Genomic DNA, 236,363 nt, shown 5'->3' with positions numbered 1-236,363 from the left:
TTCTTTTTGTCACGATATTCTCATTTTATGTGCCTTGTTTTTCCACACTTATAACATTGTATATCCTTCCTCTTTCTGGATTTAGACTAAGCTTTGTTGTTCTTTGATTCATTCCAGTATTTGTTTCTTCCACGCTCCTGATTACTCCTCACTATCAGCCCTTCACCTTGTGAATTTTTGTCACCAACTTTCTTTCTTGGGTTAAATCTTAATAGGGCACTTGTGATCTCTTCTAATATTAGAGTTTCTTTCCTCCACAGCAGAGTTGTAACTAAATTTTCATATGTAGGAAAAAGCAGGTAGGGAATTCAGTAATATCAACGTCTTGTCTTCGTCATCAAACTTCACATCAATTCACTTCAAATCACAAATGATTTGATTGAACATGTTGATATGCAAATTCAAATTTGTACCCTCTGACATCTTAATACCAAACAATTTCTGATTAAGATAAAGTTTGTTCGATAATGACATGGACATATACCGACTTTCTAATTTGCCTAAATTGTCGTTAGTAATTCCTTATCCATGACATGATACATCACGTCATCATCCAGACAAAACCTAATAGTTTCCGCAAACCTCACCGCCAACCCTGCCAATCTATATCGTTCATGTCTTTCGGTTGCTTTCTTTATAACGCCTTCACCATGTCCTGTTGCACCAACAGATCTGTCAACCTCTTTTACCATAATCCAAAATTGTTTGATCCGCCAAACTTGATCATGTTGACTTTTGCAGAAGAAATCTCTAATATTGTAAACAGGCTCTGATATCAATTATTATAAAAAAAAATCATAGCAATTATTGATGAATATTTTAATAAAAAAACAAAAAAGAACAATATATATATATATATATATATATATATATATATATATATATATATATATATATATATATGAGTGTGTATTTGTGTGTCATAGTTGTAAAACATATACAAATAAACTAGTCTAGTCTGGAGGGTTGACTCGAAACCTAGACAATTCAAGATTTGGACCAATCTAGATTGAAGAAAAAATTTAAAATAAGAACTTGGCCGGCCAAGTTAAAAATCTAAGTTCACATATTAATCCAGTTGATTCAGTCAAAACTTAACCTTCGTTCTGTTACTTTTTTTTAGAAAATATTTCTTTTGCCGTCAAAATAAAATTATTTTAATTTTTATTTAAGTGAAAAATTGAAATCGACACTCACATTCGTGATTTGTGCCTTGTACGAGAATGGGTTTTACAAGTATGATATGTATTTTATAGCCAAATTCTCTGAACAACATTTTTCTGCTTTTTTGTGGTCAATTCTGAGCCGGTCCTACAAGTAACAACTATGTTGTTTTAACCTCGTAAATGCTGACTTGTCAACAGCATTTTTCTGCTTTATACAACGTTTGGGATAGAGTCCCGTTACAGTCACACACACACTAGCAAGAACAGGACCAAACATGGCGAGAGACCCGGATTATGGAGCTTTCGTGGACAAGTTTGTGCTTAAACTTACCTCTTCAGCTCATGATCAACCATTGCAGGGCCTCACTTTTGCAGTTAAAGATATGTAAATCCCTTCGATTCACCTTTTTCTTTGCCTTCATTTCCTCGACAAAGATACTTTAAGTCCTTAGAAAAGAGTAAAGGAAAGGGGTGTCCTTTTATTTATTTTCAGGCTTCTAGGCCAAGTTTCTAATTCTTGGTTTCGGGTTTATGTTTTTGCTAGTGGGGGTGTTTGTGTGTTTGCAAACTTTTATATGAATTGGTTCTTTTTTCTTGTAGTGATTGATGAATTTGTTTTTTGTGAATTGAATTATGGAAATAGATTTGATATGGAGGGATATGTGACTGGATTTGGTCATCCTGACTGGGCAAGGACTCATTCTGCTGCTACATCAACTGCTCCTGCTGTTTTGGCCGTCTTAAGAGGAGGAGCCACATGTGTTGGTAAAACTGTCATGGATGAAATGGCTTACAGGTGAGAATGTGAAAGCCTTTTCCTTTTCCAATTTTCTTAAACAAGAGCTCATGCCATCATAGGATATGATTAAACAGGATTCATTTGGTGAATATTGGATTATACCCCAATAAAATTACACAGGATCAACATGTAAAAAACTAGTTCTGGAGTTAAGTTCTATAGAGAGTTCACGATTTTTCATAAGTCCTTGTTGGAAAATAATTTTGAAACTTGTGTTATAACATGAACTCAATTTCTTACTGCATTGGTGTTTTGAAGATAAATGATGGTGGTTTCGTAACTTTAAGTAATTGAAGCGAAGTTGTGGGTTTATTAAAAGTTGCAAGGACTATGAACATATACAGGCTTAGTTTAATCATTTTTAAAACTTACCATCTTATTGAATCCAGTGATTCATCTTAATAGCACATGTAAATTTAATTCTAAACACAAGAGTTGAGAATTCTAGTTAGCCTCTCATCTTTCGAGAGTCTTGCAGCACCTTTTAGAAGGTCAAATGTACTAAGAAACCTCACATATCATTTGTTACTTATAAACCACTTTTTTTTTTTATTGAGGTTTAGTTGTTGTTGTATGAACTCCTTTTTATGAGGCAGTATAGATGGAGAAAATATACATTACGGCACACCTATAAATCCATGTGCTCCCGACCGTGTACCCGGAGGATCTTCAAGTGGGTCTGCTGTTGCGGTTGGTGCAAAAATTGTAGACTTCTCCTTATATAAATTGTCCAATCTGAATGATTCTTGATGTATTTTAGTTTGTTGTAGGTAAAGTGAAGTAAAATGTTCTCTCGACAACAGGTACTGACACTGGAGGAAGTGTAAGAGTCCCTGCATCATATTGTGGAATTTTGGGGTTTCGACCTTCATATGATGCTGTTCCGAGTGCAGGAGTTGTTCCCTTGGCACAGAGTTTTGATACTGTGGGTAAGAAACTGAGCATGTAATGGTTTCATTTTGAATTTGATTGCAAACAGGTGAGCCAATAAACTAACCAGCAAGTATTTTGAGCTTCCAATATTCATGGCAACATTCTAGACTTTTGAATAACGAGCTGCATAAGACAACTACGCATTTTAAATAGTACGTTCCATCTGGAAGTTTTAAATTTTACTTAATTGATAAACGTTTAATTCTTATGAAACTAGTTGTTGTTTCTAGTTTGTTTGAGGTTGCCCATACAGTTCTTTTGTCTGCGTTTGTTTGTAATAAACTCTAATCTGGTGGTTCACTGTTTTGACACTAATTTTTCGACCAGGATGGTTTGCCAGGGACCCTGTGATTCTGAGTCGGGTAGGACATATTCTACTCCAATCGCCTGTTATGGATCCTATCAAACCTAGTCAAGTTATTATTGCAGAAGATTGTTTCCAGCTTTCAAACATTCCAAACGATCGACTAGGTCAAGTTCTTGTGAAATCAGTGGAGAAGATATATGGAGGTCAGTTAATATGTAATAATGGTACCATTACTACTGTTCAAGCCCTAAACCAGAAGTTTTGAAATAACTGTTCTAACTTCACAAGGTATTTGAAGACTCATTTTTAAGTTTTGATTCAAAACATGACTGATACAATATCACGTAATAAAGACTAGTTCTGATTCATTGCTTTTGGTGCCCAAAAGCATTTTAGTATTTGCATCAGTTTGTTATCATTTGCTGAGATATCACTTATTATTTTTGTTTACACAGGCCATGTTTTGAAGCACACGGTCCTCGGGGACTATGTCAAGGAAAAAGTTCCAAGTCTGAAACATTTTATGAGTAACGAAATAAAAGAACTGGAGCATAACATTCCATCTTTGGCAGCCCTCTCAAATGCCATGAGATCACTTGAAAGGTGCAAAAATTCAACGGAATTTTCCTGGAATGGATTTGATCAATCAACCTGAATGATATACTCTTTGGGGGAAGTGCCATACGAAGCTGTTCCTAATCAATTCCGGACTCCTGAATTTCATTATTATTTGATGTATAGGTATGAATTCAAGGATAACCATGGTGAATGGATCACTGCAGTCAAACCTGAATTGGGTCCAGCAATATCAGAAAGGGTATGGGAAGCTGTTAGAACAACTGGGGAAAACGTTGATGCCTGCCACTCTGTAAAGACTGAATTACACGCTGCCCTTGCAACTCTCCTTCAGGTACCTCTCTCATGTGACTACAAAGCATGGATTTATTTAGCCAAGGAAGAAATCATATACTTAGAATCTATTATAGTCTACATTTTATTAGGCTACAAATTATGCTCCTGTTCAGTTATGAGTTCCTTGCACTTGCAGGATTTTGGTATCCTAGCTATCCCTACTGTTTCAGGGCTTCCACCGAAACTGCAAACAGATCCAACAACACTGAAAATCTTCCGTGCTAAGGCTTTTGGCTTGCTGTCCATTGCTGGAGTATCAGGATTCTGCCAGGTACTATATACTAATGAAATTTTACTTTATATTGTTCTCTATAGAACTTCCGGATTATTTCCTTATGTGGGTTTCTTACCAATATACAGGTTAGCATACCGCTAGGGATGTATGACAATCTTCCTGTATCTGTTTCATTGTTGGCAAAACAAGGTTCAGACGCTTTCCTGCTCAATGTTGTCGAGAGTCTTTATGGTACCCTCAAAGAACAGGTTGAGATCACTGAAAAATAACTTGCTGGCTGAGAATCTAAGAATGTAAGCTTGACCTAACCATCGAAATGTTAAATTTGGAACAAAAAATGGTGAAATGAAAAAAATAATGCTCGCTACAGAGAAACAGAAACACCATCTGGATTTAGTATAAAAAAAAATGTATAGTTCTATTATGTTCAATTCTATTCTATTTTTGTTACTTTTCTTTGTTCTGTTCTGATGGAAAAAAACACAGTAGTGAGCTGCAACTCTCAAGCAGATAGGTGAGAATGCCATTTTGAGCAAAGTTGATCGATGCTGGATTTATTTGAAAGTACAGCATTTTTCAATTTGCTATTCTGTTTAGTTATGCATTTTAACAGTGTTGACTGGAAATGATGATGATATGAGAGAAAAGAAAATAATTGAGCATATAACAATATTACACCATAACCATTTATAAATTAATTACTAGATAATCAAGCCTTCCATATTTAAGAGTTGGTAATAATGCATGCAGATCCAGATATTTCATAACCTGTACACACCAGAGTTGTTTACACTTGAAACATATCTTCACACCAGCTTTCTTAGCAGGGATGACTTCGTACTGTCCTAAGGTTGATTGATACTCTGAAGTCCTTCACGCCCTCACCGATGCCTTCTTTCTCAGCTTTTGAATCTTCATCTTTTAGGAATGCACAAATGACTTCAGAGTTGTAGGTTTTTTTTATGGATGCCTTAACATCCGTGTAAGTTAATCCTAGGCATTCCAATTTCCAACGAACCACGTGTTTGCTTGTTTCGAACCTTCCGTCCATAGCAGAACACTTCACTACTATCTCAAAGATTTCAGATCCACCTGTAAAATTTTCTGATTGAATCTTGGGGAGGGTACCCTTTCGTCCATGGCTTCTTCTCTAGAAAACTAAACTATTCAAATATTCATTTCTTCAGACCATGGGAAGTTGTGCACACAAAAAATGACATGAAAGCTAAAATCTGAAGACAGATTCTTCTACAGGGAGAGCAAAGAAAACTCTTAACCGTTTTTTTAGAAGTTTAAAGGTAAAACACTTCATAATTGGGGAAAGACATATATGACATGTGAATCAATGAAGCATCATAATGCAGATAATTTTGATACCTGAATCTTCTTAGCAGCTGTACTATTTAGTAGCTATAAGATTCTTTCTTGTCTGACTCTACCATGTATTGGTAAGCTTTTTTCCATGATTTACAGGGAAGGAATATGGTCTAACCTCAGGATTAAACTTATAGCAGCTCAAGAAATATTTAGACACAAATTTAATGCAGATATTCAAATAGATTTTCCCCCAAGACTGGAGTGATTCACTTTTAGAGTACATAAAGCGAAATCAGATAGATCAATTAGGTCCATTTGGTTATTGAAAGCATGTCATTGTACCTTATGTAACTGACAGATGGAATCTCCAATTTGTATGATCAAATCATTTGCAGCTTTCATGCGAACGGTCCTGCAGACTAAAAAATAGCAGTTATGGTTGCATAAGAAAATTTTAGCAGACTGCAGTTTTAATTTGCAGAGCATGTATATTTTAATACTTGCATGGAGAGGGAAAGAGGGATTACCAGTTTTGATTTCGTCTTTCAAGTGATTCGGCAACCATATTCGCATTAGCTGGAAGAATAACACACTTGATATGCTTTCTACCAGATAGAATAACATTTCCACTGTCAAGACTTACTATGTTTAGTTTAGATAATCTTCAAATAATCTACAAAATCAACCAACATAATCTACAGAATCAAGTAAAATTCGGCTTGAATTAGGTTCTTGGTGGGTAGATTATCAGGTTGACCTGTTTTATAAATATGTTTTAAGAGTACATCCCATCTGGAAGTCTTAAACTTGACTTGATTGAAAAATATCGACATGTAAATGGCTCAAGATTAACAATTTCAACTTATTAGAAACAAAAAAGAAAGAAATTTCTATGTTCTACGATTGTTTATTGTTTCCCAGTTCTCGCAATTAATTAAACATTTGCTTAAAACTCTCACCGTTTATCATTGACAGCATCTACTGTTATGCATACTAGCATTTAGTACATTAGGAGATCGGCTCATGCATATCTAAGGGATTGGAAACCACCGGAGCTTACATTGCAAGTGAAAGTTTAATTACAAGTGAAACAAATTTGCGTTTATGCATTCCACAAACATCTGGTTAGTTTATTATTTCAAGCTGTGAATTGCAGGAGGAAATGAAGTACACAGACCCTATGGACATCTGAAGCTGGAAAGCTTATAAAAGCTGTCCAAGACAAAATAGTAACAAGTTCCAATGCAGGCTTCGATCAAGTAAAACCATGCACGTCGCCAGTACGAATTTATGAACAGAACTGCTACGGTTACCAACACCACAATTATGTAAAATATTCCAAAGCGTACATGGATAATTAAAACTACCATAATTACTATTTTTATATCCAGGTTAACGGTTAACCTGAACTTTAACCCGGGCCTGACCCCGAGTTGATTCTCGAATCGAACTTTAAAACTATAATAATTATTATTATTATTATTATTATTATTATTATTATTATTATTATCCTTACATTAACTCGGGTCAATGATCAATATAATTCAACTCTTGTAAAAAATTTGAACGTAATCCAACAATTAGATCAAAAGTTATGGCTCTTTTGAGCTATGACTCAGGTCTAGCGCGATCAAACCTCCTCTTGAGTCTAAACTTGTTTTATTAATCTATAAATACATTTGCTAGGTCATTCATGTAATCTGTTCGTGGCAGATCTTCATCTAGCTATGACAGATTCATACCTGACTGCTTAGAATTACAATCACATGTTCGACTACATCACCAAGACTACTTACTAGTCGCTTAAGCAAATGGTCTCGGTTTCAAATCCTTGTGAATACAGCAAACTTTCTTAGGAGAGGTCCCCATCTTGACGCATTATAGAATCTCGAAGAATTAGTCCTCGGAAATAGCCTGAGGATACCTTGAAGAACCAAAAAAATATATTTGCATTTCCATTCAAAGAAGAGCAAGGCGGTCAATTATTCTTTGCAGAGTTAAAAGGAGAAGTATAGAGAATTAGCAATTGCACCCACCGTAACTAAGCTGAATCCACCTATTCGATGATGGTTGCAATCCTTCTCAGGACGTCAATTTTGACTCAAATAGCACTCTTCTTCCAAGTTCTCACTATACTAACCAACCTTTCATGCTAAATATAAAATTAAACAATTTTCACCACTAAAGTCAAGTTATTTTCCTTCTTTTCTTTGTGGACTTGGATGCATGCTTTTGCTGATGCATTTTGCCTGTTTTTTTTTTTTTTTTAACTTCAAAGACTTTGAAAGTTAATTTTTTAATAACCCGACACATATCACTATTCACTAGAATAGTATAATTACTTTTTTTCCTTCTAACAAAAAACAATTATCTTGTTTTTAAGGGTAATTCAGTCTTTTTAACAGAACCAATAGGTCACTATGCTATTGATTGGAGGTTTTTAATATTTCATAATTACAATATAAAGACTATATTACTATTAAGAACAAGATTTATTAAGAAGTTGGTTAAGGTTAATTCTGTCTTTTTATATTTCAAAAATAAAGATCTTCATACCCTTAAGAACATAAGAAATAATATTTACAACAAGGAGTATTTGTGTATTTTTATTCTGGTATTTTTCTAATTAACAGTTGAACCGTGGATGATTTGGTATTTTCAACAATTAAGATATTAATTAAAAAAAAAGTTGACAGCAAGTGAGCGACCACTGCACCCTTCGAGTAATATGTGCAGCATCACCCCTTGTCCAGATGCCGCTTTTCAGGACGATGTTTGAAGCGACTCAATGTGTTCTTTCCATCAGTACCCTGTGTGTAGACGGTGGTGGAGTGGTAAAGCTCTGATAGTATTTTTTTTTTTTTCTTCCACTCACTCTTTTCTCTCTTTTATCCTTGCAAAAATTTAAAAAGTGTCATTTATTTTTTGTATTTAATTTGGTCTCATTCTTTTTTATTATTGTTTTCAATTTCATTCCTCTACATTTGATTTCAAAATAGTTTTATATTAAATTTAGTCCTTATTTTTTTATTGTTATTTTATTTTTTTGGAGCTCTTTTATTGCATTTTTTTTAATTTTATCCTCTAATATTTTATTAATTTATAATTTTGCTTTATTATCTTTTAGGGTTTTTCTTCTATGGGGTTGGTCTCACACTCATGATTAGGGTCACGGGTTTGAGGGTTAACACCGGTTGACTTTGGTGTTTTTTTCATGTCCTTTTTTAATTATTATTTTTTAATTTTATTCTTCAACATTTAATTTATTGAGAATTGATTTTTAGTTTTTTTTTCTACAAGGTTAACATAATTTTGTGTTCATCGTCACAGGGTTAGTGAGTTAACCCGGGTTAACAATTTGTTTTCTTGCTTTTTTAAAAAAAATCAGTTTTACCCTTAAATATTGAATTTTTTTATAATTGAGTTTCATATTTTTATTTAGTTTATTTTTAATGAAGTTATCTTTATATCACAATCAAGTTGCATATTTAACTTGCTAATCATGATGAATTTTTTTTATCAAAATATTGTTATTTTTATTTTTATTTAAAAAATAAAATTGAAATCGAGATTTTCTTTTGGGATATTTGTGTGTTGTACTATTCATGTATTTTATAGCTTAACACTCTTAACAATATTTTTCTGCTTTTTTCATGGTTAATTTTTAGCCTCTCATAGTTTATTTATAATTATTGTAGAGATTGTTTTTTTTAAAAAAATTATTTAAATATATATATATATATATTAATTTAAAAAAAATCAAAATTTCTCTAAACAGCCTTGCAAGTTACAAATATGTTTTTTTAACCTCGTAAATGCTGACCTGTCAACAGCATTTTTCTGCTTTAAACAACGATTGGGATAGAGTCCCGTTACAGTCACACACACACTAGCTAGAGCAGGACTAGACATGGAACGAGACCCGGATTATGGAGCTTTCATGGACAAATTTGTGCTTGAACCTACCTCTTCAGCTCATGATCAACCATTGCATGGCCTCACTTTTGCAGTTAAAGATATGTAAGTCCCTTCAATTCACCTTTTTCTTTGCCTTCATTTCCTAGACAAAGATACTTTAAGTCTCTTACGTTTATGAAAACTTCTTAGAAAAGAGTAAAGGAAAGGTGTGTCTTTTTATTGTTTTCAAGCTTCTAGGCCAAGTTTCCAATTCTTGGTTTTGGGTTTATGCTTTTTGCTAGTGGGGGTGTTTGTGTGTTTGCAAACTTTTATATGAATTGGTTCTTTTTTCTTGTAGTGATTGATGAATTTGTTTTTTGTGAGTTGAATTATGGAAATAGATTTGATGTGGAGGGATATGTGACTGGATTTGGTAATCCTGACTGGGCAAGGACTCATTCTGCTGCTACCTCAACTGCTCCTGCTGTTTTGGCCGTCTTAAGAGGAGGAGCCACCTGTGTTGGTAAAACTATCATGGATGAAATGGCTTACAGGTGAGAATGTGAAAGCCTTTTCCTTTTCCAATTTTCTTAAACAAGAGCTCATGCCATCATAGGATATGATTAAACAGGATTCATTTGGTGAATATTGGATTATACCCCAATAAAATTACACAGGATCAACATGTAAAAAACTAGTTATGGAGTTAAGTTCTATGGAGAGTTCACGAATATTCGTAAGGCCTTGTTGGAAAATAATTTTGAAACTTGTGTTAGAACATGAACTCAATTTTTTACTGCATTAGTGTTTTGAAGATAAATGATGGGGGTTTCATAACTTTAAGTAATTGAAGCGAAGTTGTGGGTTTACTAAAAGTTGCAAGGACTATGAACATATACAGGGGAGATCTTGTAAGGTTCTCAATGTGAGTAAGAAGTGAAAAACACTCTGTAAACATTCCTCTTCCAATTAATGCACTTTTGTGATTAGTTTTTGTGTGTGTTTATTCCAACAAAGTAGTATTAGAGCAGAGAATCTTCGATGAAATAATATGAAACTGAATCAGATTGCGTCTTACAAAGGACTTCAAGGTCTCCATCTAAGAGTTTGAAGGTGAAATTTCTTCACTTTGTCAACACCTGTACAGGTGTTTTGAAGAATGTCCCGAGCCTGCTTAGAATTGGTTACATTGGCAACCTTCTCAAACATAGTATCATCCAAACCCTGGTGGATGAGTGTAGGTCCCTGCTGGCCTTTCTTTCTTGATCTCTGCTAGGTATCCACATCTTCTGGCTTTACAAAGCATCTCTCCATAATTCCCAGCATCTTGGAATCCTGATAGTGCTTTCAGACATAGTCTAACAAATTGAAATGGAACTAAAACACTTGCCATTTCAGATTTACCAGGAACTACAAAGCTTTGATACCACTTTGTTGGAAATGAACACACACTCGCTACTCACAAAACTGTATTAATTGGAAGAGGAACTTTTACAGAGCATTTTTTTAGAGAGTGAATACAATAATTGCGTTAAGCATTTTTAATCTTTAAAATTCCAACACAAGGTATGCCCTCAAGTTTTCAATCATAGAGTGATGCAATCTCAGGCCCAGTGATTCTTGGATTACAATTTTAGTCTTTTTATGCCAGTGGCCTCTAAATTGCATCTATGTACACTGGTTGTTGTAAGAAAAAATCAACTGTTTTTATATGGACTACAACATTCATGTTGAACTTCACTGGTCTTTTGCTGAAAATTTTACTAGCAAGCAAAATTAGCTCTTTTGATATCTGTTATTGTTACTCTTACTATTTCTAAAACCTGAACTTTATAGACATAGTTGAATTAGTCTTTTAGATGGCAATGTTCATGTGATATCCCAGTTATAACAGATTATCAGTTGGATAATTAGGCTATCTAACTGGTGTATTCTACCATGCTAGTGCAGCAGTTATTGACCAGTTAGTTCCTAGGTTAGTGATATTGGTGGCCTTGTGGTAACCACCAACAGATGGCATTGACATGCCAGTCACGTTCAACTTCAATTTCATAGTAATTAAAACCATCTGAAAATGAATCCTTGTAATAGTTTTTGCTGCATTTGAGCATTCTCTTTCTTTGAAATGAATTTATTTGCTCTGCTGGGTGAAAATGCTTAGTATAATCATTTTTAGAACTTACCATCTTATTGAAACCTGTGATTCATCTTAATAGCACATGTAAATTTAATTATAAACAAAAGAGTTGAGAATTGTTGTCAGCCTCTCATCTTTCGAGAGTCTTGCAGCACCTTTTAGAAGGTCAAATGTACTATGAAACCTCACATAGCATTCGTTACTTATAAACCACTTTTTTTTTTATTGAGGTTTAGTTGTTGTTGTTGTATGAACTCCTTTTTATGAGGCAGTATAAATGGAGAAAATATACATTACGGCACACCTATAAATCCATGTGCTCCTGATCGTGTACCCGGAGGATCTTCAAGTGGGTCTGCCGTTGCGGTTGGTGCAAAAATTGTAGACTTCTCCTTGGGTAAATACTGCAATCTGAATGATTCTTGATGTATTTTGGTTTGTTGTAAGTAAAGTGAAGTAAAATGTTCTCTGTACAACAGGAACAGACACTGGAGGAAGTGTAAGAGTCCCTGCATCATATTGTGGAATTTTGGGGTTTCGACCTTCACACGATGCTGTTCCGAGTGCAGGAGTTATTCCCATGGCACAGAGTTTTGATACTGTGGGTAAGAAACTGGGTAGTGAAGGATTCATTTTGAATTTGATTGCAAACAAGTGAACCAATAAACCAACCAGCAAGTATACCTGTAAGGTTTTCCCTGACAAATGTGTTGCAAACTATTTTGAGCTTTCAATATTCATGACAACATTCTAGACTTTTGAATAATGGGTTGCATAAGACAACTATGCATTTTAAATAATACGTTCCATCTGAACGTTTTAAATTTTACTTGATTAATAAAAGTCTCATCCCCAGCAAACTACTTCTTTCTAGTTTGTTTGAAGTTGCCCATACAGTTCTTTTGTCCGCATTTGTTTGTAATAAACTCTTATGAAACATAAACTCTTAGTTGTTTAACATTTTTAGAGCTTTATAATTTTCGTCATCCTCTAATCTGGTGGTTCACTGTTTTGACACTAATTTTTCGACCAGGATGGTTTGCCAGGGACCCTGTGATTCTGAGTCGGGTAGGACATATTCTACTCCAATCGCCTGTTATGGATCCTATCAAACCTAGTCAAGTTATTATTGCAGAAGATTGTTTCCAGCTTTCAAACATTCCAAACGATCGACTAGGTCAAGTTCTTGTGAAATCAGTGGAGAAGATATATGGAGGTCAGTTAATCTGTAATTACGATACCATTACTACTGTTCAAGCCCGAAACCGGAAGTTTTGAAATAACTGTTCTAAGTTCAAACGTATTTGAAGACTCATTTTTAAGTTTTGATTCAAAACATGACTAATAGAATATCACGTAATAAAGATTGGTTCTGATTCATTGCTTTTGGTGCCCAAGAGCATTATAGTATTTGCATCCGTTTGTTATCATTTGCTGAGATATCACTTGCTATTTTTGTTTACACAGGCCATATTGTGAAGCATACAGTCCTCGGGGACTATGTCAAGGAAAAAGTTCCAAGTCTGAAACATTTTATGAGTAAAGAAATAAAAGAACAAGAGTATAACATTCCATCTTTGGCAGCCCTCTCAAATGCCATGAGGTCACTTCAAAGGTGCAAAAAGTTCAACAGAATTTTCCTGGAATGGATTTGATCAATCAACCTGAATGATATACTCTTTGGGGGAAGTGCCATACGAAGCTGTTCCTAATCAATTCCGGACTCCTGAATTTCATTATTATTTGATGTATAGGTATGAATTCAAGGATAACCATGGTGAATGGATCACTTCAGTCAAACCTGAATTGGGTCCAGGAATAGCAGAAAGGGTATGGGAAGCTGTTAGAACAACTGGGGAAAACGTTGATGCCTGCCCCTCTGTAAAGACGGAATTACACACTGCCCTTGCAACTCTTCTTCAGGTACCTCTCTCAAGTGACTACAAAACATGGATTTATTCAGCCAAGGAAGAAATATTATACTTACTCTATTGTAGTCAACATTTTATTAGGCTACAAATTATGCTTCTGTTCACTTATGAGTTCCTTATACTTGCAGGATTTTGGTATCCTAGCTATCCCTACTGTTCCAGGGCCTCCACCGAAACTGCAAGCAGATCCAACAACACTGGAAATCTTCCGTGCTAAGGCTTTTAGCTTGTTGTCCATTGCGGGAGTATCAGGATTCTGCCAGGTCCTATATACTACTGAAATCTTACCTGTTATTGTTCTCTTTAGAACTTCCGGATTATTTCCTTATGTGGGTTTCTTACCAATATACAGGTTAGCATACCGCTAGGGATGTATGACAATCTTCCTGTAGCTGTTTCATTGTTGGCAAAACAAGGTTCAGACGCTTTCCTGCTCAATGTTGTCGAGAGTCTTTATGGTACCCTCAAAGAACAGGTTGAGATCACTGAAAAATAACTTGCTGGCTGAGAATCTAAGAATGTAAGCTTAACCTAACGATCAAAATGTGTTAAATTTGGAACAAAAATTGGTGAAATGACTAAAAAAATCCTCGCTGCAGAGAAACACCTTCTGGATTTAGTATAAGAAGGAAAAATATAATTCTGTTCTGTTCTATTCTATTTTTGTTACTTTTCTTTGTTCTGTTCTAATGAAAAAAAACACGGTAGTGAGCTGCAACTCCCAAGCAGATAGGTGATAATACATGCTCATTCAGATTTTTCATAACTTGTACACGCCAGAGTTGTTAACACCTGAAACAAATGAACAAAATAAAAAACTAAAAACAGGTTTTACTAAAGAGGTGTGTGCTCTAGCTGGTGATGAAACATATCTTCTCACCAGCTTTCTTTGCAGGGCTGACTCTGTATTGTCCTATGGTTGATTGATACTCTGAAGCCCTTCACGCCCTCACAGTTCCTTCTTTCTCAGCTTTTGAATCTTCATCTCTTAGGAAAGCACAAATGACTTTATGTATACCAAATCGAATATTAAGAGCAGAAGGTTATTGAATATGGGAATTAATTTATCATGTAGAAGAGATAAATTCTCATTCAGATAAATTACTAATTTTTCTAATATTAGACTAAATTAAAAAGAATAGAGAGGCCACAGAAGAAAATATAAAGAGGTAAAAGGACCAGATATCCTATTAATTTCAAACGAATCAGCAAAATAAACATGGAATAATTTCATACCATAGACTCTGGCTCAACAGTTACAGCCAGGCCTATGCCAGTAAATACACGTAAAAAAAAATTAATTTAAAACTTTTTTAAAAAAAAATTAGTAAAATAGTGTTTCGGGTCAAACATCGCGTATTGGAGAGTGTGATAGCTGTTACTTTGCAAAGTACTTATCATTTCAAAACACATTAAAATAATATTTAAAAAAAAATTATTTTTGACATCAGCACATCAAAATGATCTAAAAATATCAAAAATATATTTAAAACAAAAAACAAAAAATAAAAAAAATCATATTTTTTAAACTACTTCCTTTTATCCTAGCTGAAAAAAAATATTTAATTAATTAAATAATTTATGTATTTTGTATTTGCTATACAATTATAAATAATTGTTATTGTTATGTTTCAAATTTTGATTTTATATAAGTTAAAATAACATGTTTTTTAATATTTAGAGACTCAGTTTTCATTTATTTTACATGTAAAAATTTATATTATAATAATTTTAATTAAATATATGTTTTTAAAAAAGCTAAAATTAAAAACATTTTTTTTAAATTTATTTTTTAAAACAACAACGCTCATCCTTCAAATTAAATGTGCTCAACAAAAAGGCAACTAGGCCCAAACTAGCCTCTATGTATCACATTTATTTTCCCGTCAATATGGGGGCCCACAGTCTTGGTCAGCGTCATTTTAAGACAGCTTTTAAAAATAAAAAAGTCAACGATAAGCCTATCACATTCAATTCAACAAGAATGCAGTATGAATTAAAAAAAAAAAAAAAAAAAAAAAAAAAAAGGGGTAAACTTCATTCTTGCCCATCTGGATTCATCAATTTTCCACTTATACTCCTACAGTTTTGATTTTCCCAATGCCACCCTTCTAAGCATTACTCCTGCCTATTAAATATCTTACGTGTTTTATTTCGGTTTTTTTAGTATTCTTTTTTATTTTAATTATTTAAGTGTTTTTGTGAGGTATTATGATATATGTATAAGGATGATATATGTACAGGGAATGTTTGAGATTGTAGTTCACATTACTTTTTAAAATAGCTTTTTATTTAAAAAAAAACATAAAAATAATTTTTTTATTTCTAATATTAACACATTAAAACCATCAGAAAAATATTAAAAAAATCAACTTAATATCCTTTTAAGCATAAACAGAAGTATAAGTTTTGCCAAACATTCCAAAATTCAGATCAATTTGGCGAGTTTACTCGGAACCACTCAAGATTTGAATTGGTCTAAGTTGAAGAAAAAATAAAAAAAAAATTAATCTAACCCGACCTTATAAAAAATTTAAGTTGACTCTCGATCTAAGTAAAATATAATAATTTTTTTATATATATAAAATCTTGCTCAGAATCATTTAAAAATAAATATACGATGGAATCAATTCAGGTTAATCATCCCAATCCATAACGTGAGTCTTGCCACGATTAAATCTTCAAGTCATATTTTAAAATTATTGTTGTTTTGTGAGTTATTTCATGTTAAAGGTAAGATTGAGACTTTTTAGGATTATAGATGAATATTCAAGGACGAAAATATAGTTTATCCATGAAAAATATTCAAAGGTGAGAACTGAGAAGCTTGATTCTTGTGCTTACTTTTTTGACCTTGTCGGCAAAGTAAACACAACGGCGTCGGACCACCTTTATTTTATTTTAAACGTGAGCTCAATTGAACTAAATGGCATATTCTAAATATCATCACAATGAAACTATAATTTCTTCATAATTTTTTAAGTTTCAACAATAAATGTAATTTTCGAACTATTAAATATATTAAAATCTTAAATGATAACTTGAAAAATAAAACCATTCATCAATCAATTTAAGATTTCTACAATGCAATTTGTTAATATTAGTTTAAAAAAAATATAAATTTTATGTAAATAAAAATAATTTAATTATCTGGTGTACTAAATCTCACTCCATAACGAATTCATATAGTAAATTAAGACAAAGTGGTGGTCCGGTCCAATAAATTAGGTCTGTGAATAATTTTTTTTAAAAAATCTTAAATAGTTTTGACATTAGAAGTCAATTCACCACCAACTTAAAAAGTTCAACCTCTTTGATAAAAATACTTTTTATATAAAAAAGTTGAATTTTTTATGAATAATTGGTGAGAGAATTTTTATTAATTTCATATAATAATAATATATATATTATTTTTTTTGTAAAAATGAAGAAAAAATAATCACAAGTATATAAGATAAAATATAACCACTTCAATTACATCCAAATACAATAATGTTAAAATACCCTCTCGGAACCATCTAGTAGGCGGCCTAGTGGTAAGAATTTGGAACTAAGGGATTTGCTTCCTTTATGGTCTTAGGTTCAAATCATATGGTTGCTAATATGATGATCACTGAAAGCTTACATGGTCATTAACTTTAGGGTCTGTAGGATTAGTTAAGGTACGCATAAATTGACCCGGTCACCCACGTTAATAAAAAAAAATATACCCTCTCGGTTTATCTCAATAATAAGATTCTAGGAGATTGAATCTTTATACTTTTTTTAAAATCATAAAAATTAATACAGTAAAAATGAATTTTTAGAAAAAAAATGATGGCATTTTGTTTAGTAATATAATTGAATTCGCTTGTGATTGTTTTACTAAAAAATATTAAATTAATTTTTTAAATATTTTTTAATATATTGATGTTAAAAATTAAAAATATTATTTTAATTTATTTTTAATTAAAAAATACTTTTATAAAATTACTGTATTACAAAACACATATCAAGAATTATTTTTTTAAGCAATAATATCAAGTTATGGATAGATTTAAGAAATATATGTTAGGCCAAAATTCAGGTGCATTCCGCACCTAACGTTTATTTAATAGAAATTGGATACAACAAAAACAAGAATTTTATGTTACCTTTGTTTGTTTGTCTGGAAAAAAAAAAAAAAAAAACACTGGCTGATTCCTCTTATTGACCTCCCTCAATTTGTCAATCAAATCAACTTATGGGTCTTTATAAATGTCCACATTTGATGCTTACTCTTACAGTAGCAATTACAATTACCTAATGGTGTTACTGTTAGCCCAAGATTCTTGAACAAACAAAGAAAAGAAAAGAAGACAAAATGGAAGTGAAAGCAAGAGCTCCAGGGAAAATCATTCTTTCTGGTGAACATGCAGTTGTTCATGGATCCACTGCTGTTGCTGCATCCATTGGTCTATGCACCTATGTTTCCCTTCAAGTCCCCCCTTCTAATGGTAAAAAAATAGAGCTTTAACTCATGAAATCAGTGATTACTCCATATGTTTATTTATTTTTGTTTGTTTATTGATTGAAAGATGTGGACTTTGATGTTTTGTTGAGATGAATAAGCATAAAGGTTGTTTCTTTGGGCTTGTTTTTGTAATGGAATTGTTGAGAAATACCCTTTTGAGATGATATGAAGACGTGTATTTTAGCTTTGGCTTTCTATTGGTGTTTCTGGGATTGACTTTGTATTGGTACTGTTTGAAATGTTGATTTGAGGGTACCCTTTGGAAGTTTATAGTCTTAGGTCTTAGTTGCCTGGACAACTTGAGATTGATTGAAGGTGCATACCGATCTCTGCAAGATTCTATTTTCTTTGGTCTTTCTTGGATTGTTGTCTATTGGGATGGTATTGAACTACTGTTTGGAAGAGACCTTTTTGAGGTTTTTTCCCCTGTAAGGATCTTTTGACATTTGAGTGATGGTGTATGTTGTTTTCTGCAAGATTTTGATTCGAATGTGTACATGATCTGTCAATGGTAATTTTTACAACGTTAGCTTCCTTTCCTATCTGTCCAGTAAGGAGCTTTTCAAAACTATTTCTGCCCCCACAAGCTCCACACAACCAAGCTTTTAGGATCCATTAGGATAAAGCAGCCATCACAAATCAGAATGGCTACTCGAATTGCAAGGCGTAATACAGTTTATTTTCTATGTGGTTTGTGAGTAATTGATGTTCTTTAAAGTGCATCAAACTTAGAATTGGTTTTCAGTACGAGGAATACTGGTGACATTTTGTAATATTGAATTAGGAATGATCAAGTTCCACTCTTGCCAAGATTCTAATGACAGTTAAGCACAATTAAGGTTTCCCAAACCTCATTTCTAAAAAAAAAAACATTATCTCATGATCAGGAAATGTCCTATCAGATTTGGATACCACACGTTACTAAGGATTTGATATGTGCAATTCCACCTGATTTCTTATCTATTCACTGAGGAACATGGAAACATTGATCACTTTTAATATTGTGAATTTCATTTATTGACATATAACTGCTTATTTTTGGTTCCACCCTTCTTTGAAACTGTGATGATACAACTTCTCTCAAATGGATTTTACTTGTTATTCTTCTCCCCACAGAGAATGATGATAGACTGACACTCCAGCTCAAGGATATGGCTTTAGAATTTTCGTGGCCAATTGGAAGAATCAAAGAAGCACTATCTAGCTTAGGAGGTCCTTTCCCATCAACTCCCACGTCCTGCTCAGCAGAATCATTCAAGTTAATTTTAGCTTTGATAGAAGAGCAAAATATTCTGGAGGAAAAAATATCTCTTGCTTCTGGAGTGTCTGCTTTTCTGTGGCTATACACATCAATCCTAGGGTATGTAGTACTTCCTTTTCATTGTTGACTGCTTTTCTTATGCTATTTTCATTTCTAAGTTGGTCCTCTCCATGCATCAGAATTAAACCCGCTACTGTAGTTGTCACTTCTGACCTTCCACTGGGTTCCGGCCTAGGTTCATCTGCCGCACTCTGTGTTGCATTCTCTGCAGCTCTTCTTGCTTGCTCAGACACTGTGAACATAGACATGAAACAAGAAGGATGGTTAGTGTTTGGGGAGTCTGAGCTTGAATTATTGAACAAATGGGCTTTTGAAGGTGAAAAGATAATTCATGGAAAGCCATCTGGGATTGACAACACTGTTAGCACATATGGTAGGTAAAAGTTCATGCTAGCTAAAGCTATCTTCTTGCACCAGATTTTCGATGTTTACATGTTCCACTCCTGTGTCTTCAGCATCGTAGTGACTATTAATTAGATTCTGCAGTTAAGCATTACTAGGATAAAATACAGTGTTTCTCCTGCTGAAATTATAAGATTAAGAATAGTAAAATTTGTTGACAAATTCATGTTGGAATGTCCAGATTTTTTTAAGTATTCGTTTTTCTGATTTGCTAGCAGAGGAGGTATCTATACCTGTAGCCTCTGTGTCTGTGTGTGTGTGTGTGTTTTGACCTCTACTCCCCATGCAACAGGCAACATGATCAAGTTCAGGTCAGGTAATCTAACACGCATCAAGTCCAGCATGCCACTCAAAATGCTCATTACTAACACAAAAGTTGGGAGGAACACAAAAGCATTGGTTGCTGGAGTTTCAGAGAGAACGTTAAGAAACCCTGATGCCATGAGTTCTGTTTTTAATGCTGTTGATTCCATCAGTAAGGAATTGGCTAATGTCATCCAGACACCTGCTTCAGATGATCTGTCCATAACTGCAAAGGAAGAGAAGCTAGAAGAGTTAATGGAAATGAATCATGGTTTGCTCCAATGCATGGGGGTAAGCCATGCTTCTATAGAAACTGTTCTTCGAACCACATTGAAATACAAGTTAGCTTCTAAGTTGACTGGAGCTGGGGGTGGTGGCTGCGTGCTGACACTGTTGCCGACCTGTATCCTCTATAGTTACTTTTATTTTTTAATGCATATGTGGGCCTCTAATTCTTTTTTTTTTTATTTTCTAGTTTATGTTTGTGCGTTCTTCAATATGAATGCCTTGAACATTTAGTTAAGAAACATTGCATTATAGTACGAATCTGTAAAAGTTTCTTCTTGCTTGCCCTGCTTGATGTGATTTCTTACATAAAAGGATAGATGCTGCATCCCCTCCAAAAGTTACAATTCATAATCACATACCTATCTGTTATGATTTATGTTGTTGAAGTGGAACATTGGTTAAACTAGAAAGTATTGTTTCCTGCTGCCATCGTTTTGAAAGTTGGAATGCAATGGTTTGATTTTAATAGGAGGTATCATTGGTGTTTCTAATATAAATAGAGTATTGTTACCTGCATGTTTATTAAATGGCTTCATATTTTCTTGCGTTTCCATTTCTAAGGTTTGTGATTAAAGATATGAAATATGACATGCTGAATGATACGAGTCATGCATCTCTGTGAGTTTCACTGTCCTAAAGAGAGACCACCCACCTACCATCCTGAAGATGAATAAAAAGAATGTATATCATCTAATAACTGACATCATGCCACTTTATTTCATATTTGTTAGATGTTTCCTTGACTATATGTATCAGTACTGTCAGGAACGATTGTAGATAAAGTAATTGCTGAGCTAGAGTCTTGCGGATTCCAATGTTTGATTGCTGGAATTGGTGGGAACGGTGCTGAGATTTGCTTTAGTGCTTCTTCCTGATTATAGAAAGGAAGGGAAATAAATTTGAGTAAGATCTGATCTCTAATGTCAATTGTCAAATAACAGCTTAAAAATGTATGTTTTGCTATTCAAACTCTTCATCTATGTCTGCTATACATTAGTTTGTTGTTGTATCTTTTTCCCCTTGTTTGAGTTAGTCCAAACTTCTTTGATGTTTTGGGATTATTCATCTTCATTCCTGCTAATGTTTGTGGCCAGTAAAGAAACTTTGCAAAAAAATTGATTTCTTTGTGAATGTTTTTCTTCTTTGCTACACCAAGCTACTGTAAACCTTGATAATAGTCATCATTGATGAGTGAATTTGCTCGTTATTGGGAAAGATTCAGAAAATAATAGTAGCTGATCCTTCATGCATAGATATTAACTTGGTATCTGCATGCTTCACGGAGCATTATGGACTTATGTCGTGTTGACCTGTCAAATTGATTTGTGATGAAAGCACAGCCATTTCTTTCCGAAAATTTCAAGTGATGTTTTTCAAAAGATTTGTGACGGCATAGTAATTCATAAGTGCTTTGATAAACCGTTCTTGGTGCCATCTCTTGATAAAATTGAATCCATTAACTGTTGCTTAGGTTAACAGTACCCTGGCAAACGCAGCATTTTTACTGTGTCACCATCCATATTTATGGCTGCCAAGGATTAGGCTTGCTCTTATGAGAGAATGAATGCTAGCAATTAGAAATGTTTAGTTCCGGGAATAATTATCTAATCAAATGGAAACTGCCATTAGCATCTGGATCATATAACTAGCTAGGAACATCCCTGAAAATGTTTGCACTTCTCGCATGAGTGAAAATGTTACCCAGGTCGATCCCATATTTGGGAAACCTCAGCAATTCATTTAAGAGAGACGAATGTGAGAAAGCTTGCGTGTTTTGGAAACTCACCTTTTTAGGTTTCGACGACTAAGCTAAAATGTGCACTCACTCCACATATTTTAGTAATGCCAAGAACAAGAATGCATTGGTCTGTAAATTAAATAATGTATTCATTAGCAGGTAAAGACTTCTGTCACTTCTCCATGCCCATGAAAAATACCCCATTCAAGACTGTTAGCAAGGTGAACACTCCACAAGCATCCACCCCACACGATAAATGGTGAACAGAACTACCAAACCCTTTAAATGATGGACAAGTGAAACTAGGCAAGGCCAGGAAAATGGATTTTATAATTCTTCGAGTTCAGAGCCTTTCAACTGTAAGTTGGTGAAATTGGGTTGAAATTGCCTGAGATGAATCTTAATCTTAATTGTACATCTTCAACCTTGAAATAGCACACTTTTTACCGGTGCTGCAATGGCAAATTACTATGCCCTACTTGTTGGTTGGCTGGTTATCATGTCGAGCATTGTGCCAAGTTGATTTGTAGTTGCTTCTAGCAAATAAGGCGATTTACTGTGCCCTTTGTTTGAATTCTTCACGAATTAAAGCCCAATTTCGTAGTCTCCTAGACAAGTTGATTTGTAGCCGCTGCTAGACAATTAGGCAATTTGCTGTGTCCACTGTTTGATTTTTTCACGAATTAAAGCCCATTTTCGTAGTCTCCTAGACACAAGCAGATTCTCTCACGGCTAACCAATAACCCTAACAACATGCATGCAACCTTACAGCAACAAGTTCTACAGCTTGGTTTCATAAAAGTAACAAACTGGATATTTTAACGTTCTGTGTGTGTGTGTGTGTGTGTGTGTGTGTTGAAGACTACTGGACATCATATAGACATACATACATCAACATGATAGAGACTTGGCATATACTGTGTTCCATGGAAGAAACAGACATCAAAACACATGCACTAGCATCACAAAAAAGGCCATAAGCCTAAACACAAAAACTAAAAGATCAGAAGCTTGACAAGCCCTCAATAATTAACCATTCACGATTACACCACCTGCAACAACCAACCAACCAACCATCAGTTACAATTGCAACTGCTGTGTAAGCATGAAGAACAAACTTACCATTAGGGTGAAGGACTTGGCCAGTAATGTAAGAAGAGCAGTGGTTACAAGCGAGGAACACATAGCTAGGGGCAACCTCAGCTGGCTGGCCAGCTCTTTGCATAGGCACTTGTTTTCCAAAATTCGCAACCTCCTCCTCTTTGAATGATGCCGGTATCAATGGAGTCCAAATGGGTCCAGGCGCGACGCCATTGACCCTTATGCCTCTGCTAACTAGCTGGAGTGCTAGTCCTCTAATGAAAGCCACAATTGCACCTTTGGTTGATGTGTAGTCAAGCAACTGGGAGTTTCCCATATATGCATTAACTGATGTTGTGTTGATTATAGAGCTGCCTTCTTTCATGTGTTTCAAGGCATGCCTACGAATTACCATTGCCAATATTTCCATCAAAAGAACAAAAACTTGTGAAAGAAAAAGAAATTGCCTTACAATACCTGGTCATGAAGAAGTAGGAGAAGATATTAGTCCTAAACACCTTTTCAAGCCTCTGCTCATCAATCTCCTCCACAGAGCTACACTCATACTGCTCAGCTGCATTGTTAACCAAAATATCAATCCGACCATACGCATTTACCACCTCATCAACCACTCTCTTGCAATTCTCATCAAACCCCAAATCCACAGGTATTGCAATAGGATCCTTAGCATCAGCAGTCTTATGCTTCTTTAGCATCTGAAGAGTATCATCAGCGTCCTTATCCTCTTGAGCCTTAACATATGTGAAGGCCACGGTTGCTCCTTCAATCACGAAACTACGGCACACAGCTCTTCCTATGCCAGAATCTCCACCAGTCACCACTGCCACCTTTCCCTGCAAATCAGTCAAAAAATCAGCAACATGCAGATAAATGATCACAAAGCATAATGTAAATATATCTCATGAAACTAGCTAGATCACCTGGAGCTTATTAGAGGGCTTATAATCAGGGTTGGTGTACTGTGGAGTTGGGTCCATAACATGCTCTTTACCAGGCTGGCTATTCTGCTTTTGTGGAGGAAACTTTTGCCCACCTGAAGCCATTCCCACAAACACTCTATTAGGTCTATGAATCGCCTGAGATATAGCCGGAAACTGACTTATCCGATAACTACTCAACTGGGTTTTGATTGGACTATAAAACCAAGAAACTCCAGCGAAAACCTTTGGTGTTGGAAACAACCGAGACAACATATTTATAGTAAGCTACAATTGACGTGACCCTACTGAGGTGTTACAAATTGCTGAAATTTGTGCGTATAAACTGTGTTCTTGTCATGACACGTAGAGATATACGTGGCTGGAAATGGGACTCAACGTGTCTTCTGAGGCAGGTCCAGGGGATACGTCAGTTCTGTTGACATGGGGATATGGAGGAGTTCCTACTTTCTGCTTTCTAGCCTAATCTTGAGGATTATCCATGGCTTAAAATTAACTGGAGTCATCTGGTCAGGATTATAGTTTCTAGTAGGCATGCCATAGATGTACTAGTACTAGCTGTGAATTTTTCTGACTAGACTGCTAAACAAGGCTGGGTATTTTTGTCAACATCACACACACACACAGACGCATATATATATATATTAGGACAATAATCAAGCTGGAATGATGATTATATGTGTAAATATGCTAATAATGTTGTGATTATGGCAGATTTAATCGTACTCATCTTTAAGACTTTGTTGAAAATTATTATCTGATATGATCATATTAGATATGGTTTTCATCAATAGAACCATGTCACTGAAATCATGCTCTATCATTCAGAAGTGATGCACTCCATTTGTTCTGATTCAGACACATAAAATTTAATTAATTATATTGAACAGAAGAAAAATTCAGACATGCAGATATGATTCAAACATAAAATTATACTTAAACTATACAAACTGATAAAAAAAAAACAGATGGCATACTTAGAAAAGCTTAAAACTTTACCATGCAGTTATGACAGCAGCTTCCCAGTCCAAGATTTATCGTTCAGATATTGCTGCCAACAAACATTCTACCATTTTTTTTAATTATTCGAAAAGAACCGTTTCCTTACATCTAATTAGTAATTATACCTTCTGGATAACCGAAAATATTAAGAAAAACACCAGTACAAATGCTTTCTTTCAGTCCCGAATTAAAGACAAGTCGACAAGAAGAACTTGCATGACTGCCACGTGCAAATCCAATTAGATAATACCTGTCAATTTGGCACCCACAAATCAACCAAGTAACCAACACCTAACGGGGCACTTGGAAGCACCCTCTACATTCAAGGCCAAATCCATGAAAACTGACCATATATACCAAGGGATCAAGAGAAAGTATTCATCAGCATGACAGGTACTCTCTTCTTTTCTACTAAAATCTTCCCATAAGGGTGTCTTGGTGTCCTATATTTGCTCTACCAAGTTATTGCTATAGTTGTTTTTAGTATTTAATAATTATGGATTCTCCTAAAAGTGGCCTTTTCGCTTTTGTGCTTCAGCCATTTTCTTGCTTTCTTCTCCAGTGCGCTGTGGTACTCTCTCTCATCTCTCTCTCTGTTTATGGCTTTCTATTTAGTTATTTGTTTGAAAATGTTGCGTGTCTCTGCCTTAAAGCATTGTATTTCTTTTCTGTATGCTGCATAATCAAATTTGAACTCTAAAGCATAATTCTCAAAAAAAGAAGAAGCATAGTTGTTCAAACGAATTGGAAGACTTGAGTAGCATATGGAGGAGAGGGGGATTGGTTAATTATGTCTATTGTCCATGCCTTCTGAGAGGCAGTTCACAAACATTCAGGGTAAATATATCATTCTGTGGTAGTTATGATGACTGAATTTTTATTTGTAATGTGCATATATGTACATGGAAGTTAAAAATTGCTGCAATTGTGAAGGGAATGAAGTGATTTGAATTTCAAGTTCTTATAACAAAAACAAAGATACCTTGGGGAGTTGGTAAGAACAAAGACTCAAGAAAAAAAATGTTAAAAAAGGAAGCAACAAATTTACTTGGCGAGGAATCTAGTATTTTTTATTGCACAAGTAAGTTCACAAATTCTAAAATTTCTTGCATAATTTGCAGATGAGGAAGACGATTTTCTTCAAGGTCTGAACAGCCACAGGCTCTCTTTAACCTTGCCAGCCCTGGCCAAGAACAAGAATGCAGGTTGCCTCGCTGATAAAATTGCTGACAAGCTAGAGGACCAACCTTGCACTGCAGCAAGTGCAGCAAGCCCTGTCCAAATAGAAAGCTACCCTGACCTACTATCAGAGTGTGGCATTGATGTTAATCACACTACTGAAGGTGTTGTATTGCCTGCTTGCGGACCCCATTTGGTCCCAACTTTATTGCTAACAAATTATACACGAACCACGTATTCAAAATACATCAATGATTACTGGGGCAGGACTAGGTCACGAGGATGATTGGATGGTGGTGGTCTTAACCACAAGCACCCCAGGAGGGGACTTTGCTGGGGCTATTAGCTTGGTTTCCAAGGTTGGTTTTGGCCATTCCTTGGTGACCTTGTTGCTAGGAGTTCTTGTTTATCGAGTGTATTAAAATTTGGTGATAACTTTGGCCGGCACTCTTGTGTTGTTTCCTTAGTTGGCATTGTATGTGTTGTGTTGTTGTAGATCAAGAAATTTAGCAGGCTTAGTTCTTATCCTCCTAACATTCTGATGTTGTAACAGACATTTAGAAGGTCATCCAAGGTTGTTCCTCAGTCAATCTGTAGTTCCTTGATCAAAATTTTCTTGTGAAATGCATTGATATGTGAATGATTTCGACTACGTTTGACCTCTTCAGTGAACTTCTAATACATAGCTAACATTGCTAATTAAATTTCTAAATTTTGAGAGTTGCGCATTTAATTTTCGGAGTAATACATGGCTGAATTATACATTCCAATACATAACTTCATTTATACATCTAACTAGTTTGATTTCCTAGCTTTATTTTTATTTTTTTTTACCATTAAGTTGCAGGTGTTGTAAACAAACCGGGTTGAATATCTATTTATCAAAAAATTGATTTTTAACATTGCAAAAAAAATATTGGGTAGCTATTGTAATGCAAAGTGGATTGTGTTCTTTATATAGTGATCTTACGTGCAGAGATTTTTATGTGTGGATCAGTTTAGTATATATATATATCATCTAACAAGTATCTAATTCCAAGTATTCCTCGTAACAACCGTTTCCCTTGAACAGTGCCTCTTGAAAAGATAGAATTAATACTGATAGTACAGGTCTTCCCTTGAACAGTGCCTCTTAAAAAGACAGAATTAATCCTGATAGTATATTTCTACTGAAGAGGGTTACGCAAGGAGTCATCTCTGTATCAAATCGTATCATTTGCTTTGATGGGTGCAGGAGGAGAAGAAAAGGATATTGAAGAAAAAGGAGAGAACCAGAAGAACAAGAGGACATAAATCTTTGAGCTTAAAATTTCTCTCGTTTTTTATTGCTGAAAGAAATCAGAAATGCATAGCAGGGAATTCTTATAAGCAGGACCTTTTGTTTCTGCGCAGACAATTTCACCTGATAGAAGCCAGACCAAATGCTTTTGTCCAGAATAGTTTGGTGTCTCCAGCTTTGTTGTGCAACAAAGACACAAAAGAGAATCTGGTAAGAGCCTTCACATTCAAGGAAAATGTATGTATGAACAAGTAAACAAGAAAATAATAAATATTTAAGTACTATAGAATCTGGTAACAGCCTTCCATTCAAGTGTTGCTGGGCTTGAAATTTTTTTATCTATTGTCTTTACATCACTGACTTGCTTGAATATGAACAGCAATCATATTAATTTAGGCTCAAAAGTTGTTATTCCGGTTATCAGAGTTTAATCATTATTGAATTTCATAATAGGTCAAATAGATTTTTTCTACAGGATTGTAACCTTAGAGCTTAAGAAATCCTAGTTGTATCTTTCACTATATTTGTGTAAGCTCTATGTGGTATCTTGAAGACACGATTGCTTCTAGCCATTAATTCTGGTTCCAGTACAAGAACAATTGAGGTCCATATATATATATATATATTGTGCATGTTGGATTTAAGCAGCAATACTAAAATATCAAAGTTGGTGGGAAACATGTGTTTGGAATGATGGCAATGGAGAAGAAGATAACGATGGAGTGGGAGTTGAATTGAAGGGTGCAAAGTACAAAACCAAGAACCAGTAGTTATGCTGTTTTTTGTTGAAAGTTTATTGACCCAGACGGGCTGTTGTCTAATCTTCATGACTACAGTTCAAGTTTGTCAGGCATATAGTAAGAAAGAGGCACGTCCCTTAACAGTCAAGGCACATATATCTATAAACTTGCTAGACAAGTAAAGAACTACATATTCGGTTCTAAAGAAGCTTACACAGAAGAAAGTTCACTACCATTTTTGCTTTATTTCTTCTTCTAGTGAATCATTTTATGTCTTGGATTCACAAGGGTGTCCTCTTGGCATTGTTGCAAGCTATGGCCTCTCTCAAAGTTAAAATATTCTTTCTCTTTCTGCTTTTCCGTTCTTGCTTTCTTCTGCATCAGTAATGCGTTGTGGTGGTACCGTTTGTCTCTCTTTATCTCTGTTGATGGTTTTTTGTCATAAACTGACCAAAATCACTGTGTTGTTGAGCTGGAATCTTTCTTTTTCCTGTTGTTAACAAGTTTGATGTAGTACTGATGAGGGGACAATGTTAACTCCACAGGTTGATATATATATCCTTCAACTTGCAGGTGTAGAAGACAACCTTCTGGAAAGCATCAATGCTTACAGGACATCACTTTTAGGCCTCCCGGCCCTGACCAAGAATAAGAAGGCATCCTGCCTAGCTAGAGAAATTGTTGACACGCTATGGAATCCTTGTACTGCTGATGATGATATATCCATCTGAGGTGGTTCAACTAGACGACTACCCTACACAATTAAAACACTGCTATGGCAGTAGTAGCCACACCACAGATGTTGCCATATTGCCTATTTGCATACCGGGAAATGATGAACAGACTCTTACAAATTTTCAAAATTATAGTCGCAGTCAGTATGAGAAGTACGTAAACGAGTCAGGTTATAGGGGGGCTGGAGTTGGTGGTAATGAGAATTGGATGGTGGTTGTTTTTGTCGAAAACACCACAAGCTGGACTTCAGCAGGAGGAGCAAAACACAGTTTGGTTTCAGAGGTCGGTTGTGGCCATTGCCTGGTGTCTTTGTTGCTAGGGATATTGCTCTTTTATCTAGTTTTATAACTTCTTTCTAGGATCCCAGTATGTCTGTCCCTTTAACAATGTTATTTTGGATTTGTCTCTTCCTCTGGATATCTTCAACAGTTGTGTAATAAAATGTACGAAGAACCTCTAAAATATATTTTCTAAACTCATTATAAATTATAAATTTAAAAAGCTAAAAACTAAATGAGAAGGGTAATCTATTCTTCCTCTTCTTGTAAACACTAATTTTATTTTTTAATATTAAATTTTTTTATGTGATCTTATAATTAGAATTATAGATTAATTGAAAATTAAATTTTATAATTTATTTAATTTATTTTTTTATTAAATTATCATAATTTTATAATCTAAATCAGGAATTTAGCATATTAATCAAGATTGGTTCGAATTAATTAAATATGTTTTATTTTAATAATTTTAAAAAAATATCTTAAAAGTTTTTTTATCAAATAATGTTTTTAATAGTAATTTTGTATATCTTTAAACTTATTAAACTAATTAAGTTGTATCATAATAACTCTCGTATAATTAAAATAATTATTAAAAAAAATATATTAACCATACTTAATTTTTTTATAAAAAAAAATAAAATCAAATCCACCGTACCGCACGGTAAATGATATAGGCAATCCTAATTGTTAAAATCAGGAGAGAAAAAAAATCATAGCACAACCCATTTAAGCCCCCGCTAGTTGGGTCCAATCAGCAGGTTCAGATCCCAATTTATACTCTCTCTATAAAAATCTAAAATAAACCGCATGTGCACACACCCTTAACCTGCGCACTGAAAAAAATAAAACGCCCTCAGAAAAATACGAGGAAGCTCTCGAAGGAACAGCAATGGCAGTGAACAATGACGATGGAGAAGAAAGAAGAAATCTTTAGCGACTTCAATTTCGCTCCGTCAAATCACGCTGTTAATTCCAATTCCACCATGATCAACGGCTCAGATTTCACCAATACCAATGATGCTGATGCTGATGATGATTGGGGAGATTTCAATTTTGTCAGCAGCAATTCAAGTGGATTCAGCCACACCTTATCACTGCCCAAAATCTCAACTACCCATTTTGAATTCTCTACCAAAAATCAAAATTCGGCCGAGTCACTGACTCAGCCTGGATCGGCACCGAGTCGAGTTAATAATTCGGCTCAGTGGAAGAAGCCAAATGGAGCTTTGCCTCTTTCGTTGTTTGGAGAAATTGAAGAGGAGGAGGAGGAGGAGGAAGGATCAGGTGCGGGCGAGCCTCCAAAAAATGAAAGTGTTCATTTTTCGAAAAATAAAGAGGGGTCAGGAGGTGTTAATGTGATTGATTTGATAGCTAATTTGTATAAAGAGAAGGAGAGGAATAATGGGTTCGGATCCGGCTTTAATGGCTCGGATATGAATTGGGAAAATTTGAATGGTAATGGATTGAATGTCAATGGTGTAAATAAGGATGAAATGAATTCCAAGGGGTTGGATTTGGATTTGAAGGAAAATGGGTTGAATTCAAATAAAACCGAGTCGAATTTGGTTAAAAAAGATAAGAATTTCAGTGGAAATGGAGTGGATTTGGGATTGGTTAATGGTAATGAGCCATTCGATGTTAATGGTGGTGGCGGTGGCGGTGATGATGATGATGATGGGTGGGAATTTAAAGGTGCAGACTCTATAACCGATTCGGAGGTTGATATTTCTAAGGTAAAGTTTCGATTTTTTATCTGTTTGTTTTAATTGAGTTAGGCAGTTAAGTTTGTATGGTTCATCTACTTATTTGTAATACATTTTAGATTTGGAAAGTGTATTTGTTTATTGTTTGTTATATGAGGATTTGAATCTGGGATTTGTTTTAGTGATGTTTTTTAATGAAGATTTATTGAATCAGGCTAGTGAAATGAAGGCTGAGAATGGGTTGGTGTGTAATGTTAATGGATTAAATTCAAGATGGAATCCTTTAAGCTTGGATTTGAATGGATGGACCTCGCATGTCAATAGAGATGACTCAAGTTGGGATTGGTTGAATACGGGTACGGTTGATGGAAATACAGCACCTGGTAACAGTGATGACTGGGAGTTCAAAGAAACAGGTTCCAGAATGCAGGCTGAAGATGAGAAAGAGAAGGTAATGTTAACTTTTATTATTGATCGTAGACTGTAATAGCTTCCTCTCTTTTGAGGACACGATATTTGCCTCTTTTCAATATCTACTTTGCTCTCATGTTTCAAAAAAAAAAAAAAAAGAGTGAATTTTGTTTTAAGGAACAATGAAGACATGTGCACCAATAAGATATTCTCTGACAAGAAATAGAATTTTAGATGTAGATTGTCTCCAAACAATTAGGATATCTCCTCATCTAAGATAAGTGTCCGTGTCAGGCAAATTTAGTCAAAAATGAAAGGTGATGGTCAACTTTTTCCACCTTCAATGCCATTTAAATTCCTCAATGAAATTGAAAGTGAGAATTTAGATGATGTTTTGGAATCTTGCTGTTGATTTGATGAGAACAATGATAGTTGTCTAGATTAAGATTAAAAATGTGTTATAATTGAATTTTATCACGTCTGGTTTGAGTTGGAATATGTGCCACCTAGTTTCAGTGTGTTGATCCCGGACAAGTTGAGTTCAAATTTAAGTGGAGTTAATTCAGACAGGGAACAATTTAATACACAGTCAATGAAACTGTGGAGTCTAGTGATGTTTGTGGATGGAGGCTCGATTGTGGTGTAGAATCAGAATTGCATTTTGAGATGGTACTTCTGAGGTAAATCTGTGGTTCTCAAGATTTCATTGACCTTTGAGGTTTCTTGTGTGTCCCTTTGCATTGCATGCTGAGAAAACTGAGGAAATAGACGAACATCAGCCTTCTGATATTTACTTGATTGTTTGGCAATTGAGTATGTATATTTGTTTACTATGTTGGCATAGAGTGATATAACAGCTGTTGGCGACTGAGCTGTTTGGAAGTTATTGTTTTCTATTCTGCATGTGGTTTAACAATATCATTTGCAATATGTTCAGGGTGAGCAGATGAAAGCTGAAATCAAGCCAATATTGAGTTTTGATGGATCCAATTCAACCTGGAATTCTTTGAGTTTTGATGGATCCAATTCAACCTGGAATTCATTGAGTTTGGATGGACTCAAGAATTCAAACTTAAATGAAGTGAATTCAGATAGAAAACAGATGAATCTGAATTCATCTGATGAAAATGAGGATTTTGATGGCAATGATGAGTGGGAATTCAAGGCAGCAGAATCAGAATCTGGGACTGGTGACAAGAATACTAAGGTAGCACAGGTCTCATGATTTACTAGATATATTTTAATTTTAGTTTGCTTTGCATTCAGTTTAATAAAATTAAAATTTAAACTGTCTTGTTTGGTTCTGTCAGTCCTAAATAACAATGAAGCATCTGTGATTGACGTTTCTCTTCTCAGCTTAGAGCCTGTTTATTTTTTAGTTTCAAATGAAAAAAATTGAATTTTATTTTTATTTTTTTCTTTGCTTCAAATAATTTGTTTTTTAGTGTTTTCAGATTGTTTTGATGTGCTGGCATCAAAAATTAATTTTAAAAAATAAAAAAACATTATTTCAATGCATTTTCAAGCAAAAAACACTTTGAAAAACAACCGTTACCACAATACCAAACAGGGTCTAAAAATAACATGAACAAATAGTGCTTTTATTGTTTTGCAAATCATGGTAGGGATTAGGGTCCTCTGAGTTAATAAGATTGAAAATCATTAATAAATCTGGACATGCTGGTAGATACTTGATTCATGAGAACACACAGAAACACAAAATTGTAGTTGCATCATGAAAATCTTTATTTAAGTTTGGTTATAGTTTCTTCCTTTCTTTTCTTTTTGGTCATTCTTGCATAAGTGCTGCTTAATTTTGCATTTATTATGTGCCCTTGAGATGGCTAAACTTTTGTACACCTAATGCCATTGGCTAAAATTCTGACAAGGGCCATTAAACAAGGATTTGTGCATTTCTTCAGTGATTTCATTTTATTCATCAAGTCTGACTTTTTTTAGTGTGAAGGGTGATGAGAGAAAGGTGGAAAATCCTGAGGGAACCACACATGCACTTGGGTTTGGCAGTGGAGTGATTGGTACTGGTGATTTATTTGGTGCATCACAACAGACCTCCAAAAAATCTACTGGACGGGACTTTGGGTTTGATTTCAGCACCTCTTTGGCTCAAGACACTAAAATGTTCCATACACACACTAAAAATGAGCAGAACGATACCAAAAAAGTCCCTCATTCCTCCCCAGATGATGGTGTTGATTCTGATGAGGAGTCTTGGGAATTTAAAGATGCATTTTCGGAAACTAGATCAAAGGAAAAGGTGATAATTTTATTTATTTTATTTTATTTTTGTGATTCAACTGTATTTAAATTTCTTGAATAACATGAATTAATGAAACCTTTTTTTCCCTTTTTGGCTATAGGAAGAGCCAAAGGTTGTTGAAGTTTCTGCTGCTGTGGAAGCATTTCCATTTGATGGTGAAATTAAGGTGCTTCCTCACTTCAAATGCTTCGTGTTTTAATAAAACTGTATGCAGTTAATTATATTAATGGTGGTTTGCATCTAAACATATAGCATAAAAAAATATAACTAGTGCATCCCAGGACATCTATTTTTGTTTTTTGTTTTTGTTTTAGTAGATATAAGATGCCTTTGCGGAGACTTATAGCCCTTCTTATTTGCCATCTTTGCTAAATTGATTAAGTTTGATTTATGTTTGAAACTTTGACAGGGTGAAGTTTGCTAATAGTGTATGCATTCTGAACAAGTATTGTTCTGTTATATAATGATCTTTCCTTCTTCTTGATCAGGGAAACATGGCCAGGTCAATCAGTCATAAAGGAGCCCTGCCCTTGTCCATTTTTGGTGATGAAGAACAGGATTCCAATGATCCTGTGAGTTATCAAGACATTTCACCTCAGCTGTCCAGTTCGAAGCCAATAGATGGCGTTAAGAGTCCTCATTTAAACATTTCTATCAACGATCTTATATCAAGTTTATACAGTCAAGCTGAGCATGATACTGGTCAAAATCCCAGTGGAAGTGGATTGAGCCCTGCCAATGTTGTAATAGAGTCTAATTTAGCAGGCGATAGTGATGATTTTGATGACGATTCCTGGGAATTTAAAGATGCCTCTTCAGGGATCAGAGCTGAAGATCAGGCCTCTTTTATTGGTCTTGGAGAGCCTAATACAAAATATTCCACCAAAATAGAGCTAAATGATTATGTTGATTTTTTTTGCAAATTGAAGGAAGAATTACACTTTCTTGCCCTGTGTCATCTTGATAATCTAAAGGTTAGTAGTAGCCTTGTTAAGTTACTCACCTCCCTTCTCTCAAAGGGTAAGTTGTTAATGGCATTGAATTTTGAAATATGCTTTTTGTTAGAAAGCTCAAAGTGCTGCTAGTGAAGATGCTGAAGTGAAAGCCCTTGTAAAGGAAATACAGGTTGGTAGCTCTGTTTGGTCACTTGTGTCCTCGTTGTTCTTGCACAATCTCTTCTCTGGTTTGTTTCCTGTTTCAAAGACATTGTACTGAAAAGATCAATGAACTAATTCAAAAAGCATTATAATCTGATTGCTTGTTTGTCTCTTATTTCTTAGAAGATATTTTCATTTACTCTCAGAAGTGGTGATAAATCTGTATCTGGGAAGTTTCTGGAGATACTTGCATAAGTTTTTTGTCTTTCGCTTACTTTCTTTGCTGGGTTTTTTTTTTTCGGTATTTATTCTCTCTCTAACTTGCATCTGTTACAATTATGTTTCTTTCTGTGCTGCCTCAGTATGAATTTAACTGTGGAAATTAAGCATTAATTTTGTTTCCCCTTTCTTTCAGATTTCAGTTTTTTTTTTTCTGGATATGTAATGATTTATGCATATAGTACAAGAAATATATTTGGGCTTACAATTTCATAATATGGCTTTGTTATCTGCTCTTCTAGAATCTTCATGATGAACTGCAGCAAGATGGTTTGTTTTCTGGTGAAGTTGACACAGGGAATCACTCCCCAAGAAAATTGTGCCTCAATGCATTTGTTGAGGTTTTGCAAGAACCAAAGTTCCAAGTGTTTGAATCAGAATATCAGTTAACAAGTAAATTGTCATTAGTAAGTCTTTTTTGCCTTAATTTATTATTAAAGAACCATTGGACTGGAGAATCTGGTATCTCTCTCTTGTGGCATCTACACTATAAGTTGGCTAATGCTTCATCTATGCAAAGTTGTGTATATTTAAAACTCAGCAGAACATTTTGGGAATGGTATTTTCGTTTTGATCTCTTTAATGCTGGATTTTCTTTATACTGGTTCTGGTTTCATGCTAATGATATTTTATATCATATGTTGACAGGTTGAGAATGATTTGGGATTGACCATGGAACTCCTCAAACATGTGACATCAACAATAAAGATTTTGATGTTGGTATCAAGGAAGGAGCAATCTAGTTATGTTTCCACTTGGTCTGAAATCCTGTCTGTTTGTGCTCGAGAGCTGAAACATGGTGCCTTAATTTGGACGCAGTCATTACAAAAAGATGTCCATGATCAAATATTATCTAAACCTCAAGGTACCCCATTATCATTGATGTGTAACAGGAGATCTGGTAATGGTCACGGATGCCTTGTATATGTGTTTGATATTTTAACGTGACATTGTTTGAGGTGTTGCAGGCAAGAACTATATTGTTGCCCTTGGAGAAATATATAGAGTTGTTGAAGTTATTGGGTCCTCGGCCAGACTTTATAAGCCATGGTTATTAGTGAGCTCTACAAATCCCATGGGCTTGCTCACTCTTCTAAGTGAGTGTTTCACCATATGGTCAAGTTCTGGACTTGAAGAAGCTCTGCAAAGCATTTCTGATCCAGCTGGTCTTTATTATAATGGAGGTCTCACTACATTAATTGAATCGATTAAGCATATTCACGATCTTGATACTCGTACGCTATATAACCATGTTTTCTGTGGACAAGGTCCTATCTGTCAACTGTCAGTTTTAACTGCAGGAATAGTGCCAGGTATGCAGAATATTGATTTTATATAGTTTTTGGATGAGGCTAGGCCACTTAAAGAATCAGTTTCCTCATATCAATCATGACATGTGAAGTGGCAAAGATACTAGTTTGCATTTTTTGAGTGTCCATAAACTCATATCAACAGACTGTAATTTTGAGTTCTTAGAAATTGTCGCCTTTCACTATCTCTATAAATTGAGAAAATTGAAGTGTGCTAATTTGCAAAACACATTCTCAGTCCAACATAAGTGACCATTGTGGAAAGAATAAAAGTTGTAATTTATTTTTTAAACCAAAAATATTTATTTTTTTCATTACAAATCATAGATTTTCTGATTTTGTGAGTGGAACGGAAATTTTAATTTTTTATTATTTAAAAAATAAATAATAATTTTTATCATTTTTTGTAGTAGCCACTTATTTTGGAACTGAGAGAGTAGTAGTTTGCTAGCTTTTTTGTTATTTTCTTGGCCTCTGTTGGAGACCTTTTTGGCATGGCACTATAAGATGATGCTGACATGCATTCATAGAGCTTATAAACTAGGTTGAACAAATTAATATTTTAACCATCTTGACTTCCTTGAACAGGGATGAAAACAGTGGTGTGGAATGGGGAGCACTACTTTCTCACGCTTGCTAATTTGTGGGCAAACTTAGTAAGCTGCAACCCTCCAAATTTGCCACACATACATGTTGGATGATGAGGTTGGAAGGATGAGTTGAAAATGTTCACTAGCAGCTTTTTGGGTGGGAATGTAGTTGTCTAATTGAGTCCAATTATTTTGTTCATGATGAGGCTTCTAGGGCATAAGCCACAGTTGCACTGTCACAAGGATACCACTCGGGGAATAAAAGATCCAAACGGTGCCTCCTTGAAACTCGATCTGATATTCAGGTACCAAGCCAACATCTTTATTGGTTGCCATTCTTTACATCAAGGCTCTAGCTAAGCAATAGTTGTTTTGGTGTGTTATTTAGTTGTGAAATGGGTGGATCATACAACACCCATATACCTAGAAATAGGATTTTGGCATGTATACGTATATAATAATTTGTTTCTCTAGATCCACCTCCCATTCTACCTTTTTTCATGTTGTATTACGGGTTCAGTCATAGTGCTTGTTGTTGAGCGCTACATTCTTTCAAGTGACCAGAGACATTTTTTAGTCAATTAATAAAGTGCATCAATTTTATTGTATAAAAAAAACAGATTTTCTTGCTCGAACATGTGTTTGTGACATTTTCCAGAAGGTGCCTGCATACAGGACCTTTTCAGCATGCTATAATGAAGATTAGAAATATGAACTTAACCACTCTGATAAAGAATTACTATTGCTCTGGCTGTTCTACTAGTTATTTGCTGATGCAATATTATCTGGGACTTTCAACTTATTTATATAAAGAAGGCATGCATATTTTGCCGGCGGAGGACCTCCTTCTCATAAAAGAGGGTAGGACGACTTGGAAGTCAACTAGCCTCCATTATCTTTACAATTTCTAGCATAATTTGGAAATAGGTATATGCTTTTTCATTTTTGGCAGGAGCATAGTGTTAAACCTAGGATTGAGTACCATAAGCACCTATCAACTTCTTCGCTCTTGGTTTGAATCTTAGGTCGGCTCTCTACATCCAAACTGGTGCATTCAAGAGAAATCACCTTGTGGCTACAAGCACGTTGAAAATCTTGGTCGGCAAGTTTCCATGCATAGAAAATGAGCACCTAGGGATCTATGTTATAGATTGATTAAATTCAACCTAGAGAGGCTGTTTAGATGTAACGTCAAAAGGTAATGGTCCGCGACGAGTAGATTTATTTCTCAATCAAGATTTTAATTATTAGTTGGAAAGTAGTCTCCTGCATTATTATTGTGTTTTAGGAGTCAAGGATGGGAGATAAGTACATTTGACTACGTGTGTAGCATAGTGCTTGTTTTACTAATAATTAAAAATCCTTGCTTCCCCTCAATCAAGCGTAATCCAAGGGTCCACAATCACGTTGATAGGGCTCATGCAAGTGATGTTTTCACATATACTAGCAGACATGACTGTTTCAATTTGTATCTATGCTTTTGCATTTTCATATTTTGTTTTGTGCCTAAATGGATCATACTCTCCTCCTCTCCCTTTTAGAGAAATGTCAGCTTTTCAAATCAGAGTCATGGTGTCTCCATCCATACGGTGGAATCCACTAGCGCCATCGCCATCGCCATACACTAGTGGTCCTCAACATGATTGTCAAATTCCACCTGACTTAAGATATGAGTTGCTAGATTATAGAATCAACTCTCATGAATCATCGGAGTACTATGGATTTAAATCATGTTTAGTCACATTAACTAGGTTTTATCGAGAGTTAATATCTTGTTTCATTCGAGCTCTGAATTCTAGGTTTTACATGCTAATCCATCAAGTAATACCGGGTTACTAACTAGGTTGCCGGCATGGGAAGCCACACTAGATGTGACTATACTAGATGTGTCCTCGTCTCGAAGCTAGGTCATGTATAGCGTGTCGGCATTCAGAAATTAGTGCGAAAGAACACGATTGGCTTGTCCACTGTTGAAGAATTTAAAGACAGAAAAAGAGTGTTGTCGGCTCCTTCTAGGATGCTTCTAACTGTAAGAGAAGATGGTTGGCATGTCAAGTAAGGAATGCAACAGGGCATTGTCAATGGCAAGCGACTTGAAGCCATTCATATCTCCTGCTCTGAAGTATCATAGTTACTGTCAAAGAAAATGGAAAACTGACATGAAGATCAGGTTTAAAATGGCAAAGGTCGGCATTGGAGCTGTTGCATTGAAGGAATTCCTCCCCCCTTTCTTTTCTTCTTTTTTTATTCTATGAAATATTTTTCAGTTTGCTTTTAAATTCATAATATTGTCTACCAAATGCGAAATTTTAAATAGAATCAAGAACTTATTTTCAATATCGACCCTTAAAGGCTTGAATTGATCATCAAATAGATGGCCATCTAAATAAAAATGGGATATTTTTACATATTAGAGTGGCTTGCACTCGAAGTTATTATTTAAAATCAGAGTAATATTTTAATTTTTTTTTAGATAATTAAAGTTAGAAAAGGAAGAACAAAAGTTTCTTATTCAAATGCAATATTTCTTGATTTATTCTACATGGATATTAATACAATTATTTTTCTTTTATATATAAACATGGAATATTAAAATTAATTTTTATATATTTATAATTAGAGTCATAAACTTACCTTTTATTATAGAAACAGTATAAAGATATTCCTTTTCAAACATTTGTTTTTATTTTTCTAATGTTTCTGTAGATTATTTTTGTCACCACGTACGCACTTTTTTGGCTCAACAAGGTAAGAGACTAACATGTCATGCAGGTGGGTAAATAATTTATGGTTACTGCTGGAGATGCAAGAGATCAATCAGGACTCCACATGTAGACAAAAAACCTTTAAGAAATTAAATCGACATGTAGGAAACAAAAGCATATGCTAGCTGTGAAGCCGTATATTACTTCAGGCAACATTCATCTCTTTTCTGTCTCTCTACACTTGAGCATATAGCCTCGATTTATCAGTATTATAGGGTAGAAAATATGTGTGTGTAGTGTACGTATGATTTACTTTTGAAGGATATGGGAGAAAGGTGGTAAACTTGCAGCCCAATATCTAACCAAGATCAGAAGGTGTTTATTTACTACTGTATGAGGACATAGCTTGGAGGAAAACTGGCATCTGTGTTGTCAATTTAATTTCAACGAGTTTTCATTGATTCAGAGAAACATGCAGCATGATGCTACTTGACATTAATTCTTTGCTGCACCCCAGAAGCAGCTGCCTCTTAACCACAAAGCTACAACTCATGATTGAGTTTCATGAGAAGGAAACCACCACCTTATTATGGATCATATATAGCCAACATCATTATCATCTTTAACTTTTCTCCTTCATTTGCAAAGTTGCACTTTTTACCATGGTTTTGTACAGGCAGTAATCGTGTAGAGCTCCATTTGATTCACTAGACACACACACACACACATGTACAAAGAGAGAGGGAGAGGAACTGCCGAACTGTGGGATATATTTATGAACAACAAGAACATGTATAGTAAACAAAGCTCTCTCTCTCTCTCTCTCTATATATATATATATATATATATATGAGCTGCTGCAAAAGCAGCATGACTTTCACATCTTTGCTTTAAATCTAATACATGTTTGAACAATACTCACTATGAAGATATAAGAGCACAAAATATGTATTTGAGCTCATTAATATATATATATCGTAGAAGCTACTGCAATTATGGCATGAGCTAGCAGCGCTACAGTTTATATATATATACATTTCCTGAAAAGATTTGAATGTGTTGGCTGATTTGCAGATTACCTGTTGTGTATGGGGTCAGGACATGAGGGTACCACTCTATTGACATTTGCAACATAGCCATTAATATCTTCAGAATCAGCACCTTCTTTCTCATTTTGGGTTTTCTCCTTTGCTTCCACGTTCTCTTTCAGGTTTCTTGCTCCTACAACTCCATGGTGAAAAGCTGAAATACTCAGCAATACCAACAAGAGACACCCCACCTGACTCCTTGACATAAACATGATCACTTCTCTCTAAATTACTACAGGCTTTACTTCTCCTTCAAGATGGAAACTACTACAAGGATCTTGAGTGAGATAGAGGGGGGGGGGGGGGAGAGGGCCGAGACTTGTGGTGTAGTTAGTAGGTGGAATTTAAAAGGGAAAGGTTGAGGAATAGTCAAATGGAGGATTTGTCTGTAAAGGTGAAAAACTTTGAAGTAGCAGGTCCTTTCATATATGCGTGAATGGATGTGAAAAAGGCTGTATTTTTATGTATAATTAATCCATTTATTATTTTTAAAATGATTTTTTGTGAGAAAAAAACACTTTAGTCAAATTCTCTAGCATATAAAGACGGAGAAATGACGAGAGCACATGAAATGGCTATGGAGTATTGTCAATGTTGAGGTAGCTGTGTCCCACTCCGTCACCAAATTGTCAATTTCCATGGTTTCATACGAAGTTGCAGCACTTGCATGGCGACAGCTAGGGCAAAGAAATGCTTACAAGGGCATTTAAGGACTTCAAGATAATCAATGATGATGAAATGTAGAGCAGTAGCCATGATCGATCTCCACCGACCATCCATCTCTAGTCCAAGACTAATTTAGCAAATAATATTATAGTCCAATAATTTAAATTATTTTCTAAACCTAACACAACTCTGGTCTCAAATATTGTCTTCACAAGGACCTCAATTTCAGGATCTTGGCTTTGACTCTTACTTTGGTTGTTGTTTTTGCTCCCTTTCCAAGGCCTATAAATGCTACTGCCCAATATCTCAATATAGTAATATCCTAGGGCAACAACTATACTGTTTCTTCTTTTCTTTTTTATTACAGTGAATGATTTGTTGGCAAAGTTTTGGGTTTCAAAATCTAGGGTTGTCGTTGCCATCTTTGCCTTCTGAAAAAACAATTCAATTTCTTTTTGTTGGTACTAAAGAATATCTTTAATTAGCTTATATGTTTAATTGGGTTTAGGTAAAGATTTATTTTATTTATATTTAATCACAGTGTCTTGTTTCTTCTTCGGGACTAGGTTATGGAAGCTCTTAATTACCATATGTATCATCTCTTGTTGGTTGTGAATGCAAGCCCTTGTGACTAAATGTTTCAATATATATCGATTAATTATTAAATTTATGGGTATTAATTTATAGAGATTTATTTGTATTTTCCATTGAGTGTTCTTGAATTTGAGTTTTCTTTTTAATTGAAAAAAACTTTTGCGGATATATATGAAAATATATATAAGGATTAAGAAGGGGATTTTTTTTTGAACTAGATGGACTAACTTATTAATTTCTAAAACTAAAACGACATAGTTTACGATAAATACTTTGTTTTCAAATGTAGCTAATTACAGGATTAGATTCCACTTCAAAAATCCCTTCTCAAGTCACATTCATTCATACAATAGGGCTATAAAAAATTGGAAAAATTAGGGGAAATTAATTAAATAGAAATTTCAAAGATCAAATAAATTAATTAATCTCCATTTACTATTTAGTTTTTTATTCTTTTCGAAATGATCATAACATACTGGAAAGGGAAAAGAAACACGAATAAGGATGCTTCAAAGCAGAAACAGTTAATAATTGTTCATCAAGTACTGGGAAATTTTTGTTTGAATTGAATTATAAAATTAGAAATTACAAGATTATGCCTGCCTTGATATATATATTGGACAAGTTGAAGCCAATAAAATGGAAGTCACCGAAGCACATCCACAGCCCCATAATGATATGATCAATCATATTCTTCTTATGGAAGTTGACGACTAACATCTAATTTTTAATTAGTGGTAATTAACTAATTTCATACCAACTAATTTTTTTTAGTGGTAATTAACTAATTTGTTTAATCACCTTATGAACCGAAGTCAGGAATGGATTTGAACCTAATTTACTATAATGTCAAGAGAATGTATGGCCATGTCGGTGCAAGGAATGACTGTGTTAATTGACCAAGAACAAACTTCAGGCTTGGATCTGCATCACTTCATGGTTGGTACTAGAGTTATGTGCATAGTTATTATGGACATTTGACTCATTCTAAGATGATAAAGTGTAGGTAATGAGTTTGACTGGTTAATTTAAAAATTATATTATTTTATTTTAAATAATTAAAAAAATTAAAGTTAACTCGGTTAAATTTTGCTTAAATTTAACTAGATTATAAGTTAATCTATCAAGTCACTCGAGTTGAGTTTGACTAGATCAACGTCTTATTTGATTCAAACAAAAAAAGCAACTCATACCAGGCTACATATTGACGAGTTTAACTTATCAAGTTACTCGAGTTTGACCAAATAAAAATTCATCCTGATTCTGTAAAATAAAATAAAATAAACAGCTCATACCCATATTGACAAGTTTAACTTATCAAGTTACTCGAGTTTGACCAAATAAAAATTCATCCTGATTCAATAAAAAAAAAACCCGGCTCATACCAAGCTCTATATTGAGGAGTTTAACCTATCAAGATACTCGAGTTTTGACAAGATAAACATTCATCATAATTAAAAGAAGAAGAAGAAGAAGAAGAAAGAAGAAACAGCTCATACGAGGCTCCATATTGACGAGTCATCTAACCGTGGAACTGGGTTTAATAATGGTATAGAACTTAGTCGTGAGAACTGGGGAACATTCCCACCAAGTCAGATATTATGGAATGATTATGTTGATTAGGTAGAGACTAGAGACCAATACATAAGAATTCCAACCATCTCCAACTTGGGGCCCCGTGGGGAGATGTCAAGCTCAATTGTTTGACTTGGGGACACCACGCAAAACATGACTTGAAATGATTCACAATTAGTATACTTCCTTTCTAATCGACAGCTAAATTTGCAGCCATTTTCCACTGATCACTAGTTTCCAGTCGGTTTCCACTCACCTAAACCAAGTTCAATCCCAGCTAGTTTTCACACATGGATACTAAATTCAGTCCCCACTCCCTTGGTCCAACAAAAACACATCATCCATGCCAAAATTGGAGAAACTCATCATGAAAATACATTTTTGTAGACTAGCCTTTAGTACCAGTGATTTATTAGTTCTCACTTAGATGCATTTACTAATTCATGTATGAAAATACATGCACACATAAAGATTATGGATTTAATGGATTGCATTTCTCATTCAAGGGCTAAGGCTAGGTCTAAACCACTGTCAATGTCCTTGAACAGAACTGTAGCAAGCAAAAACAAGACACAATGTCACATTGATGATTTGGATTATATTGCCACGAATGAACGAATGCAAGTGGGTCCTAATGGTTGAATAACATTTCTGCAAAATATTGTAGCAAGAATAGGATGATTAAAAGACCAAAAATACTCTTTTTTTGTGATCTACAACCTGTCCATACCTCTCTTTGTGAACAATATTATTTATTATACAGTGACAGTGAACAGATAAAGCTTCAATACAACGGACAGAGCCAACTGCAATAGAAAGATGCCTGCTACGATAAAAAACCACCTTTCACCTGCAGACATGATATGGGCTCGGAGATTAAGCGCCACAAAGGTTGCTGACATGAACCCTGCCACACCTGCAATCACCCATCTGAAAATCTCCACGGGTATGACTGAGAGGCACTGCAACCAGAAACATAAGAATTTAAGTTGGCGTTCTTAAGATTTTCTCTTGTTAACCACGAAGTTACAGGATGATATCAGATCTGCACTTCATTCTAAAATCAGGGTTTTTCCAAACATGTATAAGCTGAAGGAATAACAATAAGTCATGGTTAAAAGGAAGAAAGGGACATTACCAATGCAGGAATAAAGACAAATAGGGAGTAGCCGTAAAGACAGAATAGCTGGACAAGGCCTGATGGTGCTGAGAAGTACTTGAGGATTACATACAATACAAGAGGAACCAGAAGGACATAGCCATAAAACACTCCAGCAGACCAAGTCACCAGATTTATGTCATAGTTCCATTCTTTCTTCTGCAGCTTGTGTGCTATATATGTCACAAAAGTGCCAATGGAGGCTGCTACAAAGATCAGGGTAGTGCATATCCAAAATGGTCCATACCTACAGAGATATTAGCTTAAAATGACAAATGTTTCTAACATGCGGAGAAGATGGAAGAAGGGCAAATGAGTTTAGTATGTCCATCAAATACAAGGGATTTGCAAAACTGATGACTTATTGCAGAAACCAATAAGCGATCAGACTGCAAAAGGCTGATAAAGCAGAAAAATTCTGTTCTTTTGTCAGCGTGAGCAGTTCCTTGAATTTTTCATCTTTTGGTTATTTAAGAAGCAAAAGCAAGAAATTTAATGTTAAATCCCCAAAAGTTAAATCAATCTCAGGGATATGAGATTGAACTATCTATATCTACAGGATAGGTAATCAGCTAGATATGATAATAGTTACATTTCGCAACATCATCTAGACAATCCACAAGACAGGTCAGGTCTTGGGAACCTTAATAAAAAAGTCATCTGAAGGACTTCTGACTTACGATGGGGGAGAGCTCAAATATAACAATTTGACCGCAAAAATTCAAGATTATCACTAGATTCCATAGCTTATCATCACCAAGCAATGCCAAAAAGCTTAAAACTACATTTTATTTCCCTAGAAACATTGGGAGAGGTGTTTCTTTATAAACATTAACAGTACGTTAACATTACAGCATCAACTTTTAGCTATCATCATGTGTAGAAAACCATAAAAATTATACAAAGTGTTGCCCATGAATATATTAGACTACAGATGGTTCACCCTCTTAGCACATGTTCAACTATTAAACTAAGAATATAAAAGACGATCATGTCAGTTATCAGAATATTTTCCTTCTTTGTAATAGCATCTGCATGCTTTCTTTCTTTTTACGTAGTTACACTTTCCTAGTCAAGTATTAATTAACATACAAGTGAGACAATTACAACAAAAAGTTCCTCACAAATTCAATGTTGGGAAACAATTTGACATTTTAATCAATTCAGACCATATATCAAAAGTGTCGACTTAGGCAAAGACAACTCACAAATCTGGGTTGCTGAGTGTTTTTTCAGTAAAAGTTCCTCTAAATGGGAAAAGTGAATATTTGATCCTTTCCAAAACATCAGTAGTGTCAACATCAAAGTACGGCTTATATGCAGCAACTGTAAATGTCCGAAACCAACCACCTTGCTGGGATTCCTCAGAACCAGAAACAGGTTTTGAAAATGTATCTGAACGAAGAGAAATTTAGCCATTTAACATATCAAACGCTACACCATTAAAACTTGCTTCAAAATAGTAAATATTATATGACATTTTAAACAGTCTTAACAACTTGTAACAACACTATTTCCAAGATTTCACCAGACCAAACCAGAAAAAAAATACCACAAAAATGAAAATTAACATGAGTCACCATTAACCCTGGCCATCACTTAGTTCCTCAGGGATTGGTCACAGTAGCAAATCCAGTTTGCCAAGCCGTTTCCAAGAAACCTTTTCTAACTACAACTTTCATCAAGTTGCAGTCAGTCAAATTGACAGAAAATTTGCTTCGTTAAAACTATTGATCCTTTACTTCACATATCATGCTTCTTCAACTACCATTCATGCTATCTTATCCTCAAACTTAAGAACGAGACCTATGCCTTCTTTCAACACACATGCGCAAGGCACACAACCTGGTTAAAACTTGTCAGCTGATAAACTGGAAACCTTTGACAACTTATAGCCTAAGCCTGATTCCATTTTTTGGTGTTCAACACGATATTGCATTGCATTGACTCCATTGAACACTTCAAGCCTAACTGAACTAGCACATTTCCTAAACCACTCAATATATAAGCTCATTTTGCTAATTATAGCGGAGAATTAAGTAATATAATAGCATACCATCAGCATCACGAGGCGGACGGGTTCCACCAGAGATCTTCCCCTGCGATTCTGATGGAGGAAATGTCTGCAGATTCGAATCTGCTACAAATAATACATTAAAAATCAATATTTTTATATCGCAGATACAATAATTAAAAAATTAAAAGAATAATCAAACTGATAAGCTCATAAAGAAAAATAAGCAGCTGCAGCAATCTCAATAACATGAGAATTGAGAATTGTCTTCTCGATTACAGAATTTTCTCAGCTAGCAAACAGTAAAGGAAATGAAAATCAAAGAGAAAAACTTGTGGTTACCGGTGAATTGAACGGCGACGTGGCCTGGATCTGGAACAGACTAGAAAATCGAATCGAAACAAATGGTTAACAGCTGAGAAATAGATCTGAATACGAAAAGCACGCATAGATATACGTATGAAGAAACGTATAGAGAGAGAGAGAGAGAGAGAGAGAGAGAGAGAGAGAGAGACTTACAGGAACAGATCCAGAGACTTTTTGATTATCAATGTGTGTGTATTTTCCTACTCCTCCTGACATCATCTTTCCTTCCTTCCGGTTTTCTCTTCTTTTCTCTTCTCTTTCTCTGTTACCAAACAGATCTCTATCTCTGATGCTCCCGCGTTGTTTTGTTTTTTATTGATGTTTATATATATATATATATATGCAAAGCAAGCGATAAGTCTGTATCAGTTAGGTTAATAGCAACAAAAGCAAAGGAAATATGCTTTTTACCAAAATGGAATTTTATTTTTGGATAGTCATAGTAAATAACATAGTAATTAAACTTTATCTGGTTTGATGGTTTACCTTGGTAATTTACAAATTACTTGAAAGCTGGATTTTATTTCAATTCTATTTAGATTAACTTGAATAACCTTACGAGAGTTGACTTGACTTGCATTCTAATTGATTTATTAAATTCAAGTAACATTCAATCATGTTAATTCTAAGAATTAAAAAAAATAAAATGATACTATTTTTTTTTTTAAATAATTTAATAAATTACTGTAACCATAATCTTAAATCAGATTCAATTTCAATGGTAATTAAAATGAGTTTTATTATTTGTTATTGTAATAATAGTTATTTTTAAAAATATTTTATTCTTGGATATATATTAAAATAAAATTTATTTATTTATTAAATTTTATTTTTAATATTATGGCAATTCTCAAATACTACATTATTAATCAAGTTGGGAAATACTTTTCTGGGCCGCCGCTTCAAATGTTTGAGTTGGACCTTGCTGAGGTAGGCTCTACTAGCATGGAGCCATAGGCTAATTTGTGCTTCTATCAAACCCTTTTTTTCATAAATTTGTATCACTCGTTCATTGTGATCATGGAGATAACAACAGATATTGTGAGATTATTTGACATGAATGCTATTTAATTCCTATTTTTCATTATTGCTCGCAGGCTGGTTGCATCCCGAATCAGCCAAAGCTTGGGTTCTTTCTCTCCGTTTCTCCACTGGCAATAGATCACGAACAGGAAACAGAAAAACAACATCGTTACTACATATAACGCTGAAAAAAAAAGGAATTGTGCGCAGATCTGTTTGTCTATATCAATTAAAGGGAGGTTTAATCGACAAACCGGAGGAGCTGAGTAAGTTGAGCAGCTTGAGCAAAGTTTTTATCTTCACGAGCTTTCAAAATGCTAAGCATTAGGTTCGCCTTGATTGGATTGCAATCAATCTGCTTGGATATGATCATATTCTCCTCTTTGAGTTTCTGGCATTCGGGTTTTATCTCTTCAATCTCTTGTCTTGTTTCTTCTTTTCGTTTTTGTCCCTCGCTGATCTCCTCCGTAACAGCTTTCAGCTCTTCCACTAATCTTTCCCTCCTCCCTGGCGGCTTCTTGATATTTTTCTCTCTTTTCTGTAGGGCAGGCCGCCGCCGCCCATGCATGTAAAATATGTTAATTAATTATAACGTAAAAAGATATTATTATTGTCATAATTAATTTTGTGTGGTTGGTAGCATGAGATATCGGGAAACTCGCTCAAGAACACAAAAAAGACAAATAAAAAAAAAATAGAATTGGAGATTTGTGGGTACCAATTGTCTCCTGCGTTTTGTCTTGGAAATATTTCGGCTCGATGCTAAAGACTTGATCAAAATCTTAGTTATAAAATCTAGCACATCATGATGAGTGCATCAAGAACCCAACTAATCCAGGTTAAAACCGGGCCACTTTAAAAATTAAAAAAAAAAAACTTAAATCAACTCGGAAAAATCCAGTTAAAAATTGTATTGTAACCTATTAACTATAATTTTTTAACAAAAATAATATCATTTTACTATAAATAATCAAAATAAAAATAAAATTAATCCGAGATAATTCATGACGTGAGCCTTGAATAGAGTTGATTGTTGAACTGGGTTTGAAAACTATCTTCCTTCTCTTGAAAGCAGTGACTTGCAGTTTGGAGAAAATATCTGATTTAATAAAATCTGGATTGATATTTCTATTTATATTTAATTCAAAATCCTTTATAGGAAGAAGATTTTTAATTAAAATTTTCCTAACTACATCTAATAAAAAATAAAAGGGATAAAACTAAATAAATTAAAAGTTTTAATTAAAATAGAAAATAAATCTAAATACAAGAAAATAAATAAAGATAATTTCTTACTGTAATTTGAAGGCTTCATTATGAGATTTTAACCCAACAATACATGTGGTCTTCAGAGGTTTCTGTGAAAATTTTATCTCGATCAAATTGTAATTAAATTCTTCTTATCCTTTTTACTGAAATTTCATAGCTCATACATTTTAATCAAAAAAAATTATTTCAATTTTTTTATCAGACAATATTAAAGAGCATCTTTGTATTAACTCGATGCATTAAGCAGAAGTTGTTAGGTAAATTTAGCTTACTACATCATCCATAGACTAGGTCAATAAAATATGAGTGTCTTCACTTGATGATGTTAAGCATTTAACATATTTTATCAGGGTAATGGGAAAATGTAACTAGCCCAGAATCAGAAGAAGTCCTTCGTGAGTGACTCAACATCAGCTTCATATAAGCAATTCACAAAATCTGCAAGAACTATGGTTTCTTGATGTAAAGTAAACTACAACTGTATTTAGAATGGGGGAAGGGACATTCCCATTGAAATCCACTTACTGCAATTTCTTTTCAAAAGCATTTCACAATTACAGATCATTTATTTGAATTTTCGAAAAAAACCGGAATTACAGGGAGAATTTAAATTGCATTACAAACAATACAAATCATAAATTACATAGATTAATAAGTATCTTTGGAGAGAAAAAATCCGGGATTAAACTCATCTCAATTTAAGCTTCTTATCTGATAAATTGAATCCTTCAGTTTTCTTGAAATTAAATAAGCGGTAACACTATCTACAAAGATTTTGAAGCATATTACCATCGAGGAATCACCATCAGGCACCTTTTAGTTTACCCCTTGTGAGAAATAGATACCTTCTAATCGCGAGTATAAGAACCCAACTGGTTGCGGCTATTTTCTCCTTGATCATCAAAAGGAATGCTGAGCTCAGTACAGTCTTCAAAATCTGGGCATGCATTCCTTTGAAAAAGCCCAAAATTCCCTCTTTTTTCCATATAGCACGTATGACAGCAGACAATGTCTTTCTAGACTTTCGCTGAGCTTTCTTAGCTTCATCGTCATCTGAGTCGGCAGCTTGAATCACCACCTTACACCTGTATCAATAGTATAAATATCAGATCGCTCTATATTTCGAGTATTTAAAACTAAAGTTTAAGGTAATAGCTGCGCACCTGATTGCAGGATATGTCAGAATGGTGGCTATACTCTTTGAGAGCGCACCCAGAACAAAAGCTGTGAAGGCAGAAAGGGTTACCGCAGTCTTTTCTGTGTTGTTCTGGTTTGTCTTTAATAGTCTTAGTTTGAGCTGATCGAATACCGTGTACTGCAATATATGTAACTCTTGTCTCAGTGTAGTCGATTCTCTTAAGCAAAATGAAGGTAGCCTCCGAATGAGATTATGAAGCAATTTGTATCATAGTATAAAACTACAAGGCCAGGTCAAGTACCTGAATTGCGGGGTTTGAGGTCAGCAAAAGAGAGATGCCAAGGCCATCAAACGCACCACTGTAACTGCCCTCTGTCAATGTTTCCCAAAGTCCTTTCGATTTGCCAAAGGCACTTGTCTGCATTCTCGAGGAGGCTGTATCCAGGGGCTACATAATGGCAAGCCAAACATTTTGATATTAAGTTTAACATTAATATTGATGGAAGAAAACAGAGAAGAAACACTAACAATGACACCCAAGAGAAAATCAGAACACATGAGGAATTTCATGAAAAGACTGTCATCACAACAATTAGTTGAGCATTATGCCAAACTTGCAAAATGGTACCTAGTGACTCACCTGAGTGATAACGGCAGTGCAAGCCCCAGCAGCAGCAGCAATAAACAAGTTAACTTTCGTTCCAATCTTTCTGGAACCACTCTTCTCCAGATATAGTCTTTTAAAGTAGCTATACCCATAGAAGTAGATAAACTGTGAAAAGAAAGACTGCAGATTTTTCGTCCCTAGGCCCTGGTATAGTGAAAGAACTTGTCGAGTGGATATTGCTTCCCATAAAACATCAGTAAGGTTCCTGCATAAGCCACAAAAGCAACACCAAATAACCAATAAGCCTTACAATAGCAGCCACTAGCTTAACATCCTCAAAGATGTTACTTGGTCTAGTAATATGTGCGCCTCGGTCCATAAGGTAAATGGCCATGCAACAGAAAAGGCAAAATGGAAAATTTAAAGCTTATAAACTCAACATACCATTCGCCAATGCTACAATTCAATCTAAAAGGTGAAACAGAAAATTTAAAGGAATTTCAATACAGATGCTCAATGCTACATGCTACTCAATGAGATTGACCAGGACATGTTTCAACACTTCATCCACTAATTATAAAATACATCAAGGAGGAACCTTTGAAGATATCACTAGTTATGATATTAAACTAAATTGATATGAAGATTGCTAAAAACATAGAAAAAAAAACCTGAAACGGTGAAACCAATCTAAGACGAGATGAAAATATTTAATTGGTTAACAAAAACATCCATCGTGATCAGGAAAGCAGAAGATTTTATATAAATAGCCTAATAGAGTAATACTGACAAGGTAGATGATAGAACAGCAAAAAATGTTAATTCCACTGACCAGGTAGCTACAGTAGAGTTAGGCATAAACTCATCTACTACATTTAACAATGGCAGATACCTCTCATTCAAAAAAATTGCTCTATGAAGCTAAAAGCGACCAACTTTATACCCCAGAACTGCCTAACTAGTAACTACACATATCAGTAATTACCATCCATAAAGATTGAAACTTTCAGCTACTAATACAACAATTAAAAATGAAACCAACCCTGTTGACTAATCACAAGATCACACAAAACCCAGATAAAAAAAAAAAACCCAAAAAACAAGAAAATTAAGAGCTGGGTATACTAAAACCTGTATTTTTGCTGTCCATGATCACGAGCCTCAGCTTGATACTTAGTCTTACACGTATCAAGAGGGTACAAAATTGTTGTGCTTAGTAATGAACCAATAGCGCCTGATGTTGCCTCTGACAAAGATTCAAGATCAACACCCATCTCTCTCTCTCTCTCTCTCTCTCTCTCTCCCCCTCTCTCTATATGTATCAAAATTCTTTAAAAAGATTAAGATTCTATGATTATGGGATCTCCAGAGTGATTTATATTGTGTTTATAGAGAGGAAGAGAGGGACGAGACAAGAATTTGGTAGGTGGCTGGCTGGCTAGTTGAATTACACATATGGAGAGATCAAAATGAAAGAAACTGATTTTTGGATTTTCTTCGGTATTGCAAGAACGTGGCGTTTGTTGGAGTTACGGGTTAAAGTTTTTTTGTTAAACTTTATTTTAATCCCTATAAATCCACAAATGAAGCAATTATGCCCCTGTAATCTTACATATCTCTGTATATACCACTACTCTTTAGTGATTGATATTGTGATGTCCATTATGTTTTAAAAGTGTTTTTTTTTTATTTTAAATTATATTAAAATATTTTTTATTTTTGATATTACCACATCAAAATTATTAAAAAACACTAAAAAAATTAATTTAATATTTTTTCAAGTTTCAAAAAGCATAAAAAAAACATAACCTCAAACACTCACGAATTTAATATTAGATAAGTTGGCTTCAGCGAGTAGGGGCACTATGGAAAGGATTTTGAACTAAGGATATGAAAATGAAGTTTTTTACGATTGTTTTCATATCGTGGATACTTAATGTTCTAGACGGTCCTTCGCGGGAGGTTGGACGGTGGGGATCTAACGGATCAAAATTAGAGAGCTTCGTTGACCGAGTCAACAGAGTACTCAGGTGATTATAAGGGGAAAAGAGCGAGCCTAAAAATAAAACAACAAATCTTTCAATTAAGTCCTTATTTAGAGTAAGGTTAAAAACAAAGCAACAAATTCATGACATAGTTTCTAAAATTAATAATTTACTCATGAATGTGATGCACGATATTTTTAAAAAAATATTTTTAGTTTGAAAATATTTTAAATTTCGTATTTTTTTTATTTTTGATATTATTCTATTAAAATCAATATTAAAAAACACTTAAAATAATTAATTTAATATTTTATCAAACCAAATATATTTTTAAAATGCATTCAAATACAAAAAAAAAAAAAAAACGGTGCATTAATCTCTTCTCTTGTTCGTATGAATTATTATGATGAATGTATATTTATTTCATACTCCTCCTTGACTGCAATTCTCCTTCAATCGTAGACGTCGAGGTCTCAACCTGCAGCGGGAACTAACCAGAAGGGTGCTTTGTGAGCTGTTTTCGTTGGAAACGGGCATCCATGAAATTTTTTTTAAAAAAATTAATATTTTTTTAATATTTTTAAATTATTATTTTAATATATTTTTTAAAAAAATAATTAAAAAAAAACTGTTATATCAACCCTAAGCATCCTCTAAATATTAATTACAACAACAAGTCCTGGGTATGTAGGACGGCAGCAGGATAGGATGGTACCAATATTTTAATATCTAGGATGACACCCAACTCTACAAGAGAGATGAAGGTTATGTTTGGAATTTTGAATTATTTTTTATTAAAATTATTTTTTTATATTTTTAGATAATACTGATCTCAAAAATAATTTTTAAAAAATAAAAAATATCATTTTAATATATTTCTAAATAAAATATATTTTAAATTATAATTATTATCACAATCTCAAATCCAAAAGAAAATTAAATTCTATAAAAAAAAAAAAAGCAGTCACTTATTGAGTTCCCCCTCATCATAGATGAGACAAGAGAAGTGGGTACTTGTAATGTGAAGAAGTAAGATTTAAAATTGTTTTGTAAAGTATTTTTTATTTGTTTTCAAAGTATTTTTTTTAAAACGTAAAAATAAAATGTCTTAGAATCTGTTATAAGTTTCGTCTCGCGTGCGAAGGGAAAACAAATATTTTTCTTGCTCAAAACAACCTTATATGCGAAAACCTATCACTATTTCTAGTTCATTATTATATAAACACCAGAAAAATATATTGTTTCGTTCATTATTATATAAACACCAGAAAAATATCTTGTTTCTGAAATGCGGGATAAAAAACCTATTAAATTTAAATATTTCAATTAAAAAAAAATTGTCTTGTAGAAATATTTTGAAATAACTTCTTAAACAATATTAAATTGTATTATTTACAACAATATTGCCTATGAGGAAGTGAAGAATTGCATCAGAACGAAACCAAGACATGAAATTCAATACTGTACCAATCATTTGTCTGTGCAGTAACACTACATGAATACAGAAAGAAAGAGATGCTGAACTTTACACCAAGAACATTACATGCTTGACCAGATGCTCTATGGCGTATTGTCAGTGTTTCTTGGCAAGGTCGACAACATCAGTAATTCTGAAAGCAAAATACCCTGAAAAGCACTTTAAGGAAAATCCCCTTTCTGGGGGTTTGGCATCATTGAATCAAGCGTGAAATAAACGAGGAAGTGCCTTGGATTTTGACTGTCCTCGAGTAGAATATTGTTCCTTTGTTCATATCCACATCATTCTCAAATGTGTGTCGTTCTTTTCTGCTGATTTCGAGCTGTTCAGGCCCTAGCACTGGAGTATAACTGTGGTTGCTGCTGTGGTGGTTTATGGCCACTGCTTCCCAGCTTTTTGTTTCTGCTTTTTCATGAGTGAAGAAGGCTCCCCTGCTTGGTACTGCTGTATGAAAAGGCCAGGGGAGCAATTCATCAACGACCTAAATCATGAACATGGAGGCAACTTGAAGGTAAAGTTATGGTTCACTGTAGAAGGAAGCCCTGGGTTTAATTTAAGTGCATGGTTATCATCATTGTCCTTTGAATCATTGAAGCTTCCTAAAAACCATGTCCACGCATTGTCATTATTCGGCTTGTCAATGCATGAATCTAAGGTTCTATTTATTTATTTTTGAATTTTAAAAATATTTTTAAAAAAACTTAAATTTTTTTATTTTAAATTAATATTTTTTAATATTTTTAGATCATTTTAATACACTAATATCAAAAATAATTTTTAAAATTGTCTCATCATCGTCCAAAGTGGTTCATTTCACATCAAAAACCAACTTTAGGCCAAACCCTTTGGCTTATTGCTATAATTGCCGTCAATCCTCCTCCTTGTTGCTATATTGGCTTGTATGGATTCGAGGAAAAAAATAACCCAATAAGCATTGATAAGAGGCATAGCTCTAATTTCAATTCCTCATCTAATTTGAGTTCCAGTATAGTTGTAATACTTGATTTAGAGTTTTTATCTGGGATAAAAATGGGGTTATATAGACTCAACTCTTATTTTTTGTTTAAATTAAAATAATAATATATTAATAAAAAAATAAAAATAATAATAATTAAGAGTTGAGTTTTGACCGGATTAGTTTTGGTTTTAACTAGGACAATTAGATTTTCTTTTTTTTTTTATTTGTTTTCAATTCAAACCGGTTTAGTCCTAAATTGATCGAGTTTTGAGTTTACTCGTCCATGCCAATTCAATTTTTTTTTTTTTAGTTTAATGTGGATGTCCGGGCCAGCTTGCGCGCACCTCGACTAATCTCACAGGTCCTCAAGTTAACAACCATGTAAGCCTCCAGTGGCCATCATGTAAGTACAGGACTCGAACCTGAAACCACAGAGGGAGCAAATCTCTTAATCCCAAGTTTTTACTATTTGACCACCACTTAGATGATTCCAAATCTTACACCTATGAGTTGTAAAACTTTAAATCCCTATTTGAGAGTGCAGCCGATACATAAGTTTGTTAAGATTTGATTTTATGGTTTTTTTTTTATATTTTTAGATTATTTTAATTTGTTAATATTAAAATAAATTTTAAAAAATAAAAAATAAAAAATATATTATTTTAATACATTAAAAAAAACCGTTAAAAATAAAATGAAGGTAACAGTTGAAAAATGATTTATTAAGGGATAAAGTAGACTCATCCTTTTCACAGTTCATTATATTTAAGAAACTAAATTAAATGTACTGAATTGTTGTTTTCTAAGGAATGGAAAAATTAAATGCATATTATAAAAAAATAAAAAATATATTTTTATTTAAATATATATTAAATTTTCTTTATCATGTTTTTTTTTTCTTTTCTTAGTGTTTATTTTTATCTACTGAATCTTCTTTTTTATCTTTTATATATTGAATAAATATTAATTGTAAATTTTTTATCGACTCATAAAAAAATATAAAAATATTTCGGGTTTATTTTATTTTAAAATAATTAATAAACCCCAAAAAATAATTTTTGTTTTTAAAAAAACAAAACCCACGTTATTCCTTCCTTTTCACTCTCTCGTGAACCTTCGCTTACGCTTCCCATTCTTCTTCTCCAAGCCCCCGCCCGCGCCACCTTCACCACCACCACAAACCCCTAAAATCTAGGGTTTCTGGTGCCCCCTACCCTCTCTTTCTAATTTCTTCATCAAACAAAACCTCAAGGTATTTCCTAATCCTCTCTATTTATGATCTTGCATTCTTCACCACCCCTAATCTCACATATTTACACTTTTGCCACTCCACCAACAACCCATCCAAAAACCTCCATAGAGAAAACTATAATTTTCACTTTTTCCTCTGTATAACAGTTTTCCTTTCATAGAATTCTCGTTTTTTTATTTCCTTATTTATCTGTTTCTTACACCGTTTTGCCATTCTCGTGGATATTTTGATTATTTAGGGTTTTGGATATCCGATTCTTGATTGTAGTGGCTGTGTTTTTGTCGTTTAGATGGCGAGAGCAGCTGCCGCAGCCAATCCAGGAGTTAAAAGTGGTGTGAGAATCGTGGTGGCCGGAGACAGAGGCACCGGCAAGTCTAGTTTGATAGTCACTGCTATCTCCGATACTTTCCCGTCCAGTATCCCGCCGGTTCTTCCACCTACTCGGATGCCCGATGATTTTTACCCTGACCGCGTTCCAATCACCATCATTGATACCTCATCTAAGTAATTCACACACACACTCCTCCCTATATGTATATTTTGAAGTGTAGAAATATGGTTTTATGTGCTTATGGTAAGCTTAATTAGCTAAAATAGCTAAGTATCCGTGTTTTTTTCTGATAAATAATCAGGGCTTGTTTATTTGAGTTGCTATAGTGTATTTGGTTTTGGGAGTACGGAAAGAATGGAAGTTTCTGGAATGCTGTTATAGCTGGTGGGAAACTGTGGAGATGTTTAAAGCTTGTTGTGAACTCTGTTTGGTACTAGGGCTGCTTTTTGTGTTTTTCCGGGTGAAGTGGAGGTAATATAATTAGTGGGTATTCTCAGTTTTTGAAAGGTGCTATGACTAGAAAGAGAAAGCCAACTTTTGAAGCGTAAAAAGGAAAAAGAGTCAAGTTTTGTAATGGTAAATTGTGTCCCTGCATTTCTGTTTGGTTATTGATAATTATCTGCGCAAAAGAGGGAACTGACATTTGAGTTTTGTATAATTTGTTGGCCGAGTTAGGAAGAACCATATGTTCATTGGGGTTGGATATGTCTGTGTGAATGAACCAAGGAGATTTTTTTTGGAAGGATTGATAAATGTTGGACATGAAGTTCCACATTCAAGTTTTGTTTTCTTTTAAAATTTTTAGATTGCTTGCAGTCCATTTTTCTTGGTTGGGAAGAGGAGGTGCAATGCCATTTTCATTCATTATTCAAAGTAACATTCTGAATTAAATAATGATTGTGCAATTGTCTGTGTGTTTCAGAGTAGAGGATGCTGGTAAAGTTGCTGAAGAATTGAAGCGAGCTGATGCAGTTGTTCTTACATATGCATGTGATAGGCCGGAAACTCTTGACCGATTGAGTACCTTTTGGCTTCCTGAGCTTCGTCAATTAGAGGTTTAAATTCTTTGTTCTCATCCCTCTGTGTTTGTGTGTGCGTGTCTTTATACAGATTACGTGACTTCCACTATATTGATTGGCACATATCTGTAAAAGATCTGTTCTTAATCTGTGAAGAGATCGTCACCATAAAAAAATGTCAATAGACATGTTTTCAGCCAAATCCTACTAAGTCATGTATTGCTGTGAGAAGAATTATTTGTAATGAGTTTTCGTTGGCAATGTAAAGTCATTTGGAGCAACTGGAACCTTCTAGCTGTTTTTCCATGGAATATCTTTCATTGTAGTTTGTTGGTGGAGAGAAATATGTGTTTCTGATGGTAATGTGAATGATGAGCAGGTTAAGGTACCAGTTATAGTGGTGGGTTGTAAGTTGGATTTAAGAGATGAGAACCAGCAGGTGAGCTTGGAGCAAGTAATGTCACCAATAATGCAACAATTCCGAGAGATTGAAACTTGTATTGAGTGCTCAGCATTCAAACATATTCAGGTATGCTGGTTGTCCAATTGCTTTTATAGATGCTATTGCATGTATCTTTTGGAGTTATCTAATCTGGTCACTGCAACGCGATATTGTTGTATGAATCTTTGTCAGTAATTTAATTTTGCCATTGCGGTGTAAGATTGTTTTAACAGTATGTGCAGTTTGCACTTTAAAGGCATTTTTTGTCCCCTGTAATCATAGTATGCCTTCCTTCATAATGATTCCTCAATGGGGAGTTCCTATGCTGTTTTGAGTGTTTTTTTTCCCCTTATAACAGCAACATTTATTTTCTTAATGTATTATTTTCAAACCAAAAAAATAACTAGGATCTGATTTATGTTAATCTTTGAACTAGTTAGATGGATCCCTCTGGTCTGAAGTTTTTGGTTGGTAATCTTGGGGTTTTGGAATTGACAATCCAATTTCTGATTTTGGTTTCCTTTTTCTGCAGATTCCTGAGGTTTTCTACTATGCTCAAAAGGCAGTACTTCACCCAACTGGTCCATTATTTGATCAGGAATCACAAACTTTGAAGCCCAGGTGTGTTAGAGCCTTGAAGCGTATATTCATTCTTTGCGATCTTGATAGAGATGGTGCCCTTAGTGATGCAGAATTAAATGAATTTCAGGTATTTTTATGTTCCTATCCTCATTTTCGTATTTTTATTTTATTATTTTTGGGGGCAAGGAAATGGATTTTGATCTTCTTTTTTTTTACCTCTATATTAGTCCATTGCTTGGACATTTATTTCTAGCAGCCCAAACTTGACTTTGTAATATCCGAAAACAGTCTTCAGATGTTTGTTATATTGTCAATGATGTAATGGCTAATTGGCATATCCTTCTTGTGCTTGGTGAGGAGAAAAGCTCAAGTCCAAAGCTTGAGTCTAGTAGTGGGATGGGTTGGACACAGATACGATTTTTAATGTTCAAATATTGTAAGTTGCAATATCTTGGGCTTAGGGTTTTTGAAGGAGCTAATAGTGTTTAATTTTTATCAGGTCAAGTGTTTCAATGCTCCGCTACAACCTTCCGAGATAGTCGGTGTTAAGAAGGTTGTGGAAGAAAAGTTGCCTGGTGGAGGAGTCAATGATAGGGGAGTCAATGAACGTGGCCTTACACTGACAGGATTCCTCTTTCTCCATGCATTATTCATAGAAAAAGGGCGCCTTGAGACAACTTGGACTGTGCTAAGGAAATTTGGGTACAACAATGATATCAAACTTACTGATGAACTAATTCCCTCATTCAAACGTGCTCCTGATCAGGTAATACAGGTTAACCATTCATGCATTATAGTTAATCTTATTAGGTGGTGAAAGTTTGACGAGTTCCATGAGTTTAAACTAGCCAATAGGTTTCTAGTCTAGCATCTACTCTTTCTTTTGGCTTGGTTTTTTGGACATTTAATTAATTCTGCACTTGATGCATCAAAATAACATACACAGTAGCATGCTGTGGTTTACCATATTCAAATCTATGATGCATGCTGTAGTTTTTTTTTCTAGGACGTTGATCATCCCTGGGCAAGAGACATTAGCTAATATAATATACTTGGTTTTTTTAACTGGCCAGGGGTGGAAGAAGGTATTTTCTAAGCTTGGTTCCTTACAAGGAGTTTTATGAAAAAAGATTTATTTGATGGTCATTTTATGGTCTGTTTGCAGTATCCATTGTTTGTATCAGTTTGCTTATCTTTTATTGTCATTTGTGCAGAGTGCAGAACTCACAAGTGAAGCTGTCGAGTACTTGAGGAATATCTATGAGTTGTTTGACAGTGATGGTGTATGTTTCAGTCTGTGCTTTTATCATTAGTGAGATCTTGAAAGTGTAATTAAACAAGAAAGTGTAATTAACTAAGCTTCTGTTCTGTTTTAAGCAATTATATCGGTCACCACGACTAGTTGTAGTCTTTCAACTTGCTAAGCAATTCTGAATTCTCTAATTCTTAATGTATGAAAATGTACTGCCAGGATAACAATTTGCGACCAGCAGAACTAGAGGATATTTTCTCTACTGCACCAGAAAGGTACTGTAGTTTTTTAGTAAAATTTCATTACATTGTTTCCCTTAATAATTTGCAACATGCATTTTCATCTACTGTCATTTTTCTCTTCATTTGGCTTAAAGAATGGACTAGCATGCTATATCTATAACTAATTAACTCAAGCCCCAACCCTAGTGTCTGCATCCTTCCTCAATTGAGTTTTTAACTTTTTTCTGTCAATTTGTAACTATTTGTGTTGCACTGACACTTGGCTTCTCATCTTCAGCCCGTGGGATGAACCTCCATATAAAGATGCTGCTGAGAAAACTGCATTGAGTGGGCTATCAGTTAATGCTTTTTTGTCAGAGGTATCTCTCTCCCTCTTCCCCTCCCTCCCCCTATTTGTGTGTGAGAGAGAGCGAGTGAGGCTGGCTTTCCTCTTTTCCTTCTGTACAATTCTTTTTTGGGTGTCTCATGCCTGTGAGATATGATATAAGGTCTAAAGAGTTAAAGAGTGTGTAAGATATGTGACAGACATATCAGATGGAATTTGCTAATCAATCTAACAGGCATTGTTTTTTTTTACAAAATAGTTCCAGTTGAATGTTTTGGATACTAATTTCTTGATAAGTGTGTATGCTTACTAACAAATATATATTCCAGTGGGCCCTTATGACTCTTCTAGATCCATCCAGAGCTGTAGAGAATCTGATCTACATTGGATACTCTGGTGATCCTACTGCTGCTGTTCGCTTGACAAGGAGAAGACGGTTAGATCGCAAGAAGCAACAGTCAGACAGAAATGTTTTCCATTGCTTTGTCTTTGGACCAAAAAAATCTGGAAAGTCTGCATTAGTGAATTCTTTTATTGGAAGGTTCAACTCAACCCATCTCTTAGAAACTCATATAAATTATATTTATTTTTGTCTGTATTCTTCCTGGTATTTTTTTTTTAATTAATATAAGCTTGTTAATTTTATATTCAGACCGTTTTATGATAATTATGCTCCAACCACTGAGGAAAGCTACGCGGTTCATGTTGTTGATCTACCTGGTGTAAGTGCTATTGCAGTTGTCAGAATATGTTTTTGGTTCTTACTTTGGATTATTTACATTGTCTAATCACACTGCTGCTCATTTTTTGTTCCAATTGAATCTGCTGCTCTCTTTGTTCGCAGGGAATCAAGAAAACCCTTGTGTTGAGAGAGATTCCTGAGGATGGGGTTAAGAAACTATTATTGAACAAGGAGTCTTTGGCACCATGTGACATAGCAGTGTTTGTTTATGACAGGTAACAGAGCAGTGTCTGTTGAATTCAGTTCAGTCACCTCTTTTAAGGGAACATTTCTTAATTTTATGGTATGGGAATTCGATAGTTCGTTTCACGTGAGTTTGTTTTTCCAAATTTCTTACTAGCTTGCCATATACAAGTTATTGATTGCATATATTAAATTTTGTATATGTGAATGAAAAGCTTTTTAAAAAAATTCATAGGCTGATGATGCCTTCATGGCTGCCTAATAGGAGAAAATGCCTTCCAACATAGCTAGGAACCTTGACCAAAGGTTTTTAAAGGCTGAGAATGTAATGTGACCTTGTTGCTTTGGAATGTCATTAAGAATTAAATTCAATTCATTTAAGGTATCAAATGTGATTGCAGCTCTGATCAGTCCTCGTGGAAGAGAGCAACTGAATTGCTTGTGGAAGTTGCTGGCCATGGTGAGGATACTGGATATGAGGTGCCTTGCCTAATTGTTGCAGCTAAAGATGATCTGAACTCTTTTCCAATGGCAATACAGGAATCTACCAGGGTATTTACTAAGCTGATTCTTTTCCCATGGTGGTAGATTTAAGTACAACAGATGACTTTTATCAAATTTTTTGTCATGAAATTTCTGTCTACGTTTTTGTTTCAAAACCTTTTGCTTTATTATAAATTTGCAGATTTCTCTAGTTTGGTTGACAATTTATGTCTAGCTAATAATGCTCTGTGGCTATTCAGGCCCTGTTCTTCACATTTAGATTATTAGTTGGGTGTTAGTGAGTATCAATTACAAGTTGCCTGTTTGCCTGCTGGGCAGTAATTCCCCCTTCATTATTCTCTCTTTTTCCAGGCACTAGACTCTTTGAAGATTTTTCTGCAGTCCTTTTTGGGATCTAAAAGTGATTGGATGGACTATTGATTCTGAAACTATAACAATGTCCTTAATTGTAAGTTTTTGAGTTTGCAGGTTAGTCAGGATATGGGAATAGAGGCTCCTATCCCTATCAGCTCAAAGATGGGCGACACCAATAATGTGTTTCGTAGGATTGTAACTGCAGCCGAGCACCCACATTTGAGCATTCCTGAAACTGAAGCAGGGAGAAGTCGCAAGCAATACAATCGACTCGTCAACCGCTCTCTTATGTTTGTTTCGGGTATGTTGGTCTTTGGAACTCCTAGAATTGCTTGCACTTGAAAAATGTAAGGTTGCTCGGTTTTAAACGTCTCCCTGGGTATTGTGCATTTTCAGTTACTTTCTCATAGCAATCATGTTTTGCATGTAAACTCTTTTAACTTTATGTTCTTACTCTGGCTTGGATGTTATAGAAAATGAGCTTATTCTGTTCTAGGAACTGTGTAGCCATTCTTCTTTATCTTAGGTTGTTCAGCAATTATGTTTGGTGTCAATGCTAAAAGTCTATGGGATGACACAATTATTTCCAACTTGTTTTATTTACCGAGACTGACTTAAAGGATTTTGATGTAACTGCCAGGAGTTAATTGAACTCAGAATGGCCACATTAGCAGACATTCAAAATATTGTTTTTAACGACTCCAAATCATCTAAATATCAGTGTCTTTTGGTACTTGTTTTAGATTATGGCTTCATATTTCATCTTACTGCCGGTCTTTGCTGGATAAAAATCAATTTATTGCTGTTAAATGAAATCCTTTCACTTGTCTGTCTTGTTAATCATCTACCATATAATAATTTTGTTTCACCATTCCAGTTGGAGCTACGGTGGCCATTGTTGGGCTAGCAGCGTACCGAGTCTATGCTGCAAGAAGGAACTCATCTGGTTGAAGAACAAAGATTCACCCACTAACGAGATGCAAGTCACACATGGTCTCGTCCAGTATGTCATTTTGGTTGTATCACTCGCCCGTAGAGAATTATTTCATAGACCTATTTGTTCTCATGATTTGCCTTCCAACTCTTTCGTCAACCAATAGGGTTTTTATCGGTCCCAATGGAAGAGTTTTAATTATTAAAAAAAAAGCAACAGATATACCATAAAAACTCAGTTATTGTGCAGGGCATGTACAATAATAAAAATTTTGCTACAGATTTTTATGATATGACTACTGTCATTATATTTTATGGCTTCGACACCAGGTGCTAAATGATGGTGAGATTTTTTTTGCTATTTGCAGATCAGGAAACCTTCACATTCCATGTATAGTTATGTACTCAGTTCCATGCTAAATTGTTCTTGCTTAGCAGAAGAAAAGAGTGCTTTCACCATGGTTTTGTTGCTGTAACCTGCAATTCTGGGAGCATGAATCCTCTCATCTTTGTCTTGCTGGCCTTCTTCGAGGCCACAAGCTTGGACCGGCCTGGCCATTCTGGTACTTCCCACTTTCATTTTCCAGTTTCAAGCAGCAGTTCATGAATACTTCAGCTGTAACATGGAGCCTAAAATCCAAATTGAACAAGAATTTCATCTCCATTCTATTCATTTCTGCAGTGCTTACACCTCCAATCCTGGCATAATAGGCATTGTCATAACAACTGCAAGATTGAGTGGATTATAGATCAAATTTCAATGGTGTTTCAAGATAAGCTTGCATGAACAATCTGCCGAAACTATACCACTGGTACGATTAATAAGAAAAGAACGAGTCTGAACACATTCCAGATTTTTTTCAAAAACGTTTTACGGATAGATGTTCTGACCATGACAGTGTTATTTTTTTATTTATGGATCAAATGGACAAAATGAAGCTCAAGAAGAAAACCGGTCATGTCAACACGGTTTTCTAACATAATCGGTCATATTTAATAATAATAATAATTGATCATATTTAATAATAATAATAATAATAATAATAATAATTGATCATGATCGATCAAGATTATGATCTGATGACATTTCAAGCTAAACAACCACGAAAGATACTTATGGAGGACTGGCTAAAGACATGAACCCAAATGACAAGCAATGATTTTGAGCTACAGTGAATATTAAAACACAATTGGTTTAATCATGCAAGTACTCACTCATCATCCAAGAACTTTGCAGCTACCATGATGCTTGTGATCAGAAGACGGTGTGCATTCAGGGAGGTAAGATAGGCATCCGTTTGCTGAAGGAACTTGTTGATGTATATATAGGCAACAACAAAGCAAGAAGTGCTGCACCTCGAGTACTTGAATACGCGTTCGATGTACTGTCTAATGCTCAAGGTGGGAGATCTTGAGCCATGGAAGATGGTAATAGCATCCTTTCTTCTTGACGTAGTTAACAGCTTTTCGTTATTTTGAAGGGATTTCTCGAGAACAGATGCAATAAGCACCAGCACCCGTGGAGTTCCCGAAACTCCTCTACTGGATTCATCTAACAGACCCAAAGCCATGAAAGTTTCTGATTCAGCAGCCATACCTTTGAGCACCAGACTTGAATCAAAGCTGCAAATATGTATACTTGCATTAGTGAAAATAGTGAAGGCAAAACCATGGAACTAATACTGCTGTTTGATTCCTACAAATAACTGAAAATCATACTGCAAGGATTAGGGTTCGACCGTATCTGAGCTAGCTTCTCTGTCTGAAAACTATTCTGATAAGAACATTGCCATGGCCACAACCAGGGATAAAGATGAAGTGCATCTTTTTCCCAGCTATTCTTTTCTTTCAGATAAAGTTTACATGGAACATACTGATGTGACCTTAGAAATTAAAGACTCTATTCCAGGTGGGCCAACTGGGACAATTATTCAAGCCTTTACATTGCAGCACTAGAGAAGTTTCTCAAAGACAAGCAGCAGAAAAGGAATACTGATCCGCTATCATGCACTAATTAAGGTGCATACATGTGCTGCACACAAGTAGAAAAAACACAGAACATCGATGTAGATTCCAGGTATAGTAGGAGTACCAGGATAAAGTTTCAGGCACAGCCCACGTCAAGCATGGATAACTTTTTGTAAAGCAGGTCTTCACTTGCTGCTTGTTGAAGGAGATGAATCAGATAGGAATTCTTAGTTTTTATATATATATAGAGGGTTTTTTTTTTTGACATATCACAAGTGCCCTCAACTAATTTTGATATTGAGAGTTAATTTGTTTTTTACTTAGCTATGAATCATAGTTTTCAAATTCAATTTAGGATTAAATTTAAAAAAAAAATTGAAATTATTGAGTCACCATGTCAATATAAATCTCTTTTTTTTATCGATACAACTTTGTTTAATATTTTTTTTAATTCTTTAGTACTAACACAATCAAGTTTAGATTGAGTTTAACTGGAGTAATGAGGTAATGAAAACATCTACGAAGTAATTAAATCAAATCTTGTTATGTCAATGTATTTTTCAATTCAAATTAAGACTTTATTTCGATTCAGAATTTGATTTAAAAAAAGAATTTGAGTTACTGAGCCACTATGTTGATATATAATTTTTTTTTTATCAATACAACTTTGTTTAGTTTTTTTTTTAATTTTTTGATAATAACCCGATCAAGTTTAAGATGAGGTTTGATTAGAACAATAAGATTATAAATCAATTCATCAAGTAATTTAATTCAAATCTTGTTGGGTCAATATATTTTTCAATTCAAATTAAGATTTTATTTGGATTAAACTTTAGATCACAAGTTTTTCAGATTAAATTATTAGTCAAATTAAGTTTAATAACTAAGATTAACACCTTTCAAAATCAGTATTACATAGATAAATTTAAGTGATTAATTATCGCACCATTGTATGAAACTGTGATTAACACCCTTCAAAATCAGTATTACATATGTTTAAGTGATTAATTACCACATCATTGCATGCATGATAACATGTGTAAAAAGCAAGAACAATAACCAGAATGTTTGTTGCATGAACTAGAGAGACTTCAATCTTCAAATATGATACTAGGAATGCCATAATGTTTTGACTTGAGGATAGAGCATAGTCATTCAACCCGTTTTGTCCGAAGCCATGAAAACATTAAATTTGCTTCACGCCCCTCTTCCAATCTTGTGTTAACATAAGCTTCTGAAAAACCAACTTGGGCTTGGGGTTCTAATTAATCAAATGGTGACTAAAGAAAGAAGAAGAAATTAATTAAGAGATGTATTTATAATCAAAGATTAGCCTTCAACATAATTAGAATGGTGGAATCTCTCATGTCATGGTGGCCAAATTCTCTTAACACTACCATTGTTGTTTTCATACGATCGAGAAATTGACATCTCAGCAAACGTGGACAGCATAAAATCCAATCGAAATTTCTAGTGGGATGTCCTTACGTGCTTCTCTTACAATTTCGTTGAAGCCAGCAGCGTGGAGGAGCTTGCTGTGCTCGAGGTAATGTTTTTTTTTTTTTTTTTTTTGTTCTAATATAGATGTTCGGATCAGCTTGCGTGTACCTCGATTAATCCTATATGCTTTAAAGATAACGACCATATAAACCTCCAGTGACCATTATATTAACAACTACAGGGTTTGAACCTAAAATCATAAAAAAAATATAATTTTTTTCTTATAGCCATGAAAAGGGAGGAGGCGTGATTGAGTTTGTCATATCTCTAATTTCAGAGAGAAAGATGTGCTTAAAACTCTATAAATCTAACTAAAATATCAAACAATTTTGTTAACTCAATGAGAAATAGTTATATTTTTTAAGAAATCGTTTGGGAATGCAGTGCAAATCGTGTTTCTAAAAAATTCAATTTTTTTTTTTTAAAATTTAATATGGTTTGTATGTTTTGGATCGTTTTGATGTACTGATGTCAAAAATGATTTTTAAAAATAAAAAAAACATTATTTGTATGCATTTCGACACGAAAAGTTATTTAAAAAACAATTACTACCACATTGCCAAACATACTCTCAAAAACAAGTTATGCATAGCAGCAGCAGCATCATCACCATCATCATCATAAGTAAATAAATAATTAATATGATTAGCAACAAATTGTTTGCATTGATTAATTTGTTCTTGGATAACCCCTTGAAGTGTCACGTTCAGGTATTGAATAAATTTACGCAACCCCACTATAATAATTTAAACCAAGGAAAACAATTCCATAAGCAACGGGTCAATGAACTAGTGGCCCACTTGTGGGCCCATGACACCCACCTGCACTTCAATTTTTACACAATAATTAATGATTCCAAAAATAAATAAATAAATTGCTATGAAATCGATCAATGCATGAATAAAATCTTTTCTTAGTTGGGTAACGTGTTCGTTATTTATTCTATGTGCTCTTTACCTTCTCTTTGATTAATTAGGGTTTCTATCACTGGAATTTCTATGATTCCATGCCTCAACCTCCAACAAACCAAACACCTACTATATATACCTGGACAGAGCATGCATGGCCAGCCAACCAAACACCCTGCATAATTATCCCTCTATAATTTATTTCCCTAAAAGAACAATACCAGTTTTAGCAAGTCGATCGTCGAAACAAATTCTTACCGGCCCTCGATCCCATATCAAAATCTAAAGAGCTGTGAGTGTAATATATAAAACATTATTATATTGCCAAGAAGACAAATTTACAGCACAAACGTGCAGCCATGCTCTCTCTTTCTCACCAAACTCCTTTTGATTTGCAAATAAATATACTCTCGACTATATATATATATATATATATATACGCGAACGTTATGTGTGTATAGGCCAATCAAGATGGCCTCTTCTAAGCCCCAAAGTTCGTGTCAAAAACTCTTCATCACCTCCCTCTTATTCCTCTCTTTATCCCTCATGTTCCTCGTCTTCTCTTTCAAGCCAAAACCTGGCCATGCGCTTGATCACCACCCTCAAACAGCAGCCCGTTACATTAAGAAACCCTTATCAATCAATACACAAAAATCATGGTTCGATGGCCTTATCGAGAAGAAAACCGATAGCGAACCGATCAAGATTGGCTTGGTTAATGTTGATGATCACGTCAAGCATGCATATGATCGTATGCATGGACAAGTAGAGACTGTTAGTGTAGATTTCAGGCCTGTATCCAAGGAGCTAAAATGGGAGAGTTTTTTCCCAGAGTGGATCGATGAAGACGCCAGGTGGCACCAACCGTCGTGCCCGGAGGTCCCAATGCCTAGGCTAGACGATTACCGTGACCTAGATGTTATCCTGGCCAGGGTTCCTTGTGGCAGCGGATCAGAGAAGCAAGGGATTAGGGATGTGTTTAGGTTGCAAGTGAACTTGGTGGTGGCTAACCTTGTAGTGGCCAATGGATTGACAAAGGGAGGCGGTGATCGGAAGGTGTATGTTGTTTTCATGGGGTCTTGTGGACCCATGCAAGAAATATTCAGGTGTGATGATTTGATGACTCGTTTAGGAGATTATTGGGTGTACAAGCCTGAGTTGAGGAGACTTCGACAGAAGGTGCAAATGCCTGTTGGATCATGCCAGATTGCTCCTCTTGGTAGATTATTGACAGGTATGTCTTAGTTCAATTTGATTTATTTTATTTGCGTTAGGAGCAAACTACATGTTGATGATAACTAGAAAAATATAAAAATAAATTAGATTAAGAGATTGATAATATCTTCACTCACCAATCATGAACTTAATTTCTTCATCATGAAGATACCATTTTTCCAATTTCTTAATTAAAAACATTATTTTTAATAAATGACTAATTAATCAAGCACAAAATAGTAAGTTTATACAATTAACATCATTTGAGTAGTGTTTGTTTATTATTTGGAATAAAAAACAAAGAGATAATAATTAGGATAAAGAAAACATGTCTCTTAATTATATTTTTTATATTTCCAAAAAAACAAATTCATTTCAAAATTTTCATAAAAAGCAATTTGTTTTTACATCTTTGTTTATATATTCCTTTTATGTTTATGTTCCTTTTATATTTATATATATATTCCTATTATTTTTTTCTGAACTAAACGCACAATATTGATGTTTGTTAAAAAAAAATTATATGTTCCATGAAAGAAAGTTAATATGCAGGAAATAATGTTAGCATTGTATTTAACATCTTGAATTTGTGCTGTTTTTTTTTTATATATAGTTGGAATTTGTTTGTTAATATGCAGGAAGCCAAGGAATTCAGAGACATTCCATGGCACAATATTCAAAAGCAAGAAAACCCATTGACAACATCTTGTATCATCAAAGGGTCGCCTATGCAACAGTAATCCATTCCTCAGAAGCTTATGTCTGTGGAGCAATTGCTTTGGCTCAAAGTATAATACAAAACAACTCTACTAACGACCTCGTCCTCCTCCATGATTCATCATTAAGTCCAGAGTCCCTCTGTGGTCTTAGAGCCGCCGGGTGGAAGACGAAGCTTATCCAACCTATCCGAAGCCCTTTTGCTCGAAAAGACTCGTACAACGAATGGAACTACAGCAAACTTCGACTTTGGCAACTCACAGATTATGACAAAGTTGTTTTCATAGATGCTGACCTTATAGTCCTCAAGAATATCGACAAGTTCTTTGCTTATCCGCAATTATCAGCAGCTCCGAATGACAAGGTGCTATTCAACTCGGGGATCATGGTGATTGAGCCGTCGACGTGCTTGTTTGAAGACATGATGTCAAAGAGAAATAAGTTGCTTTCATACAATGGAGGTGATCAAGGGTTTCTCAATGAAGCCTTCACATGGTGGCATCGGTTGCCTACGAGGCTGAATTATCTCAAGATCTTCAAGAACCAAGGAAACCCAGATCATGAAATGCAGAAGGGTCCCTACACCATCCATTTCTTGGGATTAAAGCCATGGGCATGCTACAAAGATTATGATTGTAATTGGGACATGGTGGATCGCCATATTTTTGCCAGCGACTCCGCTCACAAGAGATGGTGGCAGGTTTATGATGCCATGCCAAAGAAATTGCAGCAATATTGTGGACTCACAAAGCATATGGATGCAAGGATAAGGAAATGGCGAGGGAAGGCTAAGAATGCGAGCTTGCCAGATGGTCACTGGAAGATTAATGTTAAAGATCCCAGACAATACCATCTTAATGATTAAATTAAATTAAATCAAATTAATTGCTTTGTATTCTTGTAGCTAGCTAGTGCATTATTGTAGCTAATCAAGATTTTCCATGAGTACTAAAATTTTGACAAATTCAACATTATAAATTATTTTTTCAGAGAATAAACCGATTCATCAATTATTGGTTGGCTTAAGTTTAATATTGTGAATCCATTCTATACATTATAACATTTTGTTTCATTGTTAATTTGACCTTGTATGTGTGTGTGTCTATATATATATATATATATATGCGCGCGCGCTCAATGTTAGGGGTGATCATTTTCGGTTTGGTTTTTATAAAAAAAAAAGTAATCAAACCGAATTTTTTTTTAAAAAAAAAAACCGAAACCGATTTAAACCGACCAGTTTCGGTTCGGTTTTTTAAAACAAAACCCGGTTCAAACTGGTTTGGCTTGGTTTTTTCTGGTTTGGCTTGGTTTTTTCTGTTCAGTTCGGTTTTTTCGGTTTCAGGCTTATAAAACCGAAACCGAAACCGAACCGGTTGGTTTTTTAAAATTTTTAATCGGTTTAATCGGTTTTTTTTCACGGTTTGATTTTTTTTATTATTTTTTTTCTGATTTTCTTGATTTAATTAATTTTTTGATTTTTTTGCTCACCCCTACCCAATACATTTGCAAATTTAAAAATCATGATTTCTGTTGAAGCTTACCATGAGCACCATCGGACTTTGTTATGGGCCTGAACTAGAGTAGAGGCTTGGCCTGGCCATATTAAGTCAGTGCTTAATTTAAAGGTTTGTTTTAGTTTTAAAAGCAAAAAAAAATATTTTTATTTTTATTTTTACTTGTTTTTAATTATTATTTTTATGTTTTTAAATTATTTTTATATGATGATGATATAAAAATAAATTTTAAAAAATAAAAAAATATTATTTTAATATAATTTAAAATAAAAAAATATTTAAAAAACAACCGTGCAACACTTTTAGGGGCGCCTGGCAAGGTGGGGGGAGAGGATGAATGCATTCTGTATATGAACCTATAAAAATTGCTCGAAAAACATCCTTAATTGACCCATATATCATGCAATGCTCGTAAATCCTGTCAATTAATGTACAATTATCCACTTCCAGACCCAATAACTGAACAGCAGAGTGATCAATCTTGCATACAAATAGTTGTTCAAAGTATGTGAGCAAGTAAATTTCTCCATTATGAACACCAACAGGGCTGAGACAATCCAGGCAGTTAATCTCTTCAGAGCAGTACTGAAGTGTCAAATCTTGTCTATTCCATTTAATATCACCTGCATGCCTTAGAAAACATAACAGCGCTTCTGTGATCATCAGGAGGTCATGAGAGTAAACATCCATATGAGCAGGTGATGATTATTTTTCCTTGCATATTACCCGTCTTCTTTCCTCATAACCATCTTTCGACAAGCTGAAGAAAGTACGACCTTTTCTATACATTCCATGGGAGCAAACATGCCAGTGGCTTCCATTGCGCACTGTTTGTTGTTTACTTTCAGATCGGTTCGGATTAGATTCAAGTTAAGTTAAATTATCGTCCTTAACGACATAGCTCAAATCACACTACGGACCATAAAACGCGTAGTATTGGCAAGACATTTCAATAAGATATTGCTGTCAAAGAACCATCTTATTCAAAAGTTTAAATTGTTATATGAATCAGCTTCAAAACTATAAGTTATAATTTAAGTTGTAGGTGAGAGATCTAAGTTATAATTTATATAATTTTTTAATAAATTGTTCCCATACAAGACTATTTACCTTTGTAGATACAAAATTCACAAGGGCATATTTTTTTTATTGTAATGATAAGAATTGAAAGGAGATTTAATAGCTGCAAATGTAAGAAAAAATGCTCAGCATGCTAACACCCAACGATGTTCTGGACTCCAATGGCTTGGCGATATTCATTGAGGAGTTTGGACAAGAAGCATATCCATATAATTAAGAAGACAGAGAAATGTAATAGTTTATTACATTGCAGTACTGATTGCTGCTGCTGCTGCTGTGTTATGTGTCTCTACAAACCTCCATTAAATTAGCTTATAGAAGCAAATAAACTAGGGGAAAAAAGCATGCTATATATACAGATTATCTTGAAATTCTATTAAGAGATTTTAAATAGGCTCAATAGCAAATTCTAGGACTCAGCATTCATTGACGACTCATCAGATGTAAAAATAAACTTTTTTTTCAACCAATCTTGCTTCTCTGACGCCAATAAACAATAAGCTATTGTTTTCTAATTATTTTTTTAAAATCTTTTTCTTTTGGCGTTCCTGTCTATTGTATCTTGTCCATGCATGCAAGTCAATTTGAATACAACAAGTTCAATCATGGTTGTAAAACCTGAATCCATCTTGTTGGTTAATTTAGGGTTTAGATTGGTTCGGTTAAAATAAAAAATATTAAAAAATTCACTTTAGTTATTCTAATTAAGTTTGATTTTTGATCAAAACCCAATTCTTAACCCATTAATTTTTTTATTAAAAAATATATTTTTATTCAAAACGACATCATTTTAATCATTTAAAAAAATTGAATTAAATCAACCTGGAACAAGAAGCAAGAATGTATATTTATATATAATTGTTATATTATAAAAATTAGCTAAAGAGGTTCAGTCATTTACTATGGGTTGCTATTATAAAAATTGGATCTGGTTGGCTCACCCTTTAACATTGGGTTGTTTGATAATTAAATTTCAAAGTTTTATTCATTTTGCTTTTGATGAGATTATCCTAATATTACAACTAGGTCACAGATTTTGCATGTTGTCCCAACTGGACTCAAGGAGGGGTTTTTCTATCTTTTCTGGATTATATTTTTTTTTTAATTTTATCATTCAATATTTTATTTTATAGAAATTGAGCTTGGATTTTTTTCCATTTTACTTTTTATTTGGTTATCATGTTCTTGTTTAATTTTTTCTTCGTTATTCGATAAGATTCTTCAACATTTGATTTTTTAAGATTAATTTTTTATTTTAATTTCATCTTTCAACATTTAATTGATTAAGAATTGGTTTTAGTGCTTTTTATTTTTTGTTTTCCTTTCTATTCCAAATCTTACGCACATGATCGTGGTGTTAGTAAGTTAACCTGATTTGACTTATAATTTTTTTTCGTAGCTTTTTTCAAAAAAATATTTTCTTAGTTTTGCCTTTTGATATTACATTGTTTGATAATTGGATTTCATTATTTTATTCGATTTGCTTTCGCACGGGGTTACCCCGTGTCACGACCAAGTTGCATATATAATATGCTAGCTAACCCAAATGAGCTTGAGTTGGATTTTTTTTCACTTTATTTATTGTTGTTGCATTTTTTAATTTCTTTTATTAAATTAGTCAAGCTTATTAAACCTCAATTAAGCCAATAATTCTCGTCTTAGATTTTATTTTATTTTTTAATCTCTTGCAACACTTTAATTTTTTATTTTTATTTTTGTATTAGAAAAAAATTAGGTCATCCTGATATGTATTGCGTACCACCTATATAGTATAATATAATTATCATGTCAAATAGCATGAAATTTACTTAATAAAACAATTCTATTGTTAATATATTAAGTAAATGTTAATACATGCATTGTGGCATCATTTGATAGAACGTTTTGGAAAAAAAAAACTGGCATGAAGGTGACCTGGCTACAAGATGTTTAAAACATCCAAGATGTTTTGGACTCTAATGGCTTGGCCAGATCCATTGAGGAATTCAACAAGAAGTTTTTCGATATAATTAAAAGATAAGAGACCCGCACCACATCATGTTTGTGGGGATGAAAAGGAGCAATAACAGGATTAATTTCACTTGTATCAGTTGTATGTAAGAATCTGAGATACAGTACTCATGGATTGCAGTCCTTCTAAAGTTTCTGGCACAGCCATTACTGCTCATGTACTCATTCTTACATTACCTGCACAAGGGCATGTTGCCCCGACGATGAAGTTGGCATACCGCCTTGCTGATCTTGGAGTCAAAGTCACTTTTCTTACAGCAGAATGTACATTTGATCAACTTGACAGTGAGCAATCAAGAAATAAGGATGCATTGCCAAAGATCCAGGGTGGACCTTATCAGGAGAGGGTGAAGACAGTTTTTTTTCCTGATGGACTGAAAAGTACAGAATTAGATGAGAGAAGAGATACTGTGAAGTTCTTGGAGAGAATTGCAAAGGTCATGCCCTATCATGTGGAGGAATTCATCAAGAAGGCTAATCAACCTGAGTCTGAGAAGGATGAAAAGATTACTTGTGTAATTGCTGATTTGGTCGTGGCATGGGCACTGGAGATTGCAAATAAGATGGGGCTAAAAGGGGCTATCTTTCTTTCATCAGCACCAGGAATTGTATCCATGGTGTTGCAAATACCACATCTTATTGAGGCTGGCATCATCGATGCTGAAGGTAAGCAACTAGTTCTTAAACTATGACTTCTTTAAAGCAGGGATTGCGTCCTGTGCTGCTAATTTTGCTTTTGGATATCCATTGATCGATCAACTAGTTATATAATATAGCCCAACTTTATGAAATTTCAACATATATATGCAACAGCGTAGCTGTACTAACTAAGAGATTTTTCATTGGTTTAACCACGTCTAGGAACTCCAAAAAAGAAGGAAAAGGTTATGTTGTCACCATATCTGCCAGCTCTGAGCAGTGATGATTATGTGTGGAATTTCCCAGGAAACAAAGAGTTGCAAAAGGTTGGGTTTGAATTTGTGCGTTCCGGTGAGCCTTTTCTGAGAACATCCAACTGGGTTCTGTGCAACTGGTATCGCGACCTTGATCCTTCAGCTGATGGTTTACTCCCAACCACATTATCGATTGGTCCACTACTTGCAAATGATCGGCCTAGTGGAAATATGTTTTCAGAGGACCTTACTTGTTTAAGCTGGCTCGACAGACAACCACCAGGATCGGTTGTTTATGTCTCTTTTGGCAGCACAGGGACATTTAATTCTCATCAATTTGATGAATTAGCCCTTGGCCTTCAACTTGTGGGCAGACCATTTCTCTGGGTGGTGCGGCCGGACATCAGCCATGAGGTTGCTAGTGCTACTGATGGTCTCCGAAATAGAGGAGCAGATGATCATCAGCTTGGAAAGATAGTTCAGTGGGCACCTCAAGAAAAAGTGTTGGCTCACCCTTCTGTTGGATGCTTCTTAACTCACTGTGGTTGGAACTCAACCGTAGAGGGCATGAGCATGGGGGTTCCCCTGCTTTGCTGGCCTCACATGAGAGATCAATTCTATGTCAGGACTTGCATCTGTGATGGCTGGAAGGTTGGTTTGGAGTTGAAGCCAAACGAAGATGGGATCTTTACAAGGCATGAAATCAAAAGCAAAGTGGATGAATTGCTCATCAATGGTGGTATAAGAGAAAATGCACTCAAGATTAAGAGGTTGGCTCAGATGAGTTTGTCCAAAGGTGGATCCTCTTCAAAAAATCTGGAACAATTTGTCGCCGAACTTGTGCTTTGAAGAATGTTTCTGCCACTCTGTTCCTAGTCAAGTTAATGCATCAGCAATAATGGCCGTTTCATAACACGATGGAACATTTTGACTCATGATAGCGGTAATGGGCATTACATCATGGCAAGGACGGAAGCAGGAATTCACAAGAGGATGCGTCAAGATTAAAAAATCATTGAGATTAATTTCAAAACAAGTAAAGTTAGAAGGATGAATGAGGGAAAAAAAAGAGTTTTTGGGGAGTGCAAAATACTTCACAAATATGAAAAAATAAAAAAAATCCAAGGGTCAAAGTGAAGATTTTCAAAATTTCAGGGGTGAAGAAAATCTTGATTTCGTCCCTCCATTGTGTAACAACAGTCGATTTTTGGTTCCCAACTCTCTTCTTTTTTCTTTTTTCTCCTCAAAACACCTTCATCCTTTTTCTTAAAAAAAAAAAAGGTAAGAATTTGAAATTAAACACCCTTAGAACATTAAAAAAAAAAAACAATATATCAAGCTAAAAAACTCAAAAAAAAGTATAAAAACATAAAATTAAATGAGATAAAAAGTTTTTTAAGTCAATATTGAGGTTCAACCATCAAACTTTTTTAATCGAATGGAATATGTTGATACTAAAATTGATTTTTTTAGTAGATAAAATTATTGTAAACCAATAATTTTTTCTCTTTTCCACTATAATCTGATGACTCTCTCTCTCTCATCTCTCAAATCAGAAAATGAAAAATAAAAAAAATAAAGTTTTGGATCAAAACTGAATTTGCTTGAAAATTAAAAAAATAAAAGGATCTAATATTTATAATTTGAAAAGTAAGAGGACTATAATGAATGTTTTGTTAAAAGTATGAAAATGCCACTCATTTCCTATTTCTTTTTTACTTTGATTCTATATCTTTGAATCTTGCTATTTCTTAACAAATTTACTTAAATCAAGCCTAGTATAGTCTTAAAAAAAAAGATCTATAGATGACAAAGAAAATATACCACCGTAGCAATCCCTAATGATTTATATATTGGTAAACAATGGTGTTTTAAACAATATTTTCATTGCTCCTTTAAAAGCTTGTCAATAAGCTTTAAAATGCAATCTGAAAAGGCTAGTTTTAATTTGGTATGAACTCGAGAAACTTGTTATATATTAGATACTAACTTGATTTTTTCTCTCTCTTTCTTTCCTTGTTATTTTTTATATTTTTGTTTTAAATCAATAAACCCATAGTTATAAGATTCAGTTTAATATTTAAATCAATGGATTGATATTAATTCATAGATTGACAAGTTAACTTATTTTTTTTAACCAAAACATCATTTTATATTTTGAAATAAAATAACAAAAAGAATCTATTTGAAATAAAACCTAGTCAAGGCAAAGCTTTGGAACAATAATTTAGGTAGTGATTTGAGAATGTAGTTAAAATTGTGTTTTTAAAAAATTTGAATTTTTTCTGTTGAAAATTAATTTTTTTTATATTTTAAAATAATTTTGATGTACTGATATAAAAAAATTTAAAATTTATTATTTTAATATATTTTTAAATAAAAAAACATTTTAAAAAAATAACTACCATACCATGATACTCTCTTAAATAGAATACTTGTATTAACCTTTAAGTGGGAAAGTTTTATAACACCATGAATCCATTAATTTACTTACTTTAACTAATGAAAAAAAAAATGGACTAAGGAGTCCTGCAATTATGATTTCTTCATTTTCTTATTTTTCAAAAACAAAATTTTCCCCAACTTTTCCCTCCTCTCTCTCCCCTTTCCCTACTCATTGATATAAAGAACCCTCCAGTAACTCCATCAATCACTCCCTCTCTCTATTTCTCTTTATGTCACAATGCAAGACTTCTTGGGATCAGTTAGGAGATCAATAGTATTCCGTACACCCCCACAAGATCATAATCCCAATCAAGAAACCAATTACTGCAGTCCAAACAATCCATTAACTTCAACATTAGTTGACAAATTAAATAACTGCGTTCGTAAATCAAAAATCTTTAACAAACCCACTTCTCCGTCTTCACTTCCAATGCCTCCTCCGATCCGGTACCGTAAAGGGGAGTTGATTGGTTGTGGTGCATTTGGCCATGTTTATATGGGCATGAATCTTGATTCTGGAGAGCTTTTAGCGATAAAGCAGGTTACTTTTCATTTGATTCTATCTGGGTTTTTGTTTATTTTGAGTTTTCAGTGGGTTTCTCGAAATGGGTTTTGGTTAGTTTTTATATTTTAACTGTGGGTTTTTGAGAGCTTGATTTTTTTGATGTGTTTTTGTTGAATTTTGGTTTTGGGTTCTGATTTTGAAATGGGGTTTTGCTGGTTTAAGGTTAAGTATGATTTTTTGGGCTATGGGTTGGGGTCTGATGCTGAAATGGATTTTGGAGACTTTCAAGTTTGATACTTTTCACACTTATTCTGATTTTGGGTTGATTAATATTGGCTTTAATAATTGTGACTCTGGTTTTTCATATTTGGTAATTGGTAGTGATCGATTCATAGTTGGGATGGAGTCTGTTACTCTTGCACTTTTTTTTTTAATTGTTGATAGGTAGTATCTGTGTTGATGTTAAACTTGACTTCGGAAAGTGTTCTTTCAGTTATTCTGAAAATGACGGGTTTGGATGTGATTTTGAGTCTCTTTTCCTTGCTTGTTATTTCTTAGGTTTTGATTGCAGCTAATGGAGCTACAAGAGAGAGAGCTCAGGTATGAATCTAAAACAATTAGTTGAATCTGGTTCCTCGAAATAGTGAAGTTAGTGCTTTAGGATTCTGATTATTTCAGGCTCTCTGAAGAATGAAAATCTATTCAATCAAGCATTATAATATTTAAGATTAGTACGCAAGTGGTTAGCTTCATTGTATTAGGAACAAGGGGGAGGATTATTTCCTGTTCCTTTTATATTGAAGGATTGTTGTCCTGTCTTATGCTGCATTTTTTGCGAGGAAGAATTTATGTGTTCTATGGGTTTCCTTAAACCAGAAAATGACATCAAACAGCAAATAATATTTGTTGTGCATGATTGGGTAAGGGAGCTTGAATTTGGCCAATTTTCATGCACTTAGAAACCTAAACATTCAAATGTAATATGAAGTTTATTATTCCAGAATTATGTAGAGATGGTGTAAGTATGGTAGTTGTTGTAATAGACTCTCTCAATGTCAATATTAGAAAAATCTGTCTTAGTTCACTTGGTTGTTGCTATAAGTAGGCTCACATCAGAGAGCTTGAGGAAGAAGTGAAGCTTCTACAGAATCTCTCCCATCCTAACATTGTTGTGAGTATTGAGACTGGTCTTCTGTTTATTAACTGAACTGATGAAGTTTACCACAGTTCTGACATTGCAAGTCATTTCTGGTCCTCAGAGATATTTGGGTACAGTTAGGGAGGAGGAAACCTTAAATATTTTGCTTGAATTTGTCCCGGGTGGATCAATATCATCTCTTTTGGGGAAATTTGGATCCTTCCCTGAGCCAGTAAGTCTTCGATTCTTTGCCAACTGAGCTTGTTCATACTACGTGACTTGGGCTAATCATGCGTGTTAATTTGAACAGGTTATAAGAGCCTATACCAAGCAATTATTGCTGGGGTTGGAGTATTTACATAACAATGGAATTATGCACAGAGACATCAAGGTAGCTTTGAAGTTTAAATTTCCTTCCCTTGATGCTACATGTGAGAAAAGGTCTTTAGCCTTTTTCTCTTATCTTTTTTTTTTGGAGCAATGACATGTCTTCTTCATGTACTCCTAGGGAGCAAACATTCTTGTAGATAATAAAGGGTGCATTAAACTTGCAGATTTTGGTGCATCAAAACAGGTCGTTGAGCTGGTATGCACATGGTTGATCCACTGTCTACCTTGTTCTTTATGTTGTAGGAAGTATTTCCTAAAATCACTTCTAATATTTATATCCAACTAATTAAGACCTTTGTCACTGTAGGCAACTGTTTCAGGGGCCAAATCGATGAAGGGCACGCCATACTGGATGGCTCCTGAAGTCATTCTGCAGACGGGGCATGGCTTGTAAGGACAATTAAGTTCCTCTGAAATTTTACATGATTACATTATTCTTAGAAAAGTATGGTACCCTCTGAATTAGGTCCCGGATTTCCTTTTTTAGGTTTTTGTTTTCTACATGTTGACAGGAAAAAAGCATTTATTGATAGAAAGACTGGAGAATTTAGGTTTAGAAAGATGTGAAGCTGAAAAATGAACAAGAGGAAGTATAAACTTAGTTATAGATATGTTTCTGAGAGCTGACATTAAATGGTACAAATTACATTGTTTTAAAAAGTCCTGGAATCTTAAGAGGCCTTGGATGTGCCTGCTTAGTCCAGATCATTGCTTTTGCTAAAGTGTACGTATATTCTTAAAGACAGCTGTCTTTTTCTCTACCCGTGTGTATCTCCTTGTGCCAAAATCTATTATGATTTTGTCAGGGCATTTACCTCTCATATCCATTTTACTATATAAGAAACAGAAAATAATTTGCATGAGTTATGAAGGACTGGGGAAAAAACGAGTCATGAAGAAAGTTGTAGCAATGAAAGCAAAGTGCCATGCATACCTATTAATATAGAAAAAACCAATCGTTTTATAAAATCACAGAATCCAGAAGCTTCTTGCGGTTGAATTTCACTAGAATATCAAACAAAATTGTCTTGGCATTACCTCTGTTCCAATAAAATAATTTCTATTGGACATTAGATGACGTGACATAAATATTGAAGGATCTAGTTGCAGAGCTTATATTCTAGATTATTGTGATCTGTTTAATCCAGAAGCTTCTACAGCTAATTTTCCACCATGTGTGCCATATGCAAAAACATAAAAGGTTTATATGAAGGCTTTGAAGAGTTTAAGTGAAATCATGGTATTTGAATTTTGTGGTCTGTGCATAATGTATCTAAGTGCTTCTTCATCTATAAGTAACATGATAAGTTGGGATTTTTTCTTGATTGTTTAAATTATAAAACTGAACCTTACTGATATACTATAAAACAATTCCCTAGCTCTGCTGATATATGGAGTGTTGGATGCACAGTCATTGAGATGGCCACTGGAAAGCCTCCTTGGAGCCAACAATACCAAGAGGTACCTAATTTTCTAGCTCTTGAGCATATGTATATATGGTATTCCATAAGGTGCTTTCCAATATATTTCACTGAAAATGTTTCTGTTAGGTTGCCGCACTCTTTTATATAGGGTCGACGAAGTCTCATCCGGAAATCCCTGGGCATCTCACTCCAGAGGCCAAAGATTTTCTGCTCAAGTGCTTGCACAAGTACTGTTTCTGTTGCCTTTTTCGCTTTTATTTTGAGCAATATCGATATGAGATTTACAATGACTTAGATGCTTCATCCTTTGGGGTTTAGCTCTCATAATGTGAAATAGGTGGGTAGTGATTATGAACATCATAAGTTCAAATCCTATCAACAAAAATTGCGGGTTGCATTCTTACTTTAAAATAAACATTCAACCCTCGGATACAATTAGTACGCCCACTAATGTCTTTTTCCTCCTGAATCTCATTGGCATGTAATTTTTAATGCAGGGAACCAAATATGAGGCCAGAGGCATCTCAATTGCTGCAGGTGATTTTAATGTTATTTACTGTCTTTTATTTATTTGAGCACATTGTAGGTAGGGGCATCTTTTATGTTCTAATACATTTGTTTTATTGCTGGCTAGTATTTATCAACATTTCATTACCCTAAATTGTTCTTAAATGCAGCATCCATTTGTTACTGGGGAGATGGGCGCATCTGATCATGTTATTCATAGTCCAGTCATGGTTGGTATAGTTGGACCTGATTCTGTACTCTGATTTTCATGCATTCTTTGATTTCATGTTTTTAATGGAAGACCGTTACCTTCAGGAACATTCTGGAATTCCTTTGCAGTTATACACCACTAACCCTGAAACCATGTAAGTACCTTTGTATATTTTTCCTTTCTGTATTAATACATTGAATGTGCTGAACTTGTAGAGGTTTCTTAAAATATCAAAAAATTTTGTTGCCAGTCAAATGCCATCTGCCCATGACTCAATGGATGTCTGTAATTTGGGTAGTCTAGGCTGCTCAATTGATCTGAAGAAACTGTCTGAATGTAAGGATGCATGGGAAATACCAAACAGCAATGATGACATGTGTCTGATAAGCCATGATTTTTCTATAGATGAAATAAAGCTCAATTCTCGTTTGAGTTCTAATGACTTCAATAAGGTGAGAAACTGCTTTGAAATCATTCCCATTGCTGGTGTAGCTTTTTAATCATCTGGCAGCTTCATTATTGTACAGTTTATTGAAAATTGTGCTTTGTTTAGAGTTCTGATCCCAAATGTGAGCTGTCTGGAGAGTGGAGGTGCAAATTTGATGAGAGTCCAGAATTGGAACAAGCAGGAAGCAAAGTGGACACTGGTAAACCTGTTCAAGTGGACCAAAATATTTCATTTTCCTGTGGGGCATCGCTTTCTGAGGATGATGAGGAACTTACTGAGTCAAAAATTAGAGCTTTTCTTGGTGAAAAGGTGCTACTGCTTATCTCTGATGTTGAAAATTATCCATTTCCTTCTGTTGTTTGGATCTGGATTTACAGCATCTTGATATTCAACTGTAATTTTATTTCTCAGGCTTTAGAACTGAAGAAACTGCAAACACCTTTATATGAAGAGTTCTATAACAGTTTGAATGCATCTTTCTCTCCAAGTTATGGTGGAAGTTCACGTGATGAAACTCCTCCAAATTACTTGAAATTACCTCCTAAAAGCAAGTCACCCAGTCGGATCCCAGTTGGAAGTCCATCTACAGCATCTGATGCTGTTAGTACTGGAAGCCCTGGGAGTAATAGACGTGCATCTAATGTTGGCAATGCAAGTGATGAAGCTTCAGAGGACAATTCATCCCCTCGGAGCAATGACCGGAAAGGGCTTCAAGTTGATGGTCAGCCAGAAACAAGTAGCCCAAGGTTAGCCCATATGTCTCATCCTTAAGCTTGTGCTTCCATGAGTCTCTTTTCAGTGTGAATTAATCTGAAGTGTGATGATTTGCTACTCACAGTGTGAGCTTTTCTGAGAGACAAAGGAAGTGGAAAGAAGAGCTTGACCAAGAGCTTGAGAGAAAGAGAGGTAGAGTTTTCTTGCTTTTCCCTGTGTATTTAAATATCAACTAATTAATAGTACTCTCACATTTCTCAACTCCAATGCTTTTCTGTTTCACGTGCATTCCTGCAAGGATACTGTTTGGGAAATTATCTGCATTGCAGTCACCCGTCTCTGAATTTTCATTATCCGTCAACTGAATTTCTGTTTTGACATTGTGCTTGGTTAACATAGGCGTGGGAATGTGTTTAGATTAGCTTATTAAGTTTTTTCTATGCCGTCTAAAAAACTTGTCTGGAAAAAACAAGATACATGCGAATTCATCTAGACAAGTATATCTGATTTTATTTCCCCACTCCTCATCCCAACCAAAAAAAAAAATGGTAGCTTTGGCAATCACACTTGACTTCTATGATTTTGGATATTATTGCGTGATTGTGAAAACTATGTTTGCAGAGATGATGCGCCAAGCAGCCGTGGGAAGTAAGACATCGTCCCCCAAGGATAGAGCCTTGGGTCGGCAGAGAGAGCGGACAAGATTTGCATCTCCAAGCAAATGATTGCTTGCCTAGGCGGATTCCATGTTTCCCCTTAAGAGCTTGAATGCAAGGCTTGCAGTTTCATTAGGAGTGGTAAAAATATGGCTCAGTGTGGAAGGTTTGCCAGATGTGTGAATACTGCAGCAATTTTCTCATTGTTGAGCCTGAATGGTCTTTGTTATATTGTACCATATAGAGAGCACCGTTGAAAAGAGTGGTAATGTTTGGAGATAATATTTGTTTCTCCTACTTTTTGAGGGTGGAGTGAATGATACATGCCTCTCAGGTTTGTAACATCAGTGTACAATAATCATATTGAGTGAAATATTCATAAGCTTCTGCAATTTTGCAACACCTTCTTCTACCTCCTTGTGTACTTCTTTTGATCTGGCAACAACACCTTATTATTCATGCAGCTTCGTAAATTTGACAAAGAGAAGGCTTATCGTAACTGTAATTCCATCTGGGATGGAATGTCCATGTGCAGTGCCGTCTGACATGGCCCAGGGTCGGGTTACGGGTTGGCTCATCAACCTACTGTTTTTTTTTTAAAAAAAAATTCAGTTTCAAATGAAATCTAGTTAGAGCTAAGTTTTATAATTAAGGATTTAGATTTATTCTTTGTAGTCAATATGTGACTGACAGCTACACTGAAATTTCAGAGTAAATTATCCTTAGTCCCTCGGTTTGACTCTTATCATTACTTTAACACCTTCATGTTTGAAAATTATAATTTAGTTCATTGGCTCTTAGTGAAGGTTCTTGTTATTTGAGACAATCGTAATAATTATTTTTTAAAATATTTTTTATTTAAAAATATATTAAAATAATATATTTATTTTTATATTTTAAAAAATTATTTTTGAGATTACCACATTAAAATAATTAAAATATATATATAAATGTTTTTTAAAAAATTAAATTTAAAAAAAATGCTATTTGAGCCGGGTTCCCCCTCCCCAAACAGTCAGTGCCTTAGAGAATGGTCCCCACCCACATCAGGTTGGGCTAAAGAATAATTTATTTGAAAATTTATGATTTCTGTGGATTCTATTAGACAACGAGAATCCATTATCACCTTGATGAAATACCTCAAGAATCAACAACGTATTCACACTTGTTTGTAATATAAAAGAATCAACTATGGACATTGATAGTGTCTGAAATAGAATCCTCAATCTTCAAACAAACCAAAGGAAAACTAACACCACTCAAATTCTCCCCAGTGAGAACCGTCTCGGTGTTGCTATTGGACGCTGTTTCAGTCCACTCATTATTAACCCATCACTCTTCAGCACAATTTTTCTGCCTTTCAATGGAGACACCAATTTGTTGGCCAACCTTGAAGGTGAAAATGATCGACGCAACTTCGATGCAGTTGACAACTTAGGTGATTTCCTGCTTAAGTTTGTAGGTCTTGTAGGTGATTTCCTGCTTAAGTTTGTAGGTCTTGTAGGTGATAGGGAACAGACAACTGGTGGGTTCTTGATCTTTACTTGGAATTTTGAACCTGATGGAGGGGACTTAATCAAGAACTTATGTGGGGTTGTCTGCTTTTTGTTTCTTGCAATCACTGGAGACCTTGTCTTGCAAAACTTTTGCTGCTGTGTAGAATCTGTAGAAAGGAACAAAGGGTTTGGAAACAGTACTGTCTTTTTAGCCCATGGCCTATTCCTAGGAGACACTCTGTTTGCCAAATACCGAGCATTTTCTTTATCCACTTCACTCTTCTTAGGAGGTGAAACCTTGAAGTTAATACGCGATCGAGCTCTTAAAAGACATGGAGAATCGGATTCTGATCGAATTGACTGTAATTTAGTTTGCTTTTCCTTCTTCCTTCTGGATTTGAGTTCAGTGTCTTCAGGGTGAGGCCTTTGTTTTCTCTGTTGGGTCACTGGAGTTTTGGGGTCTTCAAGGGTAGATTTCTTGGTTTTGCAAGCAACAGCTGCAACAATTTCTCTTGCAAATTGGCTTGCTTGTAGAATCTCTCCCACTGTTTCACCTACTAGCATTGCTGGTAAAGACATTCGCCGCCATTCGCCTGCATAAAACATTCAAGTCATTCGGACTGTTCAATTAGCAATTGTTAGGTACTTCAAATTTTCAGAAAAGAAATGTCTTTACAACATAATCACAGGCAATAACTGAAATCAATGAGAAAGAGAGATACCTATTGAAGTTGCTGGCAGCTTCCCCACTGGAGATTTCTTAGGGGCAGTACTCTTGGTCCTTCAAATTGGTAAAAGTAGAAGACAACACATTTTAGGAAATCTTCATAGAAATGAACAAGAAGAATCAAAATTTAAAATTTTGATCACAGCTAATTCCTAGTTTACCTTAAAGATTCTTGCTTGCACCTAAGACTAGTTCTTAGATACCCTCTGGTACTTCTAGGACTGAGACTAACCCCATCTATCACCTTATTCCCACCTGCCACTGTGTATTGAAGCTCTTGCAATCTAGCCATACATCTTTCCACCTTCACAGAATTTACAAAAAACAAAGCAAACCCATTATTCTAGTGGAAGAGGAACATATATAATCAAAACCCCAGTTTCAGAAAAAGAAAGTTCTGTGCTTGGTCGCTGAGAAAAAAAAAAGGAAAAGAAAAGAGCTTTAGGACTAAAAATGACTGAAAATCTGAAAATTCTCAGATAACCAGAGTGATCCAAGCTAATGCACCAAATTTGTAGACCGAGAAGTAAGCTTATTGAAAATCAAAGACCCAGACTTGAAAATTCTCTCATCTTTTTCTCCAGTTTTCTGGGAACCACACATCCAAAAAGAAAAAGGAGAGGTTGGTGGGTTTGTACCGTATTTTGAGCTAAAAAATATGTACCTTCTTTACAGTTTCTCTGAGTAAAACTGGGTTGAGAGGAGCCACCATTTTCCTCTGCTCTGGTGGGGTTCTTGCAACCATGATTGCTAACAAACTACACAAGTGGGTCTCTAAGCTCTCTCTCTAAATACCCATTGAACCAAAGACTTAAAAAATGGGGGACAGTTACAAAATTTGGGTGTGTTCTTTACCCAAAAGTCTCTCAGAAGTGCTTGCTTCCTTTTCTTTGCACATTTTCGAAGTTCAGAAGTCAAAACTGAAAGACTTTAGGGCCTATAATAACGGATATGTCCTCCAACGGTCTAATCAATCCTCAAAATAAACGTATGCAAACGGCTACTTTTGCTCTCAGTTTAAAATGATAAAGGGGTATATAGCTATCATATTTATTTATTAATAGATGTATTTTTCATATTTTTTTTTAGTTTAATGTAAGTATCCGGACCAGTTTGGGCACACCTCGATTAATTTCACGGGTTCTGAAGTTAACGACCATGTAAGCTTCCAGTGGCCATCATATGAACAACCACAGGGTTCGAACCTGAGACCATAAATGGAGTAAACTTCTTGATCCCAAGCTCTTACCACTGGATCACCACCTAAATGGTTGTATTTTTCATAATTATTAAACCCATCAGGTGAGTTCACTTGGCCAATTTATAACTCAAGATTTAACTTAAACTAGATTTTAATTTAAATGTGTTTTGACATTGACTCCATCAATTTATATCAGCAGCTTAACAATGTTAAAATTAATATTTTTTAAAAAAATAAAAAAATATTATTTTAATATAAATTTTTTTGATCCAAATTAATCTAACAAAATGTAAATTGAAATTTTTATTGTCTCAATCTCATTCCAGGCCTGCTAACTATGGTATTTGTTTTCTTTTAATATTAATAACAGCTTAGCACAATCCAAATAGATAAGAGTGAATCGGCACATGTTTCCTAGCTTTAAATATTAAAGAGAAATTTTCATAATATTTTTAATTTTTTAATATTTTTTATAATTTTATGATATTTCTTATCATAATTTATCCAAATATATTTAAACTAAGTCAAAATCATACATGTAAGAATGAAATAATAAATCATATTTCATGCATGATAAATTCTAATATTATTCTCACACTGGTTTTAATTTAATTATCTTCCAAGTTCTACATTTTGTATTGCTAAATATTAATGTAGCTAATTTTTTTGTGATTTTTTTTTTGTTCGAGTAGCTTTTTTTATTTGTAAATCATCATAATTTTCTATTTCAATATTTATAACCACCATTTTATTATCATTCTTATCACTCCACTACTAACACTATCTATATACACTACCAGAAATACAAATAGAAATACTGATATAAAAAAATATCATCAATAAATTATGATGATATTTATTAACAAAAAATTATGTCATTGTTTCCATCGATATTCCCCTACGACAATGTTCTATCAATGAATATCGAGAGAATTACAGGTGAAAATCAAGAAATAAAAAAAATAAGACAGGTATTCCCTCATTATTTTTGCCAGAAAATATGACATGTTATTATTATAGAAAGAATTACCGATGAAATATATCTGTTAATGAATTTATTGGTAATATTTAAATTATAACCTTCTAGGTCTCCTCTCCCCCTCCTCCATTTCTTCTTCTTTCTTTTTTTAATTCAAACACAAAATAATTCCATTTTAAGGAAGAAGTTGTTTAGAAAAATTTAATGTTGAAAAATCAAAAGAAATATAAAGTCATGTTCCTTGTTATAGATAAATTATTTATCTCATTGTTTTTTATTTATCCAAATTATATATTCTAAAAATATGATGATTAATAAGATTTTATCTCTTCATTCTTGCCAGTTTAATTCAAAATGAAGGAGGATAAAGGTTTAGAGGTAAGGGGTAGAATATAAGATAATTAATTTTCGCATAATTCTATGTTCAATACTTGGTGGATATAAAACATGCAATAATCCCATTCAATGGATTTTTTTTTTAAATTCAGAACGAATGAAAATTAAAATATAATTTACCCTGATTTGTAATTTTTCTCTATTAAAATTAGGGGTGGCCATCAATTTAAATAGGTTAATTTGAATATAAAAAATCCAATTGAATTGTTTTTTTTAAATGATTTAAACTAAACCAAATAACCGAACTCTATTCAGTTTTATATTATTATTAATAATAAAATTTAAATATTTTAGTTGAGATATTTCTAATAGGTTTTGATTTAATAGAATTTTAATTTATAATAAACCTTAATTCTTTGTTTAGATCGGATTTTGAAACTAAAATCAAACTGAATGAATTTTTTTAAAATATATTTTAATAAAAATTATTTAAAAAATTGAAAACCCATTCAGTTCAATTAATTTTAAGTCAGGTTACATGAATATTTCAGATAATTCGGTTAATTTACCCATGAGAATGATCTATTTACCTCATAATTAGCAATATTTGGGTGGGCTATGATCCTAAATGGGCCATAACCCAAATAAAAAATCCAATTCCAGAATACCCCGAGTCTCGTTGACCCGAGAATAAAACCCTTAAAGGGTTTCCGTTTTGGAGTATTTAAAAACAGTAAAAATATTTAACTATAAAAGGAACCCTAAAATATTCACAGCTTCACACAGACAGCGGCTCCTCTTTTCCACTCTCTAAAGTAAGTTAGACCGAAACATCTTATATTATCATATATGTTTGATCTTTAGAAATATTGGGTTGTCAATGTTTTGTTGAATTGTTGGTTTCTTTTTGCCCCCAATATGCTTATATTTGTGGACTAATAAATGGGTTATGAAAGCTATATCAACCCAATTGTTGATGAAGTTAGTAAAGTTGTTAGCTTTTTTGTGTTAAGGAGGTGCTATGTTTGATATTAAGGTTGTTTTCTTTTTCAGCTTTCTTGTACGGATACGAGGGTTTTTAGTGATCGTTAGAAATCTTGGTTCGATTGAGTGTGTTTGGACTTCAGTGAATTTTTATTTCATTTAATATGAAGGTGGTAGATTGTTTCATTTAAGATGACCCTTTTAAGTTTTGCTTCTGTTTTAGTATTTACTTAAGCAGAGGAGCTGTTTTTTGAGGGAATTCAAAAGGAAATCTAAGTGAAAATTGAAGACTGGGGACAGATTGTGAATTGGCATTAATTTATATTATTTTTTCTGATTCAGTTTCTAGGATAAGTTGGCTATGTTTCGTTTATGTTTGATTGCTTTGTGTGGACTATTAATAATGTATCTTTTGGTTTGTTTGTTATTGTTTTGTGTGCCATTCTTTGCTGCCAATCTAAACTCAGAGTTCTGTTTATGAAATAGGAGCTACAATCTTGGACCACTTTCTCATATACTGATGGTGGAGGAGACAGTAGCTGAAGCCATTGAGGCTAACCTGGAGAGAGCTGACTCAGCTACCGTGGACATGGATATGGTGGAGGATGTGGCAGAAAATGGTGTGAAGCGAGCTCGAGAGGGAGAGGAGGAGGAAAACGAAGATCTATTGAAGAAGCAGAAGGTGGATAAATCTGTGGAGGAAGAGCGGTTGGAGAAGCTTGAAGAAGAGGGAAGGGAGAGGGAGAGGGAGAGGAGAAGGAAGAGAAGAAGGAAGAGGAGGAGAAGTCTGGACCGGTCAGCTTGGGTCCTAAGAGTTTCGGATCAGCAGTGGAGATGTTTGATTATTTCTACAATTTCCTCCATCAGTGGCCTCCCAATATTAAAGTCAACAAGTATGAGCACATGGTGCTGGTGGACTTGCTTAAGACTGGTCACTCAGAGCCTGACAAAAAGATTGGTAGTGGCATCCAAGCTTTCCAAGTTCGGTTTCATCCAAGGTTTAAGAGTCGGTGCTTATTCCTAATTAGGGATGATGACTCTGTTGATGATTTCAGCTTTAGGAAGTGTGTGGATCACATACTTCCGCTGCCCGAGGACTTGAAAGTAAAATCTGACAACTTTCTAGGTGGAGGTAAGGGTCACGGAGGGAAAGGTGGTCCTGGTGGAAGAGGTGGCCGAGGCCGTGGCCGTGGTTATGGAAGAGGTGGTAGATCAAGGAACTGATGAATCATAGAAGACAATTGAGGATCACATGTTTTTCTTCTTATTGTCTAGCTAAGCTATTCTCTCCGATCCAAGTTTTGACTGTTAAATTCTTATAGTTTAATGCCTTTTCATGTGGCCTTAGAGATCGTCTGTTTTTGCCGCTTCAATTTATTACTTGTCCGAGCTGTTCCTTTTGCTCTACTGTTTTCTTTTATCTCTTTCCTTACCTTTTCTGTGTGGGTGGTGTTGGGGGGTTGTCATGTTCTGATCTATCTATCTCTGAAAAGGAGTAATATGTTGCGGACTGCAGTTAAAATATATACATGAAGAAGGGCAAATATATATCCAGTTGCTGCTGCTGCTACTGCTACTATCCAAAGAAATAAATAGAAATACAAAAATAAAAAAGGAGGAAGTTTCTTTGCTTAGGAGCAATTCTTTGACAAGCAGGCTTAAAGTGGCAACTTCAGTGATGCGGGTTAATTAGGTAATGTCAATTAAATGAGGGACCCAAACAAGAAATTTGTTTGTTTGGGGTCCAATTTAAGAATTGGGTAATAAATTGGGTCTACTTTGTCCTTTGCACAAGATTTTATTAATCCTTTTTGTACTACTTCTAATTTTTATAAGGTGAAGTGGGTATAAAACATAAATTGAATGTCCTCATTTTTAATTGTCATTACGTTTCAAAATATACTAAGAGATTTATAATACTAGAATAATAATCAATAGATATCATTTTTTTTAAAAAAATCTTTCCTGGTGTCAATCTGACTAGATTTAGATTGTGTTTGATTGTGTTAATCGATTCATAAGTCAATACTTCAGATCAATCGAGTTTAACCAGATCAATATTTTTCTTATTTAAATTGAAACTTGATATGTAGTCATATTTAAGTCACAAGTTTCATGAATTAACTTATTAGATCGAGCTAGATTTAACAAGAATTTATAATGATACTAACTTTATTACATTTTGTGTGTAATAACTCACTTGGCACATACCTTGCCTCCCAAGATTCTAGTTTGAAGACATTTTAAAAGAAGAATTGATGGCGGTAAAGGGATTCCACAAAATGAAAATAGACGAAGGAAAAGATCATGTAAAGTAAGTTCATTTGCAACAGAGACCCTGGAAACTTATATTGTCAAATTCTCAATAAAATCTCTTCATATTTATCCTCATCTGAAGATTATCAAATTATAATCGGGACAACTCACAAATGGCTAGCAAAACAGTAGAAGGACATAAACTAATATCGTTCATGCAGTATAATTCCCTAATTAGCAGCAAACTCAGGGACATCACTGCTGACCACCCTTCCCATTTCCACCCGCCCCAGCTGCTTGTCCCGCATCTCCACCAGCCTCAGCTTGCTGGGCGGCCGGTCCAGCACTCTCATAGGCAGCCTGCAGAACACGATGAATGAGGATTAGTACTGGCAATTTAGAAGTGATATATATGTAAATGATGTGAATTTGCAGAGGAACGTACCCTTTCCATGATCAAGTTTAGGACTCTGCTTTCTTCTTCATAAACAAACCAGCAATTAATTATATCACCAGCAACAAAGCCATTGCCAGTAACAATCACACCCCAACCACTCGTGCACAGTGACATTGTTCTATTACCGGACTTGAAGATCACAGGTTCTGATAAAGCTGGTGTATGCAGTATGGTCCTAACTACTTGATCTTTAAAGCCCTGTAGATAGTCCTTTGAAGCTTGTCCCATAAGAGTTAAGCCATACTTGATATCTGAAGCAGTTAATATCTTCGTAAACAAATGATGCAGCTGACCTTCTGGGTAATTTTTAATGAGATTTGGCACTGGTTTTGCCATGTTCTTCTAAATTCCAAGTCTTTGAAAGATGGCAAATTGGCAACACGATATTGTAGTGTTTGTAGGAGTTAATTCTATGGGGGATTAAAAACCTACTTGAGCATTTCCATGTACAAACTAATTGATAGGGCAAATAAAACTCATGAGTCATGCATAATATATGTAAAAAAAATAAAATAAAAAAATAAAATTCATATGATTTAATGCTCATCCACTCAAGGTATGCTACCATGATCACAATTAATTTGTGAGTTGTGAAATACTAGATTAATTTTTAGTGGTTTAATCTTGTAACTAGGTTGATGGAGCTCTAATACAAATTAGACAATGCATACAAAATTAACACAAAAAACTAAGAGAGCTTGTAGTTTTACTCTTTAAAATTTACTGTTCATGCTCTCACAAAAAATCTGATTATATTTTTGCTTTTTTTACATTTTGGTCCCTCAAGTTTTTCAATTAGATCACTGTACTTTTTTTCTTTTCATATGCATCATTTAAAGTTGAGCTTTTGCCGTTTTACGTGCTTGAATATGTTTTTTTTTTTTTTAATGCTTTCTTGATGTGTATTTAAAATTTATTATTCATGCTCTAAATATGCTGAACATGTCGGCTTTCCAACCTAGCTCCATATGCTTGATTCTGTTTTTTTTTTAAAGAGATAAATAACCTATCATCTGCCCCTTCTAATATAAGAAAAAATATTTTTTAAAATAAAAATACATTTTTAATTTCTTTTCACATTAAATCATCATAAAAACCTTTGTAAATAACCTATCAATCTCAAAATACCTCAAAAACCAAAATCAATGAAAAAAAAAATCAAACAAAGAAATTGACCTTCTTCTTAGAAATATTGAGAGAAAAAATTATTATTATCAAATTTTTTTCTTTAAATAAAACTCGTTGATATTAAAAATTAAGTTTTATTACTGAAAAGTAGTTAAATAATTTTTTCTTTCGTTGTTGTTTTCAGATAAATTTATCTTTTTATTTTCTTTCAAGTTAGGATGTTTATCATAATTTCAAGTTAAATTTAATCTATTTAGACATTAAAAAGATTCAATTGAAACAAAAAAACCAAAAACCTAAAAAGAAAACGTTGAGAATGAAGCTCCATCATAAAACCGTAATCTTTTAGTATTATTTATAATATAATTATAATTATCATACCATCCAAGCATTCGATTTGGATGGATTTAAAATATTAAAGTCACTAATGAAATCTGTAAAGTAGAAACAATATACTGGAAATATTCCTATAAAGATTGCAAGCAGAACCCAGAAAGTCTACCCTACCAAAGTTTCAATCAAATCCGACTGAATCTAAATTAATTTTCTACAGAAACCACAAATTATCACCAAGTGCTACGTAAATCGATCAGAATCGGGTTTCTAGCAGCAACAAGTGCTCCTTATTATCTGGGAGTGGCATGCAAGACATCAGCATGCCTTAGTAGAAGGACATAAACTAATATAATCAATGCAATATCATTCACTAATTATCTGCAAGCTCAGGGACATCACTGCTGACCACCCTTCCCATTTCCACCCGCCCCGGCTGCTTGTCCGGCATCTCCACCAGCCTCAGCTTGCTGGGCAGCCGGTCCAGCACTCTCATTGGCAGCCTGCAGAACACGATGAATGAGGATTAGTACTGGCAATTTAGAAGTGATGTGTTAATTATACGTAAATGATGAGAATTTGCAGAAGAACGTACCCTTTCCATGATCAAGTTTAGGACTCTGCTTTCTTCATCATAAGCAAACCAGCAATTAATTATATCGCCAGCAACAAAGCCATTACCTCTAACAATCACACCCCAACCACCCTGGCACAGTGACATCATCCTATCACAGGACTTGAAGAACACAGGTTGGGATAAAGCTGGTGTATGTAGCATGGTCTTAACTCTTTGATCTTTAAAGCCCTGTAGATGGTCCTTTGAAGCTTGTCCCATAAGTATTAAGCCATACTTGATATCTGAAGCAGTTAATATTTTCGTAAACAAATAACGCAGTTGATCTTCTGGGTAATTTTTAATGAGATTTGGCACTGGTTTTGCCATGTTCTTCTAAATTCTAAGTCTTTGAAAGATGGCAAATTGGCAACACAATATTATAGTGTTTGTAGGAGTAAATTCTATGGAGGAATAAAAATCTACTTGAGCATTTCCATGTACAAACTAATTGATAGGACAAATAATACTCATGAGACATGCATATTATATGTAAAATAAAAATTTCATATGATTTAATGCTCATCTTTTTTTTAATATAATTTTGCATAATTTTTTTTATTAATTTTTAATATAATTTTTTGAAATTAAACATTGTTTTATTTTTTTATTGCCTAGTCATAATTATAACAGGATGGTTTTTTTGTTTTCCGATTGAGATTTACATTTTGTATAGTTCTAAGTTTTTATTTAGAAAACCATTATTCTAATTAAAAAGATTATTGAGTATCACAATTTGTTTCTTCTAACATGTTGGAATATATTTATGCTTTCAAGAAACTTATTGATAGATTAAAAATTTTCAGATTCATAATGTTATGAATTTGAATCCAGCTATATCTTCCCGGACTAAACTTAAATAGTGTTTGACATTGCATCAATTATATTTTAAATTGTTTTTCGCTTGAAAATAATCAAAATGATATTTTTATTTTTATTTTTTAAAATTTACTTTTTACATCAACATATTAAAATAATTCAAAAACACTAAAAAAAGATTAATACCAAACCCGCCTAAATCTTTACTTCCTCCGTAAACACACCAGCAAAGAATTATACCACCAGCGATTAAGTTGTTAGTTGTCATTAAAGCAACCCAATTTAATTTTCCTTTAACATTGATTTGGCAACCCTGCCAGCCGGAAATCTAACCTAGACAGGGCTTGTTTTTAAACTAGATTGAAGGTTTAATAGTTAAATTTGAATGATCCGACCAAACCCAAGCAAGGCCTTACTCCGAAACATCATTTTAGTTGTTCTTTTAAGAAAATAAGTAAACAACCTGTGTTATTTTTTTGAGTTGACTTCACCGACCCGCAATGAGCCAAGAATGATAACTATGATCCTGAGGCGTCGGCCTGAACAGCACATGAGCGGTTATAGCTGGTGTAGACAATTTGGTCTCAACATTTTGATCTTTAAACCCTTGTAGAAGAGACTTTGAATCCGGTCCCATAAGTGTGAAGCCCTGTGTTGTATCCAGTTAATGTTTTCAGAAACAAATAATGCAGTTGACCATCTTGTGGATAAATTCTGAACGAGTCCCAGAACAGGAAAATCTTGATCTGGATTTGCCATCTAATGCTATTCGTTGATTTTGAATGATCACAGAGATACGTGCCTGCTTTTTTAATTGAACAATTGTGTTCTTTCATTGAAACTAGCCATGTCATTCAATGTTAATCCACACTCGTATGATCACAACCAGTGCATGAGAAATTAGAATAATCATGCTGTTCATAATGTTCAACAACTTGTGTCACAATGATTTTTATGCAATTCTTTCATTTTCGTCTAAAAGACTCACAATACTCTTGTCACTGATATCAAACCATCTGATCTCTACTGATAGACTCCCTGACACACCAGTATCATTTCTAAGCCATGGTTTCGAGTATGGAAAAGTAGATTCCATCATCCACATGAGGTAACAACGACAAGGTTAATTCAAACCATAAATATCATGCATGCATATGAACGAAAATGGATCTGTAAATTGTTCGAAAAAACTTCGAGATGCAATTTCTTGTTATCGTGCAAATAAAACAATATGGAAATTAGTAGTATATGCAACTATGAGATAAAATTAAAAAAACATAAAATAAAAAGAATCATATGCTAGGATGTAAAGACCAAAGCAAGTCATTGGTTTTCCTTTTCTTTCCTTCTATTACCGACACTCAATCTCAAATTTGACAACAGTACGATGAAAAATAAAAAAAAAACAGGTGACCCACCAAATCTCACTTACAGGGTAAAGCAGCAAATATGGCATTATTCTTGAGGGTGGAGCAACTAGTGGCAGTCGGCGTATACAAAAGAAAGCAGCACTAGCACATTTGAAGATTTTTGCATTTTTCATCTCTGCTTTCCGATCACAGCCTTCCCAGGTAAAGTCAACATGACCACTTGATTTCACAGCTGCGAGCTATTAGCAGCAAAACTAATCATGTTCTGAAACGGTACATGCTTGTCATTTGTAGCTCAAATTTACCTTTCAATAACACGTCGGCTATTTCTAAATTCACCAGGATCCTTGTCCATATTGTATTCTTGCGACCTTCCTCCTTGCCGTTTTCTAAATCCTTCTCGTTTTGGTCCATTAAAATTCCGTGAATCACCACCTGCATTGTCCATTTTCCACCCAGAACGGTCATTGCTTCGAAATCCTCTGCTTTTACCATGAGGACCTGGTGATGATCTATCGAAATCATCACTCCAAGACTTTCTTCTGTCACCACCTGCATCATCCATTTTCCACCTAGAACGGTCATTGCCTCGAAATCCTCTGTTTTTACCATGAGGACCTGGTGATGATCTATCAAAATCATCACTCCAAGACTTTCTTCTGTCACCACCTGCATCATCCATTTTCCACCCAGAATGGTCATTGCCTCGAAATCCTCTATTTTTACCATGAGGACCTGGTGATGATCTATCGAAATCATTACTCCAAGACTTTCTTCTGTCACCACCTGCATCATTCATTTTCCACCCAGAACGGTCATTGCCTTGAAATCCTCTATTTTTACCATGGGGACCAGGTGATGATCTATCAAAATTATCACCCCAAGACTTTCTTCTATCACCCATCTTACCATTCGTTCTCATCTCATTGTCTCTCACAAAGTCATTATCACAATCCCTAAAATTGTTATCTCTTCTACCAAATCCAGTTTTGTTACCTCCCGACTTATTTCTCCAGGAACGCCGATCATTGCCATCGGATTCTGAACCAGAAATGGAAGCATCTTCCCAATCAGAATTTCTCTCATTTCTTCTAGCAGAACCCTTTGTTCTCTGTTTCCTCTGGCGGGAACCAAAATCATCATCCACATCAGAATCAAGCTCAAGTTCTTCGTCTGACCCAAAACTTAATCCCTTGGAAGGGCCCGTTGGGCCTCTACCTCTATTTTTGTGTCTAACATCAGCAACATGACTGGATTTCCATTTCGGATGAACTGAGTGCTCTTCATCTGAATCAATACCCAGTTCGTTCCCATCAGAGCCAGAGAAAGTTGCTCTTTGACTCCTGGGCTTTGATGGCTTAACAGAAGGATTTGTCATGAGCCGGCTGCCCAAATTGTCATCAGAACCTCCATCACCTTCCAATTCAGAAATCCCTTGATCAGAAAAATTGTTTTGAGAAGTCTTCCATGCAGGTTTATTATTTTGGGTATCTATTTCATAACTGTTAATATCATCTTCATCATCAAAATCATCAAAGCCCCTTCCAAAGCCATCATGCCCAGGATCAGAATATTCTCTTTCATGGACCCTTGAAATTCTTCTGGTTCCATTTAAAGCGTCTGCATTCCGTCCAAAATCTCCTTCCTTAGCTTGACTCTCCAGAGGCGAGTCTTCAACCATTGATGCAGAATCTGCATGCTCAAAAGCAGCAACATCTGCCCCATCTGATTCATTGTCATCAAAGTCAAAATTCCAGGCATTGGAAACTTCTTGGCGGCTGACAATCTTCTCCGACCTTGTTCTGCTACCATACTGCCTTTCTTCCATTTTATTTTCCATAAATGCATCAGGTGGACGCTTGCAATCACAATGGAAACATGCCATGTTTCTCCTATAATTTAAGAAGTTACACCTGCCATAGCAAAGAGCAAAACACTTCAAAATTTTACCAACAAACTGCACTACACAGAAAATTTTACAAAGAAGCTGCATTATTTTCTAGTATAGAAATGACACAGAATAAGCAGAGACTTATAACCACCACATGATTTGGAAATATGTGGCAACAAAGACAGTAAAGTGGGGAAATACACTAATGATTTGCAATGGAAGACTTACTCTGGGCATTCCCATTCCCCTGGAAGCAACTGTCTCTTGGGCCGCTTTGCATCACATTGTAAGCACACTGCATTCTTGGCAAAATTCATGAAGTCACACCTGAGAAAATATAGGCAGCATTCTTAGCAATAAAGCACTTAGACTATGACAATAATTGTATAGTTGAAAAAATTAGATAATGCTGGTTTTAAAACACAATTTACAACTTGTATTTGTAGTTGAAACAACTAGCTAATTCTGTTCTTAAAACTCTTGAACTTGTCATGACAATTGCATTTAAGATCTTCCTGGCAAGAGTACCACATGTAACTACAGATATTCCAAGGATGCACATAAGATTACCTAGGTTGAACCATAGATTGAGCCAAAAAAGGACAAAACATTCATAGGATTAACTAGAGAGCAGCAGAGAAAAAGAGTACGATAATTTTTCAGAAGTTTCAGAAAATGCCTCAGTGCACCCCCAGATTAGGCATCCGGCAGTCTCACATTAAGAACAAAAAAATATACAACTGCACATGAGGAAGTCATAAACTCATAAAGAGGAACATACTTGGGACACAGCCAATCCCCCCTTTTCATCTCAATGTCATCACGTCCGACTCGTTTCCTGGGAGGAGGAGGAGGTTGCTTCACTTTTGGTGGAGGCCTTTTAATCACTGGAGGGGGGAGATTTGGATCTATTGGAACTGCACCCAACTTTACAACCTCATGAAGTAGCTTACGAACAACAGTTCTAACGGATTTTTGTTTCAGAAGAGACTTATTGGTTACCGATCCATTTATGGATTCAAAACCATGAGCTAAAAGAACCCTCATAAGGTCAATAGTCCGTGCCTCATCCTCTTTATTAGTTACTAGATATCCTCTTTCACATGAGCTCCTCAGACTGCAGTTACTACAGACCTGAAAAACAAAGGCAGTTGTCTTTAAAATAGCCATTGCTAAGCAATCATAAATTTATCGAAGTGCAAATGCATATTGGACTTTCTGGCACAACAACTATCTTTAACTTGAACACCCCGTCCAGCTTATAACATGTTTAGGAAGAACATTATCCTCTTCAAAGACAATAATATGAAAGCATATGAAAAGAACAGTTTACATATTCACTTCCAAGTTTAACAGGTAGAGGATGTGACACATCCAAAAAACAAGGGCACATATACTATGAAGCCCCTGCAAACAATTGTATTGACAGATGAGATTCCAGGAAGGCAAAATTATAAGAGCATGTCACAAGATGTGATTCAAAAAAGAGCCACATGAGATTATATATCATTATTTTAAAGTATGAATAGGTAACTAAGAAGTCTAAGAAAGTATCACTTACATCCCCTTCATCAAGGTGGACATGCTTCCTCAAAAGCTTTGAAGAGAAGACAACCTTCTTGTCCACGCTTGGGCATCCATAGCCTACCAAAATTTGAATATCCTGTCTCGACAATGACCTGAAATCAATTCTTTCTCGTCACAAGTCAAGCAAAGTGACCATAACTAGAATAGAATTACTTGTAAAACATCAAGAATATAAGCCTAGATTAAAAATCTTGCACTTAAAACATGTATTTTAATGATAGGCATAACAAAATAAAATACAAATTTAAAACTTCTGTTGTTTCATACATCTAGGATGTAGGAAACTGTTTACACTTGGAAAACACAGAATTAAACATATAGCCAAAAGCTTAGTTCAGCAAAGATTGAACTGTGACTATATTAGATTGTATAATTCACAGAGCTCAATGCAGCCACAGCCACTTCTTCCATTCATAATTTGATGAACGTTAATACAATTGAATTCACCACAGAACCCAAACCTACAAAGCCTGATTCCATGGTTGAATGAGCAAAAATTCTGGCAGAATTCAACACAGCCTCAAGCTAAAAAAGCTTATGCATTTTGAAAACAGCATTGGAAAACTAAACATGAAAATCTGAAACCACATCAAACCACAAAAACATCTACTCACTCATATTTGTGTAATCCCACCAAATTGCATTTAGATGTATTCCATATCCCATTACACTTCAACCAAAAAAATTGTATACATTACCAGACACAGAAAAAACTAAACCAAAAAATGCTCTTCCATTCAAGCAACCAAGTTAGAAACTTTTAGAACAAGAATATGAACTCTACCCACCAAACTCATGATATGAAACTGATCTTTAGCAAAATTAAGACAAGTAGTCAGTGAAGTCTTGAAATCCTCATAATCAATCCTCTAATCATTTTATTTCCGTAATAAGCATGCTAAATATATTAAAAAATAAAATAAATTCGTTGCTACACCTCTCAGATTCAGGAATACAATGTTACACTCAGTACTATTTCACTTTGAGAAAACAGAGAGATTGAAACAGCAAGCCAAAAAGCTTAGTTTAGTAAATATGGTACAGTGCATATATTAGAAGATCCTACAGGTTGTATTTTACAGTCCACAAAACCAATTCCAACCATTTTCTCTCATTCGTTCTTTGATAAAATAATTGTGGCAAGGAATTTAACAAAGAGAAGCAGAGACCATACTGACCTCAAAGCTTCAAACAAATTATAGTCAATCTGTACTGTACCACCAAATTGCATTTACAATCAAATATCCTATAACCCTCACAAAAAAACTTCCAAGAAAAACTCGCATGCATTTCAACAGACTGAGAAAGAAGTAAAGTAAACAACGATTTTCATTCAATTTCCGCAATCAAGTAACCAACTTTAAAACAAGAACAGAAATTCCACAAACCTGAAGATATCAAACCGGTCTTTGCCAAAATTAAGACAAGCAGTCTGTACAGTTTTGTAATCATTAAAATCAATGCCAACACCATCACCATCACAATCATACCCAACCCCAGAAACATCAAGTCCCAAACTTTCTACCATATTGTCCGCAACTTTCCTTCTATGATCAAAATAATTCTGTTGCACCAATCTCTCCATCAACTCTATCCACTCTGGCCATGGATGCACCAACTCCACTTCCTTCCTCTTCAACTCTATCATATCAGACTCTTCAAGATCAACGCTAGAATCACCATCATCACTTAGCCCAGATTCCAAATTTTCATTTTGAGAGAGAATCGTTTCTGGGTTTTGAGACCCAACAAGTTCTGGGTTTCGGGTAGTAATGGTTTCTGGGTTTTGCTCTTGCTGTTCTTGCTGTGGGGTGTCTTTGGATTGGCGCCAAGCACGGATTTTTTGGAGGGTTTGGTGTTTTTCAGCACGCTCACGTTCAATGGAATCAATTTGATCAAAGACAAAGCTCAATCGAGCTGAGAGAGGGCTGGGTTTTGGTTGCTCAGTGGAGGGGTTATCAGTTGTGGTGGTTGAGTAGGGTTTAAGGTAAAAGTTGTTAAAGATGAGGAGAGAGAGTGGTGATTTAGGGTTTTGGGATGAGAGAGTTAGGCGTCTTAAGAGAAGGAGAGAGATTGGTGTCTGTGCCATTTCTAGGGAGAGAGAAGAGAGATTAGAACGTAGCAAAAACCTTCATTGGAACCGAGAGAGGAGATGAAGAAGACGAGATAGCAAATCCTTCTTGAGCCATAAACCCTTTAGTTTAGGTCTTAAACCCTTTTGGGTTTTGTTGTGTCCTAAGTTTTCATGGGCCTAAACAGGTAAGTAGAAATTGAGAGAAAAAAAATTATAATTCTCAAGAAAAATAAATAAATACAAACACTACGATAAAAAATTGATAAGCCAGTATTTCTTTTTTTTTCAGATGAGAAATTGAGTGTGCTTAAAAGGATTCAGGGGCAGTTTTTTTTTTTTTAACAACAATGCATCCTCAAAGCATACTATTTTTTTTTTCAGGATTGATTGTAACAATATATTCAATTTTAGAAGGAAACTTGAATTTTTTATTTTCAAAATCATTTATATTTGTTTAACACTCTTATATAATTTTTATTGATTTTCAAGTTATTTTTATAGTTTATATTTATTTTTAATCTCAATTATTTAGATATGTATAAACTATCAGACCTAATACAAAATACAAAAAATAGGATGGTTGGTTGGATTATTAAGAGTGTGTTTGAAATTATGATAATAGTGAGGAGAAATACATCAAAATAATTATTTTTATTTTTTAAAATTATTTTTAACATTAACACATCAAAAAAAATCTGAAAACATAAAAAAAATAATTTTAAACAAAAAAAATTTAAAATTTAAAGAAACATAATTTATAACGTATTTCCCGGATCAACCAGCACTAGCCACGAGGTTGAATCAATACCTTAAGAGTTTAACTACTTCTCTCTCCAATATTAATGTCTCCTTCCTCTCTCAAGTCATTATCATAATTTACTAACAGAAAAAATGCTGAATTCTCTCTGAAACATAAGTAATGGACATGGAGGATTCAATTGAGGAATGTTTGGTCAAAAGAGATGGACTCTCCGTGGATCACAACATAAGGCACTCGCTCGTGTGTTCAAGCTTTAACGTGTACTGTAGGAGCGAGTGCCCCATGAATCCAAAGTGAAAGTAGACCAGCTTTGACGTGTAGATAGAAGATAATATGGGAAACATAAAAGGGCCTTCCTCGTGTGTTCAAGCAATACATGTACGAGAAACAGGCATCAAAACCATTCAACCATACACTTAGGGTACAAACCTACATCTCCAGCAACAGCAGAGAGACCCTGTAGTTCTCTCTGAACTTTACGCCTCTCGTAGAACACTGAGCATGCGAGTGAGGTGCACTTGATCCCGCTCTCCAAAAGCCAGTCCCCACCTCCACAATGTCGACATATCTGCAAGATAATCAACACTCTTTGAATCCAATGTGAACTCGGTTTAAATTGTTGCAACCCCATACTTTAATCCAAATAAGCACCGAAGTTATGAGAAGGCTAGAATAGAAAGATGAACAAACAGAGAGGCTGACTGAGTTAACTAGGTAACTTGAAATATGTGTCAAATCATGGAAGTCGATACATCACAAGTGTTGACTCCTATAATCCAAATATCAAATAGAATTCATGAGAGAATGACTGAAATTCTTACAGCAGCAAGGTGTTGCATCTCCTTCTCCAATTTGGAAGTCCTTCCAATCACAGCTGTTGCAGCAGCAATTTCCCTCTGTGAACACTTGTTGCATATATGTGCTGATGCTTGGACCAACTCACCACAAAGGACACAGTGTTTTGAAAGATAATAATAGTCTATTCTGGTTCTTTGAGGATTTGGAGCATATGAAGGGTGCTTAGAAAGAGCTTCCCGGGCTGGTCGGGGCATCTCTGAAAACCACTGGTTTAAGTCAGCACCAAGAAGTCCAAAAACCCGCTGCAAAGCTGGGATTATCTGCTTGGTGATGTAATATACATCATTTAATCTGAAAGGGGAATCAATGGCCAAGAGGTCCAATGGATCAACAACCATATCCACTAGTCGAGCGCCTGGCTCCCCGTGGATCACAACATAAGGCACTCGCTCTGCATAGCATGGCTCTGCCCGGGGATCAGTTCTCATTGCTTTTGTAGCTACAATTGCTGCTGGTGGGAGTGCTGCAGAAGCCCTTGTACTGTAGGTACCCAACCGAACTTCCTTTGCAAAAACAAAATCTTGAAGAGACACTCTTCCAGATAGAATCCGTGTCCATTGACGCTGCAAATATGTTTTAACCTGCAGAAGGACATGGGAAACTTTCCCTCAAAAAGCATAGATGGAAAATCCATAAAACTTCATAAGAGAAACTCTAGCCAGAACAAACATCGAGGGAGTCCTCATTGATATATAGTTCCACAGCTGGCCATGTCATCTGGTAACTAAAGCCTTCATTTTTTCATCTTGAATGATGAACAAACCATTCACTATTATTTCCAAGAAACCTATTTATGAAATCAATAGTTTGAAAGTAGATTTTCAGCATTTTAATCACATCGAATAAAAAGGGGGCAAAAGAACATATCAATTTCCACCTCAGAGATGTCTTCATGTTCAAAAAAGATTCTCAGCGACTGCTCCATTATCTTGGCAACAGCACCACAAGTATCTCTGCGAACTGTCTCGATACCTTTAGCATCAAACATAGGTTCAATCTGATCAGCACTCTCATAACTGTAACCAACATAGCGTTTCTTAGTAAGGAGGAAGCATGGATGATAGACTTTCTCCAATTTGAGAGTAACTGGATCTGGGTTAATTGCAGTTACAGCTGATGCTATTTCACGTCCAATTTGAAAAGATTCTTTGACACTGCGTCCCTTGAGGAGGACAAACATGCTGCATAAACCAAACCTCATACATTAAAAGACACTGGAAGAAGAGAACTAAACCTCAAGCTTGCTAGGCATTGAGCAAAATTATTCATTGAGAAGACATTTTCGCAGCACTAGTCAGTAAACTCGCTGAGAAGAATGTGTGTGTGCATGTGTTTCTGAGTATATCAACCAAACATGTCTTTCCACAGATGCTGAAAAGAATGCTAGCAAACAGCATATGACCTTGCAAACACCTCAACTTGTGATCGGATTTTGTGAATAAAATCCCAAATAAAATAAATTACTTTTAAATTGGTGGAATTGGAAGAAAAAAAATCAACTTCGTTAGTCTTTCTAATCTAACACTTTATGACCATGTCTTTTTTTATGTAAAATGCCATCCAAGCCGAACATCAAAAAGTTAACCTACCATTTTGAAAGAAGAACATTGTAAAACTTATTTGACTTTGTATCACATGCTTTTAACTCCTAGATATCACATACCTATCAGTATCACCATATATCACTTTAGCCTTCCACTTTTCATTTGCATTTACCAAAGAAATAGCCTTTTCCAGTGTGCTTCGGCCACACTGAACAATACTGTCAGCAAGCTCTGCACAAGGCATGCGACCACTAAATCCAGCAGCTGTATAGCCATAGGTTACATTTGCGATCAGCTTCAAAGCAAGCTGTCTTGCATTAAATATCTGAAAGAACCAAAAATTAGTGTATTAAAGATCATATCCAAGCATAATCACATAAAATCAATTACATTACAACTGAAGAAACAACTCCATGTTTATTTATTCAAGAAGGATCGCAAACAAAATCATGCAGTAAGAAATTCCATGTAATTTAGTATAGATCCATTGGAAAAGGATTTATTCACCAAGAGCATTTTAATCTGACCGATAAAATAAGACAGATGTTGAAGGGAGAAAAAAGTCAAAAGTAAATATAGAGAAAGAGCACAAAATGATGCCTTTCACTTGTGTCCTTCAAAATGTTACACCTTACAGTTACCTTCAGTGTAACGTTATTTGCAAAAACTCCAGAATTCAGGGAATTTTAAACCATTTCAAACAAGAATTAGAAAAGCCATGCAAGTCAAGAAGAAGTTGTTCATTTTATTATTTTTAGCCTGTACCTAAGAGCAGATTGATCAACTGACTAGAAATTATTTCAGTACAGCCATACCCTGTGAAGAACTTGTTGTGAGGGAGCCAACTTCTTCATTGCTTGTTTCAGCATTATTCGAGTTGACAATATTTCCTCTAATAAACGGGGCAGAACACCTTTTCGAATCTGTGAATGGCATGGATGAGAGACAAATTATTCTTTCTTCTTTCTCTTCACTTATTTTGTTTATGGAAAAAAATGCACATCACTTACAAAAGGCATTTGAAAGAAAAGGGCAAGATTTATCTCAGAGCATCAATGTAGAAAAAAAAGGGGATAAAACAAAATATAATCCCACTTGTGTTCTATGTGAACGGTCAAACAAAATCTTCTGTCACTAAAACTCATAGAAGAGTCATATTTAAACTACACAGTGAAGCAGTCCAAATCTCTACTAATTAGATGTTAAATCTTTCTACATACAATACATGAAATAATAATTCCTCCAACTGTAGTTAAACTTAAGGCTGCAGCACAACCACATGACAACTTTCAGAGAACTTGTGTCGCTATAAAAAAGCCCACAAGAACCAAAGCCAGTTAGGGATATGCAGAAATACTGAATATTCCCAGCAAGAAAATTCAAGATTTACAGAAGAAATAATTCAATGAATTACCTCTGAAGGCACATACATAGTGCCATTTGGAGTAAGCAGTATTTTATCTTTCAAATCTCGCAAAACACTTGGATCTGTTGAAAATGAACTAACCCCCAGTGTATTTGCCTTTGAAGGTGCAACATTTCCAAGACACGTACAAAAGCAAAGGTTGTATGCGATTATCATCGATGGATAAAGAGACTGAAAATCCAAGACAACAACTGGATCTGCATAAAAACCAGATTCTGGCTCCATCACCAGAGGTAAACACTCCATTGCAGGTTGAGAAGCCACCTATATATAACCAAAGTTACAGTAAACATTAGGCAAGCATAGCCTCCAACAACGCAAAACACTAGTATGGGCCAACAAGGAAGAAAAGAAGAAAACATTATTCGATGCTTTAAAATCCACAAAACAGAAAATCAAGATCCTCGACATATATGTGATCAGGAATCTCAAAGGTAGCTAGCAACATAGTTTGATCAGGTCCTCAGGTTCAGAGTAAACTGGATAAAAAACATTGTAATTACGCTTCAACCAGTAAGTTTGTGAACATATAAAGATATCATATTTTGCAACTTCCATTGATGTTTGACTACAAAAATTACATAGTGCAGAAGTGTGGAGTCACATCAATGGAAAGCAGCTAGAAGAGTTTGCCAGAATCTAGCAGCAGAACAAACAGGCCAAGTTTTCAAACTTGAAACTTGAAGACAGGCAATAACTCGATAAGCTGGCATAATAATAAGAAAGCAACACAGAAAACGTTTTGGCAAACCTTCCACAGAATTCTACAAAATCAAAGTGCCAAAACTTCTGTAAATGCATAACAGCAAGTAGATAGAACCTTATTAGCAACATATGGTAGAAGGTCTTGTCAATTCAGCAATAACCTGTTGATTCCCAGGAGAAATGGCAAGATAGTTTTGTGTATGTGCCAATCTCAGAAACATAGATTCAACACGATACTGTGAACCTCGAGAAAGAACAGAAAAGAAGTCAATGCCAAATACACGAGCAAGTTCTGATGTTCGATTTATCTGCAAAAGCACTCACATCAAGTTCACAAAGATAGCAAATGATAGAACAATCGCACATGCAAACAATGAATCCTTATAAACGTACCATGTCAAGTTGATTCATTATCTCAAGGTTCAATTTTGCTCTATCTATCATATATTCAATGCATCTATATCTGGCTCGTCCAGGACCACTTGCAAACCATTTTGTCAACACTTTGTAAGGAATTGATGGTATTTTTCGCCTCAAAAGAGCTTCACCAACAGCTTCAACAGTATACATGTTAAGCTTTACTTCACCACGCATCAGTCGCCATACATTGAGGACAACTCTACCACCGACATGGACACCACTGGCATGAGTTCGGCCCCATTCATCCTCAATTACTGTATCTTCTACAAGTGCAGAATCAGTAATTAATGACTCTTTAAGCATAGTATCTAGTATTACCTTTCCTGAATTTTCTCTTTCTCCAACATCTATGTTGGCTTCCGATGGTGTCCGAGAGATATTATTAAGTAGGCCTATACCAAGATGTGCAGCCCTCTCAGCCAAAAAACCAAGAGAACCACCTTGTACATCCCAACCCATTAAAATATCTGGATCAAATGAAACAATAATCGCCATAAAATGACTAAACAAGTGCTTCTCCTCAGAGAAAACAAGCACACTACACCCAGATGTTCCATCATAACTCCTGCAAATACAAGAAGACAAGTACAAAAAGGTGATAAATACTCTTGTGCAGAAGATTTGTGGAAAAATAGAAATATAAGGATACAGAGTGTTGGTGATGTAGTTGAAAAAAAAGATCAGGCTCTGGAATTGCGGTAATTCACAATTGGTACCAACTTAAAACCTTGAACATGCCATCAATTTGCAAAAAAGACAAATGAAGCAAAACAAATTAGAATAGTCTTCGCTTTTTTTTTTTTCCACTAATTAGAAGATTTCAATCTTCATTTTTCACAACTCCGAAACTCAAACAATACTAGAGCATGTGATGTGAACCACTGCTTTTCCACTAATCATGCACTTCAAAAAACCATCAAGAATATTAGAGATAGAAAATACGCAACTTAACAAATATGAGGAAAACAAAATGGGCAGAGTAAATTTAAGTATGAGATTGAAATTCATACCTTTGGCAAGATTCACTTTTACTACATAAAAGCACATGAACTTCAACAGCAGAGTCACCATCATTCTGAAACGCAAGAACCACGACATTGATGGCATCAAACCGAGGATTTGGTCGGAGATCTCCTCTAGATTCTGCTTGAACCTGTAAGGAATGTTTCACTCCAGTCACACAGTACATTTTTAGCCAAAACACTAGATTGCACGATACAGTTTTTCACCATATTGGGAAAGTTTCAAGCCAACTTGTATGCCCAAGGTCATATAGGTGGAAGGAAATTTGAACACTTATAGAAACAAGAAAAATACCAATGTGGTCAAACCATACGTGTGTTGTTATCAATACCTCTATACTTAATGATGTCAGTTGTTGCCCGGCACCAACACTGGCAGAATCCCGAAACCCAATTTGACTAAGTGGAGTGAGCCTTGATGTCCTATCTGGGCCTGAAATTTGAGAGATATCCATGGGGCAATTGGTGCATGGATTGAGTTTCATGATATTTCCTTCACTCTGCAATTTTCTTTGAGCCTCATCACTAGAAAGGTGAGATTCTGCATTATCATTCATATTTGTTGCTTGTGGTGCTTGATTCAAGATAGGCATCAAATGAGCCACAGGAGTTGGTTCAGTTAAAACCTTATCGCAATGAATGGGTAACGAGCTTTGTGAACCAATCTCAGAAGATCCTGGAAAAAACAGTAGAGACCTCGGTTAGAATTTTATTTTATTTTTTTCTGGGTCCATGAAAAGCATTTAAATCTACCTTTCATAAGTAAAGGCTCTGCTGACACTGCATTGAGTTCTCTCAAAGCATCTGGAAATTCATAACTAAAAGTTTGAGAAGAAAACTATTCAAGTAATTAAAATTATCTGACATGTTCATTAGCAAATTCTAGATCATACCTTTATCATCACACAATAACCATCTATGGACACTATCTACAGAGGGGGGTGAAAACACATGTGTCAAAAGGTACAGGACCGAACCATCGTTAAGATAGTGAGTTGGGACACCAATGATAGCTTCTTGTGGAGCATTGAAATCAATGTTTGAAGAGGACTTGATTTCCACTCCTTTCTTATCATGATAATCTCCATCAAAAAAAGGGAGATGTTCACCTAAAGCACTCCCATGAATAGAAAAAAGGTTGATCAGCAATAATTTCCGACAGGCACTAATAAGACAGCATGCAAAAAACAAGAAATGTCAAAACAACCAAAGGCACAAACTTAATAGAATGCTAAGCTTGCTTAAAATCCCCTTTCAGTACTAGCCATAACTAATGGATCACTTTTAAACTAGACCACATGTACAAATTTTTTGTATGTGAAAAAAAAACAGAGAGAAGCTAAATGTACTACCAAGGAAATTGAAAATGCAACCTGATGTCCTGTCTTTGTTTTCCACATTTGCAGAAGAGGGAAGAAATGATGGAGCAGGTGAAAATGAAACATTTTCAGATGCTCCATCTTTCCATTCTGCAGTGGGGGGCTTCTTGCAAAAGGTCATCCCAAGTAGGTCTATGGTTTCTCCTCCCATTTTGAAAGCCTCGGGTGCTGAGCTTCCAAGTATAGATAGACCAGAATCTCCTTCCTGGTTTGCAGCACAGTTCTCACTCTGCAGACCAGTGTCAACTGACATTCCCATGCCAATGAGATGCGTAGTTGGTATGTCATATAAATTCTGCAAGGAAATTCTGCCTTGATGAACATATTTGGGCTTATAACTATCTCTTGCAAACATATCATGATCAATAGGCAAAGCTGGTGAGCAGTTTGAACCAGCAGCTTCAGTTCTCTCTAATCTCTTATCAGCCAAAAGTATATGCTTAGACAAGTAATTATCAGGTAAGGAATCAAACTTGGAACTGACAGTAGAGGTTATGGGTTCTATAGAGGTTACACCTCCAAAATCAAACTCTTTGCCTTTGTTAATTTCACAGCCAACCATAGAAACCACAGCATCTTGCTTCGGGGGAGTGAAAGTGCATTGCAATTCTTCTCTCCTTGTGTCCGCTGAGAGAGGATTTGTAACAACTTGCATTGAGCTAGCACTGCTGGATGCATGGGGTATGGCTTTAGGGGCACATGTCTCCAAAAACTCTGTTTGTTGGTTGTTAACTGATGGCCTAAAGTCCAGAGGTCCATAAACTCTTTTATCATTCTCATCATTAGGTAGTATATGTAAATCCAATTGTTTTGGAAAGAGAGTATTGGATTCATCCTGTTCTCCTCCCAAATGAACATTTTTAACCCGAACAGATCCATCACCATGTTGAGCAGTTCGGCGGGACCGTTTTCTTCTCATCATATCACGCACTGAACATCCAACCAAAACACTTGCTTCACAAGCATTTTTATCTGCATTTACTAAGGCATCAGAGCATTTTGCCTCTTCATTTCCAGTCATAACTGTTCCAGCATAGTTTTTACTTTCATCAACATGAAGATCAACAACTTTGGACCTGGCAACTTCTGGGTCATCATTCGCCTTTTGGTTTATAGAAAAAGGTAAAGAGCACCACAATGACCTATTCCTTTTCTGCTTATTACTGATGCAGCTGTCAGTAGTCGGTAATATCTGATCCTGTGAATACCCTTTACATTCACTTTTCGACTCCACCTTAAATGAACTTCCAGCTGATCCATAAGGAGATGAGCGCAAAGTATCAGACTGGAGAACTTTTTTCTCTAATGAAGTTTGAGGACTATGATCAACAGAATGAGAAGCTTTCTCCTTAAAAACCTCGAAGTTAACTAAATCCTCAATTGAATCAAGAATATCCTGACACTCTTTTTGAGACTCACTCTCATAATCTATATTAGCTTTCTCCAGAACTTTATCAATGGTCGCTGCAGGTAAAAGGGGACTCAGAATTGTGTCACAAATAAGTTCATCATCAGAGTTTATATCTTCAGCAGCCTGGGAAGTGGCAAGCCACCTTAAAAGGCCCAAGGCTTCTTCATCTGCAACCTGAAAAACATGTTTAGGGAATACATTAAGTCCCTCTAGCATATACAGCACGAAATGAGAAGACAGAAGAATGAGCTGGTTCGTCTCCATCATTAGTTATAATTCTTTGCTGTTCAGTAAGTTCTGAAATGATCATGTCCATTACTTAGGAAAACACAATATAAACACTATTTTCTGTGAGTTTAGCAGTCAAATTGCTCACTAGAAATTTTCATTGTTGAAATTGTTTTTCAGATTGTGATAGCAGTTTAGCTTTCTATGACTATGAGTAATGCTACATGCTTGTCTAGTAACGATCTCCTTTAACAGTTATAAGACTTGAGCTTGCTAAAAAAAAAAATCATGATAATGATGACAACAAGAGATGATTATAAAGCAATGTCCGATATAGATACAACAAGTCAGCACTTACAAACATGGAATGAAACAACACCTAAGTGAAATCAAGAGGCATTCAATGTAACCTTAAGATCCCTCTACCATTCAATTTCAAAACACCCTTGCAAGTCACACTGCAGTAAGTATAGGAAAGACACCAGGTAACATTGAAGAAAAGAAAATTATAGTTGGGAAGAAGATAAGAACTACCTTTGGATCCACTGTTCCAATTATTTCAGATGATAGTTTCAAACACAAATCCTTCATTTCCGTGGGTGTTGCATCCGTCTCTTCACATACAGAACCTTGTGCTGAAGATTGAATAGTGTCTTGTTCTGCAGAGCACTTTAAAAATTCTTCGTTGGCATTATCAGAATTGACATTTTCATGTTCAGCCAAATTTTCTCCATCAGTTGTAAAAGTCACTGTCGGCAAAACATTTATTTTACTTTCACTCAAAGGTAAATCGCCTTCTGTCTTGATACACAATTCAGAAAGTTTTCTCTCAAATTCAAGAGCATGTAACAGAGTTTTCAAAACATCCCCTGGAAGTGGTTTTCCTGGATCAGGCAGAATGGTAACCTCATTAATGCCAGTCCTTTCATGCTCTTCCTGTATCACCAGAGGGAAAAGTTGAAAAAGGAATATCCAGACAACATAAAAGTTCACATATTGCATATAAAACAGCAGCAAATGGAACAAACCTCCCAAATGGGTATAAGTGATTGCACCATTTTCACATCTGAACGTGCTTGTGAGAGGGATGTATACATTTTACTTTGCTGATTAAGAATATCTGCTAACATACAAATGGTCAACGATTTTAGCAATGAAATCATAATTTAAATAGTTTCAGTGGCACAACAATGGAGCAAACAAACCATCAATGGTGGCATCTCCCTCAAGGTTACAAACGCTTTGACGTTTACAACGTTGCATGTCTTGGTCTGATGAAACATCGAATTCACTGGAAAATTGCCACATCCAACTGCTAGGAATAGTAGATGAGATCCAAACTGGGGAAACCAAACACTGACCACTACTTGAATCTGCCTAATGAAAATGATTCACAACAACATAAAAAGTCTGAGAATGTGAATTACAGGGATATGTTTGCCAACATCTGAAGAGAATGTGCACAGAAAAGTCAAAAGAATGACCTGAAAATCAGCAGAAATGCAAGTTGATTCATCCATCTCTGGTCCATCTTGACGTTGGTTACTAAATTTTCTTGGGGTAAAAGAATCCGGTACTGGATTACGGAACTTCATCTTCGATAAATGTAAATGACCCATTCCATACAAGTTATAGTCAACCTACAAGGAAGAGAAGCTTAGCAACTCACAAAGAACTCTTGCACGTTACCTGGAATTAAGTGACATGGCAATTTTTTTTTTTTAAAAAAAAGGGATATTTTACAGTACACAATGGACCTTTTGCAAGCACAAAACCAATTACAGATTAAGAAATTCTGTCAATGAAACCAATATGCGTGTACATACACTTGACTTGAATACACACCTACCAAACATATAGCATAAGAATTGAATGGATATGAAATTTACCAGAAACTGGAGAATGAAAGGAATATGAGATTCATGAGGCTGCAAGCTTTTATCAAAAACTGCACCTGACTGGAAAAGATCACAGATATGAATATCAGCAAAAAAATCCCACTACAACTTAACATCCACATCAGGTAGCAGAACTTTACCAGAAGAAGGTTAGCAGCACGAGAGACATCATGTGGATAATATCTAGAATTTATCAAGGAGCTCAGTACAGTAACTCCAAAGTACTATGGAAAGGAAGAACTACAACACAAATATGCACAACAAAACACTTGGATACAGGTATATCTTGACAAACAACTCCTCATCTGAATGGTAACCATAAAACTTCTTTGCTCTCACAAGACTACAGCCATGCACATGCTGTCTTTTCGAACCCACATTTCCTTTAAGCTGCGCACTCAAATCAAAAACCTTCACATGAATCACATCATTTAAAAGTATCATCCATGTACATAAAAAACAGCATCAACAGCAAGATTTACTCTAGCAAACCTTCAATGCTTTCTCAAGAGCAAGCGAAATAGCATGTGTGTAAGCATCTCCTGCATAAATTCAACATCTTCAAGAATCACTTACACATTTATTGTAATGCACAAAGAAGAAAAAATATTCCTATCGTAAATCATACCTTCCCGATTTCCATTAATCGGAATATCCAAACATGGTACATATAAATATGGAAAAGCCTACAAAATTTCAATAAACTAATTTAGCTCGAAGTCATTATAAAAAAAAAAACAAAAAAAAAACCCAAGAAGACAAGTAACAAGAAAAATCAGTCCAAAAGTCTTAAACTTTTACACGATAGTCAAATTCAAAATCCTTAATTTTGCCCATTACAAAACTTAGTTACCAAATTAATTACAGGAAAAGTAAGTGATAAAATCTTACGCGATGAACATGCAAACAAGTCTTCTGACCAGCAGGTGTAGAGCCATAAACCCTAATTACTGGAACTTCATTCACTTTTCCGCCTTCAAGATTACATACAAATCAAAAAATTAGAGACCCTAGGCCTCTGATATTAACAGAACGACAAGTCGTTTTTGGTGTACATTCTGTGTTACCTTGAAAGCTACTGTAACAAATATCGACGCCAGGAATCGGAGGCGACATGTAGTGATCGATCGATACGATTCGAAGGCTGAAGATTTTTGAAGAATCCGCAGGCTGTGAATCTGCCATTGATCTTCACTTAATTTACCAAATCTACCATTACAATTTTGAGAGAAGAAATGCAGAGCTTTGAATTCTGCAGTGATTTTTTTGTTTTTTGTTTTTAATTTGGCGCCAGGGTTTCCCTCTTTATAAATCATAGGAAATGTTACGGTGCTTTTAAGTTATATGAATTGTTATGACATAGCAAATAACATTGCGAGAAATGAGTATAAACATTACGAGATATGCAGTTATTTCGTGACTCTACTTTCGGTGTTATAACTAATAAGGAATGTGTGGTAGACGTGAAGGTACTGAAGCAAGACCAAGCTTCTCGTGTACTATTTTGTTTTGGTTTGACATTTGAGGACCTTTAACTTTGGTCTATTTGCATTTGAGTGCTTGGTTATTTTCTTATTTTGTTTTGATACCATACTTTATAGCATTATCATGTTATTAAGTCAATTTTCTTTTGTTAAAGTATTTTCTTAGGGAAGACTTTGTGGAAGGTTTCTCAACTCTTTGGTGAACGAATTTTGACATCCTGATTTTTAATTAAACCAAACAGTTTAATTCTTAATTTGCTATTTTCTAACAAATTTTATGTTGAGCACAAACATATAATTAGGCAGAATTAGGTTTTTTGAAGCTTTAAAAGAGAAAATTTTGTTTTAATATATTTTTGAAATTTAATAATTCATAAAAGTGTTTCTTAAAATAATTAACAAACTATTTAAAAATGTTTAAATAGATATTTTTAGTTAGCTAAACTCTCGTAAGGATGTTTGTCTGCATAATAATATTGCTTTTCAAACTACGCTTAGCTTGGAAAAGCATTATTTTCTATATTTTTTTAAGTTAAATGTAGTTTTAACTATATAGATAAATGTATATTCTATTTGGAAACGCAATTGAAATCATGTTTTCTTAAATTTTTAAATTTTTTTTATTAAAAATTATTGTTTTATATTTTTAAATTGTTTTAATATGTTGATTTTAAAAGTAATTTTTAAAAAATAAAAAAATATTATTTTAATGTATTTCTAAAAAAATAAACATTTTGAACCACAACCATCACAACAATCTCAAACTCCAAACTTTCTCATAAAAAATAGCTTTTGTGCATCATTCAACAAGTTAAGGAGGGGGAAATCACCTCTTCATAGCACTAACTAACAATAGCAAGTTTTCACCAAGAAAATATTCATCTCTGCTTGTAGTTTCACTCTTAGGATGAAGAAAAGTGCCATCATTTTGAGCTCCTGAAGCAAGAAATGGCATTTTCCTGTAACCTCTATTTGGTCTGGTTGAATTTGGTTTTGGTGATACAAGCCGTTGGAAGCACAAACACTTCACAGTATGGAAATTAGCCAACTATGTACAATGTTTAAGTTAGTTGAATGTCAATCAGATGACTAAAGAACTTCTGTTCTGCATTATTTATCAAGTTTATTACACCAGGCATCTAATAAGAATTACAGATATTAGTGATTGAAAATGCTCAAAATTTTTATGTAAGAGTGCCTGCATAACAAGAAATGATATCGAGCTAGAATACATGGCGTTGTGGAGAAGCTTTAGATTGAAACACTGTTTGGAATTCCCCTTCCAGTGAGCCCAGCTCCACTGGTAGGAACCAGCAAAGTGTATGGCACCTTGACTGGCCCAACACGATTCTTATATCTCGCTTCTCTGTTCATATCTAATATCCTGTCCTCAATAACTGCCAGTTTCCTTCCAAATTTCTTAAACGCCTCTATTGGTTCTTTCTCTGCTGTCCATTCAAGAATGTCTCGCTGCCCAAGATACACCTCGTCTGAGGAATGCCTTGATAGAATTTCTATGAGGGAAATGCCAAGAAGTGTTTGCAACTGGGCAGTGATTGTTCCCAAGAAAAACTTGTCAGGGTTCGACTTGAGTTCCTCGTACTCAGGAGAGCCTTTCTGTGGCATGAACCGACGGCTTGTGCTTGGACGATTCAGAAGGTAGCCTCCATAAGGGTATTGCCCAAAGTTGACAGCTGCATGAAGAGCAGATCCCACCCATATGATTATGGTACATGATTCTATTAGCTCTTCACGAGTCTGCATCTTTGGCCACCAGGGTGCATCTTTCTGGTCACCATGCCCTACCTCTCTCACTTCCTTCCACCAAGATTGGATTTCAGTGTCGTTTTGAACCATTTCATCAGTCTTGTAGTAGAAAGAGCAGTAGTCTCTGACCCATTCTTTGATTGCCGACCATATCTCAAGTCCGTCGACGGCATATGGGTAATCTTTTATCAGGAGACGAACACCATGCGGAGAATTTGGATCATCAACTGCCACTCCTCTGAATAAAACAAGGTAGCATGGAATTGAAATAAAATAAAGCGTTATTAGAGCATTCATCAAAGTTAAATTCCCAAGCATTATGGAATTTACTAGGGTTATTGTTCCTGGAGTCTTATATCAGCATACATTTCTCTAAGTTTTTATTATCACAACTATGAATTAGCCTTTACAAATAGACTAGGATTTACCTCTTCTTCAAATCCTCAGGAAGTGCTTGCTCAGTGAAATCCCAGCTTCTGTAAAGTGATGATGACATTTCCAAGGCATACTTCGAAGGATAAACTGTCAATTCCAGAAATCCGCCAGCATTGATGAGGATCTGCCTTGCGAGTGCATTTATGTTCATTGTGTCCCGGAAGTGAGGTTCCAGAAGTTTATATATCGGATGAAGCACACTGAGGTGCCTATTTGTTGCAATCACAAATGGCTCCATTACTGCATGAGTATGCAACCTGTTACAAAAACAAGAAAATTTAGAAACAGAAATTAATTAATCAACTGCATAAATATTTTTTCTTGTAGTAGTTGATTTTCTTTGCCGAAGCATACCAGTGGCTGATAAGCTGGTGATAGCCGGAGTCGTTTACACCCACATAAGCTTTAGCCAGCTGCCAAATGGAACTTTCAACACCAGTTTCAGCGGGGGTGTAGACTTCGCTGTTGGATCCATATTTATATCCCTCTTCATGAGGCCAGCTTAACTCAATTGCAAGTGGCTTCAAAGTTCCATCATCTTTCAAGAAAAGCAGGGTTCTTGTGGCATAAGTCTTTGTGGAAGTAGTGTTTATCCTCCTCAGATATGGCATCAATGCATCATGATGATCTAATATGAACATCCTGTTGTTCCTGATTGCCTATACAACAAACACTCTTTTAGCTAAAATTGTTTTTTCTAGGCGATTAAATTCAGCAGTTCCATCTGAGAAGAATTCGCGATCCGGATTTGTAAACTCAATTGTCAAAGAAACTAATAGAGATAGAGCATTACCTCATCGATGGTCAGTCCATCCAGACTATTCTGTATGTGCTCCTCAGTTATCTTACTATTTTGGTCACCATATAGTTCTCTATTTAGCTTGCTTTTCGGGGGGAATTCCTGTGTTCCAATGAATATTATTCGAAACAAAGAATGAGAAGATCTGTAATCCATAAACTCCCAAATGGTTCTTTGTCTTGATAAACTTTCCAAACAGAAATATTTATTAGAACTTCCGTGTACCTCAAGACGACGAATGAGAACAGGGTTTACTCCAGCCAACATTTCTCTGCCAAATTCTTCATCAGTCCTCCAAGCAGAATGATTATCTGTGTAACATATCATAATCTAAGTAGTCAGAAAAGGAGATAGGTAAATGTATGCCTATAATAGCCCAAACATAAGAGTTAAATGTTTAAGTTCAAACCTTTAATCACTTGAGGCTTTGGAAATTCGAAAAAACGTTCCCCATCAGTTCGGAAAATTTCCTCAAGAAACTCCAAGGGAAAGATTTTCCTGATGTTATCTAATAGAGGAACATGAGGCAGCTCATATCCTCCCTCATAGAGTTTCAATACATCATCAAAAGAGTCAAACTCATTAGGGGTGGTGTCAACAAATGTATCCACTCCATTTTTAACAACTTGAGCTACGGTTTTCAGTGCATAAGCAAGGAAGTCTGCCAACTTCAGATGACCAAATCGTTCATCTCTCGGAACATATATGCTTAAGCTCTTCAGAAGTGGCAGCCTGCTCTCGGTGTTGGGATCTGCTTAAGATAACAAGATCATCGAACAACTTTAGAAATGACAAGAAGGATAAAAACACAATTAAACAGTAAAAAAATCTGATTTCCATTGATGACATTATTGAGATTCTCAACCGGATGATGACCTTCTTTTTTGCGGCCTGTTCTTCCCCTACGAGGATAAGGGTACTCCGAAGAGCCACCAAGAACAGGACGGAAATACTCTGAACCCTTCTTAGAAGATCCCAAATCATTGTAAAAATCATAGTCATAGACGCGATCCCATTCCTTAAGCTCTCCTTCTCCATTTCCTCTCAAATGAAACAGTTCTTCTTCCCTGTACTTACGAAGCGGTGCTGGTGTCTCGTGTGGCAGATACGTCTATCAAATGTATCAAAAACGTTAGCTCAGGATAACATGTACAACTACCTTCAGCCTTTTATGGTTACTTATGTACCTTGTTAGTGAAGAAAATACGAGGTTTACTGTAATGTTCTGCAGGATAAATCCACGATTTGCAAACAAAATGGACTCGGCCTAGGCCAGGAACACCTTCAAGTGTGACAGTCTTAAGGTAGAATTCACTCTGATGATTATTTTTTACTAGCAACGCCCCTGGAATTCCAATCTCCTCATCCCAATTAAAGGTAACTTTGAATGCCGTCTCGCCTGCTGTTAAGGGAGTGACTGTAGTGATCCATTTTTCCAAATATGCAGGTTTTCCTAGCTTCCCTTTGAAATCATTCGCTACAAAGGGGCATCAAAATCCACATCAGTTAGCTAACAGTGCAATCTTAGGAAATTGCAGGTCTACAGTAACAATTATAATGATGGGCTACAATTATGACCAGTCAACATTTTCAAGTTGAAGTTCTTTATAGATAACCAAGGCTGGATTTTAAGGTCAATAGTGACCATGAAAATCAAGATATTTCACTACGATGTTTCACTACGATGATTCACTTTCAGGGTAGGCTGTGGCTTGTGGCTTGTTGAAAGCCAACGTCATCTTTAATTAATTGTATATGCTTGTCATAATCACTAACACATAGTGCATCCAGCTGAATCAGACAAATGGAAGGTAGCCCCAGGTTACGTACAGGTAAGTTTACCCATGTAAACTCAAATTTTGATTTATTTATTTTATAAAAAAAAAAAACCTTAAACATCATTTTTTTCAAACCGCAAAGTCAGATGGGGTTGTGGAGCCAGAAGACTTATCAACAACTAGGCCACCAAGCACCCCAGGAGACCACCCAATACCAATCAGTAGGAGAATATCCACAAAGGCTTTCATCAGATACGAGGAACCAAGTTAATGTCCATGATCTGTTTGATTTTTAAGGAGCTAATTGATTTATGACAATTTATTTGATTAATCAATACTAAATCACCAGTCCATCACTTCCTTTTTTGTGCTTGAAGGAGCAGAACTTGTATAAACACCAGACTACAGGCAGCTCACAAATTAGTGTGTTTCGCATTTTAGTAATTTTTATGGCAAAACGAGTCATGATTTGCAGCCTACATGATAGATACTGCTAGGATCAAATTTTGTTGGTTTCTTTCTGGTATATGGCTTATACTCTCTCCTCTGGCTTTTTATTTTTTTATCTTTTCCTTGTTCCATAATTCTAGGTGTTTTTAATTAATCTCCTATACAGCGATCCAGGAAAAAAGAACATATCCCACCCAAAAAGAACAAAGAAAAATGGCCTTTTAGGGCTGAAAAGGCATCAAGTAATGAAAAAGCAACAAAATGATAGAAGAAGAACAGATGGTGTATGTACCTGAAGGGTCACTGTTAACAGCACTGACGAGTTGCAGAGAGACTCCTTGGCCTAAAAACTCATGAACACGATCATGAATCGAAGCATTTAAATCAGTTAAGTCCAGAACATTCTTCTTCATCAGCACAACAGTGCCTCTTATCTTCTTTTTACAGTCCCCTGTACAACAACCAGTGATGGCATCAATAATGTTCTGAAACATTTCTTTTCCTCTCTTCTGTTGCTCACTTCTTGGTGCTGAACAAAGAGTTCAATCTACAGGTGGCTTTAGAAAACAATGTAATGCGAGTCAAGGGAACGGTTGTGTGGTAGTATTTATAGAGAGGGACTACACATATGGTAAAGAACACGCAGCTTCATTTGTTCATATTGCAGCTTGCTCTAGTTATTGCATTTTATCAGGAAAGGAAGACTTTTTGTGCTCAAGTCTTCGTTTCATACGAAACCATCCTGTCTCTAGTCATTTAATACGTTCATGAATTACTGACCTACTCCTTACAAGGACAGGTACTATAGAAGCCCACATGAACCTCATTGTTTTTTGTTTTTTTTAAGATTTTGACTGTGTTAATTTACATTATATCTGATTCAACTTGATCTGATGAGGAAATATACAAATATATATAACACTGAGACCTCGAATGGAATAAAAAAATAATCCAATAAAAGAAAGGCAATTGGGCATCTGTATAGATGAATACTTCTCTGGATCCGTAATACCCAAAATAAAAATAAAATGGATTTGAAAAAATCAATGGTGCTCTTGTGTATATTATTACAGGTATTAATGATTCATGAGTAAATTAGACAATTCACATGATTTGATATATACATATATATATATATATATAAATGGGAAAACAAAAGAGAGAAAGAAGAAACCAAAAACTACTGAAGGGAGAGAGACAGAACTGAAAGAAGAACAGAGAAAGAAGGAAAGAGGAAGAGGAAGGAAGAAGAAAAGGAAAGAAGTGAAAGTTGTAGATAAGGTTTCTAAGGTAAAATCTTGATGTTTTTATGTTTGATTCTACGATGATTTAAGATGTTTAATTAATATTTTATGGTGTTAATTTGACTTAAATAAATTGATATGGGATTGGAGATATGGCTTTTTACTAACGTATTGAATTTTTAAAGATATGTAGTTTTGGAAGATCAGCAGATTAGGATTTTGAGATCCCGATCAACTAGTTGATTAATTTGTCTGAATTGGTTGACCGATTGGCTTAATAATTTTAGTCGATTGATTGGTCAATTTCAGTCGACTGGTTAACTGAGCAGTGGAGGTTGATCGGTTCTTTAAAGTTTGGTCAGTTTGGGAAATGTTTAGATCGATCATGTGGATTTGTTTTGATTTTATAATTACATTTTGTCTTGTAATCTTAGAGTTGTAATCTTTTATATTATTTACTTCGAGTTATATTCGTTTTCTGTTGGTTTAATTCTATTTGATATATTGTTTGTTTACTTTGATATACATATATAAATGTAAATATCTATTAAGTCTAGATATTGGGATATTTGCCAAAAATTTCATATTAATATAGAGTATTAAGTATATGTATATATAGTAATTTGTATAACTAGCTAGTAAGAGAGACACTAGCTTATGATGATTGAACCTCTCATAATGATTAAGGTCGCAAACCTTGTTTGTTATTGGAAGCTTAAAGTTTTGTCTATTATCTATTATCTAAAATGAAATTCTACTATCATATATTATATATACACACCTAATTTATAATATTTATGATGTATATTTAATGTTATTTTCATTTTGAGTTGGTTGAACTCACATCTCTATTTTGAAATTATTTTGAGGTTCTTAGCTTTTATTAACAAGTAAACTTTATTGAGTGTTCATACTTCTTTATTTTTAGTTAGTATGTCTTATTTGTTTTCACGAGATTTTTTTTTAGTTTGGATTTGATATTTTAGAATGCTCCTTTATTATGTTGTTTTATTTAAAATTTAGATTTTTATAAGTATTATGAATTATTATTGGTTTTTGAAAAATATTTTAAAATTTTATAAAATTTCATATAATTTATTTTATAAAAAATATGTCCTAGGCTTATCATAAATATGATCATTTTTACAAAGCTACCATTTTTTTTTTTATCATAACTTGAAGAGATGTGCAGCGGAGGAAAGTACAAAATAAGAAAGAAGTCCAGTTTTCTATTATATTTATATTATATTCATCACAAAATAAGTACAAAATAACAGCAGGGAGTAACCACAATGATAATGATACTCACGTATCAAATTTTTATTGCATTTATATTTTATTTATTATGGTTAAAGAATTAGATATTTATAATTTATTTATCAAGATTTGAAGATTTTTTTGGATATTTATTATTTAACATGAAATAAAAGAGTAATATATAGATTAGATGCTTAGAGACTCATCAGTTTTCTGGTTTTGAATTCTGTGTTAAACAGCAAGCTAAGCATGTTTCATGAAGGTAAGAGACTTGGACATCATCAAATTTGAAGAAATTAACAAAAGTGAAAGGCCTGGAAAGCTAGAAGCCTCATCTAACTAAACTGAAAACAGACTCTTTTAGGGCTTACTTTCTTCAACAACAGAAATTGAAGGGAAACAAAAACATATATTGTAGGAGTAAGTTGTAATAGGAGGATCAATCAGTAAGGTCTCTCCCTTCTCAGTTTTTTAAGTTTAGCCACGCAGGAATCTCTTCTGCGTTGCAGAGTCTAACGGGTTTAAGTTATGAAAAACATTAGAACAGCAACAAGAACTAGTTTTCATCATTATTTATAAATTTATTACATCAAGACATATGTGCCTTGAAGCATACAACAAGAATTACAGATATTGGTGATTAAAAATGCTTAAACTCATTAGTTACAAAGAACCTTCGTATCAAGAAATTAATGATATTAAAGTACAATAAATAGTCTTGTAGAGAAGCTTTAGATTGAAACGCTGTTAGGAATTCCCCTTCCAGTGAGTCCACCTTCACTGGTAGGAACCAACAGAGTGTATGGCACCTTGACTGAGCCAACACGATTCTTCAGGTTCACATCTTTGTTCATATCGAACATCCTGTCCTCGATAACTGCCAGTTTCTTTCCAAATTTCTCAAACGCCTCTAATGGCTCTTTGTCTGCTGTCCATTCAGGAGTGTCTCGCTGCCCAAGATACACCTCATCTGAGGAATGCCTTGACAGAATTTCAATGAGGGAAATTCCAAGAAGTGTTTGCAACTGGGCAGTGATTGTTTTCAAGAAAGCCTTTTCAGGGTTCGACTTTAGCTCCTCATAATCAGGAGAGCCTTCTTCAGGCAAGAACCTACGGCTTATGGTTGGACGATTGGGAAGGTATCCTGCATAAGGGTACTGACCAAAATTGACAGCTGCATGGAGAGCAGATGCCACCCATATGATTATGGTACATGAATCTATTAGCTCTTCACGAGTCTTCATCTTTGGCCACCAGGGTGCATCCTTCAGGTCACCATGCCCTTCCTCTCTCGCTTCCTTCCACCATGATTGTAGTTCAGAATCTTTTTGAATCATGTCATCATCCTTGTAGTAGAAAAGGCAGTAGTCTTTCACCCATTCTTTGATTGCAAACCATATCTCTAGCCCATCAACTGCATATGGGTAATCTTTTATCAGCAGGCGAACACCGTGTGGAGCCTTTGGATCCTCAACTGCCACTCCTCTGAACAAACAAGGTAGGATGTTATTGCAATGAAATACAACATTATCACCGAATATAACCAAAGTTTAAATTCCTAAAGCATTATAACATCATTTACTGAAGTTTTAGTTCCTGAAGTCTTGAAAATTGTGAACAACTATGAATTATCCTTTTAAGAGTAAACTACGAAGGTTACCTCTTCTTCAGATCTTCAGGAAGTGCTTGCTCAGTGAAATTCCAGTTCTTATAAATTACCGATGACATTTCCATGGCATATTTTGCAGGATAAACTGTTGATTCCAGGATTCCACCAGCATTAATTAGTGTCTGCCTAGCTAGCGCATTTATGTTCATTGTATCGCGGAAGTGAGGTTCCAAGAGTTTATAGATCGGGTGAAGCACACTGAGTTGTCTATTTGTTGCAATCACAAATGGTTCACTTACAGCATGAGTGTTCAAAAAATGGCTAATAAGCTGATGGTAACCAGAGTCGTTAACACCCACATAAGCTTTAGCCAGCTGCCAAATGGTACCTTCAACACCATCTTCAGCTGGGGTATAGACTTTGCTAATGGCTCCAAATTCATCTCCCTTATCATGAGGCAAGCTTAACTCAATTACAAGTGGCTTCAAAGTTCCATCATCTTTCAAGAAAAGTAGAGTCCTTGAGGCATAAGTCTTTGTGGTAGTAGAGTTTATCCTCCTCAGGTATGGCATCAATTCATCATGATGATCTAATATGAACATCCTGTTGTTCTTGATTGCCTATTCAACAACAAATAATTTCAGCTACGGTTGTTTTTTCTTCAATGGGATGACTAAATTCAGCATCTCCATCTGTGAAACATTCACAGATCTGATCTTAAACTCAACTGTCGAATAAACTTATCGAGAGATGGCTTACCTCATCTATGGTCAGTCCATCCAGATTGTCCTTGATGTGCTCCTCTGTTATTGAGCTGTTTTGATCACCATATTGCTTGCTGTTTAGCTTGCTTTTGGGAGGGAATTCCTGCAATGATTTGTTATTAGACACAAAGAAAAAACATATAATATATATTTCGGAGACAGAAAATTCTATTGGAACTTTAGCTTACCTCAAGACGACGAATGATAACTGGGTTTACTCCTGCCAGCATTTCTCTGCCAAATTCTTCATCAGTCCTCCAGGCTGAATGATTATCTGCAGAGTATATCATAATTTAGTGGCCAAAAGGGGGATGGGTGAATGTATGTTTATGAAATAGTCCAAACATAGAGTTAAATGTTTAAGTTCACACCTTGAATCACTTGAGGCTTTGGAAATTTGAAGAGGTTTTCGCCATCAGTTCTAAAAATTTCCTTGAGCATCTCCAAGGGAATGTTTTTCCTAAGATTATCTAGAAGGGGACCTTCAGGAAGCTCAAAGCCTCCCTCATAGAGTTTCAATACATCATCAAAGGAGTCAAACTCGTTAGGGGTGCTGTCACATAATGCTTCCAGTTCAGGCTTGACAAATTGAGCTATAGATTTCAGTGCATAAGCAAGGAAGTCTGCCATCTTCAAGTGACCGAATCGTTCATCTCTTGGAACATAAATGTTTAAGCTCATCAGAAGTGGCTGCCTGCTCTCTGTGTTGGGATCTGCAACAAGATCATGGAAAAGTTTTACAATTGTCAAGCAGTGTAAAAAGCAACATAAAATGTGAGATTCTGGATCAACAGGTAATGACCTGATTCTGTTGCTGCTCGGCCTGTTCTGCCCCTACGGGGATAAGGATACTCAGAAGACCCTCCAAGAACAGGGCGGACATACTTCGGACCCTTGTCAGGATCTCCCAAATCATTGTAGTAAGCATAGTCGTAAACGCGGTCCCATTCCTTAAGCTCTCCTTCTCCATTTCCTCTCAAATGAACCAGTTCTTCTTCCCTGTATTTACGTAGCGGTGTTGGTGTCTCGTGTGGCATAAATGTCTGTACAAATGTATCAGAATTTTCTGTAGCTCAGTCAAATATTCACATCTACCTTCATCTTTCTATGTTACTTGATAATTACCTGGTTAGTGAAGAAAACACGATCTTTATTGTAACGTTTTGCAGGATAAATCCATGAGTTGCATACAAAGTGGACTCGGCCATGGCCAGGAACACCTTCAAGTGTGACAGTCTTGAGGTAGAATTCACTGAGATGATTATTTCTTATCAGGAATGCCCCTGGAACTCCAATCTCCTCATCCCAATCAAAGGTAACTTTGAATGCCGCCTCGCCTGCGGTTAAGGGAGTGACTGCAGTAACCCATTCTTCCAAATATGCAGGCTCTCCTAGCTTCCCTTTCAAATCATTGTCTACAAAAGGGCACCAGAATCCTCATCAGCTAGCTAATAACTGTCTTAGGCAATTGCAGGTCCATTTACAGTTAAATTATAAATTATTTTTGTTAAGCCATGTTATAGTTATAAGTTAAGTTAGTTCAGATTAATTAAGTAGTAAAATGACCTCTTAGAAACTTTGTTTCACTGTCATGTCCTAATAATTATTTAGCAATAACATACTTACTGTCTCTCTCTCAGGAAAAAAAAAACCCGAGATAGGAAGAACAAAGAAGACTTGTCTCCTTATCCTTCGTAGTTTGAAAGAACAAAAATTTCCTTCAAACTATTTCAGTCATGTATTTTATTTTATATTTTTATAAGCATTTTTATAACCGAACAAGTTTCTCGTTTAAACTTGTTTGTTTTTATGTTTCAAAAATATTTTTAAAAAAATTAATTTTTTTATTTTTTTCCTTACTTCAAATTAAATTTTTTATATTATTAAATTATTTTGATGTGTTGATATCAAAAAAAATATTATTTCGATGCATTTCTAAGTAAAAATCACTTTAAAAACAACAACCAATACAATACCAAACTGGCTATTTATGTCTCTAATTCTCATCATGATCTATGCATATAAAAAAAAAAAAGAGTTGCGGGCTTCATGCCCTACTAAGATAGTGTTTAAAAACACGGTTGAAATTGTGTTTTCTAAAGATTTTAAAAAAATTTGTTTAAATATCTTTTTATATTTTTATATTAATATCAGAAATAATTTTTAAAAAATAAAATAAAATAAAATAAAATATTATTTTAATATAAAAAAATAAAAAACACTTTTAACTGGTACAACATCCTCAGCATCCTTAACTAATTTTTCAAGGACAAACGATATTGTATTAAGTGAAGATCCGGTACCAATTACATTATTAAAAAGTAGGAAATCAATGAGCTCCTGAACAAGCAGATCATGAACTGAGACTTGGTTCCACTCATCTGATTCCCTTGAAATGCTACATTTTTGCTTGCTTTACTTCTCTCTAATTTCCTTGAGAATATAGCTATTAGTCTACTGCATATTCAAGGGTGAACCATGCATGGAAACTAGTAAGTGAAAGAAATCAAGCACTGTCCTGTTCTATCTCTACGATCCCACTGCACAGGTTCAAAGTATCCCACCAGAAAATAATGGTTTTCGAGGCATAAAAAATAAGCAACAATAATTAAAGAAATGATACTGTTACTCACCTGAACGGTCACTGTTAACAGCGCTAATGAGTTGCAGAGAGACTCTTTGGCCTAACAACTCATGAACACGATCAAGAACTGATGCGTGGAAATCATTGAAACCCAAAACATTCTTCTTCATCAACACAACAGTCCCTTTGATTTTCTTGCACTCACCATCACTACACTTCAACTTTTTACTCCCATCACTGTCACCAGTAATGGCATCGATAATGTTTTGAAACATCTCTCTCTCTCTCTCTCTCTCTCTCTCTCTCTCTTGCTTGCTGTGTTACAAAGAATAATCTAAAGACAAGTCTTCGTTGGTTGCAAGTTACGGTGAGAGAGAAGGGTATGATTATGGTGGTATTTATTTTATGGCAGTGATTGTATTTTATAGTTTTTTTATTTAAAAATATATTAAAATAATAATTATTTTTAAAAAAAATTATTTTTAATATTCTTACATCAAACAACATGAAAAAAATAAAAATAAATAATTTTTTTTCAAAAATATTCAAACATAAAAACAAACATGCATGCTCGTACAAAAGAACATGAATGTGTGGTAATGGCTGAGAAGCTTATCTTGTTCACAGTCGGTCCTGTTCTTTTGCCCTTCTTAAGGAAAAAATAAAAAATAAATTCCTCATTTCGATTATATTAGCTTACAAATTATATCAAACCCGATTTGATTCGAGGAAATAAAAAATAATATATCCATGGAGAATTAAAAAAAAAATGATCAGTTGACAAAGATAGAGGGGGCTTCAAGTGTTGTTGTCATCCTCTGATAAAAATTGCACATCCTCTCATCGAACCCCTTTAAGGACTGCTGCTAGCCTGCTATAAAGAAAATATACCATGGATAAGAATGGTGATATTGAAAATATATTTTAAAAAATTAAAAAAAATATTATTTTAATACAATATTTTTCGCTTTATATCTTTAATGCCATGGTAATATACTTTTATATATATCCAGATAGGGAGTTGGCCGATCTGGGACCCAATAGTTGGGTTTGAAGGCAAAAAAGCAAAACATTTTGAATATATTCTTGTTCAAAGTCATGTGGTTCTGGCTGGTTGATATTGTTTTTTTCTCATCACTTTTCTCGTTTGCTTTATTTTTTGCAAATATAGAAATTATATTGTTATTTATTTAACATTCCTTGCTTCTCACATGCATAAAATAATAGAAGGGATCGACTCTATATGCTTTTCCAAGTTCAAGAAGAGATTCTTGGTGGCTTGTTCTACAGCCCCCCCTGTGATTTTTACAAGCGTTCAAGCTTTTAATTTCAACTTCTTTTACGTGCACTTCTGCAATTTGTCTGCATAAAATAATAGAAGAGATCGACTCTATATGCTTTTCCAAGTTCAACAAGAGATTCTTGGTGGCTTTTTCTGCAGCCCCCCCTGTGATTTTTACAAGCATTCAAGCTTTTAATTTCAACTTCTTTTACGTGCACTTCTGCAATTTGTCTGCATATATAAGATAATAGAAGGGGCCGGGCTATACTTTCCATGCAAGCTTCGTATCCATGGCTACTTTTGCGAGAAATCAAGAGACTGGTAGCTAGCAAGGACTGCTCTGATATCTTGACATGAAGCGATTTTCTTCAAAAAATAGCTTTCTTGTTCTTGACCAAGTACTATATATTCTTTATAAGTGTCATCTGCTGTTATATTAATTTTCAATTCATATCTTCCCACTGTCTTGTCCTTGATTTTATTAATTTACTAAGATATAAATAAATAATGAGAACATGATCATTAAAATCCTAATATTATATTAAAAAATTAATTTAATTCAAAAACTTACACTGTTTCTGATAAGATTCCACGTAAATAGACTGAGTTTTTTTTTATAACACGGCATGCTGATTTCGATCACACAAACAAGATAGCAAACAAGCACATGTTTCACCCTTTTTTTTTTTTTTTGTCTTAATGCTCATCTACCTGTACGAAATTTAATGATGCAACTACTTCGGGCCTGTGGTGGTAAATTTATGTTCATTCTACTGTCGGATGCTTTTAAAATTATATTAAAATAATTTTTTTATTTTTTTTATTTTTAATATTAACACATATAAACTAAAAAATTTAATTTAATAATTTTTCAAGTAGAATAAATATTTAAAATACATTCAAATACAATTATAAATCAATGAAGTGTTGGTATAGCGGTTAAGGCATTGTTATATCCTTATAAGAGTAAAAACACAAGTTCGATTTCCAGGAAATATACTTATTGGAAGGGGCAGCTACAAACTCCGAACGAGATTAATCTCATCCTTTAAAAGGATGCAAGAATAACCAGATAAAAACAAAAAAAATTACAATTATAGATAAACGTTGCCAGCTTTCAAACATTTAAGTTATTATAAATGCTCTTCTAGCAATAAATCTATGGGTGTGAACAATTCAGCAGCATACCACTGCAACAACTATTTCTTGCTTTAACTAGCAATGAGGGGACTTTGAATTTTTTATTTTTATTTTTTTTACGGTTGTCATCGACATTGTTATTTCTGCTTATCTATCTGTATGTGAAATATCTGGAATGTTAAGGACCCAGTTGACAACATTTTCTTTCGTGGGGTGAAATTGAGAATTGGGCAATCCATTTATGGTGTGTTTGGTTTGGTAAGGGGAGGGGAGGGGAGGGGAGGGGAATTGAAGGCTAGGTAAGTTTAATTTTACAATTATTAAATTGTATTTAATTATAAATATAAGCCATGTACTTTTTTAAATTTTTACTTCCAATATAAATGATGGATTTGAAATTACATTAAAAAAAAAAGTTAAAAAAAAGAAAAATGAGGTAAAAAATTATAAAACTTAACCATTCTTTCCTTAATATCTCAATCTGGGTGTTAATGATTCTATAAGTTGCTAAAAAAACTCTCATATATCCCTTGCAAACCCTCTCATTCCGTACATTTCTCTTAAAAAATATTTGCAAAATAAAATTCAGGTTTCCATCCGGTTCGGACCCTGTTTATTTTTTTGTTTCAAAAATGTTTTTGAAAAAATTTAAATTTTATTAATTTTTTCTTTGCTTCAAAATAATATTTTCTTGGTATTTTTAGATCATTTTGATGCGCTGATATCAAAAATAATTTTAAAAAAATAAAAAAAAATTATTTTGATACATTTCCGAATAAAAAATAACCGCAACTACACTATCAAATTCATCCTAGATGGATATCGGCTCGAATTGATATAAGTGTATAGAACTTCTTATAATTACTTTTGTTGATGAGTAATAAATAGGACATAAATATTAACGAACTCAACTCGATTAAATATATATATTATTTTATATTTTATATTAAATTATAAATAATATTTAAATAAGAGATACTCAAAATTAAAATAATAGATAAAATATAAATATAGCAGAAAGTTGATCGGGGATAACCCACCCCAAGACAACATGGTGCTGGTCTATATGGGTCTAGTCTTGTGTTGCTTGGGATACATACAATTCTCTTTAGACATATATCATAGAATCCCTTGTTCCTTGTTCTTGAATCCATGAACTCTTGCAAGGTCATTCAGCACAAGTAACTTGTTTCTTGTCCAAAACTTAACCAGGAAAAGAGAACGCTTTGAAGTCATCTAAATCCAGATTGATGAATGAGTTGCCTCGAGAATGCAGATCTTAAGGTGATCATATCGCAGTAGAGAATTCAGCGCAAGCAATTGAATTATGGGCTTTAACTTATTTCATAGTACCGAACTCGTCATAGTTGCTCGAGGAATAAACCAATGCATTCTGATGAACTCATTTTAATAGCAAAGAATTCAGGAATGGCATGAACCGAAGTTTGATGATACAAAGGAGCCTTTCATAAAATAGAAAAGCACATCCCCAGCTCGAAGATAGCAGAAAAGATCGACGAGAGATCATTCTTTGTATTTCAAAAGGATTCAGAAGAAAAGAATCATCTAGATATAAATGAGTTAGAATAAACGAAAGATGCAAACAAGTATATAGTTTCATGTTGCGGTGCTTCATTAAGTAAATTCTGACTGTTTAAAATACGTAGAGAAATATGGTTGATGCAGAAGGCTTTGACTATGATTAGAAATCATCTTTTTTCTTATCTTAGTTCAGGTACAAACCTTTTTCTCTAATGTAATCAATCACTCCATCTGCAGTTAAGTACTTTATGGACAACCCTCTTGAAATGCATTCCCTCACTCGCGTTGAACTGATCTGGTTTGGTACAAGATCATCTGTAACTTTGACATTACCCTTGTTTTCATTCAAAATTTCATCATCAGATACAATCTTCTTAATATCTTGCCCTTCTCTGCGAATGCAAACCACACCATAGTTGCTGCATATGGTTCTTACATGATCACGGTTCCAAAAACCAGGAATACTAAAGGACTGGAGTAAATCAGAACCACAAACAAGCATGACTTTAAGGGATTCTCTGGACATTTTCATACCATTAGTAAATGAACTCTCGACTCTTTGCAAAATAGTCAAAGTACGTTGGTAAGTGCTTTGGTTTACCTCCCATTGATCAACCATTACGAAATCAGAAGTTTCACAGGCTAAGCTGCACATCTGCAACCTATGTTCCCCAGAAATGAGGCCTGCTTTCTTGTATGCATCATTGACAGGTGACATGTAGGCTGCAATGACATGGTATCCCTCTGATTGCAATGCATCCCTTGCCAGCTCAAACAATCGCAGGTGCATAAAAGTTGGAGGATTGAAACTGCCAGTTGCCACAAGAACTACATTTATCTTGTTATTTTCCTCAGTAGAATTTAAGCCAAAAGATACCTTTTCCATTGGCAATTGAGGATCCATGATATCTGAATGACAGTGGCAAACAAGCATTAGTGCACCTCATTCTCGATAACATGCTTACGATTATGCAAAGCCTCACAGTAAAGAAGCACTCAGATGACGCAGCAGAAGCTGAGCATAGACTAGTTGGAGATTTCCCATTCCAAAGTTGGAAAATTCACATCACGTTCATAAATATAAATCCATCCAAGATGTACAATAATTACAAACTGTGCAATATCTGAATAACACATTAGCTTGAGGCAATCAGTGAAATATGGACAAAGGTTAACTTTAGCAAGTAATCATGTGAATCACATAACTAGATCATTACAACAGGACCAACTCAAAAGGTCTGAAGCACATGTATGCATGCATATGTATGTGTGTTGGGAGTTAAATGGCAATGATTCACATTGAATAAGACCAACGTGACAATGAAGGACCAGAGTATGCATAGGAGCAAGTTAAAATTCACAAAAGCCATCATGTCATGTTTATTCACATGGTAAAACACACGAGACTGCATACATCATTATTTTCATTCAGAATGGGAAAGAGTGAAGGAGCTAGAGGCATAGAAGTGCACACACACAGAGCTGAGCAATTTGCAATACCTGGATGAAATTCAGTTGAAATTCCTTAGTTGAGTAAATCAAAAGAGTTTATCGACATACAAAGGATGGTCCAGATTTAAACTTGTTAATCTCTCATGAGTAACAAACTGAGGCTACTAAATGCCATATGGAATCTGTTTATATAATCACATCAACGTGCAGACAATGGAAAGTTGAAGACAAGGAACCCTCATTTTGAAACCTCTCACCCCAGGTAAATCAAAGACAATGATTCAGTTTCTTGATTTACCACCTCTTCCATGGTTGTGTTCACCTATTCTCACACCACCACCTTTCCTTTTGCGACTCTTACCACCACCTGAAGATAGGCTGGCATCAGATTTTATTCTCATGTCCTCAGGCAGGGGAAGAATATTATCCGTGCGCTTCCAGAAACTGAAATCATCAACAAACTCATCATCCCAAATGAGGAAGATGCACCGTGTCTTCCACATTGGACGAAAACGGAGTTGGAAAGCTTGGATCCCACAACCAATCTTTTTTTCAGGCTCCAAATGATCCTGCATAAGCAACTCCACTAGAACCATGTGCTCAAACTTGTTGACATTAAGATTGGGAGGCCAAAAATGAAGGAAATTGTAGAAAAAATCGAACATCTCCACTGCTGAAACAAAAGTCTTTGGACCCAACCTAACAGGACCCACCTCCTCCTGTTTTTTCATCTTTTTAAACCTCACAAATTGCTCCTCCTCCATAGATTTATCCAGCTTTTGCTTCTTTGATACATTCTTATTTTCCTCCTCTGATCCTCCCTAGTTCTCTTGTCACCATTAGCTGCCAAGCTCTCAATGAAATCCAGAGAACTTTGAGTTTAGATTTCTATAAAAGAAAGCTTGGAGCATGCCCTACTAAGCCCTAGCATAATCTTCATAGTATGTTAATTACGTGAAGCCTGAATAAACATCACTTTAAGGAAAATAGAGAAACAAAACTTCTAACAAAATCTTGCCATCCTTGCCACACACTGTTTTCTTCCTTTTGAAGCACAACCAACCAGAACTGTTTGCCACTCTCATTGTGTCCAGAAACTTCTCATTCTCTGAAATATGATTGCGACCACCAAAATCCTATACCTGCAACTTAATTGCCACCATAAAGTCTAAACTATTAAACCAATGCAAAGAAACTCTTCGTTCCACGATATTTGTATCCATATATTGCAAATTTTCTTACTCTCTTTTTTCACAACAAACCCATTCCTTTTCTCAATCACATTTTCCACACTTTCCAAACTCCTTCCTCTAATTTTATCACATCCCAAAAGTTCAATATAAAAAATAACCCAAAATAAGGAAATTCTAGTAACATAAAGTACTTCTTACCCCTGAAAAATATTACCTCTCTTCAAACTTTCCTTGCCTGCAAAAAGACTTTTTGCTAAGAGAAATAACTATTCTACATAACTAAAGACTAAAACTTCAAACAAACCTTAGAAGACACAATGTTCCAACAATCTCCTAGCTCCTTGCATGAAAAACCATCTAAATAAAAATAAATAAATAAATAAAACCCATCTCAAAGCAAGTGTCTTTGTGTCCAAGTGTTTATATATGTGTAACAAAATAAATCTAGGTTCGAGTGGGTATCCTAAAACCAACAGATTTAAGATAGCATAGACCTCGAAGAAGAAGAACAAACACATTAAAAAAAAATCAGAAACATAGTAATATACCTTCGGTTTTGATGTTGATGCTGATAATGATAATAAATGAATATGCAGAACGGTAGAAGCTTAGAGAGGGAAAATGTTTAAGTTTAGATTCCACAAAAAGCTTGCATGCATGCCCTATGATGTGTGAATAAAGACCACTTATAAGCATATTAAGAAACAAAACTGCAAAAAACCGACAGATTTAACTCACTATCTCCCTTTCCTTGAAACAAAATCCTTACACAATCTTCTCCATTCACATACATTGCCAACCAGAAATTTTGCCAATACCTCTTAATACCTCAAAACCTCCCCTTCATTGTTATACGATTGCAGCCAACAAATTAAATCCTGTCCCAGCAACTTAAGTTGCCACTCTAAAACAATAAATCGGTGCAAAAGAATCATTAACATCAATATCCACATATCTTCTTGCTCTCTTCTTTCACCAAAAAAAAAAAAACATTCCTTTTTTCACATTCCAGTCACATCTTCTACGTTTGACAAAATCCTATAATTTCTATCTGTCCCAGTTGATTAAAAATAAACAAAATTAAAGCAATTCTGGATAACATAAAGTACTACTCAAGTCTCCTCAAACTTTTACTTGACAGCAAAAAGACCCTTTTCCTGGTTGAATTTGCTAAATTTGAAAAGAAAAAAAAAACTAAAGCTAAACCAAATTTAGCAGAGACAAGGAGGGTAATAACCTACCAGCTCCCATTTAAATCAAAAACCCACATGAAAACCAAAGTCTTCAACACAAAAATACGTGTATTTTGAGTCTAACTTTGCATAAATGTGTAAGAAAATGTTCACGGTTTGATGGGTTCCCTGCAAAAAAATTAGATTTAGAACATGAAAGAGAATCCAAGATGTAGTAGTAACGATACCTTGTGAAAAGAGTGTCAGAATTTGCCGCACGCAAGAAAAGTGAAGAATGCGTGAATGAGGGGTGAGAGAGACCGTGAGAGAGAGTTGATGTAACAAGGGAGTTTGCCTCTCTCTTTCGTTCTTACTACTATGATAGAACGTTTGAGTGCAAGTTTCAATCTGTTTTTTTTTTTTTTTAATTTAGATTTTTTTTAATGCAAGATTGCTGCTTTCACTAATAAAAAAGAGAGTGACTTGTGCATCAAGAGATTAGTCAGATTACTTTTTTTCTTTGATTTTTTTATTTTTAATTTTATGGTTACGATTTAAGAAAATTATTTAAATTATTCTGAATATATCATCATTATTTAAAAATAAAACTTAATACTCATATTAGAGTCATAGGTGTTAAACTTAGTTCACCGCTTATGCTATATATTTCTAGTTAAATTCAATAAGATATCAACTTTTAACTTTATGAAATTCTTGATTAAAAGAAAATGAAGATAAAATTATATTTGATAATGAGTATATCATATTGGATTATGGAAGACAAAACATGAAAAATCTATTTTACTATTATTATATTTTATTATCAAACTTATATATTTTAAAAAAATATAATTGGATATTAATTTATTTACTTTAATTTATATCGAGTGTTGAAATTAATAATATTATAATAACTTTAATTATAAAACTTGGACTGCTCTAATAATATTAATCTAAGATCTATATCAATTCAGGTTTAAGAAAAACAAATAAAAAAATGATTAACCCAGTATGACTTGGTCAAAAACCTAAATCAACCCCCGAATTGGATTTTAAAATTATGATAATAAATATTTTTATTTTTGCATTGGCTTGGACCAATCTATATTTTCTCTATTATTTATATTTTTTTTATTTCAATACAGTAACCATAAGCTACATAAAAAAGTTGTTTAAAAACATTTTAAATTTAATTTAGAAGTTTTAGTGAATATTATATTTATAACTATTTTGAAACTCAAGAATGGAAATGAAATTTAATATTTAAAAATGACATAAAAATCAATTAAAAATAATGACTAAATACACTAAAATTAAAAAAAAACATTTAGAAATAACACAAAAATAAATTAAAAATCAAGCACTAAATATACTTAAAATAAAAAAATAATATTAAAACTAGATTATATAAAATATCTATATATTTATCTCTTTTCTCAACAACATTTGAAAAAATAACATGAGAATTGATTTCAAACTGCATTCTTAAAATTTAACTGTGGCACTTTTGTTGAATGTATATTTGGAAACTGCGGTTAAAGTCTTATTTTTAAAAAAATTATTTTATAAAAAAATTATTTTTCTATATTTTTTTATATTTTGATATGTTTAAAAAATAATTTTTTAAAATTAAAAATATATTATTTTAATATATTTTTAAATAAAAACAACAAGCACAGTTGAGAGTTGAGACTTCCTCAAAAAAGAGTGTAACGTGCAGCAACGTAAATAATAATAATCCTTGTAGCGATGCCATCATGGGGTCCTTCCTGGTTCTCCAGGCCCTGTCCTGTCTCTGTCGCTGTCTCCTTCACGTGGAAATTGCTTTCTTCTTTAAAAAAATTCCTTCGGCTGGATCCTTTTCCAATACAATCCATTTTTTTGCTTCTCGAGGCGCTCTTTCTTTCCCTGTCTTTATACACTCAGGACGACAGCACGTAGAATTTAAAGGGTATCGAATTTTTTGTTCTGGTTTAGAAAGGGTGAAAGAGAAAGAAAGATAGAGCATTTGACTGATATTCTCTTCTCTTCTTCAAGCAATGGAGACCCCAAAAACACAGCAACAGTACATCAACGACTTGTCAATTTCTAGTAAGTAAAGACTGTTACTTTTTTCGTAGTAAATATCTGCTTGGTAGATTCACTAGAAAATTAATGGGAATGAGGAGGAAAAGAGAAAAACTACATTTCTTTGTTAGTATTTTTTTTCTGGGTTTTTGAGAACTGACTTTTTTTTGTGTGGTTTTTTAGAGTGAGCTTCATGCGGTAATGATGGAAATTAAGAAACTTAAAAATGGGTTTTCCGAATTTTGTTTTATATTTTCATAATTGAATTAAAGGATTTTATGTTAACGTAAGGTTTAGGGAATTAAGAAACTTATAAAGGGCTTTTGACCTTTTATTTTATTTTATTTTGTTACATTGTGAGTTAAAGGTCTATTTTTAAAACTGTTTATGTTTTGCAGGAATCAGAGAGAAACAAAGACAGGAATTAGAGAATCTAACACTAGCAACACAGCCTATAAAGACCCTGACATATTTTGTATTGGCTATAGTTCAATGTCTCCAGAGATTGTTTGCAAAAAGTGGTTGGCTTTTGCTTCTGATAAGTGCCTTTATAGGAAGTATTGGGATTCTTGTCATCACCACTGGTAGCCCTTATCAAGAGGTAACGTGTTATTGCCTTACTTTTTTTTTTTTTTTTTGTAGATTTTTGTGATTTTTATTGAGTAATTGATACCCATATGTGTATTCTTTGGAAGAAAAAAAAAACTAGCGGTGATAAGTTTGCTGAAAATGTTAAAATGGATTGTTGGTGTTGTTAGAAAGTATTATTTGGTTGGTGGGTTTTTATTGTGGATTTTGTTACTTGCAGATTTAAGCTTATTTCCCCATTCGTAAAATGCTTCCATTTTTTTTGCTTTCAAGTTGAAACTAAAAGGCTGTTTTCTTATTCTGATTTCAAGTCCTTGATGATACTGCAGCATGTCCATGAAGTTGTTAATTATCTTCGATTTGGACTCTGGTGGTTGGCACTTGGTGTAGCATCATCAATTGGTCTAGGTAAAAGAATTGCTCATGTTTTCTATCTTATTTGCTGTTTCTTCAATGAATTTTTCCAGATGTTTTGCAGGGATTATATTTCATACTTTTGAATGAAGGTTTATCTCAAATTTATGTTGAGCATTTCAATTCATGCATACAATTTTTTGTGAAGTTGAAACACATGGAAAGGAACTTGCTGCCATAGGTTTACAGGTTACAAAAATGTTGCATGGAAAAATAGCAAATCAAGATAGGAATCTGACACTAAATGCATTCAAGTTTGACTCTTATACTTGAAAAGAAAACCTTAGGTTGGTACAGACTAATGATCATCAGCTAAAGATGATAATATACATGAAGTTTCAAAGACGTGAGCTTCGGAGTTCAGACTCATCTATGTGCTATATTTAAGCTACTTAAATAGCATGTACCATAAAGAAACCTTTAGACATTTTCCAAGGGATTTGTGGCCAATAATCTCAGTTCTCACTCAGATTAAGCAAACAAATGCTCCCACAGAATGGATTCTTGTCTCGTTTTCTAATATGGTCCTGATTCATTTGATAAGTGATTTTACATGGAAAGTTTTCGAAATTTTGAACCTTTTCTTCTCTGCAGGATCTGGTCTGCATACATTTGTTCTGTATTTAGGCCCACATATTGCTCTATTTACAATTAAAGCTGTACAATGTGGTCGAGTTGATATAAAAAGTTCTGTATATGATACGATTCAACTATACAGCGGTCCTTCATGGCTGGACAGAAACTGCACTGCATTTGGACCTCCAATGTATTCATCATTAGAAGGCTCGAGAATTCCACTGACCAGCATTTTGCCTCAGATTCAACTTGAGGCTGTTTTGTGGGGGATCGGAACTGCACTTGGGGAGCTTCCTCCATATTTCATATCAAGAGCTGGTGACTATTCTGAATCATGTCTTTATGTTAATGTCTTGGACAACCATTTTCCTGGAAAGGCCTTTGCACGTCTGTGTGTGTTCTGTACACACGCACACACATATCCTAGATGCTGGAATTTTCTTAACAGAATATAAACTAAATTTGTGCTTGTGGATTTCAAGTGCCACTTGGATTGTTCCAAGGATTCTTTGACCCGTGGAAACATATTAAATTTTCTTGGGGATTGCTCTTTATTTCCTACAACTATGATAATGCTCAAGTTATTACAACTATTGAAGTTTAAGTTATTACAAATATTGAAATGGATTGGTCTTTTCTTCTTGCTTGCTTAAGTGCCCAAAGTGATAAGTTTGACTTGGATCCATGTGCAGTGATACCTGTTGCTGTGTGAATTTAAGATTTATGAGCGATTTTATAAACAAGTATGCCTTTGTGTTGAGAGGTTGTGCACATAACATTATTAGAAGAATGATTTGGGAAAATTATAGCTCGTTGAGAAGTTGATTTTGATTGGTTGGAAATTGTTGGGGTGGCTTTGGACCTAAGGTGTTTCATCACGCGAGTCCATTGAATTTGTATATTAATGGTCACCATTGAATTAGTCTCTTCCTGTGGGTCTCTTAGTACTGCAAGTGAAGGGAATTCAGTCCCTGACAACATTTTTCTGTCGTCTGAATTGCTTGACATGAATTGCGTTGTCATTTTTTTGTTGCTACAATATAGCAGTATTACTCATTTCACTGCTATGTGATTCTAATTAATTTAGTTTTATCTTGAAATGTGTGTGCAGCTAGCATGTCAGGTAGCAAGCTGGAAGTCATGAAAGAATTCGAGTCTTTTTCAGCAGAAGATCATAACACAGTCATGGCCACTCACATGAAACAGATTAAAAACTGGCTCCTTTCACATTCACAGTATCTGAACTTCTTCTCAATTTTAGTCCTTGCTTCGGTAATTTTTTTCTCTCTTTCTATTTTGTGATGAGACCTTGTGAATCATAATAATGATTTCCTTTTCTAGCACAAGATTTGCAACTGCAGTTATTCTGCCTGATTTAACTCATCAAGTAATTTTCTTTGTCATTGTAGAGGAAGTTAGGAAGTATGACAGAATTATCTACTTGCATAAATGTAGCAACTATCTTTTGTTTTTTCTTGTCTATGTTGGTCCCATGCTGGCTGTTGCAACTATTCATACCTGCACTCCCTATTCTTTCTCAAACGCAGATGTCAAATTCTGGTTATATTTTTTTCATGAAAAATTCTTTTTTGATCAACGATCTTATGGTTAGCACCATCAACACTCTAGTTGAATTTGCAATTTGCAATTAAATGGTTTACTGCAGGTGCCAAATCCTCTTTTTGACCTTGCTGGTATCTTGTGTGGGCAATTTGGAGTTCCATTTTGGAAGTTCTTCCTCGCAACATTGATAGGAAAGGCAATCATCAAAACACACATTCAGGTTCGCAAAGCTCTATTTTCTCCTGCTACATGATATGATGCACATGTTACTTATGCAAACACACTGGACCATCTCCAATTGGTTGCTGCAGGTTCTCAATTTTTTGTGAAAATTCTTTTGGTTCAATTTATATTGATCATTGGTTGACATTGGTTATGTTGTCTTTATTATATTGCAGACAGCTTTCATCATCTCAGTATGCAACCATCAACTCCTTGACTTAATAGAAAATGAGCTGATTCGAATGCTCAGCTTTGTTCCTGGACTTGCCACGGTCCTGCCAAAACTCATTGCAAAACTACAAATTATTAGAAACAAGTATATGGCACCAACACCTCCAGTCTCAAACGTTGAGGTAATATGACTGAACTATAGAATCAGAACACACATTTGCCTACATTGGCTGCCGTTGTACTTTTGGCATTGGTATCATTTATCAAAGAATGGATTCTGATTCTATTCCTTGATTTCAAAAATTTCAAATCATTGCTATGAATGTATATTCTCGATTGCAGAAGCTTGCTTGCACATGTAATCATGAAATACCTTAATTCACCATGTGTTTGAGCCTGCACATGTGTGCCCGTGTAATCTATAGATACATGCTCAAAGAGTTGCATATAGTCTGAAAATGCTCTTTACCTAGAGGTGTTTCGAGATGCAATGCTTAGATATGTATTTTATGCGCCTCCAGGACTCCCTTGATGTGTGCTTGTTCTAATGAGCACTAAGGTACTTTCTTTTAATTTCTTAGGTGAAGAAATGGGACTTCTCATTTGCTTCGATATGGAACACTGTCATATGGCTCATGCTCATCAGCTTCTTCTTCAAGATTGTGAGAGAGACTGCCCAGAGCTTTCTGAAGGAACGGCACGAAAAAGAGCTGACATTGGCCAAATCCTCTTCTGCATCAAGCCCTTCCTCATCCAAAAACACTTGAGCGTCTGCACCAGCTCGCAGAAGCTTATTTTTACTTATTCAACAGCATATATTTCTCTTTTTCATGTGGTCATTTTAACTGTGGTGGCAGAAAATTTTATATCTGTCACAAGCATACAAAACCACGATAGAAGGAAACATAAAGGGCACACTAGGTTTGTCAGGGTGTCATTGCCAATAGTATCTTTCAATTACTCAGTGAAACACTAAACTTGAGAGAACACTATTACTTCTAGAAAATTATCTAAAAAATTCCAGGGGTCTTGTTTTATAAAGTTGAATTCAAGTATTTTAAAAAACAACAAATGATTGGACTTGGGAAACTAAAAATATATTTACTTGAATTAGTAATCCTTAACTACTGGTAATTCTCAAGGTTACAAATCTAGACGAACTTGTGTTTATCAAAGACCTTCCATCACAATATCACCATGTATCTTTAGAGCCTCAACGTTCGTCGTGGTCAATCAACAACAGCAAATATCTTTCGAATTTTTATTTTTTTTCCAACTATACAAAACCTCAATTTGAACTCTTTCGAAAATAACATATAAAATGATTCAAGAACTATTAAGCCTTGTCCAGTCCGACAGGTCAACCTCATAACTTGTTTACCTAGGGACTCAATTTGAACTCCTTTGAAAAAAACATCATAAAATGATTTAAAAACCATATTTGTCAAGATGAGAGACAAAGGGGTTTAAAGCCTAATATTTACATCGTTTCAAAGATTTTTAAAAAAAATAAAAAATCATAACTTGAATTAACCTGCTTGTCCTGCAAACATGCAACCCTAGTCACCTCCGGATTAGATTGTATAACTATGATTGAAAGAGTTGTTAAATGATAATAAAACAACAGTGTTGAATACAATCCAAAAAAACGTAGTAATACATTGGCAAAACAAGGTATTTTACATGGACAAACAAAGAAAACCATCCTTACAAATGAAATTGATGATGGTTTTTGACGAATTGGTGTTTCAGACAATATTACAGTCTCACAGTAAAGCAGCACTTCAGAAGATATGACTATGAACTCCTTCGACATCTCGCATATAAATTTGGACAAATTCATTTCTCATGTCATGAGAATATATATCCATACAAGACCAGCATTAGGCAGGTGGAGATCCAACATTACGAACTCGGTTCTAGGATCCGAGCATATGAAGCTCGAGGGATCATTACACAGTTGAGAAAAGGAAAGCCAAAACTGTGGAAGTTGGCTACAGCATAGGCACAACAGAAGCTTTAACATCGTCATCTGATTGAATTGAAGAGAAAATATCCCAGGGAAAGATGAAAATGATGGTAACAACTTGGAGTTTGTTTACATTATACAGGTTATGGAAAATCCCAAACCATATATGGAAGGAATTTGATTCAGAGCAGTACTTACTAGGTGCACTGTGTGTTTCATATTTCCAGCTAGCCCAGCCCTGCATCCCTCTCCCACCTAAGGTCTGCTGAAAATTCTGTGAGTGCAGCTCGAGGGTCACCATTTGAAATAGACCAGTAGTATTGAGCAGTTCCATCATCAACTTGCATGCTTCTCTTCAAGGAATCGATAACCCTTCTTTTGCCATGGTCAGAGGATGATCCCTTTGACATTAGCTTTTCATCAGGCTTGCCTTCTGGATATAATACTGCCACTTCTCTTTTCGCATGGATATCCAACTCTATGTAGCATGTCTCATTTATGAGAAGGTTTGGATTGATTATGGGGATCAACAACCTCTCCCTTGAATTTATGCCATGGTCACTCGTCATGTTATTTATCCGTTTTATATCCATGACCTGTGTAAACAAAGAAAATATCTGAAGCTCATATCACATTGTTCAACCAAGAAACAAATAAAAGAAATGGTATTTTGCAAAGTTGGCATTTTAGTCTAGAAAAAAATAGCTACTCAGACTCATTAGGGGCAATAGAATGTAGTGATGCACTGGATTTAGTCCAGCTTGAACCTTTTTACAGGATAATTTACTCATCATCTATCTAGAAAGATGAACATAACCAATACGATGCAGTACAAACTTCTAGTGGGCATTACATGAGATTTTCATTGCAAATTATAGTTTATCTTTCAGTTGATACAAAGGTTTCACTGTTATCGCTGCTTACCATAATCAAAAGATGGGCTTAAATCTGCTTTAACCGAGTGATATGGCATGGCCTTTATGTAAAATCAGTATCAACCCTAATCCTTCTTATCCTGTTTACTCACTGGCAACCACTCAACCATTAAGCCATGAGTAAGCCACCAGCACCTTTACCAACAAAACAAGAAAGGTGTGAACAGTATAATGGCCAGGTTCGTCAAATAAGTGGTATCACTGAGCTTGTTACCCCTTGTGCCTTTGTAAATGACATGTTCTGTTCATTGCTTCTACATAGAATTTGTAATTTACTTGGTTGATATGCAGATCAACCTCTTGAACCCTTACTTTCATTCTAATACAGATAGTCTTGACCCAATAAAATATAAGCTGCAAATCCTCGCATCCTAATCAGGAAAATATCATCCCTTTACATATCCTTTTAATGAAAAATATACTGCTCTAGGAAACCAATAACCGGTTCCAACTCTCATCCCTTTACATGTTAATCGATTTGATAAAAATAAATAAATAAATACTGCTCTCGAAACAAATCTCATTGCAAAGAGTAAATTCTTCGATAGCAAAACCAATCATGTGCAAAATCACGTGCAAAATGGAGGAGATACTGTGATAGCAACTTTCATGGTACCAATTGCTTTGACTACTATGATGATTAACATATCTATCCAACTCTCCAACTCTTTGCAAAACATCAATTAATTTTCAAAAAAAGGCAATCAAGGATGCCTATCTAACCCCCCTTTTAATGAGCCCGTTATCTTTTAACTTCTTATTATATTGATCTACAGAAACCAACCCCTAAAACACAAGTTTGCTTATTATGATTTGCCCAACTTCATCTACCATCCATGCTAATTCCCCATAAATCCACCTAAATATCACCATCATCTATCCCTTAAATTTCTTTGAAGTTACATATCAAAATCTCGGAAACAAAACCCAAAACAATGCTATCACCAGCTAACTCGTCCAAAACCCCCAATACCAAATTACTAACATGTGTGTGTGTGTAACAAACTCCCTATACTTCATATCTATTAAAACCCCACAATTCTCCCCTTTCAATAAACCAAATGAAAACGAGTAAAGGCAAAGGGAAAAAGCCAAAACTTTCCAATCCCATTTCTCAATTACCTGACCACAACTAAAAACTAGCAAAAAAGCAATCATATCACAAAAACCTCATTTCCCATATACCAAAAAAAAAAAAAACTTTTCCAATTCTACAAAGACGAGAATCGTATCGCAATTCGCAACCATGCCAGAAAACCACAATATCTACTTTATCCAAATCTACAAACAAAAAAAGCATATCCCAAGATACCCACATACCAAAAACCAACCTTTCTTTACTTCCAAATCTACAAACAAAAACAAAGATGTAACAAGAAAACCATTAACCAAGAACCAAAAAGTTTCCAACTTTGTTGATTACCTGAACAGAATACTTAACAGCAAGACTAGCAACAGAATCCCCTTTAACAATCTTATGTGAAATAGCAAACTTCCAAATCCCACTATCTCTCCAAAAACTTCCAGACACGGGCTTCCCCACAATATCCTTCAACTTCCATGGTTCCATAAAAGCAGGCCTCACAATCTCATCACCAGAAGCCATATCTCTCCACAGCTTGCAAACACAGCTTGCACGTGCCAAGTCTCGAGCTCCAAGCTTTCGTAAGATCATAATTAGTGTATCCCTGCAAGTGAAGACTTCAAGAAGCACGTGTGAGTCCATTTTCTTGGTGGTTTTGGTATTGGTGGGGGGTGAATCGAGAGAGGAAGATGTGGGAGCAGCCTTGTGTTTGTGAAAAGGGTTGTAATTGAAGAGAAAATCTCTCTCTTTAATTTCTATTGGTTTGTAAAAGGGAAATGAGTTTTTGTTGTTGTTGTTGTTGTTGATGGTGGCGTTTTTGGTGGTTGCTGTGGTGGTTTTGGTTGTAGTTGTGTCGGTGTTGGCGTTAGTGATGGTGGTTGGGATATGATGGTCAGTTGGGCAGGGAGAGGGAGAAACCGGGGGCTTCTTTTTGGGAAGAGGGTAATAGTAGAAAAGGGAGTCCGTGCCATCCATCGGTCAAAACAAAGCCGTGTTGTTTTGATTATCATGCTGTGCGATGCTATTTTTATCGAGGGAGGGCCTGAGGACAGGGGTGGTCATTTGGCACGTGAGACTGGATTTTTAGGTGTATCGTAGCCGCACTGTGCCGCGTTAGCATGCAAACATGTGTAGTCTCGATAATTAGGACGAAGCCAACTTGAAAAATCCATTTAAATTTTTATTCAGATTAAAAGATTATAATTATTTCTAAAAAAATAAAGAAAATTATAAAATATTAAAATTTATTAACTCTTGTTAATTTTTTAAATTTATAACCCCGAATCATTAGACTCACAGCACTCTATTTAGAAAAATCATAAAACTCAATTCCTAATTAATTACGTGTTGAGAAATAAAATTAAAAAAAAATTTAATTATACAAAAGCACTATAAAAAATAATCAGTGGAGTAGAAAAGAAAACATAAAAAATCACAAAACTGAAAAGAAAATAAGTAAAAACAAACGATGTTAATATGTGTTAACATTTCAAACCTGTGTCAATAAGTAAAAATCATGAAATTCAATTCTCAATCAATTAAATATTAAATGATTAACTTGAAAAAAAAATATTGATTACACAAAAGGATCCAAACTAAAAAAATAAGAATTAAAAAAATAAGAATCAAAATTTAAATACAAAATAATTCTTTTTTATTGAAGCATGTAATTGAAAGGAAAAATTAATTGAACAAAAAGACTAAAAAAAAACAATCAACAGAATAAGGATCAAAATAAAAAAAAATAAAAAATAGTTTTTTGATTGAATGGTGAAATTAAAAAAAAATCAATTCAACAAAATGCCTATAAAAAAATAAAAGAATAAGAATCAGATTGAAGAATATAATATTTTATAAATTGAGGTTGAATGATGAAATTTAAAACAAATAAAACTTTTATAAAAGAGTCAAGAAAAAAAATAAAAATAAAAAAATAAAGATTGAAGTAGAAATACTAATGACAAAAAAGGTCAAACTATAATTTTTAAGGAGGAGAAAAGAATAAAAAAAAAAAACTCACATGCGATAAACTGGACCACCAACGTCAACTAATGTTACACCACTAGGAAGAAGGCACAACAATACTTCCAACAACATGACTAAATGATATTTTTAGATACTGGGACGCGCCACACACGCTTGCGAATATGCCATATATGCCCCAATCTTTTTTTAAAAAAAAATTTTCTCTATGAAAAGACTCATTTGCCTCTAAGTTTACCCGAAAAAAAAAAAAGCTTTGTTAGAAGATAAAAAAAACTCTTAAAACCAATTTTATTTTTCTATATTTCCAATGAGCGCTTTGATTGTTTCACTGTGTTTTTTATTTTGTTTTATATTTGACCAAATACAAAATGACCATTCATCATGCATGACAATAACAAAAAAACTATTTTGAAAAATATTAAATTACCCTAAACACTGGTATTGAAAATTTTATTTTTAAAAATATTTCATTATTTTCACAGTGTTTTAAAATATAAAAAAATATATTTATCTCTAATTAATTTAATAATAACTAATGTACCATGTAAAAAAACCTTAATAATTAATACCTCCAAGAGCCCAATAGCCCAATAAACAGTGCCAATAAGTCTCGAATTTCTCAATCCAAAGGGCATTTATGAAACCCTAAATTACTCCTAAATTAAAACTCTAAACAATATTATTTGTCATTAAACACTAACTAACCAAAAATAAAAATAACTATGTCATCATTAAAATTTTCTTTGTGATTCCACTCGAGAATCATTCTGAATTTTAATTCTTTCGTTGCCAGCAATAATGGAAGGCAACATTTCAAACCACTACACTGTTTGGAAATGTGGTGTAAACCGTGTTATCAAAAAATTCAAATTTTTTATATTAAAATTTAATATATTTTGTATCTTTTGAATCATTTTGATGTGTTGATGTGAAAAATAATTTTTAAAAATAAAAAAATATTATTGACATATATTTCGGCACAAAAAATTATTTGAAAAGTATCCGCAATTACATTGCCAAATAGACTAAAAAGACAAGGTGTTGCCAATTTGTTTTTAATAAACAGTGTTAATTTAAAATAAAATAAAAGATATTGCTATTGCATCGGACGCAAAGCATTTCACAGAAATCAGCAAAGAATTTGTGCATTGCGTGGGTGTCTCTACGACTAGTCTACTCTTTCTGCAATACACCAAAATTGGGATAATGGTGAATTGATGGAAGTCCAATGACAGAATATCTTTTATTGAATTTTCAAAGTTCCAAGATTCGATGATAAGGATGTAATTAAAAGAAATTAAAAAAAATAAAAAGTTTTCAGAGAATCAAATTGAAAGAACAATCCTAAGATAAATTTCTGGGCAGATTCGAGATGGTACCGAGCTTCTGGGTGATGAGATTTGCTTGAAAGCACTTTCTTGCCTCTTATCTGCATCTTTCTCCCCAACAAGATTAGAAAATTTGAATTCATGTAGAAGATTTGCAGAGGCAATCTGTGATTGTTGACTGATATGGAATTTGACTTATCTTCTCCCTGAAACGTGGTCGTTTGACTTCTATTTGACGATTTCTCTCTTAAACTGATGTTGCGTCGTTTTGGTGAGGAGAAATTGAGGTTCTTCAGCTTCCATCTTTCCAGTTCTCTGGTCTCTCGAGAGAAGCATTTTCTTTTCCAAAAAAATCAGGGTTTACAAGAAGAAGAAATTAGGGATTTTGTTTTCTTCAAGCCCTAGGATCACCGCAATTTCTTGTGATGATCTCAGTCCATTATAAAAAGTTAATTTTTAAAATATTTTTAATCATCACATTAAAATATCCAAAATTACTAAAAAAATTAATTTAAAACAAAAATATCATTTTGTTTTCAAAAATATATTTGCACCGGAAAACAAACAGTGCCTTAGTATTACAAACTCCTGCCATGGTTGAAACGATCGTGTCCATCAAGGTGTTGGGATATCAGGAAAGTGTACACAGACCAGGAATTCGCTGAAGACGGTAATGTAATGCTTGAAACCAAACATTGGTTTCCACAAATATTGTCTGCTGAATCAAAAAAAGACGAAAAAAAATCAACTGCCCCATCCATGACCTAGCCCATATGCATCCATGTAACCAGCTCCATGAGTCTGAGCATGAGCATGACCATGACCATCATGATGGCCGTGACCACCATGGCCGTGATGATGGTGATGACCATCCTTTGCCTCGTCAAGCATTTTCTGTATATGCTCCGGAATAGGTTCTTCTTCAACTCGCCTAACTGATTTTGGCAAGGAGGAAACAAATTTAACAATATTCTCAGCTAGCTCATCAGCAGCATTTTCCTGAGATCACCAAAACAAATTGAAAACTAGACTTAGAATACAAGGAATTCATCACTAGCCCTGGTGATAGTAAAAAGATCAACAGAAACTCAAATGTACAATTTTATGAATCATGTTCCTTATCAAATTCTATTTTTAAGTACAGTGCTGAGCATCTATGGAAAGATAGGATATATCTTCTAACAATCTATATATGTTAAGGTTTATTTTGGCTGTTGAAATATCTGGGGACAAATTCACAATTTGCAATCAGCTCATCTAATTGGGAGGACAGTTTCAAGAAGGCAGATAAATTCCTGTTAGGTTACCAATTAGGGATGAGATGATTCAAGAAGAACAGATAAGTATCTAGAACCTGAAATCTAATCATCACGACAATTATTCTCCAGTTCTATTTGGTTGGTGATGCAGTCTGTTTATGAAATGGTAGGAAGTAGTCATTGTTCATCGAAGTCAGCTCCAAACCAATCTTATACATCAATCAGTAGTCCTTGGTACAAACTAAATGCAGCATCTCTAGAAACTACCAGCAATGCTCCACTACACTCTACTTCAACCTAAATGATTTATTATCCGTAATACAAACTAAATGCAAGATTTCAAATGGTTTATTACTTTGAAATCCTAAACTTGTTTTGTTAATTTTTATGAATGTGGTACAGGAAAACCCAAGCAGAAACCTTTGTTGATGCACCCACACCACTGTTGGCTTGCTGCTCTAGGCGATGGGATTGTTTGAAGTCATTATCGAGCAATACTCTTTCATGGAATCAGAGTCAGTTGTTGCTAGGCTCTTTGATAGAAAGGACGATTATACTGCCTAAAATAGGATAGGGCAAGGCAACTGCTTCAAATCTTCCCACAGATGGAGGAAGAGAGCCAGGGGCATGTGCAGAACAGGAGGCCACCATTCATATAAGAAGTATAAGATGGTCCACATTATACAACAAATCTTGGGATTGAATCTTCAATAACAAATTCAAGAGCAGCAAGACAAGCTAGTGAGAAGGAATTACATGAAAATTGAAATAATTAGGTACATCACAGGAGAGAAAAAGAGAGAGGTTAAGGGGGGTGGCGGTTGAAACAAAAATAAAAGGGAAAAGGTGTCTTAGGGTTTAGTTGAGTTTCTATTTATACCCCTTGTATTTTTAGTTGGGTCAAATTTGGTTGAGCCGGTTCAATAGGTTTCAGCTTTGTGAAACAGAAACTGAACTGGACCGAGTGATTTTTTTGTTTTTAAATCGGTTTCTTCAGTTTTTTCTCCTGGTTCGGTTTTTTCAGCTGTGTTTTTTATTAGTTTTTTCGGTTGATCGGTTTTTTTTGACACACCTATGTGCGTTAGAGCTCTGTCAAACTATACAATGTCTAAGATCAAGCAAGTATAGAGATTAAAATGTGAAGATTTAGCCCATGTCACTAAGTGAAAAACTTATTAAAAGCAACTAGGCTCATATCATTCCCTCCATTACATGCATTTCTCCATAAAAGAGAGTTACATTATGTTCTCTCTTCGTCACATGATAGGTTCAAGGTCTCTGGTAGAAAATGAACAAAAACGAGTTAAAATGCAGGTTTAAAACAACGAAAGGAAAATTGAGAAGATGGGTAAAGGAGGCTTTGGTTTATTTGTGATTTCCTCTTATTAGTCAAAACATTAAATGGGCATGCAGACACCCAGATAAATTCTAATTCCTCAGCAAATAATACGAATTGACAAACAGAGCCATTACAAAAGCCAAGATCAAGCCCAATTCTTTCACTGAAAAGACTAGGTAAATCTTATAGAAAACCTAACACTTTTTATGAAACTCTTTTCGAAGACCTGTGAGGTTATGTTTTTTGGAAATTTTGTTGTGAGAACATCCAGAATTTGCAACCAGCTCATTGGAATGGGAGGACAGTTTTGACAAAACAGACAATTTGCTCTTTTCATCAATTGGGGACGAGTTAAGAGGAACAAATATAAATAACATCTAGAAAATGGATCAAATCATCCAAAAAAATCTTTCCTGGTTCTATCTGGTTAGAACCAGGAACATGTTTGAGAAACATAGGCAAGCAGTCATTTTTCATTGACGGTGGCTCCAAACATGCTGTATATGTCAATCAGTAGTTCAATAATTCGGACCTAATATCTAACATAGTCCAGCAACCAAAGTCTCCACTAACCCCAACTTCAACCTATACTAAATGGTTACATATGATTCAATAATGGGTTTTACCTTATGCACATTGTTAAATGCCGTTCATTCTAGTTATCTGTCAAACCAATCAAGATCCAAAATCAGCCATTGGTCTATCATATAGAACCATTTTCACCAAGCATGATGCGAAATCCAAAAACATCCATTGTAAACTAAAATTTAAAATTTATGCTCTCACAAATCACCATACACAGTTAAAAACATATAATACAGCACAGTAAGAATTCTCACCTGAGGCCAGCGCCCACCAGTGTGTGTGACAAATTTAGCCTGTGGAAGCGCATCGGCTACCTTACGTCCCTCCTCGCTCCATTCTTTTGACCAACCACTACACCAAACAACCTGCATTGGGATTCCCTTTACCCCATCCAAACCACCCCATTCTGCAATATCAAAACTTGAATTCAATTTCTTGCCTGTAGCCACAACAGCTCTCCTCCCATCCCTCCCATTCAACATCATTCTATGTGCCGCCACATCCAAACTACCAATCCCCCTTGAGCAACACATTCTAATCAACCATTCGTACACAAAATTAACGCCTAAAACAACCTCTCTGACCACTGGCACTTCCAAAACACACAAAGGCAAAGCCGGCCTCAACCCTGTATCAACCAGAGTCACACTCCTAATCGATTCTGAATTCTTCAAAACCCAATTCGCCACCATTCCTAAACTCGAATCGTGCAAAACCAAATGCACAGGAGCTAACCCCAATGTCTCAATCACTTGGCCTAAAACCAAGCCCGTCTCTTCACTACCCAATACAATAGGCTTAACAACACTCTTTTTTTCACTATAATGAGACACAATCTCCTCATACGGAATCTGTCCGGTTTCAACCATGTTATCAAAAGCCCAAAAAATACCCTTTTCTTTAATCAGTGCATAGGCGTCCTTAAACCTCTCGAAAACTCCATTTCCTCTCTCTTCACTAGCTTCCATAAACTTATCAGAAAACCCATTTCCAGGTAAATCAAACACAACCCCATGAACCCCTTTTGAACCCAAAAGGTCTAAAACTTTCCTAAAAGAAAATGAACTTAGACCCAACCCATGAACAATCACAACTTTTTCACTCACAAAATCTCTTTTACCACTCTCTAACACAAAAACCTCACTTGATGGCTGGTTTTGAGCCAGTTGGACTTTAATTGTACGCCCCTTTGAGTAGTGTTGGCGTAGTGGGGTGGAGAGGGAAAGGAAGAAACTTTTGGGGTCTGGATTTGAATAGAGAGAGGACAAACCAATAGCTAAAAGAGTGACAAGTGAGACTGAGACAGTGAAATAGAACCAGAAAACAAAAGGGTTGATCTGTGTCTGTGCCTGTGCTTGTGTTTGTGGTTTAGTTTGTGTCATTGGCTTTGGTTTTGGCTTTCGTTTTGGATCTTTAGAAGGTGAAGTTGGTTCCTCTGTTGGTTCTCGGTCATTTTGAGGTTGTATTTCTGGTTCCTCTGTGATTATGGCCATTGTTAATGTTAAGAGACAAGAAGAGATCTATCGATCGAGAACTGCAAATTACACTACAAAAGTAAAGAAAGGAAGGAATTTCAAAGAAGTTATCGAAATTTAAAAAAAAGTTACACTTACATTCCAGTCTCCTATATATGGTAGATATTTCATATTAACCATCAAACTAAATTTTCTTGTAATTGTACCATTCAACTATTATTATTCCACCAATATAATCTTTTGATTGGCCTGAAAAAGGAGGAATATATTAATTTTCACCCCCTAATTTATATTATTTACAAAAATTTATTTATAATACAGTATTCCATGCCAAAGTATATCTTTAATAAAAAAAATTCATTAGAAAAATAAATAAAAATACAATTTGGATATTATAAACGCAACTTAATATCTTTCTATTTTTCATTTGATTTTGAAAAATCACTAGGATTAACTTTAAAAAGTATTATAACTAGTAGAACAAAAAAAATATCTTATTTTAATTATGATATAATTTTCGTTTTTTCCTTGAAGAATAGATATTGAATTGATTAATACTTTATAGTATTTTTATTTTAATGATTAAGATATTCCTAATAAAATCCAAGATTAAATATATTTTTTTTAATTTTGAACAAATCACTTATACATAAACAGTGTGTGTTTCTGTGTATAAGAAAATTTTTGCTTCCAATTAGTCTTCTTTTGACTTAAAAGAACATGAAAATAAACCAATTCCGTTAACTTTTCCAAATAGAACATGAAAGAGGGACCACAATGCTAAAATAGTAATCATTAGGGAGCATAATTGAAAGAATCTACAGTTTCAGACAAAAAATCCTAAACAGGGTGTCGTTTATGAGGTATCATCATGATTTCCTGCAAGAAAAAAAAAAGGAGTGAACTTTATTGCTCTTTACACTTAAAAAAGACCTTATCTTTCCCTTCAATTTCTCTCTGTGAGTTTCTCTAACATGCACTCAATCCCATTACCAGCTGTGATGCATCCTCTCTCTCTCTCAGCTTCTTCTCGCTTTCTCTCTCAAAAACTTTTAATTCCAAGTTCCTTTTTTTCAAATTTCAAAACAACCCACCAAAGATTTGACAAAAATTTCACTAAAGTCCCTATCATTACCAGAAATTGCACTAGCCCTCCAGTCTCTGCAAAACCATCTTCACAAATTAGATGGAGCCGTGCAAAAAAGTCGGAACCGGACGAGAAGCTTCAAGCTCTACGTGAGTTGTTTTCTAAGCCTGGGATTGGTATTGATGCTTATATTATACCTTCTCAGGATGCTCACCAAGTAAGGCTTTTTTGGCTAAACTTTTATTTGGGTTTCTGTTTTTGGTGTATTTTTTGTTAAAATTCAATTGGGTTTTGGATGTTTTTATGCATTTGTATTGGTGTTTGAATGTTATAGTGATTTGAAGTTGTAGGGGTGCATGCTGGGAATTTATGATATGCAGCTAAAGTCTATTCTTCTTGGTGTATTTTTGTTTGAAGTTAAAGGGATTGTTTTGTTTTTTACTATCGTATTGAAAAAATGGTGCTTTCCGGTGTTTTTAGTAGTAGAATTTGGAGTTTTTATGAAATGGAATTATGCTCTTTGTGTGTGTTTGTTGAATTATAATAGTTCAGCTTATTAATCACTCTAGTGTTAGCTAATTTTGTGTTTTTTGAATGTTATTAATGAATTATTGATACTAGAGCGTCTGCATTTGCTGGATATGCTTTAGGATTGTCCGGCTTTTTTTTTCTACGATATACTGGGGCTTTGTAATTACTTCTAATTAGCCTTCCCATTGTGGTTGCTAGAGTGAATTCATTGCTGAATGTTATATGCGGAGGACGTATATATCAGGGTTCACTGGTAGTGCCGGCACTGCTGTTGTCACAAAGGAGAAAGCAGCACTTTGGACAGATGGTCGATATTTTCTCCAGGTTTGAAAGAATAGTTTATTTTTAATTAAAGTGTAGTTTGTGTTTCCAACTGGAGATGAAATAGTATTTTTAATTTTTCTTTTCCTATAATGATTAGGCTGAGAAGCAATTGAATTCTAATTGGATTCTCATGCGGGCTGGTAATCCTGGAGTCCCGACAACAAGCGAATGGCTTAATGATGTTTTGGCTCCTGGGGCCAAAGTTGGTGTTGATCCTGTGAGCAATTTCTCAACCTGCTCCAATTGAATTCCCCTAGTTTCCTGCTCTTATGTTTCTGGTGTAAATTTACGTTGAAGTTCTTGTATTCATTACTTGATTATCATTCATTGGTTTTTAGCACATGCTGAATCATTCTGTTTCTGCATGCGAGCTTGTGCGGATTTTGCTTGCAAACGTTTTTCCTTCTATTGGAATAATTTGCTTTCCAAATGTTAATTGTTCAAATCATTCCTTCCACTCAATTTCTGTGTCTATAACCATCAGTTTAGTTATGATATGCATTAACTCTATCATTCTTCAACCTTGCCAATGTATGATGCCATGTCTTTGACTTTGTGAAGGGAGCAGTTTCTTTTCTCTTTTGATGCTGCCGAGGAATTGAAAGAAGCTATAGCTAAGAAAAATCACAAATTGGTTTACCTGTACAATCCAAATCTCGTGGATGAAATATGGAAGGGATCAAGGCCAATGCCTCCAAACAAACCAATAAGAATACATGAACTAAAATATGCTGGTGTGGATGTTGCATCAAAGTTGTCTTTCCTGAGGTCCGAGCTCATTGATACTTGTTCATCTGCAATCATTGTTTCCATGCTTGATGAAATTGCCTGGTTGCTGAATTTGGTAATTGCTTCTGCCCCTTCTTTTTTGGACACGTTCTCTTAAACATTGCAGCAGTAGAGGTGCTTGCAAACCTTATCTTTACATTACTGTAATCTTTGCTACTTAAAAACTAATCTAAAATAATGTCAGTGCCATTGTATTCTGGAATTTTTATTGATTTGTCAAACTTACACAAAGCAAGAATTCAATTATAAGTTAGTCGTTCAGTTATACTTCCTACTTCTGTACTTGTTATTTCTAAATGATGATCTGTGTATCTATTTATTCTGCAGAGAGGAGGCGATGTTCCTCATTCACCTGTTATGTATGCATACTTAATCGTAGAGGTTGATGGAGCCAAATTATTTGTGGATAACTCTAAAGTCACACCAGAAGTGTTGAATCATCTGAAGAATGCAGGTGTTGAATTGAAGCCATATGACACCATCCTTTCTGAGATAGAAAGGTAAATGCTATAGCCTTTTTCTTTCCAGCAGCACAGGAAACGTTCCATGTATTATTGCTGGATATTATTAGGTAGAAGTTATTCTCTATGTTCATGATTAAAGAAGCTTGTTTCTATTGATGAATGGACGACTAGTCTGGCTGTCAACATTTTATATGCCTATGTTAAACTGGTGTCTGTGAGACAAAATGAAGTGTGCCATGTTTCATAATATGTACATAGATGCCTATACAGATGTGTAGCATAGTCTAGAATGTGTGATTTTGTCTCTGGCACTGGACTTGGACTTGCTTTTTCTTATATATGCTGGCAGGCTTATTATGTGACCATACTCTGAAATATGCATTTTTTCTCTCTTTCAGTTTGGCTGCAAAAGGGGCTGAACTTTGGTTTGATACGTCTTCAGTTAATGCTGCTATAGTCAACACATATAAGTCTGCCTGTGATAGGCATTTTGAAATCCATGCAAGTGATCGTAAAGGTAACTTACATAATGGTTCCAATAATCAATCTTGGGGACCTTCTGGAGTTTACAGGGCTTCACCCATCTCTCTAGCAAAAGCTGTGAAAAATCCTGCTGAGTTAGAAGGCATGCACAATTCTCACTTAAGGTACTTACCTCTGTCATTGGAACCTATTTTGTGTTCATGATTGTGAAAGCTGCATTGTATGTTATTGTCTGTCCAACACTTGAATGTTGTGTTAATTGAATTCCAGGGTTGGGTATTCTGCACAAATTAGCATGCCTTAAAAACTGAGATTGAAAATGGTGTTATTCATCAAAGGTCAAATTTTCCGAGCAGTTTTATACGCAATTACATGAAGTCAAAGCTTCTGTCTTTTCTGTATCTACTCATTTGATTCTCTCTCCTCCTTGGAAGAACTTTCAATAAAATTATCTTGAAAAATGAAGCCTCATCCATATGTGTCGTTAGTATACACCATCTTAAATGTGTGGAATAAAATTTTATGGTTTGTTAACCTTGAGAATTTTTTGTATCTCGTTATGTCTGTTGTTATCATGCCAAATTTGTGGAATTCTTAGTGAGAATGATATCATGCTTTGGATGAAATTTTCTAGAAAAGATAGTAAGCGAGCATAGGATAATGGTTCTTTAAGGATGAAAAGCATCTGCATCTTCAGTCCTATACCTGTTTGTATAATTATTACTTGCCAAAAAATAATAGCTAATGACGTTTACAACACATGCTCATTGTGATACTTAATATGCAGGGATGCAGCTGCTCTAGCAGAGTTTTGGGTCTGGCTGGAAGGGGAAATTGACAAGGATGTGAAACTAACGGAGGTAGATGTCGCAGACAAACTTCTTGAATTCCGTTCAAAGCAGGCTGGTTTCATTGATACTAGCTTTGATACAATAAGTGGTATATTAACTTTTTTGTAACTCGTAACACATTGAAAAGGATCATTATTATAATCTGTTTCATTATTAGGATGATCTGATCTTGCAGGTTCTGGAGCAAATGGTGCTATCATACACTACAAACCTGAACCAGAGAGTTGTAGTGTTGTGGATCCAAAAAAGCTCTTTTTATTAGATAGCGGAGCTCAATATGTTGACGGAACAACTGACATAACAAGGACAGTTCACTTTGGGGAACCTACTGCACGAGAAAAGGAATGCTTCACTCGGGTTTTGCAGGTGCTGGATCTTTTTTGGTCTAATTCATATATAGTACATGCCCAGGGTTGCACCATATGAAGGGGCTTTGAGGGGAACAGATAATTTGGCATCATAGGTTACAAAATTATTATTTAGACTGATAAGATTTATGCCATAAAATCCTCCCTCCCTCCCTCCCTCCCTCTGAAGCATACCACTTTGGATACATTTGTCTCTATGATTTATGTACAATGAATATATTTGTTTTTTCTTACTTTTTTTTATGGAACAATTTGATATCTTCTAATGAACTATGACATTTCAGGGTCATATAGCTCTGGATCAGGCAGTATTCCCTGAAAATACCCCTGGTTTTGTATTGGACGCATTTGCCCGTTCATCTCTTTGGAAGATAGGGCTTGATTACCGGCATGGTACTTGTCCTGCCAATTTGTAACTGGACTTAATTTGTGAAGGGAAATTTTGTGAGGGGATACATTTCTGACTTGATTTGAGGAGGAAGAATAAAGTTTTAATTCACATGCTCCTTCTTCCTTCAATCTATTAGGTACTGGGCATGGTGTGGGAGCAGCATTAAATGTTCATGAAGGTCCTCAAAGTATTAGCTTTCGATTTGGAAATATGACTCCCTTGCAGAAAGGAATGATAGTAAGCAATGAACCAGGGTACTATGAAGATCATGCTTTTGGCATTCGAATTGAGGTACTATAATAATCCAGCTACATCTCCTTGGATTAGAAAATCTACCGTAGCTACAACATCACTTGATTGTTTAACTCTAATAATGAGTTTGTCCATTTCATTTGAAACTTGCGTCTAGTATTTCTTGGTTGGGGCCTTAATGCTATTTTTTTCTCAAGGATCATGCACCATAAATACAGTGATAGAAAAAAAAGAATCTGTACTGTAATACTAATAGATGCAGAACAACCACATTATTAATGTAGTTTGAAGGAAGCATGGTTTCTCTGTCATTGACACTCTGGGGAATTCTGTATACTTGATAGTCATACTTTAACAATACTTTATTTGCTGTAAACCTTGAGTTGGTGGTTGGGAAATTTGTTTGAATTCTCTTTTGTTTCTTGTCATCATTGGATGGGCAGTAGGCTTATTGCTTTGTAGAAATGTCCAGTGCTTGGTAGACACACAAAGTGTAGGGGGACTCATGCAGCCAGCCCTAGAGTTGTATATTCTATTAGCTTAGTTGAGTATATGCCTTAGCACACTCCATATACCCCTGTGAGCTTTCATGCCCCATGCAAACCCACTTGGACATATGTACTCTGCTTGGCCTTGTTTGTACATTTATTTGGATATTGTTGATGGTACAGTTGATATTTGTTGCCTTTGTCCACTGTTCTGCTTAATGGTTGATATATAACATCTTCCTCATTATTCATGCATTTTCTTGTGTTTAATCTCGGTTCTCTTCTTGCAGAATCTCCTTTGCGTTAAACAGGTTGACACCCCAAACCGCTATGGAGGAATAGAGTATTTGGGATTTGAAAAACTCACTTACGTCCCCATCCAGGTATGCTAGTAATCACCTGGTAAAGTTTAACATGCGAATTGTGAAGTTGTCAAAGAGACAAAAGTATTGAATTTTCCTTTGTTTGCACCACAACAGAGAAATTGAACCCCTGCCGGAACTTAAGTTAAAGTGAGAATATAACCTTAGGTTGCTAGAATAGTTGATTTTATTTGGTATCTTATTTTGATCTCTCATCTTGATTTTTTTTTTGTAGCATTTATCTCTTCTTGAATTTTGTGTTTTGGATACACTCTATCCCTAGATTTATTTTTTACGAAGCAGTAATTATATTCCAGTTCTTGCTTGTCACGAACTTCTGTCACTGGTCATTGCAGACTAAGTTAGTAGACTTGTCCTTGCTCTCTGTTGCGGAGGTTGATTGGCTCAATAATTACCACGCGCAAGTTTGGGAAAAGGCAAGTACACATCAACCAATATTGTAAACGGTCGTATGCTTCTATTGTAGTTACAATTTACTTGCACATATTTCTTTATTTGTAACTTAGAAGTTGGTCTATGAATTTGTTGACAATGTTTTAGTTCAATTTGTGCTTCTCATCAACGAGGCTGAAACCTGAATAGCTTTTGGGCACAATCCATGCCACCAATCAATCTGGCACAACACATTAAGCCTTTTTTCCCTCTACTTTTCTCCTCCTCCTCCTCTTCTTCTTTTTACATTGGCAATTTTTTTTTGGCAGATGGTTAGTCATTTACAATTACCCAGATTAACCATAGAGACTTGCAGGTTTCACCGCTGCTGGATGGTTCTGCTCGTGAATGGCTTAGGAATAACACACGACCGCTTGTCAAACAGTGATCCTGTCTTGTCCATCCATTGTTTCTTTTGGATTGCTGAGAGGTGAGCTATCTGTACATATAATATAAGGTATCATTTGTACTATACAGAGCTGTTTTTCCTACATGAATATTGAATGGTTGAAATATGAAGTGGGATTTGAGGAAATTTGTGAGCGGTTCTTTTGCTTTTTTTTAATGCATGCAGCTGTTGGTAAAGTATAGTAAATGGTTGCATTCAGCAGAAGGCTTATTTGAGGATTCAAGGAAAACTATTCCTGTTTGTGTGAAAAGCTTAGGAAATGGCTGTTACATACAATTGTTGGCATTATTCAACACAGGGCTTGATTGCAAAAAAAACTCATGTTTCCCATCTTTTGGGCTAAAGCCTAAGGGTCTCAATGTAAGAATGGTTAATATGCCCTGTGATTAGATTTCTAGACCCTGTTGTATTTATCACGTTTCCTCTCTCCACAAACGAAGTGTCCAAATCTTGGGAAGATTTGTAACTGATTGGTTACATCTCATCCAAGAAAACAACAACATGCTTTTAAAACCCGAGTAAGGAAAGCCACAACGTCATTAGATAACCATGAAAATATAACTTAACAAAATCATTAGTTGGAGCCACGAAATGGGGCACTCCTAAACCCAAGTTCAAAGTGCGGGCACGTATAACAAGAATCGTCTGCCCTGTAGACCAAGAGGGCAAGGAAGGAAACATCCTCCATGTCAGTTAATGTTTTTGAAGAAATCATTAATAATAGAAGATTTCTATGTTTTTGCATGTTCCCGATTTTCAGTTAATAGATAAGAACCTGCGGAACACAAAATAGATGACTACAACAGCTGGTCTCATCCTTGCGTGACCAGCATATTCGGCCAACAGTTGGAGAACAGTCAGCTACTTGTGGTTTCTTTGTAAATTGCAAGTGTCGAGAACAACGAATCAAATGGATGGCTCTTTTCTGTGGTGCAAATATGGTGAGCTCGCTACAACTTCGGCGGCTTCGGATCCGATGCAGAAAGTGCAGCATACATGTTTGATATTGCTTTGGCAAAGTATTCCTTCGCTTGAGGCCTCTTGACCTGCAAGGTTACCCAGATCAAAACACAGAAGGAATTCTCCGTGCAATTGCTGTCACATTTTGGTGCTACAAGTGGCATGTAAGAAAGACAACATGAAAGCTTATAAGTTATAACCACTCTTTACATCCAAAATATGTATCGAGGTTGTCCGAGGCAGAATGTTTAGCGACAGCTTTACCTTAAATGTTGGCGTGAGAAGTCCATTCTCCATGGTGAATGGTTCAGGCACCAAAGTTACGGCTTTTGCAAATTCAAAACCTCTCAACTGTTGATTTGTAAGCGAGTAAAAATAAATTGAAGGAAATGCAAATTGAAGGGTTACAAAGCATAATTGTCTAAAAAAAGTTACCTGTGCTTCCTTTCCAACCAGATCCATGTCAGCAAGAACTGCGGCCCTTGCTCTTGGATCATTGCATAACTGTCCTAAATCATCATGCTGCACAAGGAAAGTTTTAATAGCGAGTAACATTAAGTAAATTATGGACAGAATCAATCATTTAGTTTTAACAGCGAGCAGTAGAATCCCAACCAAAATTTATTTCATTTAATAACACTCAAAAAGACTCCTGACTACAGTTCCCAGGGTTAAATTTGTCACCAACAGAATAATAAATTAACCAACAACCTTGATCCCTTCAGACACGGCCCAATCTCTCAATACATCTGGCTCCACTGCAACTACAGCCACTAATGAGGAGTTGAAGCTATCACCTACAAACAAATTAAGCCATCAGGGAATAAATCATAACTGAGAAGATTGATATTCAATGTAAAACCCATGCTCTTACCATATATAAAACACTGGGAAACAAATCTGCATTTTGTATACACATTCTCAACCTTCTCCGGTGCTATGTACTCACCCTGTGCCAACTTGAAAATATTCTTCTTCCTGTCATAAATTAACTGACAGTTTCAATAAGGTGACTGGATTCAAACTTCAATCAATATAGTTGGTATTGCTAGAAGGACACGGACGACCGATACTAAGATATTAAAAGTAAATTTCCATTAATAGAAACTAAAAGCACATCGTAATTGTTTTTTTTCATCTTTCCACACTAAACCAAGGTAACAACCAACCTGTCAATAATCTTGAGGCGGCCTCCGGGTAACCACAACCCAATGTCTCCTGTATGCAACCAACCATCATCATCTATTACTTCTCTCCTGTCCAATTAAGCCAGCAGTCAGGTAGACTAATCATTTGCAAAACATCTCAGTAACAAGATCTAATAGGATACAAAAGTTGATTACATTTGGACTTCAGCTTTGTAGTAGCCTTGGAAGATAGTGGGACCCCTGACACAGATTTCTCCACGAGGATGAGGCTGATCCTCAGAGGTGTAATTCATTTCAGGAACATCCACCAGTTTTATTTCTGAAAGAGAAATGTAAATGTGAATCATTATAGATAACTAACTTACACTCCAACTGGCCAGGCACACAAGATAGAGGATAAACAACTTCTAGTAGGAATTTCATTATGTAATTTTCCAACAATCACTTCAAAATCTTCACAAATGGCCTTTTGCTGGGTTTAGAAATTATAATTTTCATCATGAATCACGTATGTCAGAAAATCTAAAAGAAATCATATGTCATAAATCAATCATGTGCACATAGAAACTCAAGAATGGTAGAGTTAAGAATTAAAACTCATAACCCGTTGTCATATCCATGAGAGAATCACAGAACATACAAGAAAGTGCCTGCCAAAGCCTACAGGTTGGTCCTGCATCTGCTGATCATCATGCAAAATGATCATAAATTAAACAGTCCATTGACTTCAAATGGTTAAGTTCTGTAGATTGACTACCCTAGCACCATGAATAAACCAAGCACTCAGACCAACTATATGGTACCAGGAAATCAAGTGGTCCTAACTTTTGCCCTAAAAAACAAAAGCTCAATATCTTACCTTAAGTTGTAAGCCATAATTATGAATTTCCTAGAACTTCTCTTGTTAATGTGTTTAGCCCACTAAACTTCCCCAACCAAATAGTAATTATTTGTTTTTGGTGAATCATCCACTAATAGTCAATAATCAACATTTTTAATAATATTAATCAGTAATGGTTTTTTCTCTTAAGCTTTCCTTCCAGCTTATTCCTGTTCTTTTTCATTTAAAGCATCTCCAGCAGTTTCAGCTAAACTTCTACTAAAGCCTCTGTAACCAAAATTCTATCTTCACATAGCATTAGGATTTTTACATCACACCAATTCACTTAGTCAACACTCCTTTCTTTTCTAGAATCCGTTGTGCCTTTTTATCAAAGCGGTTTCAAGGCACAAGATGTTTTGTATGAATAAAAGGATGTAATTGTGATGGTCATCTTTGAAATTCATTATTTCTCATGTGTTAGCATCAGATTCATGAACAATTAAACTATGGGATACCAACTAAAATAGATATTTATCAACTAGAGCAAACTACTACACGTTGTAATTACTGATCCATGCTACAACTTCATATACCAACTCATGTAGATGGCAATCTTATTATGCTATCAACAACCAAGTATGTAACACTCACCGCAGGCAGGATTAGGCGACCCAACATGGCCAGATAAATTGTCACCCTGGTCCACACTGCTAATGACACAAGAAGTTTCGGTCATCCCATATCCCTCAAGTACTTGACAGCCAAAACACCTATAAACAGTGATAAAGTTTGAAGCAAATATGTAAGTTGCTAATAATGCCCCCCCCCCCAAAAAAAAAATAAAACAAAAAACAAAAAACAAAGTGCACGTGCACGTGCACACACAGAGAGGGAGAGAGATTCAAATATAATAATGCATTAGGTTAGGAATTGACTTACACCCTCAGAAAGTCCATTACATCTGGAGATAAAGGTGAAGCACCTGATCCCATAAACCGCACTCGTCCTCCAAGCTTTTCCTTTATTTTGTTAAATACCAATCGGTCCCACATTGGTGATGGATTTCGGCCTGAAGCATTGATACTAAACATTAACAACAAGAAATATGAATCCACACGTTAACTACCTCCTATTTAAGGAATGTAGCGGTCAGGTTTATAATCTACTATTAGAACTTCAATGTTTTGGGCTTAAATAATTGTTAAGACAAAAACACTTATGTGGTGTGTTCTGACAAATGACTAAACTGGATAGGTTGGGCACCAATGAGAAGATAACAACTATAATGTTAAAAACTAGTCATTGGCTATACATACCACTCATCAACGCTTGCTTCTTAGAGTTGTAGGCAGCTCTAAATAGCCTCTCCTTTAAAACCCCAGAACTTTTCACCGCATTTATGATTCTGAGACAATCAAATTTATCAAACATGCCTGAATGACCATACAGATTATAACAATATAAATTATGCACTCCTCAAGCACAATCTTACCCATCATATATACGGTTATACAGCCGAGGAACACTACACAATATTGTTGGTCTTAAAGCAGACAAATCATCCAGCAATTTCAAATTGTCCTGCAAGTTTGAGAAACTAAGCCACAAGTGTGTTTGTATGAAGACACCCAAAATGTACCTAGTTAAGCATTGAAAAAGATAGCTGTATTAACTGCAGACCTACGTTTAGTCTTTAGTTTCTTGAAATGTATGTGTAGTTTCATTACAAGGGTTATTTCATGCTCAGAACAGTTGTGACACCAATATATCAGATCAGAAGATGGTCTCCTAACAAGATATCTTTTGGCCTACTGCGCCCAAGAAAACTACGATAAAACCTATTTACTATGCACAATGACTTGACTATAAAATCTCCCTGACAAAGTTCTCTACCTCACAACAGCATTCTTGAACTAGGCCAAACCATAAAAATTCTTTAACTAATCCCTAACTAAAATAGGAATTAGAGTCATGACAACATGTGTGTGTGTGTATCCGGCAGAATTGTCACATACTCCCTGGTAGAATCCAACAGCAACACCATAGTAAACTGACACGATCTGGTTACTCCGTTCATATATGTGCGCCAAAGGAAGATAAGATATATAACTGCAAAAGATAAATAGAAGTCAAATCAGAAAAGTATATAAAGTATCTTTCAACAAAGTCTTAATATGAATTGAAGATGAAACTTACATGTCTGCAGGGTTGAATTTGATTGCCATGCAGAAACCAGCAACACTTGAAATTAAGTTGTTATGTGTCAAGACAACTCCCTTCCAGAGAAATATAAGGCCAATCATTGTGGAGATGAGACAGTAGCAGCAAAAGCTGAGAACCATATTTCAAAAAACATGTATCCTACCTTTGGTGTGCCAGTAGTACCACTAGTATAGCATATGGTGGCAACATCCTCAGGTTTAGGAGGGATAAAAGGTTGCAGGCTACTGCGGCCCTAAAATAAAAACCATTTGTAAGGTGGCATAATTTTTTTTAAGTTATAACAGACATGCTCAATTTCTATTGCATTGCAGATTGAGAATTGACCGGTCTGATTGTGAATTTTGAATTAAGATAGAAAGCTGGTCTACAATAAAAATTTTGTTGAGAAACATTTACAAAGCCATTCTCAATTTCAATTTAGGAATTTAAATTAAGGTGGAAATCTTGTCCACAATCAAACTATTGCTAATATTACAAGTGAATATCTAATGCAATAAGCATTAGAAACACACAAAAGAAAGTACATGTATCGCTAAACTGGAAAGGCGATTGATTTGTCAAACACATCAAACTCATCAACATAATCCTAACAGTTTGGCTTGTTCAGTTTATATTGTCAATTTCTCAATGCTAAAAACATAAGTAGAGATTGGGATCACTTATTTTTATACCATGGGAGACAATGATTCATTAGCCATCCAGAGAACAAAAACCATCCAAGTCAAATCAACTAAGTACTTAACATATTTCAACAACCAACAATCAAAAAATTCTAGAAAGAAGAATTTCAAAGAGATTCAATTTTAAAACAGGGATTCCTTGTCTCAAGCTACACAGTTCTAATATGGTCCACATACCAAAAAAATTTAGCCACATACTGCTAGCCTACTTAAAATAAGAAAGGCAAAATTTCAGAATAAAACTTACCTCACTGAACAGTTTTGTATATGATCTGAGCTTCACTCCAGATGCCAAAGGAAGTGATGGTAAGTGTTCATCTACACCTCCCACTACCTGCCATAAAGTATACAACACAGAATGAGAATAAGGTCCATGGTATTCTTTAGTTGATTAGGATCTTAGTAGAGACCATAGAAGTACATACCACTATAAGTCGTACAGATGGAATCTCGGATATGAAGCTAAGCAGCTGCAAGTTCCAGGAGAGAACATGAGGCACATTGCAATTCAAATCAAGCTAACATCGGATCTGCTAACCTCATAGGTTATATATATACATGAGATATGAACATGTAATATAGCCAAATGCCACGGGATTCCAGCTTCAGTTAGCAGTTATTTATCAGAAAGTTCTACCCATTACTATATCATCATCTCATGTTATGAGAACAGAGGAATCTAGAACAGCCAATTCAAGTGCATTGAGTATGGGTGTCTCCAGTTTCCCAAAATAAACTAGCAGAAAAATATGCAACAAAAATTAGTAGAAGAAAATTTAAGCCTTTTCTGTTGTACGAGAGAGGGAGACAAAGAGAGAAGCAGCAAGGGAAAACAAGGAAAAGTACTTGGAAGACCTGAATCACCTGACTCCTGAGACAAGTTTTATAACAATTAGATTCATGTATTAACAACCTATCATCTAGCAATGTTTGTTAAACACAATGCACATTGAGCATGAACAGAAAATTGATGATTTAGTGAAGATAATTCACAGCTAGCCAGTTTCTTTCATAATGTACAGGCCTTTAACCTAGTCAAAATGTATCAAAGTCTTGTTTAAGAATAAGACAAGAAGTTTCCAGTGAACTAAGAACCCAAGGTGATGCTAACTAGCTAGACATGGGTTCTACTATGTAGAAGGGTAGATTTAAAAAGCAAAGATTAAACTCACGGTGTTCAATGTCTCTGGGACACAGAAGATAGCTTGCACATCAGCATGATTCACAACATACTTAACTGCATCAGGACCTGTGCACAGAATCAGACATTGTAAGAACAGGACTAATGTATCGAGATAGATGCATTTTTAATCAGTCATGTACGTACCAAGTGTGTCATATAAGGGAACTGAAATATAAGAATATGCTGTACAAGCGTGATCCACAATCAACCACTCTGGTCTGTTTATAAAATAGAGTCCAATGCAAGCTCCCTGTTCCACAAGAAACAAATTGATGTCAAAGCAACTACATTAAAAGTAACATGTCACATGGAAGTATGATTTTTCATTTGAGCATTACTGAAGAGGCTAGCTACATAGTGTCAGCTAATACACAAGCTAAGTATTAGATTACAGAACATCAAATATTACATACACATGTGAAAACAATTACACACATTTTTTTAAGAAAAAAAATAACTCCTACAAAATACAAATCCAAATTATCTAGAAAATGACTCACCTTTTGTAACCCATGAAAACGAAGGGCAGAACCTATAGCTTCCCTAGCAGCACCAGCTTCTCCATATGTCATCCATGTATACCTTTCACATATAAAAAGTCAAAATGATTAAAAAAAAAAACACAAAGAAGTCACTTAACTTTATCTTTAATTTTTAATCCATGAAAAAAAAAATAGAATCAAATTCCATTAATCAACAACTCACTCTCCAATCATTCCATCTGCCTGAACTCGTGTGCCCAAGTACTTGTAATCTCCAAAAGTTTTAACAGCATGTCTATAAACACCAAAAAAAAAAAAAAACATTATGATAAGCACCTTAAAACTATTTGTTCTTAAACCCTTTCATTGACCAAGCCATTTATGTTTTAATTTCAAAATTATAGACCCTTTAAACTACATACGCAATAAAATGAGTAGTTGAGATTCTTACACAAAGTTATCATGTAATGTCTCGATCTCAGGGTGATCATGAAACCTAGTTACAATCTTCATTGGCGACCGTGCAGATCTACCATTACATAAACAAGTAGAATTCATAATCAAGCAATTCTTAACCAATTAATTACTATAAAAAACAATAATTACGTTCAAACTAATCAAAATTAAACTAAAAAAAGAAAAACAAGAAGCAAATTAAGCATTGCTTACCTATAAACATTCCACTTCCCTGTTTGCAATTTCTCCGGTAAACAAACACTGTACTGTTGACCTACAAAGCAAATAAAAACAAAAAAAAATTAACAATAAATTCAATCATCAAAACATTAAAAGAATAACACATAAATATTTAAAAATAAATAAACAATTATCCAAGTGATAGTGATTATTTATTTGCAAGCAATCAAAAAACAGTTAGAAACTTCATTTAACCGCTTAAATTAACTAAAACCGTTAAAAAAACAACGTAAAAAATAAAAAATACATATTCAAAACCATTCAGCGCCAAAAATCTAGCGATCTAAAAATCTAGCGATCTAAAAAATGTTATAAACTTGAAAAATAAGTTGATACTTATAAACAAGTATAAGTGTAAGAATGCATCAAGAGAGAGAGATTACGGTGAACGAACTGTGAGGAGGAGGTGAGGTTAGCTTGGAGGTCGGATTGATCAGCGGTGGTGGAAGAGAGGATGTGACTCTGGATAGATTTGAGACGACGTTGAGCCGGTGAATCCATGGAAAGAGAATGAAAATAATTTTCTCGGGAAAATGAAGTTTTTGTGTTTGCTTGCTTGGAGGGAAAGAAAATAAATGGAAATGATATGCTTGTTCGTTTCAGGAAGTCATAAATAATTATTGAAGAAGGTGGTCGTGACGGGTGGGCACGGGGATTAAGACGGGGTGATGACGTGGCAAAGATGTAGATAAACATGAGGTCCACTACTTGGCAGGGTTTTTCGTTGGCAAATATCGAATTAGTCCTCTTGGAAAGTATTAAGTAGTCCCTAAACAAGTGTTTTTTCCTTTTAAGTGATCATTTTACCAACTTGAAATCGTGGGTTTTGGCACAACCAACACTAACCTAACCTTATCGACTAAGATCTTGTTTAATATTGTGTGATTGTTTTTTAAATTAATTTTTATTTATAAATATATTAAGTTACTATTTTTTTTATTTTTTAAAATTTATTTTTAACATCAACACATTAAAATAACTTAAAAACAATAAAAACAAAGAAAAAAATAAAAATAAAAAATTAATTTTTTTCAAAAATAATTTTAAAACGTAAAAATAAACAGCCTCTTTATATATATATATATATATATATATATATATATATATATATGTAAGTTTTTTTTTAAGAAATTTGTAAGTTTTTGAGGACTTAATTGATAAAGAAAATGGCAATTCCTTGATATCCGGAGTGATTCAAGAATTGCTATATTTTGCTTGTGTTGATGGCTTATCGAGTTGTTGTGACTTGATACTCCCGTTTGCGATTTTGAGCGTGGCCCAGACGCGGTCTAATAATATTATTTTGGCATGTCTGAAAAAGCAAGTTGTCTGTTTAGGACCCACCCTCTGTGATCTCCTTGTTTAAAATATGAAGAAAGGATCGGATAAAAAAACGAGACTATATATAAATATATTTATATTTTTTTTTAAAACCGTGTTTGAAATTTTATTTTTTAAAAATTTTATTTTTTAAAAAAAATAATTGAATATTATTTTAATGTGATAGTATTAATAATAATTTTTTAAAAAATATATATTATTTTAATATATTTTTAAATAAAAAATACTAAATAATTTGCTTGTGATTTTAACTTTTAGCTATGTTTATAATTTTTAAATATTAAATAATATTTTAAATGATAATATTACATTTACTTTCATGTGTTATTTTAATATACTGGTTGAACCTTTAAATTGCTTGAGTGCAATTTATATTTTTTTCTTGATTTTTAGTCTCGTGTGTTTATTAACACGGTACATTACCTTAATAAACAAGGTTTCAATAACAATAAAATTTTATACTAAACACCCATGTTTGGGGGAAAAAAAATCTATTTAAACTTATTTTTTGAAGTGATTTTTATTTAATTAAAATATTTTAAAAATTATATATGAAAGTTTTTATTTTATGATACTTAGAGAATAACTAGTGATATTCTAATAGTTATTTTCATATAAGCTCACTTTAAATAAATAAAAAGATATAATCATGAGAGAAAATTTCTAAATAAAAATATAATTATTATTTTTAGGAAGTTGTGGAATTTATGTTATCTCTTCTATTCATGTCTGTTTTGTTTAACATGAATTTTAGAAAGTAACTAATAATATGTTACTAGATATTCTATAAACATTATAAAAATTTATATCAATAAATTTGGAAATATTTGCAAGTCTTTAAAAAAAAACAAAAGCTCCATGTTTAATATGTTTTTTTTTCCGTAAGATTTTGTTTTAAAAATTATCACAGACCTTTTAATTTTATTTCCATATCGGTAGATGTATCTTGAAAGTAGAAGAATAGTAAGATATAATTATTTTATAATTTATTTGAAATATTTTATTTAATAAGTTTGAATATCATGTTTTTTAATTATGATATATATATATATATATTTTTATTTTTTTTAAATTATATTATTTTACTATAATTTGTTTTTATAAAAAAATAATATTATTTTAAAAAAAAATTCCACAGCACTTGTGGCCGAACATAGGCTTGACTGTGTTGAAATTAAAACTATCTTGAATCTGGTCCAGGTCTATGAAGAGAGGTCGCCCGTCATCAAGTAATGCTCGGGTTTAATTATTTGATCAGATCTGATTTAGGGTAGGTCCAGTCTAAAATATAATGTCTAAGACCATGTCATGATTCTTTGTAGCATATGGTAATAATTAAAAATAAAAATTCCTTGGAATAAAACTATAGTACAGGGCTAAACGATATTTTTTAATAAATTGTTTATTGGCTGTCAAGTCCTAGCCAATTGCATGTCTCGAACTTATATTTTATTACGATCCTCGAACTTATAAAATTCACCATAATCATTGATCAAGATTTGTCCACGTGTCGTGACTTTTGTAAAGAAATAGCGCCACGTGGTTAAAATATTCCATTTATTTTTTTAATATATAGAAACACATTCAACATTCCTCATATTCATTGACTATAATCTATTTAATTTCAACCGGGTAATTGATGGATTTTTATTCCTTATGCTATCCTTTCGGATTCCAGTCCAGGTGAAAATCATGGAAAGTAATTTTTTCTGTATTAGCCTGGGCATGGATATAATTTATCTTAAAATTGATTAAAAAAATATTTAATCTCAATTTGTAAAAATTACCTCGACGATATCTTAGATATTAAAAATAAAATGTCAACATTATTTTTATGATGAAAACAATAATAATTAAAATAAATTATTATAAAAATAACTTCACAGTAAACAATTGCCTCGAGCATAGCAAAAATATTAAATTAACTTTCATTAATTAACATATCGGTTGTTTTTACGTTTTAAAAATATTTTTTAAAATAATAGTTTTTTATTATTTTTTTCCTTTTAAATTTTTTTTTGTGTATTTTTATATCAATGTGCTAGTATAAAAAATAATTTTTAAAAAATAAAAAATATTATTTTAATATATTTCCGAGCGAAACTTTAAAAAGCAATCACTACCACACTTCCAAACATTTTTATCATTATATTTGTAAAATCTGATCGAATTAATTTTAAAATTAATTTAGGTAATAGGTCATTTTGAGTTAGTTATTTTTATTAAAACTATAATATTTATTTGTTTTATTAATATTGATTTAGTTAGATTTAGATTTGAAAACTAAACCAAGCTATTAAAAAATCAAATAATTTAAAAAGTTTGACAAAATTAATAAAATGTTTGAAAAGACTAGAAAACCAACTAAAATCAAGCTCTTGTTTTCAAACTTCCCCGGTCAACACGCTGAGCCAGTTAGGACTAATGACTACGGATTCAACAACTGAAAGCAATCTCAAATTTCATGATATCTATTATCGTCAATTAAATACCAGTAAGCTACTTGCTCGTGTGGTAAAAAGATTTACAAGCACACGCGCCGGTTCAGTTGTGAATAATTTGTTTAATACTTGGTTGGAGAATAATTCAAACTAGCTCGAGGATATACCAATTATGATACATGCTAGATTAGTGTTTCATACTACATCCTAAACTAAATTGATTTTTTTTAATATAAAAAAAATATTCAAGTGTTGGTAGCTTGTTTAAAAAAAAATAAAAAATTGTGACATGGATCACAGACCCGACTGGTTTAATATACTGATTTTATTTAATTATATAATAAAAAAAAATTAAAAAAAAAGTAATTATGATGATCTATAAAAAAAACCTCATAAAGTTGAAAGATTTAATAACATCAATTTATAACTAGCCAAGTGCTTAATGAAAAAAATAAAAAATATCAATTTAAAAACAAATGACCCTCGAAAAAAAAATACACCAATAAAGTCTACTAAACCCCTTCGGATTGGATTGTATGAATGGGATAACATAATAGAAGGAAAATGAGAAAAAAACATGAAATTAAATACTTGACCTAACCCAGTATTCAATATCGAAGGCTAAAAAAAATATAAAAATATTCAATTAAAAAAAAACTTAAAAAAAATCGAGTCAACCCGGACTAACATGCTAAATCTGCTATCTAGATAATGAAACTATAGTAAACCTATAGAAAGAAAAGTGAAGAAAGTCACGAAGCTTAACTTTCATCAAACTATTATTGAATGATAAAATTAAAAAAATTATCAATGTAAAAAAAGGATTAAAAAAAATATAATGTCAACCTATGTTAATATTTCAAATATATGACCCAAGTAATGAAAATATATTCATAACATAATTTTTTTTTATCAAGTTTAATTATAAATAAATTAAATGAGAAATGATCAGATTAAAATAAAAACCAATGATAAAAAAGAAGAGGTTGAATCTCTTATTTTTTCATGTAATTCAGCTATTGATATTTGCTAATGTTAAAATTTGGTATGTGTACTCTAATTGTTTTAATTTAATTTAATGTCATTTAATTTAATGTCATTTAATTTAACTAAATTTAGCATCCAAAATTCATTGCTAGTTATTTGATTTGAGTTGGGATAGACAAAGTGGCCTGTGGCACTTTCTTATGTAAATAAATATTTTTCGAGTAATTATTTTTTAAAATTAATATAGGTATTTGGGATAGTTTGTTTGATTAATTTCACGATTTCTAAAGTTAACAATTATATAAAACTCTAAAATTTATAAAACTTAAACAGATAACGTCTAAAATATAAACCTAGATCACATTATTTTAAAAAAACCCAAGCTAAATCCCACTATCCTCTTTATATATCAAAATTAAACACAAAATTAGCATATCCCAAGTCCCAACAGTTTTCAAAGGTCGGATGATTAGAGTGAAAAATTGCCATTTCAATAATATTTTATTATTTTTTCTTTTATTTATTCACGCATTGTTAATAAAACTTAACACAAGAGAATTATCCCGTGTCATTGCGGTAACTTTAATTTTCTAATTTATTTTTTGTATAAAAAAACATTGATTTCAATTGATGTTTTTTAAGAATTTTATTATATTAATATTAAAAATAAAAAATTATTATTTTAATTAAAAGACAAAGTAGTAGTAAAAAATATTTAATAATGTGGTAAAAATTATTTTTTAAAGTATATTATTTTTTGAAAATATATTAAAATAATATTTTTTTAAATTTATTTTTAATGTAGTATATTAAAATAATAAAAAATTAATTTAAAACTAAAAAAAACTCAAAATCTTCAAGCCCTGTGATTAATTTCAAGCTAATTTTTCAATCATTCGATGATCTGCTTCCAGTCACGATAAAAAAGACAACCTGTCAGGCTTGGCTGGGTAATAATCGATTAAACTACAGAATCTATGGAAATCTCCGTCTTAAAGAAAAAGAAGAACACAAAAAGACACAGCTCACAAGTCACGTCTTTTATTTAAATGTCTGTCGGACTTTGTCTATAAACAGAGAGAGAGAAAGTCTTAACTCTCTCGTTTGTCTTACCTTCTCTTACATTTTATTTGAGAAGTGTTGAGTTCCCTTCACTTTTTCTAGGATCTGGAGTCGATTTTTCCTTCAGATTTTTTTTGAATAAGTGAATGGCAGAGATAGGGAAGACAGTGCTTGATTCAGGATGGTTAGCTGCTAGATCAACTGAGGTTCATCTCAGTGGGACCCAACTCACTACCACTCATTCTCCTTCTGGTCTTGATAAGCCATGGATGGAAGCTGCTGTTCCTGGAACGTAATGCATTAATACCAAATTTTCAATTCTTGCTTTTCATCTTGTTAAATTCGTTGTCTTTCTTTGAATTTGGCTACTTTTTGAGAAACCCGTTTGTTTTTCTTTGAATTTGATCATGTTTTTATAGTCCCTCTGTGTTTTTTTTTTTTTTTGGATTTTGATGTCCCTGTTTGGTTGAATCGGTTTTCTGTTTGATAAAAAATGCTCTATTAGTTGACCCAGTTGACTTAAGGTCAATTATCCTTAATTATTCTGTAATGTCTCATCCTAGTTTTACCTTTTTAAAACTTATTTAATGGCCCAAATCACTGAATTATATCAGTAATCAATTAAGGAGTATTTAAACTTCTTTGAATCCAGTGTCCAGTTTCTGTAAATATCTGATTCTTTTTATTTTTTCTTTTATTTTTGGTAAGTGACTGTATTGTGTGTAAATACTATCTGAATTGTAATTAATTAACATGGGTGTTAAAATTATAATGCATAAGCTTAATTTAGTGTAGATTTTTTTCCTTCTTTAACATTTGCCAGTAAACTTAGTAGCTGAAATTTTTGAATCGTAAATAGTTAATATGATGGCAATCATGTTTAATGATCTTGCATTTTAGTTAGTGCAGGATTTATCTTTTTGTAATATCTGCTAATAATATCAATAGCAACGCTATTAACTTATGCGCGCTACTGTTTATTTTTTTCCTTCTTTTTTTTGATAGTGTTTTGGGAACCCTGGTGAAGAACAAAGCTGTTCCTGATCCTTTTTATGGGTTAGGAAACGAAGTGATTATTGATATAGCTGATTCTGGAAGGGAGTATTATACATTCTGGTTCTTCACAACTTTTCAGTGTAAGCTGGTATGCAATACTTCGCTGCCTGTTCGGGTTAATTATGAATTAAAACTGCAGTTTGGTTTGTATACCGGAATCTATCTTGATTTCAGATTTTCTCCCAAAGTATTTCATTCTATATTCTACATCTTGTAATTGATCAATATGGGTACTGGATTGCGGCATTGTATGAAACCTCAGAAGAGGCATAACCTGCTTATTTAAACATTGCTGAAAATTTGAGTTTCTTTCAAACATTTTAATGTATGATGACTTGTCATTATTATTATTTTTTCCTTATCTCATTATTGATTTTTAAAATCTTCCTTTGGATTGTCTCTAATTATTTGACATTTCACAGTCAGCAAACCAGCATCTGGATCTGAATTTTCGTGGAATCAATTACTCGGCAGAACTATATTTAAATGGAAACAAGAAGATCTTGCCAAAGGGGATGTTTCGAAGACATTCTCTTGATGTTACTGATATTCTACATCCTGATGGTCAGAACTTGCTTGCTGTTCTGGTTCACCCTCCAGATCATCCTGGTACAATTCCCCCAGAAGGGGGGCAGGGTGGTGATCATGAGGTGCACTACCATTTCTTAGTCCTCATTAATGAATTCTTTCTTCTTCCTGTTCCTAACTGTTTTCTACTTCCACAAAAAGATATTTTGGTTTTCCTGGGGTGGTTAATAGCTGAAAGTAAATTGACAAGTTAATGAGAGCAGAAATCTCAAGCTAACATCCTTTTATTATTATTATTATTATTTTCATTTCAGATTGGAAAAGATGTTGCCACGCAATATGTTGAGGGTTGGGATTGGATGGCTCCTATAAGGTTATTTTTTGAATTGAAGAGAGTAATTCTTTTTAATTGCACATACAAATCTTTTTTCTTGATTGTGGGTTATTATATGGATAGAGAGTAGCTTATGCATCGGGAAAAGAGAAGGTGCTCTATTTTAAAACCTCACGATGAATAGCAAAATAAATTTACTGTTGCACTTGTGCTGCTTATGATGTTTTCTTCAAAACTGTGGTTTGCCTCAGATTCTTTCTTCACATCCTATAGTTTTTTCCTGCAAACATCACAGACCTATATTATAGCAGTGAATGAGAAAACTAATGCTGCCTTTCTATTACTTCAGGGATAGGAATACTGGCATATGGGATGAGGTATCGATTTCCATCACTGGGGTGAGTCTAATATACCATGTTGCATTTCCTTTCATGACCTGCTCATTTATGTCCTCGTAACATTGGAAGATTCATATCGTTTGAGAAGCTTATCAGTATAAGGCGTGAAGGCTTGGATTCTTATATATTCATATTCCAATTCGGTGCAGCCAGTGAAAATAATAGATCCCCACTTGGTTTCAACCTTTTTTGATGGTTACAAGAGGGTATATCTGCATACTACAACAGAGTTGGAAAACAAAAGTTCCTCGGTTGTTGAATGTGACCTGAACATCCAAGTGACATCAGAACTTGAAGGAGGTGTTTGCATAGTAGAACATCTTCAGACTCAACAGCTGTCTATCCCCTCTGGAAAACGTGTTCAACATACATTTCCTCAGGTGAATTACATTATTTGTTTTTGTTGTTCTGAGCAGACTGCCCTTTCGTTGCATTTCTAAGTTATAGAAATACTTTGAAGGATAATAATGGTTTTCATGACTAGTTGGGGATTATAGAAGGGAACTCATCTATTTGATCTTTTTTGAGTAGCTTGTGGCAAGAAAATTATTTTTGACTTGTTCTTGCCCAAACATGTTCATTTCAATCCTCATAGCCTGTTGATTATCCTAACCTAGTGCAAATATGTTTTTACTTGAATAATCCTCTTGATTTTCTTGTGAGGTTCCTTAATGCATTTCTTTGTGTTCATTGTTGCTGTCCTTTTAGCTATAGGATTACTTTTGTGCCCACTCTATTTTCCCCTTCTTTGTTCTTTTATTTTTATGTCTGCCTTGGATAATACATCCTCCCATTTGAACATCTTTTACTGCTAAAATCATGTGATTGTTCGAGACCCAAATTTCATGTTCATAACAAACAGAGTTCTGCTTTTAATAAGATGAACAATGAATATTGCTGTAAGAATGTGGGAGTTCCTGGCTTCCTACGATGCATTTTATTCTCGATTAGGGATGAAGTGGAGGAAACTAACCACCTTTTTTAATTCCATTTACATTTGCAATGAATATACAAACATGAAGAGTTAGCAGCCTTTTGTTCTTTACTACTGAGGCCAATATGCGGAAACATAATGAGTGCCCTTTTATGTTTACCCATGAAAAAATTAATAAAAATCAGATGTGTACAATGTCGAATACCTATGCTTTTGGACTGTCCATTGTTCTCAACTTTCAACTAATTGCATGCATATAATTTTGGTTTCCATTACTTCTTTTTGAGTGCTAAACTGTGTGATGTCGCAGCTTTTTTTCTACAAGCCCAACTTATGGTGGCCAAATGGAATGGGAAAGCAAGCATTATACAATGTCACTATTACTGTTGATGTAAAGGGACATGGAGAGTCTGACTCATGGAGCCATATGTATGGATTCCGTAAAATTGAGAGCTATATTGATAGTGCAACTGGTGGAAGGTATTTAATGTGTAAATTTTATGTAACAGATTGATTATAAAAGTTCTGGCCTCAGGTTCCCCAACTATGTTTTTATCTTATGGGCTGAACAGGTTGTTCAAGGTCAATGGGCAGCCTATTTTTATCCGCGGTGGTAATTGGATATTGTCGGATGGGTTGCTAAGGCTTTCTAAAAAACGCTACAAAACAGACATCAAGTTTCATGCAGATATGAATTTTAACATGATCCGTTGTTGGGGTGGTGGATTAGCTGAGAGGCCAGAGTTCTATCATTACTGTGACATCTATGGTTTGCTGGTAATTCTCTCTATCTGATTTAATGTAATCAAGTTTTGAAAATGTCTCTGCAAGAGTGAATTTTGACTTGGAATTTATCAAATTATGCTGGGCTTTAAATCATTAATTTTTGCAGCTTGCATGGGGGTATACTTTCAGTTAAAAGCTGGACGATAATTTTGCTAATCCTATTATACTGCTTCAAATTCCAATGTGCAACCTTAGATTGGTGTTTTTCTATTAAAAGTTAATGGGATATGTAGGCCCAGTCTGTAAACTATGAATCATATACTGGATTAATTTTTGTAGGTGTGGCAAGAATTTTGGATAACTGGAGATGTTGATGGAAGAGGTGTCCCTGTTTCAAATCCAAATGGTCCACTTGACCATGACCTTTTTATGCTATGTGCAAGAGACACTGTCAAGCTTCTACGAAATCATCCTAGTCTTGCTCTTTGGGTGGGTGGAAATGAACAAGTTCCACCACCTGACATCAACAATGCTTTAAAGGATGAGCTGAAGCTCCATCCTTATTTTGAGAGTCTCCATAACACTGGCAAGTCTGTGCAAGAACTGTCTGCAAGTGTGAAAGATCCTAGTAATTATCTTGATGGTACACGCATTTATATCCAAGGATCAATGTGGGATGGCTTTGCAAATGGAAAGGGGGACTTCACTGATGGTCCTTATGAAATACAATACCCAGAAAGTTTCTTCAAGGATGATTTTTACAACTATGGATTCAATCCTGAGGTTGGTTCTGTTGGAGTGCCAGTTGCTGCTACCATCAAAGCTACAATGCCTCCAGAAGGATGGAAAATTCCATTGTTTAAGAAGCTTCCAGATGGGTATGTAGAAGAAGTGCCAAACCCCATATGGGAATACCACAAATACATTCCTTATTCAAAACCAGGCAAGGTTCACAATCAGATTCTACTATATGGGACTCCAACAGATCTTAATGATTTTTGCTTGAAGGTATATAAAATCTTCATCTATTTACTTACAATTGCTTAAATCTTTTTCAAGCCTCTATCCACTTGTTTAAACAAAGGACTTAAACTACCATGAATGGAAGTGGCTCCAAAGGATTTAAACTTTTTATTGAGACAAATTCGGTGTATGATTAAGACATTGTTGTTGTTGTACTGACCTGTTTAAACCATCATCTCAGGCTCAGCTTGTAAACTACATTCAGTATAGAGCTCTATTGGAAGGCTGGACGTCTCGTATGTGGAGCAAATACACTGGTGTTTTGATTTGGAAGACTCAGAATCCTTGGACAGGTCTTAGAGGTCAGTTTTATGACCATCTACACGACCAAACAGCAGGTTTTTATGGCTGTCGCAGTGCTGCAGAGCCAGTCCATGTCCAGCTAAATTTGGCTACGTATTTTATTGAGGTAAATGACCACACTAGAACTGTATTGTTTCCATGTCTTTGGGGCACATATCTAATTGAAATTTCCAACTGCATAGTTATCTCTTACAGTGCTACACATGGCATAATCCATTCCTTGCTTCCGGAATACTTACCCTGACTTCACTAGTTTCTCTTGCCATAAACAGGTTGTTAATACTCTGTCAGAGCAACTATCTGATGTTGCCATAGAAGCATCGGTATGGGATCTCGAAGGAACATGCCCATATTATGTAGTGCATGAAAAGCTCTCTGTTCCTTCAAAGAAAACAGTACCCATACTTGAGATGAAATATCCAAAATCAAAAAACCCAAAGCCAGTCTACTTTCTTCTTCTCAAACTCTACAAGATGTCAGATTATGGGGTTATATCTAGGAATTTTTACTGGTTGCATCTGCCTGGTGGAGACTACAAACTGTTGGAGCCATACAGGAAGAAGAGAGTTCCCCTTAAGATTAGATCGACCACTTTTATCAAAGGGTCCACTTATGAAATGGAAATGCACGTCGAAAACAAGTCCAAAAAGCCAGACTCAAAAAGTTTAACCTACAAGAATAATTTTGTTACCAGAATTGGTGATGGTGATTTTGACATGGCCTCAGTGGAGCCTGTAAATAGTGCAGCTGAGGAAAAACAGGAGGCTAGTTTATTCCAGAGGATCTACAGACGTTTTTCAGGGGAAACTGATGATTTGCAGGTTTCTGAAATTAACGGCTCTGATGAAGGAGTTGCTTTTTTCCTATATTTCTCTGTTCATGCTTCGGAACCAGGCCACAAGGAAGGAGAAGATACAAGAATTCTCCCAGTCCATTACTCAGACAACTACTTTTCACTTGTACCCGGAGAGGTGATGCCCATCAAGATATCTTTTGAAGTTCCTCCAGGTGTTACCCCGCGGATAAGACTCCATGGCTGGAATTACCACAGTGGACACAAAGTTTATTGAGCTCAGTAAGATTACTTCCTCTCCATTTGATTGTTAGTGGTCTTTCAGACCAATCAAATAAAAAAAAAAGATTTAACTTCTGGACTCAAAAGTTGTCTCATTTCCTGCACAGCACAGAGCTTGTATAAGTTGACATTGAAGATAAAGCAGGGGTGCCAGAGAGCTTTCAGATTCATTTTCTGTACTTCCTATTGTTTGAGGTTATATATCGTAATAGTAGTACGTATTTTGATTTCCAATTGTAAATGACTGTTTCATAGAACTGCATTCAGCATTTGATGTGGTTTTCTGTGCCTTTTCATATACTTTCGATTCATTTCTTGATATGGAGAGGAAAGAAGTCGAAGACAACGAAGCCTTTGCCTTATTATGTTTTTGGTTAAACAGACATTTACAAGCATCAGCATGCACTTGTAGCAGGAATGCTAGGCTGAGCTGACCTTTGTCATGTCTGCATGTCATCATCGACTAGTCTGACCCAGGGACAGGCCCTTCTGGCAATTAAGAAGTTGGAACCTGAAAATAGATTAAGCTTAAAAGCCAAGGCGATGAACTCTTCATTTCTCATTTGAAAGCAAAAGAAACAATGTTTATTGGATGAGAACTAAAATTCAGAAACAATGTCTAAATTCATCACACTTCCTGATATAAAATGTCAAATCCTCTTAAAAATATGCCATTTAATTTTATTGCATAAAATGGCGTAAAATGCTAACATACATGGATAGAAGGACTCAATTAAGAAATTTCTGATCCTTAAGAGACTTGATTGAAAACATATTTAGTTCAGCATAATTTAGAATTGATAGATTGGGAAAAATGAGGTTTGTCAAAATTTAAACACCCCTGCTTCCCTCTAGTCAAAAGCACACTTGGTTGTCTACAAGGTTCCAGTTTTCATGGATGAAATCCAAATGGGTAATCCACAAACTGAATTCCCATATTCCCTCATGGGCGACCTCCTTGACATCTCCACTCAAAGCAAAAACCTATCACACCCCATCTTCAAAGACTTCATCTTTTCTTCTCAACCATGTAGATATAGGCCACCTCTTGTCCATTTGTGGAAGAGAAGGTTACCTTCATTTAGGTTCTTCTCTCCATGCCTCTATAATCAAAACCCACGAATTCTTTAATCCCCTAGAACAAAATGCCTTTGTCATTTGGAATTCTCTCCTTTCTATGTACGCAAAAAATGGGGTCTTAACTGATGCTGCTAAGTTGTTTGATGAAATGCCCATGAGAGATACTGTGTCTTGGAATATAATGATTTCTGGGTTTTTAAAAGATGGGAGTTTTGATGTGGGCTTTGGGTTCTTTAAACAGATGCAAAGTTTGGGTTTTTATAGGCTAGATCAAGCAACTTTGACCACGATTTTATCAGCTTGCGATAGGCCTGAGCTTGGTTTTGTTAACAAGATGGTGCATTGTTTGGCGGTTTTAAATGGTTTTCAGAGGGAAATAAGTGTAGGGAATGCGTTGATAACATCTTATTTTAAATGTGGTTTTTCTAGTTCAGGAATGCAGGTTTTTGATGAGATGCTTGAAAGGAATGTTATTACCTGGACTGCAATAATATCAGGGCTAGTACAAAGTGAATTATACAGGGATAGTTTGAGATTGTTTGTGGAAATGACTAATGGATTGGTAGAACCGAATTCTTTGACGTATTTGAGTTCATTGATGGCATGTTCAGGTCTGCAGGCATTGAGAGAAGGGTGTCAAATTCATGGACGTGTATGGAAATTGGGTCTTCAATCAGATTTCTGTGTTGAAAGTGCGCTCATGGACATGTATTCGAAATGTGGAAGCATGGGAGATACTTTGCAGATTTTTGAGTCTGCAGGACAACTTGATAAGGTTTCCATGACTATAATTCTTGCGGGTTTTGCACAAAATGGGTTTGAGGAAGAAGCTATGCAATTTTTTGTGAAAATGTTAGAGGCAGGAACTGAGATTGATTCCAACATGGTTTCAGCTGTCCTTGGGGTTTTTGGTGCAGATACATCCTTGGGTCTTGGCCAGCAAATTCACTCATTAGTTATCAAACGGAGCTTTGGTTCTAATCCCTTTGTTGGCAATGGGCTTATTAATATGTACTCAAAGTGTGGAGATTTGGAGGATTCGACCAAAGTCTTCAGTCGAATGCCTTGCATGAACTCAGTCTCTTGGAACTCTATGATAGCTGCTTTTGCTCGTCACGGGGATGGCTCTAGAGCACTGCAGTTATATAAAGAGATGAGATTGAAAGGTGTAGAGCCAACAGATGTTACATTTCTCTCATTGCTTCATGCGTGTAGCCATGTAGGCTTAGTTGAAAAGGGCATGGAGTTCTTAAAATCCATGACTGAAGTTCATAAGCTTACTCCTAGAATGGAGCACTATGCTTGTGTTGTTGACATGTTAGGTCGAGCAGGGCTTCTTAATGAAGCCAAGACTTTTATTGAGGGATTACCTATAAAGCCTGACGTGCTTGTTTGGCAAGCATTGCTAGGAGCTTGTGGCATTCATGGAGATCCTGAAATGGGGAAATATGCAGCTGAGCACTTAATTTTATCAGCACCTGAGAAGCCTTCTCCTTACATTTTGTTGGCGAATATATATTCTTCTAAAGGAAGATGGAAAGAAAGAGCAAAGACTATTAAGAGAATGAAAGAAATGTGTGTTGCCAAAGAAACTGGAATAAGTTGGATTGAGATTGAAAATAACTTGCACAGCTTTGTTGTCGAAGATAAAATGCACCCACAAGCTGAGATCATATATGGAGTTTTGGCAGAGTTGTTTGGGCACATGATAGATGAAGGTTATGTGCCAGACAAGAGATACATTCTCTCCTACGTGAATCAAGATGAAAAGGGATTGCTGATGAATGATGATCGATTACTAGCTAGTAAACTAAGCTGTGAAGAAAATTAAGGGGACTGATATGCCATCGTTCATTACAATTTGGAAAGAAAGGCCGAATCTCTGCATGAATTTTGTAAGTCGAGTCCTCCAATTATAATTTTTTCAACTATTGAATAAATGATGAGCCTTGTTTTGATGTGATAAACAACTTTTTTTCTACCAAAAACAACGTGGTATCAGATTTTTTTTTGAAAAAATTCTCTAAAACGAGCTTTTCAAGTTTTTTTTTTAAAAATCATAATTTAAGTTGATCTACCGAATCTACAAACTAAGTCGACCCCGAATTGAATCTGTTAATGATAGCTGAATTGGCTTATGCCCAGTATCATAATGTTCAAACTAGAAGACAGCTAGAGCGTATATGGCATCCAGCTCATTGCTCTTGCAGGCATGGGGTATACATTAATGATCATACACAACCTGACTTGAACTAAGGAAATTAGTCAGCTTTTGCAAGCTATGACCATCGTTCATAATCTGACATCAATGGAGGTCCTCAGTGATCGTTCTTGCAAGTGGGGTATGTTAGTGGCATCAAATGCAAGACTAAAAAGTACCGTCTAGACGGCTTCTTCCGGCCCCAGAACTCAATCATTCTTTCTTTTCCTGTATTGGAGTTGTTAGATGCATTAATTTCAAGATATTTCTCAATAAACCATAACCATCACTGTTATAGGTGGTCTATCCGGAGCTGTCTGACTTGCCCTTTGTCCTGGCAAAAAGTTAATTTAGAATTTACTCAATTAACTATGCTACTCTTGGTATTTTTTTTTTAATTTTTTTTTAAAATAATATTATTTTGATTTTTTAAATTTTTTTCTAATTAACTAGATCAATTTAAATTAATCCACCCAATCCATAATTTGTGTTTAGCATCGAATCAACCTAAATTGAATTTAACAACTATAATTATTAAGATCGGGTTTAATTAAGAGCGATGCTGCTTGCTATAGTGATTTCAAGTTATTGTTACTCATATTTATTATGACAAATAAATTAAGTGAATTGTAACTAAAAAAAACTGAAATAATGGTTATTTGAAGTCATAAAAATATAAATATAAATTAATATAATACATAATTCGTGCTACGCTGCAAATTAAGCTAAATTTAGGTTGAGTTAAATTTTCCCAGTATAAAAAAAAATATTAAAACAATGTTAGTATTTTAAAAAAAATAAAAAAAATCCAATACTTAAATTATTGACTTGACTTTGTTCAATAAATGCAATTAATTTAATAATATAATTAAAAAATGGTTAATTAAAAAATAATAATATTATGAAAAAAAATCCTTTTAATATTTAATAACAAAGTAAAAATAAAAAAAATTATGATAACTCTATAAAATATAAAATAAAAAAAATCTGAAGCTTACTTGTTAAAAAAAATTAAATATTAAAGTATTAAATCGAAAAAAAGAATCTAACTGATTACCTAGTAAGCGATTCCTGCCTCAGTTTCCTACATACCCTCGCAAACTGTTCGTTTCTGCAAAAACTGAACTTACGCACTTGTTTATTTGATGGGAGTTTACCAGCTTCCATTGGAGATCTTTCAAAAGACCTCTATTATTTCAATCTTTTGAATAACAGTATAAGAGGAGAGATTCCGGATGGTCTTGGCAACCTGAGTGGTCTCGTGACCCTAAATCTGCAGGAAAATTACCTGGATGGAACAATTCCAGCAGCTTATGGAAAGCTGAGGCATTTGCAGAGACTGAATTTGGGGAGCAACAGGCTTCATGGCTTTCTCGCAGATGAAATGGTGCAGATGGAAGAACTTGGTATTCTTGATGTTAGCAATAACTTCATAGCTGGTTCAATCCCATCTTGGCTTGGAAAACTCTCACAGTTGAGATATCTTGTAAAACTAAATAATTTGTCAATTTAATCCATTTTGCTATGAAAAGGTGTTATAATTAGTAAAACAATTATCAAAATAGAAGGAAAAAAAAGTTATAGCATGGATAATTGTTCCACAAAAGTTAATATCCAAGTCAGATTTTTTTGGGGAAACTACAATTTAGTCCCAAACCCAAAAACTCATTCTCAATTGAGTCTCAAACCTATACAGTTTATGGTTTCGATCCAAAATATTTCAAAAACTTCTCAATTGCATCTTTCTATTAATGTTCATTGACATATTTGTCAATTTTTCTTCAAATTGATGCTGCTTTAGTGCATAAATATGCACATTAGACCGAGAATTTTAACATTTATTAACTTTTTCCCCTCAAATTTTCTTCAAAATGATTATATTTTGGTGCAGAAAATATGCATATTAAATTTAAATTATTAAAATGAATAGACAAAAGGAGATAATTGAGAACTTTAAAGATAAAGTCTGGGATTTAATTGATAAATTTATAAGTTTGAGATGCATCTGAGAATGAATATATTTATTTTTGGGACTAAATTGAGGTTTCTCTTTTTTAATCAATTTCCAAGTCAGAAATCACTAATGCCAGAGGAAGAACCTTGAAAACGCACCGTTTTGCTCTCTCCACAAAAAATCCCAACTGCCATCTCTCCGAAGCCACTAGTTAGTTAAAAAGCAGGTAGAAACACCATCACAACCACAGAGCAGAAAAATGGAGTCCTTGTGTTTCTACAGTTCTCTCCCTCCAATCCCTCCATTTCAAAAAACCGTTACAAACCCCAATAACTGTCACAACTTTCCCTCCAAAACAATCCCAATTCGTTTATTCCCTTCTCTTTCAACTTCTTCTAAGTTCAAGCCTCATTGCTTAGGGAGAGCTGAAGAGGATTCCCCTCTCTCCACTTCTTCAGCTTACACAGTACTTGGCATCAAGCCTGGTTGCTCTGCTGCCGCGATCAAAGCAGCTTTCAGGGCTAAAGTATTAAGACATTCACTTTGATTTAGTTAATGTAATATAAAGATAGTGCTAAGATTAGTGGTAGTTGTTTAATAATAATAATAATATATGTTTATAGTTTATCATTCATTTAATGAAAATCTAATGTCATTGATTATTTTGTTTTGTTGGTGTGTAAAGGTGAAGCAATTTCATCCTGATCTTAATAAGGATGGCAAGGTCTCTGATTTAATGATTCGCCGCGTAATTCAAGCGTATGAGGTACTCAAAATCTTGAATTTGTGATGATTAGTGAGAGTTTGAAGATGATTGTGATTTGTTTGTGCTAATGATTTTTGTAGATGTTATCTAATTTCAGCCGACCAGAGATCATTGAAAGGTGAAATTTGATGGATTTTGGTCATTAACTTCTTTGAATTTTTTATTTTATTTGACTTGCTAAATGCTTGGAGATGCATTTGTAGGGAATGTTTGGATCCATTTGAAGAGCCAGAGTGTGAAGCATTTGATATCTTTGTTAATGAAGTTCTTTGTGTCGGCAAAGGTATTAATGTTAATTCTAGATATGCCATGTTCCAACCATGTCTGAAATGAGAGTTTAGGGTTTCAAATCTTCACGAGCTTACATGTTGAGGAACTCTCTGTCACTTCAATTCTTAGTTAGGACCATAACTGGGTCAGAGCCCTTTTGAGTTTTTCACCTGTACCGTTCAAATATTTGCAGGGTGTCCATATTCATGCGTACAAAGAGCCCCTTATGCCTTCACTTATGCTTCTTCAACTGGAACTGCACGGGCGACATCTCAAGGTTGGTCTACTATCTAGTGATCAGATTTTTTGGTGTCTGCGTCTTTCTGAGCTTGCCTCTATGAAAAAGCAGCTACGCAAAAGGATGAGACATGAAAAAATTGCAGTTCAAAAGTGTAACAATCCTATAGATTGGAGTTAAAAATGGCAAAGAAATGTTGGTGTGTGATTGAGTGCCAATTAAGGACATGAATTCTTACTAACATTTTCGGTTTTAAATTCGGTTTAATCAGGGCATGGCGAAGACTACCAAGTTCAGCTTGCAGTTGGTCAATGCCCCAGAAGCTGTATTCATTATGTTACACCTTCACAGAGAATTATACTTGAGGAATTACTTGACAGGTAAATAATTTTCAGTCCCCGGAAAATTTTGCTGATGAACTATAGGCTCTTTGAAGTGACGCAACAAAGAAAATACAGCCACTTCACCAGTAATCCATTATGGTTTACTTCCTATGTCTTATCATTAATTGGTGCATGGATTGATAATGCAGTATCTTGGAGGTGCCTTATGATTGTTCAGCTGAGGCAGACTTGCTTTATTCACTTATCGTTAAAGCTAGGTTCGAGAACAATCGGTTCAGGAAGCCAAAGAAGCAACCAAAGACCTCAACCGAACATGTAGATTGGTTTTGACTTTGAAACTCTCAGTGAAGCAGTATCAACATCAATACTTTCAGATTTTGTGTGCTTCTTAGGACTCCAAATGCAATACTGAAGTTCAAAAAAGTTACCAAGTCTGCAATCTGTTAATATGTGAGACTTTCTGATATCAATATATTATTGGAAGAAAAAAGCAAAGGATCCATGGGGGATCTCTTCTTCAAACCCTGTGCCTCCAGTACCTGGTCCCAATCCATTTCTCAAACAACAGAAATGCTTGCTAGACACAGGTTGTACAACCCTTCCACGCCCTGTTTGCTACAGTTCATTGCATTGTACATCTCCACTCCTTGAGCAATGCATCCCTTAAGTTCCCTGATTAATGTGTCCCCTACTTCCTTGAGTAGGGGATTTGTATGGTATGTCTTCAGTTCAGGTATGCTAAGTTTTAGGTATCAGATAGAGAATAAAGTTTCATGTTTTGTTCCTTTTGGGATCCAGTGTCTTCTATGATAAGCACTCCTCCCTTTGACATTTTTAATTTGAACTGGCTATAGTTTACTGTGGGCATCTTATATAGACCACTGAACAACTGGTAGGAAAAGAGGATTGAATAATAGTAGCGTGTTGAACTTGGTTATTGCTTGCTATGACCGATGCTCGTATTTTTAATTACTCATCAGGGCCCTCAACTCAGGTTTCTGACATGTATGAGCGAGGACCAAACAAAATATGATAGATTCACCTAATATCTTATCACGGAGCAGGTAGGGAAAATGGATCAACTTGCAGCAATTTGCAAGTGGGTTCTACTAGGGCAGGTGGTTTGACTAATTCTTCTTGGCTTTCTTCTCATATTAAGTTAATATTTACCTTAAAAGTCTTAGAAAAAATGAAGAAATAGTACAAACAAAATCAGTATTGTGTCTGCTCATCAAGAAGCGTTTTGTTCCAATATCTCTGCTAAGAAAGAGCAAAAGAGAGGATGTCATACCATCAAAACTTCATTGTGACAGTCTTCTGTCTCATCTGTTATCTCATGCCAGCAAAATCAGCATTTGTTTGCAATTTTACTGATTGTCAAGCCCTTTTTAAATTCAAGGCAGGCATAATAAGTGATCCAGAAGGTCAACTCCAAGATTGGAAGGAAGCCAATCCCTTCTGTAACTGGACTGGAATTACATGCCACCAATCTATCCAAAACCGGGTTATAGATCTTGAGCTCACAAACATGGACTTACAAGGAAGTATATCACCATTTCTATCCAATCTTTCTCTTCTCACCAAGCTTTCTTTGCAGAGTAATAGTTTCCATGGAGAAATCCCAACTACCTTGGGAGTACTCTCACAGCTAGAATATCTGAATATGAGTGAAAATAAGCTCACCGGTGCCTTTCCAGCTTCACTACATGGTTGCCAAAGCTTGAAATTTCTAGACTTGACTACCAACAGCCTGTCTGGGGTCATTCCTGAAGAACTTGGCTGGATGAAGAACCTGACATTTTTAGCTATCTCTCAAAACAACCTCTCTGGGGTCATTCCAGCCTTTTTATCAAACCTGACAGAATTGACCCGACTAGAATTAGCTGTGAATTACTTTACTGGTAAAATTCCATGGGAACTAGGAGCTTTGACCAGGCTAGAGATTTTGTATTTGCACCTGAACTTTCTTGAGGGAGCAATACCTTCATCACTAAGTAATTGCACTGCATTACGTGAAATTTCATTGATTGAGAATCGGATATCAGGAGAACTCCCTGCTGAAATGGGGAACAAGCTCCAAAACTTGCAGAAGTTGTATTTTATAAACAACAACATTTCTGGCAGGATTCCAGTGACATTCTCAAATCTTTCACAAATAACACTGCTTGATTTGAGTATCAATTACTTAGAGGGTGAGGTTCCTGAGGAACTGGGGAAGTTGAAGAACCTTGAGATCCTTTACCTTCATAGCAACAACCTGGTTAGCAATTCTTCTCTCAGTTTTCTTACTGCTCTTACAAACTGTTCATTTCTGCAGAAACTGCACTTAGGCTCGTGCTTATTTGCTGGGAGTTTACCAGCTTCCATTGGGAATCTGTCAAAAGACCTCTATTATTTCAATCTTTTGAATAACCGTATAAGGGGAGAGATTCCAGATAGTATTGGCAACTTGAGTGGCCTCGTGACCCTCCATCTGTGGGACAACCGATTGGATGGAACAATTCCAGCAACTTTTGGAAAGCTGAAGCTGTTGCAAAGACTATATTTGGGGAGAAACAAGCTTCAAGGTTCTATTCCAGATGAAATGGGGCAGATGGAAAACCTTGGTTTACTTGATCTTGGTAATAACTCCATAACTGGGTCAATCCCATCTTCACTTGGTAACCTCTCACAGTTGAGATACCTGGACCTATCTCAGAATAGCTTATCAGGAAATATTCCCATCAAACTCAGCCAGTGCACTCTCATGATGCAACTGGATCTATCTTTTAACAATCTTCAGGGGCCTCTTCCACCAGAAATCACCCTTTTGGTTAACTTGAATCTCTTCCTCAACTTTTCAAATAACAATCTAGATGGGGAAATACCTGCAAGTATTGGAAAGCTGGTATCTGTACAAGCTATTGACTTGTCAGTGAATAAATTTTCTGGCATGATATCAAGTTCGATTGGAAGTTGTGCATCTTTGGAGTACTTGAACCTATCCAAGAACATGATTGAAGGTACAATTCCAGAATCCTTGAAACAAATTACATATTTAAAAGTCCTGGACTTGTCTTTTAATCACTTAACAGGCAGAGTTCCGATCTGGCTTGCCAATGCCTCAGTGATGCAGAATTTTAATTTTTCCTATAATAGATTAACAGGAGAGGTTCCAAGTACGGGAAGGTTTAAAAATCTTAATGGAAGCTCATTGATAGGAAATGCAGGCTTGTGTGGTGGTTCTGCACTAATGAGACTCCAGCCATGTGTGGTTCAGAAGAAAAGGAGAAAGGTAAGGAAATGGGCATATTATTTGCTTGCAATTACGATTAGTTGTTCTTTATTGCTCTTGATATTTGTCTGGGTCTGCGTTCGAAAATTATTTAATAAGAAATCCGAGGCAGAATCTGAAGAACCAATTCTAATGGCTTCCCCATCCTTTCATGGAGGCCGAAATTTGACTCAAAGAGAGCTTGAAATTGCAACCAATGGTTTCAATGATGCCAATCTCTTGGGGAGAGGAAGCTTTGGATCTGTTTATAAAGCATGGATTGATGATAGCATATCTTGTGTTGCGGTTAAGGTTCTAATTGAAGACAATAGGCAGAGTTACAAAAGCCTAAAAAGGGAATGCCAAATATTGTCAGGAATTAAGCATCGGAATCTGGTTAAAATGATTGGATCAATCTGGAGTTCACAGTTCAAGGCTCTTATCCTTGAGTTTGTAGGTAATGGAAACTTGGAACAGCATCTTTATCCAAGTGAATCTGAAGGAGAAAATTGTCGATTGACATTGAAGGAAAGATTAGGAATAGCAATAGATATTGCAAATGCCTTGGAGTATCTTCATGTGGGATGCTCAACTCAAGTCGTGCACTGTGATCTGAAACCACAAAATGTTCTTCTTGACGATGATATGGTGGCCCATGTTGCTGATTTTGGAATAGGAAAGCTCATTTTTGCTGATAAACCAACTGAATATTCTACCACCACAAGTGTTGTGCGAGGATCTGTTGGTTATATTCCTCCAGGTATGCATCTGATTGGCTTGTGGTAATGATTCATTGACTTGTGTAAACTAGTCTACATACTCTATTCACCTGGCAGTGCATTAAGATTTATCTGACTGAGATGTATATTTTTTTTTTCATTTTGATGAGGGTACTTGCTGTTTGTAAACAGAATATGGACAGAGTACTGAAGTATCATCTAGAGGAGACGTATATAGCTTCGGCCTCATGCTGCTTGAATTGATAACGCGGAAGAAACCAACAAGCGAAATGTTTGCAGATGGACTTGATCTAAGGAAGTGGGTGGACGCTGCATTTCCTCACCATATTTTGGAAATTGTAGACATGTCATTGAAGCAGGAGTCACTTTCAGGAGATGCAAGTGGTGATTTACAAAAGCTGGAGCAATGCTGTCTTCAAGTGCTAAATGCAGGGATGATGTGCACAGAAGAGAACCCACTGAGGCGTCCACCGATCTCTTTGGTCACGGGAGAGCTTCAGCTTACTTGGAAAGAAATGGGATTTGACAGATTAAGCATGGCTGGAAAAGAATCATATGATTCTGACAGTGTTTGATGATGTCAGTGAAATTTAAGGTGTTAAAGCTTTTGTTTAGTTATCATTTCATTACAAAGAATATGTATTCTTCATTATGGATCGCATTCAAATGCTGCAATGAGAAAATTATAAGGAAAGCATAAAGTAGAAGGGTGTTCATAGTGGCTTGACGGATTAATTCTTGCAGCAATATATACACACTACACCTTTTTTATTATGACTTCCTCTCTATAAGATTATTTCTTCAGAATTCAGTCTTTTGATTTGAGATTATGTTTTTTATGTTCAATGCGGCTGAAAACCAGTGTTTAAACGCATGAACTTGATGCTCCTGCAAAGTGTGAGACCAAAGAAGGTTATCATGAAATTTTCAAGTGACTGGTTGACATTGCCAATATTTCTTAATACTGGTAATAAAAAAAGGCTAAACTCAGGTTGAAGGGTGAAGAATTTTATATTAAACAATGTATAAATCCATGCTACAAATATTAGCAAGGGCACAAAACTTGGTTTCTGCATCCAAGCCTCCAAATTAATGCCCTGGTGACAGGAAACTACTTGGAAATTACTCTCATGAATCGGTTAAGTGAAGAGAAAATGCCTGCTGCCTTGCTGAATAAAGAAGGTCCCTGCTCAGATTTCTCTTCTGCATTTCCAAATATTATCTGTAGACGATAAATAAGTAATCAATATACATAATTTTTCATTAGAATCTTATTTTTCCCTGCTAATTCAATGCGGGGACTTCAAAACTTTCTGGTGGTAACTAACCTCGATTTCTTCCGCATCTGGACGTCTTACGGATTCTTGTGCAAGAAGATATCTGTTTGGCCTATCTTTATCATCATAAAAGACCTTCCACATCCTGGAAATGATTAGAGTGGAGAGAATGAGGAGTGCATGCAACCAGCAGAGAGAATCAATACACCACAAGAAATATGACTGAATATTTTATAGAGCTTAGACCACATGTGCCTAAAGGTGGTGGAAATGTTCTGAGTGGCAAGTGACTCTTACTCTGGATAACACCTAAAGACAGCACCGGCTGGCAGAGGTCTCATTGAATAAACTGTTGTGAATGTGCTGCAAAATAGATGATATAGAGCGGATTACTGTCACATAATCACAGACTAATGCAATATTTTGTGAATAAAAAAATTACCTCAGAAAGTATCTCCTTAGATTCCGTACATTAATCCCAACTCCTACATCCTCACTGATGAGACGCGGGTTCCACATGATAAGAGGCCTTGGCTAGCAGTATATGAGGAAGTACCATCAGATAAACTATCCTTCCTAGCTTGAGGTGTATGAACATGATGAAGAAAAGAAAGAAAGAAGAAGTATGTGCTAGTAACATACCGGATCATCTGATAGATCAGATACAATTTTCTGCACTTTTTCCAACATCTGATAATCAGGAACAACCATAACAACAATGTCATCTTCGATCTGAACAGGCTTCCGGTCACTTAAGCTGTAAAACAGCAAGGCACAAAGTTTCAGACATATATGCAAGAATATGAGTCAATTCAAACAAGTGTACAACCTTTAAAAATGTACAGATTCACATTTACAAGGAACGACTATGAAACTCTTTCACTGCAATTAATATGCAAGTCCGATGCAATAAAATGCTAGACTCAATTGGACAAGGTAGATTTTAGGAACTAAATACTTAAAGAGGATTTCATCAACATGGTGGAAACTACCTTGAAAACCCAAAAGCTGCATCTTTCCACAGGTATTTTAGAAGTGCAGCAGCACCGGCATCTGGAAAAATGGCTTTGATTCTCTGAGTATTGAATATTAGCAAGCAAGGTTCAGAATCAAGAACGTGGTGGCTAAAGATGTAAGTGGAAGAAGTCAGGCACCATTGGCCATCAATTTCCCTCTAGCAATTAATCATCCTTAGATTGCATTGTTTTCGTGATTAGTATAAATAAAGAATTTTGTTCATATACTGTGGCTTTATCGAACATTTCATAATCAATAGTATTTTAAAGTAAAAATATACCTGGCTTCCTGTTTCTTCAATAAGTGTATCCAAAAAAATCCTTGACAGTTCCCAGAGCTCAGCCTGTGCACCTTCATCATCTAGAAACTGAAGCTGAGGGATTAAGAGCTCGACCTGGAAAGAGTTAGAGGGTTAGAAAAAACTTGAAAGGTAAAAAAAGCAATTAAAATGGAGAAAATTAAGTGATTCAATTGCAATTAATGCAAAAAAATTCACCACCATAACAAAAGTTCAAGAATCTGATATCTTCCCTTTAAACTTGCAGGCAAAGTGAACGGAGCCATGTCCTATACTTGCTCAACCTGGACAGATTAAAAGCTAAATTTCTCGATTTGATTGATGTGAAGCTCAGTAACAGGAGGCAGTTCAGGATTTGCAAAAAGGTTTAAGACTGAAGTGTCAAAGAACCATCTCAACCCAATAGCTTAAGCTTTTAGGTGAGGTCCCAGGATATGATTTATATTATTCTCTAACACACCCCCTCAAGTGAAAGCCTTTTGGGCTTGAAACTTGCACAGACCAACATTACCTTGTGCTTAATTTTTATCAAATAAATAGGGATAGTGAGATTCAAACTCGAGACCACTTGGTCATCAAGGCTCTGATACCATGTCAAAAAACCATCTCAATCCAATAGCTTAAGTTTTTAGGTGAGGTCCCAGGATATGATTTATATTATTCTCTAATATAAAGTACCTAGTTCCAGCAATCCAATAATGTTTCATACTCTCTCTTAACTCTTCTTAGACCTGGGTTTGGACAGATAAACCCTACCCAAGTGTTCCGTGGAACAAATTAAGGTTTTCGGTTTCTTGATTACACTTAACTAGACCTTAAGGATGGCACTATAAAAAAACTACACTGCAAAAAATCACTTAGTGATTCCAAACAGAGATGATCTCAACTTCAAAATATAAGATTACATTTCCCTTTGTCACGTACTATGGCTCTCATTCCTCCTGAAGACACAAACAAAGCACTAGCTTGGCTAGATTGCCGGACGGCACCCTCCAAGTCAGAAGGCAGGCAGCTGAAAAATGAAGAAAATAACATCACTCAGTATGCTTTCATTTCTCCAGAGTATATAAAGCATTACAAGTCAGTAAACATGAATGCTGAAAGATCTTAATGCCACTGATCCACTGTACTATTGCTTATCCAATACAGTATAACATAATGGACTAGAAATCCAAAGTAATTGCATATTATTCATGCAGAAAACCTTCTCCTTCCCTACTCAATATCACTTAATCTGAACAATTTTCTTCTAGTGCTACAAGAAATCACAGTTTTCTCTATAGATTGATACATACACAGATGGAAGAATGACTCTATGAACTGATAAGTCTTTGGAAAACACTAAATCAACTATAACCCAATCTGACTGATACAGATTTAAAACTCAATATGGGATAGAACATGCATTGAAGTACTATTTTCAAGCTTATGACATGGAAATTCAACCAATTTCAACCACACTAAACTGCAGGCTTAAGCTGATAACCAAAGTCAATTGCTGGATCAACTGAGTGAAGTAAAGAAACAAAAGGGTATCGTTATAATTTTGTGTCTCTACATCAACTTAGAGGTAAAAGCAAAAGCAGCACAAAACAAGAAAAGTTGTGTGCACAAAAGAAACTGAATTACCTGTCATCTTCTTCTTGAACAGTTTGTGCTTGTTCTTGTAACTCCATGGCCTCTTCAAGGTTATCTTGAGAAGCATCATCACCTTCGAATTTCTCAAACTTTGCCAAGATTCTTGATGATCTTGTACAAAGTGAAATCCCACTTAAGTTAGCGTGTGAAAAAGATAAGGTAAAGTGAGTGGTGGAGGTTGAGTTGTTTGGTATTATTGATGGTGCCATGTAGGAGTGGAAGGAACAGCTTGGGATTGAAGTAGCCATTGAAGCTAAGCTAACTACCAACTGCCAAGCTGCTTAGGACATGGGTTTTTATCAGAATTTATGGGGGACAATGGAGCTGCTATTTTTCTTTTCTTTGTTGCTAGTGAAGCAAGCTTTATGTGAATTATTTGGAGACAAAGCAGACACATGCACCAAAACAGAGAAGAGGATAAATTCACCTTTGTTACTGAAATTAAGTGTAAAGTACTTCTATTTAAGTAAATCATGTCTAAAAAAGAGAGAGGATAAATTCACCTTTGTTACTGAAATGAAGTGTAGAGTACTTCTATTTAAGTAAATCATGTCTAAAGGAACTATAAATATAAATTAGAAATGCCAAGTGAAATTATCTTTATTTCTACTTCAAAGATTTTTAATTGAAGTTTAATTTCACATACACTCTTAGACAAACTATTAAAACAACACTGAAATTCTCAAAATTGAAAAAAAAATCTATATATATATATGACTGGTGTTTTTTTCATTAATTCAACTAATAAAATATTTTTAGATCATTTTTTCATAATAAAACTAAATCTCTATTCAATTAAGTTTTATACAAAACATATATTTACAATAAATTTATCTCGTCTCCATTGTAAAACATACAGGAAAAAAATTTACTTATTACTAGATTCACGTGCCATAGTTATAAAATTCAAATCAGATTGATAGATTGACATGAGATTTAATTAATTTGACATGATTCAGACAAAATTATAATTGATTCTAAAAAAAATCAAAATTATATTGTTTTTATCATTTTAAAAAGTTTTAACTAGGAAAATATTGGATTTGATCATTAATTATTTGTTTTAGATTAATCTTTTGACCCGTGACCTTGCTTCGAGATCAAACTCTCTTTAGGGTTTTAAAATTATGTCGCATTGAATATAAATATTTTCATGATCTAATGTAATGTATATTCATGAGAATTGGGAGTAATTTACAAATTAAAAGGAATTATATATAGAACTAATAGGCCTTGACCTATTACCTTATCAGCCAGCACCACATAAGTAGGCCCAATTCTCTTTGTTCAAGCCCAAAATATCTCTCTTTCAAATTAAATCAAGCGCTCCATTATATAGCCGTTAGAAAGCCAAAAAACAGCTCTCTCTCTCTTTAATCTAACGGCTATCAAATCTCACCCTCTCATTTCAAACTTCAAATTCCCAATTTTAAACCCTAAAAGTCTTTCACTTCTCTAATTTTTCTTTCTCAATTTCAATTTCAAGGCCAACAAAATGACTGGTACTATCTCTTTCTCTGTCGATTGGCATCAATTCTTGATGTTGTTTTTATGATTCTTGATTGATATAGATCGAAATTGCTCAATTTCTCTCAGATCTGACGGTAGACATGATAGAAGAGATCTGTGATCGTATCCAAACTGTTCAAATTTCTGATTCCTACCCTTCTCTTTCTTCTACCACAGGTCAAGATAATAGTTTTAGTTTCTGTAAATATGATTCATTGAAATTGAAATAAAACTAAGGTTTTTTTATTTTATTTTGAATTATTAGAGATTATATATTTAATTGCTGATTTTTTTATTTTTTATTTTTGCTTCAGAGGAAATCACAGAGACTGAAACTATCGAAGAAGGTTTGTGAATTTTGTGATTTTCTTTGTTAATTTCATTTCAGCCCTTCAATTTTAAAGAAATTTTAAATTGAGTCATTTCTTTGACTTGCTTCTGTTTAAACCTAGAAATTGTAATTTACAATTGTTTGCTTTATTTGTTTTCGAATTCAATTGTGACTTCTGACTTCAATTGTTGATATCTTTCTAATTCTAGGGTTTCTAAAATGCCCAAATATTTTTTTGCTTTTTCATAAAATTTAATTACAAAAAAAGAAGTTAAAATTGAGTCAAATTCGGCAGTAGTACAGTAGACATTTTATATTCTTTCTTGAACATGTTTTGATTCAAGATCTTTTAATTTGAATGGTTTTTTTTTAAAAAAATGAATTTTCAGGAGAAACTATTAATTCGGAGGAAGAGAACGAAAGTAGCAGAAACAGAGAAGTTTCTCCAACTCAAGGACCCACGCTGCCAATTTTGCAGAAAGTTATCCATTTGAGCAATAAAATCCAGGTACAACTTTTGAGCTGTATTGATGCTATAATAGTTGGAGGATAAGATGAATTAAGAACTTGGTTTTAGTAGAAATTAGTAAAGTCTTAAAATTCTTGTCTTGAGCTCAACAGAACCTACAAAAACATTGTTTTTGCCAGTAAATTAGGATTTTGCATCAAGTATGCTGATGGGGTTTTTTCAATGTAGAATTTGAAGAAAGAACATGCAAGTCTTTCTGATCAAGTAAAGACTGCTAAAGATTCAGTACCTGGTCCTGACATTTTAGACAGTCTTCAGAAATTCAGTGAGTATTGAATAGTGAATTGACTTTGGTTTCTTTTTTTCTTGTTTAATTTAAATATTTACTTGATGGAATATTGGTGACAGGTAATGAATATGAACTTTTAAAGAAGAAATATTTACAAGAGTTGTCTGAGAGGAAACGACTTTACAATGAGGTGATCGAGCTTAAAGGGAACATCAAAGTCTTCTGTCGATGTAGACCACTAAATCAAGTCGAAATTACAAATGGTTCTAACCATGTCGTTGAATTCGACTCCTCCCTTGATAATGAGCTGCAAATCATTTCCTCTGATTCTTCCAAGAAGCAATTTAAGTTCGACCATGTTTTTAGGCCTGAGGATAACCAAGGTGATCTATATATTGCTACCGTAGAGAACTTGTTATATGTTATTTGCATTATTGAAGCATCTAATCTCTTATCTTAATGATATGCAGAGGCTGTTTTTGCCCAAACTAAACCAATAGTCACTTCAGTGTTGGATGGCTACAATGTCTGCATATTTGCCTATGGGCAAACCGGTACTGGAAAGACGTTTACCATGGAGGGCAATCCAGAAAACAGGGGAGTCAACTACAGAACACTGGATGAGCTGTTCCGACTTTCCCAAGAAAGAAGCGGTGTTATGAGATATGAACTGTTTGTTAGCATGTTGGAGGTTTACAATGAGAAGATAAAGGACCTCTTGGTTGAAAACTCCAACCAACCAACTAAAAAGTTAGTTTAGTTTTTTATTTGCTCTGTTAATCAAAATGTTTTCATTTATGTCATATTCTCTGGCTGCAAAAATTTTATACTGATAATTTGCTACAAGACTGATATATGATTTTACTTTACTTCTTGATGAGGGAAATTATAAATGTCGTGCTAATTGCCAAGAAAAGTAGACTGTGGAAATTATTCATCAGCAGGATTTTCATTCGAGTTCTGTTTTTTTTTTTTTTTTTGCAAAAGATAACTGATAATAAATTGTGTTAGACGAATCAAGTTTGTTGAAATTTTATTTGTCTATGCACGCACGAAGGTTGGAGATAAAGCAAACAGCTGAAGGAACACAAGAAGTCCCAGGACTTGTGGAAGCTCAGGTGAATGGCACGGAGGATGTGTGGGAGTTACTCAAGTCTGGAAGTCGTGCTAGATCTGTTGGATCAACCAGCGCTAATGAACTTAGCAGCCGTTCTCATTGGTAATAATATACACCCACTTTCTTCTTCTTTTTTAGTTTATTTCTTTGTCAAAACAATTGTTTTGTGAACATTGATCCTCGAAGTTGAAGATGGTTTTTTGGATTGATAAATCCCAACTATGCATGAATCAAGTCAATGGTTATGGTAATAATGCCCACAATATTGTTGCTTTGCAGTTTGCTGCGAGTAACAGTAAGAGGAGAGAATTTAATAGATGGGCAGAAGACAAGGAGTCACCTTTGGATGGTTGATTTGGCTGGTAGTGAGCGTGTGGGAAAGATTGATGTTGAAGGTGAAAGATTGAAGGAATCACAATTCATTAATAAATCTCTTTCAGCACTTGGTGACGTTATCGCAGCTCTTGCATCCAAAACTGGTCACATTCCCTACAGGTGGATCTCATACACACACTTGTAAACCTAGCAATCCAATTACTCCTGTAAACCTACTATCCAATTACCATTCTAATGAAAAGATTCATTCTCTTTGCTTATCAGGAACTCAAAGCTGACTCATATGCTACAGAGCTCTCTAGGTGAGCAAGTTTGACATATTTTTTATGGTTACTGAACATTTTTTACCTTTTTGTCAATGAAAGATGCCAAGTGAAATGTGAAACGCAGGAGGAGATTGCAAGACCTTGATGTTTGTCCAAATAAGTCCGAGCTCTGCTGACGTTGGAGAGACCATTTGTTCACTAAATTTTGCAAGTCGAGTGCGGGGAATTGAAAGCGGTCCTGCTCGCAAACAGGCTGATCTCTCTGAACTTTCCAAATACAAGCAAATGGTATGTATTCTTCTTGTACTTTGACGAAATTTCTTTTATTCCAGTTTACTTCGTCTCGATTCAGATTTTTCTTTTTCTCAACTACATATAAGCAGGTAGAAAAATTAAAGCATGATGAAAAGGAAACAAAGAAGTTACAGGATAGCTTGCAATCATTGCAGTTGAGGCTAGCTGCCAGAGAACATATCTGCAGAACTCTGCAAGAAAAGGTAATGATGACTGAGGTTCCATTTTGCAGCTGCTTCTCATTTATTATTGTTATGGAACAAGTGGTAAATTACTTGAAACATTTTTTCTCTTGCTTTTATTGTTCCCTAATTTGGCTTCTATATAATTTTTAGACTATACGAGTAACTCTTTTCTTGCAACAGGTTCGAGACCTCGAAAATCAGTTGGGGGAGGAAAGAAAAATCAGAATAAAACAAGAAACAAGAGCTTTTGCAGCTGCTTCTCAGTCCACGAAACAAATAGTAGAGAAGAGCAACACAGACAAGAAGCCACCTCTGGGTCCTTCAAAATTCAGGATGCCATTGCGAAGAATCACCAATTTCATGCCTCCGCCATCTCCCCTACAGAAACAGAAAACCACCATTACTAATTCTGCTGTATCTTCAATGCATGACAAAGAAAACAATTCAAGAACCACAATGTCAGGGACAAATACAAAAGGCCTTATGAAACCCAGGCGAATGTCCATTGCAATCAGACCTCCTCCTCCAATGTCAACACAGGTTTTTCAGCCAAAGAGACGTGTATCCATTGCTACCTTCCGTCCAGAGTCAACCTCAAACATAAGCACGCCTCTTCAAACCTCTCGATATAAGAACGGGAATGTAGTTGGCAGGCAATCATTTGTCAGGGACCCAAAAAAGCCAAGGTATTCAAAGCTGTTTTCTCCATTGCCAGAGTTCAGGACTGCATCAGAGATTACACCTATGAGAAACAGTAGCAGATTCATGGGCAGTCCTCCAACACAGGCAGGTTCATGGAGGCCGAAGCACCCAACAGTAGTTGCACTGCAACGAAAATCTTTGGTGTGGAGTCCGCTCAAGTTGAGGAACATGCAAAATGCCCGGAGACCATCTTTGTTGCCTTCTCGACCATCAAATAATGAGGTGCAATGAACCTCCTTTAGTCTTCATTGTCGTGATAGATAGTAGGAGTATACTTTTTTATCTTAATCGTCATCCTCCATCTTTTCCTATATAGATTTTATCTTCTCCTCTGGATTTTACTCGCTATTGTATGCTTCTTGCTTACTTTATAAGCACGCCATCAAAACTCAATGCAATGTTCAGTGACTTTTTTCTCCATCTTTCCCACATCAGAGATTGTCGTTTTTACAAGGATATGGAGAACACTTCATCAGATGAAATATGCATAGTGCTTGCACGTTATTGTGAGCGAGTTTATAAGGTTTGTTTGAATTTTAATTAATTTTAAAAACTATAAAATCCTTGTTATTTAGACCCTTTCTTCTTCTTCTTAATATTAATTTACAGTCAATGGGCCGTACTGCGGGTAGATAAAGTTATTTTCAACACGCAAAAAATGTATATATAAAAGTATTTATGTGTTTTTTTTCTCTAGTAACAAATTATAATCACATATACTAAAAACTTTATGTTAAATAAATAAATCGAGAATTATTTATAATAATAAATAAATAAAAATTATTATCAATAACTAAAAACTGAATTGAAAAACTAAAAGATGGGTGTTTATTAAAATATATAATTTCAGAACATGTACAACAGACTTGATTGTAGATCTCGGAACATAAATACTAGATCTGGTTGTATTTATCAAAATATATAATCTTATAACATATACAAAAAACTCAGTTGTAGATCTCGAAACATGAAGAACATGTCTAGTTGTATTTAATAATTTTATTTTTATAATTAATTTTTTTATTGAATCGAATAAAAAATAAAAAAGAGTAAAAAAAATACAGGTGAGATTAATTTTTTTTCAAACAGAAATGTTCAGTCATCATTAACATGTTTCTTAAGAGAAAAAATAATTATAAATTCAAAATATCACATGTATTTAATGATAATCATTTTTTAAAAGAAAAATTGTATTGAATAAATGATAAAGTAGTAGATGTAAAAAAAACTATAAGCCCACCAAGCCTTAGCATATGGGCTTAGGCTTAGTGGGCTTGATGCGTTTATACTAAATACTATATTCCAGCAAGGGTATTTTCTTTTTTTCTTAATCAACTTTTTCATGAAATGATAATGTTGGATGTATTTGCGAGGTGATTTATGACCAATTGTTTCTTTCTACAGATCACATGAAAAGTTTCACTTAAATATGCTGCTAAATATTTATATGCATGACTCATGTAATCTATTTGATTGTAAATATTTTTAAGTAAAAAATAATTTAAAAAGTAATCATTATTATATTCATAAATACCCTTAAAAAATAAAATTAAACAGTGATGAAGATTAAGATTAGATTTTTAGCTTCTTTTTAGGAGCAGTAATGATAATTAAAAAAAACATTGATATGCTACATTCCAAAAGTTGTTTTTATAGAATATGAATGAAAATAAAAATATTTTATTACATATTAAAATTAATTTTTTTATTGCTTCATTAAAATTGAGGCTTATCCAAACAACCTTTGAAATATTTATTTTAATATTCCAATTAATGTTTCTTAAAAAAATATTTCAATCAATGTCTGGTAAAATGTTTCATTATGAAACAATAAACATATTTATTTCATTGATTATTTTCTAATTAAACTAAGTAGTTTTGTTTCATCAATTTAATGTATATTCATATCACATGAATTGTATACCACACTTATTAAACCCAACTCAGGTTGGGTATAAAAAAAAGTCAACTTAGAGCTGATTTAGCCAATCGACAGATTAATTCGTGACCGATTAGTTTAATTCAAGAATGGTTTGATTATTTTTTTAAATAAAAATAGTACTATTTTAAATTTAAAAAATTTAAAATGATGTCATTTTGATTGACCCGTGTTAACATACTTGATCATTTTAATTGACTCAAATTAATTAACCCAACTTATAACCTAAATTCTAAGCCATGTCATGTGTCAAGTCGGGTTTTAATCTATGATGCAGAGTGGAGGTTCACATAAAGAAAAGGGATATTGAGGATGGCATAAAGAAAACCAAAAAAGTAACGCATCAAACATCCCATTAACCCTAGATTGCTGCATGTTTGGCAAAACTCTCTAGTTGGATTAATTTTTTTACTCAATAAATAAATAAGAATATAAGACTCAACCCAGATTAAAAAAAAAACACAATTACATGCAAAATTAAATATTATGAAGGCCAAGGAGTAGTAATGGTACATCATTCTGTTCTTCTTCTTATTTTTTTTTCCATCATTGTCGAGCCTTTATAATCAAATGCACTAGCATATATGAATGAGAGGACTCAATTGAAAGTTTTATGGGACTTTGAGGATCCAATTGATATTAAAAACAAATATTTGGAGACTTAGCCCTGCTTGACATTGCGTTTTAAATGGGGTTTGGGCTAAATTTTTTATATTTTCGAATCGTTTTGATATGCTGATATCAAAAATTATTTTGATGCAACTTTAAAAAAACAACCGCTAACATGTTTTCAAACACTTAAGATTCCCTATATAGTTATTGATGAAGGGTATATAGAGATAGCATGACTAATTTCATGAGTGAAGCAATATAAAATTTTTCTTTCACATCTTATGTATGCATCACATAGATTATGTTGGGAAAAGACATTGAAGCACAACTACCATTAACCTTCATCATATATGTGGAATCAAATTCATACATTATCAATCAAAAGTAGTTCTCCCTTAGACAAGTTTAAGATTAAGAACATGAAAAATCCTCAACCTAACCAAATTCAATACCATAAACTTGGTGGGGAACTAAGATTTTTGTTCACAAAAACATTGGATAGTGATGATGTGTTGGGTTTAACTCTAATTGGAGATTCAAAAAACTACTTACAAGGTCTACCAAAGCCATTGCTAGATGAAATAACCACAAGAGGGCTAGGCTTGACATAGAAGTTTGCACATCAAATATGACACATTGGTTGACAATTTACCATGAAAGGGCAAGCAATAACTTCAAATTAAAGAAAACAAATAATTGGGTTGATCTTCTTACTAGGAGTGGGATTAAGATTGGTGAAAAAATTGATTGTTGGGCACTATACAACGCTGAAAAAGATCCAAATGGTATTTTAAGGTTGCTGATTGAAAAGGTAAGTGATTTTATTTTATAATCAAATTAATTTTGAAAATTATATTCATCAATTTTACGATACTGAGATTGCAGTCAAAGTATTTTTATAACTAAATTGTGGATTTTGTTTTTGAAATAGGTTTCCACTTAAAAGGATGGAGGAAGGGTTAGGGTGGTGAGAGTGAAGGGGGTGGGGCTAGTTAGTAATTTTCCTTGACATATTCGAATAAATGCTACTATGCTGAAAGTTACTTTTTGATAAATAAAAAGCCTTTGGGCTACAATAAAGAGTACTTTTTTGTACTTTTTTTTTTTTTTTGCAATAAAAGGCCCAACTTAATTACTTTTGTGGTGCAAATTTTATTTATTTATTAACTTTCTAAATTCATTATTTGGACATAGAAATGGCTATCCTAACTAAAATTTGCTTAAATATATTTACAATTCAAATTTTCACTTTTATTTGATAACCCTTTCAAATATACTTAAAATCATAGTTGTTAAATATAATTTGACTCAACTAATTTATCCAATAAATTTATTAATTCCGATCTAATTTCAATTTAAATTATTGTTTATGTTGATTTAGATAATTCAATGAGTTAACCGTGATCCAGTTGATTTGATTAATTTTTATTGAATTAAAAAAAAAACCAAATTACACTCAGAGTCAAGTTTAGATGTTCGAATGGCAAATTTGAAACGAATATGATGGTAGCTTTATAAAAGCAAGCCCCGCGCCTGTAGTTTTGCGTAATTATAAACGACATGTCGTCAGAGAACACAAATGAAATTCCACTCCTTCCTCCTCCTCCTTTTTTTTTTTTTTGTAAATAAAGAAAAAAAATAATCTGTCTAAACAAGATTTTAATTATGAAAACTAATGTCAGAGAAATTGAATGCCAACCATTTGAATAAATGCTATTACTTTTTTATAGTTTAATAGGGATGATTATTTTCTGTTCGGTTTGGTTTTTATAAAAAATAATAATCAAAACCGGGTATTTTTAAAAAAAATCAAAACCGGTTCAAACCGACCGGTTTTAGTTCAGTTGTTTTGGAAAAAAAACCGGTTCAAACCGACCAACTCGGTTTTTCCTGGTTTGGCTCGGTTTTTTCAGTTTGGGTTTGATTCGGTTTTTTCAGTTTCAGACTTATAAAACCAAAACCAAACCAAACTAATCGATTTTTTTAAAATTCTAATAAATTTAATCAGGTTTTTGTCATGATTTAATTTTTTTAATTATTTTTTTTCAGTTTAATCAATTTTTCGATGTACTTTTTCTCGTCCCTACAACTAAAAAGCCTTTTAGGCTACAACAAAGAGTATTTTTTTGTACTTTGCTTTTTCAATAAAAGACACATCTTAATTACTTTTGTGGTGCAAATTTTATTTATTTATTTATTAACTTTATAAATTCATTATTTGGACATATTCCTAACTAAAATTTGCTTAAATATAAACAATTTAATTTTTCACTTTCATTTGATAACTCTTTAAAAAATACTCAAAATTATAGTTATTAAATATAATCGACTCATCTAATCTATCCAATAAATTTTACATTTAATTTTTATAATTAAAAAAAAAAACATCTTCTTTTCAAGCGAAGCTATGATTGCACATTATTAGCTTTCATTGCTTCATTATTCATACCCATGAGTTATGAAATTTGTGACCGGGTTTATAAAATCTATTTGAAATTTAATTAATTTTAAAAACTATAAATTCCTTGTTGTTTAGATCCTTTCATCTTCTTCTTAATATTAATTTACATTCAGCGGGCCGTGCTGCGGGTAAATAAAGTTTTTTTTCAACATAAAAAAACATGTATTTATATTTATTTTTTACACTAGTAACAAATTATAATAACAAATCAAAAACCTTATGTATATATTTAATTAAATAAATCAAGAATTATATATAATAATAAACACAACAAAAATCGTTCGTGATAATTAAAGATTGAATTAAAAAATTAAGAGATAAATGCTTATTAAGATATACAATCTCAACAAGCACAGTAAACCCGGTTATAGATTTTAGAATATGAACAATAAACATGGTTGTATTTAATAGTTTTATTTTTTATAATCAATTTTTTTATTGAATATGATAATAAATACAAAAACTAAAAAAAAGCTGATGAGATTTTTTTTTTCAAACACAGAAATATTCAGTCATCATTAATATGTTTTTTAAAAGAAAAATTAATTATAAATTCAAAATATCACACACATCGGACAATATTTTTATAAAAATAATCATTTATGTTTTATATAAATGACCTTTGTTTCTTAAAAATCAAAAAATATTTATTTTTGAATATTACTTTTAATTAACATGTGTAACCTTGCATAATATTTATTTTATTTTATTTTATTCAATTACATAATATCTATTTCTATTAATGTTTGAGTGAATATGAATTTAGTTTTGGTAAACAAAATCATTAAACACAACTGGGTTAAAAACCCGTCATTCGAAACCAAATAATGTCTTTAATTTTTTTATTTTCATCTTTATATACGGTTAATAATTAATTATTTATTTATTTATTAACACATATAATTCTTGATTTATTTAATTAGATAATTGTATAAATTTTTCAATTTATATTTATAATTTTTTTATATACAAAAAATCATCAAAGTACAATTTTTTTATTATTGAAACAAAAAAATACCCGATTCACAGCAGAACACGATACAAATAACTAATAACAAATTAAAGGAAAACATTGTCATTATGGATATGAACAGTGCTTCTTCTTCTTTTTTCATCAGTGAAAAATCTGTGCTGCTAGTAAAGTAACTAGTTGTGAATAGAATTCACATGATTAGGTTTCGGGGAAGCAAACATTTCATGCATGCATCATGCATTATGCTAGGCCAACTCTCTCACGCATAATTCCTCTTAAGATTCATTAATTACCCATGGCCTTGATGTTAAAATTATCGATGAAAGGACAAGAGACATAAACAACCAAGAACATGGAACTGCGACCACTAGTTCCAGTTGACGAGGAACTAAAACATTTATTCACAAAAACTCTGGTTGCAGATGATATGGTGGACTTAACTCTTGTTGGAGATTCGTATGCTTACTTAACTAGCCTGCCAACACCAGTCTGCGATGAAATGGCTACAAAAGGATTGCAAGTCAGGATGCATCCTCCTAGTCAAAGACTGGTGACAGTTTACTATGAAAGTAAAGACAAGAGCTTCAGATTACTGAGAAATGATTGGGCTGCCATTGTTAAGGAGAGTGGTTTTGCAGCTGGTGACAAGATTGCTTGTTGGGCATGCTGCCATGGCCTTGGTGGTGACTTCAGTTTACTAATCGAGAGGGTAAAAACACGTAATTCTTGCAATCAATTACGTGTTTTTGATTGACATAGAAGTTTGCACATCAAATATGACACATTGGTTGACAATTTACCATGAAAGGGCAAGCAATAACTTCAAATTTAAGAAAACAAATAATTGGGTTGCTCTTCTTATTAGGAGTGGGATTAAGATTGGTGAAAAAATTGATTGTTAGGCACTATACAACGCTGAAAAAGATCCAAATGGTATTTTAAGGTTGCTGATTGAAAAGGTAAGTGAAAATTTTGTTTAGAATCAAATTAATTTTGAAAATTATATTCATCAATTTTACGATACTGAGATTGCAGTCAAAGTATTTTTATAACTAAATTGTGGATTTTGTTTTTGAAATAGGTTTCCACTTAAAAGGATGGAGGAAGGGTCAGGGTGGTGATAGTGAAGGGGGTGGGGCTAGTTAGTAATTTTCCTTGACATATTCGAATAAATGCTACTATGCTGAAAGTTACTTTTTGATAAATAAAAAGCCTTTAGGCTACAATAAAGAGTACTTTTTTGTACTTTTTTTTTTTTGCAATAAAAGGCCCAACTTAATTACTTTTGTGGTGCAAATTTTATTTATTTATTAACTTTCTAAATTCATTATTTGGACATAGAAATGGCTATCCTAACTAAAATTTGCTTAAATATATTTACAATTCAATTTTTCACTTTTATTTGATAACCCTTTCAAATATACTTAAAATCATAGTTATTAAATATAATTTGACTCAACTAATTTATCCAATAAATTTATTAATTCCGATCTAATTTCAATTTAAATTATTGTTTATGTTGATTTAGATAATTCAATGAGTTAACCGTGATCCAGTTGATTTGATTAATTTTTATTGAATTAAAAAAAAACCAAATTACACTCAGAGTCAAGTTTAGATGTTCGAATGGCAAATTTGAAACGAATATGATGGTAGCTTTATAAAAGCAAGCCTCGCGCCTGTAGTTTTGCGTAATTATAAACGACATGTCGTCAGAGAACACAAATTAAATTCCACTCCTTCCTCCTCCTCCTTTTTTTTTTTTTTTTTTGTAAATAAAGAAAAAAAATAATCTGTCTAAACAAGATTTTAATTATGAAAACTAATGTCAGAGAAATTGAATGCCAACCATTTGAATAAATGCTATTACTTTTTTATAGTTTAACATGGGTGATTATTTTTTGTTCGGTTCGGTTTTTATAAAAAATAATAATCAAAACCGGGTATTTTTTAAAAAAACCGAAACCGGTTCAAACCGACCGGTTTTAGTTCAGTTATTTTGGAAAAAAAACCGGTTCAAACCGACCAACTCGGTTTTTCCTGGTTTGGCTCGGTTTTTTCAGTTTGGGTTTGATTCGGTTTTTTCAGTTTCAAACTTATAAAACCAAAATCAAAACCAAACCAAACTAATTGATTTTTTAAAAATTCTAATAAATTTAATCAGGTTTTTGTCATGATTTAATTTTTTTAATTATTTTTTTTCAGTTTAATCAATTTTTCAATGTACTTTTTCTCTTCCCTACAACTAAAAAGCCTTTTAGGCTACAACAAAGAGTATTTTTTTTGTACTTCGCTTTTTCAATAAAAGACACATCTTAATTACTTTTGTGGTGCAAATTTTATTTATCTATTAACTTTCTAATTCATTATTTGGACATAGAAATGGCTATCCTAACTAAAATTTGCTTAAATATATTTACAATTCAATTTTTCACTTTTATTTGATAACCCTTTCAAATATACTTAAAATCATAGTTCTTAAATATAATTTGACTCAACTAATTTATCCAATAAATTTATTAATTCCGATCTAATTTCAATTTAAATTATTGTTTATGTTGATTTAGATAATTCAATGAGTTAACCGTGATCCAGTTGATTTGATTAATTTTTATTGAATTAAAAAAAAACCAAATTACACTCAGAGTCAAGTTTAGATGTTCGAATGGCAAATTTGAAACGAATATGATGGTAGCTTTATAAAAGCAAGCCTCGCGCCTGTAGTTTTGCGTAATTATAAACGACATGTCGTCAGAGAACACAAATTAAATTCCACTCCTTCCTCCTCCTCCTTTTTTTTTTTTTTTTTTGTAAATAAAGAAAAAAATAATCTGTCTAAACAAGATTTTAATTATGAAAACTAATGTCAGAGAAATTGAATGCCAACCATTTGAATAAATGCTATTACTTTTTTATAGTTTAACATGGGTGATTATTTTTTGTTCGGTTCGGTTTTTATAAAAAATAATAATCAAAACCGGGTATTTTTTAAAAAAACCGAAACCGGTTCAAACCGACCGGTTTTAGTTCAGTTATTTTGGAAAAAAAACCGGTTCAAACCGACCAACTCGGTTTTTCCTGGTTTGGCTCGGTTTTTTCAGTTTGGGTTTGATTCGGTTTTTTCAGTTTCAAACTTATAAAACCAAAATCAAAACCAAACCAAACTAATTGATTTTTTAAAAATTCTAATAAATTTAATCAGGTTTTTGTCATGATTTAATTTTTTTAATTATTTTTTTTCAGTTTAATCAATTTTTCAATGTACTTTTTCTCTTCCCTACAACTAAAAAGCCTTTTAGGCTACAACAAAGAGTATTTTTTTTGTACTTCGCTTTTTCAATAAAAGACACATCTTAATTACTTTTGTGGTGCAAATTTTATTTATCTATTAACTTTCTAATTCATTATTTGGACATAGAAATGGCTATCCTAACTAAAATTTGCTTAAATATATTTACAATTCAATTTTTCACTTTTATTTGATAACCCTTTCAAATATACTTAAAATCATAGTTCTTAAATATAATTTGACTCAACTAATTTATCCAATAAATTTATTAATTCCGATCTAATTTCAATTTAAATTATTTTTTATGTTGATTTAGATAATTCAATGAGTTAACCGTGATCCAATTGATTTGATTAATTTTTATTGAATTAAAAAAAAAACAAATTACACTCAGAGTCAAGTTTAGATGTTCGAATGGCAAATTTGAAACAAATATGATGGTAGCTTTGAAAAAGCAAGCCCTGTGCCTGTAGTTTTGCGTAATTATAAACGACATGTCGTCAGAGAACACACATTAAATTCCACTCCTTCCTCCTCCTCCTCCTCCTCCTCCTTCTTCTTTTTTTTTTGGAAATAAAGAAAAAAATAATCTGTCTAAGCAAGATTTTAATTATGAAAACTAATGTCAGAGAAATTGAATGCCAACCATTTGAATAAATGCTGTTACTTTTTTATAGTTTAATAGGGGTGATTATTTTCTGTTCGGTTTGGTTTTTATAAAAAATAATAATCAAAACCGGGTATTTTTTTAAAAAACCAAAACCGGTTCAAACCGACCGGTTTTAGTTCAATTGTTTTGGAAAAAAAACCGGTTCAAACCGACCAACTCGGTTTTTCCTAGTTTGGCTCGATTTTTTCAGTTTGGGTTTGATTCGGTTTTTTCAGTTTCAGATTTATAAAACCAAAACCAAACTAAATTAATCGATTTTTTAAAAATTCTAATAAATTTAATTAGGTTTTTGTTATGATTTAATTTTTTTATTTATTTTTTTTCAGTTTAATCAATTTTTCAATGTACTTTTTCTCGTCCCTACAACTAAAAAGCCTTTTAGGCTACAACAAAGAGTATTTTTTTGAACTTTGCTTTTTCAATAAAAGACACATCTTAATTACTTTTGTGGTGCAAATTTTATTTATTTATTTATTAACTTTATAAATTCATTATTTGGACATATTCCTAACTAAAATTTGCTTAAATATAAACAATTTAATTTTTCACTTTCATTTGATAACTCTTTAAAAAATACTCAAAATTACAGTTATTAAATATAATCGACTCATCTAATCTATCCAATAAATTTTAAATTTAATTTTTATAATTAAAAAAAAAAACATCTTCTTTTCTAGCGAAGCTATGATTGCACATTATTAGCTTTCATTGCTTCATTATTCATACCCATGAGTTATGAAATTTGTGACTGGGTTTATAAAATTTATTTGAATTTTAATTAATTTTAAAAACTATAAAATCCTTGTTGTTTAGATCCTTTCATCTTCTTCTTAATATTAATTTACATTCAACGGGCGTGCTGCGGGTAAATAAAGTTTTTTTTCAACACAAAAAAACATGTATTTATATTTATTTTTTACACTAGTAACGAATTATAATAACAAATCAAAAACCTTATGTGTATATTTAATTAAATAAATCAAGAATTATATATGATAATAAATACAACAAAAATAGTTAGTGATAATTAAAGATTGAATTGAAAAATTAAGAGATAAATGCTTATCAAGATATACAATCTCAACAAGCACAATAAACTCGGTTATAGATTTTAGAATATGAACACTAAACATGGCTGTATTTAATAATTTTATTTTTTATAATTAATTTTTTTATTGAATATGATAATAAATAAAAAGACTAAAAATAGTTGATGAGATTTTTTTTTTCAAACACAGAAATATTCAGTCATTATTAATATGTTTTTTAAAAGAAAAAATAATTATAAATTCAAAATATCACACACATCGGACAATAGTTTTATAAAAATAATCATTTATATTTTATATAAATGAACTTTGTTTTTTAAAAATAAAAAAATATTTATTTTTGAATATTACTTTTAATTAACATGTGTAACCTTATATAATTTTTATTTTATTTTATTTTATTCAATTACATAATATCTATTTCTATTAATGTTTGAGTGAATATGAATTTAGTTTTGGTAAACAAAATCATTAAACACAACTGGGTTAAAAACCCGTCATTCGAAACCAAATAATGTCTTTAATTTTTTTATTTTCATCTTTATATACGGTTAATAATTAATTATTTATTTATTTATTAACACATATAATTCTTGATTTATTTAATTAGATAATTGTATAAATTTTTCAATTTATATTTATAATTTTTTTATATACAAAAAATCATCAAAGTACAATTTTTTTATTATTGAAACAAAAAAATACCCGATTCACAGCAGAACACGAGACAAATAGCTAATAACAAATTAAAGGAAAACATTGTCATTATGGATATTAACAGTGCTTCTTCTTCTTTTTTCATCAGTGAAAAATCTGTGCTGCTAGTAAAGTAACTAGTTGTGAATAGAATTCACATGATTAGGTTTCGGGGAAGCAAACATTTCATGCATGCATCATGCATTATGCCAGGCCAACTCTTTCACGCATAATTCCTCTTAAGATTCATTAATTACCCATGGCCTTGATGTTAAAATTATCGATGAAAGGATAAGAGACACAAACAACCAAGAACATGGAACTGCGACCACTAGTTCCAGTTGAGGAGGAACTAAAACATTTATTCACAAAAACTCTGGTTCCAGATGATATGGTGGACTTAACTCTTGTTGGAGATTCGTATGCTTACTTAACTAGCCTGCCAACACCAGTCTGCGATGAAATGGCTACAAAAGGATTGCAAGTCAGGATGCATCCTCCTAGTCAAAGACTGGTGACAGTTTACTATGAAAGTAAAGACAAGAGCTTCAGATTACTGAGAAATGATTGGGCTGCCATTGTTAAGGAGAGTGGTTTTGCAGCTGGTGACAAGATTGCTTGTTGGGCATGCTGCCATGGCCTTGGTGGTGACTTCAGTTTACTAATCGAGAAGGTAAAAACACGTAATTCTTGCAATCAAGTTGGTTTTATGGCCCCTTTCATCAATTTTGCTGCAATCACACAGTTTTTTTTTAAATTTTTTTTTGAATTAGCATCTACTTATTAACAATGTGCATGGCTTTTGTCTGAAAACAGGTTACTAGTGACATTGAATGTGGATGATGATCGGGGCTGAAGATGACAGGGAGTCGTGAGTTGTTGATGATATTCTAAGAAAAATAAATGCTAGGAGTTTAATGTTGTAATAAAGATATGGGTTATTACTATGCTGTAGTTTTCTTTCTTTGTTTGAGAAATAAAACGCCTTTACCTGTAAAAGCTATTACTAGCTACAGTTTATACACATCTCAACTAATCTATCAAAAGCCTGAACTATCAAACTTGTTGTTGCTATCCTTGCATATGTGGCATAATCAAATACGATCATGTTTCGCTGATTGGTAACATGATATATTTTAGTTTTTTAATGTATTTTTTAATTAAAAATATATAAAAATAATTGTTTTATATTTTTTAATTATTAACATTAATATATTAAAATTATAAAAATATTTAAAAATTATTAATTTGATATATTTTTAAATAAAAATATTTTAAAAAATAGAAGCTACCGCAAAAATAAATGAATATAGTTTTTACCTTAATATATTATTTTACCCTAGCACCATAAAGTATATTATTTTACCTTAATATATTAAATGAATGAATATATCATTTTACCTTAATAAAATTCTGTACCTTGATCATGTAATTGCTATTTAATTAGATGACGTGGCCATGCCATATTGTGGGGGGTGTCATTTTAATTTTTTTAACCTGTAAATGTAATCAAATAAATTACACACCATAAGATTAACGCATTAAATTTGTTTTTCATAGAAGTTTATTAACGGAAACAAATAGTTTGAAAAGTTCGATATAAATAGAAAGTCCATTTAATGGATGCTCTCATAGTACTTACTAAAAATTTACAGCAAAGGGAGATTATTCATAAATTTCTATTAATGCTTTCCATAAATGTTGGTTGACATTTATCTAAAATAATTTTCTTTTTTCATTATATAAAGGGTTTGTCATACTTGGACTGCACAACAAGGGTATTTTCCTTCTTAATATCCCCTATTTCATAGAATTTGAGAGGAACCTCTAGCATTGTACAAATTGAGGGACCATCTCTCCATAAAAATAACTTTGAGGCGCATTATTTCTAAAACGTGAGGGATCAAAATAAAAATAATAATAAATTGAGGGACCATTCCCGCAAAAACCAACAAAAAATTTCAAATCCAATGTATAATAATCCCTTCAAATCCCAACCAATAAGGCCCAAGATCTCACCGTACAATTCCCCTACTTGTCATGTGGACGGTGATTAACATAAAAAGGAACCACTATATAAAATTAAAAAATTATAGACAAAAACATCTGATTGGCCAGCCCTTCTTTATATTCAAGTTTCGCGGCAATATCTCACTTTCTCTCTCCAAGAGCGCCTCTCTCTCGTATCTTTAAAACTCTCTTTTATCTCTCTCTAAGAAACCCCTCTCTAAAACACATAAAGTTTGTACCTTTCTCTCTCTACAACCCTTTCTTCCTTCACATGGTTCAGACCCAGATAGCAATTGCCCTGAATCAGTAAGTGTATACTCTTGGATCTGTGAATTAGGGTTTTTCTGGGGGGGGGATTTTGAGGGGTTTTATAAGGAAATTCTTTTTTTCGGTTTCAATTTTTTATGCAACTTTTTCGTGTTCTTGTTATTTCCGAGGGGGTTTTGAAACGGTTTTTGGATTTTAGTGGAATTTGAAAATTTGAGGGTTTTGTAGTGTATTTTATTTGAATTTCGTTTTTTTATAATTTTGGTGGGTTTTGATTTATTTTTCTTTTTCTTTTTTTTGAAAGCATTTTTTAATCTCTTTTTCTGAAATTCGAAATTGGGGGTTTCTGGAATCTTTTATTGAAGTGTTTCTTTAATGGCTTGCTTATTTTGCTGTGATTCGTTTGGTTTTATTTTACTAAATTTGATTTTTTTTCATACATATAATTTGTTTCTTTTGATATTTTAAAAAATGATGTGATTTTGACAATTATACACTTTACTTAAAAGTTGAATTTTTGTGGTGGGTTTTTTGGTTTATTGCCAGACCGAGGTTTTAAATGTAATTTGGGTGGGAAAATATTTTATACAATTAGTGCAGCTTAGTAAACTCCAACTTGAGTCTACGTATCCGAAAAATAGAAAGAAAAAGGAAATAATTTTAATATCTGGATTGTGTGTTGTGTGTCAAATTATGGGAGAAAAGATCTTCTTGCTATGTTAAGGGTTTTATATTTTTATTATTAATATATTGGATGTTGTGAATTTTGATGGTTATTGATTTCCACGTCAAAACTTTAAGCAAATTGGTTTGCTAATCTGTTCACTTGATTTGCTGCAGATAGATAGATCATCCATGGCCCCAACAAGGAAGAAAAGTGTGAATAAGCGGTTTCTGAATGAGGTATCGCCTGAAAAAGAAGTCAAGAGTTCAAGCAAAAATAAACAGCAGGCGAATGGGGTGAGAATTGGCTTTGTTTGTTCGTGTACTTACACCATTTTGTTAACGGTTTGATTGACTCTTTATGCTTCAGTTGTTGGCTGAGTTATATTGTTCGTGGAATTATGTTAAGACTTGATTTCCTTATTGTCATAGCTTTGTGGTACATTGATCTTGATTTAGCTATAATAGTGAAATTGAAACAGTTCTCTATATTTTTCTTAAGCAAAGGCTAACAGAGTTTTCCTTTCTTTGTTTAGCAAATGTGTAATGTATCTTTTGTGTTTGCTCCTTACTTCTTCAGAAATTATATTATGATATATTAATGCATTGACTATTGTGCTGTCGCCCAGAAGAAGAAATTGTCCGATAAGTTAGGAACTCAGTGGAGCAAAGCAGATCTTCAACGATTTTACAAAGCATATCGGGACCATGGACAGAACTGGAAGAAAGTATGCCTTATGTGTTATTGCGATTCCTTTCCATCATTCTACATTCTCGGGTTCTATTCAGTACTATAATGTTCCATGAAATGTAATTTCTGTAAATTAAGTGCATCATACACTGAAAAACAATCATCTGAATTTTTGAATTTTTTTTTGTTGATGATTAGGTTGCTGCTGAAGTGCGCAACAGATCTGTGGAAATGGTGGAGACACTTTACAATATGAATCGGGTACTTGTGTTCAGCTAGCTTAACCAGTCACTAGGCTCACTGCTTACGCATCCTAGTTGTTGTTGCTGCCTTTACAGTATTGTCACACAGTGATAATGTTTGATGCGGTTTTAATGGAATCTGGATGTCTGGATCTGCTGAACCTTTGTTATCCAGTGGCCTTAATTGAATATAATTTATATCTAATTGGTTTGCCGTGTTGAACATTTTTACTTGATTGAAGAATTAAAATTTGGTGGGCATAGAATATGGTTAAGAACCTTAACTCTTGAAATTTTATGTATCCAAAGTAGGACACAAAGTCAGCTGTTTCTGTAACTTTGGATTTGATTTGCCTAGCAGAATTGTCTCTTTGTCAGTCTTAGTGTCCTTGGTTAACAATTTCACTCTTCCACGTTCTATATTTTTTTCAGGCATACTTGTCTCTTCCAGAGGGAACGGCTTCTGTAGTTGGGCTTATAGCTATGATGACCGATCACTACAGTGTCCTGGTATGCTGCATTAAACATCTGGAAGTTCAACTGAATTTCTGGTTTTCTTTTTTTTTCCCTGGGGATGGGGAGATCAGGGAAGTGCAAATTACAATTTAATTATCCAGATACTCTTAGATTTATGGTAGCCATGATTTAATGCATTATGGGCGTTCACAGTAAGAATTGATCACAAATTTGGTTAATATCATTATTAAGTTAAATAGTTAGCTGCTTGACAAACTATGCTTGGCATTTTGATTTACCTAGTAAAATTGTTGTAAATCCTGATTTTGTTTTACTGTCTGCTGACAAAGAAAATGCTAATTGCATGGATCTGGATTGTGAACTTGCAGGAAGCAAGTGAGAGTGAACGAGAAAGCAATGAGGTACCTGGAGTGCTTAGGAAACTTCAGAAACGTAAGCAGCCAAAAGTGCAGCTTAGTGCATCAAAAGAAGATCTCCAGCAGTCTCACATGGTTGCATCAACTGATGGATGCTTATCATTTTTAAAAATAGGATATGGTAAAATACTTTGCTTATGAAAAACATTATTTTTCTATGTTTCCAATTTTTCCTCTCACCTCACTTTGTTATGATGTTTGGAGCACCTTTTCCTTTATTACGACTCCAACTTGCATGCATTAGATGGCTCATGCATTCTATCTGTCTCTTTTCACATCCATATTTTTTGCTGTCCAAACATTCCCTTGTTTTTCAGAATTTTTTTTCTAAACGAAACTTTTGATGAATCCAATCCATTCACTGTTTTTACCCTTAGTCTTTCCAAGATTTTACTGCATAAACTGTAACCTTAAATGGGTATATGCTAGTGACATCTAAATGGTTTAGCAAGATACTATGGTGGGGAGCAATTTCCAGATCCTTTCTTTCTTTATTAATATAAATGGATAGAAAGCCACAATTATGAAATATCAGTATGGTCCAAACTTTGTTGCAAAGCAAACAGAGTAGTTTGCTTACTTGTTTTTAGATTTTTTAGCAGCGGAATGAAATGTCACTTTTTGGAGACAATGTTATCTAATACATGGAAGAGAAGCACAGCGAATGAATCATGCTTTGATCCACAGAGCTATAATTTCCTCCAGTTGTCATCTACATGGAGCAAGTTTCATCCATATCCTATTATTGAAATTGATACTAAATCCTGTGGTTATAATGTCCACAACTCCAAATAGAATTGTATAGGGATTGGATAGAATAGGATCTAATTTGACTCTTGCAATGAAATTACAACAGAAAAAAGTTTAATTTGTATAACTTGGAAGTTTTTTTCATGAGATTTTCTCTAATTAAGGTTTAGTACAGAAATTGATTTGATAGTGATCATGCAACTCAATTTTTTATCTGCAGTGCTCCTTTCCTTTATCCTTCTAATTTTTCTCATAAATATTTGAACTCAACAGAATAGCAAATGTGTGATATAACTCTTTCTAACAACATTTATGACCATTTGAAGTGTGGGTTTTATTTTCTGACGGATTCAAATTCATATTTAGGCCGTCCACTTCATTCAGTTGGGAAAAGGACACCTCGCTTCCCTGTCTCTCATCAGCACAAGAAAGATGAAAATTATGTTTCACCAAAGAAGAAGCACAGAAAGTCAGAGATCAATGCTGATGATAATGATGATGAACATGTTGCTGCACTGACATTAACTGAGACATTGCAGAGAGGAGACTCTGCCCAAGTGCCTCAAACACCCCATAGAAGAACAGAACATATGAAATCATCACCTGTTCAAAGCTGGGATAAGATGGTATTTTACTGTAGACCAGTTTTCCATTGTTACTGTTACTTTGGTTATGCAATATTACAACTTTCTTTCTACTCAATTGGTTTCTTCAGCCAGAATCATCTCCAGAAAATCTTTGTGATGCTTCCATATATGAACACTGGTCTGAAAGTGGCACAGGACGTGGGGGGCCTGATCTTGCCTATGTGAGGGATGCAAGCTCCTTGGCAGAAATGGAAGGTATAGGTACTGTAGAAGTTCACCGAAAAGGCAAGAAGTTTTATGGAAAGAAGGTAAGAGTTGAGAAGATCGGAAATAGTCAGTCTGATGGTGGTGGAGAAGCATGTAGTGGCACTGAAGAAGAACAGAAGGTCAGAACTTTGAAGGGAAAAGTTGAAATTGAGATGTCTAATGCAAAAATTGATGAGACTTCTTGCCGGGGCCAAAGGAAGAGAAGCAAGAAACTTTTCTCAGATGGTAATTTTGTTCTTTCATACTTGATCCTGAGTGTTACACATAGATCATCAAATCATCTTTCCTTTTCATGGGTGAGGAGAGTTATGTGAAGTGCATGTTTTCATCATTAGATCACCATTTATTTGCTGAAAAGACTTTTGCACTTTTGTTTTTTTCTTAAGTTGTGAAGTTGGAAATATTTTGACCTTATATTGGAGCAAACTTTGTTCCATATCTCCTGAGAATTGTATATCTTGCAATGGCTCCTGTATTTGTTTTTCTTTCTCTGCTGACATTTGTGGATGTGAAGTTATCTAGTTAGGAGTTTTATTAGAATATAGGGTTCGATACGGGAAGTCTACCCTAAGATGATGCGAGCATATGGCTCTTGAATTCAATTCTCAGATGACAAATTAATACACAAAGAGGATGATGCTTATAGTGGAGACTATGGAGTTTCTTTCTAAAAAAGAACAAATAATAAAAACTGTCTTGTGGGAAATTCAGGAAAGTTGTTTCCTGTAACATGGTTCTATTTATAGTAAATGCTTGGACCATGTCTTGAGTATTTGGAGTCTATTGGAGGTTTATCATGCAGGAGTTTCCTAGACAGACTTCTAACGGGTTTGGGTTTAGGTTTCTAATTTCCTATTATTTGGATTTCTTCTTTGAAGAAGCAACCTTTTGAAAGGTGTGACCAGACCTGATTGCCAACTTGTTTATATTCTGAACATCGAGAACTTGGATAACCTTTTTTATTGCCGACCCAGAGTACCCAAGATATTGGGGAGGGTTCCTGGTTATGTGAACTGATCTCCTATCACCAGATGGGTGTGATGTAAACTGCTGTCTTAGGATGTACTTTTTTCCCTCCCCTCCTTTTCACATCATGTCATTTGGCATGTTTGAATGATCAAGCCATTCAAGCATATAATACCAACTAGCTTAGCTGGTAAACCTCTAGGAGTTCTACCAGAGACTTAGGATCGACACCAACTTCACCAATGCATGGGGTTATGTATGGGATGGTGAAGTAGTGTGATTATCATTGGGAAGCCTACTGTTGGAAAAAAAAAAATAGAGAGAAATACATGTTACCATTTTTAACTTGTGAATTAACTTGCTTCTCCTATCTGTAATCCTGTTTGGTTATTAGAATGTTTATGACTTGTCAATGTTGCTTAACTTATCCCATTGCTGACTTTTTACATTATATTTCTTTTTTTATTTGCAGATAAACATGATGACTTCATCGGTCTTCAAACATTGGCTCTTGTTTCTGCAATGGAATTTGGTAAATATTAAATGCATGTCTAGTTTTGTACATGCTTGCATGAAATGACATAAATATATTGAAGGGCAACGAGTAATTAATTTATTAACATTGCATGGCTTGTCAAACAATTGTGTGCTGAATGACAGAACAATATTGATTTGCTAGGGGTGATAATTTCAAGAACACTTTAGTGCTGAAATCATTCCCAGAAGACTTTTATGCTGAAATCCTAATGTTGAAAATTCTTCAATTTCAGCTTAAACAACGCAGCACTATTTTTATTCCATCAGAATACCATTTTCCCTTCATGGAAAATGTAGTCAATAGCTTATTTACCTTCTTTCTTCTTCACTTCCTATTTCTTTTGAAGAATGCCCCCCCCCCCCCCCCTACACATGCGAGTAGAAGGGATGAGGAGGGTGAGTAAGAGAAGATAAAAAAACAGATTTTGTTATCAAGCGAACTCTGATGTATACTTCATTTAGCTGGTATTTTTCTGTTACATATTTGGTAAATATCAACTGCTCTCTTGATTTTTCTTTTCTTTCTAAATGATTATAAGCAGATATGGGCAAACTGATTATTTTCTCTTATTCATGTAAAAGGAATAAAATCTATTTTGACATACTTTATGCTTGGGTCTATTCCTGCATGTGGGTCTTGGTTTGTTGGTAGCTGTGGTGCTATTCCTTTTCAAATGTGCTCAAAATGTAAGTCCTTTTTTTCTCTTTGAATGTTTGTTTTAGAATCATCTGCCCAGTTGGATGAAGAAAGAACTGCCCAAACTGAGGACGACAAGTGCAGTGTACCTGAATCTGCATCAACTAGTCATCATAGAGAAAGAACCAAACTCTCCAGGCAGAAAGAAAAGGCAATAAGTGGAGTTGACAGGATAACCTCAAGAAAATCTAAGCTTGGAAGATACCCGCCAATTTCTACTAAACCTGTCTCTGAAGCAAATAAACAGCCTCAGTCCATCAGCAATGGTACTCTGAAAAGAAAACGCGAGGCTTTGGTATCAAAGGTACACACATTTTTTCATTTGTCTTTTTCATTCATTCATTAATACCTCATGGCATGCCATTTGATTAATTGGTTGATTTCCATTGGATACACAATTGTTATTGATTGCTGCAATTTTGATACACTTAGTAGCTTGCCTGAGACGAGACTTATGGTACACTTTGAATATGGAATTTAAGTTTTGTTTTTCCCCTCTATGTAAATGCTAATACATGTGAATCCTTCAAGGCATAAGTATGTTTGAAATTCGTTAGGTACTGGTACCACATTTTATTCTTTTCTCATCCTTTTACTCTTTGGTCATAATTGGTGTTTGTCTCCATTCCATATGAACCTGGTACAGGTTCTGGATGAAGAGGAGATTACACCTGTGGTTAAAGGCAGACACAGTGGTCAAATTTCTTCTCCTTCAAAACAATTAAATTCATTAGAATTGCCAGAGGGTTCTTCTTTCAGTGGTGATCAGAAAAATGTACCAAATGATCTAGCAACTGCACAAGTTCCTGTTGCAAGCCAAGTTATCTTACCAACCAGAAAAGGAAGCAGACGCAAGATGGATTTAAAGAGAGCAATGATCCCAAAAGTGGGGAAATCTTCTGTAAACATTCGGAAAAATCAAATTAATAGGCAAGATGGAGCAATCCACCTAAAGGTGAAATACTCCATGTGTATTTCTTTTTATCCTAGTTTTCAGATTCTTAGGGGCTCATTTACAAATGTTCTTATTGTTTTCTGGAATTACAGGACAAGCTTTCTTGTAGTCTATCATCTCCTATGGTTCGCAGATGGTGTACATTTGAATGGTTTTACAGTGCAGTTGACTACCCTTGGTTTGCTAAAAGGGAGTTTGTGGAATATTTAAATCATGTTGGTCTTGGGCACATTCCAAGGCTGACTCGTGTAGAATGGGGAGTCATAAGAAGGTATGTTTTGTTTTCAAATCCTGTTAAGCATATTATAGCTACATTTATGGAGTGTAAACTAAAGAAACTTTCTTCTTTATACAGTTCTCTTGGCAGACCTCGAAGGTTTTCTGAACGTTTTCTACATGAAGAAAGAGAAAAACTCCAGCAGTATAGAGAATCCGTGAGAAAACATTATATGGAGCTCCGAATGGGTTTAAGGGAAGGACTTCCAACAGATTTAGCAAGACCCTTATCAGTTGGACAGCGAGTAATTGCTATTCATCCCAAAACAAGAGAACTTCATGATGGAGGTGTACTCACTGTGGATCATGACCAGTGCAGGGTTCAGTTTGATCGTGCTGAGTTAGGAGTTGAATTTGTTAAGGTAGTTGCATTTTCTAATTTAAATGTCTTCTTATTTTTCTTACTTTCATAGTGTTTACAGTACTTTGATTTTGCTATTTCTGTTTTGCTTTTTTTTTTATGCGGCACAAAGTAGTTTGCATTTGAAAAGATCTTTTGGAAGTTGGAGTGACATGAGAGACAGATATTCTATGTAGTTTTGGTAGAATTTGCTTCTTCTATGCTGATACAGAAATTGGCTTCAAATGTTCTGCTAATGGTTCATTGGTTTGTAAAATAACAAGCAGTCATCAATTTGGTTGCCCTCTATGAATTGTTCAGCAACCTTATGACATCCTAGTTTATCAAGTGAACAATGATCAATTCCCGTAGAAGTTTGTTGTAATGCCAATTGAAATTTTGTGGACTACAAAGATGAGTGGCTGCAGCCCATAACATGGGTTGTACTGGTTCCTCTGCAAGTCACTGGTTACCACAATTTCTGGTCAGTGCTTACCGGCTGGGATTAATAAATCTTTTTGGTCTTTAATCCTCCTGATATTTGAGCTGCGCTGCCTCTACAGGCTATTTGTAATTGTTAGGTAGTTTGGCCTATTGAATTGCTTTCTTTTATTTTCCTGGAAGTAGTAATTTAGCAAATTTCATGTCCAAACTGTTAATGATTAGTCTTCAAACAGTCTTGTTTAGATAAGTAAACTGCTTCTTATGAATGTATTTGAATTTACACTTCAACCATAATTGGTTTGTTTCCTACTCTTTTGTGTTTCTGCTACATTTCTTCTCATGATTTAATCCCTGATGATTTGTCCATTTTGTTCATAAGCCATCTTGAGAAGAAAGTAAATTTGCAAAAGCTAGAAACTACAATATTTATCTGAGGAATAGCCATATCCTTCATCTATTTTTTTTTGTTTTATAAAATTAGCAGTCATCTCTCCTTCGGGAACAATGACAATAAATATTTTAATGTAGGATATAGATTGCATGCCTTCAAATCCACTGGATAACATGCCAGAAGCTCTTAGGAGACAGAGAATCTCTGTTCTGCCCAGGGAATTGCTAGTGAATGGAAAGTCAAACGCGGGAGTGTTCACTGCCAGTGAACATCTGAGGAGTGCACTGAGTCCCAAGAATGCTTTGGTAAAGCAGGCACAGGTAAGAATAGCTATCCATTGAACTTCAGAATAAAGGTATTACAATATTTTTTATTTTCAAGCAATATCACTATTTATTCAGGTCGAGGTAAACTGTGCCATCCCGCTTGCCAAGGGAGTATCTACTGACATTGTTAATGTACAAGGAGTCTGTAGGCAACCTTCTATGGTAGCTCAGATCCAACCAAAGGAATCTGACATACAAGCTCTATCTGAACTGAATCGCGCTCTTGATAGAAAGGTATAAGATGAAGCTGTATACAACCTCGTATACTCAGTAGAATAACCTGCAACACTTGTGATGCTCTATTATGGAACAGATGTTTGACACTATCTTCCATAGTATAGGGAGGGTTTGCTTTTCTTTGGTATATGATTTTGTGGCAAACATCAAATATTCCACCAAACTATTGGGGTATTATCAATTTTACCACTAAACTTTTGTGATTTCTCAGTTAAGGACTTATATTGGAATACTTAACAAAAAACATTAAGTTCCATAAGTCCTTAATTGAGAATTTCTAAAAGTTTAAGGGTAAAATTGATACCAAAAATTGTTTGATGGTAACATTGAGTCTATTATATAGTCGGGTGGTATTTTTGAGGTTTGCCCATGATTTTATTCTACAACTCTTCCAGCTTTGGCGCAATGTTCCTTCCATTTTCAGATTATCCAGATTAATTGTCTTTTGGGATTTGCTTTGGAAATTATATGCCACTGATCCAACTGGTCAGGAATTTCCTGTAGAAGAGCACAACATAAAATCATAACTTTTACTCACCATTTTGGTCTCCTGGTTTTTGCAGTTTTAGCATTCTTACCGTTACTCCTTGCCTTGATTCATAATCATACTTTTTTACTATCATGTATACAAATGTAGTCACTCTAGGATTTGCATTAAGTTTGTGACTATATTTAACCCTTTCTTAATTATAGGAAGCGTGGTTGATGGAGCTTAAAAACACAAATAATGACATAATGGAAAACCCAAAAAATGGAGATAACTATTTAAAATATTCTGAACCTTTGAAGAACTTGGCTGCAGTACTGGTACAGCTAAAGGAAGCCAGTGGCCAGGCATGCGCCTGTGCTTAAATTTGCACATGCTTTATTTGATTTGCATGTTTGCTTTCAGATTCGTGTGTTTTGATCTTGCCTCAACCTCTGATCCACTTTGTATGTTTGACAGGCATCATCTGCTTTACTCCATCTGAGGCAACATAATACTTACCCCATAAACAACCTGCCTGGTTGGCTGAAACCCCCAGCCAATTCCTGTTTCTCTGGTATGCCAAGACCTCATACTAGTTCTTTTGTTTCTCAAGAATCAGGATCTGCTGTACTTGAGATTGTCAGAGGCTCGAGATTAAAGGCACATAATATGGTAGATGTTGCTGTCCAGGTATTCACGGTCTTGCTCTCCCCATTCTTCTGTACCTGCAGACAGATTTTAAATGTGTTCGACAGCAATTCTGAATTGAAATGATTTTTCAATTCAGCAATTAATGATGAAAGTGGTTCTACAATCCCTTGATCATGACCATTCATTTAATCTTGAAAAACAATCTCTTTTGTGGTTCTTCTCATACTTTAATATGAATATATGATTGATGGCACTGCCATTTTTCTGGCAATGCATAATGTACAACATTGATGATTGGTGCTGCAGAGTGAGCCTGTCACACAACCTGTTAGATGGAATTCAGCAATTCCTAAGTTGGGCTTGTGGGATTTTTTTATTTATTTTTTCTTTTTGAAATATTTTGAAACTCACTCATGCGCAAGTCCTCTAAGATACTTCTCTAGAGGTTCATTGTCCTATATCTGCTGGTTTCAAGTAATATGTCTAGCTTGATGTTGTGTTCATTACAGTATAACCAGAAGCATATATCCATTGATCTAGTAATTACTTAGTGAGGCAATATTTATTGCAGGCAATTTCATCCATGAAAGAAGGCGAAGATACCTTTGTGAGAATTGGAGAGGCTTTAGATTCTATGGATAGAAGGCATTTGGGATCAGAATATAGGGTACAAATGATCAGGGCCCCAGAGGGGGTCAGTGGTGGTTTACGTCTTCAAAACCAGTTGATTCTCAGCACGTCAGAGCCTCAGGTTAACAGTAATGCATCTAGGCCCCAATCAAATGATTCTGACAAAACAGAGACAGTAATTCCTTCAGACCTTATATCATCATGTGTGGCTGCTTTGCTCATGATACAGGTAACTTGGACATTTTGTACTGCCGTGCTCTTTCTTGGATGGAAAATGTTTATTCACATCAATTTCCTCTCATATTATGCTTAATAATTTTTAATAATATGCAGACATGCTCCGAACGACAGTATCCTCCATCTGATGTGGCTCAGATAATCGATTCTGCTGTTACTAGCTTGCAACCCTGCTGTCCGCAAAATCTGCCAATATATAGAGAGATACAAATGTGCATGGGAAGAATCAAGACTCAAATACTAGCTCTAATACCAACATGAATCTGCTGTCTTCTGTTGTCCCCTGCCATCAACCCTTGTATATATGGAATCTTGGTTTCAGCTTCAGTTCCCAGCATCTCCAAACCCCCCCCCCCCCTCCTTTTTTTTTTAGGTAATTGCTAATGAGGATTATCAATCATAGAGTTAATAATATCCCTACAAGGTAGAGTAGTTCTCTCTCCCCTTCATTTATCTATCTAATTCTCCCTCTAACTAGAATGCTGTTATCTTCAGCGAGAAAATTTTGCTCCTTTTCTATATTTTTTTTTTGTAGTTTTTGTTTCATTTGAATAAAGGGAAGAAATGGTTTCTAGAGAATTGCTTTTTAGAGAGCTGTCCCCCTTTTCTTTATCTACTTTTACAACGCATCCGACTCTGATCAAGGGCAAGCATCAGTTTGCACCCGTTTGTCTACATGTTAATGTCTCGTTTCAAAATGTTTGGCTTGTAAAAGTATTATTTTTTAATGTTTTTTCCAGCTAAACAGGCATAGACTAACATAGCTTTAGTCTCTAAGGGCTTGCAGCAAGAAAGTGTTCTATGCATGGCCAGCTTTACAATTTAAGGCTAGCAGTATTGTTTTTGGACTTAACAGGGTTTTACAAGGTAGAAATAGCTAGACAATGTCCAAAATAATTAGCCTTTGTTATTTAGCTGAACATCAGGCAAGCCTATTAAAAGGGCTCTGATCCCTGAAACTGCATACCGTATTGAAGTAAGAATGCCAGATATTCGTCCCATGTCCTATCATACATTTAGTTATATTGCATTTGAGTATGAAAGAATTATGGCTCTGAGAGTATAATGAAGATAAAACAAGGTTTCTTCATCTTTTGTTTTAAAAGTGAGGATGATGCTAATTTGGTTAAGGAACAGGACCATGGATGTTTGGAGGGAAATCTATTATTTTTTAACTGTGGCATCTACACTTTGTTCTTGACAAGAATAAAATTACAAAAGTGCCGGTATGAGTTTGCTTTTAGGGATTACCTTTTCTCTTTTAGAATGAGACCATGAGTATAGTAGGAAGACCTTTGACTTGTGATGAGCACACTCTTAGTGGCACTCAACTTGATTATGCAAGAGTTTGTGTGGAATTAGATGCTTCACTATAGATAATTCATGTTTTTTAGCTTCGGTGTAGGTTATCTATAGACTCTGGAAGCCAACAACCTGTGAAATTTTGTAAAGTCTTTGTCCACTTATGCAAGGCATCGGTGAGGCCCTAATCGTGTCGGTGGAAGACATGTTCAAGATAAAAAATGGAGAGGATGCTCTTCATGCTTGTAGCTCACTAGTTATTATGACTGAAGGGGCTGCATCTCCTTCGATTGCTAATGTTACGGCAAAATCAGTAACCTAGACAAATAGATCAGGTGGAACCAGTTGATCGGTTCAGCCACCCCATGAATCAAAGAACTGGTTGAACACAACAGAGGTTTCGGGAGCTATTGTCCTTGAAAACAGTCGACCACTACAAACTCCAAAGGAATTGGTCACCCGGTTAAAACTACATGCTACTTCAGAAACAATCGAACCTTTTAATGCTGAGAGAGCAAGGATTACTAATGATAGGGGGTTAAAAGTTGACTCGGATCATGACATGTTGCCTCTGGAGAGGGACCAACACCTGCTAACTTCACCAATAAAGGGTTTTGTAGTCTCTACATCGACACCTCATTCGCCAAGTGAAACAAGTAAGTCTGATTCTCCTAGTCTTGAAACTAGACAAAATAGGAAAAAAGTGTAAAAATATCTTAAAGCCCTCTAATATTTTTTCTTTGTTGCGATTTCCTTTTTCTATGCCCATGATTAATATAGGAAATTAGAATATTAGGGGTCTTAATGGCCCACCAAAACATAAAGTTGTAAAGACTTGGATTAAATCATATAATCTCAGTTTAGCAGGCATTCTTCTAATGTCTCAATTACTTCTAATTATCGTATTCTAGTTGGATGGGATCCAAAAGTATATAGTGTTATTTGTTTGCATTTAACTTATCAGCGGTTAACCTATGAGTTAACTAGTTTGGTTAATCAGTGCTCATTTGTGGTCACCTTTGTTTATGACTTCAATTCACCTTCAGGGTTTCAGGACCTATAGGTTACTTAAGTTTGCGTGCTATTGACTTTCAATCTACACCGTGGCTAATTTTGAGAGATTTTAATGCTATGATGAGCTCTTCTGATAAATGAGGGGGTGATCTCACTTGGCATAGCCATCTTGATGATTTTAGCAATTGCGTCCAAGCTGCGGAACTGGTTAGAGTTCCTTATTCAGGCTTGAAATACACTTGGCACAATAGTTAGCATGACAAAGGTATTATTCTTGAGAAGGTTGATTGGATTTTTTATAACACATGCTGGTTATCTACTTTGACCAGCTACTTGTTCTGAATTCCTTCTTAGAGACTACTCAGATCACGGTGATATGGTTGTTCAATTCGTTAATCCTCTATCTAAGATTAAAGCATCTTTTAAGTTCTCAAATCTATAGGATGACAAGGATGACTTCTTGGGTTTAGTTATGGATACACGACAGCTTCCTATAGATGGTAACCCTATGTACAGGTTTACCAAGAGACTTGGTCTGCTAAAGTCTAAGTTAAAGTCTTTGCACCACCAACACACTAGCCATATAACTAGTTATGTGATTGAGGCAAGAACTAGATGGACTGCAACATAGTCTATACTTGATGGTTCTCCTTAGACTGATGAGTATCAGCGGGCAGAAAGAGAGCTTGCAAATGAATTTTTTCAGTTGAGTAAGGATCAAAAAGCATTTTACAAGCATAGGTCTCAAATTCGGTGGCTAAACTTGGGAGATATGAACACTAAATCTTTGCTACATAGATATGTGAGGAACATGATCCATTGGTTGACTAATGAGATAGGATCTCGGGTTCAGAATCAACAGAGTCTTGGTCAATTGGCAGTCCACCACTTCTAGAGGTTACTTTCTGCACACTCGACAATCACTACAGAGAATGCCTTCAGATACTTTCTCTAGCATGATTGCTCATGATAGTGTTCCTCTTTTGGAGTCACGCATTACTGATGATAAGATCAATTGATCTTTATTTTTCATACCGAATGATAAAGCTCCTGGACCAGATGGTTATACCCATGGTTGTTAAAAATGCGTTTTAACTCGTAAAATTGTACGATTTTACGAGTTAAAACCCATAAAACGTGTAGAAACGGAGGCAAAACTCGAAAATCATTAAAATCGCATAAAACAGTGTCAAAATCGCATAAAACCGTAACAACTCGCAAAAACATTAAAAAACGTTACGTTTTCACGACTTAACCAAAATGTCACCGAATGCAAAATTAGAAATGCAAAAAATTTTGACTTCGTCCCTGTCTCACAAAGTCACAATCTCTTTTCTTTCCCAATTCCCACCCAACCAGGCGACCACCCTCACCCCACCGGTGACTTCATCCCTGTCTCACACTCTCCCTGACTCCAGACTTCGTCCAATCATCCCCTCCCTGTCTCACACTCTCCCAGTCTCCCTTCCCCTTTTTCCTTTCCCCTTTCCCCTTTCCCCTTTCCCCAGCAAATTAAGAAATCACTTTCCCCCCGATCCGGAGCATTCTTGGCGAGACAAAGTTAAGAATCCCAAGCTTTGTTTTTTTCTGTCTAATGGTGGTGATTAGAGACAAAAAATGATATGGGTATGCTGTGAATCTATGTTTATCTTCTGGGTATTCTACAATTTGCTTCTGGGTATTTTTTTCAGAGGGGGAGACAGGGAGTGGTGCTGCACTGCTACTAGTAATTTCTTCTGTGAATCGTGTGCAGCTTTGTTTCTCTTCTGTGAAGCTTTTTAACAATGGGTTACTGCTGTGTGTTGTGATTTCTTTTAATGTTCACAGTCCATCTATGCTCTGTTTGATCTTGCTTGCTTTGGTGTTGCAGATTCTGTAATTCTGCAATATGCATAAACAACGATTCAGCGAAGCAAGGAAGCAACGAAGCAACGAAGCATTCCAATTTCTAAGATTGCAGGTATTCTGTAAATCCAAAAACTGCAATCTTTAAGGCAATTGATGCGCCTGTTTGGAATGCCTTTTGCATTTAATTTATCTAGGCTTTTTGTGTATTACTGGATAGGTAGTCTTGGAATGCCTTTTGCAGTAAAATGCTAATTGGTTTCTCTCATAATTTTATTGTCTGGTTGCTTTAAAATGAGCTCCTGTTAGAATGTGAATGGTAGAAGAAAATTGGCAAACAAAATGAAAGCAATTTAATGCGGATTGTATTCTTGGTTTAGTGATATTTGGTTTGCACTGTATTCTTTCCAGCTTTGATTGAATTTATTAATTGGTGTCAAGACTTTGCTTGAATTTTCCCCATAAGAGTGGTGTGTGAATGTATAATCTTAATTATGTCCAACATTATAGCAAGAGTGGTTTTGATAACCTTCAAAAAGCCTTGTTGTATCCCTTGTTGATTTACAAATTACAATCTGTGCTGAACTGTTGGGTACTAGAATAGTTGCCTTTTTTATCTCACTAGAATAGTTTCCCATAAAAAATATATTGAACTGTAGGATACAACATGCATATTTGTAATTCTTAAACAAATGATTGAACTGCAAGAAACAAATGATTCTTGAACTGCAGGATACATGGCATCTAAAAAAACTACAAGTGGCAATAGACTTGACGTGGGATGGCAATATGGTATAGATGTTGACAAGTATTCAAAAGGAGTGCAGTGCAAGTTTTGTCAGAAAATTATTAGTGGAGGCATTTACCGTTTCAAGCATCATTTGGCTTGCACTCGAAAGGATGTTGAGTCATGCCAGCAAGTACCAGAAGATGTAAAGAAGATAATTTTGAATGTTCTGGTGAAAAATCAAGAAGCATCTGAGAAGAAAAGAAAGGTTTTCTAATATATTGGAAAAGATGAAGATAATGATGAAGGGAATGAAATTACCTCAGTGGACAAAGGAAAGAGAGTAGCGAGTGGGAGTGGAAGTACACAAACCACCATCAATCAGCTGCTAAAAAAGGATATGAGAGAAGAAGTATGTCGACAAATTGCAAGATTTTTCTACACCAGTGCAATTCCATTTAACTGTGTGAAAAACCCTGAATTTGTTAAAGCACTTGAATTGGTTGCAAAACATGGGCCAGGTTTTAAGCCTCCATCCTACCATGATATTAGAGAGAAGTATTTGAAGCAAGAAGTAGATCACACGATCAACTTGCTTGAGGAGTACAAGTTAGAATGGAAAAAAACAGGTTGCTCAATAATGTTTGATGGATGGACTGATAAGAAAAGGCGTTTTATTTGCAACTTTTTGGTTAATAGTCCTAAAGGGACAATTTTTTTATCATCCGTAGATACCTCTAATATATCCAAGACTGCTGATAAAGTATTTGAGATGTTGGATGTTATTGTGGAGAGGATTGAAGAGGAAAATGTGGTGCAAGCAGTCACTGACAATGATGCAAATTATAAGGCAGCAGGGCAATTATTGATGGGAAAAAGAAAAAGATTGTTTTGGACACCATGTGCTGCCCATTGTATTGACTTGATATTGGAAGATTTTGAGAAGAAACTAGAGGTCCATAAAGTAATTATTGCTAATAGGAGGAGAATCACCTCATACATATATTCAAGAACTATTCTCATTTCCATGCTCAGACACTTTACAAAAGGAAAGGATTTGATTAGGCCTGCTGCCACTAGATTTGCTACTGCATACTTAACTCTTGGATGTTTGAGTGATTGTAAGATACAGTTGATGACAATGTTTACTTCCATCCAATGAAGGTCATGTAGGTTTTCAAAAACAGAAGAAGGGAAGCGAATTCAAAGTTGTGTTTTGGACAGCAAGTTTTGGCATGATGTTACTACATGTATTAAGGCAGCATATCCTCTGATAAAAGTTCTTCGATTAGTTGATTCAGATGAGAAACCAGCTATGGGTTTTATATATGAAGCAATGGATCAAGCAAAAGAGAAGATACAAGTGAATTTTGGTTCTGTGAAAAAAAGGTATTGATTATATATCTTGCTAACTATTTATTTACTACTATCAGTTGATTATAATGTTTACCAGCTAGGTCATGTAATGTTGATGATAATATTCTTATTTTTATTTTGTAGTTATATGCCTATATGGAATATCATTGATACAAGATGGGAACTTCAACTTCACAGACCTTTACATGCAGCAGCATATTATTTGAATCCTCATTATCATTATAATTCTAATTTTTAAGTTAATGCCAACATTAAAATTGGATTATATCAATGCTTAGAAGGAATGGTGTCCGACGCAAGTGAAAGGTGTAAAATTGACTTGCAACTTGATTCATTCAAGGATGCAAGTGGGTTGTTCGGTATTGAGGCTGCCAAGATAACAAGGGATAAAAAAACTCCAGCTAAATGGTGGGATTCTTATGGGGATGAATGTCCAGAGCTACAAAAATTTGCAATTCGAGTTCTAAGCTTGACTTGTAGTTCATCTGGATGCGAGTGAAACTGGAGTGCATTTGAGATGGTAAGTTTTTTCCTTTTTCCTTTTAATGTTTTTATATTTTATAAGAATCTTATATGGTATTAATTTGAATTGCTTACATAGGTTCATACAAAACGAAGAAATCGTTTGCACCAGAAAAAAATAAATGACTTGGTATTTGTAATGTGCAATCTGAAATTAAATGATAACCAAGTCAAAAAGCAAGCTAATGATTTTGGTGAATTTTTTGATCATCTCTCATCTGATGATGATTGGATAACCGAGGGAGAGAAACATGATGGTTTATCCAACTTTGATTTGCTTGGTGTCATTGATAGTGCAACACGAAGGAAAAACGGTAAAGAAGATGAAAGTGATGATGAAGAAAATCTTAATGATGTTGGGATGGAGTGTCATGGAACTAAAGATGATTTAGAGATTCAGAATGATGTCAATCCAGATAATTCAAGGAGCTTGGAGTTAAATATTGTTGACAATATTGGTGTTGGTCCTGGTACTAGTAGTAGCACTAATGTTCCTAATATCGGTGCTGGTACTAGTAGTAGCCGTAATAATCTTTTAGATGGTAATGATTTTGATGACTGTTTTAGGAATAATGAGGGAGACAAAGGCAATGAGGGTGTGTTTAGTTTACATGACACACCTACAGACTGTTTGTTTTAAGTGTGTTAACTTTTAGTTATTGAAATACTATGGACAAGTATGAATTTTTATTTGAATTATGTATTTTAAGATGTTTGGATATTTGTATTGCTTATTTTACTTTTATTTGAATTATGTATTTTAAGATGTTTGGATATTTGTATTGTTTAAAATATTTTACTTGCGATTTTACGATTTTAGTTAAAATATTTTACTTGCGATTTTATGATTTTTAGTTAAAAAATTTTACTTCCGATTTTACGATTTTACGATTCGAGTTTACGAGTCAAGTTTATATTGTATGTTCCGTGTCGTGTCAAAAAAGCTTTTTTGACAACCTTGGTTATACCTCCTTATTCTTTAAGAGAATTTCAAACATTATTGGTGAAGACTTCACTATTGCTGTGAGGTATTCTTTTATTCCTCTATTTTGCCTAGATATGTTAATGCTACTACGATTGTCTTGTTCCGAAGGTTGAAACTCCAACCACTATGAATGACTTTAAACCTCTAATGTTGTAATGTGATGTACAAATGTATATCTAAAGTCATTATGAACAAACTAAAGGAGATTTTTTTAGAGGTTATTAGACCTGCTTAGACTATTGTTCTGGGAAGGCAAATATATGATGCTATCTTGTTGACTCTGGAGTTAATGCATAGCTACCACTTAGTTAGTTCTATGCCTAGATGTGCTTTGAGAATTCACATCAAGAAAGCTTTTCATACAGTTAGTTGAGATTTTATCCTTACAGGTTTAAAAGCTATTGGAGTACCTAGTATCATGGTTAGATAGATTGAGGTATGTATATATACGACTCATTTCTCTGTGGCTATGAATGGACAGAGTCATGGTTTCTTCTCATCTTCAAGGGGTATTCGGCAAGGTGATCATTTGTCCTCTTATTTGTTTGTTCTGGTTATAGAGGTTTAAAAGGTATTCTTAGAGAGGTTTCACAAAACTGAAACCCAAGGTTTTGTTATCACTGGCGGTGCTAGCATAATGTCATTACTCAATGTGCTTTGTTGAAGACCTTATGATCTATTGTTGGGCAGATAAGGAGTTAAATCAGGGTAACAAGCTTTTGTATTTCTTGGGGTATGCCCCTCATACTCTGTATTCTTCCCTTTAATACAATTACTCTTATAAAAAAAAGGATAAGATCAAATCCAAGAAGAAGTTTGAACATGTTAAATGAGCTTTCTACGAAAACATACATAATTTTTTATCTGATCATTGGATCAGACTGAAATTTATTGTGAATTAATGGCGTAGACACATTTTTAATTTTAAACATTGTGATATGAGAGATTTTAGAGGAACTGAGCTGTTAGATACAAAATTAATAGTGTTAGACTACATGAAATGTCTAGCAGATATGTATATGGATTGGGTGTACAAGACCAAATCTAAGAAAAAGTCCGGATACGTTAAACAAGCTTTTTGACAAATGCATACATAATTTTTTATCTAATTATTGGATTAGGTTAAAATTTGACCAAAACATTTTACATGTCCTGTTTCCTTAAAAGATCAAACTCACTAATACTAGCAAGGTTGAGAACATGTCCAAATTAGATATAGAAAATATTTTAGAATTTTCTTTATTTTCCTAGATATTTTAAGATTCTTTTCTTACTTTACTTGTTATTTAAGGATTTTTCTTTTCTTTCCAAATTAATTCAACTTTATACCTATTTAATATGTTATTTCTAGAAAACTTATTCAAACATTTAATCTTCTTGTGTGAAAATATCAACAATCTTTTAGGGTTTTCTTAATCCCTTCGTCTTCCTGCAAAATAAAAATAAAAAACAATTTATTATTTTATGCCAAGTTGAATCATATTAGCCTAATACTTTGTTTTAGGGTTAATATGATGTTATAACTTTACTAGGGACTCAGAACTCAAAATCCTCTTTACCTTGGTTGCAAGTCAAAAAAATTAATTTTAAATTAACCCAAA

At 34.4% G+C, this 236,363-nt stretch overlaps 28 protein-coding genes, 1 long non-coding RNA gene and 2 pseudogenes across 62 annotated transcripts; 17 read left to right on the top strand and 14 right to left on the bottom strand.

The window, feature by feature from the left end:
* Nucleotides 1–1,383: 1,383 nt before the first annotated feature.
* LOC7481767 (amidase 1) lies at nt 1,384–14,292 on the top strand. Of its 4 annotated transcripts, none has more exons than XM_024583786.2 (9): nt 1,384–1,551; nt 1,810–1,962; nt 2,562–2,684; nt 2,767–2,894; nt 3,226–3,408; nt 3,661–3,808; nt 3,947–4,115; nt 4,254–4,388; nt 4,478–4,802. In XM_024583786.2, the coding sequence occupies exons 1-9, from the start codon at nt 1,442–1,444 to the stop codon at nt 4,619–4,621; spliced, it is 1,293 nt and encodes a 430-aa protein (XP_024439554.1). In that variant the 5' UTR covers nt 1,384–1,441; the 3' UTR covers nt 4,622–4,802. The 4 variants fall into 4 exon arrangements, with proteins under 4 accessions (XP_024439554.1, XP_052302341.1, XP_052302342.1 ...); XM_052446381.1 differs by lacking the exons at nt 1,810–1,962; nt 2,562–2,684; nt 2,767–2,894; ... (3 more) ...; nt 4,254–4,388; nt 4,478–4,802 and adding exons at nt 9,968–10,120; nt 11,976–12,100; nt 12,183–12,308; ... (3 more) ...; nt 13,763–13,897; nt 13,987–14,292 and having other exon boundaries at nt 1,386–1,551; XM_024583793.2 differs by lacking the exons at nt 1,384–1,551; nt 1,810–1,962; nt 2,562–2,684; ... (4 more) ...; nt 4,254–4,388; nt 4,478–4,802 and adding exons at nt 9,522–9,689; nt 9,968–10,120; nt 11,976–12,100; ... (4 more) ...; nt 13,763–13,897; nt 13,987–14,292.
* A 3,468-nt stretch (nt 14,293–17,760) lies between these two features.
* Nucleotides 17,761–27,050, top strand: LOC7473298 (mevalonate kinase). The gene is made up of 6 exons (XM_002319513.4): nt 17,761–18,109; nt 19,243–19,486; nt 19,567–19,820; nt 20,142–20,555; nt 21,197–22,537; nt 26,341–27,050. The coding sequence occupies exons 1-5, from the start codon at nt 17,977–17,979 to the stop codon at nt 21,313–21,315; spliced, it is 1,164 nt and encodes a 387-aa protein (XP_002319549.3). The 5' UTR covers nt 17,761–17,976; the 3' UTR covers nt 21,316–22,537; nt 26,341–27,050.
* LOC7481766 (NADPH-dependent aldehyde reductase 1, chloroplastic) lies at nt 22,944–25,044 on the bottom strand. 2 transcript variants are annotated; one of them, XM_002318986.4, is made up of 4 exons: nt 24,200–25,043; nt 23,736–24,112; nt 23,301–23,659; nt 22,944–23,230 (listed from the first exon to the last, which is right to left on the bottom strand). In XM_002318986.4, exons 1-4 carry the CDS (start codon nt 24,470–24,472, stop codon nt 23,208–23,210), a joined length of 1,032 nt encoding a protein of 343 aa, XP_002319022.2. In that variant the 5' UTR covers nt 24,473–25,043; the 3' UTR covers nt 22,944–23,207. The 2 variants fall into 2 exon arrangements, with proteins under 2 accessions (XP_002319022.2, XP_024439781.1); XM_024584013.2 differs by having other exon boundaries at nt 22,944–23,659; nt 24,200–25,044.
* A 3,135-nt stretch (nt 27,051–30,185) lies between the features above and the next one.
* On the top strand, nt 30,186–39,313 carry LOC7473297 (uncharacterized). 3 transcript variants are annotated; one of them, XR_002977383.2, is made up of 12 exons: nt 30,186–31,166; nt 31,351–31,587; nt 32,485–32,754; nt 33,514–33,822; nt 33,926–33,991; nt 34,314–34,799; nt 34,891–34,950; nt 35,444–35,608; nt 35,850–36,066; nt 36,170–36,514; nt 37,100–37,406; nt 38,945–39,313. XR_002977383.2 is itself a non-coding variant. In XM_024583707.2 (11 exons), exons 1-11 carry the CDS (start codon nt 30,336–30,338, stop codon nt 37,210–37,212), a joined length of 3,099 nt encoding a protein of 1,032 aa, XP_024439475.2. In that variant the 5' UTR covers nt 30,186–30,335; the 3' UTR covers nt 37,213–37,718. The 3 variants fall into 3 exon arrangements, 1 of the variants encoding a protein (XP_024439475.2); XR_002977382.2 differs by lacking the exon at nt 38,945–39,313 and adding an exon at nt 38,127–38,526; XM_024583707.2 differs by lacking the exon at nt 38,945–39,313 and having other exon boundaries at nt 37,100–37,718.
* Nucleotides 39,314–44,354: 5,041 nt separating this feature from the next.
* Nucleotides 44,355–47,601, bottom strand: LOC7473296 (uncharacterized). Of its 2 annotated transcripts, none has more exons than XM_002318985.4 (6): nt 47,422–47,601; nt 47,245–47,284; nt 46,945–47,028; nt 46,097–46,283; nt 44,868–45,135; nt 44,355–44,691 (listed from the first exon to the last, which is right to left on the bottom strand). In XM_002318985.4, exons 1-6 carry the CDS (start codon nt 47,485–47,487, stop codon nt 44,485–44,487), a joined length of 852 nt encoding a protein of 283 aa, XP_002319021.4. In that variant the 5' UTR covers nt 47,488–47,601; the 3' UTR covers nt 44,355–44,484. The 2 variants fall into 2 exon arrangements, with proteins under 2 accessions (XP_002319021.4, XP_024438852.2); XM_024583084.2 differs by having other exon boundaries at nt 46,945–47,025; nt 47,422–47,600.
* A 542-nt stretch (nt 47,602–48,143) lies between these two features.
* Nucleotides 48,144–48,910, top strand: LOC18104030 (uncharacterized). Its single transcript, XR_002977209.2, has 2 exons — nt 48,144–48,198; nt 48,366–48,910. It is a non-coding gene; the product is annotated as an uncharacterized LOC18104030 (long non-coding RNA).
* Nucleotides 48,911–50,106: 1,196 nt separating this feature from the next.
* Nucleotides 50,107–52,809, bottom strand: LOC7481763 (peroxisomal adenine nucleotide carrier 1). Of its 2 annotated transcripts, none has more exons than XM_006375701.3 (5): nt 52,437–52,809; nt 51,339–51,570; nt 51,000–51,146; nt 50,724–50,915; nt 50,107–50,645 (listed from the first exon to the last, which is right to left on the bottom strand). In XM_006375701.3, exons 1-5 carry the CDS (start codon nt 52,577–52,579, stop codon nt 50,640–50,642), a joined length of 720 nt encoding a protein of 239 aa, XP_006375763.1. In that variant the 5' UTR covers nt 52,580–52,809; the 3' UTR covers nt 50,107–50,639. The 2 variants fall into 2 exon arrangements, with proteins under 2 accessions (XP_006375763.1, XP_002319020.1); XM_002318984.4 differs by having other exon boundaries at nt 50,724–50,875; nt 52,437–52,806.
* Nucleotides 52,810–56,808: 3,999 nt separating this feature from the next.
* LOC7481762 (mitochondrial Rho GTPase 1) lies at nt 56,809–64,208 on the top strand. Of its 3 annotated transcripts, none has more exons than XM_024583614.2 (15): nt 56,810–56,977; nt 57,267–57,481; nt 58,231–58,363; nt 58,707–58,856; nt 59,302–59,478; nt 59,851–60,117; nt 60,566–60,634; nt 60,823–60,878; nt 61,123–61,204; nt 61,500–61,711; nt 61,823–61,892; nt 62,015–62,127; nt 62,497–62,647; nt 63,068–63,254; nt 63,831–64,208. In XM_024583614.2, the coding sequence occupies exons 2-15, from the start codon at nt 57,267–57,269 to the stop codon at nt 63,902–63,904; spliced, it is 1,956 nt and encodes a 651-aa protein (XP_024439382.1). In that variant the 5' UTR covers nt 56,810–56,977; the 3' UTR covers nt 63,905–64,208. The 3 variants fall into 3 exon arrangements, with proteins under 3 accessions (XP_024439384.1, XP_024439382.1, XP_024439383.1); XM_024583615.2 differs by having other exon boundaries at nt 56,819–56,977; nt 57,216–57,481; XM_024583616.2 differs by lacking the exon at nt 63,831–64,208 and having other exon boundaries at nt 56,809–56,977; nt 62,951–63,085.
* On the bottom strand, nt 64,110–65,939 carry LOC18104029 (cyclin-P3-1-like; annotated as a pseudogene).
* Nucleotides 65,940–68,723: 2,784 nt separating this feature from the next.
* LOC7481761 (putative UDP-glucuronate:xylan alpha-glucuronosyltransferase 5) lies at nt 68,724–71,204 on the top strand. Its single transcript, XM_024583533.2, has 2 exons — nt 68,724–69,496; nt 70,116–71,204. The coding sequence occupies exons 1-2, from the start codon at nt 68,734–68,736 to the stop codon at nt 71,057–71,059; spliced, it is 1,707 nt and encodes a 568-aa protein (XP_024439301.1). The 5' UTR covers nt 68,724–68,733; the 3' UTR covers nt 71,060–71,204.
* Nucleotides 71,205–74,564: 3,360 nt separating this feature from the next.
* Nucleotides 74,565–76,742, top strand: LOC18104028 (UDP-glycosyltransferase 83A1). The gene is made up of 2 exons (XM_024583487.2): nt 74,565–75,467; nt 75,663–76,742. Exons 1-2 carry the CDS (start codon nt 74,912–74,914, stop codon nt 76,541–76,543), a joined length of 1,437 nt encoding a protein of 478 aa, XP_024439255.1. The 5' UTR covers nt 74,565–74,911; the 3' UTR covers nt 76,544–76,742.
* Nucleotides 76,743–78,241: 1,499 nt separating this feature from the next.
* Nucleotides 78,242–84,534, top strand: LOC7473295 (mitogen-activated protein kinase kinase kinase ANP1). Its single transcript, XM_024583216.2, has 17 exons — nt 78,242–78,680; nt 79,203–79,244; nt 79,750–79,815; nt 79,904–80,014; nt 80,093–80,173; nt 80,291–80,368; nt 80,480–80,562; nt 81,552–81,633; nt 81,723–81,823; nt 82,094–82,133; nt 82,274–82,333; nt 82,419–82,468; nt 82,565–82,766; nt 82,868–83,071; nt 83,174–83,508; nt 83,601–83,668; nt 84,098–84,534. The coding sequence occupies exons 1-17, from the start codon at nt 78,378–78,380 to the stop codon at nt 84,199–84,201; spliced, it is 2,010 nt and encodes a 669-aa protein (XP_024438984.1). The 5' UTR covers nt 78,242–78,377; the 3' UTR covers nt 84,202–84,534.
* Nucleotides 84,535–85,277: 743 nt separating this feature from the next.
* LOC7481760 (probable microtubule-binding protein TANGLED) lies at nt 85,278–87,281 on the bottom strand. 2 transcript variants are annotated; one of them, XM_052446274.1, is made up of 5 exons: nt 87,020–87,281; nt 86,517–86,659; nt 86,351–86,409; nt 85,637–86,221; nt 85,278–85,603 (listed from the first exon to the last, which is right to left on the bottom strand). In XM_052446274.1, the coding sequence occupies exons 1-5, from the start codon at nt 87,098–87,100 to the stop codon at nt 85,392–85,394; spliced, it is 1,080 nt and encodes a 359-aa protein (XP_052302234.1). In that variant the 5' UTR covers nt 87,101–87,281; the 3' UTR covers nt 85,278–85,391. The 2 variants fall into 2 exon arrangements, with proteins under 2 accessions (XP_052302234.1, XP_002319019.3); XM_002318983.4 differs by having other exon boundaries at nt 85,278–86,221; nt 87,020–87,280.
* A 3,094-nt stretch (nt 87,282–90,375) lies between these two features.
* On the top strand, nt 90,376–91,262 carry LOC7473294 (protein EMBRYO DEFECTIVE 514). Its single transcript, XM_052446505.1, has 2 exons — nt 90,376–90,537; nt 90,579–91,262. Exons 1-2 carry the CDS (start codon nt 90,376–90,378, stop codon nt 91,077–91,079), a joined length of 663 nt encoding a protein of 220 aa, XP_052302465.1. The 3' UTR covers nt 91,080–91,262.
* Nucleotides 91,263–94,092: 2,830 nt separating this feature from the next.
* On the bottom strand, nt 94,093–95,165 carry LOC112323902 (uncharacterized). The gene is made up of 2 exons (XM_024583985.2): nt 94,625–95,165; nt 94,093–94,532 (listed from the first exon to the last, which is right to left on the bottom strand). Exons 1-2 carry the CDS (start codon nt 94,970–94,972, stop codon nt 94,428–94,430), a joined length of 453 nt encoding a protein of 150 aa, XP_024439753.1. The 5' UTR covers nt 94,973–95,165; the 3' UTR covers nt 94,093–94,427.
* A 1,596-nt stretch (nt 95,166–96,761) lies between these two features.
* LOC7473293 (uncharacterized) lies at nt 96,762–102,598 on the bottom strand. Of its 6 annotated transcripts, XM_052446245.1 has the most exons (7): nt 101,698–102,598; nt 100,284–100,401; nt 99,504–99,856; nt 98,951–99,049; nt 97,618–98,744; nt 97,450–97,500; nt 96,762–97,332 (listed from the first exon to the last, which is right to left on the bottom strand). In XM_052446245.1, the coding sequence occupies exons 1-7, from the start codon at nt 102,396–102,398 to the stop codon at nt 97,133–97,135; spliced, it is 2,649 nt and encodes an 882-aa protein (XP_052302205.1). In that variant the 5' UTR covers nt 102,399–102,598; the 3' UTR covers nt 96,762–97,132. The 6 variants fall into 6 exon arrangements, with proteins under 6 accessions (XP_052302205.1, XP_052302204.1, XP_052302201.1 ...); XM_052446244.1 differs by lacking the exon at nt 97,450–97,500 and having other exon boundaries at nt 96,762–97,449; nt 97,684–98,744; nt 101,698–102,596; XM_052446241.1 differs by having other exon boundaries at nt 97,450–98,744; nt 101,698–102,594.
* Nucleotides 102,599–103,296: 698 nt separating this feature from the next.
* Nucleotides 103,297–115,322, bottom strand: LOC7473291 (DNA polymerase zeta catalytic subunit). 3 transcript variants are annotated; one of them, XM_024583982.2, is made up of 24 exons: nt 115,102–115,322; nt 114,926–115,008; nt 114,663–114,720; nt 114,527–114,576; nt 114,312–114,424; nt 114,175–114,217; nt 114,026–114,094; nt 113,621–113,776; nt 113,342–113,513; nt 113,165–113,256; nt 112,671–113,072; nt 110,471–112,082; nt 110,012–110,227; nt 109,872–109,922; nt 109,451–109,794; nt 109,107–109,249; nt 108,070–108,661; nt 107,838–107,984; nt 106,960–107,235; nt 106,361–106,468; nt 105,665–105,870; nt 104,879–105,182; nt 103,965–104,582; nt 103,297–103,711 (listed from the first exon to the last, which is right to left on the bottom strand). In XM_024583982.2, the coding sequence occupies exons 1-24, from the start codon at nt 115,217–115,219 to the stop codon at nt 103,538–103,540; spliced, it is 6,147 nt and encodes a 2,048-aa protein (XP_024439750.1). In that variant the 5' UTR covers nt 115,220–115,322; the 3' UTR covers nt 103,297–103,537. The 3 variants fall into 3 exon arrangements, with proteins under 3 accessions (XP_024439750.1, XP_024439752.1, XP_024439751.1); XM_024583984.2 differs by having other exon boundaries at nt 107,838–107,912; XM_024583983.2 differs by having other exon boundaries at nt 110,492–112,082.
* Nucleotides 115,323–116,604: 1,282 nt separating this feature from the next.
* On the bottom strand, nt 116,605–128,595 carry LOC7473290 (probable linoleate 9S-lipoxygenase 5). 4 transcript variants are annotated; one of them, XM_024583543.2, is made up of 10 exons: nt 121,162–121,388; nt 121,040–121,119; nt 119,707–119,996; nt 119,396–119,630; nt 118,929–119,270; nt 118,745–118,830; nt 118,514–118,621; nt 118,075–118,379; nt 117,714–117,977; nt 116,605–117,523 (listed from the first exon to the last, which is right to left on the bottom strand). In XM_024583543.2, the coding sequence occupies exons 1-10, from the start codon at nt 121,239–121,241 to the stop codon at nt 116,770–116,772; spliced, it is 2,544 nt and encodes an 847-aa protein (XP_024439311.2). In that variant the 5' UTR covers nt 121,242–121,388; the 3' UTR covers nt 116,605–116,769. The 4 variants fall into 4 exon arrangements, with proteins under 4 accessions (XP_024439311.2, XP_052302290.1, XP_024439310.2 ...); XM_052446330.1 differs by lacking the exons at nt 117,714–117,977; nt 118,075–118,379; nt 118,514–118,621; ... (4 more) ...; nt 121,040–121,119; nt 121,162–121,388 and adding exons at nt 124,024–124,733; nt 124,909–125,477; nt 125,617–125,724; ... (3 more) ...; nt 126,747–127,036; nt 128,255–128,595 and having other exon boundaries at nt 116,605–116,813; XM_024583542.2 differs by having other exon boundaries at nt 121,040–121,388.
* A 3,533-nt stretch (nt 128,596–132,128) lies between these two features.
* On the bottom strand, nt 132,129–136,399 carry LOC7481759 (nicotinamide/nicotinic acid mononucleotide adenylyltransferase). 3 transcript variants are annotated; one of them, XM_002318977.4, is made up of 2 exons: nt 136,235–136,399; nt 132,129–133,078 (listed from the first exon to the last, which is right to left on the bottom strand). In XM_002318977.4, the coding sequence occupies exon 2, from the start codon at nt 133,071–133,073 to the stop codon at nt 132,354–132,356; it is 720 nt and encodes a 239-aa protein (XP_002319013.1). In that variant the 5' UTR covers nt 133,074–133,078; nt 136,235–136,399; the 3' UTR covers nt 132,129–132,353. The 3 variants fall into 3 exon arrangements, with proteins under 3 accessions (XP_002319013.1, XP_024439873.1, XP_024439872.1); XM_024584105.2 differs by lacking the exon at nt 136,235–136,399 and adding an exon at nt 133,670–136,228; XM_024584104.2 differs by lacking the exon at nt 136,235–136,399 and adding an exon at nt 136,056–136,228.
* Nucleotides 136,400–137,830: 1,431 nt separating this feature from the next.
* LOC7473287 (vacuole membrane protein KMS1) lies at nt 137,831–142,628 on the top strand. The gene is made up of 8 exons (XM_002319505.4): nt 137,831–138,077; nt 138,452–138,654; nt 138,971–139,049; nt 139,650–139,949; nt 140,743–140,903; nt 141,298–141,414; nt 141,593–141,769; nt 142,169–142,628. Exons 1-8 carry the CDS (start codon nt 138,026–138,028, stop codon nt 142,352–142,354), a joined length of 1,275 nt encoding a protein of 424 aa, XP_002319541.2. The 5' UTR covers nt 137,831–138,025; the 3' UTR covers nt 142,355–142,628.
* A 593-nt stretch (nt 142,629–143,221) lies between these two features.
* LOC7473286 (F-box protein At1g55000) lies at nt 143,222–146,588 on the bottom strand. Of its 2 annotated transcripts, XM_024583335.2 has the most exons (3): nt 145,915–146,588; nt 143,755–144,152; nt 143,222–143,619 (listed from the first exon to the last, which is right to left on the bottom strand). In XM_024583335.2, exons 1-2 carry the CDS (start codon nt 146,548–146,550, stop codon nt 143,784–143,786), a joined length of 1,005 nt encoding a protein of 334 aa, XP_024439103.2. In that variant the 5' UTR covers nt 146,551–146,588; the 3' UTR covers nt 143,222–143,619; nt 143,755–143,783. The 2 variants fall into 2 exon arrangements, with proteins under 2 accessions (XP_024439103.2, XP_002319011.4); XM_002318975.4 differs by having other exon boundaries at nt 143,222–144,152.
* A 2,807-nt stretch (nt 146,589–149,395) lies between these two features.
* LOC7481758 (protein AUXIN RESPONSE 4) lies at nt 149,396–153,638 on the bottom strand. Its single transcript, XM_024584059.2, has 2 exons — nt 152,327–153,638; nt 149,396–149,888 (listed from the first exon to the last, which is right to left on the bottom strand). Exons 1-2 carry the CDS (start codon nt 153,563–153,565, stop codon nt 149,634–149,636), a joined length of 1,494 nt encoding a protein of 497 aa, XP_024439827.1. The 5' UTR covers nt 153,566–153,638; the 3' UTR covers nt 149,396–149,633.
* A 795-nt stretch (nt 153,639–154,433) lies between these two features.
* Nucleotides 154,434–161,210, top strand: LOC7473285 (aminopeptidase P2). Of its 3 annotated transcripts, none has more exons than XR_002977443.2 (14): nt 154,434–154,851; nt 155,364–155,489; nt 155,587–155,706; nt 156,058–156,333; nt 156,606–156,778; nt 157,141–157,389; nt 158,013–158,164; nt 158,252–158,442; nt 158,729–158,837; nt 158,972–159,126; nt 159,866–159,958; nt 160,294–160,374; nt 160,707–160,847; nt 160,965–161,210. XR_002977443.2 is itself a non-coding variant. In XM_024584109.2 (14 exons), exons 1-13 carry the CDS (start codon nt 154,522–154,524, stop codon nt 160,776–160,778), a joined length of 2,127 nt encoding a protein of 708 aa, XP_024439877.2. In that variant the 5' UTR covers nt 154,434–154,521; the 3' UTR covers nt 160,779–160,820; nt 160,965–161,210. The 3 variants fall into 3 exon arrangements, 2 of the variants coding, with proteins under 2 accessions (XP_024439877.2, XP_002319540.4); XM_024584109.2 differs by having other exon boundaries at nt 160,707–160,820; XM_002319504.4 differs by having other exon boundaries at nt 160,707–161,210.
* A 108-nt stretch (nt 161,211–161,318) lies between these two features.
* LOC7481757 (long chain acyl-CoA synthetase 7, peroxisomal) lies at nt 161,319–169,590 on the bottom strand. Its single transcript, XM_002318973.4, has 23 exons — nt 169,378–169,590; nt 168,968–169,028; nt 168,750–168,827; nt 168,522–168,593; nt 168,317–168,398; nt 167,961–168,066; nt 167,806–167,882; nt 167,059–167,103; nt 166,881–166,967; nt 166,096–166,185; nt 165,927–166,006; nt 165,746–165,839; nt 165,223–165,311; nt 165,047–165,135; nt 164,670–164,799; nt 164,382–164,500; nt 163,103–163,226; nt 162,929–163,015; nt 162,634–162,737; nt 162,471–162,556; nt 162,195–162,281; nt 162,024–162,110; nt 161,319–161,845 (listed from the first exon to the last, which is right to left on the bottom strand). Exons 1-23 carry the CDS (start codon nt 169,493–169,495, stop codon nt 161,750–161,752), a joined length of 2,088 nt encoding a protein of 695 aa, XP_002319009.2. The 5' UTR covers nt 169,496–169,590; the 3' UTR covers nt 161,319–161,749.
* A 5,197-nt stretch (nt 169,591–174,787) lies between these two features.
* On the top strand, nt 174,788–181,548 carry LOC7481756 (mannosylglycoprotein endo-beta-mannosidase). 6 transcript variants are annotated; one of them, XM_024583627.2, is made up of 12 exons: nt 174,788–175,117; nt 175,831–175,969; nt 176,304–176,531; nt 176,724–176,782; nt 177,093–177,141; nt 177,291–177,521; nt 178,386–178,555; nt 178,648–178,852; nt 179,141–179,809; nt 180,006–180,233; nt 180,400–181,202; nt 181,315–181,548. In XM_024583627.2, the coding sequence occupies exons 1-11, from the start codon at nt 174,972–174,974 to the stop codon at nt 181,195–181,197; spliced, it is 2,922 nt and encodes a 973-aa protein (XP_024439395.1). In that variant the 5' UTR covers nt 174,788–174,971; the 3' UTR covers nt 181,198–181,202; nt 181,315–181,548. The 6 variants fall into 6 exon arrangements, with proteins under 6 accessions (XP_024439395.1, XP_024439394.1, XP_002319539.1 ...); XM_024583626.2 differs by having other exon boundaries at nt 181,310–181,548; XM_002319503.4 differs by having other exon boundaries at nt 174,789–175,117; nt 180,400–181,548.
* Nucleotides 181,549–181,886: 338 nt separating this feature from the next.
* Nucleotides 181,887–188,839, top strand: LOC7481754 (pentatricopeptide repeat-containing protein At3g05340). The gene is made up of 8 exons (XM_002319501.4): nt 181,887–184,055; nt 186,752–186,962; nt 187,122–187,202; nt 187,283–187,320; nt 187,406–187,485; nt 187,666–187,749; nt 187,982–188,090; nt 188,243–188,839. The coding sequence occupies exons 1-8, from the start codon at nt 182,101–182,103 to the stop codon at nt 188,382–188,384; spliced, it is 2,700 nt and encodes an 899-aa protein (XP_002319537.3). The 5' UTR covers nt 181,887–182,100; the 3' UTR covers nt 188,385–188,839.
* A 298-nt stretch (nt 188,840–189,137) lies between these two features.
* On the top strand, nt 189,138–192,821 carry LOC7473284 (putative receptor-like protein kinase At3g47110). Its single transcript, XM_024583625.2, has 2 exons — nt 189,138–192,067; nt 192,219–192,821. The coding sequence occupies exons 1-2, from the start codon at nt 189,337–189,339 to the stop codon at nt 192,620–192,622; spliced, it is 3,135 nt and encodes a 1,044-aa protein (XP_024439393.2). The 5' UTR covers nt 189,138–189,336; the 3' UTR covers nt 192,623–192,821.
* A 213-nt stretch (nt 192,822–193,034) lies between these two features.
* On the bottom strand, nt 193,035–196,669 carry LOC7481753 (uncharacterized). Its single transcript, XM_002318972.4, has 9 exons — nt 196,269–196,669; nt 195,564–195,651; nt 194,622–194,735; nt 194,317–194,399; nt 193,967–194,081; nt 193,767–193,858; nt 193,622–193,687; nt 193,376–193,469; nt 193,035–193,269 (listed from the first exon to the last, which is right to left on the bottom strand). The coding sequence occupies exons 1-9, from the start codon at nt 196,523–196,525 to the stop codon at nt 193,159–193,161; spliced, it is 1,020 nt and encodes a 339-aa protein (XP_002319008.1). The 5' UTR covers nt 196,526–196,669; the 3' UTR covers nt 193,035–193,158.
* A 946-nt stretch (nt 196,670–197,615) lies between these two features.
* Nucleotides 197,616–202,354, top strand: LOC7481752 (kinesin-like protein KIN-14S). The gene is made up of 14 exons (XM_024583252.2): nt 197,616–197,779; nt 197,874–197,963; nt 198,101–198,133; nt 198,507–198,625; nt 198,815–198,911; nt 198,995–199,258; nt 199,346–199,625; nt 199,933–200,094; nt 200,272–200,487; nt 200,593–200,630; nt 200,719–200,882; nt 200,978–201,091; nt 201,254–201,997; nt 202,211–202,354. The coding sequence occupies exons 1-14, from the start codon at nt 197,773–197,775 to the stop codon at nt 202,253–202,255; spliced, it is 2,373 nt and encodes a 790-aa protein (XP_024439020.2). The 5' UTR covers nt 197,616–197,772; the 3' UTR covers nt 202,256–202,354.
* Nucleotides 202,355–215,612: 13,258 nt separating this feature from the next.
* On the top strand, nt 215,613–227,569 carry LOC7473283 (protein ALWAYS EARLY 2). Of its 3 annotated transcripts, none has more exons than XM_052446615.1 (19): nt 215,613–215,780; nt 216,582–216,701; nt 217,034–217,132; nt 217,294–217,356; nt 217,770–217,847; nt 218,183–218,351; nt 219,347–219,606; nt 219,696–220,059; nt 221,276–221,332; nt 222,061–222,338; nt 222,681–222,989; nt 223,082–223,260; nt 223,345–223,627; nt 224,578–224,760; nt 224,842–225,000; nt 225,697–225,810; nt 225,950–226,162; nt 226,695–226,982; nt 227,087–227,569. In XM_052446615.1, the coding sequence occupies exons 2-19, from the start codon at nt 216,597–216,599 to the stop codon at nt 227,249–227,251; spliced, it is 3,366 nt and encodes a 1,121-aa protein (XP_052302575.1). In that variant the 5' UTR covers nt 215,613–215,780; nt 216,582–216,596; the 3' UTR covers nt 227,252–227,569. The 3 variants fall into 3 exon arrangements, with proteins under 3 accessions (XP_052302575.1, XP_052302574.1, XP_002319534.4); XM_052446614.1 differs by having other exon boundaries at nt 221,273–221,332; XM_002319498.4 differs by lacking the exon at nt 225,697–225,810 and having other exon boundaries at nt 221,273–221,332.
* A 3,429-nt stretch (nt 227,570–230,998) lies between these two features.
* On the top strand, nt 230,999–234,447 carry LOC18095382 (uncharacterized; annotated as a pseudogene).
* Nucleotides 234,448–236,363: the final 1,916 nt, after the last annotated feature.

Source organism: Populus trichocarpa, chromosome 13 (genome assembly GCF_000002775.5).
Source record: "Populus trichocarpa isolate Nisqually-1 chromosome 13, P.trichocarpa_v4.1, whole genome shotgun sequence".
Classification (NCBI taxonomy): domain Eukaryota; kingdom Viridiplantae; phylum Streptophyta; class Magnoliopsida; order Malpighiales; family Salicaceae; genus Populus; species Populus trichocarpa.
Note: the sequence above shows the minus strand (reverse complement) of the source record. Positions and strands in the feature narration are given on the sequence as shown.

Bases quoted from the DNA above. Each gene is read 5' to 3' on its own strand.
- LOC7481767 (XM_052446381.1), top strand. From the start codon at position 1,442: ATGGCGAGAGACCCGGATTATGGAGCTTTCGTGGACAAGTTTGTGCTT. The intron at 12,920-13,170 runs GTCAGTTAATCT...TTGTTTACACAG, and splicing joins AGTGGAGAAGATATATGGAG to GCCATATTGTGAAGCATACA. The intron at 13,898-13,986 runs GTCCTATATACT...ACCAATATACAG, and splicing joins GAGTATCAGGATTCTGCCAG to GTTAGCATACCGCTAGGGAT.
- LOC7473298 (XM_002319513.4), top strand. From the start codon at position 17,977: ATGGAAGTGAAAGCAAGAGCTCCAGGGAAAATCATTCTTTCTGGTGAA. The intron at 19,821-20,141 runs GTAGGTAAAAGT...CCCATGCAACAG, and splicing joins CAACACTGTTAGCACATATG to GCAACATGATCAAGTTCAGG. The intron at 20,556-21,196 runs GTATCCTCTATA...TATATGTATCAG, and splicing joins GCTGACACTGTTGCCGACCT to TACTGTCAGGAACGATTGTA.
- LOC7481766 (XM_024584013.2), bottom strand. From the start codon at position 24,472: ATGTTGTCTCGGTTGTTTCCAACACCAAAGGTTTTCGCTGGAGTTTCT. The intron at 24,113-24,199 runs GTGATCTAGCTA...ACTGATTTGCAG, and splicing joins AGCCCTCTAATAAGCTCCAG to GGAAAGGTGGCAGTGGTGAC. The intron at 23,660-23,735 runs GTATTGTAAGGC...GGTAATTCGTAG, and splicing joins TCCTACTTCTTCATGACCAG to GCATGCCTTGAAACACATGA.
- LOC7473297 (XM_024583707.2), top strand. From the start codon at position 30,336: ATGACGATGGAGAAGAAAGAAGAAATCTTTAGCGACTTCAATTTCGCT. The intron at 31,588-32,484 runs GTAATGTTAACT...CAATATGTTCAG, and splicing joins CTGAAGATGAGAAAGAGAAG to GGTGAGCAGATGAAAGCTGA. The intron at 34,951-35,443 runs GTTGGTAGCTCT...CTGCTCTTCTAG, and splicing joins CCCTTGTAAAGGAAATACAG to AATCTTCATGATGAACTGCA.
- LOC7473296 (XM_002318985.4), bottom strand. From the start codon at position 47,487: ATGATGTCAGGAGGAGTAGGAAAATACACACACATTGATAATCAAAAA. The intron at 46,284-46,944 runs GTATGCTATTAT...CTCTTCGTTCAG, and splicing joins TCCGCCTCGTGATGCTGATG to ATACATTTTCAAAACCTGTT. The intron at 44,692-44,867 runs GTAATGTCCCTT...TTCTGGTTGCAG, and splicing joins TTGTCTTTATTCCTGCATTG to TGCCTCTCAGTCATACCCGT.
- LOC7481763 (XM_002318984.4), bottom strand. From the start codon at position 52,579: ATGGGTGTTGATCTTGAATCTTTGTCAGAGGCAACATCAGGCGCTATT. The intron at 51,571-52,436 runs GTTTTAGTATAC...TGGCTTATGCAG, and splicing joins CATGGACAGCAAAAATACAG to GAACCTTACTGATGTTTTAT. The intron at 50,646-50,723 runs GTGCGCAGCTAT...CTATTGATACAG, and splicing joins CTGACATATCCTGCAATCAG to GTGTAAGGTGGTGATTCAAG.
- LOC7481762 (XM_024583614.2), top strand. From the start codon at position 57,267: ATGGCGAGAGCAGCTGCCGCAGCCAATCCAGGAGTTAAAAGTGGTGTG. The intron at 58,857-59,301 runs GTATGCTGGTTG...CTTTTTCTGCAG, and splicing joins CAGCATTCAAACATATTCAG to ATTCCTGAGGTTTTCTACTA. The intron at 59,479-59,850 runs GTATTTTTATGT...AATTTTTATCAG, and splicing joins CAGAATTAAATGAATTTCAG to GTCAAGTGTTTCAATGCTCC.
- LOC7481761 (XM_024583533.2), top strand. From the start codon at position 68,734: ATGGCCTCTTCTAAGCCCCAAAGTTCGTGTCAAAAACTCTTCATCACC. The intron at 69,497-70,115 runs GTATGTCTTAGT...GTTAATATGCAG, and splicing joins TCTTGGTAGATTATTGACAG to GAAGCCAAGGAATTCAGAGA.
- LOC18104028 (XM_024583487.2), top strand. From the start codon at position 74,912: ATGGATTGCAGTCCTTCTAAAGTTTCTGGCACAGCCATTACTGCTCAT. The intron at 75,468-75,662 runs GTAAGCAACTAG...AACCACGTCTAG, and splicing joins TGGCATCATCGATGCTGAAG to GAACTCCAAAAAAGAAGGAA.
- LOC7473295 (XM_024583216.2), top strand. From the start codon at position 78,378: ATGCAAGACTTCTTGGGATCAGTTAGGAGATCAATAGTATTCCGTACA. The intron at 78,681-79,202 runs GTTACTTTTCAT...GTTATTTCTTAG, and splicing joins AGCTTTTAGCGATAAAGCAG to GTTTTGATTGCAGCTAATGG. The intron at 82,134-82,273 runs GTGATTTTAATG...TCTTAAATGCAG, and splicing joins AGGCATCTCAATTGCTGCAG to CATCCATTTGTTACTGGGGA.
- LOC7481760 (XM_002318983.4), bottom strand. From the start codon at position 87,100: ATGGTTGCAAGAACCCCACCAGAGCAGAGGAAAATGGTGGCTCCTCTC. The intron at 86,410-86,516 runs GTAAACTAGGAA...ACCAATTTGAAG, and splicing joins TGCAAGCAAGAATCTTTAAG to GACCAAGAGTACTGCCCCTA. The intron at 86,222-86,350 runs GTATCTCTCTTT...TGTTTTATGCAG, and splicing joins GCTGCCAGCAACTTCAATAG to GCGAATGGCGGCGAATGTCT.
- LOC7473294 (XM_052446505.1), top strand. From the start codon at position 90,376: ATGGTGGAGGAGACAGTAGCTGAAGCCATTGAGGCTAACCTGGAGAGA. The intron at 90,538-90,578 runs GTGGATAAATCT...GGAGAAGCTTGA, and splicing joins ATCTATTGAAGAAGCAGAAG to AGAAGAGGGAAGGGAGAGGG.
- LOC112323902 (XM_024583985.2), bottom strand. From the start codon at position 94,972: ATGGCAAAACCAGTGCCAAATCTCATTAAAAATTACCCAGAAGATCAA. The intron at 94,533-94,624 runs GTACGTTCTTCT...CGTGTTCTGCAG, and splicing joins TAAACTTGATCATGGAAAGG to GCTGCCAATGAGAGTGCTGG.
- LOC7473293 (XM_002318982.4), bottom strand. From the start codon at position 102,398: ATGGCACAGACACCAATCTCTCTCCTTCTCTTAAGACGCCTAACTCTC. The intron at 100,402-101,697 runs GTTTGTGGAATT...AATTGATTTCAG, and splicing joins GACCGGTTTGATATCTTCAG to GTCATTGTCGAGACAGGATA. The intron at 98,745-98,950 runs GTAAGTCTTCCA...TTGCTATGGCAG, and splicing joins GGGGAATGGGAATGCCCAGA to GTGTAACTTCTTAAATTATA.
- LOC7473291 (XM_024583982.2), bottom strand. From the start codon at position 115,219: ATGGCAGATTCACAGCCTGCGGATTCTTCAAAAATCTTCAGCCTTCGA. The intron at 113,257-113,341 runs GTTTGTTTGCTC...GTATGTTAGCAG, and splicing joins GGGAGATGCCACCATTGATG to ATATTCTTAATCAGCAAAGT. The intron at 105,871-106,360 runs GTATGGCTGTAC...TGGTTCTTTCAG, and splicing joins CACAACAAGTTCTTCACAGG to ATATTTAATGCAAGACAGCT.
- LOC7473290 (XM_052446330.1), bottom strand. From the start codon at position 128,480: ATGTTTCAAAACATTATCGATGCCATTACTGGTGACAGTGATGGGAGT. The intron at 126,665-126,746 runs GTAATTATCAAG...ACATTTGTACAG, and splicing joins GTGTTTTCTTCACTAACCAG to ACATTTATGCCACACGAGAC. The intron at 116,814-124,023 runs GTGGACTCACTG...CTACCAGTGGAG, and splicing joins GTTGGTTCCTACCAGTGAAG to CTGGGCTCACTGGAAGGGGA.
- LOC7473287 (XM_002319505.4), top strand. From the start codon at position 138,026: ATGGAGACCCCAAAAACACAGCAACAGTACATCAACGACTTGTCAATT. The intron at 138,655-138,970 runs GTAACGTGTTAT...ATGATACTGCAG, and splicing joins CTGGTAGCCCTTATCAAGAG to CATGTCCATGAAGTTGTTAA. The intron at 139,050-139,649 runs GTAAAAGAATTG...TCTTCTCTGCAG, and splicing joins AGCATCATCAATTGGTCTAG to GATCTGGTCTGCATACATTT.
- LOC7473286 (XM_002318975.4), bottom strand. From the start codon at position 146,550: ATGGATGGCACGGACTCCCTTTTCTACTATTACCCTCTTCCCAAAAAG. The intron at 144,153-145,914 runs GTAATCAACAAA...TTGTTTACACAG, and splicing joins CTGTTAAGTATTCTGTTCAG to GTCATGGATATAAAACGGAT.
- LOC7481758 (XM_024584059.2), bottom strand. From the start codon at position 153,565: ATGGCCATAATCACAGAGGAACCAGAAATACAACCTCAAAATGACCGA. The intron at 149,889-152,326 runs GTGAGAATTCTT...TGGTGATCTCAG, and splicing joins CTGGTGGGCGCTGGCCTCAG to GAAAATGCTGCTGATGAGCT.
- LOC7473285 (XM_024584109.2), top strand. From the start codon at position 154,522: ATGCACTCAATCCCATTACCAGCTGTGATGCATCCTCTCTCTCTCTCA. The intron at 155,490-155,586 runs GTTTGAAAGAAT...TATAATGATTAG, and splicing joins ATGGTCGATATTTTCTCCAG to GCTGAGAAGCAATTGAATTC. The intron at 158,443-158,728 runs GTGCTGGATCTT...ATGACATTTCAG, and splicing joins GCTTCACTCGGGTTTTGCAG to GGTCATATAGCTCTGGATCA.
- LOC7481757 (XM_002318973.4), bottom strand. From the start codon at position 169,495: ATGGATTCACCGGCTCAACGTCGTCTCAAATCTATCCAGAGTCACATC. The intron at 166,007-166,095 runs GTAGGATACATG...TTTCTCTGGAAG, and splicing joins GTACTACTGGCACACCAAAG to GGAGTTGTCTTGACACATAA. The intron at 164,800-165,046 runs GTATGTATAGCC...TCAATGCTTCAG, and splicing joins GAAGCAAGCGTTGATGAGTG to GCCGAAATCCATCACCAATG.
- LOC7481756 (XM_024583627.2), top strand. From the start codon at position 174,972: ATGGCAGAGATAGGGAAGACAGTGCTTGATTCAGGATGGTTAGCTGCT. The intron at 177,142-177,290 runs GTGAGTCTAATA...AATTCGGTGCAG, and splicing joins TATCGATTTCCATCACTGGG to CCAGTGAAAATAATAGATCC. The intron at 179,810-180,005 runs GTATATAAAATC...CCATCATCTCAG, and splicing joins TTAATGATTTTTGCTTGAAG to GCTCAGCTTGTAAACTACAT.
- LOC7481754 (XM_002319501.4), top strand. From the start codon at position 182,101: ATGAAATCCAAATGGGTAATCCACAAACTGAATTCCCATATTCCCTCA. The intron at 186,963-187,121 runs GTATTAAGACAT...TGGTGTGTAAAG, and splicing joins AAGCAGCTTTCAGGGCTAAA to GTGAAGCAATTTCATCCTGA. The intron at 187,750-187,981 runs GTTGGTCTACTA...CGGTTTAATCAG, and splicing joins TGCACGGGCGACATCTCAAG to GGCATGGCGAAGACTACCAA.
- LOC7473284 (XM_024583625.2), top strand. From the start codon at position 189,337: ATGTCATACCATCAAAACTTCATTGTGACAGTCTTCTGTCTCATCTGT. The intron at 192,068-192,218 runs GTATGCATCTGA...GTTTGTAAACAG, and splicing joins TGTTGGTTATATTCCTCCAG to AATATGGACAGAGTACTGAA.
- LOC7481753 (XM_002318972.4), bottom strand. From the start codon at position 196,525: ATGGCTACTTCAATCCCAAGCTGTTCCTTCCACTCCTACATGGCACCA. The intron at 195,652-196,268 runs GTAATTCAGTTT...TTCATTTTTCAG, and splicing joins GTTCAAGAAGAAGATGACAG to CTGCCTGCCTTCTGACTTGG. The intron at 193,470-193,621 runs GTAAGAGTCACT...AATCATTTCCAG, and splicing joins GTCTTTAGGTGTTATCCAGA to GATGTGGAAGGTCTTTTATG.
- LOC7481752 (XM_024583252.2), top strand. The intron at 198,912-198,994 runs GTGAGTATTGAA...TATTGGTGACAG, and splicing joins AGACAGTCTTCAGAAATTCA to GTAATGAATATGAACTTTTA. The intron at 199,626-199,932 runs GTTAGTTTAGTT...GCACGCACGAAG, and splicing joins TCCAACCAACCAACTAAAAA to GTTGGAGATAAAGCAAACAG.
- LOC7473283 (XM_052446614.1), top strand. From the start codon at position 216,597: ATGGCCCCAACAAGGAAGAAAAGTGTGAATAAGCGGTTTCTGAATGAG. The intron at 221,333-222,060 runs GTAAATATTAAA...TGTTTGTTTTAG, and splicing joins TGTTTCTGCAATGGAATTTG to AATCATCTGCCCAGTTGGAT. The intron at 226,163-226,694 runs GTATTCACGGTC...TATTTATTGCAG, and splicing joins TGGTAGATGTTGCTGTCCAG to GCAATTTCATCCATGAAAGA.